Source organism: Mustela erminea, chromosome 3 (assembly GCF_009829155.1).
Source record: "Mustela erminea isolate mMusErm1 chromosome 3, mMusErm1.Pri, whole genome shotgun sequence".
Taxonomy (NCBI): domain Eukaryota; kingdom Metazoa; phylum Chordata; class Mammalia; order Carnivora; family Mustelidae; genus Mustela; species Mustela erminea.
In genome coordinates, this window is record NC_045616.1 from 98394046 (window position 1) to 98677140 (window position 283095).

Sequence of the window (283095 nt, forward strand, 5' to 3'; positions counted from 1 at the left end):
GGGATTCAATGACTTCATACGTGTAAAATGCTGGCAGCTGTGATCAGTGCCCATCACAGGGTTCTCTCTGTGTTAGTTCACATTCTTGTCTTTTCTAGTCTTGTCATCAACTCAAAATTTCCTTCAGTTATAAATAGAGTAGTTCTGACTCTCACTTTGCCAGGACATCCCCAATTGCGGATGGCTGCCCTAACAAAATTATTAAAAGTTCCCACCTCCTGTTCTCCAAAGGGTTCCAGTTTGGACAGTCTGTCTTATGGTCACTCTAATTACAGAGATATTGAATCATCACTCTTTCTTAAAAAAAGGAGTTGCTCTTTTTGCACAGGTAGCTACAGCATGAACGTTTCAATACCTGCCTCTCAAACATACACATGTAATTATTGTTACCAGAGTCGATTTCTATTGCCTACAAAGAACTAACTTCTCTTTCTAAAACATATATTTATACAAAGGACTCCTTTGTGTAAATTCAAGGACTCCTCATTGCCTGAATGATAAAAATCTCAAAAATCCAGCTGACCTTCACTTTCTAGATACTTACTCTTTCTGAATCTTCCTCCATATTCCCCAGCCACCAGCTGCATACATGTGGCCCGTCCAGAAACCATATGCCTTCGCTTCTATCGGTCCCTCTGCCTGAAATGTTTTTTTTTTCCCTTTCCACCTCCTACTAATAGATATACTTCATTTTTTAAGGACCTGCTCAAAGTTTTCTTCTATCATAAAACCTTTCACACTGCATCTTTGTTGGTTGTACATGTCTACAGCCCATCTTTGTATGTGAGCTCCTTGACAGTAATCACTTTGTTTCTAGAATCCTATTACATTGAAATTTTTAGATAGATTAATCTATGGACATTTTATTGAATTGATTTGAATATCTGGTGAGGACTGATGTAGAGTATACACACGGCAATGATTTTTTTTCTTCCCTAGATATGATTTTACGAAAAATAAATTGTGGGAAACAGAACAAATACACCTCCTTTGGAAAACCAGAAAATTCATTTTGAACAAGGAACCATGCAACCAAATGAATTCTCTGCCCAAGGAAACACTGTTAATATGCAATAACATATTACAAAGGATTTAAAAACTTTTTCTAAATTTTCACATTTTTACAAAGTTCAAAGTTTGCATAACTTCAGCCTAACAGCTCCCAGTGCAAAATAACTCTTAAATATTTATATCTTGTAGGAGTGTTTCTCAAGTCTTTGAATTCATAGAACACTTCACTTTTTCCCTGTAGGTTTTCTATCTGTTTAGAAAAGAATAGGAAACAACACAGATGTTCTTACAAGCACCTTCATTTTCAAACAATGTTTGAAACTGACAAGTTGCATCCATTCCCTTGGGCAATTCAGTCTTTCCCTAAGGCCTAGAAATGAAATTTGGGGAAGAGAGTCTAGGAGAGGAACCAGTCCAATCCCTGTAATTCACATATCAACCCAAGTGCTTGTGAACTGACATCCAGTGTCCTTCTCCCCGGCGTCCCACAGAACTGCTTCTGAGTGGGTCATCAGGGTGAAGTGGAAAACACACTGGCGTGGGAACCCAGTACCACTGCTAATTAACAATGCGACTCTGGGGTTACCTTCCCTGAATTTTCATTTCCTCCCCTGACAAGTGAAGGAGAGAGCTGAGGGATTTCTGCCGGGAAGGCTCATTACTGCTGGCTTCCTAGCAAGACAAGCAAAGAAAATTCTAAAACTTACCAGCACAGATGGAAAATCCTAGATGAAATCTTAGGACCTGGAATTGGCTGGATGAGCAAGAGGACGATAAATATTATGATTAAGGAGGGTCCCCCCCCCCCAGGAATTGAAGGGTGCTTCCACTTCAGAAAAAATATTTAACCTAATAGAGGACATCTACAGAATAACATGGCAAATATCATACTTAATGATAAGATATGGGAAGCGTTTTCGCAAATGTGTATTTCCAGCTGTAACAACACACCTGAACTCTACGACTATTCAGTAGCTTTCCTTTTGTGTCTAGTCAGGACACTAATTAAAACTCTCAACGTTTAAAAACAAAATAAAACATCACTCTGTTCCATCGACACTTCCCCTGGTCAGCAAACGGCAACTCTGCTTTTCAAGTTGCTCTTGTACAAAACCCCTAGGCTCACAGTCGACATCCACAGTGATAAGTTCTGTGGGTAGACTCTGCCCGGATAGGCTGTGAGGAAAATGGCGTGCTCCTCTCCCAAACCCATAATCCTGGTGTAATCATGAGAGTCGAGGTGAATCCTACTACGCATGTGCCCAGTGTTCCTCCTAACTGTCAAGGTCAACCCCAGTGAGGAAAGCCTGTGACACCCACACGAGGAGGAGCCTAAGGAGAGAAGATTACCAAATGCAAGGGGTATGGACCCACCCAAATAAGAGTGAGGTAAGGCTCTTTCCTCAGAGCTTGAAGGGGAGTCAGCCACCACCACTTGTGTTAGGCAGACTCAAAGGCAGGCAGTGGGTTGGGAAAGCTTTAGAGCAGCAAGAAGAGAAGGCTTCAGGTACACCCTCATCACAGGCCGAGGGAGGAGGCAGCTGTGGATGGGCCAACCAGAAGCATGGCATTCTGGGGCACCTGTGTGGCTCAGTCAGCTAGGGGTCTGCCTTCAGCTCAGGTCATTATCTCAGGGTCCTTGGATTGAGCCCCGCATCAGGCTCTCTGCTCAGTGGAGAGCCTGCTTCCTCCTCTTTCTCTGCCTGCCTCTCTGTTTACTTGTGATCTCTGTCTCTGTCAAATAAATAAAATCTTTAAAAAAAAATTAAATTTAAAAAGTAGCACGGCAAAAAAAAAAAGTAGCACGGCATTCTGTGTTACTGACTCGCTGCACGTAGTTGGCCTTTCTGGAGGTTTCCTCAATCGGAAGCCATCAATTATTAACCCAACCCTTGCCACTGCAGGCCGATTGCTACAAGGCTGGCTGTTTGCCTTTCTGGGCAGGTTTATGTACGGTCTGGCCACGGTCCCTGGGTACATTCGGTCTCTCAGGGGTATCCTGGTTAAGATCCTGGAACTGCAGAGAATATGAGGTAAAAACTAAGGAACTCTGAACGCGAGTATGGACTTTAGTTAACAATGGAACAAGAGAGGTTCCTTCATGGTAACATGTGCCACACTCACGTGACAGGTTCCTAATGCAGAAACTAGGTGTGGGGCACAAGGGAACTCTCTGGACCATCTCCTCCATCCTTCCATGACTCTAAAGCTGCTGTGAAAGGAAAGTGTATCTCTACAACCACCACCACCTTGGAGAAATTGTCACCCCTGCCCTTTCCCTCACCCTCCACACCCGATCCTTGAGCACATCCTTCTACAGGATTTGACTGTAGCCCCTGCCGCTGTCACCTGAGCCCCGACTTCCTCATCCACACCTAGCAATCTTCACTAGCACCCTGCGGGGGCCCTCCTGCCTCTACTCCTGCCTCTATGGTACTTTTCCACAGAGTTGCAGGGTGTCCAGCAGGATCCAGCCTCTAGAACCTCTCTGTGTCACAGCCCACCAACCTTCCCCTTGTTCTGCTACTCCCACAATGGCCTTGGTGCTGATTCTCAGGAGCGCCCACCCGGCCCACACCTTGGGCCCTCAGCTCCCTCTTCCTGAACACTGTTTCTCTTCCTCAAGTCCTTTGAGTCCCAGAGAGACTCTTGCTCAACCCCTCGCTTTATTTTCCTTCCTAAATCTTGGGACTTTCTTGTCGGAGGCAGGCCCCTGGCCAGGGCGGCCTCCGCCATTAAAAGATGGTGCCTGGCTAGTTGCCAGGTTAGGATTGCCTCGTGAGACTAAGTGGAACACCCAAAGAGGAAGTAAACAGCATTGGTTGCTAGCGAAGTTGTTCGTTTAGGTGCACAGCCTGATTCGCTCCCTTCTGTACCCTGCTCGCTGATTGGTCATGTAAACGTATATAAGTGTGTAGACTTGCGGAAACAAAGAGAGAGAAGATACACCTGAACTGGGGCTTCTTGTCGTCCTTGCGGGTCAAGGGCGATAAATGGTGCCAAAACCCGGGAACTAAATAAAGGAATCTTGCAAGGTAATCCGCAGGAAAGCGGGGACATTAGCCACGTTCAAAAGTGGGAATTCCGCAGTAAAGCGGGGAGTAAAGGTCGACTGAAGTATATGCGTGTAAAAAGTTAATGTGTTAGTGTCTTTAACGTCCGCGTCTGTTGTCTGTGTGTTCATAATGGGATCTGAAGTATCTAAAGTGCAGTTGGAAGGGTCTTTAAAAGACCTCCTGAAAGCCAATGGAACTCCACTAAAAGCAAAAACTGCTCGGGCCTTTTTGAATACAGTGGAAAAGGCGGCTCCATGGTTCCTAGATGAAGGCTTGCTAAACATACCTCAATGGGACCACCTGTGATCCAGGGTTTGGCCCCTGTGAAACCTATTAATGCCTCAGGGCCATATCAACCTTTTAATTTGCCCAGGTGCACCAATAACAGGGTATGGCCACCGGAGTGGTCTGGATGTCAGAGTACCTTGCGCTCAGTTTACATCAATGAAATGCATAGCTTTATATTCCCTCCACGCTTTCCTACTTATAAAAATAATACCTTTACAGGGTACAATTATTCCTTTCAAAATCCTAAGCAAGGCAATCCCTCCTCTCCCTTTGATGCATGGCAGGTCTATAACTTGCTAGGAGCATGTACTGATATCTCAGCAGTGTCCATGTTAAATGGTGGCAAATTCCTCAACTGTTCTTATAAACAAAATGACTCTAGTACCTTTGAGACAACAGTTAATGTGTCTTGTCCCAATAATATTACTTATCAGCCCACTCCCATATGGGTCTCGCCTCCGTTCCTTTTCCTCGTAACAAATGCTAGCGAGCTGAATGATACGTTGAATTGCTCTAAGAATTGCTATCTTTCCCAGTGCTGGAATGTCACGGCCTTCAAGCTGGCTATGATGATGCGTATCTCTACCCATGTTACTATCCCAGTTTCCATTCCAGAGGACAAGTTACCGGTGGTGCTATCCAGAAAGAAGAGAGATTTTGGTATCACAGCCGCCGTTGTGACAGCATTGGCTATATCTACAGCAGCTGCCACGGCAGCAGCAGTCTCGCTTGCTGCAACTATACCCACTGCGGAAGCTGTGAACACCCTTGCAAAAGGAACGGCGGCTGCCCTTCAAACACAGACTCAGATCAATGCACATCTGCAAGCAGGAATCCTGATAATCAACCAGAGAGTGGATTTGGTTCAAGAACAAGGGGACATATTGGGGGCCCTATTAGGACTGGGATGTATAGCACACTTCCCGGCAATTTGTGTAACTCCCATAGCCTATACTAATATGAGTGACTTACAGAATGTCTCCCGACAGCTCTCCCAATACTTGCGGGGGAATTAGCCCGCAGAATTCCAAAACTACACTCAGCACCTGCTACTAGGCATAACAAGGATAAATAACACCAGAGTTGAGCTTGCAACCCTCCCAGAGATAATCAAAACATTGCAAGATGTGTTAACCTTTACGAAACAATGGGCTAGCATAATTGGTCTGATGACAATCCCCGTAGTGGGCTTGATTCTACTAGTAAGGAAACTGCAAATTTGGAGGCGACAGCAACCTGGGCAACAGCAAGCCATGGTGCAGGCCTTGTTAGCCATCGAGGCTGGAACATCCCCCCAAGTGTGGCTAAGTATGCTGGATCGGTAGTCAACGACGGGTAAGATTGGTGGGGGAAATATACCAACCTAAGACAGGACGCAGATCATTGATATCTGCCCTCTGATGACGGGTAAGGATATTCCCTGCCACTGACAACCTAAGACAGGCACGATCCCTGCCATAAAAGAAAAAAGGGGGAGACGTCGGAGGCAGGCCCCTGGCCAGGGCAGCCTCCGCCATTAAAAGATGGTGCCTGGCTAGTTGCCAGGTTAGGATTGCCTCGTGAGACTAAGTGGAACGCCCAAAGAGGAAGTAAACAGCATTGGTTGCTAGCGAAGTTGTTCGTTTAGGTGTACAGCCTGATTCGCTCCCTCCTGTACCCTGCTCACTGATTGGTCATGTAAACGTATATAAGTGTGTAGACTTGCGGAAATAAGGAGAGAGAAGATGCATCTGAACTGGGGCTTCTTGTCGTCCTTGTGGGTCGAGGGCGATACTTTCTGACATTACCATATAAATGGCAATATTTCTTTGCATCCTGTTCACCTCCTGCATTATAAATGCAAGTAGCTATGAATTCAAGAACAACTTTCTCTGTTTTGTTCACCACTGTATCCTCAGTGCTGTTCTCGGGAACTTTGTAGGCACTCAAGCAACAGCTGTCAAGAGAATGAATAAATGAAGGGGCTGTGTTGAGGGTCAGGAAGCTCAGGGGACAGAAGCCGATTCTTTCCTAAAGCCTCACAATTTGGATTCCATCAAATCAAAACTATTTTTTGCAGAGACCGTGTTCCTTCTTTACTGCATATAGATAAAATACCTTTCATTTAGGGTTGGTCCATTAAACGGAGCCTCTGAGGTGGGAATTGGGTCAGATTCCCTGCATAATCTGTCAGCATAGGCACGCGGCATTGTCTGTGGCTTACGTTTCTAGACGTCACAATTCCTGGAAACATTTCCAGATATTCACTCAAACAGTGTTTATTGACTGAAACCCTATACTAGAAGCCATGGGCCAAAAATAACATGAACTAATTCCTGCACTGAAAGAGATCACAGGCTGTAGCAAAGACAGTGTACCCAGAGCCTGAAAACACCAGGAAGAAAACTGGGGGTCTTCTTACAAATGTGCATGAAATCTAGGGCACCTGGCTGGCCCATTGGGTTAAGCCTCTGCCTTCGGCTCAGGTCATGGTCTCCGGGTCCTGGAATCAAACCTTACATTAGGCTCTCTGCTCGGTGGGGAGCCTTCTCCCCCCCCCCCCCGCCTCTGCATGTCTCTCTGCCTACTTGTAATCTCTCTCTCTCAAATAAATAAAACCTTTAAAAAAAAAAAAAAAAGCAAATGTGCACGAAATCAAAGAGAGGCCACAACCCTGGGACAGTAACTCACTCCGTGGGGCTGTGGGGAGACACCTGATCTCCTCCATCCAGCTTTTGGGATGGGAGTCATGGCTGAGGGCCCTCAGGAAATGGATCGAGATGGTTTTGTTCCTCAGTGTATTTGTCATGCACCATGGCTTCTGCAAAAGAGGCTGTTCCTTTCTGACACTCACTCTTCCCTTGCGTCCACCATGTTGCACTAATTGCTTCTCCTGCTCCCTCTGACTACTGCTTCTGTCTTATAAAATGTATCCTTTTCTTTTAGTCCTCCTGCCTTCTCATTTGAGGATTACCTATTTCACATGCGGCTCACATACTGGAATTGCTAAACAAAGGTTTCAGTCCCAGCTCGGTCACATCTGGTTCCTTCCATCCCCAGACACACACTCAGGAGAGCCCACAGAGACACTTCTCCCACATTCCTACTAGTGAGACAGACAGAGAGCAGCACAGAGTTGGCAAACCTTCATTTGTAGCTTGTGAGAGTCACTGGGGACCAACCCCCACGCCCCACACCCCGGGGCCCTCACTTCCTTCATCTTCTTCTACAGCTCCACCCCCCCATCTAACACAGTACACTTTTAAAGACTGCCAATCCCACATGTCCATTCCCTACGTATAGACAAGAGAAGGAATCTCCTCAGAGTTTTAACAGAAATCCTCAGTTCTGCATGTCTGTCTCCAATGCTTCTCTGAAACCTCAGTTCTCATTTTTAACTACCTAGAAAGCTCACCATCTTCTCAAATTCAGTTGGGTAAGAGATAAATCATCAACTCATCTATGAAACTATTTTAAGATTTTGCTTTTTCCATTTCATGAAGACTTAGCACTATTATTCAGGACTCAGAAGTACAATTTGACAGCTCTCCCCCTTCCAACAACCATATTCCTCAAGCCCCAGACCTGCTAAAGCTTTATATTGTGTTATAGACCACGGAGAAGCTTTGAGGGCCCAAGGGAAGATAGGAAGACTTCCGGATGAGCCACGATGAAGTCGGAGCTAAGATGGTAGCAGTAGCATGGTGGGCCTGTGCTCAAATACTGACCCTACGTAAGTCAGTGGTTTGCTTTTTCCAAAGACCACATCCTAAAAGCACAGCTCTCCCTTATTTAGTAAGCATAAATCCATAATTTGTTTTACATGTTAAACACTTTTTAGAAGTTTGATTTGATTTGGTATTGTTTTCATAGGTAATATATGGACAGAGCCCCAAAGTCAAAGACTCAGAAAACTGTGTAGTGATAAGTTTCTCCCATAAGCCTGTTCTCCGACCCCCTAGTTTCTTTCCTCAAGATAACCACTGCTCTGTCTCCTAAGCACATAGGTATGTATATTTTTCCTCTTGGGTTTTTTACACAACTGGAAATATTATACCTTAGTGCTTGGGGGAGGTGTGTGTGTATAAAATATCCCATCTCTCTCTAGACCCACACACATACACTTGCACACACATCCATGGATCTTGGAGCTCATCTGCTACCACTGTGTTTATAGTTACTTCATTTAAAAGAGCTACATACACTTCCACGGAATGGAATATGTTGTCAACAATTTCTTCAACTTGCACCAATCCCTGAATGTAGTTGATTCCAATCTTTAGCTAATATCAGCCAATCTATATTGATCCTACTTAGTTATGTGTCATTTTACACACAAAAAGGCATATCTGTTGAATGAATTCCCCTAAGTAGAATTACTTGATCAAATGGTAATAATATCTGGAGTTTTGATAAATACTTCCAAATTGCTCTGCACTGAGAACTTATTAGTTTATACTCTCACTAGCTAAGTATGAAGCCTGCTTCTCTACCTCTTCTCCAAATACACTTTGATATCAAATACTTGAGTCTTTGCCGATTTCCAAGTGGAAAATGTATCTCTTTGTATTTATCTTGTGAAGAATGGGACTGAGCATTGTATGTGATTAAAAGTCATCTGTATTTCTTTTGAAGTGATCTTTATATTATGTTGTATTATTGCTTTTTAAAAAATAGTTTATAGGAGGTATTTATACAATAAAAAATTAGACCCATTTATGCAAAACATATTACAAATATTTTGCCTTCTTTGTAATTTGGACTTTGTGGAGTTTTTTTTTTTTTTAAAGTTATTCTGGTTTTTTTTTGTTTTGTTTTTTTTAATTTTTAATTTTTTATAAACATATATTTTTATCCCCAGGGGTACAGGTCTGTGAATCACCAGGTTTACACCCTTCACAGCACTCACCAAAGCACATACCCTCCCCAATGTCCATAATCCCACCCCCTTCTCCCAAACCCCCTCCCCCCAGCAACCCTCAGTTTGTTTTGTGAGATTAAGAGTCACTTATGGTTTGTCTCCCTCCCAATCCCATCTTGTTTCATTGATTCTTCTCCTACCCACTTAAGCCCCCATGTTGCATCACCACTTCCTCATATCAGGGAGATCATATGATAGTTGTCTTTCTCTGCTTGACTTATTTCACTAAGCATGATACGCTCTAGTTCCATCCATGTTGTCGCAAATGGCAGGATTTCATTTCTTTTGATGGCTGCATAGTATTCCATTGTGTATATATACCACATCTTCTTGATCCATTCATCTGTTGATGGACATCTAGGTTCTTTCCATAGTTTGGCTATTGTGGACATTGCTGCTATAAACATTCGGGTGCACGTGCCCCTTTGGATCACTACGTTTGTATCTTTAGGGTAAATACCCAATAGTGCAATTGCTGGGTCATAGGGCAGTTCTATTTTCAACATTTTGAGGAACCTCCATGCTGTTTTCCAGAGTGGCTGCACCAGCTTGCATTCCCACCAACAGTGTAGGAGGGTTCCCCTTTCTCCGCATCCTCGCCAGCATCTGTCATTTCATGACTTGTTGATTTTAGCCATTCTGACTGGTGTGAGGTGATATCTCATTGTGGTTTTGATTTGTATTTCCCTGATGCCGAGTGATATGGAGCACTTTTTCATGTGTCTGTTGGCCATCTGGATGTCTTCTTTGCAGAAATGTCTGTTCATGTCCTCTGCCCATTTCTTGATTGGATTATTTGTTCTTTGGGTGTTGAGTTTGCTAAGTTCTTTATAGATTCTGGACACTAGTCCTTTATCTGATATGTCGTTTGCAAATATCTTCTCCCATTCTCAGTTGTCTTTTGATTTTGTTAACTGTTTCCTTTGCTGTGCAAAAGCTTTTGATCTTGATGAAATCCCAATAGTTCATTTTTGCCCTTGCTTCCCTTGCCTTTGGCGTTGTTCCTAGGAAGATGTTGCTGCGGCTGAGGTCGAAGAGGTTGCTGCCTATTGTTCTCCTCAAGGATTTTGATGGATTCCTTTCGCACATTGAGGTCCTTCATCCATTTTGAGTCTATTTTTGTGTGTGGTGTAAGGAAATGGTCCAATTTCATTTTTCTGCATGTGGCTGTCCAATTTTCCCAGCACCATTTATTGAAGAGGCTGTCTTTTTGCCATTGGACATTCTTTCCTGCTTTGTTGAAGATTAGCTGACTGTAGAGTTGAGGGTCTATTTCTGGGCTCTCTATTCTGTTCCATTGATCTATGTGTCTGTTTTTGTGCCAGTACCATACTGTCTTGATGATGACAGCTTTGTAATAGAGCTTGAAGTCCGGAATTGTGATGCCACCAACGTTGGCTTTCTTTTTCAATATCCCTTTGGCTATTCGAGGTCTTTTCTGGTTCCATATAAATTTTAGCATTATTTGTTCCATTTCTTTGAAAAAGATGGATGGTACTTTGATAGGAATTGCATTAAATGTGTAGATTGCTTTAGGTAGCATAGACATTTTCACAATATTTATTCTTCCAATCCAGGAGCATGGAACATTTTTCCATTTCTTTGTGTCTTCCTCAATTTCTTTCATGAGTACTTTATAGTTTTCTGAGTATAGATTCTATGCCTCTTTGGTTAGGTTTATTCCTAGGTATCTTATGGTTTTGGGTGCAATTGTAAATGGGATTGACTCCTTAATTTCTCTTTCTTCTGTCTTGTTGTTGGTGTAGAGAAATGCAACTGATTTCTGTGCATTGATTTTATATCCTGACACTTTACTGAATTCCTGTATAAGTTCTAGCAGTTTTGGAGTGGAGTCTTTTGGGTTTTCCACATATAGTATCATATCATCTGCGAAGAGTGATAATTTGACTTCTTTTTTGCCGATTTGGATGCCTTTAATTTCCTTTTGTTGTCTGATTGCTGAGGCTAGGACCTCTAGTACTATGTTGAATAGCAGTGGTGATAATGGACATCCCTGCCGTGTTCCTGACCTTAGCGGAAAAGCTTTCAGTTTTTCTCCATTGAGAACGATATTTGCGGTGGGTTTTTCATAGATGGCTTTGATGATATTGAGGTATGTGCCCTCTATCCCTACACTTTGAAGAGTTTTGATCAGGAAGGGATGCTGTACTTTGTCAAATGCTTTTTCAGCATCTATTGAGAGTATCATATGGTTCTTGTTCTTTCTTTTATTGATGTGTTGTATCACATTGACTGATTTGCAGATGTTGAACCAACCTTGCAGCCCTGGAATAAATCCCACTTGGTCGTGGTGAATAATCCTTTTATTGTACTGTTGAATCCCATTGGCTAGTATTTTGTTGAGTATTTTCGCATCTGTGTTCATCAAGGATATTGGTCTATAGCTCTCTTTTTTGATGGGATCCTTGTCTGGTTTTGGGATCAAGGTGATGCTGGCCTCATAAAATGAGTTTGGAAGTTTTCCTTCCATTTCTATTTTTTGGAACAGTTTCAGGAGAATAGGAATTAGTTCTTCTTTAAATGTTTGGTAGAATTCCCCCGGGAAGCCGTCTGGCCCTGGGCTTTTGTTTGTTTGGAGATTTTTAATGACTGTTTCAATCTCCTTACTGGTTATGGGTCTGTTCAGGCTTTCTATTTCTTCCTGGTTCAGTTGTGGTAGTTTATATGTTTCTAGGAATGCATCCATTTCTTCCAGATTGTCAAATTTATTGGCGTAGAGTTGCTCATAGTATGTTCTTATAATAGTTTGTATTTCTTTGGTGTTAGTTGTGATCTCTCCTCTTTCATTCATGATTTTATTTATTTGGGTCCTTTCTCTTTTCTTTTTGATAAGTCGGGCCAGGGGTTTATCAATTTTATTAATTCTTTCAAAGAACCAGCTCCTAGTTTCGTTGATTTGTTCTATTGTTTTCTTGGTTTCTATTTCATTGATTTCTGCTCTGATCTTTATGATTTCTCTTCTCCTGCTGGCTTAGGGTTTCTTTCTTGTTCTTTCTCCAGCTCCTTTAGGTGTAGGGTTAGGTTGTGTACCTGAGACCTTTATTGTTTCTTGAGAAAGGCTTGTACCGCTATATATTTTCCTCTCAGGACTGCCTTTGTTGTGTCCCACAGATTTTGAACTGTTGTATTTTCATTATCATTTGTTTCCATGATTTTTTTCAATTTTTCTTTAATTTCCCGGTTGACCCATTCATTCTTTAGAAGGATGCTGTTTAGTCTCCTTGTATTTGGGTTCTTTTCAAACTTCCTTTTGTGGTTGAGTTCTAGCTTTAGAGCATTGTGGTCTGAAAATATGCAGGGAATGATCCCAATCTTTTGATACCGGTTGAGTCCTGATTTAGGACCGAGGATGTGATCTATTCTGGAGAATGTTCCATGCGCACTAGAGAAGAATGTGTATTCTGTTCCTTTGGGATGAAATGTTCTGAATATATCTGTGATGTCCATCTGGTCCAGTGTGTTGTTTAAGGCCTTTATTTCCTTGCTGATCTTTTGCTTGGATGATCTGTCCATTTCAGTGAGGGGAGTGTTAAAGTCCCCTACTATTATTGTATTATTGTTGATGTGTTTCTTTGATTTTGTTATTAATTGGTTTATATAGTTGGCTGCTCCCACGTTGGGGGCATAGGTATTTAAAATTGTTAGATCTTCTTGTTGGACAGACCCTTTGAGTATGATATAGTGTCCTTCCTCATCTCTTATTATAGTCTTTGGCTTAAAATCTAATTGATCTGATATAAGGATTGCCACTCCTGCTTTCTTCTGATGTCCATTAGCATGATAAATTCTTTTCCACCCCCTCACTTTAAATCTGGAGGTGTCTTCGGGCGTAAAATGAGTTTCTTAGAGGCAACATATAGATGGGTTTTGTTTTTTTATCCATTCTGATACCCTGTGTCTTTTGACAGGGGCATTTAGCCCATTAACATTCAGGGTAACTATTGAGAGATATGAATTTAGTGCCATTGTATTGCCTGTAAGGTGACTGTTACTGTATATTGTCTCTGTTCCTTACTGATCTACCACTTGTAGGCTCTCTCTTTGCTTAGAGGACCCCTTTCAATATTTCCTGTAGAGCTGGTTTGGTGTTTGCAAATTCTTTCAGTTTTTGTTTGTCCTGGAAACTTTTAATCTCTCCTTCTATTTTCAATGATAGCCTAGCTGGATATAGTATTCTGGGCTGCATGTTTTTCTCATTTAGTGCTCTGAAAATATCATGCCAGCTCTTTCTGGCCTGCCAGGTCTCTGTGGATAAGTCAGCTGCCAATCTAATATTTTTACCATTGTATGTTACAGACTTCTTTTCCCTGGCTGCTTTCAGGATTTTCTCTTTGTCACTGAGACTTGTAAATTTTACTATTAGGTGACGGGGTGTGGGCCTATTCTTATTGATTTTGAGGGGCGTTCTCTGAACCTCCTGAATTTTGATGCTCGTTCCCTTTGCCATATTGGGGAAATTCTCCCCAATAATTCTCTCCAGTATACCTTCTGCTCCCCTCTCTCTTTCTTCTTCTTCTGGAATCCCAATTATTCTAATGTTGTTTCATCTTATGGTGTCACTTATCTCTCGAATTCTCCCCTCGTGGTCCAGTAGCTGTTTGTCCCTCTTTTGCTCAGCTTCTTTATTCTCTGTCATTTGGTCTTCTATATCACTAATTCTTTCTTCTGCCTCATTTATTCTAGCAGTGAGAGCCTCCATTTTTGATTGCGCCTAATTAATAGCTTTTTTTATTTCAACTTGGTTAGATTTTAGTTCTTTTATTTCTCCAGAAAGGGCTTTTATATCTCCTGAGAGGGTTTCTCTAATATCTTCCATGCCTTTTTCGAGCCCGGCTAGAACCTTGAGAATTGTCATTCTGAACTCTAGATCTGACATATTACCAATGTCTGTATTGATTAGGTCCCTAGCCTTCGGTACTGCCTCTTGTTCTTTTTTTTGTGTTGAATTTTTCCGTCTTGTCATTTTGTCCAGATAAGAGTATATGAAGGAGCAAGTAAAATACTAAAAGGGTGGCAACAACCCCAGGAAAATATGCTTTAACCAAATTAGAAGAGATCCTAAATCGTGAGGGGGGAGAAAGGGGATAAAAAGAGGTTCAAAAAGGAAGAAAGGAAAAAAAAAAGAAAAAAGAAAAAAAAGAAAAGAAAAGAATTAAAAAAAAAGAAAAATAAGAAAAATAAAAAAGAAAAAATATATATATTGGATAAACTAGTTAAAAAACGTTAAAAAAGAAAAAGGTAAAAGTTAAAAAAAAATTTACCAGAAGGCGAGAAAAAAAACAAAAAATGAAAAAGAAAAAAATTAAATTAACTGCAAGACTAAAAAAAATCACAGGGAAATAGCCATGAGTTCCGTGCTTTGCTTTCTCCTCCTCTGGAATTCTGCTGCTCTCCTTGGTATTGAAACCGCACTCCTTGGTAGGTGAACTTGGTATGGGCTGGATTTCTTGTTGATCTTCTGGGGGAGGGGCCTGTTGTAGTGATTCTCAAGTGTCTTTGCCCTAGGCAGAATTGCACCGCCCTTATCAGGTGCCGGGGTGAGTAATCCTCTCGGCTTTGCTTTCAGGAGCTTTTGTTCCCTGAGCGCTTTCCGTAGAGTTCCAGAGGACGGGAATACAAATGGCGGCCTCCTGGTCTCCGGCCCGGAGGAGCCAAGATCCCGGGGCCCCACTCCTCAGTGCGGCCTCAGAGAACAGCGCCCAGTTACTCCCGTCTGCCTGACCTTCGGCCGCGCTCCGAGCTCACCGAGCCTGCGACCAGTTCAAGGTAACACCGAGCTGCGAGCTTACTGTTGGCTCTGTCTCTGTAGCCGGCTTTCCCGTTCCAATACCCGCAAGCTCTGCGACACTCAGACACCCCCGATCCTTCTGTGACCCTGCGGGACCTGAGGCCACGCTGACCCCGCGTGGGCTTCGCCCCGGTTTAGCCTCTGGAGCGATGTCCCTCAGCGGAACAGACTTTTAAAAGTCCTGATTTTGTGCACCGTTGCTCCGCCTCTTGCCGGGAGCCGGCCCCTCCCCCCGGGGTCTATCTTCCCGTCGCTTTGGATTCACTTCTCGCCGGTCCTACCTTTCAGAAAGTGGTTGTTTTTCTGTTTCCAGAATTGCTGTTCTTCTTCTCTTCCATCTGCCGACGGATTTTCAGGTGTTTGCAATCTTTAGATAAGCTATCTAGCTGATCTCCGGCTAGCTGAAGTAGTCTCAGCCTGCTACTTCTCCGCCATCTTGACTCCTCCCCCCCCCGGACTTTATGTGTGTGTTTTATGTGTGTGTTGCCATATAGAAATTTCTGCTCTTTCTAAAGTCAAAGTTATTAGCTTTTATAACCAATTCGTCTATATTAAAATGAAAGAGGATATTTTCGCTAGAATTTTGTTATATAATTGTGTTATATATATATATATGTATGTATGCATATATGTGTATACATATGATTGTGTTAGAGAAAATTGACATCTTTATGATGCTTTGTCTTCCTATCTAATGCTCTTTTTATATGCCCCAATAATGTCTGATGTTTTACAAAATATTGAACTTCAGTATTTAACTTTTTCTTAGGTATTTTACCTTGTAACTCACTATCACCAACAGTCTTTTCTTCTACTGCATTTCCCAACTGAGTATTACTTGTACATAGGAAGGCTATGCATTCTGTCACATCAATTTTGTAACCATTCACCTTATAGAATGGTTTTGTTTCCAATAGCCAATGAACTGATTTGCTTTTACTTATTCGTCCTTTACCATATTTACACTTATTTTTTAAAAAAGATCTTTATTTATTTATTTGTCTGAGAGAGAGAGAGAGCACAAGCAGGGGGAGTGACAGGCAGAGGGAGAGGCAGGTTCCCTGCTGAGCAAGGAGCCTGATGTGGGACTCAATTCCAGGACCCTGGGATCATGACCTGAGTCGAGAGCAGACACTTTCTGACTGCTTTCTAACTGACTGAGCCACCCAGCCATCCCCATATTTACACTTTCTTAAACTAACCAAGATTTTGTTTGTGTCCTACAATATGATTAACTCCAATATTTTGTGGGTGCATGAAGATAATGTGAAGCATGATAGCTTAATTCCATGCAAAATCGGTATACCTATTACTTTCATTATTTATGTATTCCATGGATAAACACATGCTATGTCATGAACTGAGATGCGAGAATTAAAATCTTCAGTACCTAATAGGTCTCTATTTCCTCTTGTGTTTCCTATAATTTTAACTTTAACTATGCTGCTACAAGGTTATTTGATCCATGGGTGTCGTAATGGTGAGATCACCAAAATAGATTGCTCCCTTTACTGTTTTCTTCACATTTGCCTGACAGGTTTCTGCTCATTCTTTAATTTTTGATTTGTAGGAGTTGTTTTATTTTAGGTGTATCTCTTGAATTTTGGAAATAAAATTAAATTTTGCTTTATGATTCAAATGTTGATTTTTTTCTTTCAATGAGGAGTTAATCAACTTACTTTTACTTATATGACATGTATGTTTAGTTTTTATCTGACATGATATTATCTTTTCTGTTATATTTTATACTATTTTCTTATATTATCTATAATGTATTATTTATGTGTATATTATCTGATAATTTAGAAAGTTCATGTTTTTGTTTTGTTTTAATGATTACCCTTATAATTACTACTTTACATAATATATTTGACTCCCTATAAAGCAGCTACGTAAGATGAAACCAGAATGTGCCCATGGCCTTTCCTTACTGCTACCTGCTCATTTTAGCTAGTTATGTATTTTTGGTAGTATCTCCCCATATGTTTGTTTGAGAGAGAAAGAGACAAAGACAGAGAGTTGGATTGCAGATGGGGCAGAGGAAGGGGAGAAGCAGACTCTCCATTGAACAGGGAGCCAGACGTGGGGCTTGATCCCAGGACCCAAGATCATGACCTGAGCTGAAGGCAAGACACTTAACCGACTGAGCCACCCAAGCACCCCATCTACCCTTATGTTTTTTTTTTTTTAAATTTTTTATTTTTTATAAACATATATTTTTATCCCCAGGGGTACAGGTCTGTGAATCACCAGGTTTACACCCTTCACAGCACTCACCAAAGCACATACCCTCCCCAATGTCCATAATCCCACCCCCTTCTCCCAAACCCCCTCCCCCCAGCAACCCTCAGTTTGTTTTGTGAGATTAAGAGTCACTTATGGTTTGTCTCCCTCCCAATCCCATCTTGTTTCATTGATTCTTCTCCTACCCACTTAAGCCCCCATGTTGCATCACCACTTCCTCATATCAGGGAGATCATATGATAGTTGTCTTTCTCCGCTTGACTTATTTCGCTAAGCATGATACGCTCTAGTTCCATCCATGTTGTCGCAAATGGCAAGATTTCATTTCTTTTGATGGCTGCATAGTATTCCATTGTGTATATATACCACATCTTCTTGATCCATTCATCTGTTGATGTACTTACCCTTATGTTTTTAAATCAAACCCCTGTGGTGTTTGATTTATTGGTTTAAAACAGTTCCCAAGAGCCTTCTTCATCCTCCAGGTGGTATCACCAACCTTAAACCCTTACCTCATCTGAGAAGCAAAACCAGAGACTAGGACAAGCCAGAAACCCAGTCCCTGCAGCAGAAAATCTGACAGGGCAAATGCAAAAATCAAATCAGCGGCTACTGGCTATTCCGAGATCTTAGAGTTTCAGAAATCTGGAGAAAGAGGAGCAAGGAGGTATGAAGGGAAGCAATGCTTTTCAGTTATGTTTGGAGAAGCAAAATAAAGTGGACTTTGTTTTTAAGACTGTACATGAAAATGAAGTGCTCTTATCATTTTCTAAGTGGGAGTCTGTAAAGGAGGTCAGGGAAGGAAAGTTCACATTCTAAGCGTGGGGGTTTGGCTGTTCCTATCTATAGAAGCCAGGGTGCTTCTTGCCATAAAGCTCAATCCTATAACTGAAGGTAAGACGAAGAATGGTCTTTGCATCTTGCTAGTATCACAGGTTGATCTCCTGTTAGATCACCTCCTGCAACTTCAACACTACTTCGGATTGTGCACTCTTCCGGGCAAGGACTGACCCCATCCTGTCCTCTGACATTTACTATCAAGTACTCATGTCCACAAAGAAAAGGAAAGCTAGAGAAGGTAGTAAATGTTGAGTGCCCAGTGTGTACCAGGCTCTCTCTGGAGCTTTTCAGACATTAGTTCACTCAAGCCCTCTTCTATTATTACGTTTCCATTCTGATGAGAAAAATGAATCTCTAAAAGAGCCAAAGTCCACACACATTATAAGTGGTAGGATTCAAATCTTAGCCAGATTTAAAATCTCTCTCTCTTTTAATTTTAATTAATACTGTTTATTTTAGAGTTTTCAGTTTGCAGAAAAATTGAGAAGAAAGTACAGAGATAGAGTTCCCATAGATCACCCCCAACCTAAGTTTCTCCGTATTAACATTCTGCATTAATGTAGTATGTTTGTTACCAGTGAGCGGAGACTGATGGTATAGTTTCACTGTCCCGTGGTGTAACTTTTATTACGTTTCTGACATTAGTAATTGTGTTTTCTTGGCCTCGCTAGAAATTTGTCATTTTACTGATTTTGTCAAGGAAACAGCTTTTGATTTCATTAATGTTCTCTATTGATTTCTTGATCTCAATTTTCAATCTTGATCTCAATTTTATTGGTTTCTGCTCTAATCTTTATTTTCATCAGATTCACCATATTTTAATGTCTCTTAAGATTTCTTTGATCCTTTGTGGTACTTAGAAGTGTGCTGCTTAAACTCAAGCAGAGTGGGACTTTATAGCTTTCTTTCTGTTATTGATTTATTGATTTCTAATTTAATTTCACTGTGGGCTAAGTGAATACATCTTATGGTTTCTCTTCTTTTGAATGTGTTAGAGTGATTTTTGAGACCCAGAATGTGGTCAGTCTTGGTAAATGTTCCACATGATCTGGAGAAAAATGTATATTCTCCTGGAGTATTCCATGAATGTCAATTAAATTCATTCGATTGATGATGCCATTCAGTTCAACTAGGTCCTTGCTGTTTTCCTGCCTGCTGGTTGTGCCAGTTACTGATAGAGAGCTCTTGAAGTCACTAATTTTAAAAGTAGATTTATTTATTTCTCCTTGCAGTTCTATCAGTTTTTGCCTTATGTATTTTGATGCTCTGTTGTTACACATAGTAAAAACTTGACAAAGTGACATTTTCATCACTATGACCTCTTTATCCCTGATAATTTTTCTTGCTCTCAAGTATGCTTTCTCTGAAATTAATAGTTACTCCCACATTAAGTTACTGACAAAGGAAGCACAGCTGATCACAGAAATACTCACTATAAAATGTCATTTTTTCACTATCCTCTCAGCCTTCAGGGCTTAAAAAAAAAAAAAAAGAATTTCTCTATTAGACTAGAAGCTCTTTAAGAACATGGAATTTGCTTTGTTTTTGTATCTCAAGGGTCCAGGTACTCAATAAATAGTAGGTGATTTGAATGGTATGAGTTCATGACAGTTTAGCGATAATCACACACCTTTTAAGAACATTAAAAGCACAATCTAACTCAGTTATTAATGAAATGTGTGCAAATACAAAAAGCAACTCAAGGAATTGAAAAGCATGAAATATTGAAATATGAAGAGAAACATGAAATGAAACATGAAACAAGAGAAACATGAAATCCTGTTATTTAACAATAAATATTCATCAACATTTACACATGGAAAAGACATTCTTTTCCCGTTATAAGAAAGTTGTTACTTCTCAAGCACATAAGGACGTATTGGACTAAACAGTATTGAGAGCCTCATCCAATGGTTTCTAAATTCTGTAATTGTAATAATTTAATCTCTTAGTTTGACAATATCTTTGTGTCATTTTTGTAAGTGCCCACTAGGGGGCGAGATACTGGGTCTCGTGAGCAGCATGGGGGAAAAGAATGGGTTATTACCACGGCATTAATAGGATATACATCCATTCTTTGCCATCATGGACACTCCACCTAAAGTGAAGCAGCTATCTGAATAGCTAAAATTTTAAATAAATCTTGTGTGAATTTGATACTGAATTTGTCTGTTTCTGGGAATATTCCCTTTGGGCCGGAAGAGGGCGCTCAACGCACATTTTTTTTCTTTCAGACTTTTCAGCATGCCTAGACATCTATAAGACCCTGAATTTTCCCAGACTTTTTAAAAGGTCAATTGAAGTGCAGATAATGTGCCCTCATATGCTTACTTGGTTAAAAAAGTGAATTGCCGTTAATTAATTACTTATTATAATAATATGAAAGTATTATCTCATTGTCTCAGTATTTAGATAATAATTTGCTTGTTAACCATTTTAACCATGAGCAGGATAAGAAATCACTTTAGGGGCGTCTGGCTGGCTCAGTGAATGGAGCATGACACTCTCGATCTTGGGGTTATGAGTTTGAACCCCACTTTGGGTGTAGAGATTACTAAAAAATCTTTAAAAAATGAAAAAGAAATAACTTTAGAGATCCTCAAATATTAAAATGAAAAAATAAGAATGAATCATTTTTCAAAAAAAGCATGAGTGCATATATGACCTAATATAATAAAATGTATAAGCAACCTCCTACTGGCCATTTAGTAGTTTAAAATCTTTATATGGGTAAATTTTTTCCTAGTATATATGGATTTACCTTTTTCTTTAAATTTCATTTTAATGCACAAGTTTGGATACACGGGGATTTTATTTTTGTAATTCTAATTATTTTCTAATTTCATTTGTCTTTGACAATGCCTTGTTGAGAATAGTGTCTTATACTTTCCTATACAGGTGGATTTTGTTCATCTTTTTACTTAATAATCTTTAATTTTATTGCACTGACATACAAAAACGTGGTCCATATCATGTCAGTTCTTTGATGCTGAATGTTGAAACTTGTACTGTGGATTTTTTTAGGATTTTATTTTTATTTTATTTATTGTCAGAGAGAGAGAGCAGAGAGAGCACAAGCAGGGGGGGCTGCAGATAGAAGAAGCAGTCTCCCTGCTGAGCAAGGACCCAGATGTAAGACTCCATCCCTGGATGCTGAGATCAGCTTTTGATTTCATTAATCCTGCTGAGCAAGGACCCAGATGTAAGACTCCATCCCAGGATGCTGAGATCATGACCTGAGCGAAAGGCAGATGCTTAACTGACTGAGCCACCCAGACATTCCTACACTGTGTTTTTTTTTCCTAAGGGTTTATAGTGTGGATGCAGGGTGGTGTGTGTCAAGATGTGACCTCTTTTGTTGTCTTGGTGTTACAGCAGAAGTCACAGAGCTTGTCCACATACATCTCTGCTAGGCATTTTGAGAGAATGGGAAACTGGTTTTATCACTTGTGGGTCATCACTCACTTGCAGGGGGTGTGTGACCAGCCTAGGGGACTGGTTATGGGATGACAAAGGGTCAGAAAGGAAATACTTCTTTCGAGAGAGTAGGAGAGCCTCGGTGTTTCTTTTCTCCATCCAGATGTGCTACTAATGCTATTCTCATTTTAATCAAGGAGCACATTTCGAAGAACCAATTAGAGAGCTAGGCACCTAGTCCCTAGAATTTGGGGACACAATAATCGGCACCTGACTCATGAATGAATATTCAAAAGGTATGAGCCTGGCTAAAGCATCCTTCTGAAGATGGAATGTACTTTCACAGTCTGTCAAAGCAGAAGCAGATGCGTAATATCTATGCATGAAATCTTTCAAGATTTTATAGATGTGTGAGAGGGAGACACCCCCAAGAGCATGACTTCGGGGGATGAGGTGACTACAACAGAAGGGTGAACTGTTAGAAGCTAACTGCCAAGCTGGGGGTTTAGAAGCAACTTTAAGGTTGTCTCTTAAAAACAGAAAACAAAACAAACAAAAAAACCCATAGAAGTGCCTCTTTAGAGAATGAGCCAGGATTGGGGTGTGGCATACAGGGCACAATTTCACATCAGACTGTAATTCTGTGAGCCTTCCAAGATCGTTCCTCTTTCCCTAATCCCATTTTGATGCTCCTTCTCTCCCCCATTGGCCACAAACTCATCTAGGAAGTATGGAAGGGTGTGTCCCGAGGACAAAGCCAGAAGCCAACAACCAAATTCTGCTTGTCCAAGGAAGGCTTTTGACCCCGTGACTGCTGAGCTGAGGAAGAAAATCATCTACAATTGAGTGAGCCTGTGCCTTTGGTCACATTGGACTAGATCTGTATTTAGTGACTGAAGCTCAGAGCTTGTCAAGATTACGTTTAGGACAGAGTCCTTAGAGGTGGAAAGATGAGCTAGTTTCTCCTTGCACTTTTTAACAAGATTGATAGTTCAATAAATCATATATAAAGACACAAACAAATATATCTGTACCTTTATCCATTTCTGTACCTACACGCACACACTCATTTATGTTTACCCAAGGTTAATTATGCTCTTAAAACATGCTCTACTTGGCCAAACTTCGACATTTTTCACTCTTCCTTGAAATTCTTTCAATTTTTCTTTGTATAATGGGGGCTGCATAGTGAGGCTCACAAGGACTCAGAATTATGGTTTCTGGCGAGATTATTTTATCCACATGTAAAAATTAGTGTCCCTAATAAATCTTTTGTCTCATGATCTATTGCTATTGATCTCACAATAGCACCTTTCCTATGGTTTTTGTTTGGTGTATCTTTTTCTGTATTTGAAATGTCTACTTTCCTGCATCGTTATGCATAATTATGTCTTTTAAAAAGCAGAGGGCAGAGTTTTATTATTACATATATGACTCTTTGACTTTCATCTGGCATGTTTAATTCATTTTGTTTTTATTTATATTTTAGTTTACTTCTGTGATCTTACTTTGTGCTTTTAATGATTTTTTAAGGATTTTTTTCCTTCTTTTTCAATTGGTTTAATAAATATTTCCATAATTCCCATTTTCCACTTCACAGACTGGCCCCTACACCGACTTAATTTCTATACTTTGTAGGAGCACTTACCTGAAAAAGTTAATTTTCTTTCTTTTTTTTTTTTTTTTAAAGATTTTATTTATTTATTTGACAGAAAGAAATCACAAGTAGACGGAGAGGCAGGCAGAGAGAGAGAGGGAAGCAGGCTCCCTGCTGAGCGGAGAGCCCGATGCGGGACTCGATCCCAGGACCCTGAGATCATGACCTGAGCCGAAGGCAGCGGCTTAACCCACTGAGCCACCCAGGCGCCCCAAAAAAGTTAATTTTCTTACAATAATGTAAGAAATTTAAAACCCAAAGCTCTTGTATTTAAGACTTATTATATAAAGGAGTAAGCTAAGTCTTCCTATTCTTCAACTCCACTCTCCAGGAACATCTCCTTTCAGTCTTTCTTCTAATAATGGTCAAATCTCTAAACAACATTTACTTTAAAATTTTTAAATTTTAGACACTCTCTGTTGAGCTACTACTATGACTTTTTTCTAGAATTTTCTCTGTACACTTATCCTGGTATTTGTATTTTGGCTCTCCTGCCTCTCAACCCCATAACTTCTATTTCTTAGTTCACCCATCTGTTTTGAGACAATGTATCTTTCCATAGATAACTTAAAAAGTAAGTGCCCAGGAAGTAAATTTTTATCAGAACCTGCATGTCTGAAATATATATATTTATCCTGCTCTCATATTGGATTCTTTGTGTAGGTATTCAGGTACGGAATTTTAAATTGAAAATCATTTTCCCGGGACGCCTGGGTGGCTCAGTTGGTTAAGCAGCTGCCTTCGGCTCAGGTCATGATCCCAGCGTCCTGGGATCGAGTCCCACATCGGGCTCCTTGCTCCACAGGGAGCCTGCTTCTCCCTCTGACTCTGCCTTCCACTCTGTCTGCCTATGCTCGCTCTCGCTCACTCTCTCTCTGACAAATAAATAAATAAAATCTTTAAAAAAAAAAAAAGGAAAAAAAAGAAAATCATTTTCCCTTGGAACCTCAAAAGCATTTTCACACTGCATCTTACTTTATAGTATTTCTGTCGGGAGGTGTAATGTCATTATTTTCTCTCTGTGTGATTTGTCCTAGAAACCTTCAAGTTTGTATCTGAATATATTGGTCTGATATTTCATAGTGCTGAGCTTTCCTAAGGAACTGTTTTTCCTCACTCATTCTACTGTGCACTCACCAGAGCGTTTCAAGTCTGGTGTCCCATGACCTTTTGTCTTCCAAGCACTCTGTGTTACATATTTGACATTTTTCTTTTCCAGAATTTCTGTTCTCTACTTCTAAAACCCCTGTTATTTGGGTATTAGAGCTCTTGAAGTGGTTCTTTAATTTTCTTATCCATTCTCTCCTATTGTCTACCTGTGCTTTTCGTTCTACTTTCTGGAATAGGTTTTCAATTTTGTATATCGACTCTTCTGTGAATATTTCTGCTCTGATAATCTTGTTTTTCCTTTCCAGTTTTTTTTTTTAATTCTCTACTTTTTCAATGAAAATTCTTGTTGTTATTTCGAGGATGTTGTAACTTTGGTCTTTCACAGAATATTAATCACAGCTACACTGAAAGATCTGCTTCATCTTCCAAGTCCCTTTTTTCTTCTTTATTCAATTTTTTTTTAATTTCTCCTTTTTTTATGATGGGGGTTTCCCTTTATTGAGTAGCAATGATGAGCTGTCTATTCATAATTAAGAACAAGGCCCTTAAAAGCAAACTAGAATTTCTATCACTCTGCTGTCCTTCCCAAGTGATAGAGAATGCGATCTTGTTTTGTTTTGTCCTTTGTTCTGTCCTTTTGGGTTAGTTAGTTCCATTTAAGAGGAAACTTCAGATCTCCCATCTGAGAGTGGGATCCCGGCTTCCGCATGCTCAGTGCCCAGAGATGTAGCTGAGGTCCAAGTTGCAGCTTTAGGGAACTGTAGTCATCTTAGTGCTACACCTCTGCTGCAGACATCTCAAGGACCCAGAGCTCTCCACTTCTCTAGCCCAGGTTCTGCAGAGACCAAATTCTATTTTCTGCTGCACTGAGGGAAGGGGAGTTGGCAGCACAGAGGTGGTGTGAGGTTCAGACTCTCTTGGTGCTGTTCTTCCATGTGTCACGCATCCTCCAGACCCAACTTCTGCAACACCTGTTGCCCCCACTGCTCCTGCCTTTCCTGATACTGTGACAGGAGTCTGATGCTTTCATATGGGTTTCACCTGTTAGATGCTCCTGAATTTCCATTTTCCCTGCTCTAATACCTTCTTCCAGTTCCTACACTTTGTGTTGCCAATCTATTTCTTTTTTTTTTAATTTATTTTTTTATTTTCAGCATAACTATTCATTATTTTTGCACCACCCCCAGTGCTCCATGCAATCCGTGCCCTCTATAATACCCACCACCTGGTACCCAGACCTCCCACCCCCCATCCCTTCAAAACCCTCAGATTGTTTTTCAGAGTCCATAGTCTCTCATGGTTAAACATGAGGCTCTGTGCTACCATCCCCTCTGTTACCTTCTTTCTTGTGGGTTCCTTCTTTCTTACTCATTTGTGGCCATTTTAATGAGAATTGGGGAATAAGTGGTGCTAAACACCTACGTACAAACTGGCATGTTTATAAGCAATTCTACCTTTACTTTTGTATGCCTACATGACTTAGGAAGGGTTAATTTATTCAAATAGATCTATCTTTTTCCAGAATAATAAAAGGTCCATAGGATGATTGAACTGTGCCTCTTTGTCCAACTGCCAAGCTATTATGGCCCAGGATTTTGGGGTGGTTTTTAAAGTCCCACTAATTGCAGCACCTGGGTGGTTCAGTAGGTTAAGCATCTGCCTTCAGCTCAGGTCATGATCCCGGGGCCCTGGGATTGAGCCCCACATTGGGCTCCCTGCTCAGTGGGGAGCCTGCTTCTCCCTCTGCCTGCAGCTCCCTCTGCTTATCCTCTCTCTCCAGCAAATAAATATATAAAATCTTTAAAAAAAATAAAGATCCCACCAATTTTATTATTTGTTGTGGCTGTTTTTTAAATTTAATTTCACATTTAAAAATATCCCCATTTTATCACTATTTTTTCTAGGGCCCATTCCTTCGTTTTGGGTTTGCTGTTTCTTATTCCTGAACTACATTAGCAAGAGTCTAGGAGTAAAATGTCTTGTTTATAATGTTTTATCTTTACCCTCAATTTTAGATGGTAGTTCATATCATGATCTTGCTGTCCAGATGATTATTCTCCAATTTATATTTCAGATCTTTTTCTGCCTTTTCTTGGGACCCCTAAGGAGCAGCCATCAAGCTGGGATTAGAGTACAAGACATCTACTGAGTGCAGTGACAATGAAGAAAAAAGGGAGGCATTGGAGGAGAGAGATGACAGACTGGGATTCAGGTTTAACACCTGGGAAAGAGGGAGTGTTGGGCAAGCAGTGTCTTAAATAGCCTGACAAAGTTTCAGCTAGACCAGTAGGAAGCCTTGGCATTAAGTGGAGTCTTGAGAATCATAGAACAAGGTCTGCCTCAGTTTCCCTAGTACACTGATGCTCTGGCTGGAACCAGGCTGTTGGAAGCCTCATCTTGGCATGAACCAAAGTAACAGCAGATTCGGGATAAAAGAACTAAGCCACCCATACATTATACCCCCTTACAGAAGATCTTAGTGACCCAAAATCATGGCTGCCTCAGATGCCTTACTTAACTGTTTACAGTCTACTGTTCAACACTGACAATTTCAAGGCCACATGCTTCATTTCTAGAAATTTCTTTTTATTCTTCCTGAAGTCTTTTGTCCTGATGTCTTTGTTTTCCTTATGGGTTCCATTCCTTTGTTTATCCTCTCTATAATAAAAGCATCATTACTTTGTTCTTTCAGATTGCTTTGTTACCTCAACTTTTGGAGGTATTACTCTTCTGTTTATGCTTGCTGATTTTCACTCAGGGTGTATCACTTCCTGATGTCTTCTAATACTTTCATGAGCTCATCTTCAGTAGGAACTATTTTCTCTTTGATAATCCTAATTGGTCTGGGTTGTAGAAATGACATCCCTGAACAGTATTAATGTTTTTACAATATCTGATACCGTAGGGGCTTCACTGGCCTCTCAATGATTTATTATCAAGTTTTCATTTGGAAGATTGTTTTACCAAGGGAGTTATTTTCTAGAGATTTTTTTCTTGTGTACTCCTCAGGACATTCTTTCCCATCCTTGGTCCTGACAATGTGATTTTTCTAGCTTCTTTTCATGGTGTGAGCAGCCCCTCCTATGTTCATGCTGAATTCCAGCTCTTATCTTCTGTTTCCATGTGGACTTTAAGTCTTGACCTTCAAAGTGTCTAAAGCCTAATTGGGGGTTTGATATCATCCCTCCCGACCCTAGCAGTATCAGTCTCTACTGCCTCCTTTGTTCTGACACCAGGAGGATTGCCCCCTCAAGTTATTTTTTTTTTCTTTTGCAACATTAGCTATGTATTTACATTATTTTTTAAGTTTCTTCCTAGAATCTTCAGGTGTTTGAGGCAGGAGAGGTCCCATGTTAGCTGCATCTACCATGTTTTGGCAACTAGAGAAATCCTTCTTTGATTATCCTTCTACCTGGAATAGTCTTCTGCATCTTCTTCCTCTTCTTCTTCTTTTTTTTTTTTTTTTTTAGGTCTATATTCTTTTTATCCTTGGATCTTGCTTGCCACACCCTACTCCTTCAGCCAGAACTAATCACTCTCTTCTCTGAACAATAATACTATATTATTTAATATCTGTCTTATGGCACAGCATGTCCCCACTCAATAATAGCTATTGGATTACCTAGAATTTTGAGGAAAATGGCATGTAGCCACAGTCAACCACTTAACACAGTATTATCTATAAACACAGTGTCGTGGGGAAAAATGCTACTTTGAGTGCTACATACTCAAGTGCCTTAACTTCATTTTACTTATCTATAATATAAAATATCACACCGACTCTACTTACTTTGCAGAGTTGTAGGAGATAACAAAAACGGTTTACCAAGAAGGGCTTTATTAATTTCAGTGAATCATACAAATCTAAAATATGCTTTATTCTACACTGCATCAATGTTTGTTGAATCGAAAGAAAACATTTGAAAGGGTGTACTTGCATGATTTCATGGAAATGCAGTAAAGAACATTTGGAGAGGATGTGACTTGCATGTTAATTAAAATGAATCTTTCATTTAAAGAGAAATAAACTGAATGATGAAAATAGCAAACCTAAATTGCATTATGATGTTCTGGGAGAATTATAAATGGCAAGTATGTCAGACACATGCAGAAGAAACATTTCCCTGGTATTTAAAGGAGCATAAAATACTTTAGAAGGTGAGTGAGAGTTGCCCCATCTGCTGAGTTATCAGACTTTACTCATCCCCTCACTGGTCCTGGGATCTATGAAAGTGCTCAATGCAGTCAATTCTGTGAAATTATTATTGCTTGAGTATGCATAGCTCAGTGATGATGAACATAGGATCTGGAGCCTGATTGCCTAAGTTTCTAGTAAGGTGACCTTGGACTATCATTTCAACTCTGTTTTGTCATTTGTAAAATGGTGGTACTATTTCTTAACATTAATACTTCTTGTTATGAGTATTATATTCATTAATACATACAAGGTTTGGAGCAACACTTGGCCTATACACTGTAGCTATAAAGACAAGCATCTCCTACTGGCCAGGCAATGGGTTAAGTATTGGAAATATGAAGTTGAACGGGGTACCTTTAAAAAAAAGGTAGGGGACTCATCTGTGCTAAACATTTGTCAGACAGTAGAGATTGAGGGCTGGATAGAAATAGAAACTAAAGACACTTGGCAAAAATCTTGATATAAACCATCAAAATACCTTTGATGAATTTAAGGGAAGTACACTTAGCTCTCATTCCTTGGAGTGATAAAAAGGAATAGTGGTACCAATAATCACAAATGGAAGATGATCTGAATCCATTTCCATTTGGCTTTAAAAAGCATCATGTTATCTCTAGGTGGTCAGTTTGTCTTAGGGTATCTTACTGAAGTCAGCATTAAAATAATCTTTCATTTCATGAACACAACAGTCCATCATAGAAAGAATCAGTATAGCTTGGCAAGGGAAAGACAATCTGGATCACTTGGTCATAGAGAATTCACCAAGTGGGTAATACAGAGAATGGAAAGTCAGCATCAATGAATGCTCTCAAATGAAACTAATTCAACATCAGTATAAAATCATTTTTGTAGAGGGAGCAGGTAAAATCTAAGAACCTGTTCTACTATTGCATGAAACTAAATAATTTTTTAAAGACTTTTTATTTTTACTTATTTAAGAGAGAGAAAGAGAGCAGAGCTAGAAAGCATGAGCAATGGGGGTCAGACAGATGGAGAAGTAGACTCCCCATTGAGGAGGGAGCCCAACGCTGAGATCCCTGGACCCTGGGATCATGACCAGAGCTAAAGGCATACACTTAACCAACTGAGCCAACCAGTGCCCCCAAAACACAAATTTAGACAAGATGCTGTATTTCATTGATCAGATTGGAAAAGGTCATCATGTTTAATGGTACACAGCACTAAGATGTGGGGAAAGTATCACACACCATCGATGGATTTTGGAAATTTAACACGCAGGTAAATTCAAAGGAATTTGTTCCAACTTGTTCAAAGGAACAAGTAGGATGTCTGAGGTTTTGTTTTTAACAAAAACAGAAACAATGTAAATGTCTGTTCCTAAGACAGCAGTTAAATAAATATGTCATATCTAGAAAAAGGAATGTCCTGCTGTTATTCAGAAGGAGGAGGTTAATCATAGGGTCATGTGGAAAACTTTTTTGAAAATAGTATTGGAGGGAAATAAACAATGCTCAGAGTAAGTTCTGTAACAGTGCCGTCTTGTTACAATGCATGTGTGCCCAGAAATCTCCTGAAGGACACACACAGAAAAACCAATCACCGAAGCTTCTGGTGAGCGGAGCATTGTTCCAGAGCAGGAACAAAGTTGTTTTTCATTATATGTACTTCTACTCTGATTTTTTTTTAACCATGTCCAAATATTAAGTTTGCAAATTTTAAAATAGAAAAAAAAAAAAAAAGAAACAAGAGGGACATCATAGTGTCCACAAGGAGCTTATAGGTTACTGAAGGAGACAGACATTGGCTTTAAAATTACAACGTGGTGCGAACACTGATAAAATAGATTTCATGCAGATGGAGCAGAGAGGAAGCATCTGACTGCAGTAGCTCCTGCCTTAAAAAAAAGAGAAAGGATTGCATAATGGTACCTCCCCCCCATTTTTTTCCTTCTTAGATCTTTTGCATCCAACTTCTTTGAAAAAGAGGCCTCATTTTCCCATCTGAAACAAGGAATTCTGTTGTGCCAGATTCTCATAAACAAAGGAAGCAAATGCAGACAAAACCCAAGAGGAATTATTTCTGAATAGAATATGCCATTCTCTCCATGGGGAGGGATCATTCTTTTACCGTCTTCTCTGATTATTTTTTCCTCCATTTGCATTTTACTTAAAACCATCTTGCAGGCAGAGTTGAGAATCACGTTCCTGGTTTGCAACTATCTGTGAGCAAAATACAATTTGTCCCAAGAATTCAGTCATGGACTGCATTTGTGTGGTAAGTGAATTTTTCCATCCAGGGCAGTGGCTCCACCCAATGACCCTCAGTCCCCTGTGGCACTGGCTTTGCCTGCTTGTGACAAAGTGGTGAGAGTGGTGACCGTTGGCACAGTGTGACCTTCCTCCTTGCTTTGTGCATTTCCAGGGGCTTTGATGATGTGGTCTATTGTTAGAAACAAGGGGCCACTTCATCTTGACATGGACAAAAGGAGTGAATTACTGAAAAGCTTGAAGGAGTTAAGTTTCGCTCAATAAACGTATAGTCTGGGAAGCAATGGCAGCAATATAATCCTTTAGAGACACACTGATCTTTGGGTTTCTGTTCATTGTCTGCTGGAGTTCAGAATCCCATGCTTGGAACAGAAAAAAAAAAAAAGGGAATGTTAAATGTATGAAACAGAATAGCTTACATAAGGGGAGAAATACTGTGTGTGTTGGCCTCCATTGGACAGATTACCCTCAAAAGTTTTGGAAAGGTCATGTTGAACTTCAAGGCCTTTAATTCTGAAACATACTTGCAACTCCAAAGTCACTACACTTTTGCATCATCACAAAAAGATGCTTGATTGGTTTTCATCTCCACATACTCTTTGTTTCTTTCCTGCTTTCTTAGAAATGCTTAAGAGTGAATTTATTTTCTATCCTTAGAGCTTATCTCCATTGTTACTGAGAAAAAATTTCATGAATTGATCTAGTCAAAGTGAATAGGAAAACTATCCCACTGTCTGATAAATGAATTCTCCCATAACCCCTTTAAGCTTTATAGATGGTAAAAGTGACAAAACCTTTGAGCGGGCAATTTGTAATGTTTCAGTAACCAGCTTGCAACAGAAGCCAAAGGAGAAAGGGAAATAAAGTAAACAGGGATTTCCAAATTTTATCAGCATTACATTCCACACTTCCAAAGAGGTGTGTCACTTAAAATGAAAGTTGTATCCTTTGGTTTTATTTCTGACCTTTTCTAATATTAGAAAGCTTCCGTTTCAACATGAAACTGTAACTCCTTTCTCCTTCTGGGTTCCTCTGCTGACAGAATTTAGATGGTGTTAAAAAACCAAGTTACTGTAACATCGTTTTTGCATTGTGACTACCTTCTGAGAAGGCGTATTCCAACAGTACAAAGAATGTAACCTAACCCATGTGTGTTAAAGATAAATTTTACATTAATTTTACATTATGAATTTTGTTCAGCTAAATTTAACTTTAATTCCAAATATCACAAGGCCACGACATCTGAGAAACTCTTCAGACTCAGCTATCTACAGATTTAATGCATTCCCTATCATAATTCCAATGACATTTTTCACAGAAATAGAATCTAACAATCCTAAAATTTATAAACTACAAAAGACTCTGAATAGCCAAAGCTATCTTGAGAAAGAAGAACAAATCTAGAGGCATCACACTGGTCAATTTCAAACTATATTACAAAGCGATCATCATCAAAACAATATGGTTTTGGTATTAAAAACAAGAGATTAATGCACTGGAATAGAGAGGCCAGAAATAAACCCACACATGTGTGGTCAATTAATTTACAACAAAGGAGCCAAGCATATACAACTGGGAAAGGACAGCCTCTTCAACAAATGGTGTCTGGAAACACCAGACAGTCACATGCAAAGGAATGAAACTGGACTACTTTCATATACCACACACAAAAATTAACCAAAATCGATTAAAGACTCAAATGTTTGACCTGAAACCACAAAACTCCCGGAAGAAAACACAGGTGATAAGCTGCTCTTGATACCGGTCTTGGCAATAATTCTTTGGATTTGACTCCAATAGCAAAGTCAACAAAAACAAAAATAAACGAATGGAACTCCATCAAACTACTATGCCCCTATAATGCCCCCATAAAGCAAGGACACCCTAACAAAATGAAAATGCAACTTACCAAGCAGAATAAAATATTTTAATCATATATTTGATAAGATGTTAATATCCAAAGCATATCAAGAACTCCTACAACTCAATAGTCAAAAAAAGCCAAGTTGATTTTTTTTTAAAGATTTTATTTATTTATTTGACAGACAGAGATCACAAGTAGGCAGAGAGGCAGGCAGAGAGAGAAGAAGAAGCAGGCTCCCCACTGAGCAGAGAGCCCGATGTGGGGCTCGATCCCAGGACCCTGAGATCATGACCTGAACTGAAGGCAGAGGCTTTAACCCACTGAGCCACCCAGGCGCCCCCAAGTTGATTTTTTTAAAAAGGATCTCAATAAACATTCTTCCGAAGATGACGTTTAAATGGTCAACACATGCATGAAAAGGTGCTTGACATCACTATTCATCAAGAAAACCTGAATCAAAATCACGAAGAGATATTACCTTCCGTCTGTCAGAATGGCTGTTATCCAAAAGATAAGAAATAAGTGTTGGCAAGGATGTGGAGAAAAGAGAGCCCTTGTGCACTGTTGGTGGGAATGTAAGTATGAAGAGGGTACAGTGTTTGCTCAAAAAACTAAAAATAGAAGCGTGCACCCTATATTCAATACAGCATTATTTACCAGAGCCACAACATGGAAACAAGCTAAGTGTCAATTGATGGATAAATGAATTAAAAAGCATGATACATATTCACAATGGATTATTACTCTGCCATTAAAAAAAAAAAAAAGGTCTTGTCATCTGTAACAAATTGCACTGAGGGCATTATACTAAGTGAAATAAGCCAGAAAGAGAAAAACAAAACCATGTGATCTTATTTATATGTGGAATTTAACCCTCTCACCACAAAAAAACAAGTTCCATGAAGACAGATGCTAAGATGGTGGTTGCCACAAGGGGACCAAAAGGTATGAACTGGAAAGTTATAAGATACATGAGTCGTGAGGATCTAATGCCGAGCATAGTAAACTAGAGTTAATAATACTGTACTGTATATTTGATAGTTGTTAAGAGAGTAGATCTTTAGAGTTATTGTAAAAAGTGTGATGGATGTTAACTAGACTCGATGTGATCATTCCACAACACATACAAATACTGAGTCATTATGTTGTACACCTGAAACTAATAAAGTGTTACGTGTCCATTATACCTCAACTAAAGAAATCTGGAAGGAAAAAGTGATTATAAGTATATCCAAATTATTTTTTCATAGTTAAACCTGTAACCTATAAAAGCTGTCAAAACTATCTGTGTATACTTGCTGAAACATTATAATGAAATCGGAAATTAATCTCTAGGTATTATATGCAATAAAAAGTGACGCATTATTAATTATATTAGCACTCGGGGCACTCAGAGAATAAAATACTCCTTACTGACATGTTCCCAAGGCCAGACATCTAAGAAACTCTTGAGATGGAAGCGTCTCTTTACAATCCATTCCCGTTCAAATGTACATGCTTCCAGCTAAGCCAGAACTGGCCTGAGCAGAGGCTCAAGGAAAACTGCCATCTCCCTCTCTGACACATCTCTGACCGGGACCTCCACACATGGGAATATTTGCTGGGTCACAGAACACTCTTTTTAGATGTTCACGGGCTACCTCAGCAATTTGGGTTACTTATCCATGTGGAGTCTCCCGTTTGAAAACAAATCTATGGCAGGAGCTCAGGTGCGTCATTGCAAACTTGAAAGAATTCCTACTCCTTCCTGAGGTTGTACTGAGGCAGAATTCCACTTCTCGTGGAACCCACTTAGTTTCTGACTGAAGCTTTGCTCCAGGAGATCTCAAAGCCCTCTATGGAAAATGTCAAGTCATCAAGCACTTGGACTTTCTGCATTTCATATTGGCTGCCTCACAGAAACTTTAGGAAGCTAAGAAAAAACAAATCGCAAAGCCATGGGACGTTCTAGCCATGCAGACGTTATAATGCCTCTCACACCACTGTAAGCCCCGAGTTGCGGACTGCTTATTTCAAAGCCAAGCCCTATCTCACTGATGTGCTGAAGGACTGTGAAAAAAAGGACTGTGAAAAAATCTTGAGCTTTCAAAAGTGATAAATGACCATTCTCCACTTTCATTTAAGCTGTGGAAATACTTAAAAACAAGCAAACAAACAAACAAAACTTAGGATAGATCACATATGATGTGGAATCTGGATAAAACATTTTCTGATAGCAGGAGCAGAGATGATAACAAGATTGAAAAATAATGAGACCACTGAACAAGGGAACTGAGGGTTGCTGGGGGGAAGGCGTTTGGGAGAAGGAGGGCGGGGTTATGGACATTGGGGAGGGTATGTGCTTTGGTGAGTGCTGTGAAGTGTGTAAACCTGGTGATTCACAGACCTGTACCCCTGGGGATAAAAATATATGTTTATAAAAAATAAAATATTTTTTAAAAATGAAAATAATTGCAAAGAAATAAAAGGTTAGCTGCAGTATCCAGCCCTTATTTCTTTTAGGTTTGTCTTAGCCATTTATGCAATGGTTTGGGTGCCTTGATCAGAGATAAATGAAATCATGTATTGCTTAAAATAGAAAGTGATTTATTGCCTGGCAATGTCTTGACAGGGAAGGATTCAGCCATTAATCCATACATGTTTGGATGAGAAAAACAGCAGAAAAAAAAGCACGGAATTAGACAAGTTTGAATGAATTTTAGATCCTTTCAAGCAAATAGGCAGCAGTCAGACATGAACAGTGCAAAAATGCTTGCTTGCATTTACATTAAAGACTATTTTAATGAGACTTGTTCTTAGCATTTTAATATTTTAGAGCTTTTTATGGATTCTAAGACTAACAAGTATGACCAAAGGAAGTTGTACTTGTCCTCCTGGCTTTGCCATTACTCATGAGCACAGCTGGTGTGTACAAGGGAGAGAGTTCAGTTTGGAATAGAGGCTCCCAAAGGGTAATGGTGACTTCCACACAGTAGTCCCCACTGCACCCTATGTAGGAAAAACCAGGATGGAAAGTAAGAAAAATGCAACTTTCAAAGTGAACATCTTGTGTTATTACAAGAAAACAGCTGACATGCTCATCGCTATTTCGAGTAATACAAAGTAAGCCCACCTAGGTGCGGTTTTGAACCAAGGAGTCAACGTCTTTTGCTTCATCAAGGAGAAACAAAGAATTTGGTATGTATTCTGCGGCACAACTTTGCACTCCTAATTTTCAGAAATCATCATTTACTTGGAATAAAAATGCTAATTCCGACTTACCGTTTTGAGTCTGGTGTGTAAAGGGCTGAGACATCACCGCTCCACCTGAACAACCACTAGACAGTAGACATGTGGTCAGAACAACTCCTCCAAGATCCATCAGAGGCAGAGGTCACAGGGCAGACCACTGCTCCCCAAGATAGACACATCACAGACCCAAATGTAAAGCACAAGACTATAAAACTCCTAGAAGATAACATAGGACGAACCCTTCATGACCATGGACATGATGACTTTTTACGTACATCACCAAGGTCTGATCTGTGAAAGCGATCACTGATAAAAGACACATCTGGCAAAGGACTGTAGATCCAAACATACAAAGAACTCTTAAAACTAATCAGTAAGAAAGCAAACACATGATTAAAAAATGGACCAAGTATCTTAACAGACACCTCACCAAAGAAGATATGCAGATGGCAAATACATGTCTGAGAAGATGTTCCAATGTTTAATTACAGATTGAAGCAACAATGAGATAAGCATGTCCCACTTACCAAAATGGCCTGAAACTGGAACACTGACACCAAATACTTGTGAGGATGTGGAGTAACAGGGACTTTCATTCACTGTTGGTGACAACGTCAAATGGCACAGCCACTTTCAAAGACCGTTTGGTGGTTTCTTACAAAATGAAATATATTTGCCATACAATCCAGTGATTGCACTCCATGGCATTTACCCAGATGAATCGGGGACTTATTTCCACACAACACCCTACACCATGGATGGTTATTGGTAACTGACAAACCTTGGAAAGAACCAAGATGTTCTTCAGCCAGCAAATGGATAAACTGTGGTACATCCAGGTAATGCACAATGATTCCACATGAAAAGGAAATGAGCTATCAAGCCATGAAAAGAAATACTAAGTTCATATTACTAAGTGAAAGAAGCCAATCTGAAAAAGCTACATGCTGTATCGTTCCAGCTGTATGATATTATGGAAAGGGCAAAACGATGGAGACATTAAAAGGGTCACTGGTTTCCAGGGACTAGTGGGGAAGGAGGAATGACTGGGCAGAGCACAGAGGATTTTTAGGGAAGTAAAACTGTTCTGTAGGAAGCTACAAGTGATGCATACGTGTCATTAAACACTAGTCAAAACCCACAGAATGTACAGCACTGAGAGTGGACCCTCATGTACTCTATGGACTTTGGGTCAGAGCGATGTGTCATTGTAGGTTTGTCAATTGTAACAAATAAATCACTTTGGTGTGGGATGTCATAACTGGATTGTGCATGTGGGGGGCAGGGAGTGTATGGGAACTGTACTGTACTTACTGCTCAGTTTTGCTGTCAGTGTAAAATTGCTTTAAAAAATAAGGTTCGTTCATTTATTAAAAGTAATATTTTACTTCCATGAAATTATTCCTGTATTAAAAATATTTGCCATTTTGGGACGCCTGGGTGGCTCAGTTGGTTAAGCAGCTGCCTTCGGCTCAGGTCATGATCCCAGCGTCCTGGGATCGAGTCCCACATCGGGCTCCTTGCTCCGCAGGGAGCCTGCTTCTCCCTCTGACTCTGCCTTCCACTCTGTCTGTCTGTGCTCGCTCCCGCTCGCTCTCTCTCTGACAAATAAATAAATAAAATCTTTAAAAAAAAAAAAAATATTTGCCATTTTTATAGCAACATTATTCCAAAAAGGTTAGAGCTTTTCCAGAAATTATCTCATGGACATTTTCTTCCCCATCATTATTTCTCTGATGGGGTCATCTGCTGGAAACTCTAGATGTTACTCATACAGTAGAAGGTACAATGATTTAAACAGGGCTGCCTGGAAGGTTCGTCAGTGGAGCGGGATTAAATCAGGACTGGAAATTACTAATTTATCCTTTCCATGGTTACACCCATGACCCTATCCTGCAAGAATCTACTGAATGGTGAGTCAGGCCAGCATTCTGGTGTCATTCTGCTAATCGTAGGAAATCGCCTCTATGGCTCTTCCTTCTTGATCCTTCTACAATGATAATTTTGATAAATTCACACTTTGACAAAATATTTCAATAACTCTTAAAGCTGTTTTTATATTATTTTCCAATATTTGGAATTTTCAAATGATTTACACATTATGTGTTATACCAGTTCTATGGAGAAGAACAGTGTCGACATGTGTCAATATGTTTTCTTTTTGGGTGAATGAACTAGCGTCAAGTGAAATGAATTAATAACCTTGACCAAGACCACACAGGCGTCAAAACTTGAACTCTGTCACCCATCTTGCCAACTCCACATTCCCTCTTGTTTATATCATTCTCACATGATATTGATTTAAAGGATGTTCCTCTCAATCCTAGATAGAATCTGTACTCATGATAATAACTTCTACAGCACTGCAAAAATAGACAATGAAGATAGTAAGGTATAAAGAGAGAAGGTAAAATAAGTAAGTATGGAGATCAGTAATAACAGGGACTCACCATAAAACTGAGATCAGAATTCCTTAAAAATGATAGCAAAATGGGCAGCCTGGGTGGCTCAGTCAGTTGAGCATCCGGCTCCGGTTTCAGCTCAGGTCAGGATCCTGGGGTTGTGAGATCAAGCCCCACATCGGGCTTCATGCTCATTGCAGTCTGCTTGAGAGTCTCTCTCTCCCTCTCCTTCTGCCTCTCTCCCTGCTCGCACGTTCTCTCAAATAAATCAAATCTTAAAAAAGTAGCAAAACGTTCTTTGCCTCATAAAGCAATGTCACTTGGAAGAGATGGTGTGGTCTGCATGTGGTGGGATGTGGGGAGAGTGGATGAGTTCAAGGAAAGGTGAGAGGACCCTCATAGATCAGCAGAAAGAAATCAGACCAGCAGCTTCACCTTCTTTCCTCATCAATACCTTTTTTCCTCATCAACAAAGCAATGACTGTGCATGAGCAACGGTCTCTCCACTTTTGCATACTTTAAGTAACAAGATGCTGTGAACACCTGTGAATCAAATGTTTCGAAGAAATCCACCACGACCAGGGGTTTGGGGTGCTGGCTGATCACACCCGTAAGAGCTGAGGTCACCAGCCAGCTCCGTCATGGGATAAGGGGCCCAGTCCCTCGCCCCCTAGCAGGACACTCGGTGGTTTTCCCAAGTTCCCTTGAACTTTTCCTTGGATAACTTGTTTGCCCTTAGCCCCTGAACCAATTTATAACAATCTAAGAGCTCTGACTGTTAAGTGGTGAGTCTAGTTTCTTAAAAAAAAAAAAAAAAAAAAAAAAAAAAAAAAAAATGAGTAATTCAGGATGTAAACACCCAAGCAAATGTTTTCCTTGAAGTAATCACCTTGGGTGGTGACAAGATTATTTTAAGAGAGCTGTCTTAGATTAAGTCAGTCTGTCTATAGAAGCAGTAAAAGCCAAAAAGGAATTGTATTATTATCATCGTCTTGTATTATGAAATATATAGAGTGACATGACAGTGTTTTAGTACATTATGCTTAGGCGTTGAGCTTCTGTTTAATGGCACTGTGGCTTTGTATTTTATGTGCTATTTAAAACTGACTTTTGCCTTGAAAGTGTCTAAAGCATTTAATGAAAAACACAATGTTCTTGTATTTATTCATTCAATCAAAACCATTTCATGGAAACCTATTTTATATATACTAGTTGCTGAGCTCATCGAAGAATCAGATGTCTTCCTAAGAGAAAGGGCACTCTTTTAATAACCAAAAGGACAGTTTCTAGTAATTAATTTGGCCACATGGTTCCTCATTCCAGGTTTAAGGTATTCCCTGCCAGTTACCTTATACTTTTCTCTATGAGGGGAAATAGCAATATTTTGATCCTCTGGATCCTTTTTCCCTGGCCTTTCCCTCCTTTTCTCTAGTCTTTAAATAATAATACATTCTCCCAGAGATCAACATTTCAGCTTAGTCTGTCAAGGTTCTCTTTCAACATCTCGGGAAAGCACAGAAAACTCTGCATTTCCTCCTGCTGTTTTAAAATTACCTTTGTCAAGAGACTCAACCCTCGTTTGTTTTCTGCCAGAAATAAAATCTACCTGCAGTACAAATAAAATATTTGGGATCTTCTTCTTCTTTTTTTTTAAACTGAATTTGCTGCCACAATTCAAACATAAGGCCAGCAATTGCTATGTATCTGTTCCCCTCCCCTCCCCAGCTACTTGGTGAGCAGAAATATGAAACATTTCTTTTTAAATCTAGTGTGAGCTGTCCCTTTCTAATGGCCTCTGTTAGTTGGGCATGTATCCAGAAGTCTCACATGGGTCCTGCTACCCACTTCCCCAGGGTAAGGAAGCCTGTCTGTGTAGAACTATAAACAATAGGGGTGACAGAACTTTGTGCATCAGTGCATTTTTCCTAAATGGCAATTCACAGATCTTCATGCTGAGAGTTCGTATATTACATGGAGCCCAAGACCTTTGAGTAAGGTCACCCCCTCATTCAGTGCTTGCTGCGAAACCTAAGAGAGGACACCTTCACAGCCGAATAATTAGCCTAAAAATCTCCTAAGAAAGAAGGAATCTGGTTCCTATTGTCTTTTTCTGGTGAAATGAGTACAACAGAGATATGTGTTAGAGGAGACTCAGCCTATGGTATTTTCAGTACACAGTGTTTACTTGAGCGTATAAACTTTCTAGACTTTGGTTTTTCCAGACGTGAAATGAAAATGGGGGAGAGAAATGTGCTCCGAGCTCCTCCCTTCTGGGCCCTATGTTGTACGCACCAGTGTCGGTGTTTTGGTCGAGCTCATGGACCCCTTGCTTGGACATTTGGAAGTTGGGGTTATGGTAATGCTTCACTGAAAGCATTTCATACAGGCTTGTGAGAGCCAGTTATTAAGTTTTCCAGAATTTTGTGATCCAGCTGTTAAACCCAGCCATTATTTTTTAAAAGACTTTATTTATTCATTTGAGAGAGACAGAGAAAGCACAAGCAGGGGGAGGGGCAGAGGGAGAAGCTGGCTCCCAGCTGAGCAGGGAGCTCAATGCCTGGCTCGATCTTAGGACCCTGGGATCATGACCTGAGCTGAATGTAGATGCTTAAAAACTGAGCCATCCAGGCGCCCTAAACCCAGCCATTATTGAAATTGAAGTATATAGGGGCTCAGGTCATGGTCTCAGGGTCCTGGGATTGAGCCTCGCATCAGGCTCTCTGCTTGGCAGGGAACCTGCTTCCCCCTCTCTCTCTCTCTCTGCCAGCTTCTCTGCCTACTTGTGATCTCTGTCTGTTAAATAAGTAAATAAAATCTTTAAAAAAATTGAAGTATATTAACTTACAGTTCAATAATTTCTATTTTTATAAGCAATAAATACTCAACTCAACCATCTTAATTATTTCACTACCTCTTACTATTAGTTATGATCTTGAGGTCATTGACTTCTATTGTGTTTGTAATGTGGAAATTCTATATGATTTTGTGATAGGGAGCATCTCTCCCCAAGTCCACATTCCATGATGCCATGTTGGTAATTTCAAATTGGCCACAAGGGGAGTGTTTACACCACAGAAATGGAAAAATGCTACAAATCAATGCCTTTTAATTTTTTCAGAGAGCTGATTGTTCAACAGGCTGAGACCAGAGACAGAAGGGAACCATGAATTTAAGAATCAGAATCAGAATCAGAATTCTCCCATAAAGGAGACAGCATAGATGTTTCCACAGAGCACATTTCACAAGGCATATTTTTATATAGGAGCACCTGGGTCATACATTCTCTTTAGCTCAATTCAAGTTTGGTCCTGTGAAGGTGAGAGAAAGAAGAGTCTACAAGGCAAGCACAATTTTAACAAAGTTTAGGTCAGGCCAGTGGGGTTCTTTAAGCCAAAACCACCTGCCAAAGGAATCCCTCATGTCACAGAAAAAAAAAGCTTTCTTGAGTTGCCCTCCTGCACTCAATCTCTGTGTGAGAGCAGCCTATCTGAAGCATAGCCTTGGGGCCGATGTGGAGGTAGGCACGGAGACAACGAGAGAGATGGGCAAGTGCAGGAAAGAAAATGGTGGAAGCTGGGGAGAAGACTGGAGGCCACCAAACAGTGTAATGTGGCTATGATACAGGGCTCAGTAGAAGCAAAGAGTGGGTGATGGCGATTATCACAGGTTTAATTAAAATCCACTCCTTTGCAACATCTATTCAAAAATACAATGATATTCTCTAGACATCCCAAATCTCCGGAGCTGGTACTCTCAGCTTTGTGGGTGAAATGTCAAAGACCTGACTCGAGCTTTGAAGGAAAGTAAGAAAATATTTTGCTAGATAGACCAGCTCTTGTCCTTCATCCCTTCAGGTCACCAGCTTCCTGAACTTGAAACTGTCATCACGAATGACGGCAATGGTAACATGCGATGGAAGGAGCAACATTTCCAAGTCACCCAAGAAGAATGTCGAGGAAGAGCAAAGTCAAACCCCACTGTTCAAGTAAGAAGAAGGCATTTATTCATCCATTCAATTATTTTTAAAAAGATTTATTTATGAAAGAGCGGGAGAAAGCACACACAGGGAGATGGGAGCAGAGGGAGAGGGAGAAGCAGAATCCCGATGAGTGCAGAGCCTGACATGGAACTTGATCTCATGATACATAGATCATGACCTGAGCCAAAACCAAGAGTCAGACACTCAACAGACTAAGCCACCCAGGCACCCCTCAATCAATCAATCAATCAATCATTATTGGACCCCTGTCATCAACTGGACATTAGTGTTCTAGTGATACAGCAGTGAACCATACAGAAAAGATCTTGCCCTCATGAAGCTTACATTCTAGTTGAACAGACAAACAATAAAGGAATGAACAAAGTGATTAAATAATATGAAACTTCAGAGATCAAGTCTTGATGAAGGTAATCATCAAAGATGATGATACAGGATGATGATTTCATCCCACAAAAGTAGTTAGGAAAGGTCTTTCTCAAGAAGTAATGATTGAGCAACAACCGTGATTAGAGTTTTCCCCTTTCCTGATGAAGACTGTAATTCAACTCCAACTATTCTAGTTCCTTCTGGCCCAAAATAATCACATATCAACTAACACAACACCCACTTGATATTGACCTCATTCTCTATCTACCACCTGCTCAAGAGCTAATGGATATTACAGATAAATACTTTGAAGCAGAATAGTCTTTGCTAGTTTCTTTGTTCCAAGGGAAATTTTTATTTAAAAAAAAAACACTGTAATATTTTGGGGGAAAATAGTAAATTTTTAAAAATAATGATAACTAGAATCCTATGAATATGTAAACAAGACCACAGGGATTCTTACAGTTTTTTTACTTTTTTTCTTTAAAAATAACAGTTAGTCCTTTTATTTTCTCTCAAGACATAACATGTGCAAAATAAAAAAGTTCTTGCACATTTAGGTTTTTACAATTTAAGCATTATTACCTTGAGTCATTAAAGTCCACCCAATTTTGGATGATGAGGTTGAAAAGGTAGTTCATATACAAAATATGAGAGGCCCAGAAAGAACCAACCGTCCCCCTTTTTTTTGTTACACCTAGGAATTAGATATTTTATCTGAAGCAAAATAATTCATCATTTTGGCTTTGATATATTGACTAAATTATTGTATCATATAAAAATATATTATTGTCAAACCAGATTTACGAGCCATCTATACAAAATGCATAATAAGAAAGATGATCTTTTTCTCATTAATTATAAAATCAATTTTATAACATGGCTCCAATCATTGGAACATGATGACCAATACTAGTTCTGCTTTCTTTGTAATCCTCTGTAGCATGTCATGCTTCATAGAAGTCAAGTGCAGAGCCTCCAAACATGCCTGTGATAGGCATTGACTACTGTGACGATCTATTTTGGCTTTTGTCGACAAACACTCAGTTCTTTACCTGAATTTCAGGGAAGCAAAATGAAGTTCTATTGTAAACCCCTGGGAAGCTATGTCTCAAATCCCTGATCATGGCTGGGAACTGCTGAGGGGACCCTGTTTCTGTCTGTTTTCCTAACAGTCCCCATGTCCAAGCTGCAGCTACAACAAAAGGTTCAAATGTTAGTCAAGCAGTATATTCTCTGTTTTGTGTGGTCTTTAGGAGAGGTTACAAGAAATCCGCTTTTAGGTATTTCAAGATCACTTGTTCCGTGAGTGTCTCGATCCTCTGCTAATAAGTATACCACGGCAGATTGCCCGCTTTGTGGCATATGTGGATTTTTCCTTTGCTTTATCACCATTGAAGAAGTCCAGGCCGTCGATACAGGAGGAAGAGTAGCCTTTCATAGGCCCACAGCCACGCAAGTGGCAATTTTCCTCCTGATTGCACTTCGGTGATTCCTTCATAGCAAATTCAATGAAGGGTGCTAAGCTGGCGTGTCAGTATTTTCAGTGAGTCCTGTGCCCATCTATCACACAAGCTCCTTTCTCAAATCCTGGGACCCTGGCTCTTCCTGGTCCATGCTAGTCGGGGCAGAGGTTTCCAGCAGAATGGAAGACAGGCTATTTAACGATCTGCTGGTGGGTAGTTCTAATAAATATTTAATTAATGAATGAGTTTGGGAAGGTCACCAGGATTTCTCGCCCTCCTTTTTTTTTTTCATCAGTTCTGTTTCATTAGCCCAGTAGGTCCTTTCACAACTGAAAGAAAAATATAAAGATCTAAAAGACTCACATTATGGAAGGGCATCATTTCTAGAAGTTTTCTTTGATTATTTCTTTGATTACTACTCTGCCATGGCACCTTTCCCCCCTTCTGTATTAGCAATTGTTTCGACGTTGAGTGTGCTGGATGTGATTTCCTGTTTTTCTTGTGGTTGTACTTCATTCTCGGAAACACGAATTCAGCCTTAGCTGAATCTCATATTCCTCTACTGAATTTTTAAACTGGGGAACCACTGTTTTCAATTCCAAGAAACTCCTTTGGTCCTCTAATTCCATCCCTGCAAGAGTTTAAGTCGTATTCTATAAGGGTTTCCTCTGCTTTCCACGTTGGCTCTGCCTCTGTAACAGAAGTTTCTTGTCCTTTTCCACACCAGCCGATCTTGCTTCCATCTGAGCTACAATGTTCCCATGAAGTGGTTGTGATGTTTCTCTGTCTCTTCGTGTGACAGCGTGCTGGCTTTCTACACCTGTGCGTCTCTCTGGTTCTTTCCTGCGTACTGACAGCCAGGGGAGGGATTTTTCCTTTGGTGGTTACCAGTGATCCCCAAGGGCACTTTGTGAAAGCCTCTCAGTTTACAAGTCCAAGGAGGGATAGGCTGACCTTAGCTCAACGTAGAAACTATCCCTCTTGACATGCCATCAGACAAGGGACACTTAGCCTCTCACAACTGTGTCATGCAAACAGAAGATGCTTTTTTTCCCTTCCCCCAGGTTGGCCGGCCCTTCCCATGCAGCCCCTCCCCTAGTCCACTCCCATCAATTCCAGCAATCCCTATTTATATTTTGTTCCTATTTGCATATTCTTTCAGGAACTTGGTATCTCACAGTATGTGGAACTTCTTCAGGTTGCCAAGGTCAGCCCCTGACTTTTTCTGGATGGCTGTATTCTCTAGGATGGGAAGGTGAAGCCAGGTCACCATCTTCCCAGAAACCCACATCCACACATTTTAAAAGCATTCTTAGTTCTGAGGAAGATAACACGCTCCTGGAAGATGAAATCATATTATTATTGCTTTCCTAAATCATCACTCTAGAAATAAAATATATACAGAAATGCATAATAGTACAAAAATAGATTGGGATAAGGTCACACAAATATGTAGCTTTTATAATATTCATTAAATGCTCACTTTTGATTTACCAGCCTCATCACTCATCTGGTTACTATAAAATGGCTCAGGTTATTAGCTAATTTTTCATAATAGTAATGATAGCTAGCATTTACTAGCTATCTACTATGTGTCAGGTCCTGAAGTAAGTGTTATGTATGCATAAAGTTATTAAATTCTCACAAACCCCCTATGAAATAGGTAGTATTCTTTCTAACATATTATAATGTAGGAACCAAGGCCCTGGGAAGTTAAGTAACTTACCAAAGTCACACGGCTAGTAAAATGATTTATTTCCCTAATTAAATAATAGCTTTAAAATAGCTCATGTATCATATTTTCCTGTATCCCCAACTGTGCTTGGCACTCGGGCCCTCAGTAAACAAACAGTAATTGAGAGAAGAAGCAATGTTTTATTCATATTTGATCTCTAGAACACAGCACACTGCAGAAATGTTTTAATTATAAAGTAAGGAATTAACAAGCCATGGAGATTTAAGAAACAAGTTCACATAAGATGACCTAAAGCTATTTACAGAAGACTTGACTCTTAGCCACTAACCTGGGTTGCTGGAATCCAAATATGTACAATACATTGCCTCTGTCCTTAAAGAACAAGCAGTCTGAAGGGAAAGTAGATGCTTGAGCAGTTAAATATAATAAAATGCAATGGTTTTTACATGTCTATATAAAGTGCTATAGGGCTACACATGAAAAACTACTAATTTTTCAAGTGAGATCATAAGGTTTTTTTCTTTTTATTAATTAACAATTGAATCACACATAGAAATAAATACCACTGTAAAGTTTTTTTTTATTAGAAAGTTTATTGCATTAATCTATACTCATTTGGTGATATAAATGACAACGTAAGCTCATACTGACCAGAGTTTACCATCTTTGGAAAAGAGAGAGATTTTCACACTGAAAGTAATTTTTGTTTGCTACAATCAGGAAAATTCTTACGTATTTGGATTTTTTTCCTTTTAAAAATATATGCTGCAATTTGTTCATATCAAAAGGAAGCGTGGAGTAAATACTGAATGAAGACCCAATGTCAGACCCAGTGTCAGAAGACCCTAAAAAGGCAGTTTGCTGTACATCTTAGTTAAGAAATAAGCACTCATCCACACCTTCTGACTCACACTTGCCCATCTGTATACACTGCCATGACGTAAAGCTTTTAAGATCAAAATATCTATTAAATACTGAGTTGGAATAATAAAGACATTTCCTGAAGATAGAAGATTGGTTATTAAAAAAAAACCCATAACCTTAAGACACAATTTTTATGACTTCATCTTATTCTAAGTGGTAACTGGACTTCTAATATTGACATGAATTAATAGTGTAATACTCCTATGCAACTTTTTTAATATTTATGGTTTAAAACTCCCCAGTAATTGTCAAGTACTGCTGTGGCTCTTAGGATGGTCCACATTTTCATAAAGTGGTTTGCATTTCTCACAGCACACACTGGTTGTGCTAATGGAGTTGACTGGGACAGGTTGTAACTATCTTACAAAATTCTACCTTGGCTTTCCTAAAACTGGGGAATATAATTTACCATAGAGATAATGCTAAACATATTAAACTCTCTTGGCATGACTACTATGGCATGTGAAAGGAATTTCTATCAAGCACTGTAAATATTCCTTATCATGTAATTCACTATAAGTAACATAATGTCCATATGAAAGCGAGTATATAAGCTATTACTTGGGCCACTTTTGGTGTATTTATCTATAAATACAAACAGTTTATAAATTGTCTGACATATCCCCCTCTAGGGAAAGAAGAGTTTGGCTGACATTCTGACGTGAATGGCTTTTCCTTCGTATTGCCAAGCATATTCACTGCTGTGACCAATGTAGGATATGAGGAAGAAATTAATCTTAGGGTCCCAAATGAATGAGCTCAAAGGTCATGAGAATTGATTCATGGTGTATGAAGAATGACATCATCACTAAATTACATTTCATATATCTGCAGGGGTCCAAAAGGTGGCAATTTCAGCGGGGGGGTGGGGTGGGAAACTTGCCAGGTCTTTTTGTCTTTTAATTTTCATTCTGACAAAAGAAATTCTCTCCTTTCCCAAATCTAGATCAAAATATCTAGGAAGTTTTGACTTCTCAATTAGACCTCTCCAAATATACCATGTTTTTACAATATCCAAAGGCTCTATGTGTAATTGATGTTTGAAAAATCTAGAGTGAACTCTGGTGAGCAAGACTCACCTCTGATACAAATATGGTGTCAGGACAGCATCAATCCTGAGCAGCTGGTCCAGCAGAGAGAATGTACAGGGAGGGATGGCAGCGCTCCTTCCGAGTCCACATCTGCTGCCCGGCTTTCTGCTTAAGATGCTTTTCTCTTTGTACAGGAAGCTCTCAGGATTTTGGCGGTTTTTTTTTTTTTTTTTTTTTTTTTGGTAATATAATGAGAAAAAAAGTTTGTTTTTTTTTTTTAACTATATTGAGGGCATTATGGGGAAACTCAAATGTATCGTGGAGCAATGAAGAGATGCTTCTTAAACAAGAAGGGGATAAGATTTTTTTTTTTTTTTACCAGAAAGGACTTTTCATGGCTATTGACCCACAAGTGTCTCAGTTAAATGTCTACCCACCCCCTAGAGCCAATGGTCCGCCAAAGGGTAACTGCTGAAATGAACCAATTGTTTCTAAGGCGTGTTCCAGGAAATTCAAGATGTCCTTGAATTAACTTTGGGGCTCTTGACAAGAAACAGCCATTAAAGGAGTGAATGTCCAAAGTGTGTATCATCTCCCTGACCAAACCACCATCACAGGGGCAGGTATGTGATATGAACTCACTGGATACCCCAACTTGATAACTGGCAGAGACAATGCCTAGCAGAATGGGTGCAGAATACATATTTGTCAACTAACTCACTGAGACACCACATAGGGTTTCATGTCTTTAAAGATTCACAGCCACTGTTTCCTCTCATGAAGTTGCTTCCTCATGCAGCTTTTCAGACCTTCTGCTCACCCAGGTAGGTCAAGGAGAAACCGGCTTCCTTGCATCACGTTGGCATTCTCTTCAGACAACTACCTTGAAGTGAAAAATGTTAGTGCATGACAGGTATGCAAAGGATGAGCATCCATTCTGGTTTGCTTGGGACAGTCCAGATTTACGCCCACTGTGGGTTAAATATTCATAATGCCCTCATTTACACTCATAAGTGTCCCAGTTTGGAAGATGAATTGTGTGATCCTCCCAACGAAGGTCTTCGGTAAGACCAATCTGTGGTACTCGTTCCATAATGAACAGTTCCTCACTCCCCTTCCCCCTGGCTTAACCAAGATTTGGAGCCCACAGATCAAAAGGAGCTCCATTAATATTAAAAAGCTTCTCTATTTCGATTATAAGCCACTCACCCCTGGTTACTTTGCAATTTTAGTAATGACCAATTTTAATAGATTTGATTTATGTATTTTCATCTCCTCCCTCTAAAAGAAAAAAAAGGGCAATGCATTTTATCAAGCAAAAAAGATAAGTGGCAATAATACAAGAAACAATGAACATATAATATAATTTTTTTTCATTAACAGTCCAAGCACTACAAAACATAGAATATACAACTTAAAAACAGAAATACAAATTAATGAAAAATGGGGTACACGTCATATTAGCAATGCAAAAGACCAGCTTAAGCATAGTTTCTCTAAATCAACAATTAATAAAAGGAAAGTGCCCTTTTCTCAAATATGCACAAAAATATTCCGGTCACTTCTAGGGAAAAGTTAATCAAAACTTTCTGCTAATTCTATATTACAGCATGTGTTACTAATGGTTTACAAAATCGAAGCATCTTCTTACACTTAAAATTTACAACCTTTTCCAATCATTATACACTCATTTAACCCGGTCTGTCAAAAATAAAACTATTTCATTTCCATATTTATGAAATAATTATTGATATGTTATGGACCTTCAGTGGTGAATATGTACGAGAGGGACAACGATCAGAATGACATCATGGGTCAAAAGTGGGCCAAGGGTCCAAGTAGATAACCCTCAGCCAACTACACCTGTATACTGATTCCCGAAATAATTCTACTACTTCTAAAATAAGTCTAATTTTTCATTTCTTCATCCTAAAAAAAAGTCTAAAGTTTTCATATTTAAATGGGCTAACCAATTCTAGAGTTTACTCAAAGTCTCTCCAGGGATGCCACTTGACAGAACATTTCTTCCTGGGTTCATATTATCTCTCTAAGTCTGAGTCCAGCTGAAAAAAATAAACATAAGGACTCAATACTATACCCCTTCACTTCTACATGTTTAGTGATTCACACTAGATTTTATGATAACTGCACAATCCTCGGTACAGGTCTGCAATGCAAATGAGAAAGAAAATATTTAAATTTTAATTGTTCAAGCCATAATGCCAACAGCCACCGTACCCCATGACCCCCTCCCGAAGACCTCCGCGCAGCCATGCTTTCAGCCCAGATTTTATAGGAAGTCATGCTTCACAAGTGCAGTTCTAATGCTTAGAAGAACAGGAAGTCACATTGATCTCTCCTTCCGAGCCACCTGTACAAGGTGGACCTACGGTCAGTCAGCCTTAGCTTTGAGCTTTCTGGTTCATGTCCAACAGTTGCCTACCAAGTAGATTAACATTCACCTAAGGTGGCAAACTTGAGCTGGAGAAGAACCGAACTGCAGTTCTGGAAACTGTTTCAGTGGCTACCAAGCAGTCCTTGGGTGTCATTCACTGCCGCTGCCGCTGCCGCCGTCCTCTTGCTTGGGGGAGGGTGAACTGTCTCGGACTGGCAGCAGGTCATAATGGCAAGGGATGTGACTGTTCTTTGGGAGGTCGTATGGATCCTGGGTGAGATGCCCATTATTGCTGAATATTCCTTGGACAACACTCACTGTAGGTTCTGTGACAACCAGGGACACATTAATTTATCAGCAATGGAAAGTTTTAAAAAGAATAGAATATGGCATTTCTTGAAAATCTCACACATATAGGAGGAGCACTTCTAAAAATGTAAAGAAACATTATTTTAATGAACAAAGGAGGGTTTTATAATCACATTGAGGTGGCTACTCTACATCTGTCAGACCAGCTGATGTGTACATTGGAGTTCTGAACAGAAAGGTGACCGTAGGTTGGGATGAAGATACCCAGGGACTAGACAGAAACCCTGGATGTGAACTGTTGTCTGAAAAGCACTCTGTAGATAATCTAGTCCAAACCCTTTACCCTATAGGTGAGAAGACTGAGGTCCTATCAGGGTAACTCAATTCATGGAAATACTTAACAAGGTGACTTTAGGACTCAGGACCCTGGCTCTCAGTTGAGTTCCCATGTTAAAGTGGTGGATTTACCAGAAGGTTCAAAGGGGGATTGTAACCAACTTAAAAAAAAAATAAATTTAGGTCACTATACCTCCCATTAAAAAAAAAAAAAAAAAGCTGTCTTAATTCTTTAAGAAGTTATCTTTTCAGAGACATGTCTGTGACATAAATTAATTACTAGCTACTGGATTTAAATTAACTACTTCATTTACAAGTTAACAAGTAATAGAGAATTTTTTGAAATTTAAATCATAAACTTGAGAGAGACAGAGAGGAAAAAAAACCTAACTAAATATATAGCCCTATTCTACCTACCCGGTGACAGCTCTGATGTGTTTCAGCTTTCCCCAAAAGGTATTTGTAAGGGGCAATCAAAGTAATTCTAATTTTAAATTGAATTCTTATTAATTTCCATCCCATTCACATCCAAGAATATTACCAATATATCAGACAAATTTAAAAGTAAAATGTTTCCATCCTGCTAAAAGCATTAATGTAATGAATATGCAACCAGAAAGTAGAAACACCTGTTTCATCCCCGTGAACCATTTGTTTAGGCTAACTCCACACCAGAGCTAAGGTGAGACATATGCTATTCCACAGGTGTGCTCAAATAGTCACTATGGTTACAAAACAAAAGATGGACAGCCAAGTGAGAGATAAAGAAAATTTAATTAATTTTGCTAAATGTTATTTTCATTTCCCTTAAAATTTATTTGACACCAACTAATATGGTCACTGAAAACACAGGTTGCATTGAAAATATGGACCAGTGTCTTCAATCATGTTTATAAGAACTGTTACTGTATGCTCAAGGACTTTAAAACTGTTTTTAAAAAATTCCTATATTAGGTTCTTTCTTTGGTTAGGGGAACTCACCAACTTCATAGACATTCTTGTTGGCTGAAGTTGAGTTATTGATCTCTGCATAGGGGGAATCTCTCCGTGCTGGTGACTTCATTTCCACATAGCCACACTCTGAGTTTTTGGGGATAAGTACAGGTGGATCTTTAATAGTGGCATATGGGTTTTCAGAACTGCTTAGGGAGCAGTTACTTGAATTATATTCAGAATTCTTTCCCAGATCTGTGAAGAGAGATGGGGGAGAAAAGCAAATGTTATTGCAGGGACATTAATTTTTTTCTTGGTGGTAATATACTCAGGTTACTTTTTTCTCTTTGTAGCTAGTTTTCTATAATTACATATACCAACAGCAACACCATACATTTTCCACCTGTTTTGGAGAGAATCTGCTTTAAAATTACCCATCTGTAATTTTTAGCTCCACTTTCAGGTGAGTATCAATGTAAAACATTGTGGATTTGATTTCATTTTGATTTTGTTTCACACTCAAAACAATTTCCATTCTAATTTACTAATAGTCTCTGAATTCTCAGAGGCTTCAATCAAGAAACCACCCGTGGATGCCCCTGGGAGCACAAGATAGTTCTATCATTGTGGTGAGGGAGGTCTTTGTGACGTGAGACTTCCTTGTAAAACTTCAGGACTGGGCACAAGAAGTTATTCATGTAAAGATGCTGAGCTCTTGTTTTCCTTGCTATTTCCTTTTTCATACATTTCTCTCTCTCCGTAAGTCCTCTATCTTTTCAAAGAAATATGAGTGTTTCCCCAGCAAATGGAAACCTTTGTTCCTGCAGACTTATGCTCTAACACCACACACCTACAGTCACGCTCTTGACCTCAGTCAAACATGTCTGTGTGTCTAGTGGTGTAATTCACCACACCAACAACTGACCATTTTCTCTACACTGCCACTTTTGCTTGTTTAGCCAATTATTTCAGTCTCTGATATAAACTGTTTTTTAAATTATGATTCTGATAGATGTATTTCTTCCTTAATTTTACACCATACCTTTCAAGGATTTTCCCATATAGCTTCTGTCAAGTCCAAAAGCTCCTGTGATAAAGAAGAAAAAAATCCCCAGTGAGATCTGGAAACAAGAGAAAACCCATCTAATATTCCAAGGTCATGGAGGAGGATGGTTTGGGCACCTATGATCTGCCCACTGCAAGAAATAACCAAGAGTGCTGCTTTTCAAACCTTTGTTACCAGGTTGCTCATGCTTGATATTTTCAGCACTTAGAATTTAAAATACATATATATATCATTCAGATCATTCTCCTACTCATTTCCAGTGACTTCGGGAAAGGTTGATCAGTACAGGTAGGAAATAAGGCATGGGTGAATTGGTATACTTGATTCAAGGTCGCACTGTGGAAAGGACATAGCCAGGGCTAGAACTGAGACAAAGGACTTCAATTTCATCACTCGCTCACCACATGACTTTTGGCAAGCTCTCTCTCTGTCAATTTTTTTTTTTTAATCTCTAAAATGAGATAAAACTTTACAGGGCTGGTGTGATCATTAAGTGAACTAGACCGCATGAAAAGGGGTCCTAAACTCTGAGGCGCTGTATAAATGAATGGTAACACAGAATGTGTCCTACGACCCCCAGCTTCATTTTACATGGAGGCATTCCAAGATCATTACATGATTTTTTAAAGAAATGTTATAGTCTTACATCAGAAACAGAGAGTAATGACTAATGACAAATATTCAAATAAGTAGGAGAATGGCTAGGGGACGATCCCCTGTGACTGTGCATGTCTCCTTTAGAGTGGTAGTTGACTCAAGTTCTGATGTCCTGGAGGACACACTTCTGTGAAGAGGGAGCATCCCTTAAAGGGAGAGGGTGTGTCTAATATCGTGGGACAGGATACAGGAATGTACTCTTTTCTCAGAGAATATTTTCTCTCTTTTGGGTCTGGGTTGTGAAGCCTAGCCATGCTCCCAGCTGGTGGGAAAGGTGCCCAATTATGCAGGGAGGCAGGATAAGGATGTATAGTGAATTAACCTAATCAAAGTAAGCTCTGGCCTTTGCCCTTAGTTCCTGGGAGGGGATCTCTAAGTCCTTGGACGATCCCACCCAGTAACAGTGTTTTGTTGACCTGGGGCCTAGGACTCCACTGGGTAGTGTAACAAAGAGATTTATGGAAGGGGATTTGGGCCACTTCATGTCAGCTCCATCTCCAGATGGGCTGGTCAAAAGGTCAACCACATGGGCGGTCAGCCATGTTGACCTTACCAAACTCTCATAAAAACTCTAGACACCAAGGCTGAATTGAGCTTCCTTGGCTGGTATACTTCACACCTCTTGTCATATACTGTAGCCAGGAAAAGTTAGCACTTTCCATGATTCTACTGGGAAAGGACAGCTGGAAGCTTCTGGCTTGGAACTTTCCTTGACTCTGCCCACTGTGCCTCTTCCCTTGGCTGATTTTCACCTGTATCCTTTGGCTGTGATAAACTCTAACCATGAGTACCATGAGTATAACAGTTCGCAGGGAGCTCTATGATTCTTTCTGCCAAATTATGGATCCTGAGGGTGGTCTTAGGGATTCCCAGACCTTTGTAAAAAGACCGCATGAAGAAGGGTAGGACCTTGGCCTCTGAGAACTCCCTATGAAACAACTCTGTCTCTGCTGCTCTGCTGGATTCACTTAGCTGTCTCCAGACTTTAGCAAAATCTTGTTAACTGTCCATCTTGATCTTAGCTGTGTAACGGCTAGCATTCCCCCAAGAGGCTCAGGAGAGGAACAGCCTGAGGTGAGAGTAAATTAGGGAACAAGAGTGGCACCGCGACACCAGCACACCTGCCAGGTTTTCTCTGGAGGCTGTTTAAATGAGGGAGCAGGCGGGTTTCCTCAAATAAACTCCCATTTGTTCCAATCCCTGGATAGATGCTTTCAAATGCTTTGCTTAATCTAATTCACACAATGAGTCACAACATGATCACTAGCTCTATGAAACAAATGAATGGATCTTCTTCATGGGGGTGATTAGTCCAGTGCCATATAACAGAACCAGGAGTCGACCCCAGGGTTTTTTGTGCCAGGTTTAGGCTCTTTCAGACAACATCACAACAACTTCTCCATCATGTCAAGCACATACACATTTCAGCATCCATAGTGTGCCCTACCCTGTCCATTGTAAGGGAAGACTTTTTCTGGTCAACAACTATAAAGGGACATTAAATGTAGAATTGCTCTTGGATGGAAACTCATGAAGGAGACCCAGAATTTCCAATGAAGATGTTACATTCTCAGTCTGGTGGGTCTTAAGGAGATAAAAAGCAGAGAAGTTTATATGTTACCACTTCAGGGACTGGGTCCTAGAGTTAGGACTATATGTAGCAGGTGAAAGTGGAGTAAGAGAACTTTTCCCTCATTAGTGCCAGCTAGTACTTTGCTGATATCAACTCACATATTCCTTGGAGCTACAAGAGATCTCTCTGATGTTATATGATTTGGCTGATAAGTATACTGTGAATCTTGTATCTAAATAATTTGACCGTGTTCAGAAATGCACAGCTATTTAATAATGTGGATAGAGAATGCAGACAGAAGTTAAGAATTTGTATTTGTTTTTCTACTTTAACATTTACATTTCTACAGTAATAGGGGATTCCGGAGCCCATACTGACTGGTTCCTCTATCTGGCTTAGGTAATTTGGCGTATATGGTGTTCCCAGAAAGAGCAGGGGAGGAGTAAGTAGCTGGAAGATGAACTTTGAGACCTGGCTTTACCCTCTTCCTTCCATGAAATCCTCTCATGGGCAAGAAGTTAACCTCTCTGGGTTTCCCAGTTTATTCCTCTAAAAAACAAGATTCATGGAAGGGCCCATCCAGTAAGGTCGTCAGATTCAGCAAATAAAAACAAAGGAAGGACATTTCAATTTGCATTTCAGAGAAACAACAAATAATTTTTAGGGTAAGTATGCCCCATGCAACTTTTGGGATATGTTTATACTAAAAATATTTGTTGCTTATCTGAAATTCAAATTTAACTGGGTTTTCCTGCCCACCCCACCATCAAATAAATACAAAAAAGGGTTTGCTATCCATAAGGTGAGCACATATCAGTTACGGCTTTATCAAGCACCTCCCTGAAATCAGGGGCAATGGCTTGGTAATGGCACAGTTCACTCAGTGGGGTGTCACAGCAGCTCTTTAAGGCTGGTCCAGGAGGCCTCGCCCCCTTTCCAGGAGGCCCACAAGATCAAGACCGTTCTCATTATAATACCTCGACATTATGTGCCTGTTTCACTCTTGTTCTCTCTCAAGTGCATTGTGGTTGTCTAAGAGCAGCACCAAGCATGGGATCACCAATGACTGAATGGAGAAGCAGATATGAGAATCCATCTTCTCTGAAGCCAGATGTTAAAGAGATCCAACAAATGTAAAACAGTGTCACTCTTCTCACTAATTTGTTTTTGTTTCAGAAAATGTGGGTTTTTTTTTTCATAAAAATGTGTTTTACATTATCATGAAATTAATTACTGTTATTATAAACAAAGCAATAAATAACTCTCTTAAATGGTCTCAGTTTTAATTTGTAATGTGGTATCAATAGATATAACCCATATTGAAAGAAACTCTTCAGGGCTCCTGATAACTTTCAAGAGTTATGAAGCGGGTCTGATTCCAAAATGTTTGAGAAGCACTGACTATATTCCTGTTGATATCTTCATTTCCTCACCTAAAGGGGAAGCGGCCCTCAAGTATGGGTGCCCCATATTAAAAGACAGCAAAGGGGAACACACATCCTGGTACCAGCCTGACAGAATTCAGACTCCAGCTCTACCATTTAATAGGCTTTAAGACTTTTCTCGGGGGACTGACTCAGTTTCTCAACTGTTACACGGACATGATGATGACATTAACAGTACCTACTTTTCAGAGTACTTGTGAGAATCATGTAAATGAATATTTGTAGAGTTAGAATGGGAGCTACAAGCAGGCAGAGATTCTCATCTCTTTTTATCAATTCCTGGCACACACTAGGACCTTAATAAATGTTTGTTGGGTAGATAAAGCACCCAGGACATTAATAAGCCCCACACAGGCATTAGGTATAATTCTATCATTCTGTTTTTCTCATGCATATTTCCAATAGATCTCTTTGGCACATCATAAATCTATGAGTATCTGAGGGGACTAGAAAATAAGGGAGCTTGTTGAGGATGGATGTTGGGAGAACTTGCCAAGCTCATTGAGGTAGCCGCCATGTTTCCAGTCTGCTGGCAGTGTTCCCGTGCAGTCCGCCACTGGGCCTCTCTTCCCAGGATTCACATTTTTCAGATTTACAAACAGCTGATTGTTCTTCGACTGTTAAAAATATAAACCATCAAGATGTAAAAAGAGAACATAGCGTAACCCAGCACAGTGTTACAGATGTGGGAAAGGACATCTGTGGCATGGATCAAGGGCTGGTTCTTCAAGGAGGCCACGCAAGGGGACAGAGGTCATCATGGGGTAGGCCTTAGAGGGCAGTAGGAGTATCCATCCCTTGGCCCCAACTATTCCCCTACTGCCTCAAATTCTTCATCTCCCTTAGTCACTCTATGCCCATTCAACTTGACTTGAGTTAATGTACATGGAACTTTGAATTTTAAAAAGTTAAATTTTCTTGGTTGGAGCTCTCCTGTCAAACACTGTATGATTTCTTATGAGTCACCAGTGACTCTGAGCCATTTTCTTAGCCATAAACATGAGGATAAGACTATGTACTTTACCTCCTTCCCTGAATACGTAGGGGAACAAATGCAATGATGAACACGAAAGTCTTGAGGGAATGGGAAGGGCTATTTAACTATTAGGTGCCATAATTAAAATCCAGCAGCATTAATTTAATTGCAATGGAATTAATTTGACTAGCTTGGTTTTCGTCTAGCAGAGAGCCAGAATATGACAATGGAGATTATAAATATAATTTGGGACAGTTGGAAGGAAGAAATGCTTGGAATTTCCAAGCGTCCTCAAGGAGACTGGGGGTGAGGTGAGCGGTCTGGGAGGAGCAGCCCTAGGCGTCTACCCTCTCTGTGTACCTATAAAATGAGGAAAACAATCACTCTTGAGTCACAGGATCGATGTGAAGATTAAATGAATTTATATTTGCAGATTGATTAGAAATGCTTGGCACACAGTTTCTATTTGATCATTTTTGACCTACAAAAAAGCAATTTCCTGTGGTTCAACCTAAATCAACACATGCTGCTGTTTTTGTGAAGAAAGGACAGGGGGACCGGGCAGGGCACTGGAAGACAGGTGGTCTGAAAAGACAAAAGAAAGGACCCAGGATGGAGTATGCTAAGGTCAGCTCTGAGACACCATTTTAAAACCTCAGGCAATATCAGAAACATTATTCCAAAGACCTACACCAGAACCAGTACAAATTGGAGACAAGGAGACCGTGACTCACACTCCAACTGCCTCCCTCACGAACTGGGGAGCTCTGTTTCGAAGTGAATGTAACTCCCCACCACTCGGATTTTTCACCAGTAAATTTGAGATTCTAATATGCAATCAACAAGATAAGAGATGGAAAGTGCCCAGAACTGAAGCTCTCCCCCCATGCTCCTTCCTGTACTTTCTCTTCCCTGTCCCGCGTCAGGGCCTGGGAGTCACTTCCTCTCACCTTAGTGATGGTCATCCTGTCCCTGTTGTTGACATGCGGGGATGTGGCGCACTGGGTAAGCGTGTGATAACTGGGGTTGGTGAAGTAATGACTGTTGGCGCTTCCCCCATTGCTGTGGGGAAGGGTTTCTGTAAGAAGAGAAGGAAATGATTCAGATGACAGGCTCCTCTAAGTCTATGTGGAACAAAGGGAAGCAAAATAACCAGAACAAATGTTTGTACCGCTTCCACATTACAGGCTGGGCTGAATCCCCTCCTGCCCGGCATACGCAGCAAAGCTTCTAGAAGCAGCAGGTGCCTGCCTTCCTACCTGCTTCCTGGAAAACCATGCAAGTGTCCTCAGACAACTCCTCTTCGCCTGGGAAGCCATCATTTTGAAGCTATGTCTGCTGGAACTTGCCTCTTTTTTAAATCTTTTTGAAATCTTTTTTTTATCTTTTAGACCCTATAGTTCTTACCATAATATTCTGTGCCAGAAATTACTATGAAGCAAATCAGCTGCTTTAGGTATTCCCCCTAGAATCAGCGTATATATAAACATGTAACCCATCCTACAGTAATTGTCTAAAATAATAAATGACTTTAAGGGTACAAATTCCTTAATTTAAGTGGTTTCTTCTCCTCCTTCCCCTTCCTCCTCTTCTTTTTCCCCTTCCTCACTACCTCCTCTTCCTCCTTTTTCCTTTTTTTCTTCTCCTTCTCCATCTTTGGAGAGAACAAGCATGGGCAGGCGTGGGCTGGGAGGAGAGGCAGAGAGAAAACCTTAAGCAGACTCCATGTTCAATGTGGAACCTGATGTGGGGCTCGATCTCCCAACCCTGAGATCACAAACTGAGCTGAAATCAGGAGTCACCTCACTGACTAAGCCACCCAAGCGCCCCTAAGTGGTTACTTTCTCTGATGAAGGAGCGTATCACTTAAACATGTACATTTCTGGGCACATGTGACAGAAAGATTTTAAAGAGTTTTCTTACAGAACAGCTTTGTTCTTGCTAATATGACAAAACTGTTTCTTATATAAGTTTGTTGCCATGTGATTAATGGCTTGTATAGGCCCAGGTCCAGAGACAGAAGACCTGGTTCTGTTCCCTGATGTGCTCCATGACCTTACCAAACTTATGGGTGCCTCCTCCTCTCCGCTCCCAATCCCTGACATATGACAAAATCTTAGGTGCCCAGCAAATTCCCAAAGTCTAAAGCATAATGAATGAATCCATAATGAATCCATAATGAATCCAATTTAAAAACCCTCATGAAATGAAAAAAATAAATTAAAAAAAATAAAAAATTAAAAAAAAAACAATGAATACCGTTACGCTGAAAAAAATAAATTAAAAAAAAAAAACCCTCATGGAAGAAGACAGTGATGATTTTGCTACCATTGACCTCTATGGCACATCCGTAACAATGTATCTTTTCCAAACACAATATTTGCTCAAGGCTACTGGACAACAACTGAGAGCCCAGCCACATGGCCCAGTTTCAAAGAACCAGGATGAAACCTTCCTTCTCAAGGAGTAAGATGGCCCTAGGGACCAGTCTTACCTGAAATGGCATAGTCTGCATTCATGACCCTCAGAGCAGGGGTGTAGGTAACTGCTGGCATGCTCGATTCCTTTCCCTTCTGCTTCTGTCTATAAATAATGAACAAGGCCAGCAGGAAGAGCACCACCAGCACAAGAATGATGATGCCCACGATGGCCCCGATCTGGTAGGAGTCAGCAGGAAGAGCCGTACTTGTCCTGCTTAGGCTGTTCAGGTTTCCAACTATGATGACACCAGCTAGTGAAAGGAGAAGACGAGGTCTGAGGAAGGTCGACAGGTGCCAGCCAAACGTCTGAACCCAATTTACAAACTTCTCCCAGTGGGCCCATGCCGGGATATTTTCAGTTCATAAAAGGTTAATTTGGAAACTTTTAGAAACCACAGAAGGAAAAACGAACATTCTTCATTTGCGGATGTTGTCGGCTGGTCTGTGCCCGGAAAAAGGCAGCTCTATGCCTCAAAAATCGGACTGGATTTCCAGAACCCAAAGACTTCACTGTAGGGTTTGGGAGCTTCTCGCATAAACACTAAATAGACACTCAGACCAGACCAGGAATTCACTGGAGGTAATAATTTATCTAGTTGTTTTTTTTTTTTTTTTACCATGCTTTATTTCTTAAGCAACAGTAAGCTTATGAAAGGCTAACTTCTAAATGCTTCAACAGCCTAATTAATTTTATGTCTATCCTTAACATTTCTAAGAGTAATTGTCCTTCCAAGCAAGGAACTCCATTATAAATCTGGTCCAAGATGAGGGTCTGCCTTATCCTAATTTCAGTGGGCTTTTTACCCCGAGAGATACTGCGCTATGCAGTTATTTTCCATGACCAAAAGGTCTGTCCCAGTTAACACCCGACAACATGGCCCTAAAAGCTTACTTATTAAAATTTAAACCATAGCTTTACATAATTCTTTCTTGCACTCAGTCTAGTGAGGACAGGAAAGATATGAACCATGAGTCAAGAAACTGGGTGTCTTAAAAAAAAAAAATTGATCCAGATGTGCTGAATTTTTCTTTAGGCACTTCAGCCAGAGTTTTACCATCTAACTATAGAGGAGGAAACTGGCCCCAACGCAGGTGCTTCCAGCTCAAACATCCCTATAACTTTATGATTCTGAGGGTTACACTTATTAGACAGCCAGCCCCATAACACAGAGCACGGAGACCAGTGCCGTGTGATCACAAGCCATGTGTATTAATGATGTGATTGTGAAACTCGATCTCCTATTGTTAGGACAAATACAAATTGTGAGCACGTAGTAGTTACCTAATGAAAGGAAATGAACTAGGAATGCCTATGTAGTGCACAATTTCAGCGGATGGCACCTACAACTCTAGAGTCCATGAGAGTGCCATCTCCTGAAGATAGCCACACAAACCAGGAGCTCTCTGGGCATCACACTTCAGAACCATCAGAAGAAATTTCTCAAAAGCCCTGCACAAGTTTGTTTGTTTGCTTGTTCGTTTTTTAAGTTAAGCATATGCCTATCATACAAGCTAATCGCTCTACACCTACTGATTTACCCAGGACAAATGGCACTGTATCTCCATACAAAGACTTGATACACTATTGTTCATAAGAACTTTACCTATAATAGCCCCAAACTGGAACCCACAGGTAAATCAGTAAACAAATTATGATACATCCATGCAATGGAATGCTACTCAGCAATACAAAGAACTGAAGCACTGATATATACAACCATACAGTTCAGTCTCAAAATGATTATGCTGAGCAAACGAAGTCGGACAAAAGAGAATGCAGTGCTATTCTATTTACATGAAATCCTAGCAATACAAACTCATCCGTAGTGACAGAAACTAGTTTAGGGGTTGCCTGGGGCCTCAGGGTCAGTAGTGGCAGGGAAAGGCATGAGGTAACATTGGGGGGTGATGGCTGCATTCACTGTCTTTACTGTGGTTGGGTTTCATGGGTGGATATGTCAGATCTTATCAGGTTGTACACTTTATGTGATACATGTCATATATATGTGTGTGTGTGTGTGCATATCTATCTCTAATATAGTAGCATACACGTGTTGCTTTTCACAGGTGAAAACATTTGCAGGCACAGTGGAAAGCTCATGAACTTTGGAATCAGACAAACCTGGCATCTAAGCCCTGACCTACATATAGCCATGTACTACATATTAGCTGTTCAACCTTGGGTAAATTACTTAGCCTCTCTGAGCTTTAGTTTCCTCACCTGTAGGACAGCAATGATAAGGCATCCATCTGGCAAGTAAATAACCAGCTGTGCCTTGCAGTGTCCCAAGCCCATTTACATCAGATAAGGTAGGTGCAAATACTTAACACTGGCTACATGGAGGTTACACATTTCAAGGCACTAGTGTCCTTACCTTGATCACATCGTGCCCCCTTCCAGCCTGGGCTGCAGTAACAGGTGCCAGTGATGTGGTCACAGGTGGAGTTGTTCAGACAATCACATATCTGGCGACAGCCGTAGCCGTACGTTCCTGCAGGGCACTCTGAGAAGGAGATGAAAGTCCAATGTAAGCTCTCCAGCCTTGGGCATCTGGGCAAAAGGCTGTCTCTTACTACATGATCCCATGTGTCTAGAGGGCAGAACTTCCAGGGGATCCTTGTGCAGGTAGAACTACCCAGGGAGTCCTAGAGCTGACAGGAATTCCCTGACTCATGGGGGGACTTCACAAGCCAGGCTGCACGGGGCCAGAGACTGAGCTCCTTGCCACAGCTCCTGACTCCTTCAGCGTTTATGCACCCACGTCTCTGATGGGTAAGTAGACACTCTGTAGAGCCCAACGGAACTGATGAAGACCATCTGCCAGGGCAATCTGAGATGACCCCACTGGGCAAAAAGTTGGGACAGAAGACTGAAGAGCATAACCCAGAGCCGAATCCTTGAGAACATGAGCAGTTTACTGAAGGCTCAGCGATCCTCCTACAGGCACACTGAGACTTGGATTAGCTGGGAGCAGGGGACAAAGGAGGGGCAATTTTTGTTAATTTTCTAGGTAAGAACTTCATTTACTATAGAATGACTCAAAATTGGAATGTGTAGGTTGAAGCCTGAAAGACCAAAATGGAGAGATTTTTAGGATGCACTTTTAATAAGAGCTGGGTATAGATTCAAAGAAGAGTATAGGCATGTCAAATTTAAAAATCATCCCCAAATACTAATGTTTTCTGCAAAGTGGGCAGCAGGGGGCAATGTGCTATTATTATTGGAGTTCTCCGTCAAACACAGTGTTTCTGTTTACAAATGAGCATCAGGAGGGGTCTCCAAAAATAGGAACATTTTGATTGGATGTTCAAAGTAATCACGGAGAGACTTAAAAAAATAAGACCATAACCAGTCTGGCTTCCAAGGGAAAGTCAGTTTAGAGCCTCTTCTGGTTTCTGTGCATATATGTATGTGCACATATGTTTAGACATTTATACACACAGATGTACAATATTTACATACACAAGGGGTGTGCAGGCAACTGTGTGACTCAGTATGGGTTTCAGGATGAGATGAATACCAGTACAAAACTCAAATTGGGCCATTTCTGCCCAGGCTGATTCCTAGAGGTAACTCCTGCTATGTACTAGAAATGAAAATATGCAAAAATATTTCTAGGTTCAGCACACCAGACCGAGACAACCTAGCCATCTGGGGGTGCTGGGAGATGCTGCTGGAGTGGAGAGAGGGAGACTGTTTATTACCAAATTCCTGCTATGCTGATCCACCTTTCCAGGCCACACTGCTCCTACAGCCATATAATCGTTGATGCAACCTTCCCAGGAATGCCCCCTCTGATAAGCCACAAAGGTCCCGCCCCCTTTCCTGCCATCTATGACACGAGGGTAGCCCCATACAGCTCTAAGACCCTATTTATCCGTTCGAAATATTGAATGAAAGTCAGAGGAAAGGAAAAATAGACTACATTGAAATACTCAGTCTAGCACTAATTTTCTTATAGCCCTGCAGATGCACAGCTGTAGGGGTGGAAATGGTGTGAGAAGGATGCATAATTGCAACAGAGCATATTCTTCTGGAGTGGGAGTCTTGCAACAAAAAGTTTTAAGGCAATCTATTGTCTTGGAGGTCAGATAGACTAAGATGAGAAGTTGCTAGGGGAAACAGTATAAAAATACCATCTAGAGAAGGCTGTCAGAAGGGGGTGCCAACGTTTGCGTGGACCTGGTTTCCACCCCCAGTGGGACTGGGAGCCCACCTGCCTCCTGTGCTCTTGGTCTGGCCCCAGACAATGCTTTCTCGTCCAGGGTGCAACCTGGGCTCTGTGTCTGCCGTGAAGAAAACCTGACTGGCTCGTACAGTTCTGAGCAGCCCCGCTCCAAAAATAAGCAGGACAGTGAGAGTGAGAGCCAGGGTGAACAGATGGAAAACTTGAATTCTGTCTTCATCCTTGGAGCCGCACCCCCTCCACCCAGAGCGCTGATTACTTACCCAGAAGAGGTCTGAAGGAAAAGACATCAGCAAGGAACCCCAGGTGGCCTCTGGGAGGGGAACGGTCAGCTGGGCCGGGAAGTGACCAGCCATCGGTTTAGACAACTTAAAAGTTGCAGGTCCTGCCTTCATATTCTTAGGCATGCAGGACAACTGGTTCTAGGGGAAAATACCAGCTGGATGTGTCACACTCTCATACTCACTCTGTTCACAGTGCTTCCCCATGAAGCCAGTGCGGCACGTACACTGCCCGGAGATGTGGTCACAGTCAGCGCCATTTTGACACTGGCATATCAATGCACAGTCCTTTCCATAGAACCCCAGAGGACATCCTGCAAGGGAGGGAAAGATAGCAGAGTCAGGAGGCTGCTGAGAGAACCAGAAAGAAGCTCTTGCTTCCAACTGTTTGTGTTTAAATCTGAAGGATGCGGAGTCATTGGAGAGTGAATAAAGACAATAACACAGATCTCAGCTTGTCACAAAGGCTTCTTTGAAGTCCCAGGATGCTCCTGCAAGGAGTCATAATTCATGAGTGGGAAGCAGAGCCGTTCCACACCTGATAGTTTAACCCTTGCTGGTGCTCCCAGAGATGAGTGTCTTCTAGCAAAACATGCTTTCAGCCCCATGGAGGTATGGCGGCATTTCCTTGTATTCCTTCCCTCAGCTACTAGACTCCCAGACTCAAGCGCCATGGACTGAAATGAGTACTTTATATTAAAATCACACATATGCTTTTACTTAATAGTACAGAGTGTCTCTAAGTCTGCCGTAGCTCTGTCTGCTGTATTTGTCACTAACTTAGATAATACTAGCTCCTTCACCAGAGGTGTATGTAGAATGCTAAACTTACAAAGCAAAACTAAACCCCTGCCCTTCATAGGCGCTTTGTAAAAAAGCAACAAACTTTCCATCGGTGCATGATATGCAAGACACAGACCCCTGGGGCCTTTGGGCTAAGGATAGGCACTGGCCCTGCAGGCTGTCACAGGCCAGCAGCTGACACGCAGGGGGATTTCAGGGATCCCTGGCAAGCTACAATACAGCCTGCGTCTAGGGTCATTTCTAAGTATCACATGGGATCTTTACTTTCCCTTTTTCTCAAGAGAGGTTTTAATGAAAGTTCAGCTCTCAGGAAACAGAGGCACAGCACAGAGGTCAGCTTGCAGGGGCAACTATCACTGCCATGTTTTTATTCAGCACCTATTCTTTGCCAGCTGCTGTTTCCATGTGTCCTCTCACTGAATCTTTACGGTAGTCCCACCTATAAACCTACAAATGGGAACTAAGCCCCGAAGGTTCCCTCAATCACAGAGCCAGCAAGCAGCAGGCTGGCCAGGCCGTGATACAAACGCAGACAAGTCTGGCTCCAGACCCTGGGTTCTGCCCACCATCTTCTGCTACATCCACTCAAAAAGGTCCTCTGATTGAGGTAGACCCAGATTTTAGAATGATAAATAATAACTTATAAACACTTTTCCCTAACGAGCTTGAAACCCTTTCAGCATACAATCTTGGCAGACTATGCGCAAGACAAGCTCTCTCCTTGCCAGCTCTTCCTTTCGAATCATGGCTCAAGGTCTACACCCCCTCCCATAAAGTTTTAAAACAGTTTTTCGGCCTCTTCACTAATTATATCCCCTAATTAGTATTCAACAAGAAGTGCCTAATTTCTGACCCATCTTTCCTTCTCAGGTCATTTCTGTGACTTAAAATTCTTTTATTATTAAAAATGTTTTAAAAGAATAAACTATACATTTTTATTAATAATAACCATAATTTGTGCTTTCCTGTCTTGTTTCCTTCATTCATTTGAAGACAAGAGGGCAGAGAAGAGTCTTTTTTCCTCCGACAGTGCTGAGCTGTGGAGTACTTTGCACAGTACAGGCTATGAGGGCAAAAACCTCATACAAGAAGAAACAATGAGGACACTATGGGATATAAAATGGAAAAAAGAACTAGTGGCTCTTAGAGCAGCCTGGCAGCACCATGTGGAAAGTTGTCAGAAATGTGAATTCTCAGGTTCCACCCCAGCCCCGGTGACTCAGGCACTCTGGGAGCAGGGCCAGCCGCCTGCATGTATAGAGGCCCCCCCCGCCCGGTGATTCCGAAACTCACTCAAGGAAACCTTCCCCAAGAGCACGAGTTATGTTAGGGAGGGGGGCTTGTCATCTTCACTGCCTTCTAGTCACTGTCACGTACCCTAACCTTTGTGCTGTCGGAATAAATAACAGGGTATACATTCATGGAACCACTACCCCAATGTGAAGAATTATATAGAACATTTTCATCACTCTCCATGCACCTTCCCAATCAATTGACAGATCGATTTGTTTTTGATCTTCATATAAAAGGAATCACATGCTGGGCACCTGGGTGGCTCAGTCGTTAAGTGTCTGCCTTCAGCTCAGGTCATGATCCCAGGGTCCTGGGATCAAGCCCTGCATCTGGCTCCCTGCTCAGCAAGGAGCCTGCTTCTCCCTTTCCCACTTGCCCTGCTTGTGTTCCCTCTCTGTCAAATAAATAATAAATAAATAAATAAAGGATCACATGGTAGAAAAAATAGATGTATGTGTATATACATATACATGTATATGTACAGACATGAACATGTATGTACAAATGATAGGGAGCTGGGTGTCTGTAAACAGGGTCTGGCTGAAGGAGAGTTGGGAAAGGAGCCACACACCACCACATCCAGCAATGTTCCATCCTGACACAACATGCAGACAGAAAACCTGGACCTTGACAGCATCTAAACACACAGAAACATTTAAACGTCTAGCAGTCATCAGGGCAAGACCCTCCAACTCCAGGAGTCCCAGCTGAGCTCAGCTCAGGTGCGTGGAGGGTGAGCTGGCATCCTCCTTGGGTGTGGCTCCCCCCCTCCCCGCCCCCCCGAGAGCCTCGGAAGGCCGGTTGCTTACTCTGGGTGCAGTAGAGACCCGTCCAGCCAGGAGTGCATTTACATTCGCCATCGTAGGCGCTGCAGAAGGCCCCGTTGTGGCAGTTGCACGTGTGGATGCAGTTTGGGCCCCAGTGTGCAGGTGGACAAGCTGAAACCACAACACGCATGGAGAGTTCCGTTAGAGCCTGGGGGTCAGCACCCGGCAGAGAGAGCACCGTCCTCCCACCCCACCTCCTAGCATGCGAGACGTTAGCAGCATCAGGACTCAGCAAGCATCGTGCCCCAGATCTGCCTGATGCCCAGAGGGCAATGCTGACCGCAACAGCAACCGTCACAACGGACACTGTATTCGTGGGCTGACTGCATAGTAAGGTGGGCAGAGCAACAATCATCTTGAGGGCACAGATTTAACTCCTTAACAAATAAATGCACATTGGGCTCTTATGCACCCAGCAGCACTGTTCTAGACACAGAAGAGATAGCAGAGGACAGGACAAGGCCCAGACCACCCTCTGAAACCTTATGTTTTAGTAGGGAAGGCAGGCAGGCCAACGAACCAACCAACCAACCAACCAGCCAGCCAGTCAACAGAGAAAACAGTGGCAACAAGTTCTATAAGAAAATAAAAAAGAATAGGGTAACAAGGGAAGAATGACCAGAGCTACTCCTTCAGGGAAGGCTTCTCTGAGGAGAGGACATTTAAGCATAGGCCAGATGGGGTAATTATGGGACTTGAGAGAAACTAAGGGACCCAGTGTCACATAAGTCATGAACTTACCTCTCTACTCACTCTAGTGAGAGATTTGTTTTTAAACTGTATAGTTTAAGGTTTCAATTATATGTAAGCGTCAGTTTATTCATAAAAACTCTTAATTGGATGATGCAGAAATAATAAAACAGAATCGTTGGGGGTCACCCACCAATGAAGAGCAGTAAGAACTTTAGATAAAGTGTCTGTGAAATTGTATAACATTATGGGGTAAAATGATTTGACTTACCAAAAACAAAGCCCACAAAATCCCTTTTTGTTTATACTGATGGTTCAAGAAAATAACTGCTTAAAATGAGGACCACCATTATGGGGCGCCTGGGTGGCTCAGTGAGTTAAAGCTTCTGCCTTTGGCTCAGGTCATGATTCCAGGGTCCTGGGATTGAGCCCCACGTCAGGGAGCCTGCCTCAGCAGGGAGCCTGCCCCCCCACCTCTTTCTGCCTGCCTCTCTGCCTGTTTGTGATCTCTCTCTCTCTCTGCCAAATAAATAAAAAAAAATCTTAAAAAAAAAATGAGGACCACCATTGGATCTACATGAGACAATGGATGTTAGCTGTGGCCACTGTGGTGATCATTTCACGATCCATACACATCAAACCATCAGGTTGTACGCCTTAAGCTTATTTAGTGCTGTATGTCAATTACTTCTCAATAAAACTGGAGGGGAAAAAAAGGAGGACCATCTAGAATTTATATTTGGTTATCCAGTAGGGAATATGGCCCAATAAAAATAATATGTCTGAAGTAATTTTACAAAATGGAAAAAAAAATCTCCCATGATTATGTGCATCATTTTTGCCCAAGAACAAGGAAAAATAAATTGCTGGAACTTGAGGCCTGACATAAAACTGAGAATGGACTTTCTGAGTATAATACCCTCATTTCATAGACAAAGAATCACTGAAAAGTAAATAAGCAAAATGTTACATATTTAGATTCTTTCTAAGACATCATTTGGATTTAACATTGCATAGAGCTCTTAATGGGGAATAAAGCCACTTAAAATTAAAATAAGGCATATTATAATTATTCATATATTATTTCCTGATTATAGAAACCCTCATACTTCCATCCTAAGGAATGTGGAAACAAACAGATACACATGGTTGTTCTCGAACAAGACTCACGTTGAGAGCAATCACTGCCAATCCAACCTGGGTAACACTGACAAGATCGGTCAATGGGGTTACAGGTTCCGTTGTTGGTACAGGTACAAACTCCAGCACAGTTTTTCCCAAATCTGCCACTGGGACACACTGTGAATAAGTTACAGGGTCAGTAATGCACAATTACATCTCAGCTCATGGAACTCCAGTCTTGGGGCAGGAAACGACTTTGAAGGTCATCTCCCCAGCTTCCCATTTCCTGGCTGCCTCCACTCAACAGCATCCCTCATCTTGAATGAGCTCATTTTAAGCAGACACATGAAGCCAAAGATTCTTAGGAAGGCATCCCAATCCAGGAGACATCATCACATTTCTAGAAATCTGACTTCATGGCTGCTCACTCAGGGAGCCAAAACCCTTCTTCCCTCTGTTGATTTTTCACGGGAGGCTGTTTCCAGTTAATACCAAAGAGTAGCACAGTTCAGAGAATAAAGAGATTCTGCCGAAGCAGGAAGCCAGCTTTTCAGAAGTTCCTAGTCATATCTGCAGAAGTTACAGACACAGTGCACCAGAAGGCATGGGGAGCTGAGAGCGGAAAACGTGTCCTCGGGCTCCGCCAAGGGCAGACTGTATGTGGTTCGCCCACCACTGCACGCCTCTCCAAAACACTCGCACACCTTACCTTCATTGCAGAGGGCACCTGTGAAGCCAGGCAGGCAGTCACAGAGGCCCGTGATGTGGTGGCATGGCCCACTGCTGTGCACACACTGTGGGCATGTTTGGCTGCAGCGATGCCCATAGAAACCAGGGGAACAGACTGAAAATAGATCAGAAATCAACAGTTAGCATTCCTGGGATGTGTGTCTCAAATTCCACATCAGTCTCCAGTTACAGTTAGGGGTAAAAAAAATAATTTTTTTAAAACAATATTGAGAATTTTCCAAGTATAAAATCTCCACCATGGAAGGAAGAAGGGCACTCTTTAATATTGAAAAGAAACTGCTAGACTGGATTACTTGAGGGCAGGCAAATGTCTCTGTCCTCTCAATTTTCTCATTTATGGTCCTACTTAACTCAAGGCATGACACAGAATGGAGGCTTGAAGAATTTTTGTTGAAGAAACAAATGAAAGGAAACTCAATTCTAAAATACCCCCCAAATACTCTCAAGCCATGTGTCAATCCTTTATTCTTTAAGAGTCATTACTGGCAATAAATAGATCTCCGGTCTGCATTTATTTATCTATCGATCGATCAATCTATTTTAAAGATTTTATTTATTTGACAGACAGAGATCACAAGTAGGCAGAGAGGCAGGCAGAGAGAGAGGAGGAAGCAGGCTCCCCGCTGAGCAGAGAGCCCGATGCGGGGCTCGATTCCAGGACCCTGGGATCACGACCCAAGTCAAAGGCAGAGACTTTAACCCACTGAGCCACCCAGGCGCCCCTCCAGTCTGCATTGAAAGGATTGTTCCTCCTCAACGTGATCCAGGTAAATGATGGTGATTGAAAAGGGAGCAAGCAAAAAAATGCTACATAACTAAGTCCTTCTCAAGACATTCCTTGAATTTAAATTAAACAGGATGAATGCATAAAGCGAAGAAAAAAAAAGTTATTTAAAAAGTAGAATAAGGTATCTTAAAGTCATATACTCTTTTCTTGATTGCATTTACTAAAAAATTTAGTAAAATCTTACGGATCCCTTCCTAACTTCAAGTCCTGTTGACCTATGTCAACAGCCCCATTTTTAACTCCGCAGTGCTGTTTTCCCCACAGCACTGGCTGTAAGTCTAATAGCACGATGTATGATTTGCCGCTAGGTTTGGCTGATGTTGACTTCTGGTAATTGAGGTAAGGCCAATGCCAAAATTGCTGAATCAAATATTTACAGGTCAATGGATTTCTGGAACACCATTTGTAAGATTTAAGGCAGGATCGAGAGATGTATCCCGATGATAATGCCAATGAGGCATTGAAATCATTACTGAGAAGGAATGGCTCTAGCCCCATCTGTTAGGCTCATCCTGAAGGCTGGAAAGAATAAAGCTCTTGGGGAGTGCTATCAAGGACAGCCCTTTGAGAAACAGGGAGACCTAGTCTCTCTCCTCTCCTTCCCCTCCACTGAAACAGGAAGGCACCATGCGCTAAGAGGACAGGAACCGCAACTCCTGGGGACTAACAAGGGAAGGCAGACATCGCCCCTCATGAGACACTTACTTCTCTGACAAGTGGTGCCTCGGAACCCCGGCGCACACTCACAGATGCCGTCGTCTGGGGAGCACGAAGCTCCATTTTTACAGTAGCAAGGCAGAGAACAGTTGGGGCCCCAGCGCCCCTCAGCACACACGCTGTCACAGTGGACACCTGAAACAACGCACACGAGCGAGGCTGAGTGAGAGGCAGGGAGCACAGGTGCCTCGGGGATGCAAAGTCCAGGACAAGGAGCATGGTCCTGGTCCCCAAGCTGAGCGGTCCTAGGCAACCATAAGCAGGCATGGCGTAGGGTTTAAAATTCACTTACGTACATCAGTACATCATCATATTGCATAATCATTCATTGTGTCACCATAACATTAAAATAATCCCAGAATGATTTTCTATGGAGTCATAAAAGCGCAGGAATAAAACACCTTTGTTTTACTGGTTTTCCTCTTTAAGGAGGAGGGAACAAATGGGAAGCCCAAGAGTTCTATTAAAAGCAAAATTTATCAAAAATATTTTATCATTGAAAACTTCCTCCCCCACCCCATTCTTCATCTTTACAGAGAAATGAACAAAGCGTAAAAAGAGAAAGAGAAGTAAAACAGTGGTTAAATTGTTTTACATAAAGAGAAACCTCCCCCTGGAGCAGACACCATCTTAAAACATTTTGATGATACATTGTAGAGGATGGAAAGATACACTCATCTGTGCCACTAAATTCCTCTTTAAAAATTTAACCTTACATCAGGCAGATAAAGGCAGAATATCACAACTGATACTATTTATAGCTGTTATCTAAGTTATTGATTATTAGGATACTATATGTAGGTTTTTAACTCTCACCCTGGGAACAGAAACTCTAGAGCTACTCATGAATGAATAAATGCCTAAAGAAAAAAAAGGGGGGGGTACCAAAGTCCCCAAAATAAAAATAAAACCAGTTTGGGTTTTTTTTTTTTTTTTGAGGTAAATAGAAGTCTTTTTGGTATGTTTGTCTTTGAAATACAACAGGCACCTCTTTCTTGTAAGTCAGAATTCTCCGCAATTCAAAGACATGCTCTCTGCATTGAGAAGCAATGAGTTATAATTAGTAGTGAACCAGCGACGGCTGGCTTGAGACCAAGGGAAAACACAGGAAAAACAAGCACGTACACACTCCGGGACTCCAGAACGCTGTTAATACCCAGCACCAAGGAAGCTGAGAAAGGCATGTTTTGAATTACAGTTTTTGCTTCTGTGGCCCAAACCTTAAAACAGGTGCAGCCCCAAACCACAACGTGAACATGGCTAATTGGTACACAGTCATTTCTGCCGAGCCATAACTCCGCTTTGGTTCCTGTTTCTCTCCTTCCAAAAGTCTCCCCCTTAGTAAAGGCTGCTAAGTAGTCACAAAAGCGTACAGACCTCATTGTGTCTAGCTTGACCCAACAATAGATGATTATTTGAGCTTGCACTGCGGGCTGAAGGAGATCAGTCAGACCAGTTATAAGCTGACCAGGGTTTCGGGGTTTCCTATAGAATAAAATACAGAATTTGGGCCCATTGTGATTTTTTTCCCTTGACTTCACGAACATGTGACCGTTTTTTATTTTCCTAAAAACCTCTTTGAAAAGCTAAGGTGGAATGACATGCAAATGCTCTGCTCACCAAATGTGATTCACCAGCTATAGCGTTGTATCTGGTGTTTTGGCTGACGAGGCAAAGCATCAAACCTACTGAGGAATAAACCACTTCAAAAGGAGGCTGCAAACCTAAATTTTGTTTTGTGAGTCTGAAGGAGGTATCAACAAGGGTAGCCTGTTACAGGCTTCAGTCTGTTCAAATTCAGGTCCCGAGACCTGACCATAATCCAGAACTCCTAGTTAATGGCAGCCAGGATGCGGATACCCACTTCACAGACACTCAGACAACCCTGACCGTTTGGGTTGGGAGCCACTCATGCAAATCCCAGTTAGGATTTTTGAGATGCCGAAGCTGAGTTAATCTGAAAATCATCCTGAAAATGAGTCCTCATTTCTGGCACCTTTTTGTGGGGTGGAAGCTTGAGGAAGGGGGGAGTTAGCCATTCACAGCGATTTGGTTCATCAGCTTCTTGCCAAATCTCTCCTTCATATCCAACAAATGCAGTGAAGCTGGAATGGAGCACACTTCAGGTCAAAATTATCTGCCACTTTTTTACATTATAGATTGCCATAATTTATATATGACCTAGCACATTCTCAATCAGAGCATGTGAAGAGAAAATGACTCCAGGGCAGATTGGCAAATCTGAATAAAGTGATCCTTTATTTCATATCTGACTTGTCTTCCCTAATAGGTTTGTCCAGCTGGGTAACATAACCATCTGTCATAATCAGCTTTATCCAGGTAATTTTCATAGAGCAACAGGGCCCACGATAGAGCAAAGAGATCCATTACAATGATACGCTTGTTTCACATGATTTACCCATGATTTCATTTCCAGAGAATCACAGGGAATTCTAGAGATCATCTGTCAAATCTTCTGTCTCCGAACGTATAAGCATATTTCAACAGAACCTAGCTTACTTTTTAAAAATCTTTATTTCAGGATTGCAAATAAGTCTTTCCTTAAAAAGTAAATTATAATAATTCTATTATCAACTTCCCCTAAAAATCAATCCCTTGGGGCGCCTAGGTGGCTCAGTGGGTTGAAGCCTCTGCCTTTGGCTCGGGTCATGATCCCAGGGTCCTGGGATGGAGCCCCACGTCAGGCTCTCTGCTCAGCAGGGGGCCTGCTTCCTCCTCTCTCTCTGCCTGACTCTCTGCCTACTTGTGATCTCTGTCTGTCAAGTAAATAAATAAAATCTTTTAAAAAGGGGAGGTGAACCATGAGAGACTATGGACTCTGAAAAACAATCCAAGGGTTTTGAAGGGGTTGGGGGTGGGAGGTCGGGGTACCAGGTGATGGGTATTATAGAGGGCACAGATTGCATGGAGCACTGGGTGTGGTACAAAAACAATGAATACTGTTATGCTTAAAATAAATTAAAAAAAAAACTCAATCCCTTTTCTTTCTCCTCTACCATTGGTAAAAATAAATCATCATTTTTCAGATATTAATGCTTAATCTCTTTGTAGACTTTGTATATTTGAAGCTGCATTTTTTCCTCTTGCTGTCCCATTTCCTCCCTTTGTTACTCATCCTCTTCAGAGCTCTGTGCCCTCCTGTTATCTTTCCCTTCATCTTAGAGTCAAGAAAAGATAAATTGATTATTGTTGAATTGTTACCTTCTCCAGAGAATACTTATATTTTAAGGGAATATACATGTAAGGAGACTAAGAAATAAATCTCTAATTGTAAAATACCTATCAAGCAGTGAGGCTCACAGAGGAGGTAACTGGGTAAGTGCTTCTCTAGGTTATACTGGTATACGGCTACTGATGTGACTTCTGTGTAAAGGTATTCCTGCAATAAATTTTTTTTTCAGGATAGGGAATTCTGAGTTTGCATTAACCATCTTTTTTTAGTGTGTGTGTTAATCCTAAATTATTTCCATCGATTTCACCTCAGTCTTTGCAAACTTGGCTGGTGTTCTCCAAGACATTTTTCTGTTTCCTTTTTTAATCAAAGACAGAAAAAATAATTCAACTTAATCAACATTCAAGGGGTCCAGTAAGCTATTGGCTTACTGGTAATAGGTTCTCTAAGAAAGACCTCCAGCTGTAGAATGACAACGGCCCTAGAATAAGCACCGTTAACTCTGTCTGGGGATCCCAGTCAGAAAAGGAAATATCTTCAGAAAAGCAAATAGCTTGTGAAGGTGGACAAGGGTTCCAAGCTGATGGAATGGTGTGTACAAGACCCTAAAGTCCAAGGAAGTAGCCAAAGTTGAGGACAGCCAAAACTGGGGTTAGAAAGAATGGGAAGGTCTCTGGGAAGCCAGTTCAGGTCATGCAGAGAAAGCCAAGACGGCCATGCTGTGGAGTGTGAGCTTCCCCCTAGGGGGTGACAGGGATGAAATAGACAATTAAGCAGGAGAAGCACATAATTAAATTTGTGGTTGGCAGGAGGGCAGAAGACAGTATGAGGAGGATGAGCCTGGAAGAGAGAAGGCTTGTGTCAGGTGGCTGTTGTAGGTCACACAGGTTTAAAAAAAAAAAAAAAAAAGATATACATGACAAGGTCTTAAACTAAGTCATTTGCAGTTGGAATCCAGGGAAGAGAAATTCCAGAGAAACATAAGAGAAAATGGAGATGAAATATCTGTACCTATCCCCCACCCCATATTCCACAGAGGGCAATGAATGAATTCTGGCAGCTCCCTGAAAGCGAGATGGGGATTTTGCTCCCTACAGTGTTAAAGATATTATTAAAAATGGTGTTAAAGATTTGTTGAATGCATCAATAAGCAGAGTCTCTCTTTCCACCATGATATTCCGAACCATTTTCCAAGTGGATGGAGCAACGATATCATTCTCTCTTTTCCGAAAGAAGTGATGAGAAGCACAGGCAAACCAAGAAACCCAGCATATTTCTATTCTGTGTGCCTAAAATGGTGACCTTTCCTATCTGAGGGGTTGGAAGTGTCTGCTTTGCTGATTTTGGAGAAGACAGACCTTCATGAGCTCGGGTCTGTGGTCTGTGTTTTTTAATGTTAGCCCAGATTACAAAGCAGAAAAATTATGGAGGCACCTTGAAGAAATTCTTTCGGAAGGTTTACTAAAGAACAGATAAAGGCTCTAATAGGAATTACTTCAGGAAGCAACTCCCTAAGGTATTTGGAAGAGGGGACAAAACGGGAAAGGGGTATCTTTAAATTTGCAGAAATCTCTGGTTCAATGGAAGCATTTTTTTCCTGATAAACGTTCTAACGCTGATAAGGCGATCTGTGAGGGACTGTTTTTGCCAGGACCAAGGACAAAGAGCTCTTTGATAGCCTTCCCAAGTTGCTAGGCAATGGCTGAATGATCGTGATAAACTTCAGCTAAGCAGCTCTAAAGAAATGTTCGTGCATTTCATGCCTGATGCATTATGCCGGCAGCCTCAGTGTGAAACCAGCATTCACTAAGCATTTGTGATCGCATGAATGCGGTAAAAGAAATCATCTGGGGTGTCAGTACTTCTCCCTCTCAGAGATAGAACCCAAACTCCTCATCTTGCTAATTGTTCATATTTCTTCTGCCAGCACTGCAACCTTTGGGGGCATTAGTGAACGAAGGACATGATTTCAATTCAGTGTCTGGTTCCTGAGCAACAAGCTATGAAACACGTATTAGAACGAAGGGAGAGATTTGTTAATAATCATTGGGCTTGATGATTATAGAAGAGAAGAACCACGGTATAGAGTCATAAGACTTTTTCTGCTTTCCTAATCCTCTTGCTAACAAAGCGGCCACTTACTGTCGGCGTAGAGACATTATTCATTGGCGTCTCCACCGGTGCCCATGCAGGGTTGGCCCGAGAGGACGTGAGCTTCTGCAGGCTGGGGGCTGACAGTGTTTTCCCCTCGTGTTCTCGGTACCAGCCAGCACTGTGGCTGTGCACAACCCGGGAGACACTTGACAAAGGCTTGCTAAATTTTTCTATTTGGATGCATGAATTTTAAAGATGGATTAAAAAAAAAAAAAAGGATCTGCTTTCTAGGGATGACCAAGTTGAAAAAAACAACTTGAAAAGTCCTAGAAAGCATTGATGTTTGCATTTGCAGCTGCAAGACAAAAGCACCAGAAAGCATGACCTGCCTCACCCTGGACTCCCGGATAAAAGCAAACAGGACAGACTGCTAGACAGATGGGGAACTCGGGGAGCTTTGGCTGTTTCTGCAGCCTTTCTTTTCAGAACACAAGCCCCTTCCTCCACCGTCACCTCAGGGACCCCACATTCTGCTTTTGCTGAACTCCCTCCCCACAAAATCACATAGACCTACAAGGGCTCGCTCCTGCATGAATGCTGTCCACCCTTCAATACCCTGGTTGATTGGGTGCATGCATGTTAATTGAAGCTCATTTGCGCCTGAATTTGGACTTTTATAAGTTACTGCACAATGAAAGGTAGTTTCGACCCTTACCATAACAACTCAGGTGTTATTAAGTCACATGAGAGATCACTTTGGGACAGATCAGTACCTATGTAGCAGTTCACTTGTTCACCTGGTCCTACTTGGAGTATTTGGGGAAATGCACAGAGGGGGCCATCCTTTGGGAGAGGGGCTGGGACCATTATAGACTTAGCTGTGCTTGCTGGGAAGAGCCAAAAAGCTGGGTTCAGGGTGCCTGGATGGCTCAGTGGGTTAAGCCTGTGCCTTCAGCTCAGGTCATGATCTCAAGGTCCTGGGATCAAGCCCCACATTGGGTTGTCTGCTCAGTGGAGACCCTGCTTCCTCCCCTCTCTCTCTGCCTGCCTCTCTGCCTACTTGTGATCTTTCTCTGTCAAATAAATAAATAAATTCTTAAAAGAAAAGAAAAGAAAAGAAAAGCTGGGCTCTTCTCAGAAACTTTCCTCCTTCTAACACACTCCTCCTGGCCAGACTCAGAGAATCACCCCACCCCTCCTGCTATTCTTCTGGCCCCTGCTACCCTCATCCATGGTTGCTAGTTCCTCTCCTTTTCCCACCATTCCTAGAGGCTGATTTGGTATCCTAATCTCTTTTCTCTTACTTTAGCATTTAACTCCCCAACCCCGGTATCAGTGTATCCTAAGTCTTCTGCCACTGGTTACAAGGCTTCTGTCAGAAATTCTCCCCGGGACCCCTCTACCTCTTCAACAGTGAGAGTAAAAAGGCATAGCAGAGGCCAGTCTACAGACTGGTAACTATGTCCATGCACGGGTCACCAGTGCAGCTTTTGAAATGACAAACGAGGCCACCATGTAATGTTGTGCAGGCTGTACACTGCACAAGAGCCCCGGGCCGCAGAGCAAAGGGAAGACGAAATCCAGCTTGCCCTTGATCTGCCAAGAAGTGCAACCTGAAAGATTTCCAAATCTTCTCCAAATCTGTACAAAAGGTGCTTTATGGGCTGGCAATGGCTCCATCCCCTTCCTCACTCACTCTCCAGGTTGTCATTCAGTAGGTGTGAGGTGGGGACGGGGAACACACAAGTTAAAAATATTCCCAGGTGACAGTGATCTTAGCCAGGGCTGGGAACCAGGCTGGAGATGACCTATGTCCCCACACAGCTGGAATAAAATCTTGATTAGCTCTCACGCCCAGTGAAGAGGTGTTCTGGCTGGCTGAAGTCAAGGCAGAAAGGAAGAAAAAACATCAGCATGTTTCTACTGTTTTGGGAAAATATTTATAAAGCATATTACCTCACTATCTGGAAATACACATTCACACACACACACACAACTAACTACATTTCATTGACATCCAGGACTTTAGAATAATCATTTTGAAAAGCCAGTCTCATTTTATAGCAGTGTGCATGTGTGTGTGTGTGTGTGTGTGCCTGCGTACATGCACGTGTGGGCTCATATGTACGTGGGGAGAGGTGTGGGAGAAGGCGCCCAGGACGCAGCCTATATTTTGGACGGTGTTTCAGTTTCCTGCCCATTTTTTTCAACTGCAATCTGCCTCTTTTTGATAAAATAGTCGAATGGCTAAAAATAGCTATATAGTAAGGTTTTAAATAACTGTATATAATAAAAGTGCCTGTCTTTTTTTAATGGTACATTTCTTTTGGAAATAGTAACTGGAATATCAGAGGCAACTTTTGCTTTGGGTAATCTGTATGGCAGTACCTTTTGAAAACCTGTTTTAGAACCAGGTAAAATGGAACAGTCGATGATAGAAATAGAGTCTCAGTTCCTTTAGGAAAGAAAGACAGTCCAATGTCAGAAAACACGGTAAAGTCAGGAGGAGTGGTGGATAAGCCCCGCGGTGAGAAAGCAAGCTGATTTCCTTAGTGTATCAGGTTAGCAGATGATTTCCTCAGTTGAGGTATGTCGTTTTCTTTTCAAAGATTTTATTTATCCATTTGAGTGAGAGAAAGCATGAGAGGGGAGAAGGTCAGAGGAAGAAGCAGACTTTCTGTGGAGCTGGGGGTCCACGGTAGGACTCAATCCTGGAACTCCAGGATCATGACCTGAGCCAAAGGCAGTTGATTAACCAACTGAGCCACCCAGGTGCCCGAGGTGTGTCATTTTCTTTGTAAAGAGGAATAAAGCTCGCCCCACCCTTATCTCTGGCTCTAAAAACAGAGGTCTGAGGAGCATCCCCCGCCACACTGTCCTCCATGACCTTGCATTGTTGGTGACTCTGTGCCTTCTTATTGATTTGTCAAGGGAAAAGCCCCGTTAGACTCTTGTTGTTAGCCTACACCAAAACCTCACTGTTACCCCCAATGTTATTACCCTGTCGCACATTTCAGCTACAGCACTCTCAGCAACAGGGAGGAGAGGAAATGGAATCATTGACTTCCCCAGACTCATGTTATTTATCCGTCCTGGCGTCTGGTATCCAAATGCAAAGCCAAGGCTTTCTTTATGTGGAGAAAGATTCTTCTGAGGTACTTCCTCAAAAACAAGTTCGTTGATGAAAAATTATGAGTCTATCCAGTGTTGACAATGAAACAGCGCTCTATGCAAATAACACAGGGTCCCCTCTTCTTTCCTCTTGGGAAAATGAGCCAGTTCTTGGTCCAGTTGGTGGAGGGTTTTTGGAACGTTCATAACCTTCTTCTTGATGTACGTTTGCATATACCTAGTGGTACTGTGAATGTGGGGAATGATTTCTCTTTAAAAATTTCTTGGGGTGGTCTTAGACCCTCAGAGATCAACAGCCTCCAGAAAAATGAGACAATGAGGCCATGAAGCAAAGAGACATAGGGCTGATAAGTAAAGAGCAGCTTGAAGCAGCAGAGTGTCTTCCCCTTTGGAGAAGCAGACCAGTCACAGATGGACAGAGTATTACAAGATTATGCTGTGTGACAAAGTCACTGCATTCCCGCAGGAGCTCCATAGGTCTAAGGCCAGATGGGGTAATTTGTCTTACCCCACGACCCAGACTGTGGAATGCAACAAACACATTTTCTGGCTGGCTTCAGGCCAAATCATATCTCCTGCTTTTCTCATGTAGACGCGAGTATGCCTTTCACAGTCTGGCTCTAAATCATCAAAGCAGGTAGATACTTGAGCAGTGACTGGTGTGTTCAGGAACACCTCACATTTCCTCTGTATTCATAAAACAAAAGGAGATTTGGTGGAGTGTGGTCCAAAACAAATGATAGGACTTCTCTATTAGAAAAGTTCTGAATTTGCCAGGGGGTTCAAAATGCCTTCACTTCATTGTGATGATGGAGAACTTAGTACTGGTCATTTTATTTGAGGAGTTCAAGCATGCTAGGGAAGTCACAAAATCTGGTTTACTCTTAGTGTGATGCAGTTTTAACATTTAGTAACTGAGAGCCACATGGAAACATGGGGAGGTGGAATCTCACACTGTGAGGTCAGAGTTATCTTAACTTTTGCAGGTCAAGGAGAAACTGGAGGGCAGAAGAGTCCTTGTGTCTATGGGTAACTTCTATTGACAGGAAATAAAGTCCATTACCCCAGCCTTGGTCTTCTTACCCAGGTAGCTCTCAGACACAGGAAATCAAGCACATGACAGTTCATCTCAGTTTACTCCTGTCAGAAGCCAAAGCAGCTCTCAACAAATTCCAAAGGACTGAGAGACACTGACAAAGAGGTCACTGATGACATTTTCTGTTCAAGGATCTGAAGACATGTATTGCCAAGTTAGCAGTAATCCCCATATTGATCTATAGACTCATTCCTCATTAAATCCACCTTGCTTCTTCACAGGAATTGATATGTTCACCCTAAAATTCATGTAGAAATTCAAGGGACCCGGGATGGCCCAAACAATCTTGAAAAAGAAGACCAAATTGAAGGACTCACACTCCCCATATTTCAAAACTTTCTATAAAGCTATAGTAATCAAAACAGTATGGTACTGGCATAAGGATACGTATCAGAGGAGCAGAAGTGAGAGTCCAGACATAAACGCACTCACACATGTGGTCAGTTGATTTTTTGCAAGGGTGATGGACGGGGAGGCGGATGGATGATCTTCTCAGGACATAATGCTGGAACAAATGGTAATCAGCATGCGGAAGAATGAAGTCGGACACTTATCTCACACCGTATATAAAACCGAACTCAAAATGGATCAAAGACCTAAATGTAAAATCTAAAACTATAAAATGCTTAGAAGAATACACAGGTATAAATCTTTGTGACCTTGGGCTAGCCAATGGTTTCTTATATTTGACACCAAAAACATTAGCAGCAAAAGAAAAAAACAGATAAACTGAACTCCACCAAAATAAAAACTTATTCTGTGGAAACAGACTCATGAAGAGGGTAAAAGAAGTAATATACAGAATGGGAGAAAATATTTGCAAATCATAGATCTGATAAGGAACATACATATAAAATACATAAAGAAATACTCCAAGTCAATTATAAAAATACAGTGACCCAATTAAAAAATGAGCAAAGTGTCTGAGTAGATAGCAGAAATACAGATGGCTGGAAAAAGATATACAGATGGCTGAACTAAATACAGTAGACGTTCAACATCATCCTTTATTAGGGGAATGCAAATCAAAAACTCAATGCAATAACATTTCACACCACTTGAATGGCCAGAATAAAAAAGACAGATAATAAAAATTTGGGGTGAGGAGACAGAAACCTCACACATTACTGGTGGGAGTGGAAAACAGTACAACTGTTTGGGGGAACAGTGTAGCAATTCTTTAAAAGATTAAACTTGGAGTTATTACACAACCCAGCAATTGCACCCCTAGTTTATATTCCAAACTTACACATCCATACAAAACTTTGTACGTGAATCTCCTTAACAGAATTTTTCAAAATAGTCATTAAGTGGAAACATCCTAAATGCCTATTAACTGATGAACGTGCAAATAAAATGTGGTCTACCTATACCATGGAATATTAGTCAGCAGTCAAAAGGAATAAAGCACTGATAAATGCTCCAGTAGGAATGAACCTTGAAAACAAGCCAAGAGAAGGAAGCCAGTAGCCAAAGACCACATATTGCATGAATCTATACAGTATCAGAACAGGCAAATCTATAGAGACAGAAAGTAAATTAATGGTTGCTTAGGTTGGGGCAGGGGAGTATGCCCAGTGGTGAGTTGGGGGTAAATGGAGAATAACTGCTAATAAGTACAACTGGAATTTATTTATGAGGTGATGAAAGTCTTCTAAAAATGATAGTGATGATGGTTGTACAATTCTTTGACTATACTCAAAACCACCGGATTATACAAATAGGTGGATTCTATGGTATATCTTCCTCTCTCTCTCTGCCTCTGCCTCTCTGTCTCTTTATATATAAATGCATATTTATAAACATATGCATATATACTCTCTCTCTCTCCCTAGGTATGTATAGACACATATAAACATACACATATACACATGTGCACATATATGAAGAGGTTGCAGTTTATCAGCACTTATCACCACAGTCCTCTCATATAATTCTCAGAAGTCCTCAATCATGCTCAGAATTAATCTCAGCCTAACTGTCCTTTCCCTCAGCACATTTTGGAAGAAGTCTGCACACAGTCTGTGCAGTCATGACAGGAGCTGGAGATGCAGTGGGAGGGCATTAGTGCAAATCCTGTCTCTCCCATTTACTGACCCTGGGGCCTTGATCGACACTCAACTTCTCTGTGCCTCAGTTTCTTCATCTGCAAAAAGGACAGAATGATATTTTCTATCTCACAGAGTTGTTGCAAGCCTGCCATAACCCTTCAATAAACACTACTTATTTTTATTTCCCTGTTCTTATTTTCATGCTTTTTTGCTAAGAGGTAAGATCACCCTGACTCCATAATTTCCTAAATGTCCCATTTCTGGCATTGGAGGCATAAGATTCTCCTCTGAAAGACCTATCTTCTCAAAACATGAACCATCACTACAGAGGACACTTGGCTTGTTACTACCAGTTTCTCTTTTAGAAGACACGTAAAAATAAAAACAAACAAAAAAAAAGCAAAAACAACAAAAAAAGAAGGTAAGTCAAAAAACCATTTTGGAAGATAGGGAAGCACCATCAGTATGGAAATAGTTGTTTCCTACAAATCTCCCTCTTTCTTCTGAATATAGATACACATATATTTAGATACAAGTACAACAAATACAAATACACAACCAAACATACACATACACAAATGACTAGGAATGAGAATCTTAAAAGGGAGTTTGGGTTCATTTAACCACCTATAACACTCACCCAAGTTTCACAGTACTTGACTCTCAATTGGTGTATTAGCAGCCAACATTTTCTTTTACTTTCAGAAGAAATTCCTCATAAATAGACCCAATCTACTCATCCCCAAGTTCAATAACTTTCTTGGTGCATTTCCATTTGTAATTTTTCTAAGTAAGCATTTAAAATTCCACTCATTTTGTAAGGTTTTGTTTTTATTTTTTAAAATAGGCTTGACTTCATGAAAGAAACAAAAAAGCAGGACCCTAATTTGCCTGAGCATTCAGTGCCCTCTCCCGAGTCTGTTTATCATGAGCAAAAACAGGGTTCATTTTCTAGTCTGATAAACTTCCTAGTTGGAAACGTGAAGCCCTATAAATAAGGAGAAACCTCCACCTTGTGGTTACAAAACTGATACTCGATCATACTATGAATTTTTATGACCTAAGTATTATTATAAGAAAAATAAAGTTTTAAAACTTTCATGTCTAGCAATGAATATTTTAAGACGGCATATTAACCATATTAATATTAATACTGAATATTTTTGCCTCACCAAGATGAACTTAGTTATGTTCTTATGGTTTCTTTCCATCATTCTTTCCTCAGTGCTCCAAAATGTCACAGAAACCTTGCCAGGCCCTTCAAGCCATTCACACATCTCCAGTTACTGAATTAGGTCTCATGCTGATATCTCTTGGGTAAAAATGTGACCGTTTTCACCGGAGGTTTTATCATTTCTTCTTCCCTGAAAAGGTGACCTGTGTGTGCTTCTCTAAAGCAGCAAGGAACAGCCCTTGGTATAAGGTGGCACGTTTCCCATTTCAAGCAGTGGTCCCTGGCTCACCTGACCATCCGGGGAGGCAGCGGCAGTGGCCTGTCGTGGAGTGACAGCCATCTGCATGGCTACAGTCACAGCGCTCTGCACAGTTGAGCCCATACGTGCCATCCTGTGTGGAAGACAGCGACAAGGTCATGGAAACCCACATTGAGATGATGGGGGCCTCAGTCAGCCACCTCAGATCCAGGACCCTCCTCTCCCAAGCACCTCTCAGCGACACACATTATAATCCCCTCTTGCCATCCTGTCTTTCCCCAAATGCAGGCGATGGTGCTTTAAAATCATTCAGACTGTAATTGATGTCTCAGGTAACAGTTGGTCCTATGAATGGTGAAACCAACTGATATGCACACATGCAAATATATGTAAACATGCTCATTAATTAAGAGAATCTTTTGTGTCTTATCTTAAGTCACCGCTCATAACGAAATAGTCTTTTGCTCCTGAAGACTTTTATAACATGTTCCTTGTAGGGCACGCTACTCATTAAGCTCTAAAATTAAAAGAAAATCATAGCGCTAATTGAAGTTCATGTCTGCAAACTTCCAGTGCGATACGAAGAACCATTAGGAGAAGTGAAAATCTTCTGTTGCCTTCCCCAGTCAATACCCTCCTTTCCATGAGGAAGTGTCAAGGACATGAGTATTCTGATTCGAGATCCCAAGGAAGACTGGAGTACTTGCTGGTACGCACTCCTCCCTGGTCTGTTCCCAGGCCTGAATGTTTTCAGGTGCCCATCCGTTTCGGTCCAGCAGAGACGACACCCTTCACACATGTAATCGTTTAGTTTGTGGGAAAGGAATGGAAAGCTCTGCACTTAGCAACACTGCCCTTTCATGCCAGGTCCTGACAAACTGAGGGAGGACACTATAAACCTTCAGGCGGTACATAGAAACCCAGGGCAATGATGCTGAGAACCAGCATAAAACAGGTGGTGGGTATCTGAGAGCACCATCATTTCGCTACAATTTACTACAACTAAAAAAATTTAAAAATAAAAAAAATTAGGCTCCACTAATGTTTGCTGGGGCTTTGCCACCATATGAGCCACTTAAACCAGCAGCAGACTCCAGTGAATTTTCTAAAGCATCTTACACACACACACAGGGCAAGACTGTGCCAGGTGCTTCGGTTTACCTACCATCAGATTGTGAGTGAAAGGTGCTCTTCAAGCCTGTCACAGAGCACTGATAATTTGTTCACTGGTGGATGAGAGGCAGCAAAGCTAACTGAACTCTTTCCCAGGGGTTTGGAGGGCACATGAGAGCCCAGGGGGGCGATCCTCTCTAGTTGGGAAATGGGTTGTACTTGATGAAGTGGAAGCCCAGGGGAAAACTGCTCCCACCACAAGGGGCCCAGTTCTGAGGGTCACGGTGTCATCTCGCCATCTCTCCTGGGGGCGAGAATGCACATCGCTGAGCTAACGCTTAATGCCTTAGGAGGAAAGAAGTGAGATAGGAAGAAAGAGTCATGGAAAAGAGGGCAAGAAACAGGCCGCGGGCTTCAGAGGAAGAAAGGGAAATCAGCACGTTACCACAGAACATGTGTCCCACTTGCAGCCTCTGTCTGCCTGCAGTGGGACAGGGTATGAGATTTACAGTGACGACTGCCTCCAGAGTAGGTCAGGGGAGTGGAGCCAGCATAGAATGAGGGAAATCTTTGGAGATTCTTGTGACTTGAGATGCACTTGTGTTTAACAGACGGCTGTTTCTAAACCTCTCACCACCTCAGTAAGCATTTCTGCGACACTGGTCACCACCCCCTTTCAATCCTCTGCCACTTTCCCGCCCTGAGACGGAAGGCTTTCCATGATAATGGAGATACGATATTTGGAGAGTTGACAGGCAGAAGGCTGGGTGGTTGACTGGCTGCCACGGAGACATGGGGCTATAGGAACGGCGGTGGTGGGGGAGCGGGGAACCAGGCAGGGATGAAGGGAAAGAAGGGAGGGCTTCTCGCAGAGCTACCTAACCAATTTCCTTGTCTGTCCCTCTTCTGATCTTATGTCCGATTTGACTTCAAAGACCTCAGTTCTTCTGAGGGTTTTGTTGGGTTCACACATGCATGCCTGACACTGGGGACATTGCAGCAGTGAGCAGACATTCTGCCCTCAGCAACCCCCCCAAGCCTTCCCAGCTGGGGCGCTGGCTCGGTCATACCTGGCAGGGGAGCTCACACTTCTCCCCACGCCAACCAGGTGCACACGTGCAGGTCCCATCTTGGGTGTTGCAGGCTCCCCCGTTGAGGCACTGGCAGGTCAGGTTACAGCTAAAGCCCCAAGTGCCGCTGGGACAGCTGATGGAGCAGTGCACACCGTGCCAGCCTGCAGCAACAAGAACGCCAGAGTATGAAGGAAACAATGGTGCACATCAGGGCCCCCAGGCCCAGCACAGAGAGCAGGGGCGCTGCCGAGAGGCGCCTCCATCAGCAGTGACCCAAGTACCCAGAATCCATCTGTGCTATATATATGATTGGTCAAAGAGGCCAGGAGCAAGAGGCACCGCTGGGCTACTGGGATAAGACAGGGAGCAGGGGCACCTCTAAGGTGTGGCGACAAGCCATGCAGAATCCTGAGTGTTGCTCTGCTCAGGAAAGTGAAATATATCTATATGGGAGGCTAAAGGAAGGCATGTGTCTGAAAGAGCAACCCTACCTTTAAAGCAAACCCAGTGGACCATGGACATGAATTTCCAGGACCCTGCCTGTTGCAGCAACTAGAGATAGACACATTTTGCTCTTTGCCTAAAATTGGCGCTTGGCTGCATTTCTTGGTGCGACTCCAGGCCAATTTTGGGACATGGCTGTATGTCTGCTTGCTCACTTTAACCCAAAGCCCACAGACTCCCAGACTTTGGGAGCTGGCAGCAACTTCGGAGATCCTACATGAGTCCCTTTCCTTGGCTCACAAATGTAGGAGAACCCACCCTGGATGAGGAGCTGGCTGATTAGACGCTGAACATGGGCACCGATGGAGCTAGAACCCTAGAGGGGTTTTCTTCCCTGTGACTTTAGAAGGTAACAGAATGAAGAGCAGAGAAAAGACTCATTCACCCACTTACCTGCCTTGCAAGTACAAGACCCATCTACAGGTGAGCAGAAAGCATCGTTCTTACAGCCACAGAGAGAGGAACAGTTTATTCCATAGGTTCCCAGTGGGCATGGGATAGAGCAGTCAATGCCCTAGACAGGCACAGAGAGGAAAAGGCATGCAATTTTACTGCATGAAATAAGGCCAACACAAACAAACAAAAATATATCTTGGCACTGCTAATTATATTCCCTGTCTAATTTTAACACTTGTATTTTTTTTTAATTGTTAAATGTCCCCAGCATACAAATTTTAAAGATTCAAGGGCAATGCTAGCTGGCCTGTTTAGGATTCAGTATTAAATGGGACTCAAAAAAGCCTGCTGCTTTCATGAGCTTCTCCTCCTAGCAAATACAAAAAACCTTGTCCCTGCTCAGACAAGCAGATACAGAACAATAAACTATCAATTACAGCCAATAAATAAATAAGCATAAATATAAACTATAGATTAAATTGCAATGCTTCCTAGCCCTCTTTGAATAATATGTAAAATGATTATTGGATGAGGCAAAGCAACAGAACACATACCACCTACAGCATGATTCAATTTATTATCTGACAATAAGCCTAAAACATAGAAGTAGATTATCAAGGATGGCTGGAGGTCATCTTCTTTAAAAACAGAAGAGACTTGGGGTGCTGGGGTAGCTCAGTCGGTTAAGCATCTGCCTTCAGCTCAGGTCATGATCCCAGAGTCCTGGGATCAACCCTGCCTCGGGCTCCCTGCTCAGCGGGGAGTCTGCTTCTCTCTCTGCCCCTCCCCCCTGCTCATGCTCTCTCTCTTTCTCCCTCTCAAATAAATAGGTAAAATCTTTAAAAATAAATAAAAAGAAAAACAGAAGAGACTTAACACAGGCTAAATGAAGGGCTCCACCAAAGAATAGTGATATAGGTTAGAAAAACCTGTAAAAGATCCCCTCAACTCTAAGTCTTTATTACCTACTCACCCCACATTTCACACTCGAATAATTATCAACATCTTCATTGGTTAATCCTGTCTTCTTTCAAAGGAGAGAAAATAATCAAGACTAACCCATTTTCCTTTATTTTTTTTCCCCCATTTTCCTTTAAAACAAAAATTCCTAACCTGTAGTTCAGGAATCCCAGAAACTAAGGGAAAATTCTGCCCGGTGGGCGCATAGGCAATAAGGTATTTCCTTATGTTTCTTATTAGTGCTTTTCATTCTCTTTCTAGGTAATGATGTGACAGATCTTAGTACATTCCCTGTACTTGAGGAAAGGTCCTATATGGTATACAGTGTCAAAACGCTCCTCATCGTACGCCGCGTCTCCTTCCTCCAGAGCCACTCACTTTGAATCCTGGGGCACAGGTGCACTTCCCGGTCACACTGTCACAGTCAGCCCCGTTTTGGCAGTTGCAGATCTGCTGGCAAGCTTCCCCGAAGAATCCAGGAGAACACGTCTCATTGCAGTAGAGTCCTGACCAGCCCGGCTTGCAGGCACACTCTCCAGACATGGGGTGACAGCTGAGAGACACGGATGAAAGGAGAAAGTCACTCCCGGGTGAACATGACACCCAGGGCCCATGCAAATGTTGCTTCAGCCATGAGCAATGAATGGGTGGGTAATTCCATGCACAATAATTTAAACTTCGTTCCCAGGCTTGCTATGATTTAATTAATTGGCTGAAACCCGACTGGTACCACAGAAATGCGGCGTGAAATCGGCATCATGCTCTAACCGGAAGACTATTACAATGGCTTTCTTTTGTCTGAAACTCATTATGATCTTTATAAGTTGAAAGCACTAATTCAGCCATAGGTCCCCTAGATGAGAGGGTTTAAAGAACGACGCTGTCCAGTGCACGACACCAAAGTGGTGAACCGGGGTTTTATGTCCAAGGAACTCCAAAAGCAGCGGACCTTCCTTGCCTGTTTCTGTTCTCCATACCTGCTGGCAGAGCAGCTGTCTCTACCTGAGGCAGCTGCCGCAGGGACTGGCCAGGCGGCCAGCTGTCACTCTGGAGCAAACGGATACATCAGCTGCGCTGGGAGGCACGTGTTAGTGAGGCTGACACAATAGGACACTCTGTGGCACGCAAAACACATGTGCTTCTCACCACAGGAACATCTCAGCAATCAAACTGGCTCTGTTCACAATCGGAAGGCTGTGGAAGACCGTCTCTTCCACCTCTGGTGGAGATAAACCCTTCCTGGTAACTATAGCCCACAGCAGAATCCACTGCCTCATCCGGAACTTTGGTAAGGGACTCTCATCCAGAGACAATCCATGGATTTTCAGTCTTAGAGAGAATGATTTGGGGAAGAGGAGGAGGCTAAGATGGCACAACAGCTCTCCCACTGCCTGGGTACCTCAGTGAAAGCACACAGCCCCTGAGGCCTGAAGTCCTAGTCTGTCAAGGGCCGGTCTCTGCCACACCCCTGTGGGGAGGATGGCTTGTTCCTCTGCTGCAAATAAGCGCCCACAGGCAAAAGACAAGGCATCCGGCACAAGCGTTATTCAGGGAACACGCTGTGAAGAAATACCCAAGTACCACTCTATATTTAACATGGTTTCTTGGGTATAGAAGATTTGGATTTGAGGGACACCTGGGTGGCTCAGTTGGTGAAGTGTCTGCCATCAGCTCAGGTCATGATCCCAGGGTCCTGGAATCGAGCCTAATGTTGGGCTTCCTGCTCAGCAGGGAGTCTGCTTCTCTCTCTCTCTCTCTCTCTCCCTCTGCCCTTTCCCTGCTCATGCTCTCTCTTTCAGGCTCTCTCAAATAAATAAATAAAATCCTAAAAAAAGAAAAAAAGTTTTGATTTGAAAGGCAAGGGTTTGTCTTGGATCTCCTTAGACCTACTCAGATCTACTCGTCTGCTCCCAATCCTTGAGCAAACACTGGGCGCCTTCATCTCAAACTTAGGCCTGTCAAATATCGCGTCTTAGTTCTTCTGGTCCTTTGTTCCTCCGTGTTTACTCTCAGTCACCCCACTGGAGCAGTGGTACCACCAACCACTCAGCTGTTTAAACCAGAAACCTCAGTTATTCCTGGGAACTCCTCCCTCATTTCCCATACTCTTTATCCCTAGGACCTAAAGAGCTGGCCTCCACCCCCATGCCTCCATCCACACCGTCACCACACTACCTGACACTGAGGCTGGGAAACCAGGCTGGCCTTCTGTCTTGCAGCCTCTGCACTCACTCAAGCCCTGTCACCTAAAAAGTAGATGCTCTCCTATCATTCTCATTAAATATCTTCAAAAACTCCCCACTGCACTGGGAATAAAATCTGTGCTGTCTAACACAGCTATAGTGACTATGTTATTTGTTGTCTAAACCAGGACATTTTAAAGAGTGAAGAGGGAGTTTTTAGGACTACAGCCCCTAATCCAAAGAGTCCCTGTGACCCTAGACATCAAGTTGCCCTAAATGCAGCCCACAGACCATTGTTACCTGGCCACTGCCTGCTTCCCAACCTGTCCTCTAGTCATTAGTCTCTCTTTATTACCATGCTCAACAGCAATGGATTTCTTTTACTTGGGAAAAGAACTGAGTGTTGCCAATATAAGGGTATCACGTGGGCTATCCCATACATCTAGAAGACTGCTTCCCCATTCTTCACCTGGGCATCTCCATTTTACCCATGTCTTCCTTCCATTCTAGACCTCGAGTTCTGTGAAGGCAAGAATTTGGCATGTTACCTGACCTGTCCCCAGCCTGCAGTGGGCACACAGCAAACACTGAATGCGTGACGGAAAATGGCAGCTGAGGTACCGAAGGTTCGGACTCTGAAGTCTTGCTTTCCCACATGGATCTGCTTATCTCCCTGAGTCACCCAGCCACTCTGAATGATAATCGGTACATCTGCATAGAAAGGCAAGATTCGCCCTAGAATTCGTTTTTAAAATGTCAGAGTTGTGGCCAAAGGGGAACCACTCTGAATTACAAGGCATACTCACTGACGTGACTCTTCTGGTGCTACCATAAGTCAACACACGTGTAAGCAGCAAGCGTTGACCGAGCCCTGAGTATGTGTCAATGTCATGCTCAGGAATCCATGTGCACATTATTTCATTTAATTCTCACAACACATTCCAGTTGTTGGGTATCATCCCACTTTATAAATCAGGAAAGAGCGACCTAGAAAGAATAATTTATTCAAAGCCCAACACAGGTAGTAACGGAATCAAACCCAGACCTAGATTTATTGATTTGTTTTTACACCAAAGAGAAAGGAGGCTCTGTCGCAGCCTGCTAGGAAGGCTAGATATGAAAAAGAATGGCAAAAATGTAGGACTTAGCATTGAGCAATGGGTCAGCAGGACCAATAAAAGCCTGTATTGTGAAAAAGCAGAGACAAATCTAAATTTACTTCAGGAAGGTCCTACATTTGAGAAAGGGAAAAGAAATTTTTTTAAAGAATTTATTTATTTATTTGACAGAGAGTGAGATCACAAGTAGGCAGAGAGGCAGGCAGAGAAAAAGGAGAGAAGCAGGCTCCAAACTGAGCAGGGAGCTCGATGTGGGGGCTCAATCCTAGGAGACCCTGAGATCATGACTGGAGCCGAAGGCAGAGGCTTAACCTACTGAGCCACCCAGGTGCCCTGGGAAATGAAATTTTTTTTTTAAAGATTTTTATTTATTTATTTGATAGACAGAGATCACAAGTAGGCAGAAGGCAGGCAGAGAGAAAGGGGGAAGAAGGCTCCCCGATGAGCAGAGAGCCCGATGTGTGGCTCCATCCCAGAACCCCGAGATCATGACCTGAGCCGAAGGCAGAGGCTTAAACCACTGAGCCACCCAGGCGCCCCCGGGAAATGAAATATTTTAAGCGTGGATTGGTTAAAGTAGTTTGCCTTACTTTGACATATATTTAAAAAAAAAAAAAGGACATCTTTTAGTAGAAAATATTACTTTACATTAAAAAGGAGAAAATCCTATTCCCGGTGTAGACACAAATGTTAAACAAAACAGACAGTCCAGAGATAGGGGAATTGACTAAGCTACAGGCAGACACAGAGATTGATATTCAACACCCCCCAGTGAGGATTAGTGCAGCACACTGGCTCTCTGATTGATTGGCACTGAAATTAGTATTCTGCAATTTGTAATTAGATATAGGAAGCCAGAGCACTTTGGAAGCATTTGATGGGTTCTCTTGCAGGCAGCTTAATTGGTAATGAGATTTACGTGTTGATGTTAGAGGCGGATTGGAGGTTGAAGGGTAACACACTCCTACTCATTTTCTTTCTAAAGAACAGATTGCTCGGTGTATATGAAAATAGGATTATATACACATAGGAATACCTATCACTTTGTACACATATACAACTAGATATAAACATTCAGGTCAGTTTTTCAGTTTAAGAGTTAAATTATTACATGAGTCTAATACAATATTGGCTAAAATAGAACGAGTCATCAAACTTCCTTTTGTTCATTTCCTTAGGTGTTATTAATGCTCAAATGTAATGACAATTATGTGGCATTTGCAAATAGGCACATCCTGATTGCCCACAGCTATTAAATGTCCTTATTAACAAGAGCTACTGTACATCTCCCATGTGGAATCTTAATAAATCTCCGATTTTATTTTGCTGTTCAAAACCATTTCCATTCTAAGAGTTAGTTTTTGGCTGAAAAGTACAGGTCACAGTGAAAGTCTTTAGGGTCAATAGTAATACTATGATAAAAAACATGAGGGTCACTTATAATTATACTTAAATTCATTTCAACCTTAGGATAGATTGTAAAAGCAAAAATGGCTCCAAATTCTTGGCAACTCCTCCTATCAGAAGGTGGAGTGTTTTGAAACCATAGCTCGTTGTGTGATCTGTTTCGTCCCCAGGGATGATAGCAAACACAACATAGCCAAAGGCTTGAAACGTGTTTGCATGTTGACATTTTGCTCTGTCTCTTGCTGCTTTTGAGAGCCAGTCATCCTGAAAAGAAGCCCAGGCTAACTAACACGCTAGCTGCTAAAGACATGTGGCTCAGGTGCCCATCACAACCGGCCAGATGCTGGACAAGTGAGAGGAATTCTAGAACCCCTCTACCTCTAGCTGGTCCACCAGCTGAATACAGGGAGGAAAGCAGAAGAACCACCAAGCTGAGCCTAGCTCTAACAGTCAAACAAAAAAACAACTGCTAATAAATAATCAACTTATACCACTGTCTGCGGTGTTTGTTTTGTTTTGTTTTAATGCAGCAAGAGCTAACAGATACAAACCACTAACCCAGATACGTGGTTGCATTATCTGTCAATATGTACATGCATGTAACTGAATATTTACCTAAAGACAATATAAACTAATAGTCTGCATTGTGTAAGTTATCTCAGTCATTAAAATGAAAAGTTTTATAGTAAATACACATCACGAATTACATAATAGCAAGCTCCACTTGCTTGATTAAATGATGAAATGAACTAGCTGGATTTCCAATTAATACAAAGATTCGGGGCACCTGGGTGGGTTGGTGGGTTAAGGTTCTGCCTTTGGCTCGGGTCATGATCTCAGGGTCCTGCTCAGCAGGGAGCCTGCTTCCCCCACTCTTTCTCTGCCTGCCTCTCTGCCTACTTGTGACCTCTGTCTCTATCAAATAAATAGATAAAATCTTCAAGAAAAATACAAAGGTTCAATGCCTTTTGGTTCAAAGGAATCTTGTGTTTCTAGGAATTTCACATTTAAGTTTAGGGTACTTTAAGGTACAAGAACCAAGGTGATGGCTTCAATTATGAATTCACTATGACAGTCATTTCATCAATACTGAACTATTTTTAAGAGAAATCTGCAAAAGCTAATTTTTATTTTTTGATTTTTAAATTTTATTTATTTATTTATTTATTTATTTACAAAAGCTACTTTTTAAAACTAGCTTTCAGGCAAGCACTTCCTAGGTTAATTGTTTTTAATCTGATTATTTGTTATACATTATTGGACAGATATTAGTTTTCCTTTGATCCATGTGATTGCCAAATAATTTCCCATACTTCTTTGGTAAAACAGACATGCTTAGGTTCATGTGACCTAAGTCAAATATATCAGGGTATTGATGTCAGTCAAGTGACTATCCACTGGGACCTTGCCACTATTGAACACGGTACCCAATTCTAACAAAACCCACATTCTCTCTGTGTCCCCAATGCTTCTCATAACACAGCTCCCTTCTGTAGGTTTATTAATCTATTTGATGTCAGGATCGTACAATGAAACAGCACTTTGATATTAAGAAGTTCTTAGCTGTCACTACACGAGGCTTACCTTTTGCTGAGACAAGCCTTAAACACTGCAGGAAAGGTAGCCAAACTCATGACTTCTCCCTAATCCTGCCAGCTCCTTAAACACTTGAGAGTTAAAAAACAAACACAGTCCTGCAGAGATGATTCATTTTCACTCCCCAAATGTTTACTTAACCTTGTCACATAAAGAGTGGTAATATGTTCCAATGAAGAAAACCAAAGTTGATTAAAGCAGCTTGCAAAGTTGCTTGAGATACATTAAGAATGCACTTCTTTGATATGTCCCAGTAAAAGGTATTCCAAGCATGCACACATGGGCTCACAGACATGTATCCATGCACGCGTGCGTGCACACACACACACACACACACAAAACCTCTCAAAGTACAAAGTCCATTTTTTTTTTTGTTTGTTTCTAGCAATGGTTTAAAGAAGAGACCAACCACAGGCTTCTGTTTACATTTAACTTTTGTGCATTTGAGAATTGACAGGGCCACAAGTTTACCTTTTAGAAGCATAAATGAAGTAAGAGCTGTGCTGAATGCAATTAAGTAATTCTTGTAACATTTGAACTGCTATACAATGCACCACATTTTTGTCAGACCCAACTTTTCCAGCAGTCTGCAAATGAAGCCCAGAATTCTAAGTGATATGTATCTGGTCCTTGGGGGATGGAGAGGAAGAAAGGGGGTGGAAAGGTATTTTCAGGGGCAGACAAGGTACAGTAGGGTGGGTGGGAACCATGGTTTCCTGTTCTTAAATTCTTCAAGAGATTTTTTGAGCTAAAAGACCCCTGTGAGCTTTACGTCAGAGTAATCAATTCTGAAAACATATTTCACATATGACAGCCACATGTGAAACACTTCTATAAAACTTCCATCGGTATACTTCCTCACTACACAGATGTGGTCTCAAGTCAAAGATGCTGCAGCAAGAATCATTTTCTGTGATATTTTCACATATGAAATTGGCTTAACTCATGTCTCTCATTGCATCTTTGCTTCTAAGGGAATGTCACAGAATCCCTCTCTTAGGGCAATGTTCTACTAACCCCAACAAATTTAATTTTTGGCAATGGCCATTCATTGAGACTAGAACTTAATATCCACCCATGACCATCTGCCAGTTTTAATGTTTCTAACTTGGACCATCACCCACTAAAGAAAGAAGTTGTCCATGTACTTGGTGGTTCCTCTGAAGGATGACCCAGGGGCAAGAAGGTCTCAGGGTGGGCATCTCTCTGGCAATCCATCCTTCCAAAGAGTGGACACTGACGTTCAAATGTTAATAGGGCACATCTTTCCAAGGTAGCTGACCCTCACCTGTGAGTGTGGTCCAAGTGGCAGGGACACCGCTTGTCACATTTGATGCCGTAGAGCCCTTCGGGACATAGGCGTGCCTCACAGCGCTCACCAGCAAAGCCTGCTTCACAGAGGCACGAGCCGCTCACGTGATAGCATTTCCCTCCATTGACACACTGGCAGGTCTCAGCACAGCGAACTCCGTATGTGCCAACGGGACACTCGTCCTGGCACCTACCAAGCAGGCGGGTGGGAGCAGAAGACAGATTATGTAATGCCATGTACAAACACACAGTTGATTCCAACAGGCTTCATAAAGTAGAAACTGAAGGTGCTTTTCGCATTTGTTGTGTTTTTTAGTGATGGTCCCATTATAGGTATAAAAGCAGGAAGCTGCATTACTCTGGCTACAGGTAGTAGTAATAGCCACATGACCTATTCAAAGGAATAAAACAAAACAAAACAAAACAAAAACAAAAACAAAGTAAAATCATGAACTTGGCATAGGAAGCCTGTTTTATACCTAGTGTTTTGCTTGCTAAAGATATACATACATGCATGTATATACATACTGGAAAGATACCAGGAGATACCAGAAGAGAGAGAAAAGTGACTGCTCAGATGAGGAAATTAAAATACTTGCTTTCCCTGTTTCAAAGAGAAAAGTTTGTAGCAAATTTCAAACAATGTTAATTCTCTTGGCTTTCATGGTGGCTTTAATATTTAGTCTTAGCCATGTGGCTGCTTTTTGCAAAGCTGAATGGAAATAATTGCTCCTCATTTAGAAAGTTATATATTTAATAAAGAAAGTCCTCTTTAGATCTGTCAGAGCTATTGCAACCAGGTTTCTTCAATTCCACCTGGGGAACTCTTGCCAGGGGGTGTATGGACACATGGAGTTTCCTAGTACAAAAAAATTTTAAAGGGGTTACTATCCCCTGTTTATTAGAAGGACTGACAAATGGCAAGGAAAAAAATATCAGGTCTCAAAAATTCACTTTATCTTTTAAAAAATGACATTAGAGTCATTTCTGGTGCCAGAGGAAGGACAGGCTCTGGATAAGTTGGATCAGGCGGGCAGCTAAGTGGCTGGAAGGAACGGTGATGGAGAAGAGAAAATTCTCATCACTCCATAGAATGCGTGACCGGTTGTCAGGCCAGCCAAGTTTCTTTCTGACCTGGCAAGGTGACTTCACGGAGCCTCCTGTGACAGAAGGAGCACTTCCTGCCAAGGGAGAGGGAGACGGGGTCTCGTCTAGCCAAGCGCCTGCCATAAGGACGGTACACTTTGTGGGTGGGAATCAGCAGACACTTCCCATGTGGCTCTCGAGTCACGCCAGACCCATGGTCAGAAATGTAGGTCAGCACTGCATTTTTTCAGATCAGTATCATACAAGCAGCAAGTGCATAATAATGAATTCAAGGATATCTGAAGGCAGGAGCAAACAGGCTGAAAAGCAAACCTTTTCCACAGGCTTGGCATATTTTTAATAATAGGGTGTGATTAGTAACAATACCAAGTTTGGATGAGATTCTACTTAAATGTAGAAGCTAAATCAGGTCTCCCTCTGCCCTCCACCCCTACCTCTTTCACTCTTTGGCCGTTAACCCTGGCTGTAGCATATCCTTAATGTGATAGAAACAAGAAAAGGAGCCTCTTGTAAACTTGGTTTCACCTGATGCTTAAGACATCTTGAAGTGTGTTTGTCAAAAGGTAAAATCTTCAAATCCACTGCTCAACTAACCATTAGCAAAGTTCTGAAGTAACCGCCTACAATATAGCATAAAATCAGATGTGTGCTTTAAAATTACGCAGGAGTATACCTATTTTTAGACCAGAGTATTTTTAAAAGGTACTCTATTTTTGACTTGTAAGAAGTCTTAATAAGCCAAGTCACTTAGTTTATTCCTCAAGGACGTACACTTCAGGGAAAGAAATGCCGAGGTGCAGTCATTGGGCCTCGTCATGGATTCCGTTAAAGGCTGGTAAGAACTCTGCAGCCTGTCTGTCCAGATTTTCTTGTGATTCAGTACCAAAAAGGAAAAGATAAACAAGGTAAAATAACATTGCTTTCTCTCTCTTACATGCATGGGAAAACAAATCTAATTGTTAAGCTTTGGGATCCACAATTTTAACTTAGTAAAAAGCTTAGCTCTAAAAGTGGGTGAACCGAGTATAGATCGGAAGCCTGGAAAACCGTCTGCTGCCAAATGACATGGAAGCAGCGTGTATATTTTATCCTATCTTGGCAGGGACTTTCTTTTCTTTGGGAAAACAAAATCCATAATAGCTGGTCCTGACCCATATTTACTTTTCAAACCTGTAATAAAACATACTACTAGTTCATATTATAAATGGCAAGAAGCCATGTGAATTTGCCTTACTAAAGTAGCCACTGTGTAAAGCTTGGTTCATATTCTCATTTCTTTTTCATCAAAGTTGCACATGTAAGAAAACCCTGTTTATAATAGTTATGTCTACTTCCATCTACCAAACCAAGGTAATAGGATATCGTTCTGGTAGTAGACTTTTTCTATCTCAAACATAAAAGCAGAGGCACTTGGGTGGCTCAATCAGTTAAGCATCTGCCTTTGGCTCAGGTCATGATCCTCGGGGTCCTGGGATTAAGTCCTGCACTGGGCTCTCTGCTCAGGGGGGGTCCGCTTCTCTGTCACCTTCTCCCTCTGCCCTCCACCTCCAGCCCATGCTCTCTCTTTGCACATGTCCACTCTCTCTCAAATAAGTAAGAAGAAGAAATTTAAAAAAAAAACAGCAATCATAAAGTAGGTTATAACTTTCAGGTTAGCAGAGTTAAAAGTCTCTGTCAAACAGACTTATCTCCCTTTTTGGCCCCTTTATCCAAAAGAGGCATCATTTCTCAGTGAATTTCATGCCCTTCATGTTGTTTATGTGGTCCCAGGCAGAACGACAACAAAAAAAGCTATCCTAGAAATTAGTAAAAGAGGTAATAGATTTTCTTACAAGTGAAGGCAGAGAGGCTGATAAAGATAGAACAAAAAATATCAGCCAGTAGAAATATGTTAATTTGGAATATATATATGTGTGTGTGTGTGTGCGTGTGTGTACACTATATATAAAATTATATATAATACATATGTATTTAACATATATATGAATATATGTATATATCTCATATATAAAATGTATATATATTTGTTTTCATTTATTGTTTTTTAAAATTTTTGTTTTTGAATAATGCTCTGGAATTGGGAAAAAGATGGTTAAGCTTTAAGTAGATATAATAAAATAGGACACCAATTCCCCAAACCCATGAGGCTCACAGGCTTGTTTTAATATCATTTCGACTACTACAATGCATCTTATTACAAACGGATGAAGAAGGAAATAAGTTAGCATATAAGGGGTGGCAGCTCCTTCCTGCCTGGTCCTTCTGAGCATGCCCCTCTCCAGAGTGCCTGGAATAATTGGGCCAAACCATGATTTAATGTGAAAGAATCGCATTCCTCATTAAACCTGGGATCATGGATCAGTTGCCTGCCTTTTCAGCATCTGGAAGTGCTGCTCTGGGGGAAATATACAAAGCACTGGAAAACAGCCAACTTTTCCACAATCCTAGATCCAGGAAAGCTCTCCCAGTGGAGACCAACGCTATGTCCCCCCAATTCCTGTCTGTCATTTCTGACTTTACCTCCTTTGACTCACTTTCCTTCTTCACTTGCAGGTTCTACGGAACACAGGTGTGGCCGGACAGTCCCACCTTCGCCGGAGCAGGGAGCATGACCGAGGCACAGATCTCTCCCTCTGGCTCACTCTTGGGAAACACAAGCTATGAGCATGGCCCCAAAGGTCTGAGCAATTCCATGGAATCATCATGAAGAACACTCTTTTAACCCTTTCAGAGGAATTTCTGGGAGACTCTGGAAATCATCCTCTCTCCCTTCTTGCCTGGCCGGGCCACAGTACATTTCCCCACCCCAACGTCCTCCCAACCTTTCCGCAAACCCCCAAGACTATTATGTGGGCATCCCCTGGGCTGCTCTGCCTGCCTACAAGGTATCTGTTTTGTTTGTTCTGTCTTCGCTCTGGCTGGCAGGGCCATCCCCACATCCTGGGAAGGCTTTGCTGGCAGCGCCCTGTGGTGGTACCTGCTCCTTCAGGCAGCAGAACTCTGGTTTAACCTCAGAGATCAAGTTCCGCTGACTTCTCAAAACAGGGAAATGCCAAGACCCCAGGCCCTCAAAGCTGCCTTCACCACACCTCCTACCACAAACTGCCCCATAGCTACTCATTTTTCCCTACTGTAGTGACAAATGTGCATTTGTGTGTGTGTGTGTGTGTGTGTGTCTGGAACCCAGATGGAGATGGCATAATTGAAAACAGAAATCACATCATCAGTTTACTGGCAAAACAGAAGTTATCAGAACAACAACTCAAGAAGAAGTTCCCTCTTCACTTTCCTTTGTCTTTCTTTGGCTCCTTGCCCTCTTTGCCTTAATCTAAAATTCACCTGGAAATCAGCTGTTACTCCCCTTCCCTGCATTCTAAATCAGATGACTATAAGCTCGCCTGACATGTTTGTTGTTTCTGTGTTGCCTCAAATTTGAGCCTTAAACTGTGAGGGGACAAGAAAAAAAATTATATAGCTGATCCTTGAGTAACATGGTTTTGGAAGTACATGTCCACTTACAGATTTTTTTCTTCATACATACAGTACTAGAAATATATTTTCTCTTCCTTATGATTTTCTTAACATTTTCTTTTCTCTAGCTCACTTCATTGTAAGAATACAATATATAACACATATAAACATAAATATGTATAAATTGACTGTTTATATTATCAGTGATGCTTCCTAAATAGTAGGCTATTAGTAGTAAAGTTTTGGGGGAGCCCAAAGTTACATATGATTTTTAACCCACTGAGCCACCCAGGTGCCCCCCAAAGTTACATATGATTTTTTACTGCATGAGAGGTCAGTGTCCCAAAGCCCTGAGTTTTTCAAAGGTCAACAGTATTTAATTTTTTAGTGCCCTAAAATATTAGGCAAAAGTATTATTTGGGATTCTGAATAAGATAGTAAGTTCAGAATTCATCTAAAAACATCTATCTAAAACACAACCGTAAGCCAAGATGTAGGTCACAAAAACTTTCTAAGAAGTCCTATAACATATTACATGGGTACCTCAGTGACTCAGTTGGTTAGGTGACTGCCTTAGGCTCTCAGGTCATGATCCTGGAGTCTCAGGATCGAGTCCCACATTGGACTCCCTGCTTGGCAGGGAGTCTGTTTCTCCCACTAACCTCTCTCTCTCTCTCTCAAATAAATAAATACAATATTTTAAAAATATATTACAAAGACCAAGCTCTGAAGGGTGCTGTAATAATTTATAACATCCAAAAATTAAAGGTAAAATACATAACTATATTAACAAAAGATGAAAAGTCTTTTAATGAAGTTAAACAAATACTACTAAGAGAAGTTCTTAATAAAAACAGGGATTAAAAAAAAACCACTTAACAAGAAGTTTACTAAAAACCAGTAACAAATATGAAACTACACTGAAGCCATTTTCAATAAAATTAAGATAGGAGTTTCTGCTTTGACCTCTATTTGTCCTTACTGATTTAGAGGCTTAAATTAATGCAATCATTTCAAGAAAGGAAATAATCATTATAATACTGAAAAGCAGAGACAAGTACCTTTTTTGATAAATGATGAAATAACTGGTGTTTGCTAAACATATCAGAATTAATTAAAAATTTTGGTGGAGAGGCTAAATAAAAACACTCAGGAACAAGTTTTCCTTTATCTTGAAGTAGCCAATTAGAAACAGAAATGACATTTTTCCAAAAAATACAAATTAATTAGAGATAAAGTTAACAAGAAATTCTAAGTTGAGAGGTGGTAGGGGTGGGGGGAAACCATGCTACAGTATCTTAGTAAAAGTTAAAAAAAAAAAAAAGATCAGGACTTTGGAAAGAAAAAAAAAAGGAGGAAAGAAGGTTGAAGAAATACTTAGGTCACAGATCTCACTAAAAAATAATGATAGCTAATTTTTATTGAGTTCCTAGACATCACTTAAATTGATAATCGCTGGTATTTAGACGGTTCAGGGAAATTACTCAACTAGAATAAGAACTAATGTTTGTAAGCTTCCACACTGTTCTAACTGCTTTAATGTACTTATTCAATCTTGATTCAACTCCAGAAGAGAGTAAAATTATAATTTGAGTATTAGCAATGAGGCTGTGTCGAAGGACACAGGTTCCAAAAATCTTTGTTTTGAGCCAACATAGTCCCCTATCTCTCTAAACTTTTTTCTTCAATTTTACACACACATCCACTAAGCCTGGTTACCTGGTCTTTCAGGATGTAAGAAATGAAAGAGCAAATTAGAAGGCGCAGCGTGAGCAAAACCGTCTAGGGTAACACTTTATTATCTAATATGAAATATGACAGTGGCTGGAAGAGTCACATAAGTACAGCCACACATTTGCTCTTATTTCATGTGGGACTGGAGAGCACTAGCAATTCCATCGGATCTTCCTCAGTCACTGCCGCACAGGAAAATAACTGATTTTCTTAATGAAATACTGAATCGTAAGACCCTAACTCTATGCCCCACATACTTGCTAAAGATAACCAGGTACACATCCAATTTTGAAATAAATCTACCAAAAAAGTTTTGAAATATATTTTGATCTTTGAAGTGGCTGTCCAACCACTCGATGGTTGAACCTGACATACTCACCATAGGTTCTGGATAGCTGATATTTTTTAATCTATGTTTTTGAATGTTTCCTCTATATCTTCAATTCAGTATCATCTATGGCTCACTTTCTTTCTTTAACATGTTTTTAAAGATTTTTTATTTGTTTATCTTATAGACAGAGATCACAAGTAGGCAGAGAGGCAGGCAGAGAGAGGAGGAAGCAGGCTCCCTGCTGAGCAGAGAGTCCAATGTAGGGCTCCATCCCAGGACCCTGGAACCATGACCCGAGCCAAAGGCAGAGGCTTTAACCCACTGAGCCACCCAGGCACCCCTGTGGCTCACTTTCTGAGTTGGGAAATAATATATCAAATGCACTGATACTTTATAGATACCTCTGGAATGTTACAGAATAATCACAGAGGTGTTCCCTGGGCTCTTCGAGCTTTCCTTTCACGCCATTACAAGCAGTTGGAGAAAGATGAGACTATCCCTTACCGTTCCCCTGTGTATCCTGGACTGCAATGACATTGGCCTGTGGCAGCATCACACGTCCCTCCATTATGGCACTGACATTCTTGTGAACAGTTCTTTCCGAAGCGACCCTCCGGGCAAGGCTGACCACACACTGTGCCCTGCATTCAAAGAGACTTGGAAAATTACATGGGCCTCCAGCCAGGGAAGGGCCAAAGGAGGAGGGAAAGAAGAGAGGAAACAGAAAGGGAGGAAGGTATAGGGGCACAGGGCTGCAAGAGAATTAGACAATGGGGATTTTAGAACACATGCACTCTGCTCAGCATCTTTAAAACGTTAGAAATTTTAAATGAACTTATTTACTTAGAAAGCCAAAACTCAAGATATGTTTGAAGATGGCAGAATAATCTTAAGAAACACCCATATTAAAAAACTGAAGTTTAAGATAAAGTTACATGAAATTATTATGGTAACCTCAGAAATTTATAAATCCTCCTAAGTGTTTTTCCGTGTGTCCTTACATGTATAATAAGTCAACAATACTTATCGAGCATCTATTACAGAAACAGCAACATCTGGTGCAAATGGAATATCCAAATGCTTTACCATATGTTCTAAGGAAAATATACATTATCAGTGGTTTTATGTCTTAAGGTATAATGGAGCATGAGATGGAAATTTTGTGTACCTGAATTAATAGTAACATCACCTAAGACAGTGGTCCTGTAAGAATGAACCCAGACATATTATTTCAGAAGAAAAACACTTTTATTTTCAGCAGGTTGAACAAACATTGCTGGGCCAAGATCAATAAGAAAGCTTATTTCCTGGGAAGAAAAATCAAGAGAGTAACTTGGACATGTCTCCTCACCCTAGAAGCTGTCCATCTTGTCATGCACTATCATTATATTTATTCCAATCCTATGTTTATAGGAATAAGTACCAATAGGTCAATGAAATACTATGATTTTCTACTTCATGTGGCTATATGACTTGGGCTTATAGCTTATCATCTGTTTATTGGAGTTATTGTTAGCACAAACAACATATCCCAAATAACAGAGATTTTTAAACTGTTTTTTTTTTTTTAACTGTTGCAAGCTGTTGCTTTGTCCTCCTTCTCCCTAAAAAAAGGCAGACTGTGGGCACTCTGAAATTGGAGGCTAGCGAACACCAGATGGTTTTGTAAATGTTTATTCTGGATAGCGTAAGAAAATACATTTCCTCTAACTCCTGGCTACCCACAAAGGCAGTTGGTGTGCTAATTAAGTCTCCTCTGGTGGTTTTTAGCTATCTACAAACAGGGAAAGTTCTTCCACAGACTCTTGGAACCAAAAAAGCCTTTGAGAGATGATTCAGACCAATGCCTCACTGAGAATCATCTATGTGTCAGGCATAGAGCTGAGCTCTGAGAATCAAAGATAAGGTCAAAACCTTTAATTTGTTCACAATGTGGTGCTGGGGGATAAATGCAAAAATAGCTCTAATCCCTCCATTCTAGCACAACTATCAACATGCCTGAAAAAATAGTGTGCCAGGAGTCAATTTGCCATAAGCTGGAGTTCTGGTCAAAGTTCTCATTCTCTCAAGGACTGACTCTGGCTGCATTTGTTAAGAGTCCCACATCAGCTTCAGAGATGCTGTGGAAATACTGTTTATGAATAAAGATTTATGTGAGCAAATAGCTTTAAATGAGACATTCCTCTCCTGAGTTGAAATACACACATGTGTATGTGAAAAGGAATATATATTCATCTTTGAAAAGCACCTAGAGAGACAGCACAAATAAAATATTGTAGAGAGAAGTATAAGTTAGGAGCTAAGCTATGCAGATTGAGAAATGACCCAAAGCATTCAGTAAGAAATTTCTGTCCAGGTAGGGGGCCCAGAGTATAGAGGAAGAGGTGGAGGGGAGGCCCCACTGGGTTGATGGATCCATCCACCCAGTTACTGGGACTCACTGTCCGAGCCTGTGATTGCCACGATCCTGCATCATAACCACCCCTATCAAGAAGAAATTTCCGGTCTCAAGATGAGGCAACACTACCGACAATGTCTGTACACCAGTACTAAGAGTAGAATGCTTGCGCTCTTCATCCAAACACAGAGCTCTCTGGACACTCTGCTGCCCCAACAAAAACCTTCCCTTGCCAAGGACCAAACAATGGCCAAAAGGGCAAAATAATGCCCACAAGAAATGAAGAACAGAAGGAATCAAAGATAATTCAATACTTCCGTCTTGAGCAACTAAGAAAGAAATGCTGGTTTTAACTAAGACTTTTAAAAATCCAAAAAGGAGTAGCCTTAAGAAAGGCCTGGGTGTGTCACAAGTTTGTTCCTATTAACACTGACTTTGCTGGGTATACACTCCTCAAGAGCTCCTTTGTTCACCCCACCATCAGGCACTCAATAAAAGCCCCCTCACTCTGACTCCATTGCCTCATGAAGTTTCTCCAGGTTCTGCCTCTAGAACCAGACCTTGTCTCATCTGCTTACCTCTCTAACTCTCACCTTGGGTCTGGTATTTCTTTTCCACTTTTCTCCATGGCCCTCACACCTTGAGCGCTCCCTTTCTTCCCGTGATTCTTACCAGGAAGTGGACTCCAGTTCTCCTTTGCTTCAGGACTACCACAAGGACATCAGTGGACCCATTCCATCCCAGAGTTGGCTCCTAAGGCGCCAGCTTGGGTGGAGCCCCGTCAGATTGTGGCTTTATGTGTACAGGTCATCTAGGTTGGGGGTCTAACAGAAGAGTCACAAATATGTATCTGGACTCAGGTGAGGGAAGGTCAAGATTTAGAAAAATCACAGGATGACTGTTAAAGTCATGAACCTGGTGAGACTGCCAGAGATTTATAGGGAGAAAAGAGAAGAAGAATAAGACTGAAACCCAGGAAATACTGCAATGCAGTATGTAGAAGATGGAGGTTAGGAAAAAGAGATCTTCAGTAACAGAGGTAGAGGGTTAGCAGAGGCACGGAAAGATTATGAAGGAGGGAGATGGATGAGCAACAGGGTTGTATGTTTTGGCTTAATCAAGCAGTATGAGAACAGAAGGGTCATCACTGGATTTGGGAACTCAGCTTCACTACAGCTCCTGGAGATAGCAGGTGATAGTGAAATTTCTTAAATTTTGTTTAATGAAGGAAACAGACATTGGTCATTTGTTCTTGTGCCTTGAAGCAGATGTAGGCACAAACCAATGCCAGTAAGGATCAATACCATTCCCAGGTTTCAGAGAAATCTGATTAGCAAACCAGCTTTGACACTGAGTGTGTCACATAACATCAAGTCTGTGACATACTACATGAAGAAAGTGTGACATGGTCAAAGTTTGGGAAACATGGTACGTGACAGCTCCTCTTGGATTTTCATGCTGAAGGCTTTGAGAAACTCTGCAATACTTGATAACTGGGTTTGCCTCATTGTATCTCTGGATGTACACGACCAGATAATTTTTTCACATATGACCTATTCCTTTGAGAATAATGATTTCAAAGAACAACAATGACCTACGGAACTTAATTATAAAAACAAGTATAGACATATTTCATTTTATTCTGCTTTGCTTTGCTGTGCTTCACAGATATATTGTTTCTTATTTTTTAAACAAATTGAAGGCCTGTGACAATCCTGCATGTCCACTGTCACCATTTTTCTAACAACATTTATTCCTTTAGTGTATCTATGTCATATTTTGGTAACTCTTGTTGATATCTGAAAAAAGATTTCATTATTATTATGTTCATTGTGGTGATCTGTGATTAGTGATGTCTGATATTACTACAGTAATTATTTTGGTATGTACATTGGTTTTTTAGACATAATGCCATCGTACTCTTCATAGATTACAGTATAGCACAGCATAAAACAACATTTATGTGTAAGAAGAAACCAAAAAATTAATTTGACTCACTTTATTGTGATTCCACTTTATTGCCGAGGTTTGGAACTAAACCCAAAGTATATCTGAGGTACACCAACATTTAGAAATTTCCAGTATTTGACAGCCCTGTCTGTCATATGTGCGATGAGGTATGTCCCTCTTTTTTTTTTTTTTTTGTCCTGAGGGAAAGTGAAGGACAGATGGCCCCTATGTTTTCCATGAGGACCCTTAGTGCATGTCAAGATTTTTTTTTAAAGATTTTATTCATTTATCTGACAGACAGAGATCACAAGTAGGCAGAGAGGCAGGTAGAGAGAGAGGGGGAAGCAGGCTCCCTGCTGAGCAGAGAGCCCGACGTGGGGCTTGATCCCAGGACCCTGGGATCATGACCTGAGCCGAAGGCAGAGGCTTTAACCCACTGAGCCACCCAGGCACCCCAGTGCATGTAAAGATTTAATCACCTTCTACCTGAAGATGGAGGGAAGGACACCAGCATTGAAAATGATCAGCTATCTCCAATTTTGCAATCTCTAATCATCAGGGTAACTTTCCTTTGTGCTAGAGTCCTCCATGTGTATTTTCACTTGAGCATCCTTCAACAGGTGACTTTGGGGGGTGGGGGAGGAAGGGAGCTTACCAGCCAGCCGGAAGGACAAGAGCATTCTCCAGTGACATGATGACAAACTCCTCCATTTTGGCAGGGGCATCTCTGCTCACACTGTGGACCATGCTTGCCAGGGGGACAAAGATCCTCACAGCTGAGGAATTGATGTGTGACAAAGGATATCGTTATTACCCAACCACAAGACCCTCAGGTTCACAGACTCAACAGCGCCCAGGGACCTGAAACAGACAAGCTTCCTCGGCTCAAAATTCTTCATTTCATTAACATCAAAGCATTAATCACACTGGCTGGAAAGGTCTTTGAGGGGTGGTCTAGACCTTTCCTTTCTTTGGGGTTATTTTCTAATGAAACTATTCCTAATTTGAAGAGAATGCTTCCTATCTAAGAGCACCGAGGATGACTCTTCTCAGCCAAACACTCCTTGGTGACAGGAACGTTCCATGCAACTAGTCTAAAGCCGCTGTGTGATATTTGAGGTCTGCTGTTGTTTGTGGGTTTACTGCAACCTCAGAGGAGGCTGAAACCAGCCTCTGGATGTCCTCTGTGCACATCCCTTGCTTTGTACACATATTCTTCATAATCAATTTCCAGCATTCTCTTCTTGAGCCTCATCATTTTCTGTGTCCTTAACTCCCACCCTTTTCCTATGAATGAACCTTCTTCTCTAAGCCTTTAATTGCCTTGTTTGTGCTCTTATAAAACTGCTCCAAGTTTCCCAAAGCCCCATTCAATTGTGGCCTTGATAAAAACCCATAAAAGCAATATTAACAATTAAGTAGTTTGAGATGATCATTCATTCTTCTGAAAATGAGGGCTTTCTAGGCTAATGCAGTTTTTTCTTTAGCTCTACTTTATAGCTGTTAATACTGTTGGCAGGAAGTATTTACCTAATCAGCCACATTTTTTCAAGTTTTAATTCTGTGATTTACAAGTGTAATTTTCTCAATAAGGGAACAAGATTTTTTCTATTCTCTTTTCTTTCTTCCTTTTTTTTTGGCAAATTCTGCCTCTTATTCTGTTTACTGATACCAGCCAACTGAAGAAAGTCCCTCACACAAAATAAAATAGTGGAGGTTAAGAAGTTGCATCAATTGTATCCAGAAAAAATAAAACTATCTGTGTGCACGTATCCTACCAAGATCTGACATATTTCTTTTATGGTCAACGAGCAACGTATGTATCCACAGGCATTAAATAACCCAGTTAACCTTTTATCGTGGATTGTCTCAAACATCTTCCCCTTTTTCTCTTTTCTATGGCACTGAACCCAGCCAGCCTTATCCAGCAATACAACATGGACCATTAATAATAAATGCAATTGTGGGGGATTAAAGCAGAACCTCAAATCTGTCCCAACCCCCTCCCACCACCAATATCACCACTCAACGTAAAGCCTGGTCCTCTCTATCTCTGCCTGGCCAAAAGGAAAAACATGGAAGCTGGCCATCAGACTCCAGCTAGAGTCTGAAGTTCAAGGAACATCTCAGGGCTGTCACTGTTGATCTCCCCGCTCTGTGCCCAGAGCCCCGCCCTTTCAGTGACTTCAGGCAGCAACAGAAACAGGAGCCCAGGAATAGGGAGGGGGAAGCAGCATGAATGGAGAAGGTGAGCAGACTGTGCCCCGCTGCTCTGCGGCATGTCACTTACAAGGCTCCAGTGTACCCGGGTGGGCAGCGGCATTCCCCTGTGACGTGGTCGCAGGTGGCGCCATTCTGACACTGGCATCTCTGGTGACAGTCATTACCATAGGTGCCCTGCTCACAGCGGTCCTCGCAACGCCAGCCCCGGAAACCTGCTGCGCAGTGGCAAGCCCCTGTGATGGGGTTGCACAGAGCCCCGTTTTTGCACTGGCACCGGCTGCTGCAGTGGGGCCCCCAGTGATCACCATCACAGGCTGCAGGGGGAGAAAGGAAAGAGGGCATCAGAGGACGAATGGGGGCAATGGCAAGCTCTTCAAAACCAGCTTTCCTCTGCTCTTGATGAGAATGGCTTGGTGATCCCTTCATCGCCTGTCCATAGCTGGACAGCAGGACCCTGGCACCAGCCCAGGGTAAGGCCTCTTAAATGTGTTCAGCACTAAATGGGCCACTTCTAGTTACTACATTGCTGAAGCAGGGCTACGATTTCCAGCTTCATGCCTTTGCTTAGCCTGTTTCCAGCACCTGGAGTGTTGAGTCTGATGTGGTGATGGGAGGATAAGCATAGAAGGAGAGGAGGCCGGCTCCCCAGATGGGAAGGCGCAGCTCAGGCAAGGGCTTGAATGCACAGGAAGGAGTTGGAGTGCATCTTGTGAATAAGGAGTTGGTCATAAGGGATTTTAAGCAAGGAGAGACAATGTAGGTTTGCATCCTAGTAAGGTAAGTGGGCTATAGTCTGGGGAAGGGGCAGGAAGGAGCTCACAACAAAAGGCAGGGAGAAGGGCAGGAAAAATACAGCAGATCAGGACGTAAATGAGATTCAGGGACCTGACCTTGGGCAGTGGCGGTGAAGACCAAGAGGGGTCCTGCAGGCTGACCTACTGGGAAGCAGACTGACCCCACTATACGTCTAGGCCAGAGCAATCCAAAGGAAAACTGCTGATCTGCTTTCAAGCTATCAGTCAAAAGATGCATGGATTGGGAGGTAATCAGAAAAAAATGGAGAGTAATGGATTTGAACACTGAAATTCACTGACTTGCTTAAAAAAATAAAACAAACACTTAGGACAGCAAAGAAAAATGACAATAAGCATGATTTCAGAGTTGTGAGATCAAGCCCTGTGTGGAGTTTGGCACTTCCTCTCCCTCTCCCTCCCCCCTTCCCCCCCCCAATCCTCCCTGTCCACCCACTCACACATGCAGGAACTCAAGCACACTCTCTCTTTCTTTCCAAAGGAGAGGAAAAGTGGCTGCAATTCACAATGAGCGGGAAGAGGAGAGCGGGAAAGGAAAAATCCTCGATCCCAAACATCCTAAAAATTATAAGGGGTGATGATAAGCCAAAACCAACTCTTAATATTCATTGCCTAGCCAGCTGCCTATTTATTTATTAATTAGATGCTATAAAAATCACTAGGGAAGATGCGCTCTGCCTGGAGCACTTAGGATAAACTGCTTTTATGATTTAAAAAACAGTTTCATATCATAAAAATTTTGTAACCTCAACAGATCTAGAATGAACTATTGGGAAAAAAAAAAAAAGAGAGAGAGAGAGAGAGAGAGAGAGAGAAATAAAACCAGGCACACCGGAAAGAACTTATTAGACATGCAGGATTCATCTTCCAACAGTAGAACCTACCTTCCATTTCATAATACCAAAAGGTTTAAATGAATAATTTTGTTCTTAATCAGTACGGTTTTGTTCTCATTAGTACTTCAATAAACATACTCTAACACAATTAAAAACAATGAGAGGATCAGGGAACCTAAGTCAGATCAAGAAAGCAATTACCTGAGAACTCACAATCTTCTTTCACAGAATAAGATTAGGTAGTAGTTTAAGATTTAAACCTAATTGTTATTCATATAGTTGCTTCTTTATTGCCTATGAATAGGGTCAAAGAATTGTTTTTCAATTACAACTCTTTCAGTCTAGGATCTGTTCTTTACCAAAAAAAAAAAAAAAAAAAAAAAAAAAAAAAAAAAAAAAAATTACACTGTATGTTCTTTAAGTGCCCTCAGATATCCTGGGTAGAGAAGAATTTCTCCTGTTTTTAAGGGACACCCAAGTAAGTTAGAGAGTCCTTCGTAACTTGTTCCCTTATTCATCAGTCCTAAGAGTAAGGAAATCTTCATTCCATGTAAGCCAAATCTGTTACTGTGGAATCTGACCCTTTTTCGTTCTGTCTTCCTCATGGTCTATCGGACATGGTTCATCACTGTTGTCTGTACTAGAAATGATCTTATTCCTAAAATGTGAATGCATCCTTGACCCTGCTCTTTGCAGGCTAACTACTCCCTCAATAATTTTTACTTAATTTTTTTAAAAGTCTGTTCAATTTCACTCCTTTTCTTTGCTCAACCCTCCCTAAAGTTTTCATATTTCTCTTAACTTCTGGGAACCTCAGATATTAAATTAAATATTCATTTTTTTTCTTATCGTATCATGGCAGATTAATACAATCTTAGTGAATAAAACTACCTTGATAAGGACATCCAAATTGTGTCAGAAGCATTTAGAAAGCAACAACCATGATGGCATAGAGTTCTTTTTCCCCACAGTGACACTGGGATAAGGGTGGGCTGGAGCACATACATTTTATAGAATATGTTTTACAACATCAGAAGAGTGGTGGGAAGAAGTCAAGGTACTGAGGGGACAGAACTGGTGTCTCTTCCTTGTGCCACATTTCCACATCCCATTCAACAATTTCTCTCCCAGAGGAGCAGTCAGGCAGAGACCACTTCTATTTTCTTGGGGTTAGATAAATGCAAACGACAAAAAAACAAAAACCCTTAAGACACCTCCTCATGACAGAAACAAGTTCATAGCAGAAAATGATAACTCTCAGCATCAAAGAAAGCATTTCAGGCTTTTAAGGATATATTATCATGCCGACATGGTTAATTTCCTGGCTCTATCTAAGCACTATGGCATGCTTTGAAGTGACAGCTTCTCGCCTTGTGGCTGTGTTTCTCTAACAGGCCACTGATACATGGGCCTCACAGTGTGAACACTGGGCATCAACATAAGCTGTGCTGAGGGAAAAATCCACATACAAAAGTTTACAGACAAATAAGCAGGAAGTAGAACAAGTCAGACACGGAAGCCTGGCTTGAATTTAGGCATCACTGGGACTTCCTTTTCTTTCTTTGTGTGTCATATTTAACTATTGCTACACATCCATTTTTGCAGCTTATGACACAAAAGCCTGATTACTCCAAACACTAGAATATGTTGACTGTCTAGACTAGAGGCAGAATTTGTTCCTTTTGAATGCCAAGGTTGACCAGTTATCCCGAATTCATGCACTGTATTTGGAAAGACAGTTCAGAGACTCTGAGGTCAAATCAGTTCACATTTTTTACTTACTACCTTGATCTAATCTCAAGAGCCAAGTGGTTCACTCCCGAAGAAAAAGTGACTGGGTTGGTTATTCTCACTGACAACTTAAAAAAAAAAAAAGTAGTTAATATTAACATGGCAATAAATGGGATATTCTAATAGGAAAAGGTATATGAACAAACTCTTGTTTTAGAACAAACTGAAAAGAACCCTAATACTCAAAAGGGACTAGTTTTCAGCTTCTGGTTTCATCTCTTGTTGAGTTGTGCTAACAGCTAGAAGTGCGCTCTAGACAGAGTGTACCCAGATTCATATAGCTGTTTCAGAGGGTAGCTTAATGAGGGTCTCAGGCAGCACAGATAGCATACTCTAATACGCTCTCACAATAAGATAGAAATTAAAGGAAGCTTAAACTACTGTGGTCAGAAGTACAGGGTCCATGTTAAAACCCTCAGTGACAACTAGAGGAGCACTGGGTCCTTGCAAGACAATGGGCTCACCCTACAACTTCCAGTGACACCTGTAACCACAGTTTACATCTTCAGGCTGAGTACTGAAATTCACTCTGTTTATATCTCTCAAGGGCCCACCATGTGCCAGCCATGATACTAGGCTTAGAGTTCAAAAGAGAATGGTAGAATGCCTGCTTCTAGAAGCTTACAGGTTATCAGCAGAGGCCTTAAGTTCTTAGACAATAAAATACCCTGTGATAAGCCATAGAGTAGGAATATGGATGAGGTACAAGAGAAAACACAGGGATGACCCCTAACCAGTGTTGTTGAACTGTGAAAGGCTCTCCAACTAAAATGATGTCCAGGCTGAGACTTAAAGGCAGAGTGCGCCCTACTTAAGTAAAGGATGGAGGATTTGAACATAGGAAGAGGGGCAGTAGAAAGGGAGGAAGCTGCAGGAGGTCCTATATTCAGAGAGAATGATACATACAACAGTCACAAGGCTTTGAAATGGCAAATGCCCTTGAACGCCTTCTACTGCATCATGGCCACTATCATCTTCCCGTGTACAACAAAAGTAGAAAGTATAGAAATAAGCAGACACGGAGAGATACCCTCTCTTTTCATTGGCCCTCACCAGTCTTCCAAGGTTAGCCCAGAAACCTCTGTCCTTCAGGTACATTTTTTTCAGACCCAATCTGAGATGCTCTCTGAAAAAGACATTGGTATATATTTTCCATGAAACTCATCTTGCACTCAGATCACAATTTTTATATATGTTTGCCCTGTTCCCTAGCAAACTTGAATTTCACAGGTGTTAAGACACACTGACAGCTTTTCTTGATCTCAGTCATTGTCAACAGAAGCCCTTCACCCTGCCACATCATGGGAGCCACCCAGTTGACTCTGATGGTTAGAAGCATTCTGATTTCAGGGATATTAAACTAGGAAAAAACTGTGCAGCCTCAGTCAGGAAGTAAGGTGCCAACAAGGATGAGCCTGATATTTACTGGGATGGTGATAACCTCTCTCTTTTCATGAAAACTAGCACTCACATGCACATCTATGGGAGAGCAAGATTACCACCTTTGTTCTAGACCTTAATCTAGAATAATGTATCAAAAGCTCTTCAGTCATAAATTCCTCTTCAGAGACTTTTTCAACACAAATAAACATATGGGTGTAAACATAGTAACAATTCACAATAGTTCACTCATTAAAAATATTTACAATGTGCGCACAGATACCTATATAAGCATGGAGACAGATGAACCCTCGCAATGGCCCTGTGAATAGGTACTAATGTAATCCCTATTTTACGGATGAAGAAATGGAGATCCAGGTGACTTTTGTTCACCTGGTACATGGGCAGTAAACAGTGAAGTCAGACCTCCTGTCTTCAGTCTCTTTATTAAACCACTATATTTTACTCCTTCTAAAACTATCATGATGTTTAATCGCAGTACTGTTTATAGTAATAAAACTGACAAAATCTAATTTCTAGTAATAGAAAACAGGTAAAAAGGAATTGGTATAATCACATAATGAATATGACGCATCAACTAAAAGTGATATTAGAGAAGAATATTTAATGTACTTAAAAGACATTAGCAATATCTTAATTGCAAAAAGTAAATTAAAAATGATAGGCACCATATGATCCAATTTTAGCGATATATTAGAATGAAATTTTAGATATATTAGATATATCTATCTAATATATAGATATATTAGAATGAAATATTAGAATGAAAATCAGATGAAATTGCTATTAATTTAGGTTAAAAAAGGCCACATATCAGCAATTTCATAAGGCTGAACCTAATACCTGGGAAGGAGGGGAGTAGAAAGAGAGCATGACAAAGACAGAAAGAGAGGCAGACAGACAGATACTAAAAGGCTCGATGGTCAAATGGTACTCTGGGTCTTAAGAATATGCTCGGTTTTTCTATTGCTCATTTAGATTAACCAGATTTTCTAAATTTTTTTGCAATCGTTGGATATTCTTTTGGCAGTAAGAGAAGAGTATGCAGAAAAATGGCTTTTTTTAAAAAAAAATGGCTTTTTAAAGGGTTTGACCCACTGAGCATTTCTATTGTGCCAGCTTCTATGCTTCATGCTTTATCGCCTCTTTCTAGTCATCACAGCAATTACAACAAGGTTTGTATCATTATCACATTCAGCACACAGAGGATATTTGGGATGAGACCTTGTGGGTAAAATGTCCTCAAACACCTGCCTGGCAAGTGGTGGCATCAGTATTAAAAAATCCAGGACTTTCTGTGAACAGAAGTCCAAGCATTTTTCATGCAGCCATGCGGCTCCTAAAGGAGTGAAATTACACATTTTGGTTAAATGGAATGTCCCACAATTTCATCAAATATGATTCTTTGAAGCAGAGCAGCAAATGTTAAGACCTTTCACTGAACAAGCCTATGGTGTCAGCCGATAGGGGCACTGAAAATAGGAAATTAACTCAGTCGTGAGAACATAGGGCATTTCTTGAAGAGAGAATAAAATTAAGGAGATATCAGATCTGAAGAGCTTCTTTGAGTTGATAATGACTCTATGCAAACAAAAAAGCCAATAAAATCACTGTGAAAACAGTGATGATATCACTCGCTTTAGGAGCACACCGGACTGAACACACCGGACTGAACACTAGACCCACATGGACATGGCCAGAGTTAAGGTCTGTTTGGTGAACGAATGAAGATGATCATGAATATGGAGCACTATGACTTTCACAGGCAAACAAATCTGTTAAACCGTCTTAATACTTCTGGGAACATTCTTCCCCCCCTGGCCCACTTCAAACCTTCAGTCCAATTTCCTGTCCAAAGGATGGGAAGAGAGTGAAGGGGTTGTAAGATACATCAAGCTGCAAACATGTGTCAGCATTATGCAGCTATTTTCTTCAAATATCACAATAACTCAATGAATAACTCATTCCAACATTTCATGTGCAAAATGGACTCAGTTGGTAAATTGCTAAGTCACTTACCATGCAAGTAGCGAACACAAGTGAATCACCCAAACCTGTCAATGGCTCTGAAGCTGTGATCTTGCCCCCATGCCACATGCACTGTCCCAAGCAAGTGATGGTCATCAATTACAAAATCTGGTATCATTCAGTGCACATTCACTGCATCCCCTGATTTTCAAAGGAGAACATTCTAAGACAAAAGTCTCACAGATGTTTGAAGGATAATTTTTTTTTTTTTTTGCCTAAAAGTGGTATTTCTCAGGCTTTAAAGTATCAACAGCAGCACCATCAGAATGGTTTTGATACGGAATGTCTCCACATGTCCATAGGCGCACAAGTGCTGACAAAAGGCACTGGAACTTTCTTTGAACAAATGGCAGACAGTTTAGTAAATCTCATGTCTTTGTGTAGAGGAAGAATAAGAAAAGAAGCACAATGAGAGATAAACATAAATGCCAAATTGAGAGATGCTCTGGAGGAAATAACAAGGGCACATTAATATATTGCCTCAGCTCCTCAACAAGAACAACAACAACAAAAAGGAAAGGATGAAGTCATTTTTCTCTTAGATTAAGGAGTAACGCTTACCATCAAGTTCACCTTGTTACAAAAGTCATCAATCACTGGCAGGCTCAAGGAAGGGTATAATCACCTAGCATCAGACAGACCTGGACCCTAGCAGACCACTGTCAACTTCATAGCCATAGAACCTTCAGCAAGTCCTCAACCTCGGTTACACTTAATTTTCTCTTTGCCACATGGGAATGATAAAACACACTAATCGCACAAAAAGTACTTATTGGTATGTGTGACACAGCATAGACCTTGTGTATTAGAAATTTTATTCCATGATTGGCACAGTGGAACATCCCACCCTAAGAAAAAAGAACACCCTAGAAAAACATCCTCCAACTGTACATAAAGCAAGACTAACAGGTCTGTTACTGGTTCATAGTATTTGTTTGTCTTGCATGAATCATTCATGACAAAAAGGACAACTTAGGTCTCACAATGTGAATTTCAAAAACAAATTGACCACTAACTCTACAAAGTGAAAAACAAGCTCTGGTATCATCCCTTTCAACCGTTTCCCTAAAGCCGACTGGAAAAAGCTCAGCCCCACTGTGAAACCCAGTTGTTACGTGACATCCTATTCTTAACTGCCAACCAAGAACTGGATTTAGAAATTTCCCCCACTTGCAGATGATCAGTGTATCCAGAGGAGTGGCCTGTACGTAGAGCCCAGAAATGTAAAAAGAGAAATTGAGAAAGAACACATGAACTCCTTAGTAATCCTCCCCTTAGCATGAAGAAAGAAGTGGTCACAAATAAAATCTGGACGATCTTGCCATATTAGGAGGCACCCATCCCACTTACTTGATTTTGCCTCAGCTTATCTATGCCCACTGAGACAACAGAAGCAGCGTTCAAACGCACTTTGAACTTTAAGACACTTTTCTGAAGCAACTGGCTTTAAATTACTGAGAACCACAAAAGTGGCCAATTCTGTAGAACTTGCATTAGGTCTATAGAAATACTAGATGAAATGAGAAGTCTGTGTTTGGTTGTCATTTTATTTTGGTTTTGTTGGTCTTGGTGTAATACCTCCAGCATCTAAGGAGTCAAACTGTGGAACAATAAGGGGTTCGAGAAACTTGTGGATACACCTCTACCAAACACTGACAGCCGGATGATATTGAATCTTGGAGCCCAGCTTTATCAGAGGGAAAGTGATGTCAGCTTATAATACATAACTACCCTCACCAGAGTTGCTGTTTGAAGTAAGACTCTTTAAGCGTTCTTAACATTTAAATGTCAAGCACCTGTTAGGATACAGCAGTCAGCCACACTGACTTGAAAATATATTTTTATGTGTCATTTTGCTGTGACGTTCTCAAGTGACTTTAAACTTAGGAAAATTTGGGACCACAGAAGAAATTAATAGGGAGGAAAATTCAACCCTTCATATTCTAATATACAGACAAAGCACAAGGAAGTCACTTTCATGAAAATCTCTCTACACAACAAGTATCTTTCGGAAGGGACCAAAATAATCTTCCACAGTCTCAAAGCACAGAAAAACATGGTCCTTCTTGAAATATACACCCTTTCTTCCTAAGCTTCGGTGCCCCTCAGGGCCTTTTATCTCCCTGTGATTTCATTCCTTGTGCTTCAGGCTAACAAGGCGGTGGTGTGTCATTCCCTTTGTTAATATAGAAGAAAAGATCCTCATTCAAAACATCAAGTGCTTCAAAAATAAAACAACTTTGTAAAGCTTCTCCATCCATGAAGAAGAACAATAAAAATGTATTTTCCAGATCCTCTGAAGGCACTAAAACCCCATGTCCTTCACATGTCAAAAACCCCACTGGAGAGCTGACAGAGTGCCAACAGTCACTGTGGACAGCCACCCAGTGCTGTTGATATTAATATTACTCAGTGGCTGAGAGAAAACCTTTACTCTTCTTTTTAAAAAATGTTTGTTAAATGAATTTTCAAAGCATGAAATGTCATTTTAGAGCTTCAGCGTATGCTTATCTCAAATGATGAAGCAGAAAAAAGGGCGTGAAATGTTTATTCTTTAACGTGTCTAAATATAAATATTGATGGCTCTCAATGAGAGCCTGTTGATGACCCTATTCACAGTGCAGGAAAGTCTCAGGGATATACATGGTAGGCTGGGATTAAGTAAAGCATTTGGGGGGATTACATTTATTCAATGAAGTCAAAAGAATAATAAGACCCAGGAGCCTTTGTGGGGTGTGTTGCTTTATCAAGTCTTGTCATGTTTTTATTCTTTTGCTCACGTATTTTTTCATTAAAAATGTGTGAAGCCTCTTCTATGGCTACTAAGTTCAGTTTGTTGAGCACATGCTACTTGCTCCTGCCTGACATGGTCTACAGCCAGATTTCTTTGTCTCCCAGGAGAGACTGGTCCATGGTGTGACTTATCACAGAGCACTGTGTTAGGTGTTGCAGTACCCAGGATGCTCAAGGAGCACAGAGGGTCTGTGTTATGTGCACTGTGCCTCTGGGCAGAGGAGAAAAGGGATGGGGAGAAGGCTTCCAGGCAAGGTGGCTTCAGGTAAGCACCACAGGCTAATTACTCGGGATCACCACTGTGTATCTAATTATCTTCATTATGGATGTGGGAGATCAAAGGGTGGTAGCTTAAATGTTTGCTTAAAATCCCACAGTAAGGGGCATCTGGGTGGCTCAGTGGGTTAAGCCTCTGCCTTCAGCTCAGGTCATGATCTCAGGGTCCTGGGATCAAGCCCTACATCGGGATCTCTGCTAGGCAGAGAGCCTGCTTGTCCCTCTCTCTCTGCCTGCCTCTCTGCCTACTTGTGATCACTTCTCTCTTTGTCAAATAAATAAATAAAACCTTAAAAAAAAAATCCCACAGTAGGGAAACTAGGCACCCAAATCCTCAGTGCTACCTGGATGGTCTCAAAAATTGAATACATATTTCTAGAAAAGAAAATATTTTGATTATAGGAGATGACATGTAATACTATAACAAAGGATCATGACACACAACCTAGAATTAATGTGTTGTGAACATGTCCTCACCTTTGCTTTATCATTTGATGCAGGAAATAAAGCATGACAGATAAAGTCCTCTTTATCTTCTTGTGTCTGGTTCCCAGCTCTTTCCCTTATTCCATAACCCTGATCATGATTTTAATGTGCGTCCATCTAGCCTCTGTGTATCCAGAAATAGTACATTGTATCATTTTATGTATTCATTAGTTCAACATAAAATCTATATAACACTGTACCTCTTGCTTTTTCCACCCAGTATTATGATATTGAGATCTATTAATGTTACTACATCTGCTAATACAGAGGAGTACTATGTATCAATTTATAGCAAGGAATGGCTACACAGAATTCCTCTATATTAATAGCCTCTAATAAATTTATCTTTTCCTTTAACCGCAGCCATTTGCGGTTGTTGCCAAATGTCCACAGTTACAAAGATGCAAAGAATATATCCCCCAGTACCTAAAATCAAAGGTATCTGCAAGGTACGTGAAACAAATTATAAAGAAGTAGAAGAAAAATTACTGGACGATATGGTGTACGCAATTTAAAATTTTATTCTAGAGACAAATTGCTCTGAAGTTATTCTGCCAATTTACCCTCATGAGAGCAGTGTATGGAATCTTGCTTTCACATCCTTGCCAACACATGGTATTGTCAGACGTCTTAACTTTGTCAATGTGATTGCAAATAATGACATCTTGCTCATTTAGGATGCATGTCACTGATATTACAAAGAGAATCATATTCTCATATGCTTATCAGCCAATCAGGTTTCCCTGCCTTTAAATTATTTTACTACACCCTTTGCATAATCTAAAGTTGAAGGGCTTTTTTTTTCTTATTGATTTGTGGAAATTCTTTACAAATTCTATATACTAATCATTTGTTTCCTATATTGCAAAAATCTTTTCCCATTCTTGCTTCTCTTTTAACTTTTACTTACAATATCTTCTGTCTTGAAGTTTTAAACTTTAATGTAGTCTAATTATTTTAAGCACTAATTTGTAAAATGGATAAATCTGATTTTCACAATACTAATTTTATAACATAAGGTTCTTTTTTTCTTTTTTCTTTAAGTGGCTGCTTTTCTTTAACATATCAACAAAACTTCACAGTTATATACCAAGATCCAGGTCATATCAGTTCCATTAAAAATTTTTAAACTTTGGCAGTTACTTCCACTAGTTTTGTGTAACAGTAGTGAGTTGAAACATTAAGTATTCATGGAATTTTAAGATGATCCCATCATTTATGGTTCAAGAGCTAGGCGCTTGCAACCTCTTCTATTCACTCTATTTGAATAGTCTTACTCATTTTATTACTTTCTATAATTTTTTAGTTTTATACATGGCAAACATGACTAATTTGCTCCAGTATACAGGTACAAATGTTTGAACTTTTAAAAATCAATGAGGTTGTTAGGATCCTTCAAGAGGCTCAGTTGGTTAAGTGTCTGACTTCAGCTCAGGTCATGATCTCAGGGCCCTGGGATCTCAGGCTCCCTGCTCAGCGGGGAATCTGCTTCTCCCTCTGCCCTTCCCCGCAGCTCATCCTCACCCCCTCTCTCTTAAATAAATAAAACCTTTGAAAAAAGAAAAAAAAAACAATAAAAATCACTAAGGTTGTCAATGAATTAAGAGATTGTTTGACCAAAGAAGGAAAAACACTAACTAGCCCTTTTTCTTATATGCCCTGAAGAGACTTTCAAGTGTCTTAAAAAAAACTCTCTGATACAATCACAAACATAAGTCAGATATAATCATAAAAGATACCAGACTATATAATCTATCACAGCACTTAATGTCATCCAATTAACATATGATGAAATGGATGTAGCTCTACTAAAATTGGGTATTAACTTACCTGATTTTACAGGTCAGATAACAACTGAGGCTCCAAGACCACCTAATACATATCATTATTTCACTCTAAGCAGAAGAGCCAGGAAACACATTTTTACTCTCGGAAAATGGTTGCTGTGGAGCTCGGGTCATGATCCCAGAGTCCTGGGATCAAGTCCCACATCGAACTCCTTGCTCAGCTGGGAGCCTGCTTCTCCTTCCGCCCCTCCCCCTACCTGTGCTCTCTCTTTCTCTTTCTGACAAATAAGTATAAAAAAAAAAAGAAAGAAAGAAAGAAAGAAAGGAAGGAAGGAAGGAAGGAAGGAAGGAAGGAAGGAAGGAAGAAAGAAAGAAAGAAAGAAAGAAAGAAAGAAAGAAAGAAAGAAAGAAAGAAAGGAAAATGGTTGCTATGTGATTTGGAATAATTTGTAGTCTGAATTTCTTTGCCTAATTTCTTACTGCTCATACTCCATTTTGATTCAAGTTTAACAGCTAAGTTCTACATTGTCATATGAAATTTCCACCTTGAGAATCAATATGTGGAAGTTTGGATGGCAGAACCATTAAGCATTCCCCATTCAAATGAAGGTTGACTTTCAAACAACTTTCCTAGACTGACATGGGGCCACCATGTCAGAAGCCTCACCCCTCTATAAGTAATAACCTTGAAGTTCATTCTATAACTTTCCCTCTCTTGAGGGTAAGGAGCTCCCACATCCACATTTCCTCATAGTTCATGGAAAACCCTATCTAGCATTTCTCACCTGGCTTCTAAAAATTTCACTGCAGCTGCCCATTTATGGATGAAGAATCTTGTGCCTAGTCACCAAAGAGGAATGGGCCCCCAGTACAAATAGGCAAGGTCAATCCAGGAGCCACATGAAACCGAGCTACCTCAAGGCCACTGAAGGGAAGACTTTAGGTCATACCCTTTCTCTAGAAGATCTATGACTACTTCCTTAACTTCTCTGGACACTTTGCTTCTGCATTTGTGCACATACTTCCAACCCCTCTGTTGAACTTAAAGCTCCTTGAACAAAGAGACAGAGCCTTTTTTATCTCTCATGTCTTGTTTTTATATCCATGACTATTCCTGAAATATTGATGCCTTTGTTCTTCCCTTCCACAAATATGTATTGAGCATGATGGTGTGCCTAGCACTGTGTTGGATGTTAAGTGATAAATTAGCTAAATAGCAGTGGAAAAAAAAAAAAATACAAAATTTTAGGAGGCTGGCATCCTAGAAGGAAAGACAGAGAAAAAGCAAAAGAAAAAAAATATTTTCAGAAAGTGCCATAAAGAAGTTAAAAAGGAAATATAATCCAGAATAATGGAGAATCACCTTTATATATATATATATATATAAAGGTTGGAGCAAGCTTCTCCTGGTGGTGGTGGTTAGGCCAAGACCTGAGTGACCCAGAGAAGCCAACCATGTCAAAATCTAGGGAGGAGAGTATTCCAGGCTGCAAAAAGTTCAAGTGTAAAGACAGAAAAGAATCAACATGTCCCATGAGAGGAAGGCAGAAGTCAGGCAGTATGATGACCAGAAGGGGAGTGGGATGACAAGGGATTGGAGAGATAGACTGGCACAGTCCAAAAGGGCTTTGGAGATTATTCTATCATGGGAAATATGGGGAGTTCAGAAAATGGAGCAGTATTTGCAGTTTTCCAAGGTCACTCTGGTCTCACTGCAGAGAACGGATCCCAGTGGGGCCCAGTTAGATGTAGCAGTGAGGAGACGCTTGTGATCACCAAGCAAAAGCAAGTAGTGATGTGGCTTGGAGAGGGAACAGCAGAGATGGTGAGAAAAGCTCAGATTTTATTCAATTTTGAGGTTGAACCAAGATCTTCTGATAAACAGATGCAGGTAGATATTATACACAGTGAAAAAAGGAAAAGGAAACGCAGACAAATGAATAAATGATGTAGAATGGAGTTAATGACGTGATAGCCCAGCCTGGGGTTTACAGCCGCTGCATGAGAACTGACTAGCGTGTCAGTCAGAAATGTCAATAGTGTTCTCATTATGCTGCAAGCAACATAAACCAGACATGAATTCATCTGGGAAGGACATCCAGGGTCGGAGGTTGGGAATAATGCAGAAAACTACACCAGGGCTCTGTCTGGGGAGCCTCCTGCCAAGCAACCGTGGATAGAGAGAGGCTTCTGCTAAAGAGGGGGGTGGCCCCCAGGACTAAACAAGATGTCCACAATGAGCCTTCCCATCCACTGTCTGATCCAAACACTGCACTGATTTGAAGAGGTCTTCGGTAAGCTGTGTTTGTCACACAAGGAATTGCAAGGGAGCACCATTTCCTGAGCCAGGTGTGGGGCTGAGCACATCACAGGTATGGTGCCAGTCAGTCCTCATGAGCATATGAAGTTAGATACTCTTAACTTTATAGAGACCTGAGGACCATGAGACTCAGAAACAGCACAGAATGGACTGCAGCAATTCAGTTCCAAGGGGGGGTTGGAGGAAGCAGGTGGAGGAGGTTCTCTGGCCCTCCAGAGAGAAACCAAGAACAGCCCGGATTTCAGACTCTTTTGGAAAGGCAACATCAGCAGCTTGTGTTTGCGACCTCTATCAAGATATTTGGACAGTCCATCAGTGAAATTGCCTTCAGGCGGTTGTGATGAACCATTCCCTGCCCAGTTCTTCCCACCTATCATCAATGCCTTGGCCCCCTCCTCCGTCCCCCCGCCAGGGACCCCGAATGATTTTACTCTTATTCTTGCTGCTTCATCAACCTGATCTCGCAAGTAATTCTGACAGCACGATGGGTATGTTAATGACTCTCTGTGAGCATTGGGTTCTGAGTGTCTTCTCTTGCCAGACACCATCGATCCAACTATTGTGTCCAGTCCATAGAGCTTTACAGCAGAACTTGCCGGGGAATAAGTCAGCTTTTTGTGTCTTATGATTTTTGGCTTGTAATATCCTTCAAATGGATTCCCCAATTGGAATATCCCGCAGGCCAAGTCTTATTACTTACCCTGTGCTGCACAGCATGCGTGCTTTATATAAAAGGTTATCAGTGTTCTTAATGCTGCACCTGAAAAGGTTTCAACTTGTCTTGCCTCCTAGGCATATTTTTACTACCTCCAAGTACATTTAGCCAGAAATGCTACTGGTGACTAAAGAAGCCCCAGTTTGGAATTTTTTAAACCAAAATTAATTTCCATGTTTGCCTCTACTTGCTATTAACGTCAAAAGCCTGCGGGACATGCTATTGAAAGCTATTTGCTGGCTGCTGGTTGATTTAGGGCTCCCTCTTGCATTCTGGAAGTGCCCTATAGCCCGAGGAGAAATATATTTCTTTATAGATGTTTAGAAAATCATCAACAGGATGATACAGGTTGAGAGAACAAATGTGTTACTGCTACTCATACAGAAGGTTTAAAGGGTTTCCAGCACAAAGCAAGGCCCAGTGATTACAGATATGTGACTACTAGAGCAAACCACACATAGACTCACAGCAAGGACAGGGATCGTGAATAGAATCTGCCCAACAGTCTGCATTGTACAAATGAGGAAATTAAAAACTACAAACGAGTCCATCCAAATGGATGCCATTTAAAATTCATCATCTCTGAGACAGTGCCCTCGATATCTCTCAGGATATGCATTCTAACATTTGTCGGGGGCTGTTAGCCCCTGCCTCCTGCTCTCATTCCCCTCAGAGCCCTAGACCCTGGTCACTTTCATCAAACCTCCCTTCCAGTTGCAGAAGTCACCATATCTTCATGGTTAAAATGACTGGCTATGAAGAGGATGCGAGTGTGTCTCCACCATTCAGTAGATGTCAAAACTCGGGCAAGTCATGTAATTGTTCTGCAGCTCTATTTCCTCATCAATAAAATCAGATCAAAAATTGCAATCATCTCACTGTCTGCTGTGAGTATTAAATGTAATGTCTATCAAACCCTTATAGGGAATCCAGGCACGTACTTAGAGCTCATTTAAGCAGAACTATTACTGTCATCGTCATCAACATGACCCAACTCCTGCTCCTCCTTGGTTCAGCACACTGTCTCTACTCCTGGGTTTACAAAGAAAAGAAAGGTCATCAGATACAAGCTCCCTCGAGCTCTCCTTGCCTTTGCCTACTAGCACCCTGATACTAGAACCTCTTGACATCCTGCCGGCCACTCTTTCCTCCTCCTGCTGTAACCAATTCTCATTCCCATACCCAGCTCCATTCTTGGCTTTCTCCATCCACCTCTTCTGCTGAGACTGTGCTCTTCCTCAGGATGAGACATTAGCACTTCTGTCTACCTGTCTCAAAGCTGTAAGCTCTGTGAGGCCCCCACTGCTCCACTCACGTTTCCTTATCGCCAGCATCTAGTACATTTCCTGGCACCCAATAATCACTCAATGAAAGTTCACACCATGAACATGTGAATGACCTTCACAGAACCATGCAATTCATTCAATCTAATTAAATGGAACAACTCTGCTCCAACCACACGCCAGCCACAATGGTGGCTAATGAGATTAATAACACACAGTGCTTGCCTTCTATGAGTGGTTTATCATCCCCTGAAGGAGGAAGAGGAATAGGGGATTGATGGAGGGACGGAGAGATTGATGGGGGAGAAAGAGAGACAGCAGGGAGGAGGAGGGGAGAGAGAGATGGAGGTAGACTAGATTAATGGCATATAGGCTAGGGTATGCATTAGGCTGCCAATAAAAGTAAAATACGAGTGTGTGTGTTTTTTTTTAAAATCATTTAATCAAATTTAAAAAGAAGCTATACGTCTGAGTTTAGTAAAATAAATCACGATTTCACTCCAGGGAACAAACTTTGTACAGTCTTCTGACACACCTGGTTTTTTTATACAGAGAATACACTGAGACCCAGGAAGACTGTATATCAAACACAGGATTCCTTCCTCCACAGACAAGGTAAACAGTCAGATCAAATCTCCATGGGAAGTCTTTGTAACCCTGTACACGTGAAAGTACCTGTTAACCCATTTTTCTCCCATGTATATTAAAAAACCCCAGAGAGATAGCTGTGTGTGACCATCATTGATTTATTACCATCTGCTTATTTTAGGCTCTTAATGTAAATAAAAAGAGTTACTCTTCTGGCTGGAGTGAGTGGTCCTGATTATCAGGCAGAAACTGGGCTATTACTACAAGACAGGAAAACAGAGAACTATGTCTGAAAGCCAAGAGACTCTGTGGGTTTCTAAGAAGTACTTCCATGGCCAGAAGTCAACAGTCAACAGACAACAAAGTTGCAGCAAGGTCTTCCACGGTGGTTCCAGTGCTAGCTCAAAAGACTGGTGCAGAGCAGGGAGCCTCTCTAGCCCCAGCTCCTGCCACACGAGTTTTCCAGCATCTGGCCATGGAGCATCACCATCTTGCATGGTGCCCAGCTCATTCCAGGCTCCCATGGCATGGGCAGCTTCCCAGCACCCAGCTTCTCCATCAACAGGAAAGCCAGCAGCACCCATCAGCCAGCAGCTTCCCCTGGCAACCTTCTGGGGCAGAGAGCTTCTGATCAGACACTCCTCCATGAAGAGCTTTCCCCAACACCTTATAGGGCAGAATTCTATCAAGTTCCAGAGGACAGATGTCCATCAGGTTCTCCTAGAGTAGTATTATGCAGCCTCTCGCTATTCAGTGAGCTGTGGTGTGCCTTCCCTAATGAATCATAGCCTTAGTAGAGATTCCTTTTGGGTATCCTATCTTAGCCCTGGAAGTAGTGGCTGCTCCTTAAATCTGCTCTTCCTGTGTCCTTTCAAGTGTTATGAATTCTACTAGCCAGTTCTCCATTACTCCAGTCCCCTGGTACAGTTAGTAATTGTTCATCAACTTTCCCTGTCCAAGTTACTGTGCATCCCAGGAGCAATGAGCAGACCTGGCAAGATTCTCCTTTCTAAATGCCATTCTCCAATGGATGTCTAAGGCTGAGGCAGAAAAACACACCATGGCCTTGAAGTATCCTATAGAACCAGTAAGGAAGGAAGTGCTCACTAAACAAAACAAATAAACAAAAAACAGACCAAAAAAGGATGGGGGCACATCACAAGGACACAGGGGTGACCTGAAATAACTCCCAATCTCCAAAGCAGAAACAATCTGAACAATAAAATCACATATATTGGCCTATAACTCAAAATTTCATATAAATATCTCTGAGTCCATACTGACACAAAGGTTGAATAAATGGGAGTAAGATGAATTTTCCTTACAGAAGAATTCCAAATAACATATGTAATAACATAACATATGTAAGGAATGTAATTCCTGCCCTTCACCCTTGAGGGTAGGCTAGATCTAGACTTGCTTCCAAAGCATAGACTAGGAAAAGGGAAAACAGTAACTTTTGTGGCGAAACATAGTGGTGTACACTATGCATCAGCTAACGATGAAGATTAACCAAGTGATGATATCATCAGTGATGTCACATGAACATTATGATACCTTGATACAATGTGAAGAGCAGAGTATTCCAGCTCAAAAGTATTATTTTCAAAACCCATAACCCTAGTCTAATTATGAGAAAAAACAATAGACAGAGATCAGGGCACATTCAACAGGATACTTGGCCAGCACTCCTCAAGATTGTCAAGATCAGGAAAAGCCAAAGATGGAAATTGTCATAGACCATAGGAGACTGGGCAAACATGACAATGAAATGCAACATGGTGCCCTGGATTGGATCCTGGAACAGATATGGGACATTAATGGAAAAAAACAATGAAATCCAAGGTCTGAAGTTTAATTATAGTAATGTACTAATGTCAGTTTCTCAATTTGACAAACTAATGATAAGGTGTTAACAAGGGGGAAACTGGATCCAGGTATAGGATAACTCTCTGCTATCTTTGCAACTTTTCTATAAATCTAAAATTGTTCCAAAATAAAAGGTTTGATTGAAGAAAATTTATTGTGGTTTCTCTCTCCTGATGGAATGACTGATGCAAGTACCTAGTCTGATTATCAAGGCAATCATTCTACGGACCTAACAAACAGCATTCAATGTCTTCATAACCATAATCAGAGAAGGAGGGAACAGAGAAAAGGAATCCTTGAAAATGAGGTCATTTTTTTTTTAAGATTTATTTTAGAGAGAAAGAGAGAGAGAGAGAGCCCATGTGCTTGCATGAGTGGGGGGAGGGGCAGAGAGACAGGAAGAGAGAATTTCAAGCAGACTCCCTGCTGAGCACAGAGTCCAATGGGGCTCCATACCAGGACCTGTGTTCAAATCAAGAATCAGATGCTTGACTGACTGAACCATCCAGGTGCCCCGAAATGAGGTCATTTAAACTGTGCTACCTAGTAGATTATTCAAGAATGCTTTTTGTTTCAAGAACTACTTGGCTTAGAGTAATTAAATGACACACCTTCTAATAAGTGGTATTAGAGGAACCACTGCAGACAAAGCCCAGGTAACCGTATCCAGTGCTCCAGCTCAGAAGAGCATTTGCTTAGGTGTTTGAACAAAGTGTCAGAAATGTTTTTCTCAGAGCATCTTGACAGACCTCAGTTATCAGCCTGTGTTTACTTACACTTTGGGTCATTACAGAGCCTAAAGTTGTAAAGAAGAGATTAGACGCTGCATCAGTATCGTATTCTAGGATGGAAAGAACATGTGTCTTCAGAATTCTAGAGGCTTCATTCAAAAATCAGTAAACTCTAAAAGCAAGAAACAAGTTATTTTCCAGAAAGCCCAAACTCCAAAAGAAAGCAATAGTTTGTTTTCTAGAAGTCCTGAATCAGTTCTGGACAGCCTGAAATTCATGTAGCATTTTGTTTTCTGCACATCAACACTCAGCAGTCTGATTTCTCAGCTGTAGGCGGCTGCGGGCTCCTTAGGACACGAACTCTGAACGTGGCTACAACCATTCTATCTCACAGCTTACGTGCCCTGGCATTAGGAACAAACCTCACTTCTCAAATGAAGAATACATCCACTCCTTCCATTCCTGCTAGTTTTTACAATAATGTTATTTTTCTTCAAAATGTGTAGGCACAACTGATTTTTAAGCTGGAAAAGTTAATGAAAGCGACATTGCATTTGAGGTCAGCCGGCCAGAAAAATGGCTATGAGCCAAATCCCACATCCCAAACATTTTGCCTCCACGGCCTGTGAACAAAATGCCCACTCTCCTCCTGATCTCCAGCAGAAGCAAAACAAAACCCCGCAAGACAGTTATCCATTGGAATTGGAAGTCTTTCAGGGGCAGAAAGACACACACACACACACACACACACTCCCTGTTTAAGACACAATAAAAAGGCTCTTTCACACAGAACGTTCTGTGCACAGGCAGCACAAGGACTACCCCTGGAGATGCTGGTTTTGGGACAGCCAAGAGATCACAAGCCTAAAACAAGCAGTTCTTAGAAGATACACAGTAATCTACCTGGTTCTAAATATAAGCAAGAAAAAATTCTTAAAGCCGGTTTATCTAGTTGGCTTGAAATCCTTTTGGACTAGTTGTGGAAAATTGTGCAGTAGAAATGGGGATGAATTTGTGTTGTCATGAGACCCTGCTGATTTCCTTTCTCTCAATGTCACATTTCATGCATTAAAATTCAGTTGCCCTCGGACTCCCTCTCACATTTTTCAAAGCAAAAAGCAGTACGAAGAAACAGGAAGTATCCACAATTACACACGCAGCAACAAGTTAGGCAGAAAACTAAAGTTTTAACTGTGAAATTCAGAAAAGCAACTGTATTACATGACATTCCACTGCTTAATCCTCTTAATAAAGAATATGAGGCTTTAAGTGCAAACTGTTTACAGTCCAAAATATTATGCTAGAATTATAATTATATACCATATATACACAAATTATATACCACATTACAATTTGATTTAGTATCAAAATGTTCATGAATTTTCAGTTATTACCAATATTTGTCCTCCATGTTTTCTGAGTATCATTATGTGCATCTCAGAATTCAGAGGGGAAATAAATATACTAAGCATTGACCCTATCAATTTTACTTCTGACTTAAAGCCAACAGGTGATACATTTTAATCACCAAGGAAGAATGCTAGATAAATCAACATATAAACATAGCAGTTAGGATGGAATAATTATGTAACCACAAAACTGCTTTACTGAACTAAAGAATCTCAAGTCTGGACCCTACTCTGGAAAACATATTCATATTTACAGATGTATCAGCATCAGATTATTAAAATCTCCTTCTTTCCAAGTACTTTTCTTTATCCTCAATTAACAACATATACTGTTATATCAGTATAACACATATACTGATTTAATAGAAACTGTATTCCTGAGCCGGACTGGGAACCCACACCATATTCTGTACAGGGAACAAGAGGGAAACCAGTGGTTCAGGATAATCGGCAGACAAGGGAGCCCATACAGCAACAACACGCCAAGACAGACAAGAGCAGGTGGAAACTTACCACTGGAGCAGTTGGTCCCACCCCAGCCAGGCTCACACTGACAGGTGTTTGGAGCAATGCAGCGACCATGGACACATTTATCAGCACAGTGGGCTGTCAGAGAGAAAATCAATCAAATAAGGAAAGTTGGCACAAGAAAAAAAAAAAAGAAAAGAAAAACCAACAACACAGCTGTTTCACATCTCAGTCTCAAGTATCACTTAAAAACAACATGCATGCTTGATAATTTCCTTCAATCCATTCCTTGGCCCTCTCCTAGTCTGCTGTGCGACCGAACAATTCCCTTCTTATTTTGAGATCACCAAAAAAATTCCTTCATTTCTACTATCTAATTCTACTTCATGCCAAATTAGGAAAGAAGTTTCAAGGAAAATGGCCTAGTCCACATTTTAAAAAAATTATCAATGATTACCCAGTATACCCTCCTCGTTTCAGGAGAAGCATACGAGGAGGTAGCAACAAACCCCAGAGCAGGATATGAAGACTTGAGAGGCAGAGTAAACAGAGGGGTCTTCCCCTCACTTGACACCTTCACTGGAAACAAGAGTCAAATTTCTCTGAGCACATGTCACTCACAACTATGACACAGCAGAACTAGACACACTTTTTCTATTCAAAAAATGTCACTGAGGTCTTTAGGAAGTAGTCAATCTCAACTTCTCTTTCATTAGTGAATATGTCGGGTGTGACCCACCCCAGGGAAGTCAGGTTTATCACTGCAAACGTGAGCGGATGGGTTGTCTGAGGATGTCTAAAGCAAAGGTCCAGAGCCCCACAGAAAGCAGCATCAAATACATACTGTGCTAAATGTTAGCACTGCCTTCAGTATTAGCACCACTCACTTTGAGGACACATTCTTTTAAGTACCCTGATATAAGAGTAATTGGGAGAGGCACAACGCATAGTTAGGAGTTCAGCTATTCCAAAATTTTATGTAAGGATGGGATAAGGTATCCTATGCTTCACAGATAAGTTTTACTAATGCATGTCTTATCACAAAAGTTAAACAGATTTACTGTCTACATGTGAAATACCAAAAAACAAAATAAACCTATCTCTGGTTCCATCGGCTCAATATTTCTGTTTACCTAGATCCTTTCAGAAAATCTTCCCTATATATTTCTCTCCTCAAGGAAAAAAAAGAATCACAATATTTTTCAATTTTCCTTTCCACTCAATGTAATGGTAAAAATCTTCCCCTGATGTTGAATATTCCTTTATGTGATACAGGCAGGGTTGTATGAATATAGTTTATATTGTATATATAATATATATATCATGATATATATTTTATGTACATATTTATATGTGTGTACATATCTGTGTATGTGTTTTATATATTACATATTTTCTGGACCAAAAACAATAACCACTTCTAAGGTCTTTATCAAAAATATTAGACATGAAGAGATATAAGGGAAGGCATTTTAGATGAAAAGAAAGCACAAAGAAGGGGTAGAAAGAAGTCAAATTGGAATGAGAAGATGTGCTTGGGTGCAATGCTGGGAGAAATAGCTTTGGAAAGATATAGAGCTTGAAAACCAAACTAAGGTGTTAAGACTTTACTCTGAGAATTAACTGGGAATACTCTAATGAAATATACAGAATTATTACAACAAAGGAATAAAGTGACCATAAACTTAAGGAACTAAAGACTTACTTCCTTCACCAGAATAATTATTTAGCCCCCAGTCCATTTGGTGAGGGATGCCAGGCCAAGTGAACTTGGGACCTTGGGCCACAGTAGAGGTTATGGACACTAGCATTCCGAGGAGATGCTTAGCAACTCCCCAGTACTTGATTCAGACAATCATACATTGGGTTGTAATTAGAAGCAAGCTTAGCTTGTAACATATGAACACACTGGCTTTGTAAAGCCTGACTCATGCTGTCAGGTTAAGTCAATACGTGCCAGCCTCCTACCATCTCCATGTGTGTGTTTGACACTGTAGATGTGCCATTCATTTGTAAGGTCATAGCTCCATAATGTTCCTTAAAGTGTAGCTATGCACATACAAGCCAGCAAACTATCATAAATGGAGCATGGAAGGGTCAACTAAATGCCACAAAAATCTCAGGTGCAGAGGGCATATTCTGGACCACACTATGTTCTATGGTAGCGTGCGCACCCCAGGACACTCCCACCTTACCAAGAACATTGGCGTCCACCGTATGTAAATATGAAAGTGCTTTGTCTCACTTGTCTAATGTACTCATGACATCTGTTTGCAACATAATTGCAAACATCAGTCTTCAGACCCAAATTTACGAATTTCTCCTTATTCAAGACACTAAAACTATGTAGAACTCTGTCCACATATCTCGAGAAGTTTTTAAGAGTTGATACTATGAAAGAAGTTTTGTCTGATACTGTGCATTTAAAAGAAAGTGCAGAAATTGCATATGGTAGTTGAAGAAAAATGTGTCACCCATCTCCTCAAATTTCAAATTTTTGAGATTGCTGGGTCATCATACAAATGCTCTCATGTTTGATTCCTGATGGGACAAATTCTGTGTTTTATGAAATGAACACCGAAAGTCCAGTCAATTAAAATAAATAAAACAAAATCTTGTGATGGTAATTTAAAAATCCTGATTACTTTTATAGAAGTCTCAAACTAACATTTAGCCAAAGTCTGGAACAAACTGTCAATAGATAGTTAGCACCAAACAAATTCATCTGTAAATTAATGAGAAACTGGAAGGGAGACTCTGCTCTCCTAACGATTTTTTTTCTTAATTAAAGCTAAAGCCAATGGAATCGCCTCTGAGCATTGAAGCCTCAAGTCAAGTAATTAACTAAGTGAAGGGGAATATTATTGGTATAGATTCCAAAGGGAAAGAATACAAATTCTATAGCCATACTGCAGAATCTTCCCACAACATTAGACTCTCACACAAGGACCATGTGTGCTCCATATCCTTCCTTATCCCACCAGTTTGGACTCCCACATCTAGCAATAGCCTTCACCAAGTAACAGCTAGACCAGCAGGAGCAAAGAGAGACATCAAAAGAAAAGAGAATAATCCATAAAACTCTATGTCCTCAAATATCTCAATTGGCCAAATTGCAGGAACACTCACTATGGTATATGTATGGACAAACACAGACCCTCTCCCAAGGACATCAGTGGACCTCGATGCCTACTCTAGTCTCATCTTTCCTCATTTAGCTTCAGATGCCACCTACTCCAGGGTCCAAGCTTCCATAACTAACAAACTCCATGTGAGAAATCAAAGTAAGATAAAGACATCGATTTTTCCTGTAAAAAAATCCCAGAGTGAACTAGAAAGAAATAAGGAACAGCATTCCCTCTTAACAAATGTTTAATCACTTATCACTTAGATTTCAAGAATAGGTACAAACAAAAAAAAAGAATAGGAACAAAAGATCCATCATAAGTGTGGCTCTTGCATCAATGAAAAACCGTCACTTTATTCCCTATTGAGGTCCTTTCTTCTTATTTTTAAAAGGGCAGTTATAATCAGGAAAATGCTATCAAAAATGACCTATGCAATATGATTTATTTTTCACACCTCCCTTTAAGAAAATCATCACATAATATTCTGAGTTTCGGGTTGTCCTCTTTTGGAACCAGATGTAAGCTGAACCTCTGCACCCCCACTAAATGCACTGCTGGAGACACATGACTTGTGAATGGCAGCCAAGGCATCTTCTCGCTCAAGAACTGGCAGGCAGGAAACACTGATGAGAAGAACATGCCCCATCTTTGAAGTGAAAGCTGTGGACAGCCTGTCTGCCTGACGGACAGGTGAGGACTGACATGATGACCCCAGGATCTTCTCTAATTAGGCTCCCATTTCAGCCTTAGTTCCTAAATCCATTTAAATCCCATTACTAGTGCCATGGACCTCATTCCTTTCACTTGTAAATACTTGGCTTTAATACCAAGAGCCACTGAACTATACTCAATGGTTTTCTCTTCTGCCACATACATTTCACTTTGGATTTACACCCAGGGTATGGAAAAAAAAGTGGGCAGACTAAAGATTCCTTTATAAACCAATTATATCTCCTAATACAATAAATAGTTACTGTTGTTCTAATGGACATAATGTCATCAGCTCATTTAATCTGAAAAATGTTTCCATGATCCAAGTATCTCTTAAAAATAACTGTCTGGTGGAAACACAAACCTTCTAGCTAACCTTACCTCAGAAATTCCTTTCATTCTGATATTATAAATGAATACCATAAGTCACAAATCTTGTTTTCACTCTTTATTCTGAGTTTCTATAGAGGAACATACATTTTTTTTAAAGATTTTATTTGTTTATTTGACAGATAGAGACCACAAGGAGGCAGAGAGGCAGGCAGAGGGAGTGAGAGGAGGAAACAGGCTCCCCGCTAAGCAGAGAGCCCAATGTGGGGCTCAATCCCAGGACCCTGGGATCATGACCCGAGCTGAAGGCAGAGATTTTAACCCACTGAGCCACCCAGGTGCCCTGAGGAACATACATTTTTAGAGGTAAAGGTGCCTTTACTGAACATAATCACCACATTTTTTTCAGACAAAGAAACTGAGGGTAGGAATATGGAATGGTTTTCCCAACATTCATAGCTGGTGTTAGAGGCAAAAGAAGGATTAAACTCTAGTATCTGACTCACAGGAGACCAAAGCTTCTGATGGGTCTTAAGAGAGGTCGGGGGGCAGGGGTGGAAAGAATGGTAGAGGTAATGCTGGACCCCCTACTGGGGCAGCTGAACTAGAGGGTTAGGAGTTGTAACAAAGAAGATTACAACAAGGAGAGTAGACTTCTAAGATAAACTTTATCCACAATACTTTTGTTTGAGGCCAACTATATAGTTATTATGAAACTCTAATTGCTGGGGTGCCTAGGTGGCTTAGTGGGTTAAAGCCTCTGCCTTCGGCTCAGGTCATGATCTCAGGGTCCTGGGATCAAGCCCCGCATCGAGCTCTCTGCTCAGCAGGGAGCCTACTTCCTCCTCTTTCTCTGACTGCTTCTCTGCCTACTTGTGATCCCTCTGTCTCTGTCAAATAAATAAATAAAATCTAAAAAAAAAAAAACAATTCTAATTGCTATTACAGTGTTCAGGTGCAGACAGGAATAATCTCATTTTCCTATATCTAAACATTACATTGCAACCTTCCCCACTGTGTTTGTTTAGAAAGGGGAAGGGAATTCTCTTTCTTTCAGTTTAATGTTTACTGATGTTGCCAGCACACTGTAGGCACTACTCTGGATACAGAGACAGCAGACCAGGAACACTCCCTCTGCAGAGGAAGTCAAATACAAGTGCCTCAAACTCAACAGACCCAGAGCAGAATGCAGGGGTATGAGCAAAATATTGTGAGAGCATATTCAATGATTCCATTTACATGAAATGTCCAAAAGGTAAATCCATAAGGACAGATAGTGCATTAGTCGTCTAGGATGGGGAGGGATTAGGTGTGAATGTGGTTAATGGTTACAGGGTTTTTCCGAGGGAATGAAAATATTCTAAAATTGATTGTGTGATGGGTGCACAACTCCGTGAATATACTAAGAACCACCAAATTGTATACTTTAAGTGGACGAAGTAGAAGGTATGAGAATTATATCTCAATAAAGCTGTCCAAAAAAATACTACAAAAGAAAAGAAAGAGCAGTTAATTGCAACTGAAGTGAGATCAAGGAGGTTCTCCTTAAAGAACATCTTAAAGGAGGAAGTGGACACCTTTGTATTACAGTTGCAGGAAAGAATGGCTAACAACAGCTGTTCATACTCCCTTCTCCTTCCATCCATTCCCAAAGTTGCAAAACCCCACTGCTTGGGATCAGGTCTCTTGCCCCACAGCCACTGGTGGTCCACAAATGACCTGCAGAGATGGCTGATGAGTCATGGAAAGTAAGAGAACATGGGGAGCCCAGAAATCTGCCTTTAATAAATGTAATTAAAAAATACTTTCCTCAAATTCCTTTTCCCTCCATTCCTAATAGGGCTTCCATGGCTCTTAAAGACAAGCACAATGAGTGCCTATTAGTCGTGTCTTTGGCAAATATCACAAAATTGTATACCTAATGTCTGTTCTTCCTTCCATCCGACTTTTACTAGGGACAATGATGTGACCAGCAATAAACTACATTTCCCAGCCTCTTTCTGGATTGAAGCATCCAGGTTGGGGAAGACAATCTAGGGGACAGACTTAAATAGTAAGTGTCATTCCCCTTCTTTTTCTCCATTCTGATGTCCAGGATGTGGACAAAATGACTAAATCTGCAAATACCATCATGACCTTGAAGGAAGGGCCCAGAGAAACATGGAACCCTTTGCTCTGTATTCCTTGTGTGGGTGAATGCATGCCACGAGTCAACTACTTTCAGACTTCTCATTACATCAAGACAATAAACCCTTAGTATGTACGTGTCTCTATTTTTCAGGTATCTATTTATTGGAGGCAAACATGATTCCTAACTAAAGCTCCCCTTTTGGGAGATATATCAGGGGAGTCGGTTCTTCAATTAAAAAAGTAAAAATAAAAATAAGAGAGCAGAAAATGATTATCTCGAAAAAAGCTGAAAAAGCATTTGGCAAAAGCCAATATCCAGGGGCACCTGGGTGGCTCAGTGGATTAAGCCACTGCCTTCGGCTCAGGTCATGATCTCAGTGTCCTGGGATCAAGCCCCGCATCAGGCTCTTTGCTCAGCGGGGAGCCTGCTTCTCTCTCTCTCTCTGCCTGACTCTCTGCCTACTTGTGATCTCTCTCTGTGTCAAATAAATAAATAAAATCTTTAAAAAAAAAGCCAATATCCATTTCTGATAAAAAATTTTCTGTGACCTGGGAATAAAAAAGGAGCTTTCTCAACCTGATAAAAGACAAATAGGAAAAACCTACTACTAATACAATAAAATAATAGTAAAAGAATGAGTGCTCCCACACACATATAAGATTAAGAAGAAGACAAGGAAGTCAGCTCTTACAATATCTATTCAACATTACAGTAGAGGCTTTAGCAAATATAATAACACAACAAAAAAGAAACAAAAGATATCCAGACTGGGACAAAAGAGGTAAAACTACCTTTATTTATAGATTATGTAACTATGTCTATGTATGTAGAATATCTGATGGAATCTACAAAAAAGTTAGTAAAAATAATAAGGGTTTAACAAAGTTACAAATAAAAAAATGTACAAAAATATATTCTATATACTATATATTAATTCTATATACTATATATACACTATATGCTAATTCTATATACTATATATACTATATACTAATTCTATATACTAGCTAGCAATAGACAAGCGGACATTGAAATTTTAAAATCTACCTACAATAGCACCAAAAAAAGGGTGAGTCTCACCAAAATGTGAAAGACATATACACTAAGAATTAACAACACTTCTGAAAGTGTTCTGAAAGAATTTAACAAAATCATCAATCAATTTGACCTATTTGACATTTACAGAATTTACTCCACACAACAGCAGCAGAACATACATATTCTCTCCAGGGGTAGACCTTGTTAATAAGCCAGATGATTCAATATTTTTTAAGATATCAATTCTCTTCCAAATAGATCTATAGATTCAACACAGTAAAAACCCTAGCAGTTTTTCTTATAAATATTGACAAGTTGATTTAAAATTTATATGTTAATACAAAGTACTTACAGTGGCCAAAACAACTTTGAAAAAGAAATACAATACTACTTGATCTAAAGATGTTGGTGTAAAGATAGACAAATAGATTAGTGGAATGGAAAAGAGAGTCCAGAAATTAATTTACACATGTATGAACAATTATCTTTTTACAGAGGCACAAAGTCTGTAGAAAGGCCTCAGTGAAAAAGAAACAACACTGGAAAGCCTGAATATCCATAGACAAATAAATAAATGTGGGAAATTGCACAACATATACAAAAATTAACTCAAACTGAATCATAGACCTAAAGGTATAAAACCTGTAGAAGAAACAGAGGAGTAAACTTTTGGGACCATGGCTGGGCAAAGGTTTCTTAGATACAACACCAAAAACACAATCTGCAAAAGAACAGATTCATGAATATGTCCAACAAAATTAAAATTTTTGCTCTTCAAAAAACAATATGAGAATGAAAAGATAAGTCATAGAATGAAACTAAGTTTTTAAAAAACTATTGTCGGATAAAGAGCTTGTATCTGGAATACATAAGGAGTACTAAGAAAATAATCAGTGCAATTACAAATAAATAAATAGGCAAAAGATTTGAACACTTAATTCCAGAAGATGTATTAATGGCAAATAAGATCATGAAAAGATGCAAATTATCATCACTCACCAGAACAGCGCAAACTAAAATGACAAGGTCATACTGCACAGCTAGTCAAACAACTGAAATTAACAGGGCTGTGCTCACAGACGGCACAGAGGCGGAGGAGCTGCAAGTCTCCTACATTGTTAGTGAGAAAGTACAATGGACAACCACTCTGGAAAAGTTGGAAATTTCCTTAAAATGTTTCCATGAATGTTTGGATGGTTTGCAGTGCTTGGCAATTACAAATAAAGCATCTCCGAACATTTGTGTATAAGAACGAAATGATGCACCCACTCAGCTCCCAGACTTGAGAAAAGAGAAATAAAGGTCTATGTCCATCCATATCAAGAACTTGTGTTCTTTGTAATTGCCCCAAACGGTCCATAAACACACGGAAGGATAAATAAATGGTGGTAGGTCCATATGGTAGAATACTACTCAGCAATAAAAAGGAATGAACTAATGAGACGCACGACCATATGGATCAGCACTGATATGATTACGCTGAATGCGAGAGACCAGGCATAAAATAGAACATAACATACTGTATGATTCTATTTATATAAATCTCGAGGAAAAAACAGACTAATCAAGAGTGACAGAAAGTAGATCAGTGGGTACCTGAGGAAGTGGGGGACAGGCAAAGTAGATAGAAGGAACTACAAAGGCGCATGAGGAAATGTTTGTGTGTGATACATATGTTCACTATCAGGACTGAGACGGGTGGTTTCACAGTTATAGACATGAAATGCATGCCAATATCTACCACATGTACACTTCAATTTGTAGTTATTTTCTGACAGTTTTACCTCGGTAAAGCTGTTAAAGACAACAACAAACAGAACTAAAGTGTGAGGAGAACTACCAAAGTAGGAGAGAAAGACCTCTCTACAAGCGGGCAGGTTTTAAAAAACCTGAAGGAACACTAAAATAGTGTACACGCTTGGCAATTTCTGGAAAAATCTATGGTCTTTGATGGCTGGGCTCTGCAAATGTTTATGAAGGTGTTGGCTTAGAAGCTCCCAAGAAATAATTATTTGGAGGAATTTCTTATGCTAAAAACTCGCAATGTAATATTCTATAAACTTTTCCTCTACCATGTGAATAACTTCTAGAGGAGGAAAAAAAACATTTGTGTTGAAATAGACTACTGTAATGGATCCCACACAAGGGACTGAAATGCCATATGTGGAGTACATAATCCTATTCATTTGTTTGAAAATGGAAAGAGTTTTTAGCTCAATTCCACACATACACAGGCATTATCTATTTTGGCCACGACCTCCCATTGTCTCTTTTGACTAAATCAGATTTAAGTCACATAAGTAACAGGATCCTAATGGATCATACTTTCAAGAAGTTAATAAGCATTGGAATAAACTCTGATTTTCCTAAGCATGAATTTACCACAGCTCAGCCTACAACCAGTCTGATGAGACAAACTCCAACTTACTTCAATATGAGAAGGATTTCAAAATCATCAGTGTACAGTTTAGAGAAGAAACCAGAAGGAGAGCACCTTCATTTGTGATCTATCATTTCCCTCCTGGTCCTGTCATGTGGATGTCTGTGGGGAAAGTGAGATGATTCTACAAGAAGTGCCATACCAGGCTCCTCAGTTTTTGGAAAGGCATTCCTCTTGCTACGACCACTCTCCATGGAGCCACGGAATTTTTGCTCAAATACTCTTTCCCACAGCATGTTTTCTGCCACACGGCATTTCCCCTAGTCTGCCCTGTTTCATCTCAGTGTCACTTGGTTCCAGACACTTTGCTTCCGGTTAGCCAATACATCTGAATCACACATTCGTAATAAAGGCCAGCTCAAGGCAGTTAAGAGGGCAATGGGTGTCAGAGTTATGGTAGCTGCTTTTCCCATTCAGTGTTCTCACACCTCCCTTCTCCTTGGTGGCAGTCCCTGGACACTTCCTTTTAGACTCTGGTGCCCTCATGTTCTTTCTACAGCCTTATCTCCACTAGCCTGGCAATAAATGGAGTCCTCATAGCCAAGGGTTGATGACTAATAATAACAACAAAGGTTATCTCCTTGTCAGGGACATATTTGCATTTCAGGATCGAAGACTTAAGCCAAATATATGAAATAAGTGGTAGAACTTCTTCAAAGAGAGGAGGATGAAAGGTTCAAGAGAAAACTGGCAGCAGGACCTTTGCTACTAGAATGTCCCACGAAAACCAGGGAACATGAGCTCAAATGCCTCTGGAAGTCATGTGGGATCAAGATGAGAATAAGCAGGTCAAATAAGGCCTGAGAATATTGAGAGAGCATTTGCTCATGTAAAAGGAACAGCTCCAGGAGGTCAAAAGGAACAAACTTCCTATTATAAAATAAGTGACAGCACAGTGACTCTAATAATAATATTGTATTTTATGTCTGAAGGTTGCTAAGAGTAAATCTAAGACATTCTCATCACAAGAAAAAAAATATTTGGCCCCTATGTGTGGTGATGGATGTTAACTAGACTTACTGTGGGGAACATTTTGCAACATCTATATTGAAATGTACACCTGAAACTAATGTAATGTTATATGTCAATTATATCTCAATTAAAAATAATAAAAGGAAAATAATAAAAGGGGCAGCTCCTCTTCAATGACTCTAGTCTCCTGCCACATAATAATATCAAGCCAATGTTACCAATTGCCTGTTTTTTCCATGGAAGAGGAAAGTATCAAGTTTCATGTTAAATAAAAAAAAATGTAAAACACTCTGTGGACCAAATCAAATATGATTATACATCAGGTCATCCAGCCTGCAGGTCTGCCCCCTCTGGCACAAACTACTAGACCTGCTTTATGAAAAGAGCAGTGATGGTCCTAAAGGTGCTCAGAATAAACAGCTTTTAAGTTCTTTAACAGATGGCATTTTTAACATAACTGTCCTTTTTTCTTAGTTTTTGTTTTTGCCCTCTAATCAAATCTATCATTTATATAGCTATTTTGAATGTAATATCAAGATCAACTTCATAGGCATACTCACTGATGACTTTATTTTCAGTGAACAATTGTTGGCCATGAAATGTCTGGATTAATAATCTTCAAAGCCTGGAGGAGAGGCCCCACCAATGCTGGCTCCGATGGTGAAGCCAGGAAATAAGTACATCTTCTATGTCATGGTGAAGGGTAGAAGGTCTGCTATATCCTCTCATGACTCAACCAAGTATTTCCCTTTCTTGAGTTGTTAAAACAGATATTAAGATTGTACTCTCCCTCAAAAGCAATTCAGCATCTCCCCCAGGGACATAAAAATCACCTTTATGCGAGCTGTGGGATTCAGCGCCATACTCCAAAGGACCCAGGCGTCTTGCCCACCCATGCGTCAGGGAGTAGACATACAGACCTCAGTCCCAGCTGTGGACCCTGTGGTGGCCCATGAACTGTCTCCAGTCCATCTTGGCCATGGCCCAGAAGCCCCTGAAGAACACTATCTTCAACAATCACCCATGGATGAGACAGCCTTTGTGGGAGACCAGGTTTCCAAGAGAGAAGCTCCAGTACATCATTGAAGAAAAAACAAACAAACAAACAAAAAAACACAAAAATTCAAGTGTGGACACAATGGAGCGGATAAGAGGAAGAGTTGTATTTTACGCATCACCCCTCCCCCAGGACAGCATAGCTCAGTGTAGCAAGGGCCCTTCTGTGCCTGTGATTTCTCATGCCAGGGAAAAAGAGAGAGTGTGGGAATGAGTGTGCAGCTCCCCCAAATGTGTAGAACTTTGTCAGAGAGGCCCATTTCTCTGTTGTCACATCCAGAGTATAGAGTTGTGACCTACATGACTGGGGAGAGGGAAGAGGCTGGGAGAGTAGCAGATAGGGATCTTGGAGGGCATTAAAGCAACGTGGATCCTACCTTCTGCATTTCACAGTTCACCAAGAAGCCCACCCATGAGCCACTGGGAATGCCCAGCCTGTGGATTCTCCTAACTGGCCCATGAACACTTTGGACACTCCATGTTCCTCAAACCACTCCCCACACAAACTCTGTGTCCAGCTCTCTGTGTATGCTCTCAACGGTGTTAAGAATGAGCTTTGGCAGCTGGCTAGTGAACATATCCAGAAAGTCAGCCCAAATCTGTGGGCCAAGGAGAGACTGTAAGTTCGAGTTTTTGCTCTGCTTTGGGAAAGCAAAAGAGAGCACGTGGCCTGGTGTGTTCCAGAATAGAAGGCATGCAAGTTTAAGAATTCTGCCACAAGAGGGAGCAAGAAGAAAGAAGCAAACACATCAATAGAGAGTCTGAGAAAGCCTCAGAATCCCTAGCAGGGCTGACAGAACACATTGTCTTCTAAAGTCAGTTAGTAAAGACTGGAGAAGGTGTCTGGTACTACAAATGTGAAGGTAACAGTAACAAAGACTTCAAGGAACATTAAATAGCAAGGGAACATGATGCCACCAAATGAACACAGGAATCTTCCATAACTAACCTCAAAGACACATGGAGAGCTGTGCAATTTACCAGATAAAGAATTCAAAATATCTGTTAAGGGAAGCTCAACTAGCTACATGAACAAAAGAAGAAGAATTCACTAAGATTAGGAAAACAATATTCAAACAAATGAGAAGTTTAACAAAAAATAATTGAAAAGAACTAAGTTGAAATCCTGACTCTGAAAAACATAATGAATGGAATGAAAAATACAAGAGGGCACAAAGAGATTATTATATCTATAATATATTTTATATAAGCCTCATGGTAATCACAAAGCAAAAACCTACAGAAGATGCCCAAAGGGAACGGAATCAAAGGATACCACTATGGAAAAATCATCAATTCACAAAGGAAGGCAGCAACAGAGGGACAAACAGAGGGACAGGAGGACAAATCAACTACCAAACAGTCAGAACACAAAAAGACAGCATTATTAAGTCCTTACCTACTGAAAAGTCCTCTTAATATAATGGATAAATTCTCTAATCAAAAGGCACAGAATTACTGATTTTATTAAAAAAAAAAAAAAAGAAAAAAGAAAGACCAAACCATATGCTGCCCAGAACAGGTTCACTTCAGCTTTATGCATACATACAGGCTCAAAGTGAAGGGATGAAAAAAGATATTCCAGCCAAATGGAAACCAAAAGAAAATAGGGGTACCAACCTATACTTGTATCTAAGAAAAGAGACTGTAAGCCAAAAGGGGTAACAAGAGGGAAAGAAGATTACTATATAATGTTAAAGAGGTCAGTTAATTGTAAATACATATGCACCCAACATAGGAACACTTAAATATATTAACCATATGCCAACAGATATAAGGGAAGAAATAAGCAATAATATAATAATAGTAGAAGGACTTCAAAATCCTACTTTCAACAGTGGATATATCAAAATCCTACTTTCAACTGAAAATCAATAAGGAAACGCTGAATCTGAACTTTACTTTAGACCAAATGGACTTGAAGCAGATATATAAGACACATTTGTCCCAAGACAGCAGAGTAGTGTTGTTCCCAACTGCATATGGAACATTCTCTAGGATATCAAATGATAAGGGTTACAAAAACTAGTCTTAGCAAATTTAAGAAGACTGGGATCATATCAAGTATCTTTTCAACTTTAGTGGGTTGAAAGTAGAAATCACTAACAGGAGAAAAAGTAGAAAATTCACAAATATGTGGAAATATAACAACATACTTCTGAACAACCAATGGGTCAACAAAATTTTTTTTAAAACTACATGTCTTGAAACAAACCAAAGAGGAAACACAACATATCAGTACTTATGGGATAGAGCAAAAGGGTGTTCTAAAGGATAAGTTCATAGTAATAAACACAGACGTTAATAGAGTATCTCAAAAAACAATCTAACTCTAAAAATCAAAGAACTAAGGAACTAGAAAAAAACAAAAACAAAAAGGAACGAACTAAGCCCAAAGTTAAGGAAGGAAGTGATAAAGAGCAGAAATAAAAGAAATAGAGACTGAAACACAGTAAAAAAGACTAACGAAGCTAAGGGCAGGTTTTTTTAAAAAAGATTATCAGAATTGACAAATCTTTTGATAGACTACCTGTGGAAAAAAGAGAGAGGACTCAAATAAAATTAGAAATGAAAGAGGAGAATGCTTCAATTGGTAACACTGAAATAAAAAAGATTACAACATGCTACTATGAACAACTATAAATCAACCAACTGGAGAACTGAGAAGAAATGGATAAACTCCTAGAAACATAAAACCTACCAAAAGTGAATCATGAAGTGAATCTTTTTTTTTAAAGATTTTATTCATTTATTTGACAGATAGAGATCACAAGTAGGCAGAGAGGCAGGCAGAGAGAGGGGGAAACAGGCTCCCCGCTGAGCAGAGAGCCTGATGTGGGACTCAATCCCTGGTCCCTGGGATCATGACCTGAGCCGAAGGCAGAGGCTTTAACCCTCTGAGCCACCCAGGTGCCTCTCATGAAGTGAATCTTAAACTGATCAGAGTAAGGAGTACAAAACTTTCCAACAAAGAAAAGCCCAGGACCAAAAGGTTGCCCTGGTGAATTTACCAGACATTTACAAAATTCATTCCAGTTTTCTCAAACTCTTCTCCAAATTTGAAGAAAACACTCCCAAACTCATTTTACAAAAGCAGTGTTATCCTGATATCAAAACCAGTTAAGGACATTGCAAGAAAACTAAATTATCAAATAATACCCTTGGTGAATATAGAAGTAAAAATTCTCAGCAAAATATTAGCAAGGCAAATTTAAGAGCACATGAAAAAGATCACATACACTATGCAAAAGGGATTTATCCTTGGGATGCAAAGATGGTTCAACATTAAAAAAAAAAAAATGTGATAGGGGCACCTGGGTGGCTCAGTGGGTTAAGCTTCTGCCTTCAGCTCAGGTCATGATCTCGGGGTCCTGGGATTGAGCCCTACATCGGGATCTCTGCTAAGCGGGGAGCCTCCTTCCCCCTCTCTCTCTGCTTGCCTCTCTACCTACTTGTGATCACTCTCTCTCTGTGTGTGTCAAATAAATAAATAAATAAATAACCTTTAAAAAATGTGATATACCACATTAATCTAATGAAAGGTAAGTTGAATGACCATCTCAATAGGTGAAGAAAGAGCATCTGCCAAAATAAAGCAGGCTTTCAGGATATAAACTCTCAACCAATTGGGTATATAAGGAATGCAGGTCAACTTAAGAAAGGCCATATATGACAAGCCCATGGCTAACACCATGCTCAATGGTCAAAAGTGAAAGCTTTTCCTCTAAGATCTTGAACGAGACAAGGGCACCCACTCTCACCACTTCTATTCAACTTAGTCCTAGAAATCCCATCTAGAGCAGTCAGGTAAGAAAGAGGGAAAAAAAGGCATCAATATTGGAAAGGAAGAAGCAAAACTGTCTCTGTTTGTAGATAATATCTTATATAAAGAAAAATCCTGAAGGCTTCACCAAAAACAGAACTAATCAACAAATTCAGTAAAGTTATAGGATCCAAAAAACCGACCACAGAGGAATCAGTTTCAATTCTGTATGGTAATGACAAAATATCTGAAAAAGAAAGAAAGAAAACAGTTCCATTCACAATAGCATCAAAAACAATAAAGTACTTAAGAATAAATTTAACTAAGGAGCTGAAACTTTTGTACACTGAAAACTATGCAATTTTGATGAAAATAATTTTAGAAGACACAAATATGTGGAAAGATGTCGTGTTCCTGGATTGGAAGGATTAATATTGTTAAAATGCCCATAGTACCCAAAGCCTCTTCAATGTTCTCTCTATAGCTTCCCAATAGCTTTGGAATTCTAATAGCATTTTTCACAGAAATAGAAACAACAATCCCAAAATTCTTCTACAACCACCAACCACCCCTAAAGAGCCAACACAGTCTTAAGAAATAAACACAAATCTGGAGGCATAATTCTTGCTGATTTCAACCTATATTACATAGTTATCATAACCAAAGCGGTATGGTACTGGGACACAGACCATTGCCACATAAGGCATAGATGGTCAATTAATATTTGATGAGAGAGCCAAGAATACTCAGGGGGGTGGGGGAAGGAGAGTGTCTTAAATAAATGGTGCTAAGAAAACCTGAAAATCACATGCAGAAGATTGACAGTGGACCCCTATCTTATGCTACTTACAAAAATTAATTCAAAAATGGATTAAAGACTTAGATATAAAATCTGAAACCATAAAACTCCTAGAAGAAAACATAGGGAAAGAGTGCTGTGATTTTTTTTTTTTTTTTTTTTTTTTGGACAGGACGCCAAAAGCAAAAGCAATGAAAGCAAAAATAAGTAAGTAGGATTACATCAAAGTAAAATGCTTCTGCACAGCAAAAGAAACGATCAGCCAAATGAAAAGTCAACCTACAATATGAAAGATAGTATTTGCAAATCTTGTGTCTGATAAGGGGTCAATATCCGAAATATATAAAAACTCATACAACTCAATAGCAAAACCCAAACAATCCAAAGGGTACAAATTTGCAGTAACAAGTTCTGGGGCTCTAAGGTACAGCATGACAACTATAGTTAATAATACTGTATTATATAAAGAAACTTGCTAGGAAAAGTAGGTCTTAAATGTTCTCACCATGTGCTCAAGATATGATCTCAGGATAGTGAGACCAAGCCCCACATCAATCTCCATGCTTAGTGCAGAGTCTGCTGGGGATGTTTTCTCTTTTCCCCCATGCACTCTCTCATGTCTTGCAAATAAATAAATCTTTTTAAAAAATCCTCCCATCACAAACAAGAAACAGTAATTCTGTAAGATGATGGAGGTGTTAACTAACCCTATTATAATCATCTTGCAGTACATGCAAGTGTGTCAAATTATAATGTTGTACACCTTAAACTTGCATGTCGTATGTCAGTTTCAGGGAGCTGGGAAGAAAACCCAAGAAATTAAAGATCCAAAGAGTCCCTGATAAGTTAAATATTTATAATTACCAGTCTAAGGTTATACAAAAGAACATCAAATTCCTTATAGCATGGTTTCCCAAATAAGTGGAGTCTGAGAACTATCAGTTCTATCAGGATCTTGGGGAAGAAAAGTGGGAGTGGGGGTGGAATTTCATGGCCAAATAAACTTGAAACATGTCTTTTTACTCCAAGCATTTCCAGAGCCTTTATAAGACTGCCATAAATCTTTGAGAAAGGGGACCAAATACAAGGCATTTCCCAAACTTACTGGATAATGCAACAGTGAATACTATGGGATGGGAATTTAGTAGCTCACACTAGGGGCATATAACTACAGATTACAGCCAGGGTCCAAGTTTCTGGAAACCTACTCTCCTCCTTGGATCAACAGATCAACTTCACATGAGGCGGCAGAGTTCTTTTGTTGTCCCCCAGTTATATGTTAAGTACAATAGATCAATCTAGTTGCTTCTGAGCTTAAACATCCGTTTGGTAGCCGTGTTTTTAGACTTGCTCCTACAGACTTTGCCCCTCCAATGTGCCCAAGAGGTCAGGGAAACCCATCTTCAAATCATGCTGTCCTCTGTGGTCTATTTAAGAAGTATGTTTCTCTCTGGGGTGGTTCTCTTGGAGCTATAGCTGATTTCCTCCAACCCTTTCAGAATTATTCATCAAGACAAAAACCACCTCTAGAACTTGGGATATTGCTGCAGCTTATGGGAAGAATAGTATCCATGCAATCCTGCTTATATTATTACGTGACTGCCCCCCACACCTTTAGCAACTCTGTGTGTGGCCCACAGGGATGTACCAGGTTTACTACTGGTTTATTTGTGAAAGTGCTGACAGTCACCATGCCAGATGACAAAAATGCAAGTTCTGTCATTACCTGGCCAGGTCAATGTTTTGTGGTTGGTCATTTAAATCAACAATTGATTTGAATGTGTTTTTTCCATTATTTTAAAATGACTTTGCTATAAAAAGTTCTGAGCCACAGTACAATAAAAAATGCTTCTCTGTTCTGAGATTTTCTATTAACTATTATCTATCCCTGTAAGGAGACCACGTAAATTGTCAGACCTGTGAGAATTCCACCTGTCCTGCAAAAGCTAAAATTTCAGGAACTAATTTTCTAGAGATAAGGCAAGGATTTTTCATTGCTTCCCTTTGGCCCTGCCTCCATGGGACTCTAATGTCAGGCTTTCTCAAGTAAAAAAAAAAAAAAAAAAAAAAAAAAAAAAAATGGGCAGCAGACATGATTTCCCTGTTTGGCAAAGGTTATCCTGAATTCATGGTTTATTATTACTATTACTACTATTATTAAATCCACAGTTCCTCTTTATAAAATCCTAACTAGTGAGCAAACACTGACCATCAGTAAACCAATAAAGATTTCTCTGCATTGTTTATCAGGTTTGTTATCTTTACTACTAGCTGAGACCAAAAACCAAAAGTTCCAATAGATGTGTGGGAAAATTGGAATTTCTACTGGTGAAGAATGTGGACAAAGGACCTTTCCCAGTATTTAGTGATAGGTTCCTCTGCACCAAGTTGGGCTCCATAGCAACAGAATACAGGGTCCCTATGGAAACATGAAAAAATCCCCTGCCAGTGGCAGAAAGGGCATCATGAGTAGGTATATTTAGAAACACACCATCTGACTACTGTCAGTTCAAGATCCCTTTGGCTAGCCTAACAGGATTGTCTCGCTTTTATGTGGACTCAAAAGGGTCTGCTTAAGGGTCTACCAGCCACAGTTGTTTGGAAATATTTCACAAGATCACAACTTTATTATTAATCGAGGCTGTGAGAGTCAAGCAAATCCATAGCACAAGGCTCAAATAGCCTTCAGCATCAGGGAGCTGTTCCTCTCTCCTTAAGGTCTCACTCTGCCCCTCTAAATTCCCTAGAGAGACACCAAGCTCGTCAATCAACGGCCCTCTGTCAAAAGCAAAAACTTCACAGCCTGAACAAGGCATCTTGCCCTGTACTCTAGTTCTTCTCATCTTGAAAAATCTGAGCCCAAAACTTTGCAGCAGCAAAAGACCAAAATGACAGGGGCGCCTGGGTGGCTCAGTGGGTTAAGCCCCTGCCTTCCGCTCGGTCATGATCTCAGGGTCCTGGGATCGAATCCCACATCGGGCTCTCTGCTCAGCAGGGAGACTGCTTCCTCCTCTCTCTCTGCCTGCCTCTGCCTACTTGTGATCTCTGTCTGTCAAATAAATAAATAAAATCTTAAGAGAAAAAAAAAAAAAAGACCGAAATGACATGAAGCCTGAGACTGAGGAGTTTCCTGTGTTCTTCCACAAACTCCAGGTGAAGGAAATAAGGATCCGCACGGCAGCTCTTCCCAAAAGCCTTGCCCATTAGGACAATTTGCCCAAGCCTGCACTCTCCCTCCTCTCAGACCCCCCTACGGCTGACACCGGGCAAAATGTGGCTGTTGAGTCTCTTTTTCAATTCCGTAAATTGCTGACAATATAATCCTGAGTTAGTCTGGCAGATATTCCAGTGCATGAAGAGAAAGCTCACTCTATTCCTGGGGACAATAGCAGAAACAATGATATATGACTTCATGGTTCAAGGGGGAAGGTGGGTATAACAGGAAGCTATGGCCAACTGCATGATTCAGGAACCATAAATGATATCCCCATGACTCCAGAAGTCCAAAAGTTACAGAATGCTACTAGGGTCTACTACAGCTATGGCAAGTATAAGGCACTCAGGCCACCCAATGACAATGACAGTCATCACTGATGAGTCACTCTGTTCTCTCTTAGCACTTACGTGGCCTCAGAATCCTTCTGTTTTTGTTTTGTTTTGTTTTTAGGATTTATTTGTTTATTTTAGAGAAAGGCCGGGGGAGGGACAGAGGGAGAGAAAATCTCAAGCGGACTCCTTGCTCAGCGTGGAGCCCACGTGGGGTTTGATCTCACGACCCTGAGATCACAACCTGAGCAAAACCGAAGTGTTGGATGTTTCCCCAACTGTGCCACTCAGGTACTCCCCCTCAGAATCCTTCTAGGTACAGTGTTCCAGGTCGCTGCTTCTAAGAGATGGTGCCCTCTCCCAAAAGAGAAGGTTTGTTGATTCCAGTTTAGCATAACATAATATTCTAGTAAAAGAAAGAAAGAAAGAAAGAAAGAAAGAAAGAAAGAAAGAAAGAGAAAATGAAAGGAAAGGAAAGAGGGGAAATGTATGGGTTGTGTTAAGTGCCACCTATGTGGTCTACCTGCTTCCTGGAAGAAAAATAGTCCTGCATGAGTGAGCTACAGATGTCTTTAAGCACTTAACCCCAAATTTGGTATAAAACCCATTGTTTACTGAAGCAGGGCATTCAAACAAGAATAAAGTACATTTGCAGTAATTATTTTTTTATATAAACAGCACCCCAGTACTAGCTCCTTATTTCCCTACAACCAGTTCTGTTTTTCATAAAATTGGCCAAGTTAAAAATCAGCTGTGAATATTCATTCACTGCTACAGTAATCAATTGTCACACTGGTCTCTACTAAGAACAGGAAATCATATACTGTTCAGTGTGTGGGAGTGGGAGTTAAGGCTTCTTGTTTACAGTTCCAGAGTTCTCTTAATGATTGCCAAAGACATGCAGGGCACATCCATGGGAGCTGATCTTCCACCATCAGGGTTGGCCTACAAGGCAATAGAGTGGGTGACTTGAGTCCCCAAACCTCTTCCTAGGTCTTCCTCACAAGCCACACTGCCTGCAATTCCCCCATTACAGCTTTAATTTGAACTTACCACTTGACCTTCCCCATCTAACAAAAACAGAGAGGCAGAGTTAAGTCCCCCACAAAGGAGATAGGTCTCAAGATAGTTCCTTCTTTTACAGGAGCATTCAGCAGGAAGAACACTGGGCATCTGAGGCAAAAGGATGGGAGCCGGCCTAGAGAAGGGAACCCTGGCCGTGTCCCTTGTCCATTCTCATGCTGCCCCAAGCAGCTCAGCTCAGTCCCTATCTGTAGTCCCTGTCATCAGTCAAGGTGAAACCTAGGACATGAGAGTGAGAACATATGGCCAGCCTTGTCCTGGAATTAACCAGTCCTTCCCACGGAGGGAGAGGCATCAACTTCCCACTCTGTGGCTACTTTTCCTGTGAGATTTTCCTAGTATCATGAACCCAATCTAATCTATATATCTATATCTATATATCTGTATCTCCTATAGATATAGGAGATTCCTACTTGCTAAGAAGTCGGTTTCAAGTATGTGTTTGGAAATCAGTTGTATGTACTGCAAACACATCATCCTGAGATTCCAATGTTGTAAATAATGGTAAGACCCTTAGAGCTGCCTCAAACGCTCATTTATTCCACAACTGCGGCAGCATAAACATCGTGAGTCTGGATCTCAGCTCCTTTCCATGGACCAGCACACCGCTGCATTTAGGCTTGTGCTGCTCCAAGCTGCCCTTCCTGCCAGAGGACCACAGACTATTCCTCTTTCCTCAGTGCTCATGGAGGGAGCTGCGGGGAGAAGGTAAGAGGCCGCCCTGGTTCCACACCATCCCTGGAGCTGCCAACAGTTAAGGTTTTGGGAAAAGGGGGACCTGGGGAACTCTGGGGTGAGAAGGGAAAGGATGAACAAAGCAGTCTCGCTGTAGCCCCTAGACTATCCTCATCCTTGGAACCACATTACAAATTGCTAATAAATGTACGTTTCTGGGGAGAATACCTTCACTGGTACTTATGGGAATGCATAGGAAGGCAGATACCATTTTCCCCCAACAAGCCGAAAGCAATAGTATTACCTAGTGTTGGTGAGGATGTGGAGAAGAGGTATCTTCATATACTTTTAGTGGACAAGCAAGTTGTTACAACCTGTTGGGACAGCGATCTGAGGGTTTTGAAGCGGCGGGGGGTGGGTGGTTGGGGGAACCAGATGGTGGGTATTGGAGAGGGCATGGATTGCATGGAGCACTGGGTGTGGTGCGAAAACAATGAATACTGTTACGCTGAGAATAAATTTAAAAATTTTTTTTAAAAATCTTAAAATGTGGTTAAGATGGCTCCTTTATCCTCATATCCATTATTTCCTTCCAATAAAAAAATATTTTTAGTGGGCCCTTGACCATTCAGAATTAAAATGCTCTTGCAGGTTAGGGCGTACTGTGACAAAGTGGAAATGGAATGTGCTCACTTTTATTTAAAAGAACCTTCTTTAAAAGACAGCTGGAAGCATTGGGCGGCTCGTCACTTAAGCATCTGCCTTCAGCTAATGTCATGATCCCAGGGTCCTGGGCTTCCTGCTCATCGGGGAGTCTACTTCTCCCTTTTCCTCTGCCCCCTCCCTCTGGTCATGCTTTCTCTCTCAAATAAATAAATAAATAAATAAAATCCTAAAAAAACAAACAAACAAACAAAAAAAAAACACCAAAAAAACACAAAAACAGACAGCTGGCATTGCCATTTGCCCCTTCTCCCATCTCTTCCATCCATTGCTTTGGGACCAGGATAGATATGTGGAGATCCACAATGGTATATGAAGATGAAGCCTGTACCCTAGAGACGGTGGAGCAAAGAAGTAAACATTGCTTGGAGACCCTACTGGGTTACCCAACTCTAGGCTCCAATGTGAGAAAGAAACAAACTGTCATCTCATAGCTGAACCTGATCCTTAGTGATACAACATGCATGCCCTTTGTCCCAGAATCCCATCTAATTTATCTTATGAATCACTCGCATGTACAAAGTGAGATACAAAATGATGCTCATGCATCCACTAACTTATTTCAGTTTCTAATAATTGGATGGGTGAACTGGTATGTAGATAGGAAGGAAGGGGGGAAGGATCAATGAGGGAGGCAAAACAATGAGGGAGAAATAGATGTTCATACATAGTCTTGGTCAACTGACCACTACATTTAGGTCAATTTGTGTTACTCATCTTTTCACTTTAGGAACAAGACCAAAATTCTAAATTAGGGAACTGCATGGAATATATATACATAGGGGTGGGGTGTTTGAGAAGATGGAAAATGCAAAGCATCTGGGGACTGCTGATCTATTTATAGAGGAAACTAATACCCTGGAAGAACAGCCACACAACTGCCACTCTTGTAAACTTCAGACTCTATATGGGACCAGCATCAAGGCAAGATGGAAGAGCATGAACAAGATGACCTGAGAGGTTACGATTTCGCATTCAAACCTAGCCACAAGACTTGCAAGAGATCATTTTAGATTTGCACATATCATTTTAATATTTACAAGAGATAGGTGTCATAAAATGTAAGAATTACATGAAAATAAATAAATCATAATTGTAGCAATTACCATAGTAAAGTTAGGCCACAAATACATTTATATATTTTAATGACTAAGTGATATGTCAAATTCAATCAAACAGGGACACCAACTGGGTTGAGGGTTCTAACCTAACCTGAAAAATAGGACGAGGACTAGATAAGTCTCAAATTTCAGGAATATGGAATACATCTAGAATAGACAATGGGCTCAGTATCTTCTACCAAGGTAGTAATCAAGGACAATATTGCCTGCTTTTAAAAACTTCAGAAAATAATACAAAGGGATATTATGTAGGCTTAGGAAAAGAATTTCTCGCAAAGGGTACAACATGGATGGAGCTCGAGGACAGATACTCAGTGAAATAAGTCTGCCGTAAAAGGACTCCACTCACATAAAGTCTCTAAAGCAGCAAAACCCCAGCAACAGAAAGAAGTTAAAAGGTGAATGGCCAAGGGCTGGATAAGGGAAAAGGCGGAATTCAGATTTAATAAGTGTAGAGTTTCAGTGTTAAAAGATGAAAAAGTTCTAGGGATCTGTTGCATAACAAAGTAAATACACTTAATACCACTGAATAATACACCCAAAAATTAGGAAGATGGGAAATTTCATGCTATGCATTTTTTACTACAATTGAAGAAAACAAATTAATTAATTAAAAACTTCAGCGAACGGAGAAGATACACCAAATTTTTTTTTTCTAACGGGAAAGCAAAAACATGAGATGGCATAATTATTTTCTTAGGGGGTAACGATCTTTCAGCCTTGTGAATATTTTAAATTCAATAAAGAAATGTGTGAAACAATCAAACCCTATAATGTTTATTCCATTTTAAAAGCATAAATTCCATTTTTAAAACTTGATCATGTTTAAATTTGTAAAACATTAGTTAGAAGCCCTTCACTGTGTTTGTAAGAGTTTGTTAGACTGATGAATAGAACATCTATAAGCTGAATTTGGTATGAGAAACACCAGGTTTTTATGTTCATAACTTCAATATATGAGATATCTCATGCTATGGATTAGAAAAATTAATATTGGGGCGCCTGGGTGGCTCAGTGGGTTAAGCCGCTGCCTTCGGCTCGGGTCATGATCTCAGGGTCCTGGGATCGAGTCCCGCATCAGGCTCTGCTCAGCAGGGAGCCTGCTTCCTCCTCTCTCTCTGCCTGCCTCTCTGCCTACTTGTGATCTCTCTCTGTCAAAAAATAAATAAAATCTTTAAAAGAAAAAAAAAAGAAAAATTAATATTATTAAAAAGCCCAAAGCATCCAATGCCACCTACAGATTCAACACAATCCCTATCAAAATTCCAATGATATTTTTCATGGAAACAGAACAAACAATCCTGAAATTTGTGTGAAACCACAAAAGACCCCAAACAGCCAAAGCAATCTTGAGAAATGAGAATAAAGTTGGAGGCATTATGCTTCCTGATTTGGAACTAGAGTAATCAAATCAGTATGGTATTGGCATAAAAATAGACACACGAGATCAATGGAACAGAAGAGAGCCCAGAAATAAATCCATGCATATATGGTCAATTAATTTATGACAAAGGAGCCACAAATGTATAATGAGGAAAAGACAGTCTCTTTAATAAATGGTGCTGGGAACACTGGACAGTCACATGTAAAGAATGAAACCAGACAATTGTCTTTCACTACACACAAAAACAAACTCAAAATGGATTAAAGACTTGAACATGGTACCAAAAGCATAAAACTCGTAGAAGAAAATACAGGCACTAAGCTTCTTAACATCAATCGTGGTGTTAAGTTTATGGATATGATGCCAAAAACAAAGGCAATAAAAATTAAAATAAACAAGTAGGACTCCAACAAATTAAGAAGGCTCTGCACCACAAAGGAAATCATCAAGAAAATGAAAAGCAACCCACTAATAAAAAAAATGTACAAATCATAAATCTGATAAGGGGTTAATATCCCAAGTATATAAAGACTCATAAAACTGAACAGCAAAAAAAAAAAAAAAAAATCGAATTAAAAAGTGGGCAGAGGATCTGAGCAGACATTTCTCCAAAGAAGACATGCAGGTGGCCAATCTTTAAAAAAAAAGAGGGGATAAAGAAGACGGAATGCACTCACACATGTACGTGCGTGCACGCGCGCGCGCGCGCACACACACACACAAGGGCACACACATGGAATATCATATGGCCAAAGAAAAGGATGAGACTTTACCATTTATGACAACATGGATGGACCTACAGAGTATTGTGCTCAGTGAAGTCAGTCAGAAAGAGAAAGATAAATACCATGTGATTTCACTTGTGTAATGTATCTAAAAAACAGAATGAATGAATGAACAACAAAAAAGTAAAATCAGACCTGAAAATACAGAGAACAAACTGATGGTTGCTAGAGGCAAGTGGGTAGAAGGACAGGCAAACGGGTGAAGGGAAAAGGGACGTACAGGCTGCCAGTTTCGGAGGGAATCAGTCACAGGAATAGAAGGCACAGCAAAGGAGATGTAGTCAGTGATACTGGAATTGCATTCTATGGTGACAGATGGTGGCTAAGTTTGTGGTAAGCAGAGCATAACGTATAGAGAAGCTGAGTCACTATGTGAATCACACCTGAAACTAACATAACACCATGTGTCAACTAGACTCAAATTTAAAAAGTTAACAGATAACAAAAAATCATATCTACACCTACATGTTACACACACCACAAACCTATATACACATACAATGTACAAACAGACACACACATACTAAATCCATTTCATTCCTCTGGGCATTTCTTCATTAACATTTTAATTTCTCTAAATCAAGAGTAATTAAATACAAGATTAGGCTAGAAGAGTAACCCTGGAAGTTGAATAAACGTAAAAAGTTTATTTTTAGGAACAGGTGAAAACCTCACCAAGAAATCATGGACATCGTCACGTCTAATGATATTTGCCTTTTGGAAATTTTTCCAACCATTTTTCCCCCACCCAGATTCCAACGCCATACCCTATATTTTCTGTTTCGATTCTTCCTGCCTGATGACATAATCTATCTTCTGAACACACTCAGTGTACTCTGCCAACCAGCAGCTTCTGTACAGTCTGAGTCTAGGAGGTGGGCTTCGTCGTTGGCCGGAGGAAGGAGGGGTGGGAGGAAATGGGAGGATGGAGCTTGCTCTCCGGAAGGAGTTACTCCAGCTACCCGAAGGAAACTTTTTTCCAAATGCAAGTATGTAGTCACATGAAATCGCCCTTTTTTGCCTTCTAGGAAAATTTACTACCAAAAATTAAACTAAAATTAGTACTGATTCCTGTGTTTCTATTCCTTCTGGTAACTGATGACAGTTAACAATGGTGACGACACTAGGTGCCTGACAGCAAAACCTAACTGAAAAAAAGAGAATCCTGTGTTCTCTCTTCCTTTCCTATCCACAGGGTGCCTCACTGGTACCGGCTATTGAGGGCAGAGAAGACTGACCAGAGGCATCTCCTGGAACAAGGAAGTAAGGGAAGCTTGAGTGTCCACTGAGGTTAAGCTATGAAATCAACACATCAGAGTGGAGAAATGGAAAATACCCTTAAAGAGACCAAATAGCTCCCAGGCCTCTGAGACCAGACAGAGAGCTGCTTAAATATATTAACATATCTAAAAGAAAAATGTTTCAGTCTCCAGGGGCAGTTGACTGGTTGAAAGGCTTAGGAAAAGAAAAATTTTAGAAGCAAATGCTAGAGCTAGCCATCCAAGCAGTGAGGAGGACATCTTGCAACCTGCCTAGTTTGAGATACAGGAAAAGTTATTTTTACCATTGTAATATTCGGGTATGATGGGGTTGGGGAATTGCCCAGCTTCCTGAGATGGGACGCAGTACTGAACGAAATGACAGGTGCTGGGTTCTGGAAGGCATGGACCATGAAGCTCTAAACACCTACCGACCCTGCTTGGATCCACGGTCTCACCAGCTTGCCAGTAAAATCTAGCTTCCCATGTGCGAGCCTTCAAGGAAAGAAAGTATGACCAGAAGGTAGCCCTCCAGGCTCTGTGTCATTTCTTGACTTTATACGCAACTTCTGGCAAATGGGTAAGAGAAATGAACCTTGGGAGATAGAATCACTCCTTTACTGTACTGACCACTGTTCTTGTAAGTTTGAGCCCCAGCATGGGCACCAAGATAATGCTACCCTGAAGCTTCTGGGTAAAGTGGCTGCCAGAGACAGCTGAGGTCCACCCCCACCCCTGTGCCCCTGTGTGCACTCAGGGCTTTCCTTGGAAAATTCCCATCAGCCGGGCCACAGAGGTCAGTTAGTGATTATCCTCCAAGATGTTTGATTATAAACATGTAATTTTTCTTATTCAGCATCCTTATTAATCAAAGACATGCAAATTAAGAAAATATTAGTAAAGGGAAAATTGGCACAGGGATAAGCAAAAAGCAATCCCACATAAAGTGGAAACACACCAAACATCTGAAAAATACATGTATACCTCTGACCCAGCAATTTTACTTCTAGGAATTTATCCTTACCTATTCATTAAGGGGATGATCAAAGATTTAACCACAATGATGTCTTCTCCAGCAGTTCGTAATAGGTAAAACATGGAAATCACATAAATATTCAACAGCTGAAATTTGCTAACAATCTATAATTCAGTAACACACTGACATTTGCAATATGTTACAGAAGTACATTTACTGACCAAGAAATATATTCACACTGTATTTTTCTTTTCTTTTCTTCTTTCTTTTTTCCCTTCCTTTTCTTTTCTCCTTTCCTTTCTTTTCTTTTTCTTTCTTTTCTTTCCTTTTCTCTTGTTACATTTTCTAATTTTTTCAATGAACATTTATTATGACATAGAGCCCCAGCTCTAAATCAAAGTTGAGGAACTGCACCCGTTCCTATAAAAAAATGAATCCAGGGTCACCTGGGTGGCTCAGTCAGTTAAGTGGCCAACTCTTGATTTCAGCCTGGGTCATCATCTCAGGGTCCTGGGATCGAGACTGGAGTCAAGTCCTGCATTAGGCTCTATGCTCAGCAGGGTGTCTGCTTGTGGATTCTCTCTCCCTCTCCCCCTTCCCCCGTTCTCTCTCTCTCTCTCTCTAAAATACATAAATAAAATCTTAAAAAAAAAAAAAAAGAATAGAATCCAGTCATTGGAAGAAAAAGGACACATATACTATCCATTTAAGTCCTCTCTGCACTTGAGATCAAAGGAGCATCCAAGAGGTATAAAGGGCTTCTCCAAAGTCACCCAGTGCTACATTACCCGGCTCTTTTAAGCCAGGATGTGTTCAACCATTCCTAATGTCTTCAGTTTAAAGCAGAACCTTGTCTCTCTCGATGCTACTCAACACCAGTGCCTCAGCTCAGAAAGCAATGCTGCCCCTCTAGCTGTGTGTGGAGCCAAAATATTTGAATACACCCCTTTCTATTGATCTCTCTTCTCTACATCCTAAACACAGTGGAAAGAAACCTTAGTTGCAAACTTAATTGCACATGAAATTCCACAGTCTTCTAAAGTGTATCATAAAATCTCCAACTTCCCCTGAAACATTTCGGAATGAACTGGTGAGATGGGGAGGGGAGACAGAAAATGACAAAGAAGAAGGTCTACTTTGTGACTCAGACTTAGAGCTGTTTCTTAGTGTGAAAGCTCCTCTGCTTTTTGTAAGCTTCATCATTCTGTGCACCAGAAAAGAACACAGTGGCCTCTCAGAAGCTGCTTCGGGACTCCGGTCAGCTGCTGTGGGGAAGTCCTGCCTCTGTTCTCTTCTGTGACCTGAGTCTAGTGACTCCTTGACCAGTTTCCAAAGAGACATTTATTGCAAAATGGTAATTAACACTGAGACATCCGGCCCTAAATCATCCTTCTATAACATCTGTTTTCTCCTCAAGTGACACTCATGTGGAGATTTTTGATAGGACAGAGGGACAAAGCAATGCTTCCCTCATTCCATAGATCAGGAAAGCAGCAGCCAAGGGTGACAGGGAATGGTCCAAGCTGCCCCACCTCCCCGGGCCTCCCTCTCGGCTGCCATTCACAAGTGCACACCAACACTGGGAAACACAAGCTGCCCACAAGGGGATAAAGGTCTTACTTACGGACACACATTTCCCTGCTTTCATAAAATCCAGGACAACACTGGGATTTGCGCCTATACATAGTCTTCTCCCCATGCCGATAGGCTGTCCGATAACTGATTCTGCATGAAAGGAAAAAATCACATTGTTACTTTTTTTGACTGGCAATTTGATTAGGAATAAGGAATTTATATTTTGATACAGAAGAGCTATTAAATATAAAGGTATGAAGAGTGAAGTATTCTAAAATAGGTAAGAAGGAGCATGTACTACATGTCTTGACCAATATTATGCTCTTATCTTTTTGTTTAAGAATTTATTAAAATTGCCCATTTTAGTCAACCTGTACTTTATTTCAAGGGATCAGAAGTTTCGTGACTTTCCTATTTCACTTATCTTGAGATAACTTGGAAATTATTGATTAATTTCAGATATAATGGGGATATGGGTGGCCAGTCGGTTAAGCGTCTGCCTCCGGCTCAGGTCATGATCCCAGGGCCCTGGGATCGAGCCACATGCAGGACTCCTTGCTCAGCAGGGAGCCTACTTCTCCCTCTGCCCCAACCCTTCCCCCTGCTCATGCTCTCATTCTCTCTCTCAAATAAATAAATAAAATTTTTAAAAATAATTTCAGATATGACACTGATCTAATTATCCTTTACTTACATATGTTTTAAGGAAGAATTCAGAGAATTCCTTGAAAAATCTATGACAATGCAGTCTCATCCCACTATAAAATAGAAGGTTATAGACAAACGACCCTCATTTAATTAAAGCTTCATCCATTCACTGATTTATCTATACAACACATGTTTTCTGAGCACTTACTCTATTCCAGGCACTACTCTAGGCACTGGGGAAATAACTCATGATGAGCAACAATATAAAGCCTTGCCCTCAAGGAATTTATATTCTACTGGGGAAGACAGACCTACAGTAAGATCCATATTAAATAAAGAAATATGTCATACAATGACTGGTAATGATTATATGGTGTGATGAAAAATAAGGCCTGAGTAAGGGAAGAGAGTGGGCAGGAAGGGAATACTTGTTTAGATAGAGTGGATAAGGAATGTCTGAAGAAATAATATTGAGCCTAATGTTTAATGCAGCATAAATCAACAGGTGTCATATTTAGACCCATGACTCACACCACTGTAAGCATTTTACAAATAAAAGTAAGGTATCACAGTTCCCTTCCATAGTAATGTTATTACTTAAGATGTTTTCCTTTTCTGTTTTCACATTTATAGAAAAAAATTATGTGCCTTACATTGAGGTCAAATTTAAGTTGGTCTAAGGACAACTGGGTGACTCAGTGGTTAAGTATCTGACTCTTGATTTCAGCTTGGATCAAGGCCTCATCAGGCTCGGTGCTGGTGTGGATTCTGCTTAAGATTTTCTCTCTCCCTCTGCCTCTCTCCCCAATCCCCCAGTGCATGTATGTGCATGCCCTCTCTCTCTCTCTTAAAAAATAATTAAGTTAGTCTAAATTGAGTCAGATAATCAAGTAGACACATATGCTGGAATATGAGTGTCTTGGTACCTAGTGATGTCCATATTCAAGAGGGTCTCCCCCATTTATGCACCACACAAAAGCTGCATGAATTCTTGCTAACCAAAGAATGGTAGCTAGTAGACACTGTCTCTGTAAGCTCCTCAAGGGCACAGAAACAGTTTTGCTTTTTCTATATAACTCCTATGGTTTGGAACAAGGCTAGGATAATAGCAAGCACTCAATAACTATTCATGAGACAAATGGACACATTGTATCAAATATTTAATTTTCTGCACTACAGTCCTTCCCAGTTAGCCAAACTCATAAATACACCTGAGATTCGATTACCTGTGCCGTGTGCATTTAAACCAGTTCAGGATGTCAGTGCAGCTAGTGTAGTAGATCTGATCAAAGGGATGTGGGTAGGACTCTTGCACAGTCACTGAGTAGCTGAAAAAGAAGAAAGATAAGGAATCAATATTTCTTATTCTTACATTCATGATATACCATGTATTAAAAAAAAAAAATCAGAGGTTAATATCTTCACTTGTGACTCCACACTGACTTTTAATAGAGAATGTTTCCAGGTGTCCAAAAGGACAGATATTAATGATACACGCAAAAGACAAGAGTCTATGTTCTAAATTTCATAAAAGGAATTCTCTTTCCCATTCACCATAAACTCTGATAATCCTACATGATTTACAGACATGATTACAGACATGATTGCCACATATTGTTCTGTATTTAATTCCATCCCCTTATCCCAGACATGCAGGGTTAATCCAGACCTTTCACAGGAAGTTTTCCATCTAAGTCTGCATGCAAATAATAAGCACGGAGACCATGTGAATATTCATAGCGATACATTTTGGTACTGATTCCGGAAAACCAGAAAGAACATATTTCTCAGGTTGGAACTTGAATTAATTTGGTTTTGTGTGCCTGCCCTACTTCTCAGGCACTGGGAGAATATATGCAACCTTTAAGTAAAAACTACAAAGTCTCTAAACATATCACTGAAACAATTAGTCTGAAATATACATATCCACGGCCTGCTGCTACTTAGCCTGGTTTCGAATACATTTTCACTAACAGCTTCTTGTTAAAGTAAAAACATGCAATCTTAAGGTCCTGAGAATGTAGGTGGAAAACATCCATAAAACATAAAGAGCATTCAGTGTTCAATGTCATAGTTCTTTATTTTAAAGCAGTCCATTACTGGCTCAAGGGCTTAGAATTCCTGCCTACAGGAAAACCTGGAGAATCCTCTTGGCCCAATAAGTTAATCCTCTTCTCTTGAACAGTCTCAAAGAAAATCTTTAATTCACACTAGCAAATGGAATGGGCCCCAATAAAGGACTCACTTGCAGCAAATCAATAGACCAACTTCATTACTAGGAGCTATGGACTAGAGAATGCACAGAAGGAATGCGGCTGAAACGTCAGCATGAAGAATTCAGGTTAGACACACAGTACAACCCTCTCATTTGAAAAGCTATGTGGTGCTGGGCTCCCCCACAGGGGGATTTCTTTCTCCACGTGGCCTCTATTTGCTATTCTGCACTTAGGCTTCAATAGGAAATCCATAAAATAATCATACTGTTCACACTTTTGTGTATTTCATTTTTTGGATCATCGCAACTTGATTTGTACATTAATTTCAGGATGCTCCACAAATCTCATGCAGATGCAACAGGCCCTATTGAAAAGATCACTGAATTAGCAGAATAATCTGATAACCAGGAAAACTGGTTATCCTCATCGGGCGTGGAGAAACTAGACTGCCATCAGCAGATAATTTTACTCCCTGGGTTTTGAGATCACACTTTAAAATCAGAGAATCACCAATGGTCTTGAAGATCCCTTCCTACTTGGCACTCTGAATTTCTTCCATGCATTTTAGGTGACTATTTCCTTTTCTCTTGTATGCCACCTGAGGCTACCCCAAGAGCATGTTCCAATGAGTATATGCGATACAAACGCCCATGTCTGTGATACAACCCCTTTAGGGGAAAAGAGGCCTCTATTAAAATATAAAGGTTCTTGGAATGAATTATCACAATAAGGTATTTTTTTGTTATAATAGTCACCATAGAGTATATCATTAGTTTTTGATGTAGGGCTCCCATGTGCCCGCCTTAATACCCATCCCCTTCCCATCCAAAACCCTCAGTTTGTTTCTGAGTCCAGTTTCTCAAGGTTCGTCTCCCCCTCCAATTTTCCCCTCTTCACTTTTCCTTTCCTTCTACTAATGTCCTCCATGTCATTCCTTATCTTCTACAAGTAAGTGAAACCATAGGATAATTGACTTTCTCTGCTTGACTTATTTCACTCAGCATAGTCTCCTCCAGTCCCATTCATGTTGATGCAAAAGTTGGGTACTCATCCTTTCTGATGGCTGTGTAATATTCTGTTGTATATATGGACCACAATGTCTTCTGACCTCTAGCACGGTTCTGAGCTTCAGGTTAATGCAAATTCTAAGACTTTCTCACCAATTTTTTCCCTGCCTATCCAGCCTCTTGTAAATAACTGAATCTCAAGGCCTAGAGCGTTATTACTCCATTCCATTTTCAGTGCAGAACAAAATGAATGAATGTTCTCTGCATATAGGTATAGTCCTGTATTACCCATGAACAAAGCAGCTACGGTCCACACATGCTAGGGGAGTAAAAAAGAAACTACCATCCATCCAGGCCGATTGGGTGACAAAAATATTCTACCAGGCTCTACAGCACTAATTAAACAGAACTAAATTGGTTTGTTAGAACTAAACTTGATGCATTATCCCCATAAATTGGTTTGTTGGAACTAAACTTGATGCATTATTCCCATAAAATTCAAAGGCCGTGTTATGATGGTTAAGGTCTGTCTGACTTGGTGAGCAGAAGTGATAATCAACAAAGAGGTCCTGGCCAAATACATCCTATTTAATGTGGACAGAAGAATGGATTCCACAGGCAAATGGATTCCACAGGCAAATCACTAATTTCTTGTGGTCTGGAGGATTGCTTAAAGGAGAGGAGATGCTGAAATATATCATTTTTTTCCTCTAGCCACTTGCTGCTCACTAATAGCACACATCTGAGGGAGGCTTCTCTGGTTTTAGGACAGAAAAAAAGCTCTTCTCTAGAAAAGGGTCATCAAACAATTTAGGATTCCAATTCAACAAACAGTTATTTGAACATCTCTGCAATTCCCGCCCCCAAAGAGCTCTCAAGAGGGGCCAGCCCATAATGCTAGAAATAACACAACAGGGCTCTGATAGAGAAATACATAAACACAAAGACAAAATGTATTATGCTTTGTGCATTTCTCTTCCAGCTTGACTCCTCTGATTCAGAAGGGACTGAAAACTAATTTGCACGTTGATCACAAACAGGCTTCTGGTGAAGTCTATGGGGGAAGGGCTTTAAGGCTTTTAGGCTTTTCACACCAAATTTCCTTCCTGTTGGTTTTTATACATTCTTTTTCTTTTCCATACAATCTTGCTCTCCCCCACCCCCGCCTGCCATTTTTAATGGTATTCTAATCACACTACAGAATTTGGAAAACAATATTTTTAGGAGACAGAGAGTTCTCTAACTCTTAAATAACCACCAACAGCATTTTGCTGGCTTTTTTATAGTCCCTAGGGGTTTTTTAGCTTTTTGTGTTGGTTTAGTTTTTCGGCTATTATCATAATATAATCACACTATGCACATAATTCTGAAAATTACTTTTAAACTTGAGTGCATCCTAAGCAGGTTAGTAAATAGTGAATATTCTTCAAATTATGACTGCCAAATACTCTGTAACTGACTATACCTGATTTGCTTAATACCCACCTACGGCTGAAGAATTAACATGTCACTTTTCAAGGGGCCACTTTGTGGAGGCTGTGTGCTTGCCTTATGAAGGAAAAGATCTCTGAGGGCAGGCCAGCCTCCTCTGGGTCTTTATCACCGCTTCCAAGCTGTTGTTTGAACATAATCAGTGCCTCCCTCTGTTAACCGTCCACACCTCTGTGTTCCTCATCAGTGGCTCTCAAGTCAGAGCGGGAAGGAGCCTTCTTGACTGTCTAGTCCAATCCTGTTTTTATCACAAATGAGCAACCCTGAGCTCCCTGTGCTAGCAGTCAGCCTAGAGCCGGCACTAACACCGGGTCCCCCAGACACCACCCTGACCCATGCCACCTCTCAGATGTCATCAGAACATCTGAAGCTTCTGAAGCAGACAACGGGTGCCAAACCGTGGTATAAAGGGAATCTGATCTCAATTCTACACTATTTTCACCACAGAGATGTGTAACTCTTCACCTCCTGCTTGTGTGCTTAATCTTCTCAAAGACACTGAAAACATATCATCACCAGGACTTTAACCTATTAAATATCATCCAGGGAGAAACCCCAGCAAGATTTAATTTAAGGTCAAAGAAGGGGGCGGGGGAGGAAGAGGGAGGGCGGGGAGAAGCCATCATCGCTTGGCCACATTCCAAAGTGGTTAATTACATTCTATCTGCCAAAATGATCTTGTTACTTTAATCAGATATGGTAATAATCATCATTCCTTATCTCTGCTCGCTTCAGGACTTGCTGCTTCAATTATTACCACTTCTGTGTGCCACCTCCCATGGGGATGGGCCAAGAATGGTTCTCTTCTCTTGTGTCTTCCTTAGCAGAAACCCCAGTAGATGCTGACACATAAACTCACAGACCAGGGAAAGGGGATGTGGAGAAGGAACAGATAATTCGTGGAATTATCAGTTTCTGAAAGGCTGCTGCATGGGATTCCTTTAATAACAAGCACCCCTTGTGTATTTTAAGTGATTTCATTTTCCTTAATTTCATTTTCTGTATGACTTCTAAGAACCACGATTGCTACATTAAAATGAGGCCTACTTTTATTTGAAAATAAATGATTCAGCAGGCCTGGGGCAGGGCCTGAGAGTCTGCATTTCTGACAGGCACCCAGGTAGGGCTCAAGTCACAGCCCCACAGACCACACTGTGAGAAGCAAGGCTCTGGCTGAGTCCATTTGATCCAGGTGGGGTTGAGATAAGGTAAGCCTCAATGAGCCCTACTCAGCGCTACCACCAAGAATTCTGTCCTTGACCTTCATCTTCTTCTCCCCATGTCCATTCAAGCCCCAATTCAGGTCTGAAAATACAGAACGTGTCACCTGCACTCTTGTTTGATCATTTTAATTTATACTCCTTTCTCCATTCTTATCACGACCATCGCACTTTCTTTTACCTTTCTTCCAAGAATAATTACCTAGTGTTAAATAGGAAATGTATCAGTAAGAAAAGTATGGCTGTCAATCCTTCTTTCTAGAAAGTCATAGAAAAAAAATACAGTCAAAAAAAAAAAAAAGAAAAAAAATACAGTCGGGAGAAAAAAAAAATCTCCATCATGTCCCTAACTCTTTCACCCTCATTTTCCCTCCCCATTAGTAAGTGTTTTAGAGGTCACTCTAATCACTTCTGCAACAGTGGAAATGCATGAGGTTTAGAGACTACTGTGCCCCTTGTCCTTCCTCTCCCACCCGTTCCCCCACTGGCGTCCGTATTGAGCCATTTCATTGCCTGTCAAAAGGTGAGTGGACTCAATCAACAGTGATTTATCCAGCACATGCCCTAAGCAAGGCAGGGTTTTGGACCCTGGAAATTATCCCTAGTGAACAAAACATGCAATTATGTGTTGCCAAGTTTTGTTGAATAATGAGGAGGGAATCAGGATGAAATGTGCATGTATGAGTGGGTGCTGGGTTACCTGAAGCCTGGCTTCTTTTCTCTTTCTAGCCGTTTCCTCAGAGAGTTCACCCGCTTACGTCTCATCGTGCTGGAGACTCCCAATTCTGGGCTCCAAAACGCTACCAGGCCCATTTCTCAAAGCGATCTTAGGAACGTGACAAGGCACCTGCACTCATCTCTTCCCTCTTAAATCAGTACTCTTCCTTTTCTTTTTCGTATGTGCAATGACACCTCCAGGTTTTCACAGAGCAGGTTCTTTTTTTTTTTTTTTAAGATTTTAATTATTTATTTGACAGAGATCACAAGTAGGCAGAGAGGCAGGCAGAGAGAGAGGAGGAAGCAGGCTCCCCATGGAGTAGAGAGCCTGCTGGCTGCTGGGCTCAATCCCAGGACTCTGGGATCATGACCCAAGCCGAAGGCAGAGGCTTTACCCACTGAGCCACCCAGGCGCCCCACAGAGCAGGTTCTAAATCTCACCTCTGCTGACTCCTACCCATCCTACAATCCACGTATGAACAAGATGTGTTGATTCTTATCTCACAGTATCTTCTGAATGTGATTATTTCCTTCTATTCCAAAGGGTTCATCCTCCCAGAAGTTCTACCACCAATGGCCTCTCCCTTTTTGAAATGTGATAGGTAACCATCCTTATATTCACTGATTCATTTTTAATGCTTGAATGGATATTTATTATGCAGTTGGTAGCTGAAATGTTTATGGGAGGTGCTGTGATGACTGTAAAGATAATTAATAAGAGGTCCTTCCCCTTTGATTCTATATAATACAGTTAATACCATAGATACACAGATCTTGATTACATGTACATATTTCCTCTATAGCTTAAAGTTTCCTAATGATACGTAACTCCATGGATGGATCAGAGAAGTGGGATTCTGTTACCGTGATTGTAAGCCTGTGCCTAGACATGGGGAATCTGTCACTGAAAAAAATAATGCTGTGAGTGAGGGATCAGGGTGCCCCTACAATAACATAGCTGCTGGGCCTGAAAGGCTCTGGGTGTGCTCATTTTGACCTGTGCTGATGACAGTGACAGGAATATGTCCCTGTGTTGTGCTCCCCATGGTGCTGAGGAGAACAGGGGAAAGAGACAGAGAGTTTGATGAAATGGCACATACAGCTATCAAAACTACCTATTACTCTGGAGTGCTCGAGCGGACTAGAAGGGTGCCGCCTTCTCTCTGGAAAACTGACATTTGCAAGGTGACCTGTGGCTAACGATGCTTCAGGAGAAATGCAAGTAGCACAGTGGAGTTGTATAGACTACACTTGACTATACTGTGGTAGCGCTGGATGGTTTGTCCTATTTTTGTGTTCCAAAAAATGACTCTGAGCTCTCTGACAATGACCTATTGGTTGTCCTGCCTCTGCTTCTCCCACTGCATAATGCCTTCATCTGCATACAACATCATCTGCTTTGATGTAATCTAATCTGTCTTGCCTTCCTGCAGTACTGGGCTGATTCTAGATCTGTTGCTCAAGACCCTCAGCAGTCTGAACGGCACTGGCTTCAGGCCACCTTCCATTCCTAGAACTCCACTCAATCACTGCTATCCGCTCCGTCTTATTCAGGTCTCTGAGAGCATCTTAGCCGACACTACATCCATGCACCCTCACCAGTGCCTCCAGAAATCATGTCACCCTTTTCAGGCCACATACAGCCCAAACTTTTTGCACTACACATGGCCACCCTTCAGTACATTATTTCATATTGTCCTTCACCACTCACCCATTGGTTCCCATGCATAAGTCCAGCTCCCCCAGATTATTGCAAAATAGACTGAGAGCAGAGAGATGTTTGGGAGATCATGTGAATGGAGCTAGTAATATTTTCCCAGCATGCTACAACTACTCCTGTGTTAGAATCAATAGATCAAAATTTTTTCACTTTATATGCCATAAGAGTGAGGGCTCATGAGTTCAAACCCCACCCTGAGTATAGAGATCACTTTAAAAAGAGGGGGTTACGTTTATCTTCAAAAGAACAATAAACAACAATACCAGTAAAAACCTAACCTTAGGAAATAGGTTATCCTTCAAATTCACTTTATATGCAATAATACTAATTTATTATTATAACTACTAGTATTTACATAAAAGTAATTCTATAAACTCTTCTCCAAGTCTATTTTATATATCAGGTTGATAATACCAATATATAAAAATAATCAGAAATTATTTCTCAGACTACTTTCAAAATGATTACCTTTCCCAGTGGCTGCACACATTAGGGTCTTCAAGATTCAGTGATGATGCTGTCCTGCTCCAGAGGCATAACGAGAAACAGATAAAGCTCAGGCATGGGTTCAAAGAAATAACCATTTTTTGGGGAAGAAAAACCTACAAGAAAACAAAAATCCAAATTAGAGAAGCATGAAAATGACCCAAACAGAATTCTTTTCAGTACAACAACCATTCAGAACCTGTTTGTCACTAAGGCTAAACCACACATCACAAGCCATGTGTTTAAATAGAAGGGTCACCAGATTTCATGGTCCAAGAGAGAGGTATTTCTTGTGCTGTGCAGGGTGGTCACCATTTTGTAAATTACAAAAATGTGCAAATCATCATTAATTGCCACTACAACAAAAGCCCTTCTCATCCATGCCAACCAACATTAAAGGAATCTTCCCGAACAATTCGGAGCAACGCAGGCTTCCAGACTCTCTCACCAGGCATATTTCCCTTCTGGAAGAAGAGGGCTCACAGAGGAATCTGGCCTCATTTGTCCTGGAGGGTAAAGGATGAAACAGAAGCTCCATTGACTCAAGAGAGAGGCACCTCAGGCTCAAACTGAGATTCATTCAAAAATCCATTCCCTGGGCACTGAACGTCTTCTAGGTCTGCTCTATCCTAGGCACCGTGCAAAAACTGGGCATCAAATACAGATACGGTTCCTGCCCCTGGCCATTAAGATGTGTATAATTTCATAATCATCATGTTCATTTCTTACATTTAGTGATTCCAATTCCCCATCTGCTCAACAGAAACAAAACCAGCTAAACCAGAACCAGAAGTTTGTTTGCACGTGTACAGAAAAATATGTAAGTCTGTTTAGAGGTCTGTGTTAGAGAAAACCAGCATTGTGTTCTTGAGAGGAAGAAGGAACACAATGGAAAAACAAACAGCAGCATTTTTGCCAAAGAGGCCCACAAAGGAGACACAAGATGAAGGAGAATGTTCCATGCAGAAGGAATCAGAGGGGAGGCAGGGTCAAGCACACTTTTGGGAGCGCAAATTAATTCAGTCGAGAAAGAGATGGGCATATCACAAAGGTTTTGTACACCATTACCAAGTTCATGAACTTCACCGGGGGAATAACACAGATGCTGCAGGGAACTGAGCAAATCTGCGAGACTTTTCAGACTTGGATTCAGTAGAACTTGGTGACTGAATATGGGATTAAGAGAGAGGAGTGTTTGCTGGAAGAGCCCCATGGATGGAGTGTTGTGCCCTTCACTAAGATGAGAAGCACAGACACCCTCCCCTTCTGGGAGCAAGAAGCTTTAGTTCAGTTTTAGATACAACAAGTTTGAGATTCCCAGGAGATACTCACATGAAGTCATCTGCAGGCATTTACTGAACACCTACTATGTGCCGGGACTCACCAGCTCGGGTGTGTCACAGCAGGCACAGCCTGTGCCTGAAACTCACACCCATCTCCTCACCTCCAGGAACTTACCATTTAGTCAGAAGGAAATGCTTAATTGCCACACTTAAATAAAATGACTTTATGAAATTGTTGTAAAAATGGACACGGAAATATAAATAGCTGATCCATTTACTACTTAAAAAGAGAACAAGTATTAACCTGCCTATTGGTAAACTAGGAAAACTAGTAACAATAGGTCAGATCATGTGACTGAAGCAGTTATTTTCCAGATGAGAGCTAGCATTTTGAGAAGTTACACTAACTTTTTACACCACAAGGGGCAGAAACAAATGGGAGCAAAATTTATTCAATAATGACCTTGTAGTTTAAAAAGATAAGTTTATTCAGATGCCTGGCTATTCCAGTTAGTGGAGCATGGGACTCCTATTTAAAAAAAAAAAAAAAAAAAGATTTATTTGAGATAAAGAGAACGCACGTGTGTGTGAGAGCTCTTCCTCATGAGTCAGGGAAGTTGCAGAGGGAGAGAATCTCAAGCAGACTCCCAGTGAGCATAGAGACTCCTCAGGACTCAAACTCAGGACCTTGAGGTCAAGAGCTGAGCTGAAACCAAGAGTCAGACGCTTAACTGACTGAGCCACCCAGGCACCCCAGAGTGTGGGCCTCCTGATCTTGGGCTCATGAGTTCAAACCCCACCCTGAGTATAGAGGTCACTTTAAAAAGAGGGGGTTAAGTTTATCTTCAAATGAACAATAAACGACAATACCAGCAAAAACCTAACCTTAGGAAATAGTTTTATCCTTCAAATTCAAGACATTAGATCACGTGAAGAAGTACTCAGTCCTTTGGAATCATGGCTGTTTATAAATAGGATAAGTATATCAAGTATATCATGACAAGTCACCTGTCTCTAACTGCACAAAGACTAAAACTAAAGACAACATTTGCTTTAGAATAAGGAAATAATATCATGAATGTGTAAGACAACGAAAAGATACTGCAAGCCACATGAGAGGTTGTGAAATCTTTAAAAAGGGGAGTTTCCATCACCACAAAATATATTCTAACATAAAAAGCATAAATGGGAAGCCAAAATAGGGCTTAAAAAGTAATTCAAATTATTGGTGTTTGTCATGAAGTTGTAAAAGCTGAAACTTAACATTATAAAACCAAAGATGCTTTTCCACTTAACAGGAGTGACCAAGAGTGATGATGATGATGGGAAATAATTTCCTGACCGATTGCTGGGGGCCAGGCCCAGAGTGGAACATTTTATGTGCATGATCTGTCCAACCCTCACAGCCATTTACCTGAGAAAAAGGTGTTTTTATGATCCCCATTTCACAGTTGAAGACATGTAATATACTGCTAATATTTTCTTCATTCATCAAAAAAAGCAAACCTCTAATATACTTAGTTGTAACAAACAAGCATGGCAAATATCTGTCTCATTGCTTTGTCTACCTCAGGATAAGCGTTTTGTTGCAGCGAAGTGTGAAACATGTATATTAACTTTCATTCTCTCCTCAAAGACAAAACGAGAGCTAGTCAGCAGTAATCTGCCATCTACTTAACAACAATTACCCCAAATTGGAAAGTTTATATCGTGAGTCACCATCTTAGACTCAAACCATTCATTTTCCAATTAGAAATGTTTAGTCTGTAAAGTTAGAAATTGCTGCAAGCAATGAATCAAACTGCCAAGAAAAAGAAAAAAGGTTGTGTGTTTTCCTTTAATGTAAAAATGTTAATGTTAATCTTTTTGAAGCCTTTCTTGCTTTGCACTTGATGTGAAGCTCTATGAAGTCTTTAACCTCTCTATGAGGATGGCAGGAAGAAAAAAAAAAGCAAAATTTGGTCATCTTCCCTGTGCTTTTGAAATTTGGCATAGAAAAAACCTAACTGCATTGCCAAGTTGCTGGAGGTGTTTACAGAAGGGAAAATATAAGGACATTTTAAAAAATGTATATATATATCAGCGGGTCTCATTCCCAAAGGATTTTCCAAATGAAAATAAGAAGTTAACGGAGTTCTACAATAATCTGCATTAGAGCATAAAACATCAAAAGCAAAAAGAATTGCTAGACCCAGATGCAGGGATCATGCAACTTCACATAAACAGGTTAAAACCCTTTGAGAAAATAATTCAAATGTTATATACTGTGGAGGGATTCATAGACATGTCAATGAGCTGTAGAAGTCTATAAAATACATTTCACTATATTCAAAAACACAGATGCTTCTTCCTTTTGTTCTGTCTCTTGTTGAATAAAAGGCACTGAGAGACACAACCCAAATAAGAAGTGTACGGGGCATTACATATACTTTTTCCCTGCTTTATTTGTTTTCTTCTATAGGTTTCACTGAGTAAAATTCATGTACCATTTTTCCTTTGTATCTACCCTGAAGGAAGAAAGTTCGACACATTTTTCTCCCCATTTCTCTCTTTTAAGCTGTGCTATCTTGTCTTACACTATAATCTTCCACTTTGGAGCACAAATGAAAACAAAACACAATCTTTAAAAAATAGAATTATTTCAATTGAAAAAAAGGTAATACAGTGGTGATTTGCTTCATTAAAACAGACATTTGGAAAATATTCAAAACTCTAAATGGAGAGTTCTGCTACCCCCCACACACTCAGTCTTCATCTTCAAATAACTTTCGTTATGGTTCCATTTAACAAAATTTAAAATGTTAAAAAAAAAGTCATTTGCATGAACCCCCTAGTGCCAAACTTGATTGCATTCCATATCATTCACTTAATTATTATGGAAAAATCAAAACAGAAAATCAGTACAACTGATTAGCATTGCTAAAGTGCTCCTATTAGAAAAAAGAAACACAGCAGGTAGAATTAACTCTTGCTGTCTACTAGGAAGGGAGGCTTTGCTTAGTCTCACAAAACCCACAATAAATAATCAGGTTAAATACACTCCTTACAGTGGATGAATCTGGGTTCTGATGATAGGGAGTAGTTGATCAGTGTATTAGGGAGAAATAAATAATGGGGCGTTGACTTGCTAATTTATTTTTGCAACAACAGAGATATAAATGATGCCAGACAATCCTTTCTGCCTTTCACTATTTCCTTCCTAGAATCATTAAGAGCACTGATAGAAATAACTTGGGTGCCCTCACCCAGTTTTTTCTCAAACTCATTTCCCTAAAATCATCTCACAGTTTTCTAAGCGAAAGTAAATTTCACAATTAAGAATAGTCACATTTCCACAACCCCCATCCCTTGATCACCCCATCACATTAATCAATAAATAATATACTAGCTTTTCCTCAGAAAGGCCACCCAAGTAGGGCAGAAGGTAGCATGCTGTGTTCTTCCTGGAGCTTCAAGCCTGTGAATAGAGTATCAGAGCTCCAGCTCAGAGGTAACAAATATGTCAATGCTTATTCATGTCACTTTTGATCTCAGGGTCCTGAGTTCAAGCTCCATATTGGTGGTAGAACTTACTTTATAAAGGGGGGGGGCGGCGCCTGGGCAGCTCAGTGGGTTAAGCCTCTGCCTTCAGCTCAGGTCATGATCTCAGGATCCTGGGATGGAGCCCCGCATCGGGCTCTCTGCTCAGCGGGGAGCCTGCTTCCCCACCCCCTTTTCTCTGCCTGCTTCTCTGCCTACTTGTGATCTCTGTCTATCAAATAAATAAAATCTTTAAAAAAAATTTAAAAAAAAAAAAGAAGAAGAATGCTACTGGTTGTCCTGAAACAACCCAGATGAGAATTTCCACAGAAACACTACTTTGCAGATAAAAAGAATCCAGGAGGCACTGTTGTGACTTTTGTTTTCACCATCCAAAGCTAGTTACTCTAGTAGCATATGACTTTAAGCAAGCATAACTCTATCTGAAGCAATGCAAGTACTATATATGCAATGCAAGTACTATATATGTTGTGTGTATATAAAACCTTGTGTTATTTTTCTCACATCAAACACCATAACACAGATATTCTTCTGAGTCACATTGAGTCATCTTATATGGGTGGTCACACAGCATTCTTTAGAAGACTCTAAGGATATAAGATACATGAGTGTGGCTATTGACACCAAAAAAAGTTATTAAATGCTATACTAAAAACTTACAATGATTTTATAAGCAACATATATATATATGTTGTTTTATAAGCAACAATATATATATATGTTGCTTATAAAACAACATATATATATATGTTGCTTATAAAACATACATATGTTGTTTTATATATATACATATATATGTAAAACATATATATGTTGCTTATAAAACAACATATATATGTTGCTTATAAAACATATATATATGTTTTTATATATATACATATATATGTAAAACATATATATATGTTGCTTATAAAACCATTATAAGTTTGTAGTATAGGGACATATATATATATGTTGCTTATAAAACCATTATAAGTTTGCAGTATAAGATTTAATAAATGTTATTTATAATTTATAATTTAATAATTTAAATTTATAATAATTCATAATTATTTTATATATTTATTTATTTTGTTTTTATTTCTTTATCTTTATTTTATTTATATTTATTTTATTATGTTATTCATTTATATATTATATATTTATATTTATATAAATATAATTAATTATAATTAAATTTACAATAATTTAAATTTATAATTTATAAATTATAAGAAACATATATATGTTGCTTATAAAACCGTAAGTTTGTAGTATAGGATTTAATAAATTTTTTATATATTATAAATATATATAATAAATATAAATATTTATATAAATATATATATGTATATATATCCCTAAACGTTAGCAGGAAGTTGAGTGTTTCACACTAGTTTTGGCATTCACTAGATACTTCACACCAAACAAGAACTGGACAAACCCCGAGGATGTCAGGCGCTGGGCCGGCCACCCTGAGGAAGCTCACCAACCACATGAAGAATGGCCACAAACAGACCGTTTAAATACAGCACAATGCTGGCACAGTTAAGCCCAGAAGAGGCTGTTGTGGGAACGGAGAGGTACAGTCTCATAGACTTAACCTGCCAAAATCACACGTAATATCTAGGTGGCATTAAAGGGTAGTTTGAAGGGACACCCTGATCACCCACATGTCCTCAACTTTGGGTAGTACTACAAAACACTACTATGAATCCCGCCCCCAGGAATGGAAAATTCCACAAACAATACTCACTAAGGATTGAAGCTCAAGCAACTGTGGGGACCATGGTGACTTATAAGGCACGGTCTCAGCCTCAACACATCCAAATCGACTAGGGAATGAAAATTCTAAATAAGCTATTATTTTGCCAAATTAGTTGACATAGAAATAGATGACCAGGGTTTTAAGAGGAGGAAAAAAACCAATGTGAGAAAGAAAGTTTCATAAAAGAGGCCGAATATGAACAGAAGCATTCAAAAGAAAAAGAACTAGAAATCTCTGAGTATCTACTTCATGACTTGCACCTCACATATGTAATCTCATTGGCTGAGATTAAATGTTTCACTTGAAAACCAACAATTAGAACAGCAGAGATTTGAACCAATCTGGCTGATGACTACAACATCTGTGATCTGTTCTTGGCATCACATCCGGGTAAAAGGAAGCCTTGAGTAAATGAAAGCCATGGCAAAGGGCCATGAGGCAAAGAGAGAAGTGGGAGCCAAGATTGCGGGTGGAGAGCAGGAGGACTTGTAAGGAATCCTGAGAGGCAGTGCTAGAAAAGTAGGCAGAGCTCAGTGATAAGGGTCTTGAGCACCAGGCTAAGGAGCTCATATGGTTTTATCTTGCCTGCAGTGGGATACACTGAAGTCTTTGAGCAGGGCACATTATTATATGAAAGAGATGTTTCAGAGATTAACACAGAGAGGGTGTGCAAAATCCAAAGAAGGGAACAGGGACTGGGGGCAAAGGAAGAGGTGGAGGTTGTGCATTCAGGGGTGGGGTGGAACTGCCCTTGGAAGGAAGGTAGACTAAGGGAAGTATGTGAGAAACCAGTGAAAGAATTGGTGAGACTGGGAGAAATTACAGAAGATAGGGTCAATATCAAGGACAGCTGGCAGCACCTGGGTGCCTCAGTCAATTAAGTATCCAACTCTTGATCCCAGCTCAGGTCTTGTTCTCAGGGTTGTGAGTTCAAGCCCCACGTTCCCGCTCCAGGCTGGGCATGGAGCCTAATTAAAAGAATAATAATAATAAAATAAAAGAATGCAAAATAAAAATTAAAAGTCTAAGAAAACAAACTTCTAATGTTGATCATGAAAAAAAGAAAGTAAAAAGACCCAATATCAGAAATACAAAGAGAGACATAAGAACAGACTAAAAAAAGATGTTTGGGATGCTTGGGTGGCTCAAGCAACTGACTCCTAATTTCAGCTCAGGTCATGATCTCAAGGGTCCCAGGACCGAGCCCCACATCAGGCTCTGTACTCTATGTTGAGCATAAAGCCTGCTTAAGATTCTCTCTCTCCTTCTCTTTCTGTTCCTCCCCGCCCCTCAGCTGGGCACTCTTTCTCATTTAAAAAAAAAAAAAAAAGGACAGCTGCTGTGGCTTAAACCATTATGAATTGCACTTCTATTTGCTTGGTTCAGTCTACTTATCTCCTTTTGTGAAACAATACCTCTCTTTTTTATAAGAAAAAGAAATTTCAAACACCGTTTCTCATTCCAGGGTTCAGTGAATAAAATCATTTTGATTTTCCTAAACTTCTCATGACTTAATATTCCTCAATAACATTCCCACTAATTCTTCTCAGTCTGGAGTCCTAATTTATTTGGCCTGTCCACAAAAGAAAAAAAAAAAAAAAAAGAAAAAACTACTCTATTAGCCCCATTATAAGATTTACTCTTTCTTTCTTTCCTTTTTCAACAACTATGCCTTGGCAACCCTAATTATACCCCAGGGTTGTAGCCAACCTCCAGGCTGACCTCCGACTATTCCTGTCTTGTGTCAGACCCTTTCTTGATGAATAGACTGTGTAACCAATAGGATACGGCAAAAATGACAGAGTGTAACTTCCAGACCTACATCATCAGAGGCAACACGGTTCCCTTCTTGCTTTTCAGACCGCCAGGAAGCCAGCTGCCATGTCATTAGGACACTCAAGCAGCAAGGCGAAGCCTCACGGAAGGTGTCCCACCACCAGCCACGTGAGTGGACCCTGCAGCCCCGCCAAGCCTTCAGGTGACCGTAACCGCCGATGACGCATACTATGACCTCGTGAGATCCTGAGCCAGAGCCACCAGCTGAGCTTCTCCCAATTTCCTGACACACAGAAACTGAGGTAATGCAGCAGTAGAAAACCACTACATCTCTATTTTAATATGTCTATACCAAAAATATCTTGTTGGACTTCCAAAATGCTCTCAATAATGCTCACAATTTTGTTGGTATCTTCAGGAGCATCAAGCAGAAACCACCTGAAAAGATTCTGAAATCTTTTCTCTGCATTGTAACTCCTGGCAGGAGCCCCTTGACTTTTAATTACAGTTTCAGTTATTTTGCTCTGGGAGGCATGACCTCGAGATGCCTGTGCTCTGAGGTGTAGCTGCTGCTTTTTCACACAATGTCATGTCCTAGATTATCCTGCCACTTACCCTTAACCATTAGCATTTGACTACCTAGAAGAACTGACCTGCCTTGTGATAACCAGGAGTTCATCATGTGCTCAGTGCTACTGGTCACTTACAAAATATTGAATGAAAGGCGTCTAAACTTTTCTCTGGGTTGCTTTTTCATTTACAAATAAATGTTCTTTTTCCTTTCCTGCCTTTGAACTAGTTTTCCATGATTATCTCTGATAATATATATAAATTGTATCTGAAATAAATACATAAAAATTTATTGATAGAAATAAAATATATGTAAAATAAATAAAATTTAATTATTGTTTTAATTTTTTAACTCTTTTAACTCTTTACTTTGAAACAAATTCAAATTTACTTGAAAGCTATGAAAATAGAACAAAGAATGACATTCATCCAGACTCACTAGCTGCTAACATTTTGCCACATTTACTTTACTACCATCCGCTTACACACACACAAACCTTTAACCATTTGAGAGTAATTTGTAGTTTGCCACTATCCATTTACAAACACACACACACACTTAACCATTTGAGAGTAATCTATACATGAAATTTTGCCCCTATTCCTCTAAATACTTTAATGTGCATTTCCTAAGAACAAGACATTCACATATGTAACTACAGTACAATTACCTAAATGGAAAAAAATTTAACATTGATGCAATACAAATGGAAAAATTTAATATTGATGCACTATTATTATCTAATCTAGACCTGATTCAAATTTCATCAACTGTCCTAATCATGTCATTATTTTAATCATCTTTCACACAGTCATTTTTCAAAGGCTTTGCTGAAAAACAGACAACTGTTCTTTCAATCAGCAAACCCTGGCAAAGGCAGCCTTTGCCCTCCAAGAGTTTACAGTCGAATAGGAGAGTAGTATCATGTCCATGATAATGACAAAGCAATGTAAAATGGGATTAGGGTTCAAGAGGGTTACCAAACAAGTATGTAGAGTTGAGAAAGTCTTCCCAACTGGTGCATAGACATAAGAGAAAGCAATGTTGCAGGTTTTGCTGATTACATGGAGCAAGGAAGGGCGTACCCAGAAGAGCCACGAGGAACAAAGGCATAGAAAGAAACTTCCCAGAGGGAAAGGCAAATGGGCAAGATTGTCTGGAACATAGGGTGGAAAACCAAGTGAGTGAAAAGGAGTTTTAGAGCCATGTCAGGAATGGCACTGAATATCATGGTTTAAGATTGACCTGAGGTAAAATACCCAAACACCTCATGAGACCTCAGGCAAAGAATGAATGGATTTGAGAGAAATGAACTAGAAAACAGAACTTGATCAGCCCAAGAAGAAAGAGAGACCTACTGTCTTTTTCCTTCTTTTAACCAATAATATGGATTGAAGAAGCTGACTGTCAGGTTGGACCAATCCCTTGACATAATACCAGCAGGAAGAAAATCCAGTTGTAACAGAATACATGACAAAAAAGGTAGTTTCCTTTAGACAAAGCCAAATCATAATACAATGGAAAAGGAGAAAATATATCTCTCTGACATACAGCAGGATAGATGGGTGTCATCAGAATCTTAAGTCTTTCCTTGCACATGAGGTCAGAGGTGGATGGAGACAGGACTGGGAAGCCTATGTAGTTGCTCGGTCCCTCTCTTGGGAAGGTCCTTTGCAGTGATGCATAGAGCTATAGTAGGAAGGATGATGACACTCACTCTGCCCCCATCACTGGCATGACAAGGGCCACCCATATGTCACCTGGTCATCTCTGGGTCATTGTACTAACACTCAGTTCCTGAAATACTATTCAGGCACAGCTGAACAATTCAACTCAAAGCTTCCTTTCCCTGAAGGTTATTTCTTACTTAAGAAAACACAGAGAAATGAAGACTCTGAGGGAAAGAATATCTATGGGACCAAGATTTTAGAAAATTTTCCTATCAAATGCATCTGTCCAGATTCTATGAAGGAGGGATACACACACACACACACACACACACACACACACACACACACAGCATTCTTCTTTTTTAATATTTCATAACAGGCCAAATAATTTATATTTGTAACAGTCATTTGGCTTCCAAAAGTTTCCAGCGCACTACACATATCTTAGGGTCCAGAGAGCTTTTGTACTAAAAAAGAAAACAGAAAGTTAGAGTTTAAGGTCTTATGGGCTTCAACCAAAATCCTTTCATTTTTATGGAAGAAATAATTGGAGGCCCAAGTTATGGTGACTCAGCTATATCACAGAGTAAGTTTGTGAATGGTCCAACTCTAGAATCCAGAAGTCAGGCCCCCTGATTTCAGGCAAATCATCTTCATCCAGTGACAGTGCCACTTTCTTTCTAAAATAACACTCTACTTGTACAATGGAGCAAGAAATTCTTCTTAAAATGCAAATTCATTAAAAGCTAGATCCTGCAAGTGACTAAGCTATCTTCTGGCCAACACTGAGAACCTGAATTAGAACATACAAAAGGTAGGGGTGCCTGGGTGGCTCAGTCGGTTAAGTGTCTGACCCTTGATCTCACTTCAGGTCTTGATCTCAGGGTCATGAGTTCAAGTGCCCTGTTGGGCTCCATGCTGGGCACATCACCTACTTAAAAGAAAAGAGAAGAAAAGGAAAGGAAAGAAAGTACAAAAGGTATTTCCATATTTACACTGTACTGATGTTTAAAATAATCAGGAACATCAGGACTCAACTGCCATTCTTCCCAGGGTTGCTCAATTCAGAACCACAAATCCAGACCAGGATACAGAATGACCACAGGGATGGCTCACAGCAGGCATGGCCACAAAAGAGTCTGGACACTTTCATCCTCATGGTTTTAAGCCCACATGGTCAAAGGCTTTGAAGAGTTGAGGCAAAATGTGAGGAAATTGTTGAAGAAATGTAAGTAGGCGGAAGAACATAATTATTCAAAGTTGCGTTTGGCCCAGACATTAAGGAGAAAATACTTGGGCAGCCTTCCCTCCCACCTCAGCTTCCTCGCCAACTGCATATATATGTAAATATGAGAAGCCACAACCCAAACTCCAACTTTATGACTCTTAAAATAGGGCTTTGTTTTAGTAGATAAAGTACCACATGCTGAAGTAGCAACACCACTTCCTGTGGTATCTAGACAGATCTTTTATTCACAAAGTGACCCTGTCTGACCCTGAATAATGCTTCGAGAACAATCTCATATTGATAGGAAATCAAGGGCCATTCCCCATACTACTTTCTTCATTCACATTATCCATCATTCTCTCTTCTAATGTCCCTGTGTCTCTGTACTTATCTTCCTCTGCCGTTTTTAGGGTAATTCAGGATCTGTATGCAATGGGGACAGGAAAGTATGGCAACCAAGGAAAATTCTAGTGTGTTTTGGCATCAGACTCTGATCAATGTCAGGCCATTTATCTTCTCTCTGCTTTACTTCCCTTTCATAAATACCAGCCAGGAAGGCATCTTGAATGGCAAGCAAACTTATAGAGTTATAGTTTCCCTTTTGTCTTTCTTTACAAACTTCCAGAATGCCTAAGTTTCATCAGCTTTTGTATGAACGTAATCTGTAGCAGGAAAGTGGTCCAATACTCTTAATTTTACAAATGGTAAATGATACTGTGATCCAGAGAAATTCAGTGTATGCCCAAGGTCACAAAGCTCTTTCATAAATAGCTTCTCCCTAGGCTAATATTGGCCCCAAATTCAAGATCTTGTCAGTGTACACAATATTATGAATTGCTGCCCACAAAGATAATTAAGACACAATTACATTTTTTTTTCCTGTGGCTGATGCCATTCTTAATAGAATATAAATATACAAATTATAAGTCCAAGCGTTCTTATAAAAGTTTAATACTAAAATATTGATGAAATGCCCAAGACTTTCATAAGGCAACTTACGAATGCTCCTCTTCATATCAAGGAGGAGGAGCTCACAACGAATTATGTCTACTCAGTCTGTGCATCAAAGGAGCAAATTGGGGGCACCTGGGTGGCTCAGTGGGTTAAGCCGCTGCCTTCGGCTCACGTCATGATCTCAAGGTCCTGGGATCGAGTCCCACATTGGGCTCTCTGCTCAGTGGGAAGCCTGCTTTCCTCTCTCTCTCTCTGCCTGCCTGTCTGTCTACTTGTGATCTCACTCTGTCAAATAAATAAATAAATAAAATATTAAAAAAAAAAAAGGAGCAAATTGGACATGAGCTTCATAGTTGTTCTGCTAAGGGCTGTCACAAAGGAGCTGATGCTGATGAAAGACAAATGGACACCCCCAATTTCTTCACTGCAATGATGCTTTTTGGTTTTCTGTGATATTTTGGTACCTAGAGCAACACCTAGCAGAGGGAGGCTAAATGGATGAATGAATGAATTTAATGAATAGATATGTATAGACATATGTATCTGTATAGAATAGAATGTATAAACAGGAGTCATATATGTGGATCTGAACAAAGAACTAAAAAAAATCTTGGATCTAGTAAGACCTCTCGAGTCTAGCAAGATCTTGAATTGGTAAATGGGACAAATAAAAATCTGGTGAAGAAATAGATATTTCAAGTCATGAGTTTTTCAAGAATTAATCATTTTTATGTACCATGAGGCAGTTGCACATCCCTTATGTACTTTAAATTACCCTAAAAATACTTACCTTTTTTTGTTTTTTGAAAGTTTCAGGGTAGGGAGACTTTGACCTTGTTAATTTGAAATAGGGCAAGTTTACAACTTCCATGGGCATTTTAGAGTTTGTCTCTTATTCTCAGCCAATTACACTTGATCTGCTTTTTGGAAGTGTTTTTCAGTGCTTGCCTCTGCAGTACATATACTAAAATTGGAAGTGTTTTCCATTAATTTATTTTTCATAATTTTTCAGGCATCAGTCAATGTCCCAGTGGAAAAATTGTTGCAAGAGCTGTCATCTCTTACCTCATTTATTTATCTTAAAGACTTGTATGTCTATTTTAGAAAGAGAAAAAGAGTGAGGAGAAGGGCAGAGGAAGAGGGAAAAAGAGAATCTCAAGGAGACTCCTTGCTGAGCGTAGAGCCCAACAAGGGGCTTGATCCCATGACCCTGAGATCATGACCAGAGCCAAAATTAAGAGTCAGGAACTTAACCAACTGAGCCACCCAGGTGCCCCTGACCTCATGCATTTATAAGCTTTGTATATTATAGGATGATTTTACCTTTTTGGACATATCATTTGACCCCTTTATCTTCTTTCAAAATCATATCTGCTTTTAAAATCATTTTCAGTCAGTGATGCCAACTGTACCTACTAAGTATGATTGTACTCTTAAATGATCACTTCTAATGAAACTAATGAAGAAATGGCCAATTGTTGGTTGACTCTTCCTGAAAGGGCCATTCAGTTTTTAAATTTCATTTTAACACAGAAATATGAAATAAAAAGTTGAGAAATATATGCATCTGTCATTTGTCATTCACCTACTTTACTCCCTGTTCTAACTAGAGCAGTAAGCAGGTAGATAGTACGGGTCCTTTAGTTTGACTTTTTATTGTAAAGATAAAGTAGGTTTTATTAATAGCAAGCTTAAAACCAAAGTCTAAAAACACTAACTTCTGAATAGCTTTTCAGTTTGACCAATTTATTCTTTTTACCAATTCAGTTCCAGCTGGTCCTCCATGCTGCCCCCAATTCTGTCAAAACACAAATCAGAATATCACACATCTATACTTAAAAAGTTTTTTTAGAGATTTATTCATTTATTTTAGAGAGAGAGCAAGAACGGGGGTGGAGGGGTGGAAAGGCAGAGGGAGAGAGAATCTCAAGCAGACTCGACGCTGAGCATAGAACCCAACCCTGGCTCAGTCTCTCGACCATGAGATAATGACCTGAGCCAAAACCAAGAGCTGTATGCTTAACAGACTGTGCCACTCAGGTACCTCTATACTTAAAAGTTTTTGCAAGCTTTCTTTTCAGGGAAGTCCAAACTGGCATTTCCTCACTCAAGATCATCTGAGTCCATCCTCATCGCCCAGAAAGCTCTGGCATGTACGTATCATTTCTATCACCTCAGCAGTGCCTGCCACCTGACTTTACCAGTTATCCTTCAAGAAGCAAATGCCACCATAGAAGTGCTCCCAGGCCAATCTAAACATCCTTCCTTATTCCCATCCACCTGGTGCATCCTGGGAGTAGATGACATCGACTTTTTCAGACTAGAAAAGCACGCTATTTTATTCACCATTGTCTTATTCATGTCTCTACCAGCTGGTAAATTCCTTCATGTCAAAACAATACATTGGTCACTCTACATGTTCCTGCTACAGATGAGGGGCTCAATAATATTTCTTGTCTACTGACTGACTGACTGAATGAATAAATGACCCATGGGAAAGACAAAGCTCAGAATACATAAATCAGTTTCTCTGGATTTTGAAATATTTTTCTCAATATATATGGGGAAATATGGAAGGTCAAGATTGTTCCATTTAATTGCTAAACTTTGTCCCATTATTGCTAAACAATACCACTGCAAAGGAAAATCCCAAAGTTGAAAAAAAATGATGACAATACTGGGGATTATAAGTATAGAAAAACAACAAACACTTTGCTGGAAAAATATGTGGTTCAATTAGAGAAAAAACTGATGCTGTTTCATAAGAGAATTCTATGGATACTTTCAAGGGCTTAATTAGTAGTTATTCTGTACATTCACTGAAAGCTGAAGGCTTTCTTTTCACTGGCATTCCTGTATTCTCATTAAGTGGCTCTCCTCTGATATGGCTACATGTAGTCATGTTTTTAGGGACCTAGTATTCATCTCAGCTATGGCCACAGGGAAGTGACCAGGAGCATACACTGGTAGCACCAAAGGGGTGGTCCAGGATGGGCGGAGAGTCAGGCGACAGAAGTAACAAAGGATGGTATAGGAGTCAGGGAGAAAGGAGCAATGGAACAAACCTTGCAATGGCAATGTTTTACTACGCTAAGAGGAAAACTTTCAGCCTCACGGCTGAAAAGCACAATTCCTAGGGTGCACTGTGTATGCTAGTATAGGGACCCAGCTCTGCAAACTTCTCCAGAAAAACAATGTCTGGGAATACCCTAGAATGAACCCCTCACTTATTGGCAGATTATTATAGTCTACAGTTAACTACAGGACTGCCTTTCTTCATTGTGTTCATGAAGTATAATATAAAAACAAGCTAGAAAAGGGCAAAGAATATCTAAGGTTATTTAAAATATATTTTTGAAATATAGACAAAAGGAAAAGGAAGGGGTTCCTATAATTTTAAGGCTTAATTTTGAAAAACAACTAAGGTCTCTGATGGTCTTTGATGCAGCTCACAATGTGACTGCAAATAAAGAACATTTCAATGTATCCTAAATGTACCTACGTGTCTGTACATTACCTAAATGAGGCAAGAAAACAAAAAGCACAGGTAGCCATAAATACATACGAAGTATAATGTTAAGAATAAATAAATAAATGACATTAACATTAAATATTTAACATTAATGTTAAATAGCAAATATTAATATTAAAATAATATTAATTATTTATAACATTAATATTAAAGTAATTACAGGTTTCATGGTGAATAACACCTCTGCTTTAAAGCAAATGCTGGCTAACTTTTAAAGGGCAATCTGAACCAGAGAAGCTGAAAGTATTTGAACTAAAGGCATGAGCTCTGAAGTCTGCAGAAACACAGGCCTAATTTGCGACATTTTGTTTAATTTCTTTCCTTCTTCCATTCTAGCTCTTTTAAAAATGTCATTTCCCTTTTGCTTTTATTATAACTCCTCTTCCTTAACACTTTTTAAAATTTCAAAATCTCTAATAGCAGCATCTTCACTTCATCATAAATAATGGAAACTACAGAGAACAGAAAGCAATCCAGTTTAAGCTGACCCCCATCACACTGAATACATTCATTTCTTTCTTACAAAGAATCAGTTCCTATAAACTGTATCACTGTCATTTGTTCAAGGTGTTAAACTCTCTAATCATTTCATTTAAAAAGGAAAACTAAAACCTAATGGACTTAAACTGCCCGTGAAGACCATCTCAATTGAAGAATCTGCGGAGGGTGGAAATGGTTTCTTGCACAGATTATATTTTTCCTGCCCTGCTAACTTTCAAGGGTCTATGATTCGTTTCTGTAATTCCCTTAGGTCAACATGTAAGCCTCACTAAGTGTTTGAAATTCAAACCATTACATAAGCTTCCTGTCAACTTATTTCTCTCTCTGCAATAATTTATGCTCTCATTAAGTATCTAGTTAATGATGTGTTGGGACCTGAGTAAAAATATCCTTTAGTCTTCTCCCCAGAAACTGCATAGAAACATCCAATGGAACTAAAGCTGCACAATCTTCATCTGATATTGATTTGTTACCCGCGGCTGCAGGTTCGTCTTTAGCGTAGCCCATCCCACCTCCTAAGCTATAAACGCCTTGAAAGCAAAGCCCGAGTCTTGCTCTAGTCTTCTCCTGCACTCATCCCTGATTACCACCTCTCTTCACATCTATAAGAATATAATAGATGCTCAATAAATGGTTGTTAACCGAGCTAGATCAAAACTTAGGGCTACAGAACATAGAACGCTCACATCATGGCAGGCAGTGATCTGAGAGATTGAAGGGCAATCAGGGATCACCTTCTGTGAGTCATGGGCAGCTGACATGAGTCCAGAGGTTTGAGGTAAGAGACCGATAACTAAGGGTAGGAAGGGAAACAAACACCTCAGCTGGGAGCTTGGGGGGGCTTTGAGAAACCTTGCCCCCAGGAGATGGCGCTTCTACTCAGGGCTGCTCTGACTTGGCCAAGTTGCCACTTCCTCTAAAAGGCCTATCCATTAAGTTATAGAAAGAGTTCCCCAGCAAGAGAACTGAAACTAACAAATGAGCTCTTTTATCCCAGAAGATCTTGTTGTTCTTAGGAAAAACAGAAGAAAACTAATCTGATTCTCATGTAAAGAAAAGCTTTGATTGGTCCACAACTGAATAATCCTGACCACAGCATCTTCGTTTAAACCTTGGGTCTTTCCTACCGTATCTTTGTTGTTGAGTTTTGGGTTTTGGGTTTCTATTCTCTTTTTATTTATTTATTTGTTTATTTAGAGACAGAGCAGATGAGCAGGGAGAGGGAAAGAGAGAATCTCAAGCAGACTCAGAGCTGAAATCAGAGCTGGAGGGAGAGGCCCCAATCTCACCACCCTGATATCATGACATGAGCTGAAATCAAGAATACAGTTCTTGGGGCGCCTGGATGGTTCAGTTGGTTGAGCGACTACCTTCGGCTCAGGTCATGATCTCGGTGTCCTGGGATCGAGCCCTGCATCGGGGTCTCTGCTCAGCGGGGAGCCTGCTTCCCCAGCCCCCCTGCCTGCCTCTCTGCCTACTTGCGCTCTCGCCCTCTCTGTCAAATAGATAAATAAAATCTTTAAAAAAAAAAAAAAAAGAATCCAGTGCTCAACCGACTGAACCACCCAGGCACCCCAGTATCGGTGTTTCTTAAAACAAATTTTAATGTGGTAAAAATCTGACTCTAAACATGCCTGCTTTCATATTTGGCAAGAACATGTTTGACACCAATGATGGAGAATGTTGCCTTTACGGATAAAAGTACATTACAAATATTCGGTGTCAGATGAGTCAACAAAGAGGGAGTAACATTCAAGTCGGTATACCTTTACATATATGTATATGTACAAATGTTAAATATATACAAATTACCAGTAGGTCACGTTTATGCTTCATTAATATACGAATTGAAAATCAATCTTGATTAGGCTCTACAAATCACCTGTTTCGTGTGGGTCAGATTAAGAGCTACATTTAAGAATACAGTCAACTAGAAATTCTCTTGGAAATATCCTGAAAAACTCAAAATTATGCATCAGGAATCAAGGAAATGAATCAATATCTTTAGAAAATGGGAGCCCGAGCCTTTTCAAAATATTTAAAACAAAATGTCTGCCCAAATCTCTATGCCTATGGCCATTTTTTAGAAACAAAAAAATTATCTCCAGAATATAAATGCAGCTTCCAAATCTACACTACCCAACAGAGCCAAGTCAGAAATGGGCAGAGCACTTGGCTCTTTCCCAAGAGTGCCCCAATCACACAGAACCATCTCTGAACTATTCAGAGGAGCTCAAGAGAATTTTTTGAGCTATGTTCTCTTACTATTAAGGACATATATTTTTTCTGCCTGTCCCAGGTCATTAAACTCTTAGATTCATTTTCTTTAATGATGAGCCAGACTCATGTTCATCATTAAAAAAAGAAAGAAGGAAAAACAACCTTAATGAAGACATTTGCCTTAGAAACTGTCACAATCAAAGACAGACCTTTTCAGATGTAATTAAACTTTTTTTTCCAGATAATTTATCCTATTAAAATATGGTAATTTACCATGGTTTCAGGTTATCTGAAACCTTTCTAGGATTGAAAACCAAAGTTAATTTCTTGCTATAGGCAGTATAATTTGAACCTAAGAGAATCAGGGGGCATTTTATATTCACACAAGCACGTAGAAGCTAAACCTTTTTCTATGGAAGGTACTTGAAGGAATCTGATTGTGCCCCTGGAATCTTCACATGCTTTGGTACCAGAGTGCAAAGGGCACTACAGAAAGAACAGAATCATCCTCCCCCAAACTAATCCACCCTTTCCCTGGCGGCACCGTGGGCTGATAAGGACTTAGGAAGAAAGCCCTTGCAGCGATGTCATTTTTGACAATATCGGTGGGCCCAATTCAAAAATCAGCGTGATTGGAGGTTTAATGAGGCACTTTGTTATTCCCTGCAATAAAAAAAACGGAAAAATAGAGACAGAGTTCTTCAGGCTTAATTACCACATCTGTTATTAGGCACTTTCCCGTGATTGACTGGAGTGTATGTCGGACACAGTGCCAAAAAAGCCTCCCCATAAAAGCAGCTTCCCGCTCACTGCCTGAATGGCACCGGTCTCTGTTACAACCAGGATTTCCATGGCAAACAAGCAAAGCTTGGCGCACACAAGCCCCCGTGCCAGCTGAAGGCACTTTTTCCCGGTGCCAAGGAAACTTGGTCACAGGGCCTGGTCCGCTTGCTCTGACTTCTGCTCCTCTCCCTCCTTCCCTCCACCCCACTTCCCTGCTGCTTGTGACATAAGGGGCACTGCTGGGGAGGCAGAGGAGCCAGGGGAGGCCATCAGGGGCTGGGCTTTCGTTTTTGTTGGAAGGCCTACTTGCAGACACTAAAGTTGGGGATGATCATTCAGTTAGTTACACTGCAGGTGGAAAGCACTTCCCAGCTTCTGATGTCATGATGACATTAAAACACACAGTGCACAGGCAGCACCAAGAAGCAGGTATCTCAGGATCCCCGGCCCTAGGAAAAAACCACCAAATTTGGCTTTTAGGAGCATCTCATTCTGTAGCGTGAAAATCAGAGGAACTTACTGCCCCCCTTCCTTGTCCCCAGGAAAGCTCATCACGGATACCTTCCAGTCTGAGCATACAGGCAAGTGTGGATCTACTCATGAATCCGTGGCTCCTTTGAAAAGGGTTGCACTTTTAAGAAGTTCCATGTTTTAAAGGTGCAAAAATTCAGACACCCACAACTCAAGTGACTGTGTGGGCAGCAGCAGTGTGGGGGGAGTGACTAGCACAGATAAGCCCTCTTCAGACCAGACCCACAGGACAGCCAGGAATGTCAGAGCAACGTCTACCCTGAGCACATGCCAGGTAGGGACACACAACCAACGCCTAGAGTAAACAACATCTCAGTGCTCCAGAAAGTGTGACATGTGGTTGCAGCAGAAGTCAGAGGAAAATACTAGAACACAGATATCCTGTAAATACATTCTTCTGGAACAGACCAGTGAAAAGAAGAAGGCCCAGGAGGCATTCTTTCTCCAGATGGAATTTTCTCCTTGAGGATGAGATTGTATAAATGTACGATGCACTTCCCAGTTGCTGTTTTCTACCAAGCAAGATCTGTGGCATTTTGGATGCATGGTTCCTGTTATGGTGATTAGTGCACAGAATATAACCCCAAAATAATAACAAGTAAAGTGTGAGAAATGAGCAATCAGGGAAAGGATTTTTCTGAGCTATTAGAAGAGTCTTACCAGCATTTAATAAAAATAAAAGGAACATTTAGTGTTTTCTAAAGAGGAATGAACATTGATAAAAAGCCATTATCTATACACTTGGAGAAGTGTCTATGGAACAAGTTTTTCAGTCCCCGGGATACAGACTGGAAGCTAGTTCCCTAGAGGTTTGCCTCTAGAGCCTGCCTTATTTTCAAATAATCTTTCCAGCCTGAGGAAGGCAAAAAGAGCTTTAGAAAATAGAATTCAGCCTTCTCAGACAAATGGCAGTCCAGTTTGTTGTCATATACTTCCTGTCAGCCATGGTTACCACAGGGCCCTCTCATATTCTCCAGACTTCTTAAATCTGGACTTTCTCTCCTTAGCCCATATAATATACAGGATTGAGGCTTTTTTCAAACTAAGCCTCACTCTCTTTTTTCTTTATCCACAAGTGAGCCTTTGTGATCCGTTGAGAAGAAAAGAATGATGGGTAGAGCATGGCGGAAGTGAAGTCAACCAATTCTGAAATTATATTTTGTTTGCCCACTGCAAACAAAAGAAGAGCTATTTCCAAGCAAAATTCCCTCAAAAGAAAAATTTCCACAAGTCATGGTTTTTGTGGTACTAGAGAAAAAGGAGCTATATGTTAAAATATCTAAAAGCAAATTGGCAGTGATCTCTTGGGTATGATACCAAAAGCACAAGGAACAAAAGGAAAAAAAAAAAACCAACAGATACATCGGGCTTTGTAAAAAACAACAACAACAACAAAACTTTGTGTGTCAAAGGGCACCACTGATGGAGTGAAAAGGCAACCCACACAGTGGGAAAACCTATTTGCAAATCATATATCTGATAAAAATCCAGAACTTTAAAAAAAAAAAAAAAGACATCTATACTTAACAACAATAAAATAAGCAGCCTAATTAAAAAATGGGCAAAGGACTTGAACAGCTATTTCCTTAAAGAAGAAACAGGAGGGCACCTGGGTGACTCAGTGAGTTAAGCCACTGCCTTCGGCTCAGGTCATGATCTCAGGGTCCTGGGATTGAGTCCCACATCGGGCTCTCTGCTCAGCAGAGGGCCTGCTTCCCTTCCTCTCTCTCTGCCTGCCTCTCTGCCTACTTGTGATCTCTCTCTGTCAAATAAGTAAATAAAACCTTAAAAAAAAGAAGAAACAGGAATGGTCAATATACATAGGAAAAGATGTTTAGCATCACTAATCATTAGGGAAAGGCAATCAAAATCACAAAGAGTCAGTGGTTCCCTCCCATGGATATGGCTTATGATCAAAACACAAAACAAATAAAGCCCCTAAAATGACAAGTGTTGGTAAGGCTGTGGAGAACCTGGAACCCTGTGCTTTGCGGGTGAACATGTGAAATACTGCTGTGGAAAACAAGTATAGCCGGTCCTCAAAAACCTTAAAACATGGGATTACCGCATGATGCAATAATTCCACCTGTGGGCATATATTCCAAAAGAATGGAAAGCAAGGACTCAAACAGATTTGTACATCAAGGATCACAGCAGCATTATTCCTAATACCCCCAATGTGGAAATAACACAGATGTCTATGAAGGGATAAATGTATCGATAAAATATGGTATATACATATGATGCCATATTATTGAGCCTTAAAAAGGAAGGAGATTCTGACATGTGCTGTGACATGGATGGACCTTGAGAACATTATGCTAAGTGAACTAAGTCAAAAGGACAAATATTGTGGGGCCCCTGGGGGGCTCAGTTGGTTGAGACCCTGACTCTTGATTTCAGCTCAGGTCATGATCTCAGAGCCATGAGATGGAGCCCAGCAGCGGGCACTGTGTTGGGGGTGGAGTCTGCTTGGGATCCTCCCTCTCCCCTGCTCCTCCCCCTGCTCATGCTCTCTCTTTCTCTCTCAAAATAAATAAATAAAATCTTGAACAAAAACCGACAAATAATGTATGATTCTACATATATGAGATATCCATAATGGGCGGACTCATAGAGTCAGAAAACGGAAGTGTGGTTGCCAGAGAGCGAGGTGAAGGGGAAAAATGGAGAGTTGCTGTCTAGCAGATACAGGGTTTCAGTTCGGGAAAATGCAAAAGTTCTGGAGAGGGAGGATGGTGAGGGTTGCATGCTGTGTGAATAGGCTTAACACTGGAGAACCCTACCCTTAAAAAGGGTTACACGTTAATTTACCACAATAAAAAAAAAAAAAAAAGGGGGAAAAGAACTATCTAGAGTCAGCCAAGTTCTAAGAAGTAACAGATGTCTGCCCAAGAGATAGGGGACTCCTGTTTGCTTCTTTTTATTGCCCATCTGCATGATTAAAACAAACATTCACACATTCTTCCACGGCTCATGCACAGACCTGTAATCTGGTAGGGAGAACCCGAGGCAAATGTCAGCAAGTGTAATGACAACAGTGTAATCCTCTCTTGGCCCCAGACCCATCCCTGTCTCCCCCCCCACCCCCTCCCACCCCGAGCCGGAATATCACCTCTCCTGCTCTCCCGCAGAGCTGTAACACATAAAAAAATTCCTCCAGAACTCAGACTCAGAAACCCAAAAAGCGCCATCTCACTGTCTCTCAACTTGAAGCAAAGAGAAACCAGAGGGCACCGAACATCCCAAAGCCACTGCACCAGGTCAGAGTTCTGGCTCTCGGCGACTTGTTGGCCCGAATTCTGAATCGATTGTTTGACTTGGAACGAAGGCACGTAGAGGGCTCTACTTGTGTGTACTTCTTACTTTCCTAGAGACGCTCTAAGGAATTTGAGGTTTGGGAGGAACTTGCCTTCCTCGATTTCAATTCTGAATTCCTCACCTTGGATTTTCTGGGTCACAGTAAAACGGCTTTGCTTTGGGGTTTGAGTCTCCCACCCCTCTCACGGCTGAAGAAGTTAAGGTTACACAAAACAACGCCTTCTGGAGTACAGAATGGAGCTCTCAATCCCCCCTCTGGCAGGTACTCCTGAGGACCAGTTGTTATTTATAATACCTATAGGGAGAAAGGGGCTTAAAAGATCAAGTTTAATCAGCACGCTGCACTTGCCCACAAAGCAGGCCACAGCTGTAGCCCGGCTTCTGAGCAACTGCTCCACAAGGAGACAGCAAGACCTCTGTTGTCCTGTGGGGTCTGCTCAGGTCACAGCATGTGGTGCGGATTAGAGAGTCCCAGTCCTCTAGGACCCAGTGGGGCAGAACCCTCCCCAACTGAGGCTCTGTGCCATCACCTGACTCTCTTCAGGGTCTCTTGGGGACCAGGAGCAGATACCAGACTTCTCAAAATGTATAAAAGCTAATGCTTGCTTGCTTGCTTTTAACATGTGTGTCAATTTTAAAAAGAGAGAGAGAACACTTCATTTTTACCCGTTCTCCCAAAGACCCGTCATAATGGAGTAGAAGCAAATGTATCCAGAGGAGAAGGTTTGGACTCAGTCCGAAGTTAGCTAAATTTTGAGACTTCGATGAAGCTACAATTTAAGAGGCAAGAGTCCCACAGTTGGTCGCAGGCTGTGCCCTAACCAGGAGCCGACCGAGAGGAGGAACCCGCAGGACAACAGCTGTCCCAAAGCTCGTCCTCAGCTCCTGCAGTCCACAGAAGGGAGCAGAAAGGGTAAGCTCTCTTTGTCACACAGTTGTGCTTCTTGCATTTGGTGTCTAGCTCCACCATCCAGCTCCGTGGCGAAGCTGTGGCTCTGCTCTAGGGGCGCTAGGCAGTGAACCCTCACGACGCAGAAATACTAAAGGGAATCCATTTTGGAAAGCTCTCTTCCCATTTCAAGGGGAAGCATGAAAGTAAATTATTCTCTGAGTTTTGTCCTAGGCTGCAAATACCACCAAGAGCCAGATCCCAAATGTGTTCCAGGATGCCAGCTTCAAAGAAACCTTGGCCAATGCTGGCCTCAAGATCCCTACCTTTGGTAATTCAGAGTAATGCCTATTGTTCACCCAACACTCACCTTTGATTGGACCCTACAGTGGAAGCCTGGAGGACCATGTACCCTAGAACCTTCTCTAATGTAAATTCCGAGCCCCAAATGGGGACAAGACTCATTCTCCTTTCCTTTCTGAGTCTCCCAGATACTCCGTCTGCTGTTCACTGCCTGTCACTGACACTATGCAATAAACTCTGTTTCCATTTTCTCTGGCTTGCACCTGATTTCCATCCTGGGTGAAGCCAGGGACCCTCTTGACTGCTTTTGGGGGACCCTCCCCGGTTCCTAGACCCAGCCTGTCTGCATCACTCACCTACCCTATTCTCACTTGCCCACTCAGTGGCACCCACACACTCCAGACACAGCCCAAGAGACTTCCTAGTCAAGTTCAAGCAGTCCAAACAGGCCTTTCTAATTTCCTCATCTTATAAATAAGGAAACACACACCAAAGAGTATTTTTTTTTTTTTTTTTTTTAGCTGCCAAAGATCAAATAGAGGAACAGCTAGATCTCAAGACAAGATCTTTAATCTCCAGATAAGATATTCATTCCACCACTCGGGGCTACCTAACAGAGTTCTAGTGGGAAAATATGCTCCCTCACTCAAAAAACGTTTACTTCTTTCACTGAAGAATATGCTAAAAAAATTTAAAATTGTATGGATTAGTGACACTGACCTTAACGTCTGCATCACTTCTTTTTTTTTTTTTTTAAGATTTTATTTATTTATTTGACAGAGAGAGAGATCACAAGCAGGCAGAGTGGCAGGAGGGGGGAGGGGAGAAGCAGACTCCCTGCTGAGCAGAGAGCCCTACACGGGGCTCGATCCCAGGACCCTGAGATCATGACCTGAGCTGAAGGCAGAGGCTTTAATCCACTGAGCCACCCAGGCGCCCCTGCATCACTTCTAATGCTTTTCCTCAGCACCAGATTAGAAAACACAAACATTTACCTCACATTGATACAATTTTAAAAGTGGGCAGCTACACTCATGGGTAGTACTGTAATTTCATGCTTGGGGGATTCCATCAACCTCCCAGAACTCAGCATAAAGCACATTGCATGAAAGAATTAAACTGGATCAAGGGTTCCTGGGTGGCTCAGTCAGTTAAGCATCTGCCTTTAGGTCAGGTCATGATCTCAGACTTGTGAGGTCAAGCCCTACATCAGGCTTCCTGCTCAGCAGGGAGTCTGCTTCTCCCTCTCCCTCTGCCTCTGCCTCTGTGTTCTCTCTCTCTCACAAATAAATAAATAAAATCTTAAAAAAAAAACAAACAAACCACACACAACAACTTGAACTGAACCAATGGAATGAAACATCCCAAAAGTTACTTTCTCCTTAAATCATTTTCTTCATCTGGACTTCTTTTCCCTAACCGTACGCTCCCCACTGGGGCCTTGGGGATCCTTCTGAGGTCTGACACACTGATCGCCCACAAGCATCTTCACTTTCCTGAGCTTCTCAGCAGCCAGCAACGGCTGGGCAAAAAAAGAATGGGCGGGCTGGCCATTGTGCATGGCTTACTTTCTGTGGGAACAGCCTCCAGAGCCAGACAGAGGCCTGGTCTTCTCCCCACATACCAGGGAGCATACCGTGGAACAAATGGTCACAGTATACCCTGAAGGGGCTTTGCTTTGCTTGGGGTCTGAGTTGTGATAGGTCCACCTCCTAAGCAGAGATTGGGAAGCTGCTTTTGTTTTAAAGAACAGGTTCTCAGAAGTCAATGACAAAACTTGCCTGGTTTCCACAGCCCTTTCTTTACTCACTGACACTTTGCTCTGAAATCTGCCTGTCAGGCCATGGTTGCCCTCCTTCTCAGCAGTGGAGCCGGACACACTCACCATCAAAGGAAAGAGAGAGGACACGTCAGCCCCTAACACATAAAAACACTGTGGTCTCCCGTGTGTGCCAGTGAATGAAACTACATGCTGCTGGACTCTAATTTCATGGTTCCATTTTTACAAATAGTTACAACTTTGCCAAAAAATGAAAAATTCTCTTCCAAATTCTCTGGCTAGACAGGAGTTTCCTTAGGTCAAGGTATAAGAAATCCTTCTTGGATAGAGACTTAATATCTCTCTGTCTGCCACACCTGAACTCAGACAAATTGAGAAAGATTGGAGTTTGATCCTCTAGGGAGAAGGCGACCCATCAGCACATGTTTGAAATTCTAAAAGCAAATTTAGGGGATTGCTTTCAGAAGATCTCTGGACTTTGTAACAATGCAATATCCTCAGCCAAAGACAGTTATGCTGGCAGGTGACAACTGAACCCAGAGGGTTAGCTTATGGGATCATCACCACCATAAAAATTAAACTCTCCAGAAGTGATGGGCTACAGGGAGGCCCTCTGAATGGCCCCAGAAGTTGTACAAACAAGACTACAAAGCATCATTTACATATTGCCTTGAAAGGAAGGCAAGGATTTTTTTGCCCCCAGCCCTAGATTGGCAGAGCTTGACATCATAAACATTTTTGTTTTTGTATTGACCGGCGGCAGAAGTAAATTGCCTTGTTCCAGGCAGGTCTTCACCAAAATAAAAGTAAACCATCTGGCCAGCTTTTCTGAGGCACCCTTTGTACCTGAATCCATGGCTGGGCTCAGATGCAATCATGGTCCTTCCTGGAGGAGGACCTCCACTCCTTGGTGTGAGGAACTGCCTCGTCTCTCCTAGCTGAGGCGAGGGGCTGCTTTGCTGGCATGACCTCCATTATTCACCCTCCCTCATAGCCTCTACCCTTCAGTCCTGCTGCATTATTAAAGAGTACCTAGGGGGTCAGTGGTTCAAAACCTGAAAATCTAGTGGAGAAAATCTATTCCCGTGCCTCCTGTCCTCCTAACAACAGTGTGCACTCCTCATTGACTATTTCCCTGCTGATAAGCACCTCCACTAGGGGATAGACTGGGTGTCTTGGGGAAGTTTTAATCAAGCAGTGATGCTCCCTTGCCATCTTGCTGGTATACGGCAGGTGACAAAGTCAAGATTATCCATTGGAATGAAGATTAGGACTGTGGGTCAGGTTCACTTTTTCATGTGAACATCCCTGTTCTGTAAAGTCCTGTTCATGCAGTTCTGAATAATTTTGAAATTAATCAGGCCCACAAGGATTTAAGTTCTTAGACTTTTTTTTTTTTTAAGAGAATAAACGAAAAAGTCAGCATGTCTGGGTTCTGCTCAGACTGCCTTAACAAAACACCACAGACTGAGTGACTTACCAGAAATGTATTTCTCACAGTTGTGCAGGCTGGGAAGTCCAAGGAGAAGGTGCTGGCCACCTCAGTTTCCAGTGAGAGCTCCCCTCCTGACTCCTAGATGACCTCCTCCCTGTGTTCTTAGAGGATGGAAAGAATGAGCTCTGATGTCTCTTTCTCTTCCTCTTCAGCTCTACTGGTTAGGGCCCCACATTATAACCCCATTTAGCCTTTATCACCTCCTCACAGGCCTTAGGTCCAAATACGGTCATAGCGAAGGATAAAGCTTCCATATATGAATTTTGGGAGATCTAATTCAGTCCATAGCATTTTTAAACTCAAGGAGTTTAAAAACTAGAATTCATTTATTCTAGAAATAGAAGGGCCCTCAAGGTCTATGCCGTCTCTTCCCATAAGCTCCAAGGATTCCTTCTAGACATACTCCAAAATGTGCCTCCTGAAAGGTGGTTGGCTATTTCAGTCTGCTTCACAGAGAGAGACACAGAGGCACAGAGATCTGAGGTGGTCTGTGGTACTTGTGAAATTAAATTCAAACTCTGGTGAAGTCTCCAAAAGGAGACCTGAGGTGCTCAGGTCTGCAACACCAACCACATTCTGCATCACCAGACTCCTAATGCTGACCGGGGAGCACCACTCAGACCAACATGTTCCTAAAGGCTTCTTGATCTAGAATGTAGGAGAAGCATTATCTGGAATATTGTTCCCAAGCCAAGATCAAGATTATAGTTTGTCAGAGAGAGGAACTTTGTTGTTTTCCTGAAGTATGAATGTAGGGTTTGTATGCTAAGTAATTTGACAAAGTCAACCTTCAAGATAGTACGGCATCTTAAAGACCTTAGACCTGAGATGTCCCATAGCAGGTCTCTGCAAGACCCTCTCTGGAATTAAAAAGAGACGGGACCTCAACAAATCCTTGATTTGAAACTAATCAGATACAAATAAACAAATGAAACTTACTGAGCATCTACTATATGCCAGATAGAGTCCTTTACATTCATTATGTCAGTTGACCCTCATAATGGGTCTATGAGAAAGCTAGCATTATTACCCCCACTTAACTGATAAAGAGACTGAAGTCTGGAGTAAGTGGTTCGGGGTCATACATCTACTAAACATTGAGACAAAACAGTATTTAAATCCAGGAAGTCTGGTTGTAGAACCCACACTCAAAACCACTCCATGACCTGGGTGTTAACTTTCCAAGTACGTTCATCCACAGGACATAGCAGTCAGGGCTTGAAATGTATACTAGAGTGCAAATCCAAGAGGACAGGGACCTTGTTTATCTTGGGTATCATCCCATTCTGACCAAGGGAAATCACATGGAAGGAAACAGGTGCTCAATAAATACTTACTAAATAAAAAAAGAACAGATTATGTGAGATTTCATGAAATTACTGTACTATTCTCTCCAACTGTCTTCTAATTTTTATATGATTTTCTACTCCTATCATCACTGGTAATCTTTTGTTATCCACTGCCAGGTGAATTTAAGCAGATTTCAAAGATTTTCAAACTTGGCTCCAACATACACCTCTGACCTCATGCGTTGATACTCCAATATAAAACACTCTCCTCCGGGCACCTCTGCCAGCCCTCACCCCTGCCCCTCCCGCTGTCACCCTGGCCATGTACGTTTCTACCAACTGGGGTACTTTCTCAATCTCTGCCAATTATATGAAGCTCACTCATCACCTTCTCTCAGGTGAAGGTGTAAAGCCTTTTCTCATCACCCAAGTCACAGTGCTCTCTCCCTCTCCTAAGAATTATTCACCTGGAACATATCACCTGCTTCTCCTTCTCTGTCTTCACAGATGGAGGGTAGGGGCCATGCCTGCCTATCAGAATTAGAGCCCTGCCCCAACGAAGACTTCTGAAATGCAGACATGGTTGTGTTTAATCTGGGTGTCAGTTTATGTGTGGGTGTTCATTTGGTGAAAATGTGTTGAGCTGTTCAATTCTGTTTGCATTCTTTTTTGTATGGATTTTATACTTAAAAGGCTCAAAAAATTTTTATAGCCTATATTCTAAATTCTAAAGTTTATTATAGAATTAAAGCTGTAGCAGTGATAGAGAACAGTAGACTTTGGGAACCCCAACTGTGTATAATTTAGATCTTGGTATTCTCTGCAACACACAAAAGGCTTAACTCAGACACATCAAGAGCAGACACTGACTGACTGATGCAGATACATCTCATTTAAATGCAAAACACCTACTGATGTGTGTATTTTTTTTTAATAAAGGTCAAAAAGACTTCATTGAGTTAAAATACACACGACATAGAACTCACCATTTTAAACCCACTGTGCAAACATTACCATTACCTAATTTCAGAACATTTTCATCACCCCAGAAGAAAACCCCATACCCATGATACAATCACTCCCCATTTCCTCCTCCCTAGGCCCGGGGCAACCACTAACCTACTTTCTGTCTCTAGGGATTTGCCAATTCTGGACATTTCATATAAATAGGAGTATACAGTATGTGGTCATTTGTGTCTGGTGTCTTTAGCTTAGCATCAGGTTTTCCAGGTTCATCCATGTCCTTGATAGCATGTATCAGATTTCACTCCTCTTAAAGGAATGAGTAATATTTCACTGTATACATACATGACATTTTTTTCATCCAGTCTCCAGTCAATAGTCAGTGGAAATGTGGGTTGTTTTCATCTTGTAGTTATTGTGATTAATGATGATACAAACATTTGTGCACATGTTTTTGTTGGAATGTCTTTTTTTAAAGATTTATTTATTTATTTTAGAGAGTGAGCGTGCACAGTGGGGAGGGGCAAAGGGAGAGGGAGTGAGAGTCTGAAGAAGACTCCCTCACAACCCTGAGATCATGACCTGAGCTGAAACCAAGAGGCTCAGTCAATTCTGCCATCCAGGCGCCCCTGGAACACTTTCATTCGCTGATCTCCTACTATAAGATAATACTATCTTCATGAAAAAACACTAATGCCTGTGGATAAATTTAACTGTTGCATTCCAGAATATTTTAAATTTCTTATAGCTTATATTTTGGGTCAGAAACTATTTTCTAATGTCATATTTAATTAATGGGATCTTACTTAAGCCCTTGGATGATTCTTTCATAAAAGGTATATGCAAACCTTATTCCTATTAATTATTCTTCCCTCTTTCAAGATTATTTGGTGTTAAATAGTGATAACTGATATTGACAGAGAGCTTACTATGTGTCTCCTACTCTGCTAAACATAGCTGTCTTCAAAGTACATACTGTTTGCCCTTCCCAGGTGATGGAAGGAGACTTGGAGAGCATAAGTAGCCTGCCCAGGGTCATGAAGGTCCAAAGATGGACATGGGAGCCTGAGCCAGGTTGTCACATGTCATATGGTAAATGAGAACAGCCAGGACTAGATTCAGACCATCAAAATCTTGTCTCTTAACTCATGACTTTAATCACACGTTTGTGTAAGTCCTTGTGTTAACTTGAAGTTAACCTTCAAGACCAATACCTAAAGGAAGTGTACAGAATGGATATGTACACATCTCACAGATGTACTAGAACCATTTTAAAGCCAAGAACTTCAAGTTCTCCTTAAAAACAAAACAAAACCAAAAACTCCTGTTTTCTCTGTTTGAGTATACTAGCTCCATATTATAACAGCAAGCTAGAATGTCCACAGGCATGATGACCTACAATGGTGATGGTTGATGTCCTCTAGATGGAACAAGACTGTTCTTGTGCCAGAAGTGTCCCCTTGCTTATGGCGATGCTACTTTAACAGTATTGCTCCTGGAGCTCACTGTGGTGCTCAGGAGGTGACGGCCGGAATAAGCAAAGAGAGAAGAGCCCAAGGCCCCACACCTCCTACTGCTAAGTCTCAGTTAGCAAAATGAGAGGAAAAAAATAAAAGCATTTCAATATTAGACTTCAGGGAAGATGTTACCTAGAGACTCAGAAAAAAATAAATAATGTATAGAGTCTTCTTTGATTTTTCCTGACAGATTACAAGGAAGGAGGTGAGTAATGGGAGTGAGATTTTGTAGTTGGCCAAGTTGGAGGGATGCTTGTGTTTTAGATTCTCAAGAGCGGGGCTCTGCTGACACTGTTGATTTCTTAGGCACCAGATTTGCTGCCTAGAAAGGTAAAAAAACCAACTATGCTGTGGCTGGTCCATTGCTTTCTGACACTGGGCTCTACCAACTATGGAAGGAAGGGAAAATTCATGGATGTTTAAAGCTCCAGGCCTTCCCAGCTCCACCAAGATCCAAACTATACAACAGTTGGGGTTCCCAAAGTCTACTCTTCTCTATCACTGCTACAGCTCTAATTCTATAGTAAACTTTAGAATTTAGAATATAGGCTTTAAAATTTTTTTGAGCTTTTTAAGTATAAAATCCATACAAAAAAAAAAAAAAAAGAACACAAACAGAACTGAACAGCTCAACATATTTCCACTAAATGAATACCCACATGTAACTGACACCCAGATTAAACACAACTATGCCTGCATTTCAGAAGTCTTCCTTGGGGCAGGGCTCTAATTCTGATAGAAAATGAAGCCCTATGCTAACACCTCATGCCTAAAAAAGCATTCAGTGCAACCTGGGACATAACCACAATAAAAGACGACCATATCACCTCCCTGTTTTTTCAAAAGCTGAGTCCACGCAGACGTTCAAGCAGAGCGCTGTACTCATCCCTCAGAGCACTGAGGAATGAGCCTTTCCAAATCACAGGAATGGAGCCAAATGAACAGCCTAATGACAATGAAGTGAAAATTAATTAACTCATCAGCAGAATGTTTAACACAATCCTTTTGCCACCTGCAAAGAACAGTCTTGTCTTCCCCTTCAACACTTCAAAGGCACCTACCTCACTGGTAAAAGCAAATATCCACTCAGTAAAGTATAAACAAACTGCAAGGGAGGGAGGGGGAAGTCTAATGAAGAAAATAAAGCCACTTGCCTCTCTGCAATCCACTTGCTTCTCCTTCTTTAATGGATTTACAATGATAGTCTACCATCAAGGTGCAATGATAGACTTAATTACAAGGAGCTCTAAGTGACCTCGAGAAAATCATATATGGCCCTCTCCTGGGTACAAACCTCCTTCAGCCTAATCCTCCCAGTAAGGAAACCTCTTATCTCAGAGACAAAAGGATCCCTACTGGCCAATGAGCACCACTCCCTGAAAACTCTTTGTAAATGGGCTCTTCACAGCCCACTATATCCAAAAAAGGCTTTCCCCATTTTTGCCCCACTCAAGGCTATATCCCCTGCCTAACTGGAAAAAAAAAAGAGAGAGAAAGAGAGAGAGAGAGAGAGAACAAGGAAGAAAAAATAGCCACCTACAAATATCCACAGGAACCAGGGACTAAGTTCCCTTTTGAAGGAAACTCAGAGTCAAAGCCTGAATGAATAACACACTTTTTCATAAAGGGAGTAATCAGACTAAATGAACAATCCTGTGTGAAAAAGGCTGTGACCTTTGCTGAGGCTATGACCTTGAATTTGAATCCTGGGACACAAAGAATGTAGCCAATTGTTGAGCTCTGGATTAGATCTTTACAGGAAGTTTGCAAGCCTCTTCCTCCAGGGCTAGAATCCAGTTTGGAAGTTGGGGCTGGGGGGTGGTATTGAAATGATTTCTAGGGAATCCCCCAACATCATAACTGTCTAAATAGATCCATAATTTTCTAATGGAATTAACTGTATTTTAATCTAAAACAAAAACAAAACAAAACTTCTCTGCTTCAAATCTTAATCTGAATCTAGATTTGGAAGGATTAGGAACACATCATGATATACACAGTAACCATACCCTGGAACAAAGAATCATTCTAGGAGGTCATAGGCCTTATACTTTCAGACCAAACACCTGTCTTTGATGAACCTGGGGAGAACAGGCCGTGAAAATGTGCCTTCCCATGAACAGAGAGGTCTTTTTTATTTTTTCAAATCAATAATAAAACCCTGCAGTAAGCCAGTGGAACGTACTCGGAAACAATACCTCATTGGCCAAAGATCAACTGGGAGTTCTAACAGACTTGTTCCCCTAATGCCACGTCTCACGCTCCCAAGCCAGATTAATGGTGCTTCCACAGAATTACTTTCTTCCTTCCCAAATCCTACCTCGGACACATTGCTGCAAGTAGTTTAACTGTGAAAGGCCTTGACCTCCTTTCTTTGTCTCTCCGATTCAAGTGTGTCTGTTTCCTTGGGGCTACCAAGCTCAGTTGGATGGCTGGCCAGAGCTGAATGTAGCATCAGCCAACCACAGAACAATGGGCCCCTTTCTCTGGCTGTCACATGAACGGCGTTATGTTACACCCATTGTCCCTGCAAGCAGAGAAGGAGAGGCACGGGTTCTCACAGACCAGCTATTCACCCTGACCCCCTCTGACCAAGTCACTAAAATATTTTACAAGAAGAAAGAAAAAGGAAAAAGACTTGGGCCTGCTGAACGGAGGAACAGAGCCCTAAAAGAGATTTCAGAGCGTCCATGGACCACCTGCATCAGAATATCTTGTCGAAAATACACCTCCCGGGTCCCCGCAACACATCTACCAAGTCCAAATCCTGATAGGCGAGCCAGTATTTGCTGGTGAGTCTCAGGCCTCTGTTTGAAAACAGGCTGCACAGAGGCCTTGCTAATCTCACTCATGGCTGAGTGTGCATGTCTCTCTGCTCAAGAAAGGCAGAGAAGATGGGAGATAGCTGATAGCACGTGTACCAGATTTTAGGGTGGGGGGAACATGAGGAGAAGATGGGTGAGAAGGATCAGAATGATCACAGCACGGAAGAACGTGGAAAATGAGACTGGAAATTTAAAAAAAAAAAATCGCTGGTCAAAGGGAATAAGAATTTGAGGGGAGGACCAGCAACAAGAACAAAGAGGGAGGGGCAGCAAAAGTTGCAGGAAGACTCAGAAGTAATCTAGCAGAGGCTGGAGCCTTTAGGAAAAAGATGGACAGGAAGAAAGCTCCCTGGATGGTATGGACAGACATAGGGATTTTGTATTTTTCATTTTAAATAATTTAATTGCTAAATAGTAACCAATGACGGTATATGAAATGGTTATAGGTAACATATAATAGTTATAACAATAATTAATAATTTAAATGGTTTAATGGCTTTAAGTTTTAAGATGTGAACCTCCTTCACAGTCCCAAGCCTTAAAGGTCAGCCACTCAGAGCTACACGTTCGATGATATTTTACAAAGTGAGAGAGAGAAGTGATATCTGGATTTCTGAGGACAACTTCACGTGAAAAGAGATAGTACAAGAGTGGGGCAAGACAATCACTAAACCGAAGATCTTAAGGGAAAGTATGAATTCAGATCCAGGTGATGCTAGAAAAACCACATCCCTGACCCCACCCTCCACCCCCAAGAAGCCCCAGAGTTGTTAAGTGAATTAGCCATTTCCTCATTTTGTACCTTCTCATGGAACAGGGTTCCATTTTTAAATGAATTCCAGAGATGCCCTAAAGCACATCTGCTGTATGTAATGAAATTGTGGCATCGTAACCTGAGGGGCTCCTCTCGTGTACCTTGTGCCATGGGAGCAGGCAGAATCTTGTCCTAGAGCCCCTGTGTGGTTACCACGAAATGATTCTCAAATGTTACCTCACCACTCCTATGGAATGGTTTTGCCACTATTGCTTGAAAATGTCTTGCGAATGTCTGCAGCCACGTTTGCTGAGCTCATTTCCTTGTCTAAAATGCGCCATAACCCAAATCCTCTCTCTTTGAGGCCCCACCATGCCAGGAAACCTTTGTTGAGCACGACAAGCCCTTGCTCTTTCCCAAATGAACTTTCAAAGAAGCCCTCAGAACCGCCCACTGGCCCTTACTACATCCAGCCTTACCCAGTCAGTTGTATTATTTTTATCTTTGTTTATTTTTAAGGCAAGAATCTTGGTAATTCCATATAATAATCATCCCTATGCCCTATACACCTAATAAATAATGGATGGGCAAAAATAAAACTCACCCATTTCTTTTTTTAAAGGACACCAAAGTCACATCTTATCATTAATTCCTTGTCCAAAAACATAAAGTACCCTTCTGAAGCTACCAGTGGAAGTAGATATTTTAAATTCCTCATTTTCATTGCAGAATTGGACCCCCTGGGCCCAAAACAAAGAGTTTATACTTCTGTTTTGCTCCTAAAGGAAAAAGGTAAATTTGTGTTTTGGTTTTCAATTTGCTATCAAAAATATATATATTTTTTAGATTTTATTTATTTATTTGACAGATAGAGATCACAAGTAGGCAGAGAGGCAGGCAGAGAGAGAGAGGAAGAAGCAGGCTCCCCACTGAATAGAGAGCCTGATGCTTGGCTTGATTCCAGACCCCTGAGATCATGACCCAAGCTGAAGGCAGAGGCCCAACCCACTGAGCTGCTCAGGTGCCCCCCGCAAAATTTTTTTGTTAAAGAAGACAAGCAAGTCTTCACCAGAAGGTATTTAAAGATACATCGTGGGATGATCACTTGTGGTGAGGTCTGAGACAAACCAGATCTGTGCCACTCATCCAGACCAGCCAGGATGTTCACGAAGAGGCACTCAGTCAGCCTCTAGGATGGGGCCTCCTTGCTCTCAAAGATGATGATTTCAACAGATGCTAATATCCTGCACATGCACCTATCAAGATGAGGTTTCCTATACTGAAATACTGTTTTCTTTGTTTTCGAAGTGAGAGGAAGAGTACGATTTATTACCCTCTAAGTAGGAAATTGAGGTGGTTAAAATGCTTTACATAGTTTCTTTATCTAAGAGCATAAGTCACGAGACGAAACAAGAGAGGAAATCACTAGACATGAAGCTCCATTACAGCAGGATACATGATCATATTCACACTTTCCAGACTAGCTAATGGCAGAGTACACATTATCAAACGACATCCTTATGATGACCCAGAATTTTGCAAATAAAGTTGTATAAAGTGAAACAACACCGGTTTCTACTTATTTTCTCCCCCATCATATGAGAAATCTTCTGATCAAGTGCTATAAATTAATCTTCTGCAATAACCGTTTTTAAAAGAGTTAGAAAGGCCACCGTGAAAAATCATCTTAAATTGTGAAGAAAGGAGAAACTAGAGATAAATACAAAACCTTGGGAAATTCAGATCGAATGAATGATTCAGACCAAATGTACTTACAGAAGTACACTCAGCTGCAAGCTTAAATTCAGGTAGAAAAAGTTCACTTTGGAAACAGAATGGAAAAAGAAGACATATCAACAACAGCTAATGAATTTTAGTTCATTCTTAAAATTAAGCTAATTTTGAATACAGAATACTAGTTATACTTCCTTGAGAAATAAAGAGCATGGGCAGTTCTTACTATTGCTTTATCTGAAGTCCAAACAATCTGGATGTTGATACTCCGTGTGCTGATGCTGCTAACTCCCTGCCTTACGTCACTGGAACTTTCATAAATCAGTCTATGAATGAATACTTTCCATGGTTTATTTTATGGTGAAGCTGTCTATGAGCTAAAAGTTTAACTTTTGCAACACGACCATCATTGTCATTACCCCGTGATGTTTATTCACTCATTGAAATTATTTCTATTATCACAAAAATGAGTGGGAAATGAAACAACTAAAAGCCTCAAGTTACAAAGAGAAGTTCTGGGTTTCATAAAACTTAATGTGAGACAAAAACGCAGGTTATTAGGCATGCCAAAAATGGCAAATATTTCATCTGAATCAAGACATTAATTGAATTTAAACAGATCAACTGTTGTTCAAATGAGAAGGAAATCACCAAAATTACAAAGAGTTCAAAGAAAGAAAAATTAAAGAAAGGCGTGAACACTGAATTCAGAGTATAAATGACTAGGTAGAATAAGATATTTGGTAATATATGTAGCTCATAGGGCCAGCATCCCTTATAAAATGTAGGGTTTTGCACCATCAATATCTGGACCGTTTTTGAGAGTGCACCCTAGGGACGCCTGGGTGGCTCAGTGGGTTAAAGCCTCTGCCTTTGGCTCAGGTCATGATCCCAGGGTCCTGGGATCGAGCCCCACATCCGAGCGAGCCCCGCATCAGGCTCTCTGCTCAGCAGGGAGCCTGCTTCCCTTCCTCTCTCTCTGCCTGCCTCTCTGCCTACCTGTGATCTCTGTCTGTTAAATAAATAAATAAAATCTTAAAAAAAAAAAAAGAGTGCACCCTATACTAAAGTAGGAAAAACAGTACTAAGCCAGTCACCACGTTTATGATCAAATATAAAAACAAAGACAAAAGAATGTATAAATTGACAAGCACAGGAGAAAGGTTCTTTATTTTATTGGCATTGGCACTTCCATCCCGGTGCCCCAACACTGTTATACACAGCCAGAGCCATCCCAAAGGTATAATAAAATCAGCTCTTGGATTATAGTGCTGCCATAGTGTTGAACATGTAACATTAATTCAGTGGCACATAGTGTTTCATAAGTCTTAGGATAATCTATCTTGCCCATTTAGCTCTCTTACTAACTTTGCACACTATGTCTAGCCAAATTGTAAATTCTTGACTGGCTTCTCCACAGCCCTGAATTCACATATCCAGACCATCCCAAACACTTCGTGTGCTAGGGAAAGTCAACTAGTGTTCATTCATTCCATCTTCCCCGCCATTCTTTAGGCATTATCATATAACTATGATGTGCCAGCCATGCAGATGAAGGCTTAAAATAAGGAATGGTAAATTCACCAATCAGTTGCCCAAACATCCAGATCATAAATACAGCTGACATAATATAATAGATGTCAAATGAAAGCCATCTGCAAAGTAGAGTAGCAATCACAAGAGATAACAGAGAGAATTGCAAAACACTTCACAGGGTGGGTCTTCTTTGAACATGTCTTGGAGGATAAATCTGTAGGAAGTTGATTGGATTGAAAAGAGGAGCAAAAACATCTCTGGCAGAGAAAATAGCACACACATAAGAAGTAAAGGCAGGCAATGCATGCTTTTAGGAAAAGGAACCAGATCAAGATTACCTGGAGGCCAGAGGAAGAAGAAAGTAGAAGAAACAACCCAGAGAAGATGTGCTATGGTCTTGTGCATCATAATAGAGAGGTTGGGCTTTCTTTACAGTGTTAGGCCAATTGTGATCTCCACCAGATTCATTTAGGGATCTGCTTCAGTGCAGATATCTGGCCCTTGCATCTCGGGTGGACCCTTGGAATCTGCATTTTCAGTAAGTACCCGGTGACACTGTTAGTCACCATCTGGAGAGCTGCCAAAGATGTTTAAACAAGGCGAAGACAAGATGAGACTTGTATCTTAGAAAGATGCTATTAGACCAAGCAGACAATCACAAGGAAGGTAGATTCAGTGCTACTACAAGAGCCTGTGACTTGGGTTTGCAATAGGGAACTTGCAATACCGCACAATTTCCCATATCCCCCAAGACTTACTGGATCTGAATCAAAGTGGAAGGGGCCAGGATTTATACTAAATTGAGCTGTATGAAATCGCCATTTTCTGTAGGTCAAAAACGGTCGAATTTTGGCAATTTCTCACAGTTTAATGAAAGCTAAAAATTACTAATGAAATACAAGCAGAACTAAATACTTCTCTTTCTTTTTATTATCTGTGCCATTACCCACTTGATTAATACGCAATGATGGAAGTGACAGAATTTATATACCTAAGACAAATGTTAAAAGAAAAAAAGGTTAAAAAGCAATAACTGATGAAATAAGGCAGTTAATCTAAGGATTGTTAGAGATAGAAGGAAAGCTGGAGATTATCCAGCTCTTTCCACCTCCCTCCCCACAAATTTACATATGATGAAGCTGATGGGAGAAGTAACTGGGCTGGAGGTTATACTGAATATTTTGTTCAATTCCTCAGTGGTATGTTCTCCTCATTTTAACAGATCTTGAAATCATTATAGCTAAAAAGTATTTGGGATTTAATTCATGAAGAGCTAGTGTCACGTGATGCCCTCAAATGCTTGGGGTGGGGGGAAGGGGAGACAAAAGGCAAATACTTCTGCATTTTAAAAATGAAGCCAACGAACTTAAATAACATGGAACCTAGATCAGTGCTTGAAATGCCCTAGATGCTTAATAAATATTTATTGAACAAATTAATGATGGACCTCTAAGAAACAGGTTAAATGAGGTATATTAATGCACGGCCTTTCTAAGGCAGTATGCAGGGTGTAAAGTGAGTGTAGATTTCCCACCTGCCAGCCTGTCTCAAGCACCTGTTGGCACCCAACCATCACCCCTTCTGTAAAGCCCCAGTCCTGACGCATGTACCTTTCTTTCTTCTGAAAGGGTCCTAGCAGAAAGCAATACAAAGATCGTGTGTGTGATAAATCTGGCAACACATCTTGTCCTGGCGGGACTGAAGCCCACATGAGCACAGCCTTCAAAGCTCAGCTCAACACAGATAACAACTAACACTTAGCTATATTACAGTGATGCAGTGGTTGATAATGTTAGCTATTTCCTCATCAGAGTAATAGCTAATTACCTGCCAGGCTTTTAGCACTCTATGGGCATAGACTCAATGAATCTTCTTCACAATTCTAACAATAAGAAGGATTATTATTATCATTCAGATTCTACAGATGCAGAGAGAGAGATCAAGTAACTTGCCCCAAATCACACAACTGGAAAGTGGCAGGGTTGAAGCTGACCTCAGGTTGCCTGCTCCCAAAGCTCACCCTCTACAAAACTCTTTGATCTTAGAGCTAAAAAACAAAACAAAACAAAAACAAAAACAAAACAACAAAAAAAAAAAACCCTCTGCAATGGGACCCTTTGGAGCAGTAGTGTCAGGAAGATGGCACTTCTGTATAGAAAAGATCAGATGCTAATCTTTTCATCCATAAGGAATGAAGAATCATCTTTAGTTGGGAAGACCATATACAAAGTGAGACCCAGGATATAAGGGAGAAAGGCAAGAAGAGTCAGCAAGGAATGTGATTCTCCTCTGCCTAGGAACAGTACAGATTTCACTGCCTAAGAAATTTTTGGCTAATAAAATCCCAAACTTTAAATTTCCCCTAAGAATTTGGGTCCTCCTATGATGATATTATCTAAAGAAACATCAAATAAGTGAGGACACTTCATGCACTGGGGGTACCATCCTTAATTCCAGAAAGAACTAGAGAGACAAAAGGTTTCTCTCAAGCCAGGGCTAAAAGTCCTAGATCAAAGTTATTTAAAGGACTAACACAAGACAGATCTTTCTATGGCTTGAAGAATGTCCCCTCCCAACATTCCCTGAGGAGCCTGGCATTGCAACCAGGAAAGACCCTTCTCATCTAAATCACCAGGCTTGCTCCCCATACCCCAAAAGGACCCTGAGAACACAGGAAGGGGGAGCATCCCAAGTCTGTGCACAATGTGAATATCAAGTACTGGAAAAAGAAAAGTTTGGAAAAGAAGTTAAGATCCCAGAGAGGTAAAGCTGGTCTGGAAGAAAGGGTCCTGCTGAAACTGCTTTTCATTCTCAGTCTGATTCCACTCTCCTCACCTCCCTACATCCAGCTTTGACACCGTCAATACAGAACAAACACAGAGGAGGCAATGCAAAATAAAATGCGTAACGGAGGTGTCTCTCCAGGAAAAATACTCCTGGAAGTTCCTATACGGGTCCAAAGAACAAGACCAAATATAAACAGTAACAATAAACCACTGAGACAACGTAAACAACCCAGTCTGAGCCCATCCCGCCCCACATCACGCTGCCCCCGAAGTCTCCTGACGAAGGGGAAAAAAAAAAAAAATGCCCCCAACCCATAACAAACCGGGCAGCGTCCGGCCAAGGTCCCCTGGCTGCCAGAACTGAGTTTGCTCAACTCTTACCCAGGTCCTGGGATCCTGAGATTTGTAGCACAGCACTTTCTGCTCGGTTTTCAACCCCACGCCAGCCAGCCAAGAAGCAAAATTTGTTCCAACAGCGCAGTTAGCCTCCAAGTAGCGTCCCAGAAGAGAGCGATACCTGGTGGTCTCCGTTCCGGTTCCAATGTGCACACGCGGGAAAGAAGGCCAGTCTCGGCGCGTTTCCAGACCCCTAGTTTTGCGCACGGGAAAAGTACTCGCTGCAAACTTAAACTATGTTTTCCTGGTCTGGCCCGAGATGCTGGAGGAGGAGCGGAGTAACCCGAGCTGGGGCTGGGATGCGAGCAGTTGCCGCTGCTGCAGCTGCTGCCGCCGGGGCAGTGACCGAAGGGGGGTGTAGCTTGGCGCCGCGCACTCCCTAGTGCCACCGACAGGATCCTACCCGCCCAACTCCCAAGTCCCGATCGCAGGTTGCCCCTGCCCCGAGCGGCTTCCACAGCCCAGAAGTGATCCCAGCAAATAGTCCTGTCACGAAGTTGGCAAACCGTGGGGTCACCGCGAGAAATGAACCAAGGAGTGGTGGAGAGAGTGCCCCCGCCCGCCTGCAGTGAGCACCCCGCGCCAAAGTCCGTGGGAGGTGTTCTAGACCCTCTCTGAGGACTTGGGGTACTGGGGACAGCGCCGGAGTGGCCAGCTGGATGGACGGCACGTCCCCAGTGGTGCCAGGGAAGGAGAGCGAATGTGGGACGGAGAAGGGGTGGATGACCTAGTGGTGACAGAGTGTGCGACGCGGCAACACAGTGGTTGGGAAGGTGGAGCGAGGAACTCGCGGGGAGAGGGGGGGAAGTGAGGGAGCCTGCTTTACAGAGGCGGGGCAAAGGGAACTCCCGGGACCTTCAGAGAATCTTTCCAGGCCCTCCGCCGGGCCTCGCGCGGAGATTTCTTGGGGAATGGCTCCCTCTGCCGTCTAGCCAAGGAGGCCCCGGGAGACAAATCACAGAAAGAATAATGAAAAGGTTTTTCTCCGTTTGTGGGTTGGCCAAGACATGAATTCTGCAATCTGCTTCTCCAACTGTCCACCTTCTTCTCTACCAAAGAATTTCCCAGCTTCCGAACTGAAGCACACACAAACCTCAAACTCCTGGACAATTCTTATAGTCAGCTGAATTCTGTTACCTCCCACCACCCCCACCCCTCCAGAAAAGGCTTTTGCGTCGTACTCACGCCAGACCATCTCCTACCAGGTTTCTCTTGCTTACATGAATATGAACTCTTTCTTTTTGGAGACATCTCAAATACGTATGTGTCTCCAGTCAGTAACAGCATCTGCAAATAGTCCATACTCAAGATTACACTTGAAGGACTGGCACGAATAAGCATACAGAGATCACCATCCTCCTAGGTCACCCCTGGAAATTCCCAGGGGAAGTGTGCATTTGTTTGTTTACCAGACATTATTGACACTTCTTCCGGCTAAGGGCTGCTCCATTTTTCCTTGGGGGACCACTCCTGCCACATTTAGTTCAGTCTGGATGAGAAGGTCTGTTGGAAAGGTCCATCTTTTCCAGGTTCAAGAGCCAGCACCTGACTGAAGCTGGTCCCTTTAGACCTTCTCTGCAGGAATGTGAACTTTGATCAGAACAGCTCAAGGACCAAAAATCTAGAACTGATGGACCAGATGACAGGGTTCTAAAGATTGACCATGAGCTCAAGTCACTTAATCCCCAAAGCTACCCTGCTTTATGTTTTGGGAAACCTGGTTGCTCCACTGACTCTTTTTTTTAAATCAACTATATTGAGACATGATTTACATTCAATGTGTTGTGCTCATATTAAGTGTATGACTTGATGAGTTTTGAGTAATCTGTACATGTATGGAGCCACAGTCAAGATAATGAATGACTCCATTATGCCAAAAAGCTCCTTTGTGCCTTTTTGAAGTCAGTTTCCCACACACCACATCATCCCTGTCCCCTGAGCTGCTTTCTGTAACTACAGATTAATTTTGTCTTTTCTAGAGTTTCTAGAATGGAATCACATAATATGTATTTCTTTGTGTCTGACTTCCTTCACTGAGCATAATGTTTCTGAGAGTCACTAATCTTGATTAAATCAGCAGATTGTTTCTTTTTATCGCTGAGCATCATTCCATTGTATGGGTAGATCACAATTTGTTTGCCCATTCACCAAATGTTGATGGACATTTGGGTTGTTTCCAGTTTAGGCTCATTATGAATAAAGCTGCTAGGAACACTGCTGTACAAGTCCTTTTGCAGACATATGTCCTTTTTCTTATTTCACAGCAGTGGAATTACTGGTTTATACAGAAAGGGTATAATGACATAACAGTTATCCAAAGTAAATGTATCACCTTACATTCACACCAGCAATGTAGGACAGTTGTTTTACATCAACAGTTGGTACCGTCAGTTTTTTTTATTTTAGCATTCTCCTGGCTATACAGTGGTATTTCATTATGGTTTTAATTTATGTATCCCTAATGACTAATGGTGGAATATTGATCTGTATTACTATTTTCTCATGATCACTCCATCTGGCAGGAGGTTCATCAATGTTTTTAAATCGATCTAAGTATTTTCCAATCCTCTCAACCAAGAAAATAGTGCCCTGAAGGTCTTTGGCACAAATCATCACTCCAAAGACTCCTGCCCACACCAGCATTCCAGTTCCCTCTTTACTATCTCAGCCACAGCTTGTCTGCAGCCTGGAAGTTTCCTCTTGAGTCCCTGTATACTCTACACCTCCCACACAGCTTGCCTGTGAACTAGAGGTGTCTACTGAGACTCTGCTCCCTCTCCAGGACCCTCTGCGGCTCATCTGTGGTCCAGAGCATTCCCTGGTGCTATTCCAGTGCTCTTCCTCTCTCTGCATGCTCCCACTACCTGTTACTCGTCACCAGGGTTTTGCCTGCTCTCCAGGTGGTTGCTTTCTGATGCCTAAGAGACTTCAGAGCAGCTTGAGCCTAGGCAAACCAGCAAACGTCTTTGCTATCCAGTATATACTGAACTATACCTTTCCAATGAGGTCTAAACCCTTTCCAATTTTATCCTTCCTTAAGCGCTTTCCTGGCCCTAGAGTAACATGCAGAATTGTCATATCATCAGTCGCTTTTCATCAGAGTCAATAAGCCTCCATATTAAAATGCCCCTGTTTAACTGACAGCGTGGCTTCTATCTTCTGATCCGACTCAGGCTGATGCACTGTAATAAGGTATGACCTTTTGGGGGTCTCTTTTTGGATGTTCACTGAAGACTGTTCTCTCTCCACTCTGCTTATCAGTCTGGCCAGCACTCTGGGAACTGTTCTGCTTTCACTTTCCCGATTGGTATGTACCTACTCTTACACCGTGTTAGCCCATTCATCATGGCTTATTGTTAAGCAATAGAAGGACCCTATGCAAATTTCTGTAAGTCTTTCTTTGTATAAATCTTTCCTCTTTGGTGCACTGTCCTCCAAAATCCAGCCATGCCAACCTCCCTGAATTCCACTCTCTTGTGCTCCCCTGCACTGTAGGCCAGGAACCAGCTCGTCAGAAAGCCAGAATGATTCTGGGGTTCGTTGCATTTGCTTACCATTTCTTAGGGATCACAGTCCTCTGGCCCAATGTCTGAAAGGAGGTTTTGTTGTTGTTGTTGTTTGTTTTGTTGTTTTTTTGTATTTTGTCTAATTTTTATTTGTTTAAAGCTGGAGCCCAAGTCCAGCCAGGCTAGTCCTTCATAGCCAGAAAAGAAAGTTCTTTTCCTTTACTTTTTAGAGCTATTCTTAGAAAAAGAAAAATCTTCCATATGTTTCTGTGTTTTTCTATGTTTTTACTTATTTTACTTGAGTTGGATAGAATTTTTTTTTAAAGATTTTATTTATTTATTTGACAGATAGAGATCACAAGTAGGCAGAGAGGCAGGCAGAGAGAGAGGAGGAAGCAGGCTCCCTGCTGAGCAGAGAGCCCGACATGGGGCTCAATCCCAGGATCCTGGGACCATGACCTGAGCTGAAGGCAGAGGCTTTAACCCACTGAGCCACCCAGGTGCCCCAATAGAATTGGTTTTTGCTTCTTTCATCCAAAGACCTTCAAATGATACATGTGCACTATCCAGAATGAACACAGAAAGCATTTCAGACCAAGCCTTGAACAACCTGGATTACTGCAAGGCTTTTACTGACCTTTATTCTGAACTCTATAGCATTATTAACAGAAGGTTTTATGGGATTTTGTTGGTGCTGGTGGTGGTAACTATACTATTCTGTTAACATGGAATCTATAATCTACTAAAATTCCAATATGATTCCTATTTGCTATCAAGCCTGACTTTTAAAAATATTATTTATACAATTAGTTGGGACTTTCATAGTAATTTTATGGGACTATTCATTTTGTCCTTTGAAATTCCATTTTTCTATATGCTGTCAATCTTTAGAATTCGAGATCTTGGTGGGGTTAATTATTGTCCTAGAATGTTAGCTAGCCAGCTCAAAATCATGAATTTGAAATTTGATCAACAAGCCACAATACTCTTTAGCAAATGCCTATTAAACATATGAAAGAAGGTAAAATTCAAAGACATACTCTAACAGAGATGCTATTCTCTGTTTCTATTTATTCTCATCTTGTAGTATGTCATTCAACCACTTATAAACACTACAACTCTATTATATCCAGACCCTTTCTTCATCAGATACACAAGGACTTCACATGATTTTTTTTATTACCTTATAATTGCGGATGTATTCTCATGCCTTTAATTTATTCATCTGGTAATACTTCCCATAAAGGAAATCAAGTCAGCCTAGTAGTTCTACCTCTTAGCAGACAAGATTAGCTTCTTATACTCTTGACTTCCGCTCTGTAGTGCTCTCAGTCATCTCTTTAATCTATGGTTTAAAATCTTGCTCAGTTACAGCAATAGAATAGAGGTCATAGAATTTACTTCCTTCCCATTAAAAAAAGAGAAAAAGAAGAAGAGGGCACATTACAGAGCATTAATTTATAAATACAGCACAACACATTTTTTACTTCATCCAATCCTAACAACAGGAAGTATGTATCATTATTGCTGTTCTACAGAAAATTAAGACTCGGAAAAATCAGTTAACTTATTCATGCTCACCTAGCTAGTAAATGGCAAAAGCAGGTCTGATTTCAAACACCATGCTCTCTCTACTGTTTCCCCTGCCTCTAAACTACATTTACCTCTTCTTGTCTCCTGATAGCCCACTGCAGCTCTCCTACTCTTGCCAGTGTGCTATGTTTACTTACTTTCTCCCCAGCGGACTTTGTAGGGTTGATTTCGAGCCTTTGCTCGGGAGTCCTAGATCTTGGGTATATACAGCTTCATTCCCCTCTCCCAGTACAAATACAAGCCAGATGGAAATAGATTGTACCGTTAATCCTAAATCTCAGCCAAAGGATGAGGAGAAACAGCAAGGTGGAGTTCCGGTCTGATGAAAGTTCCCTCAGATTCCCTCTCTTTGGTCTCTTCCTGTTGACCTAGATTTTCTTTACACTTCTTTATGGAGGATGACCCCCATTTATCTTTTTAAAAAGATTACTCTCCTGGGGTTCCTGGTTGGTTCAGTCGGCTAAGTGGCTGACTTTTGATTTTGGCTCAGGTCATGTTCTCAGGGTTGTGGGATCGAGCCCTGTGTCAGGCTCCATCCTGAGCAGGGAGTCTGCTTGGGATTCTCTCTCTTTCTCTCCCTCAGTCCCTCTCCCCACTCACATGTGCTCTGTCTCTCTCTCTCTCTCTCTCTCTCTCTCAAATGAATAAATAAGGGTTGCCTGGTGGCTCAGTCAGTTGAGTATCAGACCTAATATTGGCTCAGGTCATGGTCCTGGGGTCATGGGATCTAGCCTCATGTTGGGCTCTAGGCTCAGCAAAGAGTCTGCTTGTCCCTCTCCCTCTTTCCTCCATCCACCCACTCTATCTCTCTTAAAATAAATAAATACAATCTTTAAAAATAAAATAAAATGGGGGTCCCGGGGTGGCTCAGTGGGTTAAGCCTCTGCCTTCGTTCGGCTTGTGTCATGATCTCAGAGTCCTGGGATCGAGCCCCGAATCGGGCTCTCTGCTCAGCGGGGAACCTGCTTCCTCCTCTCTTTCTGCCTGCCTCTCTGCCTGCTTGTGATCTCTCTCTCTCTCTGAAATAAATAAAGTCTTTTAAAAAAATTTTTAAATGAATAAATCTTTTTTTAAAAATTACTCTCTTTTTAAGATATTGGTGGGAAGAAGGGACGAGACAGGACAATAAACAGGAAAACTGTATCTGCAGCCCTTGACCATGAATTAGAAGTTAGGGGCACTTTTCTCTCTCCCCGTATGTAAGATGTCTCCACAGATGTGAAGGATCTTGGTATCCTTAGGGAGATGGGAACAATGGGATTAAAATTCCACCTGCGTAGTTCCCTTGACTTAGTGTTTTTCAATTTTTTTGTTTTCTTTTTTTTTTAAACTTTGCCTATTATCTCTAAAAATTACTTTTCAGCTTTATTGAGCTATAAAACCTATAACTGTCCAAATTTAAGGTATATAACCTGATCATTTGAGACACTTTTACATTGTGAAATGATTACCACAGTAGGGTTATTTAACACATCCATCATGTCACATAATTACCATTTCTTTTTTGTGGTGAGAACATTTAAGATTTGCTTTCAGCAACCTTTAAATATATAATACAGTATTGTTACCTATACTCACCATGCTGTACATTAGTTCCCCAGAACTTATTCATATTATAACTGGAAGTTTGTTTCCTTTGACCACATATCGCCACTTCCCTTACCTCCTAGTCCTTGGTAACCACCATTCTACTGTCTGTTTGTATGAGTTCACCTTAATTAGAATCCACATCTAAGTGATATCATACAGTATTTGTCTTTCTCTGACTTACTTCCTTAGCATTAACACACTCTAGGTCCATCCCTGTTGTGGCAATTGCCAGGATCTCCTTCTTAGTGGCTAAATAATATTCCATTTTATATATATACCACATATTCTTTATCCATTCATTTCTCAAAGGACATTGAAGCTGGTTCCATATCTTGGTTACTGTGACTAAAGCTATAATGAATGTGGGGGTGTAGATATCAGAGTCCCAATATCACTTCATCTGGATGTATACCCAGAAGTGAGTTTGATCAATCAAACACTAGCTCTACTTTTAATCTTTTGAGGGAACTCCTTACTATTTGCGTAATGACTAAACCAATTTACTGTCCCATGAATAGTGTACCTGCCCCTCATCCACATCCTCACCAACATGTGTTATGTCTTAACTTTATAATAAAAGCCATTCTGACAGGTGTGAAGTGGTAGCTCATTGTGGTTTTGAAATGTATTTGTATTTCCCTGATGTTAAGTGATGTTGAGCACCTTTTCACATCTGTTGGCCATTTGTATGTCTTCTTCAGAAAAAAGTCTATTCAGGTCCTCTCCTCATTCTTAAGGAGATTATTTGGTTGGGTTTTTTGTTTTTTGTTTTTTGTTTTTGTTTTTTAAGATTTTATTTATTTATTTGTCAGAGAGAGAGAGAGCACAGGCAGACAGAATGGAAGGCAGAGGCAGAGGGAGAAGCAGGCTCCCTGCGGAGCAAGGAGCCCGATGTGGGACTCGATCCCAGGACGCTGGGATCATGACCTGAGCCAAAGGCAGCTGCTTAACCAACTGAGCCACCCAGGCGTCCCTGTTTTTGTTTTTGTTTTTTGCTTGCTTGTGAGCTATGTAAGTTCATTATGTATTTGGGACATTAACTCTTCATGAGATATAAGTTTGGAAATATTTTCTCACATTCTGTGGGTTGCCTTTTCATTTTGTTGACTGTTCTTTTTGTTGTGCAGATTTTTATTTTGATGTAGCCCCACTTATTTTCATTTTTGTTGCTTATGACTTTGGTGTCATATCAGAAAAATCATTGCCAAGACCAATGTCAAGGAGTCTTTTCCCTATGTTTTATTTTAGGAGTTTTATGGTTTTGGATCTTATGTTCAAGCCTTTAATCCATTTTGAGTTCATTTTTGTGAGTAGTCTGCTTTGGGGGTCCAATTTTATTCACTTGTGTGTGATTATCCAGTTTTCCCAACACAATTTATTGAACAGACTTTTAGTACTTCTTGGCTCCTTTGTCAAATGTAAGTTAACCAAATATTCATGGATTTATTTCTGGTCTCTTCTGTTCCACTGGTTTATGTGTCTTTTTACGCCAATACTATACTATTTTGATGACTTCATAATATAGATTGAAAAAAATCAGTAAGTGTGATGCCTTCAGTTCTTTCTCAAAATACTTTGACTACTCATGGTCTTTTATAGTTCCATACAAATTTTAGAATTTTTTTCTATTTCTTTAAAAATTTCATAGAAATTTTGTACTGAGTCTAGACAGTTTGGGTGGTATGGACAGTTAAACAATATTAATTCTTCCAATCCACAAACATACATTTACTTGTATCTTCTTCAGTTTCCTTCATCACAGCTTTAGTTTTTAGTGAACCGATCTTTCACCTCTTTGGTTAAATTTTTTCTTAAGTATTTTATTGTTTTTAATGTTGTTGTAAAGGCAATTATTTTTTCATTTCATTTCCAGCTATTTCATCATTAGTGTATAGAGACACAACTGATTTTTGTATGTTGATTTTGTATCCTGCAACTTTACTGAATTTGTTAATTAATTCTAAGTTTTCTGGTGGAGTCTTGAGAACTTTCAATATAAGGTTATTTTATCTGCAAACTTTATTACATGATTTTATTACTTTCTGACTGGATGTCTTTTATTTCTTTGTCTTGCATAACTACTCTAGCTAGAACTTCCAGTGTTCTGTTTAGTAGGAGTGGTAAGAGTAAGCACATTTTTCTTATTCCTGATCTTGGAGGAAAAACTTTGAACCTTTCACCTTTGAGTATGATTTTAGCGTGGGCTTGTGATATATGGTCTTCAGGTTGAGATACATTCCTTCTACACTAAACTTGTTGAGAATTTTTATCATGAAAGGATGTTGCATATGGTCAAATGCCTTTTCTGAATCTACTGAGATTATCAAATGATTTTCATCTTCATTCTATTAATGTGAGAGATCACATTTATTAATTGCATATGTTGTAACATCCTTGTATCCCAATGATAAGTCCCCCTTGCTCACAGTGTATGGTCCCTTTAATGTGCTGCTGAACTTGGTTTCATAATATTTTATTGGGAATGTTTGCATTTATATTCATCAGGGATATTGGTCCATAGAATTCTTGTCCTTATCTAGCTTTGGTATCAGGGTAATCCCGATCTTGTAAAAGGAGTTTGAGAGTGTTCACTGTCTTCAATTTTTTTGGAAGAATTTGAGAAGGATTAGAATTAATTCTTGAAATGTTTTGCTTAAATGTTTAGAAGGACTCACCAGATAGTCCTGGATTTTCTTAGGGAACTTTTGATCACTAAATCATTCTCCTTTCAGAGTATTGGCGTGTTTGGGGTTATTTCTTCATGATTCAATCTAGGTAGGGTGTACATTTTAGGAATTTATCCATTTTTTCCGGGTCATCCCAATTGTTGGCATATAATTGTTCATAGTACCCTCTTATAATCCTCTGTATTTCTGTGGTATCAGTTGTAGTATATTTTATTTCTAATTTTATTTAAGTCTTCTCTCTTTCTTTCCCACAATATGCTAACTAAAAGCTTGTCAATTTTATCTTTTTGAAAAGCTAGCTCCTAGCTTCACTGATCTTTTCTATTGTTTTCTGATCTCTATTTTATTTATTTCTGCTCTGATATTTGTCATTTCCTTTCTTCCATTAACTTTGGGCTCAGTTTGTTCCTTTTTCCAGTTCTTTGAGATGAAAAGTTAGATTAAAATTTTTCTTTTTTCTTAATGTAAGTAAGCATCTATCACTATAAATTTCCCTTTAGAACTGCTTTTGCTGCTTCCCATAAAATTTAGTATGATGTGTTCCCATTTTTGAATTTCAAGTTTTTTTTTTTCCCTTTTGATTTCTTCTTTGACCCATTTGTTGTTCAGGAGTGTGTTGTTTGATTTCCACACACGTGAATTTTCTAGTTTTCCTGCTGTTACTGATTTCTAGCTTCAAACCACTGTGATAGCAAAAGATATTTGCTATGATTTCAATCTTAAATTTGCCAAGACTTGCTTTATGACCTATCATATGATCCACACACACTTGAGAAAAATATGTAGTCACTGCTAATGGATAGTATATTTATATATATCTATGTATATATATATATTTTTCTCTGTGTCTCTATAACAGTAGGCTGGAACTTCTCCAATGGACTCTTCAGGACTTCCCAAGGACTCTCTCATCTGTGGGTGACTGTCTAAGTCAGTCACCTGGACCATGGCTGTGTGGGGCTAATACAAGTTCATGGGTCACCTAACAGTCCACATTCAGGGCCAAGGTTTGCCTATTACCTGATGCACAGCTGGGTAAGACTCTTCACTGGTTCTTCATGATATGGTGCTGGACCCTACAGCTCCCACAGTAACTTCTTCCCATGGATTGATGCCAAATTTTTGTTGATGGTGGGCACATAATGAGGAGGGTCATATTGGCCCTCTTGCTGACATTTCTCTCTCCAATTTTTTTGTACGGTGACCCACAGCAAGAAACACATTTTTCATGATGACCAAATTCATATTTTATGTATACTTGGAATAAGTATATATATTTTATATATACTTGGAAACAACACTGACTCACTGTATGTAAGATCCTCTGACATTCTCTATTCTAGTGCTTCTCAAACTTTTTGTTTTTAAAGATTTTATTTATTTATTTGTCAGACAGAGAGAGTACACAAGCAGGGAGAGCAGCAGGCAGATGGAGAGGGAGAAGCAGGTCCTGCTGAGCAAGGACCCCGATGTGGGATTCAATCCCACGACCCTGGGATCATGACCTGAGCCGAAGGCAGATGCTTAACCACTGAGCCACTCAGGCACCCTGTGCTTCTCAAACTTTAATGTGTATGTTAATCAGCTAGATATTTTATAAACATATGATTCTGATTCAATATTTTGGGCAAGGCCTACATTTTAACCAACTCCTATGTGAATATTTCTGTTTCTCAGACACACCTTGAGGACCAAAAATCAATTTCATTTTATTTAAATGTGAAATTACTTTTATGACTCTTGGATGTATCTGTTCTGCTTCTGAAAGCACTGTTGGTCTATTTCCTGGTGTAATACTATGTTTTCAGAAGCTCTTTAAACAACAATATGCCTATCCGGGATATTCTCATAAAAGTAGACTTCATGTAGAATGGTTTTGCGCTTGGAAGAAGTTCAACAGGAAATCTGCTTCACCTTTCACACACCAAAATCAGAAAATGTTAGAAGACATGGGCATCCTTCTGACACTGCTTTTAAAAATTGTAACATTTGGCACAATAAATACACCTAGTTCTGAATAAATAAATCTGTGCAATCTGCATAATGAGTACTCTCATCTCTGTATGCAAAAGGAACGTTAGAGAAGATGACTACAAGGGACTGTGGCAATGATAGGAGTATTTTCTGACCTGCCCCCTTGCCATTTCCTGTGGTGTGATCTCTTGTTTACAATATGAATGCTTGCTGTGTCAGACAAGATTCTTGTCCTCAAGCAATAAAAGTCAACTCTGACTAACCTAATAAAACAAAACTGTGGGGAGGCCATTAAGGGGGTCCAAAACAGATGGGAATCTGTGAGACCTAACGACAGAAACCTGTGGAACTGGAGCCCCAGCAAGGCCTCAGGAAGAGCCCAGATGCTGGAGGTCTCATCACGAACACCTCCAGCCCTGGATCCTGATGAGGCAACTACCACTCCACAGAATGGGATGTTGCTGCCTCCCCTACTTGCAACAAGAAATCTCTACTGTCCCAGTTTCCGAATCAAAGTATAGGGCACATGCCTCTCATCGGCTGAGCCTAAGTCCCATGTCCAAGGTCCAGTTGCAAAAGTGTCTGAAGAAGCAAGTGGTTGTCCTTTGTGTTTCTATCCTGAAAGGAAGCCTCTTCCTAAAATCAAGTCTCATAAGCTGGATTACTAATAGTCTCTTGTTGGTTTGTACAACTGAGGAAAACGCACACCTCCTATCGACAAAATGAGTCTTCCCCTTCTCCAGTGATTCCAGGCCATTGTCAGGGTTGGGAGCAGAGCATGCTTGACTTTTAGTTCCACTGGACCACTCTACCAGAGTCTTTGTGCAGAGCATACAATGAATGTCTGTATGCAGTAGCCCTGTTAAGGTGAATGTTCATCCAGAACACAGAAAGGGGGTGTTGCTGAGATAACGGACATATACTAAAGGAAGATATCCAGCTTAGAAATATGGTTAAGTGGTCATGTGCATGTAGCTTGATAAAGACCAGTGGAGAAATGCTCTCGTGAAACCAAGACAGGTGAACAAAATCTAGGCAAAAATTGGACTGTGGTGAGTGATCACTTAATGGAAACTGAATCACCATCACTAGGAGAGTCTCTCTTCATCATGTATGAAATTTGGCTTCCAATGAATGGAAACACAAAGCAATATTGGCCTACGGTGGGCATTTCTGATTCATAATGCAGAATTACTAGGAACCATTAAAAATTTAAATCGATATAATATATTGAGATTGACGTCACTCCCTTCCTGGTTCATGAAATAACTACCTTACGCTCAACACAAGAGGAGAAGATTTATGAGAAAAAGTTATATATTTTCATGTTAAAACAAATAATCATTTGTTCACAGTTATAATAACTGAATATCTGAAAGAAAAGGTATGTATTATTTTAATACTATATAATAATCCAAAAAAAACCCTTTTTAGCCAATTTCCATTATGAAATTAAAAGTAGATATTCTTAAGTTATTCCTATTTTTTTATCTTGTAAACTATAGAAATAGTAAAAGTAAGAAAATTTATCAGATTATTCCATACTGATTAACCAGGCCAGGGGGAAGAAGATGTGATTCAATTAAACCCTCCTGCCTCAGATCAATTCCACATGCATGTATTACACAATGAGTGCTTTTAGGCTGGTAGATTTTACACATAATTATGTCAGGAGTGCCATTCTACAGTGGAGTAGTGGATAGAAAGTCTATTTGGAGACAAATGAAGACAGACTAGAAGGAGGCATCTGGCACAGAGTATTGACAACTTTTCCAAACTGTGTTCTCAACCTCAAGAGAAAAATGAGACCATAGTCATATAGGATCAAAGAAAGGTTTTCTAAAGTGGGAGGTATTACTGTTTTTGTATTTTGTTGGGAATCATCCAGTGGGGAACAGTGCCTCACTAGAGAAAGAGACAGTGCCTCTCCCTCACTAAGAGTTCCTGGCTATTAATTAATTAGTTATTTATTTAAGGGAGAACATGTGTGTGAGTTGGGGGTAGGGGGTGAAGGGCAGAGAGAGAGAATCTTTAGCCGGCTCCACACCCAGTGCTGGTGGGGCTCCCCACAGGGCTCCATCTCACAACTCTGAGATCATGACCTGATTGAGGCTTAATCAATGGAGCTGCTTAGGCCACCCTGGCTATTTTAGCCACCATCCATCATGAGAACTCTTCATCTTGCAAAAGAGAGACTCTGTACCCATTAAATATTAACTCCCCCATTTCCCTTTCTCTTAGCCTCTGGCAAATACCATTCTATCTTCTCTCTATGAAAGTAACCATTCTCGATACACAGGTGGAATCATACAGTACTTGTCTTTTGGGGATTGGTGTATTTCACTTAGCATAATATCCTCAAGGTTCATCCATATTGTGGGATGTGTCAGGATGTCCTTACTTTTTAAGGCTGAATGGTATTGCACTGTATGTATATCCATACCTGATAACCATTCATCTGTGGATTGAAATTTGGATGAAATCTATTTTTTAGCTCTTTTAAATAACACTACCATGAGCATAGGTTTACACATATTTTTTAGAGACTCTGCTTTCAATTTTTCAGGATAAATACCCAAAGGTGGAATTGCTGCATTACATGGCAATTTTATTTTTACTTTTTCTAAGAACAGCAATATTGTTTTCCATGTGACTGCACCATTTTACATTTCTACCAATGATCCATAAGGGTTCCAATATCTTCCCATCCTGCTGACACCTGTTATTCCTGCCCCACCCACTTTTTGATAGTAGCTATGTGAGGCGGTTTGTCATTGTGGTTTTGATTTGCATTTTTTGACATTGGGTATCTCTGCATGTGCTGTTGGTAATCTGCGTCTTCTTTGGAGTAATGTCTATTAAAGTTCTTCACCCAGCTTTCTTTTTTTTTCCCCAAAATTGGTTGTTCTTCGTAAGTTGCAAGAATTCTTTGTGTAGTCTGCTGTCCTCTTGCTCACTCCGTTCCAGATATACTGATCTCCTTTCTTTACTTTAAAACACCAAGGATCATTCCCCCTTAAGTCCCCTGCCGCTCCCTCTCACGGACAGGTATGGCTTATTGTTTCATCTCTTTCATTTCTAACTCAATAGTGCTTTCTCCTATCAAATATCTCAACTCATCCCTGCCCCTGCAACATACCTAATCCCCCTTTAAAATGTTCCACATTTTCGGGCACCTGGGTGGTTCAGTCGGTTAAGCATCTGCCTTTGGCTTGGGTCATGATCCCAGGGTCCTAGGATCAAGCCCCACATCAGGCTCCCTGCTCAGTGGAAAGCCTGCTTCTCCCTCTCCCTGCTCCTACAACATTTCTCCTGCTTGTGCTCTTTCTGTCAAATAGGTAATAAAATCTTAAAAAAAAAAAAAGACTCTGCATTTTTCTATTCTTTCTAATATCCTATATAATCTACTTACTCACTATGTTTATAGCTCGCTATCTGTCTTTTCCCCATTAGAATATAAGCTTTTCGAGGGCAGGGATATCTATTTTGTTTACTGATATATCTCAAGCACCAAGAGTTGTCCTTGTGCATACTAATGTCTCAAAAATAGTAACTACATTTTAAACATAAGTTTTGTAAATCAGTAGAGCATTTTTATTTTCCACTTGGAAGTTATCTTTTTTAAGTAGAAAATTATTTTAAGAGCAGAGACTCCTCAACATGAATTTCTTTCATTCATTTAACACGTTTGCCCAAACCACAGAGTTGCACAAATACAGCTCTCAGTAGATTCTGTCTTATCTCTCAGATTATAACTATCTCACTCTTGCAAGAAAAGAAAAGGAGGAGGAGATGAAGATAAAGAATTAATTAATCAAAGCCTTTAACTTTTCTGAAAACCCAGGGAATTTTTATCAGCCTCCTCTGTTATTTATCTAACATAACTCTCTGGAATATTAATATTAAATCCTGAGATTTGCAGCTTTACATGGCCATGATGTATTCACACAAGGAAGTGCCCCCAAAGAGTCTTTCCTGATACTTGTTGTACACTAATTCACTTCAGAGCTTTCACATTCAGGAACAACATTCACATTAAATCAAGAGAAGACCCTTTCACTAACATGCAGCACTTAATAGCTTTTTTCATGATATATTAAGAGGATAGTTACGTTCATATGCCATATTGGGATCAACAAAGGATCAGAGCCCTTTGAAAGGCTCCTCTGGTGACCCAGCCTGGGAAAACCCACTGGGGGAGGAGCTCTGCTAGCCAACATGTTATCATAAGAAGTTAATTCTTAGCAATGGTAAGTGAAACCAATCCTCTAACGATAAACATATGTTACAATTTCAAATTGTTTCCTTCACCAGATACTCTAACAAACATACCCTACTCTCAAACTTTCAAATCAATGATCCTTTAAATTTTTAAAATAAACATTTCAATCTAATGGGAAAGCTCCTCACCTCTTCTGCAGTATTTGTCTGGTGACACCCAGCACCCATTCCCCACAACCCCACCGCCACCTTTGAAAACTTTTCTATCTCCCTTACATTGCAGAAGCTGAAAGCCTGAGAGGTAGGTTTCTCTGACATCCTCGCCAGCATTCTGAATGCATTTTTAGGCTCTGTCTTCACAGATAAACTCACATAATCCTGAAAGACTGCAGGGCGGCCCCAAGTCATTTTTCCTCTCTCTGGAGCAGTAGAAGGCATAGCATGGGCCTTTCCAATGTCGGTTTCTGAAGTAGCTTCTGTTTCCCTTCCCATTCCCTCCATCTTGGATCTATGAAGTACCAGGAGATGTATAGGAGGTTTCTGCATGTTCATGACTCTGGCAAACAGAGGGTCTCTGATCTTCCATGGTCATGCACCAAAAAGTTAGTGGTGGGCCGTTGCCTAGGCTTCTTCAGCCCCTGTAATAGAGCGGTGAGCACCTGAGTCCTTGTACAAAGACCTCTTAATACAGCGTTTTATGTTCTTCCCTGAGCCATGAGTGAAACGTCCTCCTGAGGAAATAAACCTAGAAACTCCACTTTTTGATAGAAGACATTTAAACAAACATACAACTTTCACTTTTGCTTTTGGTAACAGATATGTTAATATTCTCTAAACTTTTTTCTGATCTATTAAGTAGGATGTAGTAGCTAGCAAAGGGTTCTCTGCTCATGTTTTAACAGGCTTCCATGCTTTAAACTGCCTATGATACTACCAAAATGACTATGGTTTCTGCCCCAAGGGCTTTTTAGCTGAGAGTAAATTAAAGAATACCAGGCTTTTAATGTTCTGTTTCTGCATTACCCAAAACATACGAGCAGAAAGTGAAAGGGGGGAGGGTGAAACTCTATATGAAAAATCAGGGGCTCTTTCTAGGAAAAAAACTGTGAATGAATTTAAAAGCGAAGCAAATATTCACTACCATTTAACTACATAAAAATAAAAGTAATCTTTAATGTGCCCATTACACCAAAACAAATTACAAACAGATAAAAGATTTAAGCTTTTAAAGAAATGATCCATTAAAATTCTAGAAGATTGCCTCAGTAACTATTTTTTAAAAGTCTAGTTTAAGAAAACATTTTCTGAGTGTGACATCAAAGGGCAAAACTGTTAAAAGAAACTTAGCTTTTTCAAAACTATTTTCATTCTGTTTCAAATTAGAAACAACAGCACCAATTAGATAGATTTAACTATTGTTTACATTGTGTCATCGTTGCTTTATCTCTCTGTTTTTCATTCTGTCATTCCAGAGTAAAAGAAAAACATCAAAATTTTCCTCCTAAATGCTTTAGCACAGATCTCCAAAGAGCTGGACTATAGTCTAACAAGACCGCAATATCTTGATTACACCAAACAAATCTGACAATAATTCCATCATGTCATTTAATATCTAGTATCTAATACCTCCCCTCCTTCTTTTTTGGCCTATGACCCTGGCTTTTCTGAGTTCAGAGTGGTTTTCTTACAGAAGATACACATTGTACACTGGCTATTTCTTAATAGTCTTATCTCATATGACTTAAGATTGTTAGATTCCATTCTGACAAAAGGGGGAAAATTGAGGTGGATAGTCAGAGCTGTCCAACAGTGAAAGTACAGCTCCTAAATTTTAAATTAATTTTAATTAGTCACTTTAAGTTTTAAATTTAAGCAGCCACATGTGGCTAGTGCCCACCAAATCATTTGTCTAACATAAAAGTGGATATAACATGGGGCACTTGGGTGGTGCAGTCAGTTGGGCATCTGACTGGATTTCAGCTTGGGTCTGACCTTGGGATCATGAGATCGAGCCCCATGTGGAGCTCGCACTCTGCATGGAGTCTGTTTGGGTTTCTCTTTCTGTGTCCATCTGCCCTTCCTCCACACTCTCTCTCTAAAATAAATAAATCTTTAAAAAAAAAATAGGTATGATGTACCTATGTCTTACCTGTACTTAGCAGTTATTTAATAAATGTTCTTCTTCCCCTTCAAATACATACTTCTCCACATGCTATGTAATATATTTTCATATTGACTTGAATGAGGCTGTATGTTTGACTTTATGGTATGAATAAAACCTTTTCAGTAGCAGAGAAGTAAAGGCTTTTGTCGCTTCATGATCAGCACCAACTGCTACAGTTACCTGGGTATATTCATGATCTACATTTTTAAAAAATCTCAGAAATAGTGGAGTCATTCTGCCACCTATATCTGCATCTTTAACTTATATACATAAGGCTTAAGAATTACAAGTCACATTTCCTGATATAGCCAACCCTGTACATTCACGTTCCTTTCAAGTTGTTCATGGTGTGGTTAAGATTAGTTAGACCAAAAAAGAATAGTAGAATTCAATACTGAAACTCTTACCCCAACTTAGAAAAGGGATCTCTTTTTCCATGGGATTAAAGCTTTAAAGCCTGAAGCCGAAGCTCCTGAGAGCCTGCCTGAAGGCAAGCACAATACAGAGAAAGGTAGAAATGAAACCTAGAAGGAAAGAGTTCCTCTTGGTCCCTGTAGCAGGCAATGTTGAATGAGGAAGATCTGGTCTCTACATGACAGTTTGTGAGCTGATAAATTACTTGGTTTTCCTAAGCCAATTATAATAGTATTTCTTTCTGTCTTTTGTACCTGAGAGGGTGCTGTCAAAATTTAACAACCATGACAGCATAGAATTTAGAATCAGACAAACTGGATTCTAATATATCTGTGATCCAGTGTACCCATCTAGAGATCCTGGGATAATTATGCCTTCCTCTTAGGCCTGTCATGAACACTTGATGAGATAGTATGATGGGCATGTGAAAGACATTCTGAATATGCTAGTTTCCATTTTTTTAATTTCTCCCAGAGCTGAAACGACATCATACTCTTGAATCCTCACATACTGTTTCCCTTTTCTCTCCATCACTTAGAAGTTTTCCATTTATGCCCAGATATAATATGAACATTAATTAAAAACTAATTTTAATTTAATTAAAATTAGAGAGGGTCATTTCCTAAAGTAGGTGATGGAATGTTCCTTGTCTAGTTTTATGACAATTAGTTCAGGGAGTGATCATATTTGTCTTTGAAGGTAAGATGGACTCAAAATGATGGCTGTGAATTTGTGTTGCTCTTCAAACTCTATTCTTTCCTAGTTTCTTTCATCCAGATAATGGGGATTTAATCTTGCACAGGCTTTGCTTCTATGGTGGTTTCCTTTGCCTTCTTAAATGTAACCATGTGTAGAATCTCCTCTATTGGCATGGAAGATTTACTCGCCTTTTATAATCATACTGGATTTAAGTTAAGTAGCTTGATAATCAGACGGAATATAATTAGCTAATCATTTACAGGATTACCTAGGCTAAAAATTGACACAGTAAAATACAGTAAGCATGTTTATGCCCATCTGAATCCATGCATTAATAAAGGTGATCAGATTATACAATTCAAATGAATTTCCAAGAAAATATCCCTGGCACAGAGGATTAGAAATATATTTAAGCTAAATTTAGAATTCAGGAAAAGCAATCCCACAGCTTACTTTCCATTATTTTTTTTCCCTTCAACTAAGCTCTTAAGCTGAATAAATTAAAGTCTCCAAGATGTTTAAATAGTTCAGTCTATATTAGTATACTACAGTTTATTGCAAAATACAGTTGTAAAACCATTGCCAAGTTGCTCCTAATACCTGTATGGTCATAACTGGAAATCTCTAGCAAAGGCATCAATGTCCTACTTACCTATAAATTTTAGCTCCTTATCTATAATTACTCATCTCTTCCTTAAGAATCTGTCTCCCTTCCCCAAAGTCTCATCCCTGTCTCTGGAGCTCTGCATCACATTCGTGAAACCATATTCTCAATCTGTCAGACAAAATGCTGCTTTCTATGGTCTAATAGTGTATCTAAAATAATCTCTTGTACCTTTAAGATTTTTTTCATTCTTTTAAAAAAGAAAAATATAGCTCTTCAGAACAAAAGCACATGAAACAGAACTATCTGGAAAAGTATATGGCTGGGTTTCTCTTAGACTCAATTTTAGAATTATGTGGACTGGGAAGAAAGAAGAACACAGGAGAGAAAAATAGAATAAAGTGAGTTAAGCCCTATATTCTCTATATTTCTCAAGTTATAAGGGTGTCAAAATGATTCTAGACAGGTTTAGGATCTTTGAATAAAAGGATACTTGTAGCCTGCTTTTCTGTCTAGACACCAAAGAGACAGCAAATCCTCAGAAAGGTTGATGTTAAAAGTTATTTGCTGCATACTATGGGCTAGTTCCCACCTGTCTAAGTTCTCCTTCTCACAGGGGCTACATTTCCTTGTCTCCTCTTGTAAGAAGATTTCAGTTCAGGACCTGCCAGTGGAAAGGATCTGCGTAAGATTAAAGTAAGATGCTGGGACAACCGGGTAGTCACATGCAACAAAATGAAGTGGGTCCCCTACCTCAAACCATATGCCAAAATTAACTCAAAAAGGATGTAAGATCTAAGGCTATGAACTAAATCTATAAAATTCTTAGAAGACTACAGAAGGGTCAATCATCATAATCTCAAATTCCACATTTTTATATATGACACCAAAAGCACAAGTGGCAAAAGAAAAAAAAGAGCAGATAAATTAGACTTCATCAAAATGTAAAACCCTTATGCACCAATGAACATTATCAAAATGTGAAAAAACAATCCACAATCTCAGTGAAAACATTTTCAAATTGTGTATCTACTAAGAGACTTGTAGCTAGAATATATTTAAAACTGCTACAGCTCAATAGGAAAAAGACAAATAATCCAATTAAAAATGGGCAAAGGTGGGGCACCTGGGTGGCTCAGTGGGTTAAAGCCTCTGCCTTCAGCTCAGGTCATGATCCCAGGGTCCTGGGATCCCACGTCGGGCTCTCTGCTCTGCAGGGAGCCTGCTTCCTCCTCTCTCTCTGCCTGCCTCTCTGTCTACTTGTGATTTCTCTCTCTCTGTCAAATAAATAAAATCTTTAAAAAAAAATGGGCAAAGGCTCTGAAGAGAGATTTTTCCAAGAAGATACACAAATGGCCAGTAAGTACAAGAAAAGATGCTCAACATCATTAACCATCAGGGAAATGCAAATGAAAACCACAATAGGCTACCACTTCCAACTCAGTAGGAAAGTTTATCATCAAAAAACAAAACAAAACAAAACAAAAAACCATAATCACAAGCACTGGTGAGGATGTAGAGAAATGATGGAAACCTCATTGGATTGGTGCTGGTGGGGATACAAAATAGTGCAGCCATTTTGGAAAACAGGCTAGCAGTTCTTCAAAAGGTGAAACTTAGATTTACCACCTGACCTAGCAATTCCACTCCAGAGTCTCTGCCCAACATATATACATTCATCAAAAACTTGTACATGATGTTAATGGCAGCATAATAAAAAGCTAAAAAGTAGAAACAACTCAAATGTCCATTGACTGATGAATAGATAGATAGATGAGGTGTGGTCTATTCATACTGTGGAAGAATATTCAGCAATAAAAACAAATGAAGTCCTGATACAACATGACTGAGCCTTGAAAATGTTATGCTAAGTGAAAGAATCCAATCACAAAAGAACATACATTATAAAAATCTATATGAAATGTCCAGAAGAGGCAAATCTACAGAGACAAAAAGGAGATTAGTTTATGTGTAGGGTAAGGGAAGGATGGGGGAGGGAGGGGAGGATGACTAGAGGGATTGGGAGTCGAGTGAGGGGGTGATGCCTGAGGAGAAAACGTTTCTTCAGGAATAATGAAAATATTCTAAAATTGATTATGGTGGTGGATACCCAACTCTGCGAATATACTAAAGGCAATGAGTTATACACTTTGCACACTTAAAATTGTTCAACTGCATGGTATATAAATAAGTAATCTTTTTTTTTTTTTTTTTTTTTTTTTTTAAGGTTGAAGGGAAGAAGGAAGCCAGAGCCACACCAGGCTTTGGCTGTAGAAGCAGCATGACCTTGCAACAAGGGCATTCGGTCTTCAGAGGCAGAAGACCATCAGCTCAGAGCAATTCGGGGTTAGACAGGTGAGCTCTCCTAGAGGAGCAGGAGCAGCTTCCTGGAATTCTGAACATGGACTAATTCCATCGTACCCCCTCATTTTTCTCTCTTCTACACCTTTAAATGATTTTTGCAGCTTTAATTCCCTATGTTAATCTTGTTCTGCTTGAAATTTCTAGAGGGGTTTGTTTTCCTAACTAAATCCTGGCTGATATTATTTCCTAGAGAGAAGCTATCCTCCTCATTCTCTCCTTAAAAAATTCCAAATTTCTTCAGGTACTCACCCCTTCTCCACATCGTACCTTAGGAGACTGATTTCTAATCCCAGCTTCTGGGTTCAACCTGATATTGGACTAGCAGTAATCCCATTCCTTTTGCTAAAAAAAAAATTCAAAAATAAGCATGTGATTATAACACTCAATGTTATCTAACTGGAATTAAAATTTTCAATTTAAAAAAAAAAAAAGGAGGGGAGAAGAGGCATGTGATCCAGCCACACCAATAAGAGGAATACGATTTTACCTCAGCCTTCTAGGAATGCTCTACTTCATTCTGAAGAAAGAAGCTTGAGACATCGATTAGATACAAAAGACAAAGGAGTAATTTCTGCAGGCGGCTATCATACAACCAAGACACGAATCCACTTCAACATGAAGATCACAGGCAGAGGGCAGGATAAAGAGATGGAGAGAACCCAAGCCTTTGATTGCATTTTTAAACTGTTGCATCAACACACTTTGAAGCTCACCTCACCTCTCGACTTCTTATATGAGCTAATAACTTGTCTTAAGGCAGTTGGACATAAGTTTCTTATTACTGCCGGAAACATCTTAATTTATGTTCTGAGATACCGTGAAGTGGCAGTCCCTCTATGCAGATAGGGCTTGAGGTAACTCCCCAGTCTCCCACAGCCCCAGAGTGGCAAGAGATATCATCTCGATGATATCTCCAAACCCTGAGAAATTTAGCTGAGAGACGGCTGGTAGACTGAGAGGGGCCTTGCAGCCTGAAGAGGAGACAAAGCAGCATGACCATGTAAAACCAGAAATGACATAGGAATGTGAACATCATGACAGGAGGGTGATGACAACCAGGACCCAGATGGGTTGCTCCATCACAGCGAATACCAGACAGGCTAGAAGACAACATGCAGTTACACCTTGTCCACTTGACAACTCAGTGTAACTTAAAGCCTTTCCCCAAAGCCCTGAAACCTTGGGAGAAGGATAATGTATTGCCTAGGTTAGTTTTCCACTACCAAAAAGGACAGAAGCTCAAAACAGAGACTGTTGGATCATAGAAAAATGAAAGAAGTTATGGGTGGAGAAAAATAATAACCCTAAATGGGTACATTTCAATTATGCAGAACTCATTCTTCGGCCAGTGGGTGGCAGGAGTAGCATGATTATATGGATTTCCATCCCCATCCCGGATTTATCAACCTTAAATGGAGGATCACGATCAACCTTAATCAAGTCCTCTTTCCACTGCCTCCTCTCATCTGCAATTGTTCAGAGCTCAAATTCACATCCTCTTGCAAATGGAATTTTTATTGCAGTGGCTCTTGGGTACAATCCTGACCAGAAGGCTTATGGTAGAACACTGACCGGTGGTCACTCTCTAGGGGCCCTCAGCCCCGTTCTTTGTCTAAAATATATATTTATACATATATAAAACTAGGTAAGAGAAACTCAGAAAGATGGCCATAATTTGGTCCTGCAGCCCTATCCCTTCTTCCTTGTATGTCTTTCAAAGTCATATTGCTCCAAATTTGAGGCAAAGAATAAATTTTTAAGAATTCCTGATGAACAATATTCAAGTCAAAGTTGCTCTAACTTGGAAAATGAATGTAGTTACAACTCTTTCTTCTGATTAATTTTGTGAATTTAAATGCCACACGGCTTGTAAGTAGCTGTTATTGTGATTTCACTTCTTGTTTCTTAACTTTCTTCTTCCTCACTTACGTTCCAGTCCCTTAAAATCAATCTCATTTCCTCAACATTGCCATAGATTACCCCAAGGAGAGATGACTGATGTCAACACAAATGTCATTTGGTCCCTATGCCGAGATGAAGAAAACTTTCCAGTTTTCATTCCAGAGAAAAGGAAATTCGCTGTGCAAGGCAAGAATGCTGAACACAATTGGAAAAGGAAAGTTAAATAGCAGATCAATGGGTATCTGATTCCTGTTATCAATCTTCTATTAAAAACAAATTTAAACCCACTGACTTGCAGAAAATAATTCCATCTTTGTATTTCACCACCATGTTAATGATATTCTTTAGGGAAACATTTGATTGAAAATGTTACTGGAATAGCAGAAACAGATCTTAATTTTTCAATGAATTTTTAAAAAGTCCTTTTACTTTATGCACTAGCTATTACAACTTTAAAAATTGGTGAATAATATATAGCAATTAGGTACATACCTATTACTGATAAATTTAAATGAGAACTATAGTTATTCTGTACCTTGTCACCAAAAACTTGAGTTTCTGCCTAAGTCTGTTTGCTAAATACAAATCTTTCATGTAATATTTGAAGGTTTATTTTTAATATTTCTACCAAATGTTGGCTTACAATCTTGGAATTAGACCATGTGTTATGGGTTACCATGTTAGCTAAAATGTTTGCTATAAAAAACTGTGCATGTTTATTTAAAATTACAAACCAGATTTGTCAAACAGATTGGTTTTACCCACCAACTTAATGAGCATGAACCCTCTGGGGCACTACCTGATGTAGCTTGAATTATTTCAACCTGTGTAGAAGGAATGGAGGAGATTTTCTTAGCACTAACACTTCTTAACATTTAGAAACAGGCTTGTAAAGACAGATTTGAAGAAAGGGTCTAACAGATTAATTTCAAAACACAATGCCAGTGAGAGTTTCTAAATGGCCGGAATGGATGGTCTTCCGGGCATCAGTGGGGGGAGGGGAGGTCAAACACATCTCCCACGGGTTGCCAGTGGTTGGTGTGAGGTGGAGTGGCCAAGGTGACAGCAGTTTCCTCTAGTGCCATGTAGTCAGTGGCAGTAGCATTTCTTCCCTAGGTGACTTCCAGGCCACAGTTCCCTGGAACCTACTAGAGGAAGTGCTCCCTGCAAACAAGAGTGTAAACCATGACAGTGGAAGACACGGCATCCAGCAAGCAGGAGCTCCAAAGTCAGCACCAGGAAAAGGAATGTTCCTAGAATGACCAAGAAGGGGAAGCAGCTTTGCTGTTCGGGCAAAGCTGAGCATCAAGTCCAGAGAAGAACCAGTCCACTGTGATGTGGAAGGATGATCCAGAATACAGTTTCAAGCAAAACTTAAATTCTCGGGCTTTTCTCGAGTGTGTGATGGAGTTGAGAAGTTTTTTGTTGTTGTTTGTTTCTTCCTCCTCTCTCTCTCCTCTCCCTTGTTCTCTTAATTCTGTCTATTGTATCAATAACAAAGCAAATTTAAAAGTAGACAATTATTGGGGCACCTGGCTGACTCAGTCGGTAGAAGCATGCAACTCTTGATCTCAAGAATCTGAGTTCAAGTCGCACTTTGAGTGTAGAGTTTACATCATCATCATCGTCATCATCATCATCATCATCATCATCACAGTAATAATAATGAGGAGGAGGGGGAGGAGAAAAGCAGTCATTAACTTCCAGAAAAGCAAGTTGTTCATGAAGGGAAAGCATAGAATACTGTGAGACTCAGACATACTGCTTATAACATTGAACATTGATGGAATCAAAAATACCGTTGGGGGAAAGAGAAGCTGAAACATGTACACATTTGTAGGATGAATATGTGACTGTGGGAGAGAGTCTGGTTGAGGTTTGAAAAGTGGATCAGAGAAGTGATTATTACCTTTTGCAGTAAGAAGAGAATCGATCATCTCCAAAACTGGAAAAAAAAAAAAAAACCTTAATTAGCAGAAAAATCCTCTCATTGAAAAATAAGAACGATACAAACACCAGTAAAAACTGCACAAACAGGGCCCCCTGGGTGGCTCAGTTGGTTGAGCAACTGCCTTTGGCTCAGGTCATGATCCTGGAGTCCAGGGATGGAGTCTCGGCTTGGCGCGGGCTCCCTGCTTGGCACGGAGTCTGCTCTCCCTCTGACCTCTCCCCTCTCACATTCTCTCTCTCTCTCTCAAATAAATAAATAAATAAATAAATAAATAAATAAATAGAAACTGCACAAACGTTGGGTACTATTGACTTGGGGAGTGTGAATCAAAAGCTGGGAAGAGTAAAGCTGAGGATTGCTGTTATATGCTAGCAGAACTCATCATATTTAAAGTTAATATGTATAACTTGGACAAAAATAAAGACTACAATTTTAAATAAGAACAATTTCCCAATATAATTTCCAAAATTATACCACTATTTTCACTAGAATTCCATTGAGCTTCTTAAGTGAGTTAGAAAGAAATGACATCTTTATAATTCCAAATATTTCTTTCTGCAAAGATGGTTAGGACTTCTTCATTTTTATCTTCAGAGTTTTATCATTTCCTTGTAATGGATCTTGTGCATTTTCTGCCATTGGTATCAAGGCATGTTACAGTGTCATTTACTAGTATAAATGACATGTTTTTTCATTGTGTAACTGTTGCTAATAGATTTTCAAAAAGTGCTCTATATTTTTTGTAGCTTGCCACTTTACTACACACTTCTCTCGTATTTTTTCCAACTGACTATCTTCAGTAATTATCATTGGATATCCCAATTTTCCTTCCCCATGCAGAGGACTCATTTGTTTCACCCATTTATCGCATGGGTTCCAACTTGTTGAGTGCAGCTTTAATAATGGAGTGAGGAGGTGTATTGCTTTCAAGTGGAATGAAAAGACTTCTAGTGTTTCCTAACATGAATAATGTTTTCTATTGATTTCAGACAGAAATTTGATCATCTTTTTATTCTCTTCCTAATATTTCCCCTGTCTAAATACTCCTTCATACCTTAGCAAATAGCATTTGTTTACTTGTCTGTTTTCCCCCCTACAATGCGTGTTTCTGATGCTACGGATGAGCATCTGATTTTATCCCAGAACAGAGAGTAATGCCTGGCTCTACAAATTTGTTGAATGAATGTATCAATCCATGATGTATGGGTCACCCCTACATAGTCAGATGTTGCTTTGTCTCTTTTAGCCTACAAAAAAGATTAATATCTGCCATACTGTTAAACCACTTTTGCATTTATGGACTACACCTTACTTCATTGTGGTGTACTAACTGGATTTCCTGGTATTTTATTTTAAATGTCTGCATCTATGCCTATTAAGTATGAAATGTAGGTTTGTTATGGGTTATCTTCGTCGGGTTTGGTTTCAGGACGCTGGCCATACTAAAATAATTAAAATATTGCATGTGTTTGCTCTATAATTACTTTAAAGTAATATGAATTAGCTCCTAAATCAAGAGCATCTGCCCAGAAAATACTCTGCGTCCTGGTGCTTGAACTTCTTCAGTCATTAGCGTTCTATTATGTTTCATTGTTCTTTTTTATTCAAGATGTGTGGGAGCATGCTTTCATTATAAAATGTTAAAACTGTACCTAAGTGTAAAGACTGAAAATGTGAGGCTCTATCTACCTTTCCAGCACAAGCCCAGGGACAGCCAGGCTTAACAGTTGAGTACTTTTGTTTCAGTATTTTTCCTATGCCCTTCCATATTTACAGGTGAACATACAAGTGCGCACGCACTTGTGTGTGTGTGTGTGTAAAATAACAAAGCCAGGAATTGTCTTGAAACATTTACTTTTTTTTTAACCTGCCTTGAAACGTTTCCACTAATATGTTGTAAAAGACATAAAATATACAGGGGCATATAGCTAGCTCCACTGGCAGAGCATGTGACTCTTGATCTTCAGGTTGTGAGTTCAAGCCCCATGTTAGGTGCAGAGATTACTTAAAAATAAAATCTTTAAAAAATATGAAATATATACTTCATCCTTTTTAGTAGTTGTGGGATATTCAACATTATGGCTTTACCAGAAATTATTTAACTGCTCTTCTAACGATCAGTATTTGGCAGTTGCCCCTTTTTCACTATTATAAACAATCCTGTTATGATCATTTTCACACACAGACCTTTAGTCCATGGTGATTCTCTAAAATAAAGTCTTCAACATGGAATTGCTAAGCCAACAAAGATGGACAGCTTTTATGTTAGTAGATACTGGAAAAATTGCCCTCCAAAGAATGTTTTGTCATCTTACCGTCCTACCAGCAGAGTATCTTTTGCCACATCCTTACTAACTTTGGGTATTATCAAGCTTTTAGATTTTTGCAAATTTGATAAGTAAAAATTCCTTAAAATGTATCACATTAATTTACATTTCTTTGATTACCCATGACATTGAACATTTTTGTAGAGCTTGTTGAATATCTATACTATTTTTCCTATCCATTACTTACTTTTTTAAAAGTAAACTCTAAAAAAATAAAAAAATAATAAAAGTAAACTCTATTTTCAATGTGGGGCTTGAACTCACAACCCTGAGATCAAGAGTTGCATGCTCTACTTACTAAGTCGGCCGGGTGTTCCCACTGCTTATTCTTCTATTAGAGTGTTTATATTTTCTTTATTGATTCGCACTGATATTAATCCCTTGTTAGTATCATGTAAACCTATTCCCAGGCTGCATGTTGTCTGTTAATGTTGTTATTATATCGTTTTAATTTTTGTGTATTTATTTTATTTTTTTTAACTTTCCTAAATGTTGTTTATTTATTTATTTGTGAATTATTTTTATTTTTTTTATTAACATAGAATATATTATTTGCTTCAGGGGTACAGGTCTGTGATTCTTCAGTCTTACACAATTCACAGTGCTCATCATAGCACATACCCTCCCAATGTCCATCACCCAGCCACCCCTCCCTCCCACCCTAAATATATCATTATCTTCCTTTACGGCTCTCACGTTTTATATCTTGCTGAAATAGGATTTCTTCATCCCATTCTCATGAATTATTTTTTATACCTTCATCTAATCCCTTTATGTTTAGTTTTTTGGATATTGGGTAACATGTGTGTGTAAGTATATTTCTTCCAAAACGAACAACTCATCACCCTAGGTGCATTTCTTTCAAAATTGATAACCAAACTTCACCTTGATTTGAGAAGTAAATATTTTCCCTATGAATTTGTTTACCATCTTCATTACTAATAGAAGCTAAAATTTACATAGTTCTAACCGTATCCCAGGCTCTTTTAAGTGCTTTTTCTTATTTTCTTATTTAATCTTCTCAACAACCCTACGATATGGGTGGTATAATGGTCCCCATTTTACACTTAAGCCAACTACGTACCCAACCACAAGTAACTTAACCAAGAATGCATAGCAAATAGGCCTTGGCTTGAGATTCAGTGCTATTAACTACAATGCCAAGGGACAGTGTACAGACTCCAAGCTTTATTCATCAATATTTCTGCCTATACCTGCACCAACCCTATACTTCTACAACTATATTTTCAAATGTGTTTCAATTTCTGAAAGAGAAGTTAGTACAATTTCTTTCTTCTCAGAGTTTTGCAGGCTATTACTTGCCATTTTTTTTCCCTGTCATGTAACCTATAGAATCAGCTAGTTAAGTTTCATATATAATGATTAGAATTGCAATACATTTCTAAATTAACTTGAGAAGATCTATATCTCAAAATAGTAGCTTTCCATTTAGGAAGGGACTATCTGCATTTACTGGATCATTTTCTTTTCTAGACCTTTATAATTTTCCATCTATGAATCTTATACTTTTGTTAGGCATTTTGTAATTTTTCTTTTTGTTGAGAATAGGTTCCTTTTTTCTGTTTTATTCTTTAATATATTGTTGATAATATATAGGAAAGCATTGATTTTGCTATGCTAATTTTGTATCTAAACCTCATATTGAATTATTGATTCTAGTAATTTTTTCTTGATTTCTAAGACAATTTCTTATTTGCAAATAACTATACTTATGTCTTTCCTTTATAATATTTAGATACATTATTCTTTTCTGTTTTACTGCATTAGTTAGACTCTCCATTTTAAAATTCAATAGCAACAATGCTGGGAGCAAATTTATCTTATTTCTAACACTAGAGGAATGACTATAATGTTTTATACCAAGTATTTGCTTTTGGTTTATGCTAACCTTTATCAATTCAAAAAACTTTCCTTCTATTGCTAGCTTGCCAAGAGTTATTGTTTACTTGTTTTTAATCAAGAGTGATGATTGTATTTTAGTAAATGCATTTTTGCCCATATTGAAATGTCATGAGTTCTACCCCCTTTGATCTATTTATATAATGAATTACATTAATGGATTTCCTTGTGTTGAGTCATCCTTGCATTAATAATAGTTCTATGTGCCCGGAGCTATGTTAAACACAGTGATTAGATGAATACGCATTTAAGACTGTTGTATCTTCTTGACGAACTGACCTTTTTTTATTACAAAATTTATTATTAACTGGAATATTTAGTGCATTCTCAGTCAATGTAACTATTAACATGGTTGCATTTAATTCTACCATCCTGCAATTTGCTCTTTATTTGTCCCATCTCATGTGTGTTTCTTTGTTAGTCCTTTCTGCCTTCTTGGTCCCATAAAATATTTTATAATACTCCATTTTATTCCTTCTTTGGTTTCCTCTGTGTGTGTATATGTGTGTGTATTAGTGATTGCTATAGTGATTCCAGTATACATTCTTAAGCTTATCACAGTCTACTTCTACTTAATATTATAACATTTCATGTAGAATATAAGAAACTTCCAAGTGAAGAATTCCATTTAATCCCCCTGCAACTCTTGATGCTATGGTCATGTGTTACCATTACATACGCTAAAAATACAACAGTGCATTATTATGTTTGCTTGAACCAGTCAATTATGTTTAAAGGAAGTTCAAAGATAAGAAAATAAAATTCTTATTTATGCACATATTTACAATTCCCATTGCATTCCCATTCCATTAAATGCAACCATGTTAATAGTTACATTGACTGAGAATGCACTAAATATTCCAGTTAATAATAAATTTTGTAATAAAAAAAGGTCAGTTCGTCAAGAAGATACAACAGTCTTAAATGCGTATTCATCTAATCACTGTGTTTAACATAGCTCCGGGCACATAGAACTATTATTAATGCAAGGATGACTCAACACAAGGAAATCCATTAATGTTTTATCCATAAAATAAAAAATAAATCCATTTATTCCTTCATCCTATCATTCTACATTTTATCTTTAGCCCAACCAACTTTCTTTGGCATTTGTTTTAGTGTCATGAGTACTATCAGGTTATATTCCTTTCAAAATAGTTTTTGACCTTCATTCTTGAAGATTATTTTGAAAGATACACTGTGTTGGGTCTTAAGAGTTTCTTATATCTATAGAATGATTTATTTATTTATTTATTTATTGCTAAGTTTTGAATATTTGGGGTTGTCATTCCTTCAAATAGTTCTGACCCATTCTTTCTTTCCTTTTCTTCTGAGGCTTCAATTACATACGGGACAAATGATATCATTCCACAAGATACTGAGGCTCTGTTCATTTTAGAAACTAGAAAATAACAGTTTATTCTGTTTTTCAGTTTTGATATTTTCTAATTAATCTATTTTCAGGTTCTTATACTTTTTATTCTGCAGTGCCCAATCTCCTCTTAAGCCATTGAGGGAAATTGTCATTTCTAGTATTTTTAATTGGTACTTTTATACAGCTTATATTTTCTCTTTTGAGATTTTTACCTGTTCATTATGTCCATTTTTTTCCTTTAAATCCTTGAGCATGTTTACAATCACCATTTTTTAAAGATTTTATTTTTAAGCAATCTCTACACCCAAATGTGGGGCTCAAACTTAAAACCCTGATATCAAGAATCACAAGCTGTGCTGATTAAGCCAGCCAGGCACTCCTATAAGCACCATTTTTAAAATGTGTTCTAACTCCAAAATCTGAGTCATTCTCAGGATCACCTTTGATTATTTTTCTACTTTTTTCTGGGGGTGGGGGGTGTGGTTAGGCTCCATGCTCAGCATGAAACCCAATGTGGGGGGCTTGAACTTAAACAACACTGAGATCAAGATGTGAGCTGGGATAGAGAGTTGGACACTCAACTGACTAAGCCACCCAAGTACCCTCAATTGTCTGCTTTTTAAAATCTTGATTATGAATTCAATTTTCCTGCTTCTTTGCACATGTAGTGATTTTTTAATTGTATGCTGCATGTTACAGGCGATATATTGGAGAGCATCTGGATCATCTTGTTTCTCATTTAAAGGTATAATGTTTGGGTATGGTCAGCAACCGCATATAAGCTTCATTCTCTTCATCTTTCAGGCCTCATTTTTTGCTCTGTTTGGGCAAATCAACATTGATTTTGACCTTAATCCTAGGATATGATCTTACTCCTTACTCCAAAAGAGTGGCCTTTCTGTGGTCTCAACTGAATGTCCAGTGGGCTCAGTAAAGTCTTTCTACCATAGCTGGATTGCAACTTCAATTTATTTTGGCATGGCATGGCATGACTTCTGGCATTTCCATTCACAGGAGCTGCTGTCTTGCAGAATCATGAGATCTTACAAAATCATAACCTATACAGGCAAAGCCCAGAGTAGCTCCTAGCCAAAAAGCTGAGAAGAATCTCTACACAGACTTGGTAAATCTCCCTTCTGTAGATCTCATTTGTCTCTGAAGTTCTATACTGTGAATTTCACCTGCCTTTTCATCCCCTCTGTTGCAATTTTTGCCACACTTCAGTATGACTTGATGTTGTTCACTTGGGCTCCACTTTGTGGCAAATTCAGGAAACTGCCCCCAGACATAAAACCAAGTTGAATATGGTACTCACCTCATTTATTCCTTGCCTTGCTCAGACTATAGTCTTGCACAGTCTATCTTCCAATGCCTAAAAGTAACCACCTCACAAGTTTGGTTCAGTTTTATAGAACAGTAAATCCAACAGCAGCTACTCCACCCTGGACTTGAAATAAACTTGTAATACAGCAGGACACCTAGGTGGTTCAGTCAGTTGAGTGTCTGCCTTTGGCTCAGGTCATGATCCCAGGGTTTGACATGGGAATTGAGCCCCATGTCAGGCTCCCTGCTCAGTGGGGAGTCTGCCCCTCCTTCTCTCTCTGCCAGCTGCTCCCCCTGCTTGTGCTTTCTCTCTTTGTCAAATACATAAATGAAATTAAAAACAAAAACAAAAACGCCACACTTGTAATAGAGAAACCTCATTGATATTTCTCTATCTCTCACTCTTAGGCTCTTATTTCCTCTCTCTCTCTCTCTCTCTTTTTCTCATACACGCGCACACACACACACACACACACACACACACTTTGCCATCCTTTGGAATAATAATATTTCCCTTTTTATTTTCTTTCTTCTCCAATGGCCTTATTTTGATCTGGTTTTAATTTTTTAAAACATGTTCTAATTTATTCTCTATCAGTATCAAGAACAAAGTTACTGATATGGACCCTCCTTGGTCAATATAAAAACTTTATCACACTTCACTCCCTCCTCCAGCTTTCTCTTCACCCCATGTCTCCAGGTGGTTTTAAAAATTATATACATTTTCTTTTTAAAATTCTTTGTTATAAATTATACAGTTTCACAACCACTTTACAAGCAATTCTTTAGATTTACATCTAAGTTTTTCTTGCTCTCTGCTCTTTTTTCCTAAAACATGTCTTTGTCTTTATTAAATTCTTTATTTTGATTAGTTTTTGCTTGAAGGTCTAGTTTAAGTTGTAGTTTTCAAAAAGCATACGTGAGTCATATAATTTCTGAATTCTTTTAAATCTGAGCCAGGCTTTGATTTGCTTTTGCATTAAGATAATAGGTAGACTTGGAATATAATTCTTGGAACATAATGCTTTTTTTCCCAGGAGGCTATACATTTTCTCCGAGCTTTTCTAACACTAGTGTTATAAATAAGGAGTCTAATGCTATTTGAACTTTTTCCCCCCTTTGGTGACTTTTTTCTCCCAGCTGACTGCTTCCGGCCAAAACCACCTGGGTACCATTCCTTCTCATTATACCCATCTAATCTTTGCTAACCCTGCTCCATGTACAACGCTGAATATTTCAATTCAGAGAAGTTGCCTTTTTCTGTTTGATTATTGCTTTTCATTCATCTGCTACTTTTTCTTTCTGGAATCCATATAATCATGATATTAATTTTACTGCTTCAACATTTTCTGCCTCTTGATTTTTCTCTTGAATTCCCAAATCTTAAAGTTTGTGCTGTGCATTCTGAAAGAATGTTCCTCAGTTATTCTCCTTTTTATTCCTGACTTGTTTTTTGCCTCTCGATTGGTACATTTTTGTAGAAGTTGGCACTTTAAAAAATAATAACATATGATCCTTTCAAATCTAATTAAGAAAATTAGCTCCCCAACCCCTACATTCTTCTCTCTATTGTATGCGAAGTCTGTTTTACTATGGATGATTTGATCTGAATGTTCGCATTTGATCCCTCTCATTTGAATTACTGTGTTTCTTAATTTATCTGGAAATTTTTCTGTTAACCTTACAGAAAAATTAGTTTTTCCAATAGTGGCTCATCAGTGCTCCCTTATTCACTCCTACCTACTCCATTTTCAGTCAAAATTCTTCACCTTCATAGACATGTTTCCAACAGTAATACACACATATTCCCTTTATATTCCCTGGATTGTTTCTTTCTGGAATGGGAAAAAGGAAGGGATCAAACATGTGATTAGGAATCATCTTTATCATAGAAATTTATTTTTCTTAAACTACAACAAAACAAATTTTCCATTGTATTGTATTATATTAAGAATAGTAAAATTCTTTAAGAGAAAAAATGGCTATACACATTCTTTCCTTATAGAGAAACAGGGATGTTATCTTGTTGCCAACATTCTTATTAAGGGGGGGGGGGGGAGGAAACTTTAAGTTACTTTCCCACCACTAAAAGCGTTTTGAAATACTTTCCTTGAAACCACATTTAGAATCTCGAAACTACTATAAACTTTTGTGTCCAACTGCCCAAACAAGGACAGAAATATGCCTATGAAAGTTAACCTCTGCTGAATACTACCATGAGGTAGAAGAAACACTGGGAACATCTGCATTTTATCCTGCCAATATGTTCTCTCTTATTCTAGAAGCACAGGATGTCTTTACTGTGTCAGCTGCAAAAATATTATCTCTCTGCAGGAATGAAACAAGTGTGGAATATATATTATGCTACCACATTACATGCATACCTAAGCAGAAAACAAAGAAAATAGCCATTTAATATATAACTCAATTTTGCCTCCAGGGACAGATAAAAATTTTTATTATAATACCCAAATGGTACAGTACATAAATATACATGGGAAATGTGATAGGGCTAAGTCAGGCTCTTTTGGCTAGAGGCTGGTGGCTAAAAATTTATCATCTGACACCCATTCTAATCTTGCCTTCCCATAGACATGAAGTAGGCTATATTTTTTATGAGGGCCAGGAATTTGGGGTGAGGAAGACCAAACCCATCACCATTTTTCAGCAGATCATTAATTTCTAAATGTTTGTGGAAAATAACTATTGGCTGATATCTTCCAGTTTCATTTCAAACATTATACCTTATAAAGTTTGCTTAATAAATAACCAAGATAGTAAAAAAAAATAATGACAGTAACTAAATTGGTAATTTAATAACTTCAGATGATTCTAGAGGCTTAGTAGTGTTTATCCTTCTTGAAATCAATAACTTTTCATTTGGAATCTTAAATCCACTTTAATGAGCATTCTGCTGGCAGCAGTTTTATTTAGGGTGTGAGCTTATACAAACAGAAGTAATGGAGGCTTTTTCCTAGATAACAATTTACAGTTAACTTTGCAGATCACATGGCTGATTTGAAAGTATAAATCTCTGCAATCCCATTATATATGCTCCTCAAATATTTTAAATGCTTTTAACCAGAGAAGAGGTTACACAGGAAGAGCATTCTCAATGTGGAGAAACCTTCATGCTTCTCAGTTTGTGGCAACATGTCTGAAATGACTCTTCTAATATTGATTCTATTTTTGAAAGCCCATACAGAGCAATAACATAACTTTCTTACAGGCAGCAAATGGAAAATATCCTGTGATGATGCCCCTAGCTTACCATATAAATTGCATGAATTATCAAAGCGAAATATTTATCAACACAAAATAACCTATTCCTTTGTATCTTCTCATGTACTTAAGTCTAACTCTGACAACGTCTTCCACAATGTTTCCCTCTCTGTAGAAAACCTTTGGGGTCATGGAATCTACCATATAAAACTAATTTGAAATACCCTCCACAGAACACGGGGCTAACTCTATTGTTATGGTAGCCCATATTACTCTGCCTCTGTGCCCCAGAGACTCGAGTAGCTCTGGAAGTCTCCAGAGGGTGTTCAGGAATGAAGCTAAAGCTTTTACGCACATCATTGTTTTCTGTAAGATGCTGTCCTCTGTTGCACTAATGTCCCCTGGAAGCATTTCAAAGCTCTCATGCCCTAAAAACACCAAAATTGTGCTGCATTCCCTTCATAGTTTATAAAATCCTTTATAAAAACAGTGATTTCATCTTCTGTTATAATTCTGCCTTTCATAGAGAAAAAACTAAAACTAGTGAGGCTCCCCCACCTTGCCCCTCTCACAGGGGCCTTCTAACAAAATCCCTCCTCTCTCTATAAGCCTAAATAAATAAATAAATAAATAAATGAAAATGCAGATTAAATTAACAGATATCCAGGCAGACTCCAAATCCCAGTCCGCGCTGAAGACCGTTTCCTCATTTGTACATATCTGAAGGTCACCCTGTATCAATGAATGACCTACTGTTGCTTCACACACATTCCTTTGCCAGGTGTTAGTAAGGCCCTTACCTGAGAATGAAGCTAACACAGAAGAAAGCAAGTCAGGAGTTGAGGAGAGACGTCTACCTACCTCATCTGAGCTTGTGAAACCAGCATCCACCTTTGGTCTCCCCAGTTATGTGTCTCAATAAATTCCCCCTTTCTGCTTAAGTCAGTTTGAGTTTGGTTTTATGTCACTTCCAACTGAAACAATTTTGACTAATATACTAATAAGTACCAAATTTTATTGGGTTATATAAATATCATTGCCTCAAGAACTTGAAATAACACACCCCAGAGATTTCCAACCGTGAAAACTATAGCCTGATGAGTGATTTAATTAAACATGTACATATGGATCACTCCCCAAACTGCATATACAGAAATGAGGAGAGACAAATCTGAAGAAGAAAGAAAAAAGTTGGCATGTGAAAGGATGGATTAAGAAGAAGACATCTGCCCAATGTTTAGGACTGGGAAGATAAATGATTCCATTTTATGTTGTTATTAAATTGTATTACTCTTCATTAAAGTTAAATGCATTTAGAGGAATTAAGCTTATCAAAAACTTGGCAGTGCAATATAAGCGATGATTCTTTGTTTATTTGATGACATCCTCCTGTGAGTTGATTCACAATTTTAATTTTGGAAAACAATATTTCCTTCACAGGGACTGACAGAATGATGTGAACTGCTGCATCATTTTGCATGAAGTCATATCGATTATGAAAGCAAACAGAAGCCAAGTGACTTAACCTATTTTTCAAGGAGCATTATGACAATAATGTTTCTATATTGTCAGAGGGGATCACGTCAACTTAAGAACTGAAATTAGCCTCAGTTACAGGGGGAAAAAAAAAAGACCTGGAATGGAGAGCTTTAGGAGACAATCGCCTATCCCTTTTAAGGTAAGTACGATGGAACTCGATAAAGACAAAAATTCTAAATATTTTCAGTGGGAAAAAACTATTTTAGAAGGTACATATGGGACGCCTGGGTGGCTCACTTGGTTGGGCAGCTGCCTTCAGCTCGGGTCGTGCTCCCAGCGTCCTGGGATCGAGTCCCACGTCGGGCTCCTTGCTCAGGGGGGAGCCTGCTTCTCCCTCTGCCTCTGCCTGCCATTCTGTCTGCCTGTGCTCGCTCTCTCCCCCTCTCTCCCTCTGATAAATAAATAAAATCTTAAAAAAATATATGTATCAGAAAAACAAATGTGTATCAGTATCGAGATCTGACTATGGACACAATGGTGAGCAAAACAAATACAGGAGAAAGCTTGCAACCTGGTGACAGCAGAAAACATTAATGCAATTGCAGAGAACTGTTGTTCCTGTTAGGGTAAATATTACCAGAGCAATGTGCCTACTGCCCTAAAAGCCCATACTAGGCCTTTATCCTAAGCAGATAGACCCAGAAAGGATTTCACAAAGAATTGATGTTTGAAGAATGAATACACACCTAAGTAAATAAAGAGGGAAAAGAGCATTCCAGTGAGAGGGAGGAGCCACAGGTGTAGAGAAGAATGGGCTAGGAATCAGAGATCTGAAACAGCACTGAGCTTAGGACGCAGGGACAGGAGGTGGAGCATAAAAGAGGCCCAGGCTGGGCAGAAGTAGGCAGTCTCCTCTAAAAATGGTGGGCAGAACTTGAAGGGCTTTTGGTAGGGCTTGGTAAGATTTAAAAAAAAAAAAAAAAAAAAATCACTTTGGCTTCAAGCTGGATAAGAAATGTGTGGAGTAAGGGTAGTAGGGGTGGAGTCAGGATCCAGGCAAGGGAAAATGGTAGCTGGGGTAGGCAGGAGTAGGGGTGAAGGCAAGATGCAGAAAAGTAGAGAATCTTCCTGGCAGTTTATCAGTTTATCCTTATCCTTTCTTGAGAATAAGTATGGTGAAACGTATGGTGAAACGTGACTGAGTCTTTCTGATTTTCACAATTTTGCATTAGGGAAAATTCCAAGCATATGAAAAAGTAGAATAACATGATGAACTCTACAAACTTGACACCGAGCTTCAAGCATGTCCAACTCAAAGCAAATCCTGTTTAATCTATATGTATCCCCACTTACTTCCCCTTTTCTGTATCCCATTTTTAAAGCATTTATCAACATATCAAACCCTCCAAAAAGTTCTGAGAATAGTACAATAGTCACCAATTTATCATTCGTATAGATTCCCTGTTAACATTCTATTAACTTATTTATCTGTGTGGATATGGGTATATTTATACACACACACACACACACACACACACACAATTATATCTGTCTTCTAAGAGCAATGGCATTCTCTTACGCAATTATCACACTCAGGAGACTCGACAGCATCAAATATGCAATCCAGATTCACAATTACCTCTTTTTCCCAACGATGTCCTCTACAGCCTTTTTCCCTCCTGATCCAGAACCCAAATGAGGCCCACGCATTGCATTTCATTTTCCTGTCTCTTTGGTCTCCATCAATCTTCAAGAGTTTCTCATCCTTTCTTTCATGACATTGATGCCCTTGAAGAGTGCAGGTCAGCTCATGTGCAGGATGTCCTTAAATGTGTGGTGGCCTGATTGTTTCCTCATGATTAGATTCAGGTGAAACATTTTGGCAGTACCAGCACATAGATGATGTTGTGTCCTTCTTCGTGTGTCACATCAGGAGTGGTATGATGTCAGCTGTCCCGTTATTAATGATGATTCTTTCAGCTTTTCCACAGGTTGAATTCATATCCTGTAGACATAATCCATTACTGAGGAAACCAGACAAGGGCTGCAAAATATAATTTCTATTTCCCCAGGAGCCATCTTAATGCCAAGAGACATTAACACAGGTCATTTATACAGACAAAGCTCTGTCGGTTTTATTCACGAAAGGTGCATATAGATCATAAATAGACTGTGACAAGGAAGGAATATGCTACAATGATGAGAGGAAATTGGCATACGTGGGAATTAGAATCATGAGCAGAAGTAAAGCATGTGGTACAGTAAAGCACATAGCCTCAGAAGCCAGACTGTAGGGGATGTCATCCTGGCTCTACCCTTCCTGTGTGACCCTGGGAGAGTTACCTATCCTGTCTGTCTCTGTAACATGGGAAATCATAGAACTCATCTTACATGGTTGACATGAGCACTGAGCTGCTACACACATCTGGTACAAAACAAGGTGTGATGATGATGATGTTTCTAGGCAAGGATGACTGGCCTCCATCTATTGACTAAAGAAGACACTAGGTCTTCCTTATTTAAAAAAAAAAAAAAAATCTGAGGGGCATGTGGGTGGCTCAGTGGGTTTGGCATCTACCTTTAGCTCAGGTCGTGATCTCAGAGTCCTGGGATTGAGCCCTGCATCAGGCTCCCTGCTCTATGGGAGTCTTCTTCTCCCTCTGCCTGTGCCTCTACCCCCACCCTCTAGACACACTCATATGCTCAATCTCTCTCTCTCTCAAATAAGTAAAATCTTTTTTTAAAAAATCTGAAATCTGAACTCTATTAGTAATATAACCTGGTAAAATATCATCATGGTTGCATAAAATCATGAACACCATCTAATTAGAACTACTCAGGACAGAAGAATATTGATTTTAATGATCAGATGACAATTGTTAACATTTCTCAAATCATAAGCAATAATCTTAACAATAAAATGTGTCCAATGTTGTTTCCTGTGGAGGATCTGATTACTTCCTGTTCCTTAGTAATATATACATGACCTGTGTTTGGTATAAAAGCACATATATAATACTGAAATTCCCAGAGCAGTATCTAAATCACATACAGAAAAGCTCAGAGAATGACTCAAGAATCTAGTCTAGTCTTAAGATCACTCATAAATCTTAAAATCGCAACTTGGTTTTCAAATTTCAAAGACATTTTTCTGACTAGGCAATTCAGCCACAGTATCTTTACTTCACCATATTGTTCATGTATATTTGTGTGCATGTTGGTACGACTCCTGGCAGCCCCAGCCATTCTCCCTGATTTTATCCCATTACCCTTTTTTGAAAAAATTACTTTATTTTCCATATAGTATTTTCACTGCTAGTCAGTCATGGCTTAATTACTTAATTTTTAATATATTTTCCCCGTTAGCATAATAATTACATTATCAAATAGGATAAAAGAATTATCCTTAACTTTGTATTTTTAGGATTTGAGTTTTTCCTAAAATGTGTGACCATAGTAGAGATCTTTTTCTTTTCCCTGAACAAGTAATATAGAAAAAATTAAAATTTCTAAAAGTTGAGTGGCTTGAGTTGTTACTATTTTAAGCAAAAGGAGATCAACTGACCCACATCAACACAACACAACAACAACTTTCAAACAGAGAAAGGAATTTTTAAAATTTAAATTCAATTAATTAACATATAATGTATTAGAGGCGCCTGGGTGGCTCAGTGGGTTAAGCCTCTGCCTTCAGCTCAGGTCATGGTCTCAGGGTCCTGGGATCGAGCCTCACATCGGGTTCTCTGCTCAGCAGGGAGCCTGCTTCCCCCTTTCTGTCTGCCTGACTCTCTGCCTACTTGTGATCTCTCTGTCAAATAAATAAATAAAATCTTAAAAAAAAACCAACCATATAATGTATTATTAGTGTCAGAGGTAGAGTTCAATGATTCATTAATTTTATATAATACCCAGTATACATTATACCACGTGCCCTCCCTAATGTACATTACCCAGTTACCCCAACTCCTCACCCTCCTCCCTTCCAGCAACCCTCAGTTTGTTTTCTATGAGTAAGAGTCTCTTGTGGTTTGTCTCCCTCTCTCATTTCGTCTTATTTTATTTTTCCCTCTCTTCCCCTATGATCCTTTTTTGTTTCTTAAATTTCACATATGAATGAGATCATTTGATAATTAACTTTCTCTGATTGACTTATTTTGCTTAGTGTAATACCTTCTAGTTCCATCTACATTGGATGATTTTGAATGATTGAGTAATATTCCATCATATATATATACCACATGTTCTTTATCCATTCATCTGTAGAGGGACATCTGGGCTCTTTCCATAGTTTGGCGATTGTGGACATTGCTGCTAGAAACATTGGGAACAGATGGCCCTTTGGATCACATCTGTATCTTGGGGGTATGATAGTGCAATCGCTAGGTCTTGGAGTGTGAGAAAAGAAAACTTTAAATGAGTAACACAATATTTACTTTGGTACCATATTATAGTTTGTTCAGAAGAAGACAAGGTAAGGTAGAAACATCTGGAGGAAACAGAAAGAGAGGAAGGGAGCAGAGAGGAGAGGCAAAGGGACAGAACCAGTATTGCGGACGCCTGATTCCCCAAATCTCCCCCTTCCCTGGGGTTACTGCTCCCATCCTCTTCACCACTTCCAGGCCTGCTTCCCTCAGCAGTCCCTTCTGAGCTCCCCCTGCTCAAAATCCAGACTTAACATCTCCAACTCAGTTTACCTACCTACACCCCAAACATACATGAAAGGTTTTCCTCTTTTTCTTCTGGTCTTTTATTTCTCAACTGTTTTCCTCCATTTGTCAGGGTGAACTTTTGTCCCAGGCATCGATTTGCAGTCACAAAGCCCAGATGTATAAACATAAAACTCCCTTTACTTCTTCAAAACTGACAAAACTCACAAACCCCCATTCCCACAGATGGAAGAATACCTAACTTTGCCTATTTCAGGAAAACGTGGGTATTTCTGAGTTTTGTTGGGTAAATACATCATTGATGTGACATTCCTGCTCATTTCCTTCTGTTCTCTCCATCAATCCTCTAAATTTGGGCACTGGGAATAATAATTGCAAGGATGGAACAGCATTTGCTACAGAGAAGAGGGAGTTCAGCCTAGAAGAGAAGACAGCAAAATAGTTAAATAAATGTCCAGTTACAATACAGATGAGTTTCTTAAAAATGTTATGGGAGCACAGAGTGAATTTAAAGAAACCCAGAGGGGCAGACAGAAGCATCAACTCAGTCACCAGGGGCCACAGACATCTTCTGAGAGGAAGCACATTTTAAGTTTCATCTTCAAGGGTGAGGAGGAGTTAGTTGGTTTAAGAAGATAAGAAAGGAAGTGTCAGGGCACATGAGCTGAGGCACAAGGGAGAGTGTGACATGCTTGGGAGATAAAGCAGCTCTGTTGTGGCTGGAACACAGCGAGTCTTCAGAAGAGTGGGTGGGAGAGGAATCAAGAGAGAGAAACAGACCTATGTCAAGCCAAGGAACTGGGATCATACTCTCTAGCCCAGAGTCAGCGCACAAGACAGGAAGTCCATATCAGTCACCTGCCTGGTTCTGTAAACAAAGTCTTAGTGATGCAAATATGTTTCACATATTATCTGTGGCTGCTTTCATGCTACCGTATCAAAGTGAAGCAGTTTTTTTTTTTTTTAAGATTTTATTTATTTGACAGACAGAGATCACAAGTAGGCAGAGAGGCAGGCAGAGAAAGAAAGGAAGCAGTCTCCCCGCGGAGCAGAGAGCCTGATGCGGGGCTCGATCCCAGGACCCTGGAATCATGACCTGAGCTGAAGGCAGAGACTTTAACCAACTGAGCCACCCAGGGACCCCCAGAGTGAAGCAATTTTGACAGAGACTGTATAGCCGCCAGTCCCTGAAGTATTTACCACCCAGCCCTTTACATGAAAAGTTTGCTGACCCTGCTCTAGACCACCTGAGTGATAGACTCACCCTAAGAGTATGCATAGACCTCAAGTGCCATTGGATATCGTTAGCATATTACTATTTAGATTTGTACAAAACTAAACTATGTGTGAGCATCTTACATCTAGAGTTCTTATGCAAGGATAAACATCTATACATTAAATTTAAACTAACAAAAATAATAACACTCAAATTAATGATATTCAATGTGACCGGTGATACAAGTGGTATCAACTGGAATGAAGATACCAATGGTATGGAAACAGATTTCCACTCCTAACAGCGGACTCACTGTCCCAGTATAGGTTTTTTTGAATTCAGCAACTTACACCTTTGGGGCCATGGTTTTACTTATTTAAACTAGGGTAAAACCTTTGTTAAAATAACAAAAGACAGTGATTTCATTGAACTTTATATTTCCCAAATGCCTCATATTGGAATACAAAGTCCCTCTGCCTTCTTTTTTGGGGTAGGCTATTGATAATTATAGTAATGCCCATTGCTACCATAAAAACACAAAAGCCTGTGTAGGCACTGAAGTCAATTGTCAGCACTCACTTCTAAGGCAGCCATCCGGGTGATCCCAAATTGCTTAGATTTTTTAAATGTCATCTAAATGAAAGCACACTAAATGTGAAAATATCACAGAGAGCTACACATCCTGGATGGCATGCAAAGCTATTCACAAAATGAAATCTAACATGAGATACTTATTGTGGCAACAACAAAACAGCTAAAAACAGCTGGTCCAAACTGGGTGAGCCCAAGACATGGCAAGGAAGAAGAGGGAAGAGGAAAGATAGGAGAATATGGAGTGTACTACCTGGACAAGATTCTAACATGAGATGGTCGTGGGAAGGAAGGACTGTGAAGGGGGATTCAGAAAGATTCCCAGATTTCTGACCCGGGCAGGTACACTCATTGAGGTGAGCAACACAGAAGAGGGAAAAATTGGGGAGGCAAAGACAATGAGTTTACTTGGACATGTTGAAATGAAGGTTCCCAGGAGACTAAATCTTGAACCTGATGAAGGTAGATATGTTGGACTGCAGAGTCATGAGTGAAGATTGGCTCGGATGTCCAGATTTGGGAGCTGGAAAGAAATAGTGGTTGAAGTATCCACATAGAAAATAAGAAAATGAGAGTTGGAAAGGTACTAAAAGATGCTTAATCATCAGAGGCAGCTGTATAAATAACTACATATATGCACCCACAAATATACTCAATTCAGGATGATCTATACTACCAGAGTAAAATTGTAACATGCATCATAGGAAATATCAGAACAAAAATCACTTCTATGCTTTTGGATGGGTACACCGAGAAGAGATGAGTTAATAGAAGATTTACTTGGGGCGCCTGGATGGCTCAGTGGGTTAAGCCACTGCCTTCTGGCTCTCTGCTCAGCAGGGACCCTGCTTCCTCCTCTCTCTCTGCCTGCCTCTCTGCCTGCTTGTCATCTCTCTTTGTCAAATAAATAAATGAAATCTTTTAAAAAAAAATAGAAGATTTACTTTTGTTTGCTAAAGTTTGGTTTGTTCTCCCAGAAGGCACATTAACTTGAATAAAATGCCAAAATGGTATGTAATGTGGAACTCACTGCTCAGTGCCTACTCAATAACCATTCTCCTTTCTTCTTTACTAAGAGAACCTTGATTTTTGTCAGGGTAGCAATGAGCCCAGGTGAAAGCTACAATTCCCACCCTCCTTTGCATCTACGAATGGCCATGTAACACAGTTCAGGCCAATGAAATAAAACTGAAAGTCACCAGATACAATGTGTGGGAAGGCCCTTTGAAAGGCAGGTAGACTCCAATGACCAGATCCTTTGTCCTTACCCTAATTCCTGCCTGGATTCATAATGTTACACGGGGAGCGACCATATTATGACCTTGATGCCCCAAGAACAAGGTAAGGATTACTGAGTAGAAATAAAGAAGGGGACCTGGGGACTTCATGGAGCCCCAGTCTTAGCCCTAGACCTCCAGCTTCCAAATGTAATAATCATCTAATTTTTTAAATCACTATTTTCTGGATTCCTGCTCCTTAAGACCCAGTACAATTTGAACTTACTAGAAACATAAAATAGCAAGAACAATTTTAAAGTATGCTTTAATCCTTTCCATTCTGAAATCAGGTAAATAAGACCATTCTTATTTTCAAGGCAAATGTGCAAATAAAAATGTTATTACCCCTTATGTGAAATCCATAGAAAGTACTGAGATGAAGGAACTGCTTACCAAAATCTACTTTCTCTTCTCAGGAATTGCTTCCTTAGCCTTTCATGCTTTCCTGCTGTCACTGCTGCTTTGGAATTTGCTATTATGTGTAATAAGACTCCATCACAAATGTTTGTGGAGGAATCAAGAAATACTCACTGGTGATCTTGGCAGAGACCACAGTCAAGACTCAGTCTCTGATCTCCCTTCCCACGCTCCCCATCTGTATCCAGGCTTTCTTTCTTCTTTCCAGTTATCCATTCTCCTGCGTCTACTGGCTGTTGGGCGCTCTTGAGTATGTCATAAAGCTTATATATTAAGGGCTAGGGAAGGAAGGAACTCTGACCTAAGACTCATGAAGCCTGAGTTTATTTGGTCATTTATTCAATCCACAAATATGTTTAAGCATTTTCTACATTTCAGGCACTACATTTCAGGTTAAGCTTTAGAAAACAGAGATGAACACAGCAGGAAAATCCTGTTCTTCAAGACGCTTACATTCTAATGGAGAAAAACAATAGATTCACAGATAACTAGAAAAATTACAGATTCTGAAAAATGCTGTGAAAAAAAGACATGGGGAAGTGTGGCAGATAGTATCTGGCCATGGGGACGCCCTTGGGATATGGCTCTCAGGAAGTCCTTTCTAATACGTAAGCAGACCTGACAGAGGGAAGATACTGACCAAATTCCAAGGAAGAGCATTTCAGGCATCTCATTCTGAAATGAGAAATCTCCTATGTCCAAGGCAAAGAAAGGAGGTCAGTGTAGCAAGAGACAGCTTGCAGGATGGTGAGTGACCCTAAGTGAGCCCGGTAGAAAAAGAGTAGCTCCTAGAGGGCCTCATAGCCATAGTGAGGAGATGAGATTTTAATCTAAGAGTACAGGAAGTATTTGATACACTTTAAGCAGAGGAATGAGAGACTCCTTTTTTTTTTTTTTTTAATCACTATAGCTTGTGGGTAGAATACGGATTTTAAAATACTGATGAGGAGACTAGTATATAAATTTGGGAGAGAAAAGGGGAAGGAATGGATACTTTAGAGTTGGATCCCATATGTGAGGGGAGAGAGAGTCAGCAAGATGGCACCCAGGTTTTTGGCTAGAAGGCTTGAATAGATGGTGGCTCCCCTTTCTGAGATGGGAAAGCACTCCGAGCCCACCTTGCCTGACCCTGGGCAATGTGGTCTCTTCAATTCAAAAATGCAGATATTGACCAAGATAGAATAGATAGCCTCAGATAGTTCTTCAGCACTACAGTATCCTATCATAGTTCAGTTCTATGAGCTATGATAGTTCATCCTATCATGATCTACTTCCTTGCTTCCAATTACAGGAATAATACAAACTTAGGAACAATGGAGAATGGGAACTCCATTAAGCTGCCAGAATGCTCCACAAAACCATGTGACTTTGGCAAAGAGACTCTCTGTGCCTCAGTCCCCTTGTATGCACAATGGGATTATAAAACTGACTTGCTTCACTGGACTGCTGTCAGGGACAAGAAATATCATTATGCAAGACAGCTAGAATACACTAGTAGTCACACATTCTCCTTTCCTGATAGATGCAACCCTTGTTCCTTCTCTTCTTTCAATCACTTCACTTAGCAAATCTCTTGACTCAGAGAATTTCTTTTTCTGAGAGTGAAGCATCTCCAACGCTGGGGATTCCCAGAGCAGAATTTCACATGTGTCCTTTCCTGTGAGAGCCACTCAGCCCTGGACCTCTGTGATTTCTCACCTAGAAGGTGAGCATTGCCAGAGGAGAGCAACACAGACGGCTTCAAGCCTATGGGCTCCAGGTTACCAATCCTAGAGTTTCAACCTTAGCTTGACTTACTCACCTTTCCCTGTCCTCTAGCTCACCCTCTCCCTGATGAATGGGACTTCAAAAACTGGGTCTGAGAAGAGAGTATAATGGAATGTTTCTGGCTGCTGGTAAGGGAACGCTCATGCCCTGACCCACCAGCCCTACACCATCTGCTGCTGCTGGCCCTATTACCTGACACTGGGGAATGAGATGGGCATGCTACAGGAGGGGAGATGATAGTCTTACATGCTGTCCTCAACACATGTTTAGTAACAACAACTAAAATGTTAACCATGAAAATTCACTAATAAGTAAGCCTGGTCCTTTTTTAAATATGTTTTTCTTTTTGAACTTCTCTCATTTGTCCTTTCTTTTCCTTCCAGGAAAAAGCCCAAATAATAGGATTGCCCAAAGGTTGTGTTTTTCAAAGGTTTCTTGTTCCAGACTGGTTCTTGCCGTCATTTCTGCTGTGGCAGCTGGAGGGCAGTGCAATTCTCTCTCTCCCTAACTGAACCCTCACATTTCCTCCCATCCCCCTCCTGGCTAAGTTCAGAGGGGAAGAGACACAATGGAGGGAAATGTGCACACAGGACCCAGGAGCAGCAGGGGGGAAATGACTTGAAAAGAAACAAGCAACATCAAGTTCACAGATGGCACATCCTGGTCTTCTTGCTTCCTCCTCACTCACACAGCATTAGCTGCCTTCACACCCATTGGACACATGCTTCCCCTTGCTTCAGCCTGTTCTATGTCTTCTCCCTACACCCAATTCTTCAAATTCTTCACATGTGAGCTCAGCCTGGCCTCACCCTTGCACGCTCACACACAAACTCACTCAGCACCTCCCTGTCTTTCCTCATCTCCAGCTCAGGGCGGGCTCCCAGACCTTGTGACCTGGGACTGGGAGGTGGCGACTGTGCTCTGACAAGGTCTCAGTGTGTGACAACAAGGCAGAAGGCGAGGCAGAGCCTGACTGCAGAGAGACTGGCTGCTGGAATACTGCCCCAGGCCCCCAGCAGGGAGGACATAATCAGTGAATGACCCGAGTGACTAATGGCAAACATTGACCAAGCCCAATGCATGAGAGCCCAAGATGCCACCACAGGTGATAAAAGACTGCTGGGTTTTGTGGGCAGGGCCAGGCATGGAACTGGAACAGGAGAGAGGGAAGCCATGGTATCAGAGTCTTACATTTGCAGTGAGATTTGTGCCTTCCAAAACTGAGGCACCTCTGTATACCTGTTACTTCACGTAGACAGGCCTACATGACAATCCCCTCTTGAGAGGTGTGAAACTGAGCCCATGTGAAGGGTAAGCAGACTGCTCTCATCAGACAGACGGTCATGACAGAGCTGGGTTAGATTCTACTGCTGCAGTGAGAGCTTACCCAAAACATCACTGACCTGCATAAAAGTACATATCGGGAGCAAAGTTATCATATAAGATAGCATCTCTGATAGGGCTTTGCAAGGTAAACATCGGATTTCTCACCATCTCAACATCAAACACATTAGGCCAGTACTATGGCTCTTTAATATGCCTAGGTCCTCAAAGGAAGGACAGGGAAGAGATGACAGCTAAGGCCCAACAGAAAAACAGGTGATCAACGTGAGGTCCTCACCACCTTCTCACCTACAGAACATACTGGGCACCAACCTCTCACAAGAGGTTTCAAAGCTGGGATGCCCTCCCTCTCTTCCATTCTCTCCTCATTGAATACAGAGTCCTTATTGATGGAATTATAACTGTATGAGCCCATGGTGAGAAGACTGTAGACCATCCACTAGAAAAATTTGTTTGCAGGAAGATTCTTTCTCTGCGATGCAAACACAGAATATTTTTAATATCATTCCCTTTCTCTGCTCCCTATAATTTTAATGAAGAGAAAGAGAAGACCAAAAATCAAAGATATCTCAGTGGTAAATTATGGTTTAGAAAGAGAAATGGGTGCTTTGTTTTTGCTTTTAAATTAACTCTCTTTTTCTAAAGCTTCCCCCGCCCCAAAGAAAAGTAGTGGGAAGCAAGGTGAGGCATTGTAGATCCTGTATTTTTATATTCACTTTAGTAGATTTCAATATAATGCCCTGACTCTCTTTTAAATTTCTTTATGACCTAGATCAAGCTGACTTGTTTCAGGTTCCACATCAGTAAAGATTAAATTATAGCTTCCGTCTATATCACAAACATGTTATGTGGGTTGGTGAAGTAACCTACTCTAAGTCCGTATTTGTAGTACGGCGAAAACTAAACTATACTTGTCTAAGATGCCAATACATAAGCATCTTTGGGATGCTTCATGAAACTGTGAGTCTGTTCATTTTTCTTTTAAATAAGATTTTATTTCCTTTTACTTGAAAATCAATCAATAAATGACTCTAATGTTGAAAGCCAAAGTACATACTAACAGTAATGTGAGTCACGAAGCCTGTTCAGTGGTATAGACCACATTTCCTCTTTTACCTGAAATGTTTCATCTAAGAAGACATTTAAGTAATTTGTCTCCTTGCTGACCTCTCGGATATATCATAGAATCCTATGAATCGGTCTCTTGAAGACCTGCACTTCAAGATGACACACCAAGCATGTGTTTACTTCCATTCCTTCAAGGAAGTCACATGGCACATATTATAAAGAAATACACTGGAATAAAGTCATGACACCATTGTGATTAGGGGGAAGAATAGCGGTAAGAAATATATTTCGATAAATTTCTTGGCAAAGAAGAAGAAGGGACTGTATTACTGGATAAACCAGAATGAAGGAAGTTGAGACCCAGATCACAGCTGCAAGAAGGCTACCACGGAGGTGGGAGCCATTCTTCATAGGAGAGACCTAGGAGCCCCTAAATGTGTAGATGACAAGAAACAGGAGCGGAGGGGCGCCTGGGTGGCTCAGTGGGTTAAAGCCACTGCCTTCGGCTCAGGTCATGATCCCAGGGTCCTGGGATCGAGCCCCATGTCCGGCTCTCTGCTCTGCAGGGAGCCTGCTTCCTCCTCTCTCTCTGCCTGCCTCTCTGCCTACTTGTGATTTCTCTCTGTCAAATAAATTAAAAAAAAAAAAAGAAAAAGAAAAAAAAAGAAACAGGAGCGGAAATAGGATGTCAAGCAATAATCAATGTAATTAATTAAAGGACTATTTCTGAAATATCAGGTCCAGGTAGCACTTCCCACTCCATTCCTATCCCCTTGCATTAAAAGAACTATATATACTGTGGAGTTTGAGCCAAAGACTTGCTGGTTACCCACTCTGGACTCACATGCCCTAAAGGAAGACCTTTCTGTCCCACCCACAAAGCTCACAGTCAGATCACTGGTTCTGCTGGTTAGTAGAGACAGTTGTAAGAGAAGGATAACCACACAGCAGCAGGGGGAAGCAGTCACAGTTATCTATAGGACTGAGTTTTACTAACACTCAAAGAAATCCAAAGCTAAGATGAGAGATTTGAGAAGGGACCCAAGGGAAACTTTTGGATTGATGAAGCTATTCTCTGTCTTGATTATGATGGTAGTAACACAACTGAATATACTTAGAAAAACTCACCAAACTAAATATCTTTAAAGGCTGAAACTTGCTAAATGTAAATTATGACCCTAAAAACCTAAACTTAAGAAAAGAAGCATAAACCCATGAAAGGAAAGAAGGCTGAGGTTGTTGACATCTGACTTGGTCTTAAGCTGTCCTGGACATTTTATCCACTTACCTAACAACGCAGAGTTGTGACAAATGGAAATCTCCATCTCATCCAACGCATTAAGCTGGTCTGATTATCTCAGAAACAGAAGGGAGAGAAAATCCTATGTATAAATCCTATGTACTCAATCCCCTGGAGCCTGTATGCAGCTAAAAGACAGTGTAGGAAAATCATCTAGACCTGTAATAATTGGTCAAGGGATACACAAACTAATAAGAAGTAAAATATGATCTTAAAAACATAAAATGTGGGGGAGAACAAATATAGTGCTTTTAGAACATGATGGAATTTAAGATGACAGACTGCTATATACATAGGAAGTTTTATGAACCTCATGGTAACCTCGAACTCAATATCTATAAGAGATACATAAACACAAATGAGAAAGGAATACAAACATAACTCTAAAAAAAGTCACTAAATCACAAGGCAAGAGAGCAAGAGAAGAAGAAAGGAATGGCAAACTATAAAAACAACCAGAAAACAACAAAACAACCGTAAGTGCATAACTAGCAATAATTTCTTTAAGTGTGAGCAGACTAAATTCTCCAATTAAAAGACAAAGAGTGGCAGAATGGACAAAAAACAAAACAAAACAAAAACATTTATTTGCTGCCTACAAGAGACTCATTTCAGAACTAAAGACATGAACAGACAGGAAATGAAAATATGGAAAAAGATATTCCATGCAAATGGAAGCAAAAAGAAAGCCTGTGTAGCAATACTGATACAAGACTCTAAAATCAGATTTTAAAACAGAGTTTAACAAAAAACAAAAAAGGACATTATATAATAATAAAGGGCTCAATGCAACAAGAGGATATAACCTATGTATCCAATATAGAGGCAACTAAATACCTATGTATTTAAATACCTATGTATCCAATATAGAGGCAACTAAATAAATCACACAAATATTGTTATTAGATATTAGAGGGAGAAATCAACAATAATACAATAATAGTAGGGGACTCTGACAACCCACTTACATCAATGGGTAGATCATGCAGACAGAAAATCAATAAAGAAATACTGGACTTAAATAACACGTTAGAACAGGTGGGTTTAATAGATATATACAAAGCATCCAACGTCAAACATCAAATACACATTCTTTTCAAGTGCGTATGGAATATTCTCCAACACAGATCATGTTAGGACACAAAACAACTTTCAGTAAATTTAAGACTGAAATCATATCAAGCACCTTTTCCAGCTATAATGGTCTGAAATTAGAAATCAGTTCAAGAGAAAACTGGAAAAAATATGAGCATATGGAGGCTAACCAACATGCTATTATATAAAACCAAAGGGCCAGTACACCTAGGTGGCTCAGTTGGTTAAGCACCTGACTCTTGATTTGAGCTCAGGTCATGATCAGAGCTGTGAGATGGAGCTCCACACCAGGCTGGGCCTGGAGCCTGCATAAGATTCTCTCTCTTGCTTCCTCCTGCACCCTCCCTACTCTCTGTCTCAAAAAAATAAAAACCAAAGGGCCAATTAAAAAAAAAAGAATAAATTTTTTAAAAATGCCTTGAGACAAATGAAAATGGAAATGAACAGTCCAAAATCTACTGGACATAGGAAAAGCAGTTCTAAGAGGGAAGTTCATAGCAATACAGGCTCATCAAAACAAATAAGAAAAATCTCAAAGAAACAATCTAATCTTACACTTAGAAGCTAGAAAAAAGAACAAACAAAGCTCAAAGTTAATACAAGGAAGGAAATAATACAGATTAGAGTGGAAATTAATGAAACAAAGACCCCTTAAATGGAAAAGATCAATGAAAGTGAGACCTGGTTCTTTGAAAAGACACATAAAATTGATAAACCATCCAAAAAAAAAAAAAAAAGAGAGAGATAGAGAGAGAGAGAGGGAATCCAAATAAAAATCAGAAACAAAAGAGAAGTTACAGCCAATACTAGAGATACAAAGGATCCTAAGAAACTAATATAATTATATGCCAAGAAATAGGACAACCTAGAAGAAATAGATAACTTCTTAGAAATGTGGAGTCTTTCACAACTAAATAAAAGAAATAGAAAATCTAAACAGACTGATAACACAACTAAATCAATTTTGCACATGCAAAAGTCCAAAACCAGCCATCTTCACCAGTGAAATTCTACCAAGCATTTAAAGAAAAATTAATACCTCTCCTTTTCAAACTATTCCAAAAAACTGAAGAAACATTTCCAAACTCATTCAATGAGACCAGCATTAACCTGATACCAAAACCAAAGACTACACACATACACACACAAATTAGAGGCCAATATCCCTAATAAATATATATGCAAAAATCCTCAACAAAATATTAGCAAACCAAATCCAACAATAAATGGACACTATACCATGATTGAGTAGGATTTATTCCAGGAATATAAGGAAGATTCACCATCTGCAAATCAATGTGATACAACACATCAAAAAAAGGGTAAAAATCATATGATCATCCCAATAGATACAGAAAAAGCATGTGACAAAATTCAACATCCATTTATTATAAAAAATCTCAACAAAGTCAGTTTAGAAGGGACACAACTCAACATAATAAAGGCCATATATGACAAACCCACAGCTAACATCATACTCAATGGTGAAAAGCTAAATGCTATCTCTCTCTGGTCAGCAATAAGGAAAAGATGTCCATTCTCACCACTTTTATTCAGCATACTATTGGATCTCAGCCACAGCAACAGAAAAGAAAAAGAAAGAAAAGGTACCCAAACTGGAAAAGAAGTAAAAACTTAACTATTTGCAGACAATATGATACTATATATAGAAAATCCTAAAGACTCCAAAAAAAAATTCTATTAGAACTAAAAAATGAATTCTGTATAGTTGCAGTATACAAAATTAATAAACATAAATCTGTCACATTTCTATACACTAATAATGAACTATTAGAAATAGAAATGCAGGAAGTAATTCCATTTACAAGTGCATTAAAAAAATAAAATACCTAGAAATAAATTTATCCAAGGAGGTGAAACACTTGTACGCTGAAAACTGTAAGACAGTGATGAAAGAAATTGAAGATAACACAAATAAATGGAAATATATACTATGCTCATGGATTGGAAGAATTAACATTGTTAAAACGTCCATACTACCCAAAGCAATCTACAGATTCAGTGCAATCTCTATCACAATACCAATCAAATTTCTCATAGAACTAGAGCAAATAATTCTAATATTTGCATGGAACCTCAAAAAAGCCCAAATGGTGAAAGTGATCTTGAGGGAAAAACAAACAAAACAAATCAAAAACCCAAAGCTGGAGGTATTAAACTCCTTGATTTCAAACTATACTACAAAGCCACAGTAATCGAAACGGTATGGTACTGGCACACACACACACACACAAAAACAGATATATAGATCAAAGGAACAGAAGAGAAAGCCCAGAAAAATATCATACTTACATGATCATTTAATCTGACGAAGGCAAAAATATACAATGGGAAAAAGATCATCTATTCAGTAAATGGTGCTGGGAAAACTGGGCAACCATAAGCAAAGAATGAAACTAGACCACCACACACAAAAGAATGAAACTGGACAACATTCTTATACCATATATAAAATTAAACTCAAAATGGATTGGAGACTTAAATGTAAGACTAGAAACCATAAAACTCCTAGAAGAAAATACAGGTAATAACCTCTTAGACATATGTCTTAGCAATATAGATATATTTTTTATCTGTTTCCTTAGGCAAGGGCAGTAAAAGTAAAAATAAACAAATGAAACTACATCAATCTAAAATGCTTTTTCACAGCCAAGGAAACAATCAACAAAATGAAAAGTTAATGAGAGAAGGTATTTGCAGATGATATAAATGATAAAGCATTAATATCCAAAATATATAAAGAACATACAATAGCATAAAATAGCCAAAAAAAATTATCCACTTCAGAAATGGGCAGAGGACCTGCATAGACATTTCTCCGAAGAAGAATTGGAGATGGTCAAAATACACATGAAAAATGTGCATCAGGGAAACACAAATGAAAACCACCATGAGGTATCACCTTATACCTTTCACAACGGCTAGTATCAAAAAGACAAGAAATAACAAGTGTTGGTGAGGATATGGAGAAAAGGGAACCCTCATGAATTATTGGTGGTAATGCAAATGGCACAGCCTCTTTAATCTTCCACTATGGAGGTTCCTCAAAACAGTAAAAATAAAATTACCATATGACCCAGCAGTTCCATCTTTGGCTATTTAATCTAAAACACTAATTCAAAAAATATATATATGCACGCCTGTGTTTACTGCAGCATTATATATGTTATTATATTATATATATTATATAATTATAAACATATATAATGATATATATACATAAGTGTGTGTGTATATATATGTGTATATGTATATATATGTGTATATACACATATATATACATATTTCATCCTTAAAAAAGAATGGAATCTTGCCATTCACAACAACATATTTGGACCTACAGGGTATCAAGCTAAATTAAATAAGTCACACAAAGAAAGATAAATACTACATAATTTCACTTATATGTGGAATCTAAAAAACAAAACAAACAAAACAAAACAGAAAGAGGCTCATAGAGATAGAGAACAATCTGGTGCTTGCCAGAGGGGAAAGGATGGGAGGATGAGAGGGGATTAAAGGTACACATTTCTAGTTATAAAACAAATAAGACAAGGGGATGCAATATACAGCATGGCGAATATAGTTAATAATATAACGGCACGGTATGGTGACAGATGGTAGCTAGATTTATCACGGTGATCACTTTGCAAAGTACGTAAGTGTTGAATCTCTATGTTGTATACCTGAAACTAAAAAAAGGGGAGAAAGTTATCTCAGTGGTATAATGTAAACATTTGCATTTCCATTTTCCTCAAGAAAAAGATAAAACAATTTAGCAACTCAGGATAAAAGAAAAACAAAAATGGTTGTTCAAGAAAACAATGTACAAATACGAACTAAAGTACAGCATAATTTTGAAGAATGTGAGTGTGAAGCAAGAGAATCCAATGCCTTCAACATACTCCCTTGAATAGTTTAGTATCATAGAACTGCATTCTATATGGTAAAAATGTGGAAAGTGATATTTGTTGATTTAAAGCTTCAAATGTAAACAATAGAGAAAATGTAATAAATATGGGCGGGAGTAGAAGTTGAAGATAAATCCTCATCTTTCAGAGTAGGAGGCAATAGATATTGTCTAAGTAGTATATTCAGAATGGAAAAAATGGGCAAATTAAATTATAGTCATAACCATCAAGGACTAAAAGCAGCAGTGATTAAAAGTAGAGCGATTTCCTCTGAGGAGGGTACTGGGGGCTGGGACGTTCACTTGTTATGTAATGCCTTTATATAGTGTTCAATGTTTCGTTCTACTATATCCAAGTTTGACTTTTATAAATTAAAAAAACAAAGCAAGAACAATTCCCAAGCCTGCCAACCTAACTGTAATTGTTAGTAATATACAGAAAACATGACTGACTGGCTTATATCATGACACATGTCACTTGTTTCAAAAGGAATCCAGAGGTAGGCCAAGGTTTAGTGGCTTGATGACATGAGAAAGAGCCCAGCTCTTTCTGTTTCTCTTCTGCCACCCACTACACTGGCCATGGTCTCGACTCACGATTCCAACATGAGTTTTCCCACAACCACACCCAAAATTGAGAAGGAAATTAGCAGAGACACAAGGGACTAACTCCCACATGATAATCTGTTCTCATTTCTTTTCCAGAAACCATCATCCCTTCTCCCTCGAGCCCATTCAAACTCTACCTCTCTTACATTTTTTTGGTCAGAAATAGGTCACCTCCTTGATCCTATACTGGTCACAGGCAAAAGCATAGTTTGCTTTTATTGGCTTATACCAATATTATCTCATTATCTGAGACAGAGCACATTGCTTCCTGAACAGAACCATCAGTGTTCTTTAACAAGGAAGAAGAATCGGCTGTTAGACAGGCAACAACAGGGTCTACCAGGCGAGTGACCGATTAACTTAAAAACTACTATTCCTCAGTGAGGAGATGGCTGCCAATATATCTGTCAGAATCACAAAATGTCGACTCTCGCATACAAAAGGCAATAAAATATGAGTCCTTAGTCCTGTGTTGATTTAATGTGTACTAATCTTTTGAGATAAAACCATTAGTCATGTGTTGGCATCTGCAAATTAAAACTGGCTTCTGGGAAGAAACTGTTGAGAGAAAAAAAATCACATTACCGCATTTTTCAAAGGTTTAACATCAAAAATTTTTCAAGTGTAACAACCCAGTCTGTTTGATACTGTTGAAATGATTAATTTTACAAAAAGCTAGTAGAAATAAGGCACATCTGACAACCCAAAGAATTGGAAGATGAGGCAAACATTTTCCTTTCTGAGTTAAAAAAAAAAAAAGTTAGTCTCATCATTTCCATTTTCCCTCCTTTGTAGCATTTTATTGTCTCTGGCACATCTCTTAAGTCAAAGACTTTCCTGAAGATTCCATATATCAGATACTTATTGGCTTGTTTTTCAGCAACTCTATCATGGCTGATTTACTAATAGATCCTATAGACTTTTCTGTGTAATCTACACAGAGAAAGCCCATAGTGCCTCATAATTCCCACCTCTTTTAAGTTAAAGACTTAATGTATAGATAGGATCTGACATATGAGTGCTGCTCACCAGTTCACTGTCAGTGCCGGTCTGAATAATTAGCACCAGCAGCTCTTCTTTCCAGATATTAATCCCTTATATCATAAATGTCAAGCATAGCACAAAGATGCAACTGGAAAACCTCTGAAGGGAAGGAAGCCCATAAATCATGGAGGTTTCACTCTATTTTCCTTCCATTTTACTATCAGAAAATAAACCCAGGACGGTGAGATTTAAAATCTTGACCTCTTTTTATTTATTACACACCACTGTGCTTTCCCTGAAGAGGTACCCTGGAGGGAGGGCTGAGAGGAGGAAGACCGCTCAGCTGGGGAAGGATCATGAAGCATTCAGGGGTAAGAGAGGTCAGAGAGAAAACAAAACCTCACAGCAGCACTCCGGGGCAATTCTGTGCCCTTGACCCATGACGCTGCGCTGTGTGTATTTGGGACACGGACGCTGTCCTGTTGCAGAATGGGGGCTCAAGTGAGGAAGATGTTTCTATCTAAAAAAACCTGCAGCCCCTGACCTATTCCAGCCTCTTCCCTAGTGGAGAAAACAATCTCTTTTATGGTTAGAGAACAAATGTGAGAACGAATGTTGTAATAAAAATTTTAATGAGCTTGCTAAGGACACCAGGCCCTAAATAAACACCCTATTCAAACGAGGCGCTCATTCCAACCCCACCTCCAACAATAGCTATGACTCTTCCAGCTGCAATCATAGGATCTCTAATTCAGAAAGGAGGAAGTCCTCCATCCAGAAAAACAAACTATTCTAACTTTAGAGAATCTTGATTATCAACAGGTTCCCACAATAATAAGCTGAGGTCAGTCTCCCTAAAACTCTTGTCAGTTTATCCTATTTTTATCCTCCAGGAACCCACTGGGCAATTCTATCTCCTTTTTCTTCTGGAAATTTTTTGTGTATTTATAAATTGCTGTCTCAAACCTCCAGTATATGAAGCTGGCCAGCCCCAAGCTCTTGAACAGTTCTTCGGGTGACAAAGTTGCACATTTCAGTATCTCATCTAAATAATCCCCAATTTATAATGAAGAAACCAAAACTCAGAGACTTAAGGCTCTCCCAGTCTGCACAGAGCAGAGCCAGAGCTCTTTGCTCCTGCACCATCTTATACTCCAGAGCCACAATTGTCACCTTCTGTATTCTTAGGCTCCCTACTTTTAGAACTATGGCCAAAGACCAAATTATTTTTTTCTTTTTCTTTTCTTTCTTCTTCTTCTTTTCCCTCATTCTCTCTCTCTCTCTCTTTTTTTTTTTTTTTTTTTTGATTGAGTTTGTTCCTAAATCTATATCATTAGCCCAAATCTCTCTCTCTTGGCTTCCAGATTCTTATCCCTCTGCCTGCTGGACATCATCATTTGGATAACAACTTATCATCTCAAATTCAACATGTCCAATTTGAATACATCACTTTCTCTCCCAAATATGCTCCTTTCCCCCTCTTTCCCAAATCAGATAATGCTTTCATTATTTATTCAGTTTTCCCAAGGCAAAAGTCCAAGTGTCACTCTTGAAACTTCTGTTGTCTCCACACCCAAACCAACACCAAGTCCGGATTCCTCTTCCATCTATTTTTCAGCTCTGCCCACTTGGTTCCATCTGAACTGTCACTAGAGGAGGGCACCAATAGCTCTCACCTCAATGACTGCAACACCCTCAAAACAGGTCACTGGGCACCCAGTTGTGTTCCCTCCCACTTCTTCCCTTCTTTACACTAAAGCTGGTGGGAAACTTCTAATATGAAAATTTGATTAAGTCACTTCCTTGCTTCAGCCTTTTTCATGCTTTCTCAACCTCACCTGTTGTCTCCCCCATACACAAACCATCTAAGTTGAGTAAGTCAGAAGGATGAAAGGTACAGCATAGGGAACACAGTCCACGGTATTTTAATAATGTTCTATGATGACAGATGGTAGCTACACTGGTGGTCAGGAGAGCATAACACAGAGTTGTTGAATCACAATGATGTACACCTGAAACTAATGCAACATTGTGTGTCAACTAAACTTTAATTAAAAAGAAAAAAGAAAAGAACCTACTCAAGTTCTTCTACCTGATTTGCAAAACCCTTCCAGATCTACCCTAGTGCTCCCTCTCCAATTTCATCTCTCATTATTTCTCCCACCCTTTACGTTATAGTCTTAATAAACCTCCCCTTCCTTCACTGTTTTATGTCATATTGCCTCCTAGCCATTACCCATGCTGTTCCCTCTTGCTGGATCATTCTCTCCCTGTTGCCTGGTAAGCCAACTCCTACTCATTCTCCAGATTTCAGCTTTAATGTCATTTTCTCAAAATGAACTTCCCTTACTATTAAAGTTATGCACTCCCTAGGATATTGCTTTTATTCTACCATTGCATACATCATCCTTTATTTTTCTTTCTTATTTACTTGCTTCCATAAGGAAAGGAATTATATCTATCTTGATTATCTTCAAATCCCCATCACTGAACCAAGAAGGTGTTGAAAAATATTTTTTGAACAAATGAATAAAGGAATGAATGACAGTTAAAATGTTCCTCAAATGCAGTGGATCTAAGCATGTCCCTTTCAACATATATGCGTAAAATTGATAGTTTGGACACTAGAGAGGATAGCACATGTATTCCTCACTCATCTTCATGCTGTTAAGTTCATTTCAGATGCTGAGATGGCTTTGGATCCCCAGTCTCTCTGACTCATTATCTAGCATGTTAGCTATCACTGCTAATTTAATGTTACCTGAAAACTTGTTTGGCATGCCTCTGTATCTTCATCAAATAAGGACAGAGCCTCGTTACACCCATTAGACACCCACCTTCAGGGGTGCCTGGGTAGTTGAGTGTGTTGAGCCCCTGCCTTCTGCTCAGGTCATGATCTCAGGGTCATGGGATGGAGCCCCACATCAGCCTCCCTGCTCAGCAGGGAGCCTGCTTCTCCCCCACCTCTGTCTGCCTCTCTTCCTACTTGTGATCTCTCTCTCAGTCAAATAAATAAATAAATAAATTGTTTTTTAAAAAGAAAAAAACTCACTTTCATTAATAAGCACCCATCAGATATGATAACTCAATCAGGCTCAAATATATTGCATTTTTTCTGTCAAATTCAAGAATGTCATGGGTAAACTGATTAAAGAGATTGGAGAGGTCCAAATAAGGACTACTGTAATTCTCTAATCCCATGATTTTCAATTCTTTTTTTTGCCTACCACACTCACAGATAACATTCAGGTAATATCCCCTGGGCATGCTCAAGTTTTTGTGAAACATCCAGAAGCACAGCTAGAACTCCACCTCTTGCTCTCTCATTAAAGAAATCACACTGAAGAGCAACTCAATGAGATGTAACAACAGATCTGGCAGGGGACCTGGCTCTTCTGGAACTGAGGCTTGGATCTGTGCCTGGAAGCTAGCCACTGAGCGTTCACTCCCACTTCCATGGCATTTGGGTTATGGCATTCTGGCCCTAGCTCTGCACTCTTCTTCCCATATAATACTCTATTTCTTCCTGACCCAGTCTCCTGCTGGTCTCCAAATGTACTGGGATGAAAAGAACCAGGTGGTTAAACTGACTCTATTAAAGTCAGCAGAGACCAAAGAGCGCAGGAAAATTTTACCTAGGAAACGAAATATTCCACCAAAACAATTGTACTATGGAAAGATGCATCAACCTCACTGCTCTGGCTGGCAACCTCTGAAGACCTAAAATTCACAATGTGAGAAACATCTTGTGGACCATGTCCATAAATGAAGCCAAGGTCAATGAGAGAGACTCCATTCACAGCACAGCCTTCTGGTTGCAGGAGCATCAAAGCATGTGAAGGAGAAGAGGTTTATGTCTGTTCTGCTACAAAGATGCTACTTGAATTGCTGGCACTAAGTAGGGTCTCTGGGCCTTTCCTCAAAGAAAGCCAGAAGCTGACTTCTGTAAGAGGATGGGTACACAGAGTGGGATATTGTGGCATCCCACTTCTAATATATCAGGCTTTATGGACTAAAGGTCTATATATACACTGCAACCAGATCAGTAGCAAACGATGATTGGAAAGTACACAGAGAAAAAGAGCAAAAGCAAGGGATACCAGGTGTCCAGGCAGGGAAGGGAGGTAAATTTGAGACTGGTATGAGGAAGGGCCAAGGCCTGGTCATCTGATGATGGGGTCTTTTGATCTAAAAAACACAATTAAGGAAAACTGTAATCCAAGAGTTCGTGAGATAGGAAAACATGACAGTTACCTAGTTATGGCAGACACTGCCAGCTACCTCTCCATATCTATCTCCTCCACCTCCTCATAAAAGAACTCTGAATTTTTAAAAGGAGGATACATTGCTTTTCATCGAAAATAAATTTTCCCAGCTTCCTTTTCAGTCAGCTTAGGACACAATGAGTTTTGGCCAACAGACTGAATGAAGAAGCATTATGTTGCAAGGTCAGGAAATCTTGTAAGGGAGAGGTGCATATTTTCTCTCCCCTTGCTCTACCCTGCTGCTTGGGATGAGGATATAATGGCTAGATCCAAGCAGCCATCTTGGACTCTGAGATGTCCCTGAGAATGAAAGACACACACAGAATATAGCAAAACAAGAACAGTTTCCCGGCACTATTGCTGCCACACCACCCCTTATCTCCGGGTTTGTCTTAAATGAGAAAGATATAAACTATTTTGTTTAAGGTATTATTTCTCAGGACATTGTTACTTGCAGCTAAATGTCTAAATCTAAATCATTACTGCTTCCTCTTCTAAGCTTAGCCACCCTGTCTAGCTGCCCAGGGTTTTTGCAGGGGTATCCAGGCCAGTTAGGTCATATTTCACTCTTACAAGGGACACCAAATGTAGACTTTCGATGTTTTCTTCAAATGAGATTATAAAGTCTTTCAGGGTTTCTGACGTTAAAAGGATTGCTTTGCTTGATGTAACCAAAATGGGTCACAATGCTTAGAAACTTGTTTTGCCAAATGCTTTTTAATCCCAGGAAACCTACATAATGAGAAGGGACTCAGTTCAAGGGCGACTTTGCTTGTTGCCATGTAGGATGCTACCTAGCATCCTACCATTAGTGCTGCTGGAACCTGTCTGAGACTTTTATACTTATGTGCTCCCTCAGCTCTCCCCTGAAGAGAGGGTTTTAACACCTGTGGTACTGGGAAGTTCAGGTCTGATCACATAAACCCTTGTGCTTAAGGAAAGAGAGGATAGCAGAGATCTGCACAATGGTCCAGTTCTACCAAAGTGAGGAGAGTGGTGGTGGTGAGCCTGTGTTTTCAGTGAAATTCAAGGTAAATGGGAAGAGGCCATGTGAGAAGAGAATTGGACCCCATGCTCAGCCCTCATTCAGGACCCTCAATGCCATCACCAGCCTTTGCTGAGATGCGTCTTACTTATCAGTACTGACAAACACAGCCTTCTTGGGCTAGGGAGCCAGGATCATGCTCAAGGGTGATGCTCTGTGCAAAGAGGTCCCAGAGAAACTAGAGCTGTGCTACCATCTATGGGGAAAAAATGTGTGATCACTGTATAGCGAGACCCTCCTCCAGTTCCTGATGAGTTCCTACCACCCCGCTCAGGGAATGATTTAACGCAAAAGACTTTCAACCCCATATTTCTTACTCTAACCCTATGGAAAGGAAAGACTGCCTGCCCTGCTATTAGAGTGACAAAAGGTACACCTCCCCAAATACTTTAGTTCCCCTTACCAACACATTTACTTCTGTCATTATCAATGGAAATGTTCTAAAAATCTTTAGCTCCAATTTCTCTCCTCTTGGGACAAGTTTCATGGTTTTATAATCCATAATGTAAAGGACCTGGTAGTTCCACTGACTTGTTCTAAACTCATTCATCATTTTCAAGCTCAAATATTGCACCTTTTTAGTCAAGTCAGTTCAGCTGTCAGGTCACCATATCTACCAGTGAGAGGGTCACTACTGAACTTGAACTAGAATCAAGCTCACACTCTCAAAACATGGCAAGCCTAGCTTTAAGGACTGAATGGCACACATTCCTTTCTACCTTTTCAAGAACTCTAGAGAGCCACTGTCTGGGCCCCTGGACTCAGCTAGCTTTCCATCACCTGGAGATAAAGCTGGGGGTTCTGTATCTTAAGAAATCATTGGGCAATCATTTGGTACCACCTTCAACAAAGGAAAATCGATGGCTTCTGTTCTTCTTCAGCGTCACTGCAACACTCTCCTGAGTATCTGCCCTGTTTTCACAGCAGAAGTTGCACTCTGCATCTTCAAATCAAGAGGCAAGTTCTCTTCATCCAAACAGAATAAACCAAACTCAGGGGCCACATTGGAGCCACTCCAACCGTCATGTGCAGAACTGAAATCTCCCCTGACATGAACATTTATCCTTTCTGACTCATCTCAAGCTTTTGCTTTTCTATGAACTTGAGCAATGTTATCATTTCTTTGGGGGATGTCCGAACCCAAGGAGATAAATTTCTGTATCCAAAAAGAAGAAAGCAACATTACACTGAATGGAAGTATCTCCACAAGGTTCCCGGATACTAAGTGTATCTCAGCTCTCCATATTTGAGCTTCATTCCTTTCTTTCAGATATCTTAACTGGAAAGTTACAGGAAGTATATTCAAGGGAAAAAAATATTGTGTTTGGAATTTATGTATGTAAGTAAAATATTTTTTCCTCTGGCTCCCTGGTCCTCACCTACCTCTAAATAGGTTTTTCTTCAGCTCTTAGCAGTTCTCATCTGATAAACATTACAATCAGAAGCTCGGACTGTTAGGGGACTGCTGTAACTGTTCGGGAAAGAGTCAATGTTATTCCTCTGGAAAAAATGGTTTCTCAAAGATCAAGCAGGCATTGGTTGGCCATACATTCAATTCAGTCTGTCTGAAAAACAATGATATTATTTCTAGTCCCTGAGTGTTGCCAACTAGTTTCAAGCCATGTGCTGGAAGCCTCATCATTTGATCTACAGAGGCTTAGGGCAGATTAATTGCTCCAAGTTAGTGAGATTGCTATTAGCACTTTCCACATATAAAGTCACCTATGTCATCAAACATTTTGATTTTTTTTTTTACTAAAATACACTCAACATGGGTTCATGAGTTTGGGGAAGCCATACAACTCAAGCCTACAATGAATCTGAAGCACAGGTGACCATTAGAGCTGCTTATCGTCTGGAATTGCTGATCAGTTTTTGATGTAAAGTGCTGTGCCAGAGGTTAAGGTCCCACCTTCTACTTTGGACAGTAAAACCTATATAGGGTGACATCTTAGGACCTGCTGTTAACAACACTGTTTGACAAGCTCAAAGAATCAATGGAACATAATATGGGCTCCTTAACATGCTGCCTTCCTAGGAAGGATATTTCTAATCTTCATCAGGAAGGCTTTTTCTCCGATGTATATAAATTGCCAATTTATAATTAGCCTCCCCCACCTTGAAAGGGACATTTTAGAAGCATACATCTGACTTAACTGTAAACCCATACTTCTTCCTCTATGGAGCATCTGGAAAATATTAGGTACCATAAGTACTGTCATTTTAAATCAAGTCTTTTAAAGAAAATAGTTAATTCACAGAAATATCCGTGTTGTTAATTTCACAGAAATATCCATATTGCTTCTTCAATTTCATTTTGAATATTAGAAAAGTCCTTTCACTTGGTTCCTTCTCAAAAAGGAACAAGAAACAAAACAAGCCAAAAAAAAAAAAAAAATCCTCAACAGTAAGAAAACAAACAAGCCAATTAAATAATGGGCCAAAGACTTTAACAGGTACTTCACAAAGAAGATAAACTGATGACAAATAAGCCTATGAAAAGATGCTCCATTACATCGAATCAGGGGAATGCAAATTAAAACCATAATGAGATACCATTACATGCCTTTAGAACAACCAAAATCCACAACACTGATAACACCAAATGCTGGTGAGGATGCAGAAGAGCAGGAATTCTCATTCATTGCTCCTGGGTATGCAAAATAGTATGGACACTTTGGAAAACAGTTTGGTGGTTTCTTAAAAAAAAAAACCCCAAACATATACTTAACATACAATCCAGCAATCACACTCCTTGATATTTACCCAAAGGAACTGAAAACTTACATACACACAAAAGCCTGCACAAGGATATTTACAGCAGCTGTATTTATCATTGCCAACACCTGGAAGCAGCCAAGAGGCCCTTCAACAGCTGAATGGAGAGATATACTGTGGTCATCCAGACAATGGACTAGTAGTCAGTGCTAAAAATAAATGAGTTATCAAATCATGAAAAGACATGGAGGAAACTTAAATGCATACTACTAAGTGAAAGAAGCCAGTAGGAAAAGACTATGATTCCAGCTATACGATGTTCTGGATAAGGCAGACTAGGCCTTAGACGAGTGGGTGCCAGGGATGAGGGCGAAGGAAGGGACGAATGGACAGAGCACAGAGGATTCTTCAGGCAGTGAAACTACTACGTGTAAGACTATAATGCTGAATATATGCCATCATACATTTCCCAAACCTGGAAGATCTATAACCCAAGAATGTAAACTATGGACTTTGGGTGATGATGATGTTTCAGAATAGGTTTATCAACTGTAACAAACATACCGCTCAGTTGGGGAATATTGACTACGGGGGAGGCTGTGCATGTGTGGGGCAGGGCATATATGGGAAATCTCTAGATCTGCCTTTCAATTTTATGTGAACATAAACTGCTCTAAAAAAAATTATCTTTACCCCCCAAAAAACCAACAAAAACAAAACAAAGAAAGCAGTCAAAAGATGGCTGGAAATGGATGTGTCTGAAAGAGCAGGAAAAGGAAACATACAGACTGAAAATTCTGAGGTCCTCCTGTGTGTCTCCGCATGCAACGGCAAGCAACCATTCGGTGAAATCCTGCTGGTTTTCCGTTTTTACTGTCTTTTTACGAGCAGAGTCCACTCACTCTGAGCCCATGAGATGAATGATTAGGGAGGTGTCAAGTGGAGAAATGCTGCCAAGCCTTACAAATGAGTTTGTAGTTAATGCCGATGCCGGTTACTTTCCAGACACTTTCAAACATATGAAGGACGCTCTGTGAATGACGAGCTTTTAACCTTGCAGCTGGTCATTTATTTTTCTGATTAGGACGTGCCACTGTCTCAGCTTCCAGGTGGTTTGTTCACTGAAGGCAGTGGAGGTCTCTTGTTTACTCATCTTTACTGTGCTGTGTGTTGCAGGATTATTGTTCTGTGTAATCCCGCCTCTGTGTGGCCAACATTAGTGGATAATCACTTTTGATCCTTCACACTTTATTATGTTAGAGAAAACCATAGAATATTTTAAGCTCTAGCATTTACTGAGGGAAACAAAAACTGAGTGTGTGTCTTGAGAAAGCAAATGGAGGGTGCCTGGGTGGCTCAGTGGTTTAAGCCTCTGCCTTCAGCTCAGGTCATGATCTCAGGGTCCTCGGATCGAGTCCCGCATCGGGGCTCTCTGCTCGGCAGGGAGCCTGCTTCCTTCTCTCTCTCTCCCTGCCTGCCTCTCTGCCTACTTGTGATCTCTGTCAACTAAATAAATAAAATCTTTGAAAAAAAAAAAAAGAAAGAAAGAAAGCAAATGAAATTATGGAGCTCCAAAACACAATGCGTTTCCCGAAGGAAAATAAGGAATGATGAAATCCCAGATAAAAACTACTCCTCAGAAATGTTTCGTGTTAGCCAACTGAACTCTCAGGACCACACACTCCTACTTAACAGTTTAGCATTTCATTTGTTGCGTTTATAATTTACTTAATTTCCACCCCTCCCTTCATGTAAACTTTAATAAAATCAGGGATTTAAACAAAATCCCCAGTGGTGTGTACTTTCAGAGTTGGGCAAAATCCCTTTATTATGGTAGACTCAGAATAATTGTTTCATTCTCTCCTTGAGAGAAAGCCAGGATTGCTAAGCCTACATAGTGGTGCATAATATGGTAAATCAGCTTAATGATGTGTGAATAAAACTATGTTAAGAAAAAGGGGGCTTGTTTTCCTAGATTCAAAAGGGTAGAGAAAAAAAACAATTCTGGGTGCTTCAGGGAGACTGAAAAATCTATACCACAGAGTTCTAGGATTTTTTTTTTTTTTTTCCTACAAAGCCTTAGAACAACACGAGAAAACTGAAGTATCTTGGACAAAAGGCAAGCGTACGAATAACCCACTGGGAAAGAGACCTCAGCTTGGTTTCATATTTACACATTATATCTAGAAGTTAAAATTTTAAAAACCACCAAAGACCTAACCTTGGTTTGAAGGGATGGGCTTGGTGTTTGGAGGGAGAGCTAACTTTCCCCCCTAACAACATGAAATCCCAGTGTTGGCTGCAGTTGTCATAACAACTGTTTTTAAAATAAAATTTGTAGTATTCATCAAATACTGGCATCCAAAACACGGTACTACCTAAATATTATTAGCTATTCTCATCTCCATAAAGCTAACTTGTGTGGCAAAGGGAAGAAAGAAGGTGGAATCTGAGGTCACAGCAGAGAATGGTCAGTGGAGGAGGCAAGGTTTCCAAGAATGCCCACTGTCCCCATTTGCTCCTCTAATTTCTCTCATGAGCCATGTCCCACCTGGGCAGAAGAGACAGGTGAGACAGAGCTGAGAAGCTGGAACAACTGTAAATGGCGCAAGGTGCTGTACACTAAATTAGAAACCTCAGGAACTGTGATTAAGAGATTTGATTTCAAGGAAATGCGTCTCTTCAGGGAAAAATCCTCTCTTATAGAGGTGTTTTCCTAACGCTTTAAGGTAAGTTTTTAAGCATTACAATTCTTGCACATGAAGAATTCAAACAATACAAAAAGACTGTTTGGTGACTCATAAGCTCCTTTCCCATCCCAAGTTCCCACCAAGCTAACCTTGATACTAAGTTTTATTCATGTGCAAGCATATATTTTTATTTTCAAATATTTGTGGTAGTATGCATACTGTACTATACCTGGCTCTTTTCACTTAACAGATCTCGGAGAATATTCCAAGTATGTCAAGGGAATGGCTTTATTCTTTTTCATAGCTACGGAGCTCCATTCCCGATGGTTGATATTTAGATTGTTTCGCATGTTTTGTCCCTATAAATAGTGCAGCAACAAATATCTTTGTCCTTCTTAATTGCTCTAGTCTTATCATGGACACCCTTGTCTTCTATATTAATCCTCACTAGCTTTCTGATCCCCATATTTCTGCCCGAATAATCTATCTCCATGGCAGGATCGATCTTGTCACACTTTTATATTAACCAAACAGTTCTCCCACCATACACACAGAACACATCCAAATTCCTCAGCATATAAAAATGTACCATGGGTAGGGTGCCTGGGTGGCTCAGTCGTTAAGTATGTGCATTCGGCTCAGGTCATGACCCCAGGGTCCTGGGATCAAGCCCCACATCAGGCTCTCTGCTCAGCTGGAAGCCTGCTTCTCCCTCTCTGCTTGTGTTCCCTCTTGCTGTGTCTCTCTCTGTCAAATAAATAAATAAAATCTTTTTTTAAAAAATTACCATGGGGTCCCGTCTGGGTTTTTGGTCAGACTGCCACCCCCCCACCTCCCCACCCCCCCACCAAAGATGATGTTCTTGCCAAAACATGAGTTCTTAGAATATTTTTAGCTTTTGCGTGGATCCATGCCCTTGGCATTACTTACCATTATTCTATCCACAACGTAGAGCTCTTCTGCTAAGAGTAAAGTTAGTTTTTACAGTTAGCTCTGAGCCAGGATCCTTCTGGGAAGCCATATCTAATCTGCTTGCTGCCATAGGTTTTCACCTGCTGGTCCCAGATGAGACTAACCCCAGACATTAGCAATTAGCACACCTGCAGCTGTTTGTATGAAGTCGGAATTGATGTGGAGCTAACATTTGCCTCCTGACACCTTGCCTGAATCTCCGATCTTACTTTGCTATGGCCCCTGCAACTCAAGAGATACCATAATCAAACTACCTGGCAAGTAAAGGAATATTCAGATAAAGTTTCTTCCCCAAGGCTACTCTGCTTCCTACTTCACTGCCTTGCTCTGATTAAAGATGCAGCCTCATTCTCTGACTCTTAGAAGTTAGCCTTTTAGCCCACTTTCATTCAGTCTGACAATATCTGGCATTTCCATTCTTACCAGTCAGCAACTTTCCTTCCTCCAAACACCTTCCCTGGTATTATTTTACCCAAGTTAACCATCATATTTCAATTCTTTTTTTTTTTAAGATTTTATTTATTTATTTGACAGAGAGATCACGAGCAGGCAGAGAGGCAGGCACAGAGAGAGAGGGGAAAGCAGGCCCCCTGCTGAGCAGAGAGCCCAATGTGGGGCTCGATCCCAGGACCCTGGGATCATATCTGAGCTGAAGGCAGAGGCTTTAACCCACTGAGCCACCCAGGCGCCCCTCATATTTCAATTCTAAAGTAAGATGATATTGTCCAGCTGGCGAAATGCCATTTCAACCCTACAAAGTTATTGGCACAAGAAAAATTCACATTTGTTCATTGAGGAATGTTCTGACAAATACCTGTAACAGAAATATGCTAGTAGGAGATGGCTCTTTGTTCCTTTTCCAAAGTCTAACATCACCGGGTGCCACAGATAACTGAATAGAGGAGCACAATTTTTAAACGTGATTGTGGCTAACTGGTATACCAGTCATGCATTGCGTTCAAGGGTGCAGCTAACATTGACACAATGCCGAGCATAAGGAGAAAGATCTTTAATCAATGCCATTTAAAATGAATATTGAGTCTGATTCCTCCTTTCTCTCCACAAACACTCATCAGGAAAGAGGGGTAGTATTTGCTTTAGAGCGAGGTCACTTTTACAGGCAAATAGATGGACAGACTATGTGTCATAATGAAAATAATGAGTGAACTCTGTTTTAAAATGTCCCCCATGGGACCAACTGTTAGATTTATTTGCTTTACTAGGGCATTGTCTACAAAAGAGCAATATTAAAATATAAACATCTCTCTCGGCAGGGGCAGCAACACATTCAAGCAAAGAAAAAAATCTCTATACGTTTGTGCTTAGCAATTGCTGTTCTGTTTAAGATCATTTAAGGTAGATGTTTAAATAAGGAAAAAATAAGATATAACTCCTTTAAGAAATAAACTGTTGTAGAAAAGAATATTAATCAGATACTGTTATATGAAAGGAAGTAGAATATAAATGAGCATTTTAACATGATCTCATTTTTATAAATGAAAAAATATGCAAATGCCAGACTTTCCTTCCTCCCCCCAAAACTAAAAAAACAGGCTCTACAATGTTCATAGTGCTGATATCTGAGTCATGGAATGTTGGAGATTTATAAATCTTCTTTTCAATTCTTTCTAAAAAAATTTTTTATGAACATACATTTCTATAAGAAAATGTCCATAGAAGTTATAATTATATGTATATATCTGTGCACTTTTCTGTATATGTCTTCTTGGGAGTCAGGTTTTTCCATTTCTAAATGTTGCTACATTTAATTAAAGTGCACTCTCAGTGGAGATGAGCATTTAATGTGAAGGAGAATGAATAAATGGGAATTGAAAGGGAGAAGTATTGTACAGATACTTTCTCTCCTGATAGCTGAACCATGTGGCCTAAGGGAATTTTTTTTCTTGGAGCCAAATGAATTCAGGGCAGGCGAGAGAGCAGAGAAGATTTGGGGAATGCTCAGGGTATGTGGGCATCCCTTGCTTTCTTCCTGAGGAAACCCATGAAGGTAATAAAATTAGAGAAAAACTGCCTACCTGGGTTTTGACATCTAAGCAAAAAAACTTC

At 40.2% G+C, this 283095-nt stretch overlaps 1 protein-coding gene across 2 annotated transcripts; it reads right to left on the reverse strand.

Moving 5' to 3' along the window:
• Window positions 1-48016: 48016 nt before the first annotated feature.
• Window positions 48017-212441, reverse strand: MEGF10 (multiple EGF like domains 10). Of its 2 annotated transcripts, none has more exons than XM_032336849.1 (25): window positions 211743-212441; window positions 169816-169949; window positions 162203-162304; window positions 160378-160478; window positions 130879-130971; window positions 109308-109554; window positions 107673-107793; window positions 103174-103310; window positions 96004-96216; window positions 88790-88964; window positions 87449-87569; window positions 86549-86712; window positions 84396-84498; window positions 71355-71501; window positions 69822-69956; window positions 69161-69289; window positions 67283-67411; window positions 64562-64690; window positions 62284-62412; window positions 59923-60159; window positions 58379-58506; window positions 56946-57069; window positions 52754-52798; window positions 51760-51966; window positions 48017-50459 (listed from the first exon to the last, which is right to left on the reverse strand). In XM_032336849.1, the coding sequence occupies exons 2-25, from the start codon at window positions 169929-169931 to the stop codon at window positions 50284-50286; spliced, it is 3408 nt and encodes a 1135-aa protein (XP_032192740.1). In that variant the 5' UTR covers window positions 169932-169949; window positions 211743-212441; the 3' UTR covers window positions 48017-50283. The 2 variants fall into 2 exon arrangements, with proteins under 2 accessions (XP_032192740.1, XP_032192742.1); XM_032336851.1 differs by having other exon boundaries at window positions 211879-211941.
• Window positions 212442-283095: the final 70654 nt, after the last annotated feature.

Coding starts and splice junctions, on each gene's coding strand:
- MEGF10 (XM_032336849.1), bottom strand. CDS start 169,931: ATGGTTATTTCTTTGAACCCATGCCTGAGCTTTATCTGTTTCTCGTTA. Junction 84,499..86,548: donor AGTGTGAGCTCCCCTGCCAG/GTATGACCGAGC, acceptor TCTTCCACACAG/GATGGCACGTATGGGCTCAA. Junction 57,070..58,378: donor ACAGGATGACCATCACTAAG/GTGAGAGGAAGT, acceptor TATTTTTAACAG/TCGAAGAACAATCAGCTGTT.